We start from the raw sequence: 241,876 nt of genomic DNA on the forward strand, positions 1-241,876 counted from the left end.
TCCAATCAATGTGTCTCTCTAATATCCATGTTTCTATCTATGTCTCTCCCCTTCCCTTCCACTCTCTCTAAAAATCAATGGAAAAATATCCTCAGGTGAGGATTAACCAGAAGAAAAGAAAAATCTAATCTTTGTATCTGCAGTTATTCAATCATGCACTCAGTCATTAAATATTTATTGAGGACCTACTGTGTTCTAGGTGCTGTAGAGATAGTTGTGAAGCAAAGAAACAAAAATCCCTTCTCTACCGAAATAGAAAGGTTTTTTAAAAAATCTCAGTCCTCACGCAGTTTACACAGTACCTGCCACAAAGCTCAATGTTTATTTGTTAATTGAGGAAAGATATGGTCCCATTAAACTAAAAAAAAAATCAAAGTAAGGGTGTTTTATTTATCACAGTAAAACCTCAATATCTAGACACAGTAGGTGCTCAGTACATTTTTATCAGTGGTAAAGAGAAGAATGTTATAGTCCTTACCCTCAAGCTGAAGACATACAACTCTCTGAGGCAGTAGGAGAAAAAGAGCCAACAATCAGAGCTGAAAACTCCATAAATTAAGTTTAGCGGCTTGCGGGTATGCGGGAGAGTCAGAAAAAGCCTTAAGTGGGGCATGTTCTATGAACCAAGTCTTAAAGGAAGAATGTGAATAAATCAATTGGCGAGGGGGAGGGAGTTTGGAGTTTGAACCCTGACTTCACATTTATTAGTTATTTTGTACAAGTTATTTAACTCTCTAAGCCTGTTTCATCATCTATAAAATGGGAGTAATCATCTCTTCCTCAATTGATTAAATAAGAATCACGATAAGTATGTAAAGAACTTAGCATAGTGCTTATCTATATACTATATAAAAGCCTGAATGACCGAATGACCAGTCAACCAGTCGCTAAGATGCGCACGGACCACCAGGGGGCAGACGTTCAATGCAGGAGCTGCCCCTGGTGGTCAATGCACTCCCACAGACAACCTCCCATGGCCCCTCCCCCTGGTCGGTCGGCCAACCTCCCAAGGCCCCAATCGGCCCTATCCCTGGCCAGGCCTAGGGACCCCACCCATGCATAAATTCATGCACTGGGCCTCTAGTTAGTATATAAAAAGGTGTAAACAAATGGTGGATTTTTACGTACCATTTGTTGAGATTACTATTGATGTTGTTATCATTTTTGTGCTCAAAGTAACCAGCAGAGAGAGATGTGGGTTTTCACAGCAGGTGACCAACTATATAGTAACCAATATTTCACAATCATTGTGAAGAACAGAGTGGAGAAATAAAATGGAGTTGCTATAGTCAAACTGCTGAGTTACTAGGATCAAGTCAGTTGAGGCATGAGGAAATGATTCTCTTCTTGTTTTAACTAGCTTGAAAACAAACTTTTGAACTTTTCAGCCCTGCATCAATGCCTGTATATATCCCATTCATTGTGTGTCAGTACCTGGACATATACCAGACATCCATATAATGCCTGAAGGACTCACGTATCCGTACTACTAACATAGACCTGACGTCTACTATCTCTAGACCACAGATGTGACCAGACCTCCCCATGCCCATCTTCTAGGCTACCTAGCATCCATCATCCAGAGCTCCTGACATCTGACTGATAACTACCTTGGACCACTTCCAGGGCTAAGAATGCAGAACCAATTATTCTGAAGAATGCACTTCACTATAAGAACTCTTAACTTTTCTTGCTTCTTTGGAACACTTCTGGGTTTTTGCCTGGTTGTGTTTCTGGTTTGCAAACCCTATGGCCCTTGAGTAAATCTTTGTCATTTATTTCTAGCCAAAGCCTGCAGACTCCTTTTAAGTTCATTCAACAATTCTTTCTTGAATCAAATTGTTGCCACAGATAACCAGAAGTACTGAATTGTTTAATTATATGATGGGGGTGTCTTAAACTTTTATTTTCCCAAATAAACCATTCTAGCAAAGCCCCATACAGATGGTTCCATTACACCTTTCAGTTACAAGATGTGTTTCCCTTTCCTACCCAAACATCAAATAATTAAGTACCACTTGTCTCTTGTATCCTGGGGGCCATAGTCACAGAGATGATTTCCTATATTATTCATCTTATTTAGCTCTTAAGCTTCTAGTTATGGTTAAGGAAAGCAAGATTTAGAGTTCTCCCTTTAATTCTGAGTTTTTTTTCCTATGGAAAACTCTCAGGATTTCTTTCTGTACCTACCTCTTAGAACTTGACTTTCCTTTTACTGAAAAGAGCATCAATACATTGACACTATGAAGAGCTAGCACTTACCAACCGGTAAGCAAGTGCCTGATATTATTTTAAGTGTATCACATGGATTAAGTCATGTAGCAAGCATTACAGCCTCTGTGATGTTGGAAGCTGAGTAAAGTAACTTGTCCATGGTCATGAAGCTGATAAATGGCAGAACTGGATCCAAAACCAGGCTGACTAGCTCCATGCTTTTCACACTACTAGTATATTGCTTCTTATCAAATACCTCTATGAAATTTTTCTTATATTTACCCTCTTTCCATCTCCACTGATGCCACATTCCAGTATGTCTTAGCTACATTCTTACAATGGCTTCTGAGTGTGTTTCTCTGCTTCCAATTTCTCTCTGATCACCTCTGGGTATCACTGCCAGATTAATTTTATTACAACACTGGTTTCATTGTGTCACTGTTTTGATTAAGAAACTGCATTTTTTATTGTGGTAAAATATACCTAATATTATCACTTTAACCATTCGTAAGTGTACAATTCAGTAACATTAAATATATTCACAATGTGGTGTAACCAACACCACTATCTCTACCCAAAACTTTTTTATCATCCCAACAAAAACTCTGTACCCATTAACCAATAGCTTCTTCTTCCTCTAACTTCTGGTAACCTCTAGTCTACATTCTGTGTCTATGAATTTGCCTATTTAAGAAACTACATTTTGCAAACCATATCTCCTCCCTAATTTTTCAGGACTCTCCATAAATTGACCACAATCTATTTAACCTTATTTCTTCATGTTTTTTAACACATATTCTCCAATGTAATAAGATCTATTTTCTTGACACTCCATTCTCTCAACTACTGTAATTATGTCTGTAGTCATTACCGCAGTTAGCATGTTTAACATTGAGTATTGGAGCGAGATTGAATCTTATAGGTCTGCTAGTCCAATCTCATTTTATAGGCTCTTAGAGAGCTTCATATCTTGCTTGAAGCCACACACTGTTGTTGGCAGAAATGGAATTTAGATACAGAATTCAAGTATTTTTAAAACAATTTAAACTACCATTTATGGGGCATTTACAATGTCTCAGACACAGTGTTGAGCTTTTGACATTGTATTCTCAAAAAAAAAAAAAAAAGTCCTAGGCAGCCTTTATCATCATCATTATTATAATTTTCCGTCCTACAGATGAGGAAAAATCCCAACTCAGAGAGGCAATCTTTTTACTCTCTTCATGAGTTTTCCTTCTCTTAATAATTAAATATAGTCGTGGATTTTCCCACGTGCATGAATCTTTTCTTCGCCACACTTAGCAGTAAGTCCCCTGAGAGCAGTGATTGAGCCTTTTCCAGCCTGGCAGCACCCTAGCATCATGTTGCATTCCAAGTAAATAAACAGAGATAAACCCAGTGATGTGCGTGGTATTTGGGCTGATTTGCTTCCATCTTGGCATATTTTAAACACAAAGGATCTGGGTAATGACAACGACAACACACATCCCTACAAGGAATGCAAACGTGTCTTGATATCACAGTGTCTGGCGCAGGGTTGCACTAATTAAACTACAGTTTGCCCGCTCTAGAGCCTTTCAATTTACAAAGCTGCACCTCAAAGCCGTGTGGAGGGTTCTGCCGGGAGACTCCTCAGCCGGGCCATTGACAGCTGCGAAGATAGGAGCAGGACCGGCGCCGCTCCAGTTGCATCTGACTCAGGTTTGGTTTGGTGGTTTGGTTGGGTTTGGTTGAGTTCGGTTCGGTTCTGTTCGGTTTGGTGTTGACATTTCGGCTAGGCTGCCCCGGGATGGGCGAGACCTGAGTTCTCTTTCAGTCGGGGTTGCCGAGGTGGAATCCAGGGTCAGCCCCGTCCCTCTTTCGGATAGTTGACACTTCGCCCCGCACAAAGATGGCGCCGAGTTCGGCCTGGGCCAATAGGGAGTGGCGTTGCTCCCGGTTGCCTAGGTAACAGCCAATGGGCAGCGGACATTCTGGCCAGTGCGGCTGCCGGGGATGGCGGCGTCAAGAGGGGCAGGCGCTGGTGGAGGTGGCGGAGAGGCAGGTGACAGGGGCGAGCCCGGGGGAGCGGAAGGCCGGCCGGCCGCTCGAACCCCGCGCCGGGCGTGACGGTCATCCCAAAAGGCGGAGCCCAGGTTGGCTGGCAGCGCGGGTGGGAGGGGGCCGGGAGAGTGTGGCGGTGAGGAAGGGACTGAGGAGCCCAGCCCGAGATGACAGGGGTGGGGAGCATGGCTCCATGCCCGACGTGCTGACCGGAGGGCGGCTGCCCCGGGGTCTCAAACACGGCCGCCCGTTCCCACCGCTGGGGCCCGAGGCCTGGGAGATCCCCGGGCACCGGGTTAGCGAGCGGGGTGGGCGGGGATGCCAGACCCGAGCGGGCGAGCAGCCCCGGGCTGGAGGGCAGGAGCAGCTGTGGAAAGTGAGGATGGGTGGTGGAGGGAAAGGGAGGTGGACGTGGAAATGTTGTCTTTTGCCACCGACGGCTTTGTTTGCCTGGGCCCGCCTCACACTGTGGTGGAGAGCCGTCCCGCACCGAACGGGTTGGAGACACGGATGCCTCAGTGAGTTTATGGTCGCATCCCTGCAGGCTAGCGTTCCAAACTGCTTAGTACCAGCAGGAGAAACTGGGCTATATTAGAACCGGACCGGTCATTTCCTCATTCATGAAACAGAGGAATATCCTGGCAGTCCCCGTCACCCCAGAGTCGTCTCTTTTTCTTCTTCTTTTTTTACCTTCTTTCTGGTATTAGGATTTTCTTTCCAGGTTCTTCAATGTAACCATCCCACAGTCTTCCTAAATAAGACCTTTACCTAGTAGCCATACATCTATTTACTTTTCGAGTGGAAGGGAGACTTATAGGAAAAGAGACTTGACTTACAATAAAAAGTTATTTTATGCTCACTTAAAACACTTTAAAAAGAACGTTTGCATTTTGTTCGAGGTTTCTTCTTTGTTGATCAAATCCTTCATTTTCTTCTGTTTAGGATTCTAAAGGCCTAAGAACTGCTGTCTTCATAACTGAAGAAACTTTGACAAAACTATCTTACTTTGGGGAGGGTAGTTTGGGAGAGAGACAATGTTAAAGATATTTGTAGGTAGTTTAAGATTGCTGCCTACAAATAATATTCCTTTTTTAAAAAATTGATTTGAGAGAGAGAGGGAGAGACATTAGTTTGTTGTTCCACTTATTTATGCATTCATTGATCGATTCTTGTATGTACCCTGACTGGGGATGGAACCCGCAGCCTTGGTGTATCGGACGATGCTCTAACCCACGGAGCTGCCCGGCCAGGGCTCCAAACAATATTCTTAAACTGAAAATCTATTCCTCTTTATGTTAGTTTTTTTATTTAAGAAGTTCTCTGAATTTGGACACAGGTTATTATGAATACATAAATATTTTTTAACAAGTTTGATTTCTAAAAAAAAAAAAAAAAGACAAAACGGAATGGAAACAAAGGTTTTTCCTGTCTTCAACTTCTATTTGGAATTGTCTGAGTCAGGAGAAAAGAAAGATAGCAGGGATATAAACTCTTGTGCAGACTAATAGTATATTAGTTTGCAGGGACAAAGAGTCATTTTCCTTTTAGATAATGTTTGGATTGATTCTTTGCAACCCATCCAGCCAAAGAACAAAGGATGAGTATCTGCTTAGAAGAAGCATGAATTATCTTGACTTTGTGACTAGATTCCATATGTATAGCTGAAGCCTAAATTTGTAGGCCATCTAGTCTCTTTGAATAACTGATACAAATACTGATTTGCATCCTTATTAAAGTACTAGAGGCCTGGTGCACGAATTCATGCACAGGTGGGGTCCCTTGGCCTGGCCAGCGATTGGGGCCGATCCAGAGGTTGGTGGGCCGGGGGGAGGGACCATGGGAGGTTGGCTGGACACAACCTCTGCACTGGCCAGCCATGAGCTAGCTTCTGGCTGAGTGGCACTCCCCACATGGAAGTGCACTGACCACCAGGGGGCAGCTCCTGCATTGAGTGTCTGCCCCCTGGTGGCCAGTGCGCATGATAGCAACCGGTCATTCTTGCTGTTCAGTCAATTCGCATATTAGCCTTTTATTATTATTATTATATAGAATGTCCCTATTTTCCCCCTTTGCCCCCTCTACTCAGCTCTTGCCCCCCACTTCTCTCTGGCCATCACCATACTGTTGTCTGTGTCCATGGGTTGTGCATATATTTTCTTTGGCTAATCCCTTCTTTAAATTCACTTCTTTAAATTTTTATTTTCAGATAAGTGATTATAACAGCACTATTACATATTTTCTATTACATCATTTAGAATTAAGATATTTTTTAATTGAACCCTTGTAAATTTTAGCACAATTTAATAAATTATGCTAGAAGCAATTAGGAGATTTTTCATGTTAATGCAGACACATTTCAATTAATATTTTATTAATTTTTAATTTTTTAATATTTTAATTTGAAATAATCTCATACATGTAAAAAAAAACTATAAAATACTACAGCATATTATATGTACCCTTCACCCAATTTCTTAGGTGTTAATAATTTAAACATAACCATTATACAACTAACAAAATTTGGAATATATTTTTCTTATAATCTCTTTAATGTTACTTAATCCATTTACTTTGTTTTTGTTCATCTTCACCCAAGGATATTTTTCCATTGAATTTTAGAGAGAGTGAAGGGAAAGGGAGAGACACATTGTTTGGTTGCTTCCTGCACATGCTCTGATAGGGACTGGGGATCAAGCCAGCAACTGAGGTACATGCCCTTGACTGGAATTGAACCTGGGACCCTTCAGTCCATGGGCTAATGCTCTATCCACTGAGCAAAACAGGCTGCAGCTTAATTCATTTACTTTTAATCTATATGTGTCTTTATATTTAAAGTGGGTTTTGTTTTTGATTCACCCTCATAATCTGTCTTTTAATTGGTGCATTTATGCCACTGACTTTCAGAGTGCTTACTGATAGAGTTACTGCCTTATCAGGCGGCTTCTGGGGCTTCTGGGGCCGGCCTGCGGCCCGGGATCGGATCCGATCACAGGCGGCAGGCAAGCGGCTTCTGGGGTTGCACACAGGGGCCTGGATGGCAGCTCATGTTGGCAGCTCCCGCTGTCCTGCCCTGCCTGCAGTATGCAAATTAACCGCCATCTTTGTTGGTGGTTAATTTGCATATCATGCTGATTAGCCAGTGTGACGTGTAGCGAAGGTATGGTCAATTGCCATGTTTGTCTATTGTTAGATAGGATAGTCTAGAGGCCTGGTGCATGAATTTGTGCACAGGTGGGGTCCATCCGACCTGCCCCAATGGGGGCCCATCAGGGTGGGCTGGTGGGGATGGGGGGGCGCTGATCGGGGCCCAGATCATGCTGGTTGGCTGCTGCAGTGCGCATCATAGCCACTGGTCATTCTGGTTGTTCCACTGTTCTGGTCACTGGGCTTTTATATATATAGATTGGGTTTTCAGTCTTCATTACCATTGACTATACTTTATTAAACTAGATTTGTCTCAATGACCATGTTAACTGGTGAAATATTTTTCTGGGTCAGTGGCTATGCAGCTGAGTATTACTTAGCATGTCTAATTACAGGAATGCTAAATGAACATTCTGACACTGACCAAGGTAGTGACAATATCAATTATTTGGACATAGGTAGAAATTTCTAGTCAAATGTGTTTAACCATGGCCTTAGTCCCATGGAGTCAATATGTGTTCTCTCTAATTAGCACTTCTGATTGTGTTTTTGGCTATGGACTTTATTTTGAAAAGTAACTATTGAAGGGAGTTTGCTCTATGTTCCTAGATAAAAAAGGAATGGAAATTTGTAGTATAGTATGCACTTTTGAAAACAGTGGGAGAGGATGGTGGCAGGGTTAAGTTGAGAGATGATGTCCCCTTTCTTTCAGAGACCTTTTACTGGTCCCTCTGAGACAAGCTGGGATGCCACTGTCTGGGAGTTTCATGGGCCTCAAGAGAAAGTAAACAAGAGGCTGCTCCCCCTGAGTCCCTCTGTAGTCAGTCTGATTCCTCAGATTGCACTGCAATAACTCCTTCCAAAGTTTTGAGTGAAGACAAGTTAACTGCTGCCTAACATTTAAAGGAAATCCCCGTATCTTCTGTATAAATAATCATTTTGTGTTTATATTTTGGAATGGTTGCTTAGTCGTAAGATTTAGTAGAAGAGATATCCTTTCTAATTCTGACTTGTTTAGAAGGAACGAGATAGTTCAGATTTGTACCATATGCTGACTTTTAGGAATGGAAATTTGACAGATATATCATAGGCAAGAACAACCACTACCATCACTCTGACTTAATTTGTCCTGGGAAGCAGCTGAAGATAGCCTCTAGCTAACTCAATGCCCGGCAGTTTTGATGGAAAACGTTTCTCTTCCTCTCATTAATGTTGTAGTTGCAATGGAGTCATGTTGACCTCCACCCCAGGCTCACTCTGATGCTGGGCTGACATAAGAGAATTGTGCACCTGAAATTGGATGCTGACCTTGTGGAACATTGATGGGACAGAGAAGGCATCACCTCTTTGAGAAAATAGCCCCACAGGTTTTGAGGGGCTTTAAGAAGAAAATGATCCTTTTCTCAGGCTGCCTTCTATTATGTGAAAGACCCTGGGCATGGAGTTTCTGAGTAACTAAAAAGTGAGAAAGCCCCTGATTGATGGACCTATGAGATTGACTCCCAAACATTTCTAGAAGTGCCTCCACAAAGCTGGCCTTCATTATGGGGGTAGAAGTGAATGTTCCTCCATGTTTGGGTGAGACCACAGCAGGTCTCAGAACTCATCTATCCTCATAGCTGGGATGAAACGGGCTCTGAGGCAGAGCCAGGCCTGGAAGATGTGACTGGGCCCTGCTCTGTTCAGGCCAAGCTGACTTCACATCAGACCATTTCTGGGCATGTGGCATCTGTATCAGAAATTATTATGACATAGGCCAAAATTAAAATATCTTATGGGTGTTGATAAAGAACAGATGGGTGGCAACTGTCGTTTGCATTTTCCTCTACTTAGTATTTACCTCATTAGTCAAAATTGCTGACTCCCCCCCCCCCCCAAAATGCTATTTAAATTATGTTGGTAGCATTTTTATACTGAGACTTTAGGGAAATTTCCATTGTAGTAAGTGTGTGAGCATAGGTGTCTCTTTGAAGGAGGAGAAGAAGAACATTTAAAGCACACGGGTAGCCAGTGTTCTAGGTACTTTCATAAATGTTATTTCATTTAATCTGCATGCTAACTCTGTGAAGTAGGTAATTATCTCCACTTCATAGAGGAGGAGACTGAGGTTTAGAGACTGATGTGGAGTATAAATAACTCAGCATTGTCCACCACCACCCTTTGGAGAAAACAATGTATGCCTTGTTTTAGTTGAACATTTGAAGCACCATTTTTAAAAAATAAAATATGCCAGATTTTCTTGTACTATGGAACCTACTCTTTGTAACCCCTTGGTTTTCCATAATGGAGACATCATTACAACCCTTAACATTGTTGTGATTTGGGCTTCTCTGGGACCTGAGGGAAGCTAGCAGTTGGCACCAGGCCCCCAGGGATTTTTTTTAAAAAAATTGTCCTCCAGGTCTGACCTTAGTGCTGGGAACAAGAGGTGCACTTGTCCTGTTGGAATCAGTCAGGTGCCTAAGGGTCAGACTCCAGATTAATTATTAATAACAGGGGACCTTTCAATGGTGATTTATACAGCGGAGAGCTCTTCACACACAGTATTTCCATTTATTGGAGTAATAATCCACAAACTTTCAGGTGTGTAAGAACCTAATGATATGCTTGTTAACACTGCAGATTCCCAGGCTCTCACTGTACAGAATCTGATTCAGTAGATCTGGGTGTGGGCCTAGGACTATGCATAGTTATAGTCACTTGAGAAAACATTGTATTATTTCACTCTGGAGAAGGGGTGAGTAAAAAAAGACCTGGGGGTTTAAAAAGGAAATAGGGATTTCATTTTTTAAAATATGTCAAATGATTTTATTTTTTCTCTATTTATATTTAGTGATAGTTTGGGTATCTTAAATCCCTTTTATAGTATATCCTTGAATAAAAACATTATTTTACCAAGATGTGTGAAGCCATAACGAGCCAGTCTTCAAATGTTATTGGGTGATGGTAGTGGTGGTTTTTTCTATGATAGATCTGTCATAGTTACTTCTGCTCCCAGTGCCCTGCTTTCCCCCTCGCTCAGGCCTTACGATCTCATATCTGGGTGTATCAGGTAGCTTTTGCTGAGTAATGCATCACCCCAAAACAAGTGGCTTAAAACAACCATGCCTTTAGTCTGTGACTGTGGGCTAATAATCTGGGGCTGCGCTCTCTTCTGGTCTTGCCTGAGCTCACCAAGGCGTCTGTGGGCAGCTGAGACAGCTGCTCCAGGTGGCCTCTCGTCAGCCAGCAGACTAGCCTGGACTTTTTCATCTGGGGACAAAACAGTTCCAAGTGCGGCAAGAGGGCAAGAGGTTAAGAGTGCTCTTCAACCTCTGCTACATCACCTTTGCTGACGTTCCATTAGTTACATAACCCACCCATATCCAGTGGGTGGAGGGATAAACAAACTGTCTCTTAATGGGAGGATCTGAGCGAAGTGGGATACTTTGTGCTCATTTTCACAATCTACTGAATTATCACATCTCCTGCCTTGCCAGCTTCTCGGGCTGTAGGTTGTGGCTGCCCGAGTCCATTCTGCTTCCTGATCCAATTTCATTTTCCTTAAACTTTGCTTTTATCATGTTACATCCCTGTCCGACCCTCCCACCCACTGAAGCTGTCTCTTTACCCACCTCATCAGCTATAAACTCTTCTGCCTAAGTGACAAAGGTCTCCTTCCTCTCGCCTGACCCTAAAGGCAGAGCGCATAGTGCCTAGGAAAGAACTGGCAGTCAGGGAAGGCCTGCGCACTAGCTCCAGCTTGGTCACCGACTTGCTTTTAACTCCCTGGGCTTCTGTTTCTCCAACGATAAAGTGAGGGAGTTTGGATTACATCTTAGAGGTTCTTTTCAAATTTAAGGTTTAGGCTGACAAATTTATTCCCTATTACTCCCTAAACATGCCTTCAACTCTAGGAGACCCAGCTTCTTATTTTCCTCCTGAACATCTCGTGTTCACGTTACTCTCTATGCTTTCACTCCCCATGTCCTCTCAGTCTGGAATTGCCCTTTGCCCCCTTCACTGCTTGTTTTAAATTCTGCCCACCTCTTGTCTCTGTTCATCTCTGCCATCCAATTTGGCAGTTAATTGTATTCTTTCTCATATTATTCAATGTTTTCATTGTTAGTCTAATCAACTAGATTTTAAACTTATATTGAGGAAAGAGACTGTATTTTACACATTAACTAAGTGTGTAGCAGGTATCAATAAAGTATTTGTAGATTAATCCTAAATTTTTATCTCAGGTCATAGGAAGTTGGAACTGGCTGAAAACTTTCAAGACAAGTAGGAGGATCAAGAGTGCTGGGGCGGAGGTGGTGATGGCGATGGTTGGAGAGTGGGTCGTTTTGTTAAGCGTACTCGAGGTAGTGTACACTGACTGAGCTGGTAGCCTTTAGAATGTATCTACAGAGTTGCTTTGCAGGCCTTTCCTCCAGCCATCCTGTGACCTGGTTCTCCTCTGCTTGTGTCCTGCAGTTCTCATCCTTCTGTAAGCTGTCACCATGACCCTGACAAAAGGTTCCTTCACCTACTCCAGTGGGGAGGAGTATCGTGGCGAGTGGAAGGAGGGTGAGAGGACGCCTGGGGTACCCAGTGATGAACATTTGGCTGAAGGATAATACTTCAGGATAAATAAGCCAACTTTATTCATCTTCAGGTCTTACTCCAAGATTTAACATGATAGTGCTTTTCCTTTATTCAATTTTAGGATTATAAATAAAGAAATTTAAAAAATACAATTGTTAATTCAACCTCTAGAAGTAAGTTAAATCTTTCTGCTTCTAAATTGTGTTTTAACCCTTTTATCTTTTAGTGATATTATTTGGGAATTGTTTTCCTAAGTGCTAATGTACTTAGCAGAGTAAATGAATTGTTTTGAGTGCCCATAAATCAAAACATACAGAAGTTATTGCAATGACTTGATGCCAATGAACCTTAAGAATTTAAGGAAATTGCCCTAACTGGTTTGGCTCAGTGGATAGAGCGTCGGCCTGCGGACTGAAAGGTCCCAGGTTCGATTCCGGTCAAGGGCATGTACCTTGGTTGCGGGCACATTCCCGGTGGGGGGTGTGCAGGAGGCAGCTGATGGATGTTTCTCTCTCATCGATGTTTCTGGCTCTCTATCCTTCTCCCTCCTCTCTGTGGAAAATCAATGAAATATATTTAAAAAAAAAAAAAGAATTTAAGGAAATTAGGGCAGGCACTCAAGAGCAAGTGACATTCATTGCCTTGAATATCCTGTGACAGTTTGTTACATTTGCAAGTATCTATTCTTAGGAATGGTAAAATTCTTGGGAGCCTGAGACTATACAGGAATTAGTTTAATGATGTTCATTTGGAAACAATGTGGCCACTTAAAGGCCCCCCAGGTCCAGTCCTAGCAAAGCCTAGCCAGCCAAGAGCTGCCCCGAGGAGGCAGTTGTGTCAGTGAAGAACATTTCACACTGTTCCCAGACACGTGCCTCATTCTTTTCATGGTAGAGCCTGCAGCTGATGAATGCTTGAGCCTTGAGAGGAGAAATTGTGCAGGTGGGATGTGACCTTGACTCTGAACATCGCCAGCCTTTCTCCTGCCTCCTAAACACCTGCTGTCCTCTTTCATATGACCTTGAGAGGAGAGGCTTCCTGAGGCTCTGCTGGAGTCTGTCCCTCAAAAGAGCTGCCTCCTGCTCTGTTTTCTGGCCAGGGCAGTGGGTGAGCGCAGCCTTACTGATGTAGCAGAGCTCAAGCCAGTGTGGCCAGTCAGGCTGACAGGTTTGCACAGTAGCCTCTCAGTGCTAAGTGCTATACTTTTATTTTTCTCCGAGTGGCAATGTAGTTAAGTGTTGAGGGCTGTCGGGTCAGGTTGCCTGCTGTGTTTGCATTCTCGCTCTATGACTTAATTGCTCTAGGATCTTGAGCAAATTATTTAGCTTCTTTTTGCCTTGGTTTCCACATCTGTTAAAGGAAAGTAATAGTAGTACTATACCTACCTCATAAGGCTCTCGTGCGGATTAAATAAGGTGATATATACAAAGTGCTTAGGAGAGTGCCAGCACACCATAAGGCACTATGCGCTATTTTTAAGTCCTCTTTTATCTTTCATGCTTAGAGAGACCTGCTCCAAATCTGATGGCTGTGACTTAAGATGGGAAGGTCGCAGGAGCCAGGTTGTGACTCTGGGTATTTGTCCTCTTCCCTGATCATGTCACTGCTTCTCTTCTTTCCCTTGTGGGTTGGGTGTGGAAGGTAAGGGATGTTAGACAGTGAGAGGGGACCCAGAAGCTGCCCCATCCCAACCTGACACTGTCTTTCTCTTTGCTCAGGCCGCAGACATGGTTTTGGTCAACTGATGTTTGCAGATGGTGGCACCTACCTGGGTCATTTTGAGAATGGGCTCTTCTGTGGCTTTGGGGTACTGACCTTCTCAGATGGCTCAAGGTGGGTACTGGTTCATTCTTTTCTCAGCCTTAAACTAGGGAGAATCTGATCTAAAAATGATAGTAATGAATATCTGGTCAATCAAGAGCTTGTTCTAGGCCCTCTGAAAATAGGCAAGGAGTAGCATTCGTTTTTTATAGATCTAAAGTTTGAAATGGCAAGAGGTGAGTGACCTCCCTCCCCCCACTGCTCTGTTATTTCCTTGAGATTAGGGCCTCCCATACATACTCTCTGACCCTTCTCTGCTGAATGAGACCGGGGTGGGTAGAGCTCTGAGGTAAGTGGAGTCAGCTTTGCTCCTTGGCATTAATAAATAACACATATTGGTAGCTGCTTGTAAGAGTTAACCTGGACAGCTCACTACCCCACTAAAGGCTGACATCTTGTGTTTCTGCAGGTATGAGGGGGAGTTTGCCCAGGGCAAGTTTAATGGCGTCGGAGTCTTCATTCGACACGACAACATGACCTTTGAGGGGGAATTTAAAAATGGCAGAGTAGATGGCTTTGGTAAGTGGCAGCCCAGCAGGATGGGAGACTTAGGGGAGCACAATATGGGTGGACGTATACCTTGTTCGCTTTAATCCATAGTGACAGTGCCCTAATGCCTGCCTGCTCGTCGAACTTACTGCCAGAGTCCTCCTGAGAAGGCTGTGAGGTTTTCTTTTCCTCAGCCTCTACCTGTCAAGCTGTTCTCTGAATCATTAATGCCATTGTCACTCCCATATTTCCTTTCTCCCTCAAAGGCCTGCTGACTTTCCCCGACGGGTCCCACGGCATACCCCGCAACGAAGGTCTGTTCGAGAACAACAAGCTGCTGCGCCGTGAGAAGTGTTCCGCGGTCGTACAGCGAGCCCAGAGCGCCTCCAAGTCAGCCAGGAATCTCACCGCTTGATGGGCGCTCTGTGCACCAGCTGACAAGTATTGGGTAAAGCAGATGCCCTGCTATTCAGTCGAGGTGAACAAATGAACCAGATGTGAGAGGAGATGGCATGACCGTGTGCTGTGCCACATCACCTGCCAGTCAGGGGTGCGACCACAGAGAAGTTCTGAGGACTATGGCCCAGGCTCTGCAGAGTGGTTACCAGTTCTGTCTTCTCCTTGTCTCGCCGTTGGTACTCTCCGTCCCTAACACCCTGGGTTACCCAGTGCAGACCTGCCGCTGCCTTGTTCTTCCTTTTCTGCTAAGTGATGCAGAATCTCTTCATTCTGCTTGTATTGCGGGGGGAGGGGGTGATCCAAATATATCCCCCTGTGAAGGATTAGGTAACAGTGCTATTTCCCTTTCCCTGACTTTACAAGCTGTCTTGCTTACCTGAATTCTAGCAGATACTCCCTATTTGTGCCTCTTTCCTTCATTAGACATGGGACAGGATTCCTTTATGGGATAGTCAAGAAAGAGACTGATGCAAACAGTTATTTTATAACTTGTATTTATTACATACTTCAGGGCAAAGGGCAGACCTCTCTGGGCCATATCAGGTCCTACCATGGAATGAACTGAATCCTTAGAGCTGACATAGCTCCTTCCCAGTGGACCAATAGTTTAGGTAGAATTGGAGAACCCTGGTGAACTAACCGAGCATTTGGCTCCTTGCATTTGGTTCACTGTAACTCTTCCACCACAAGCCTTGGCCATCAGGCCTGGGGATCAGATCTTGATTGATAGGGTCCCTACACAGTTCTTCACAGAGGCCTCCAGTTACCCTGTGACCCGAACACACCCCACCCCACCCCACTCTACACCTTTATCCTCACACTGAATGTCTCCTCAATAGCAGATTACGGTGGAAATTATAGCCGTGTGCCTCTATTTATTCTTTGAATGGTACTGTAGAAACAGGTGTTTATGAGGAATAAAACTACCAGAACTGCCTATACTTAGTTTTCTTGACTTTCCTGTTATGTGTCCTCATGAATATTAACCCATTTATTGTTTCTAAAAATTAATCACAGCCCGGCCGGTGTGGCTCAGTGGTTGAGCATCGACCTATGAACCAGGAGATCGCGGTTCGATTCCCGGTCAGGGCACATGCCCGGGTTGTGGGCCCGATCCCCAGAACCAGGAGATTGTGGCCCTATTCCCAGTCAAGGCACATGCCCGGGTTGCGGGTTTGATCCCTAGTGTGGGGTGTGCAGAAGGCAGCTGATCAATGATTCTCTCTCATCATTGATGTTTCTGTCTCTCTCTCCCTCTCCCTTCCTCTCTGAAATAAAAAATATATATAGTTTAAAAATAAAAATTAATCACAGCCCTGGCCAGTGTGGCTCAGTTGGTTGAGTGTTGTCCCAAGCACTGAGAGAGGTCACTGGTTCAACTCCCAGTCAGGGCACATGCCAGGGTTTCGGGCTCGATCCCCAGTGGGGAGCCATGTAGGAGACAACCAATTGATATTTCACTCTCATATTGATGTTTCTCTCTCCCTCTCCCTTCTTCTCTCTCTAAAAATCAATAAAAATATTTAAAAATAAACCTTAGTCACAGATGGGGGCTTGGAACTGACACTGCACACTTTACTATATATATATATATATCATCTGATTATCAAAATCTCTGCACAGCCCTAGCTGGTTTGGCTCAGTGAATAGAGCATCTGCCTGTGGACTGAAAGGTCCCATGTTTGATTCTGGTCAAGGGCACATGCCCAGGTTTCGGGCTTGATCCTCAGTAGGGGGTGTGCAAAAGTTAGCCGATCGATGATTCTCATCATTGATGTTTCTATCTATCTCCCTCACCCTCTCTGAAATCAATAAAAATGTATTTTTAAAAACCCTCTGCACAGTAGGAGCATTTTAAAAAAATCAGACATGCTTAACCAATGTCATCCCAATAAATTCAGTTTTAAAAAATTCAGGCTCAGGTTGTCCAAACGAGTGGCAGAGCCAGGCGGGGTTTGTTTCCAGGTCTGTCTGATCCCAAAGCACCTTCCCCTGAGCTCCCCTCTCCCTGAGCATCGGTGCCCACTGAGACCAGTTACTGTCACACCTGCTGGGTTACCTGGGGCAGTCACTCCTGCCCAGGTTTCCCTTTCTCCGCACATTCCCTGCCTCACCAACCCTTGTGTACGCCTGCTCTTACACAGTCCTGGGAGGAAGATGCCGCAGAGGAAGCTCAGGGCAGTTAGTAGTTTCCACAGGTCCTGCAGACACTAAGGGGCAGATCCCAGAACTTCAGCCCAGGCTGTGTGAGCCCAGGGGCTGAGCACTTCACCAGGACACTCGCCTGCCTCCCGAGCCCTAACTTGTTGGTCCTTCTCGGAACCGGATTCTCTTCTGAGCTCAGATCTAGAAGTTGCCTGTGAGAAGAGTCCAGGTGCTAAGTGCCAAGCTTCAGCCAGTCAGATGCCCAGTTTTAGTTGAAAAGTGATACTTTTTACATTCTCTCCAAGCCTTTGCCCTAAGCAAGAAATCCGTTTACCTTTTTTTTAACCAGAGTAATTAAAAAAAAAAATTCATATCAGGTTTTCTGCCACTTGTCAGGTATCATGAGGAAGGTTAAACATTTTGGAGAAAGCAGCCTTTCCGATTAATGTGCTAAATGTTTCTAAATATGTCAGTTGAACCTTTTTACCTCTCCCATTTAAAACTTCAATCAGCCTTACCCTCGGTTGTCACTGATTTAATGCCTATGTTTGCTTAGTATTTTCTCAGAGCTGGGAAAAAGCAGACCTTGAGAGCTAAATTGCCTCTAGGTCGGTTCTTGATATCTGGGCAGGACACCTAAGGAATGCATAGCAGTGTAGTATCAACCTCTATAGAGCCACACTAGTTTAACTTCTTAGACTTTATTACAATAACAAAGTGATTATTTTAACAATAAAAGCAGAGTGCCTATAGGCAAGAGGATGGTCCTGCCTCAGGCCACGCCCCCTCCCGAATGATTCTAGAATGTAACATCTATCCACTAGGTGTCATTATTTACCAGTTCTGGGTTGTTCTCTGTGCACTTGACAGTTGAGAACAAAGCTAGAGACAAGAATATGAGATGAATCAAATGGACTGTGGGAAGGGCACTGTGGCTGGAATGCATCTTGCGGTGGGAGGGCTTTCAAAGACAAGTGAGATTTTTCTGATCAGGTCCCCAGGAAAGAGTCAGAACTTGGGTTCTTAGAGTGGCCCTGGCTTCCCTGCACGTGCTAGAATCAGGTTCGTATCTCCAAGTCGAAGGAGTCCTTCCTTCAGACACAGAGCCCTCCTGTGCCCGGCTGCCCTGCGCTTCCCCTCTGGCTTGGCTCACGTGTCTTGGGGCACAGGAAACCACAGTAGAGAGCCAAGTAAGCAAGTGCTCCTGCTCAGACGGAAGGTCTCCAGAGACCCAGAGTTTAGGATACAAATTCAAGAAGCCATGGGGCTGTAAGACTAGGAGATGACCTTGCATAGCACCTGGTAAGAGGCACCTGACGGACTGAAGTAGGAAAAGGAGCCACGAACCCTCTTGTCCCCGTGTTTCTCTTTGGGCTGCGAGTACAAGCCAGGAGCTGAGATGGGCTCCCGCCTGTCCCCTCTTTGCCCTCAGAGCCAGCCATTGTTGGTGAAATCCAGGCGCAGCTCCTCCTCCTCCTCAGGGCTCAGCTCCTGCAAGGGGGCCCGGCAGGGGCCTCCGTAGTAGCCAAGCCAGTCCATGGCTTTCTTCAGCCCCGGGATCCCGAAGCGCCGGGTCACCTGAGAAGCAGGGCCTGTTAGAGGAGACTGGGGGATTCCTATACAATATACCCCGGACCCAGACACGTGTCACTCTTAGAAAGTTGGGGCTTCTACCCTTCTTCTCCATCAAATCTACGATACGCAGGGTGGATTGGGAATCCAGACTGAGAGACCAGAAGGCAGGCCGGCATTAGAGAACACAAAGCCAAAACCTCAAATGAAGACAGGGAGACGCCTCCCTTGGTTTTAGGGAAAAAATCCACCCCATGGGGAGGAGAGAAAGCAGCAATGCTGTGGGTCTGGGCACTAGAATATGACCGGTCCAGAGCATAGTTCCCTGGAACCTGACCCAGGGCACAGCAGGCCTAGGAAGTCAGGCACAGCCCAGACCTCTACTGGCCCTGCAGCAGGGTCCTCCCTGACCCAACTCTAAATGCTCTCACAGGAAAAATAAGGGATCTTTGTCCAAAGTTTCATTGTGTAACCTTATATCATTAACCTAGTAACTCTGAGCAAGTTATCTTGTCTATAAATGAGAGGGTAGGACATGATCTCTAAAATCTTTTCCATTGTCATGAGGGACCTAAGTCTCTTGTCATTTCAAAATCATGCATGGAGTTTTACAGAAAATGATGCATCAAGCTTCTGTGCTTTTAGCATAGCAACTGGTTATTTCATGCTGATCAGAAGTGTTAGATGAATCTTTGACTCCCTAAAAACTAGGGAAGTAATCATTACTTAATAAAGTTTTATTTGGAAGTAAGGAAAAAACCTTAGAAGTATGGGCTTCAGGACAAGTGGGGGAAAAAAGGTTGGGGTAAAAAGGTTGGCAGCCTGATGGAAGGTTGACTAATAACTATTCACCACTAGAGGCCAGTAGGCGTCAGCAAGCCTCTTCCCAGGCCTGGCCCCAGCCCCCCATGGTGCTCTAATGACCCGGACATTTCAACCCAAACCTGAGCAGGGGAGAGCGTGGCCACAAGAAATATTAGAGACTAGTGGACACCAGAGAAAAGCTTTCTCCCACCATAGGTGCCTGACGATCTCTGATTTGCCCCTCTGCAGACCGTGAGAAAGGGTTGAATGCTTTGGTGTGCAGACAGTGGAAAGTCCTAAATATAGCCAGGAGGCTGGCTGGGTGAGAAGGCCAGGAAGGACATTGTGTTCAAGCAGGGCAGGGAAGTAAGGTGACATCAAGCTGCTCTTGGAGCGGCTGAGCCTACAGCCCAGGCAGCAGAAAGGTGTTCCAGGAATTCCTGAGTGTGTGCCCAGAGCTGGCAGAGGGGGAATTCCTGAGGGTAAGACAGGACGGCATGCATAGCATTGGGTGGCAGCAAGCATCCTCTCTTCCCAAGGGGCAGCCCAAGCTGCTTCATCTATAAAATGACGTGATAGCAACACCTACCTCATGTCAGAAGAATTGAATGAGAAAAATGCCACCACGAGGCCAGACCCCCAAAGCCCTAGACGCTTTTCCTCTTCCTGTCCTAGTGTACACAGGTTCTGGACCTTCCCTCTTGCAGGTGGATGGGAGCAGGACAGCAGAGGTCCTACCTCAGTGGAAAGTCCAGTATGTCCAGTACAGCCCGTGCCCTGGGTGGGGCTCAGCTGAAAGGCCCTCACTTCTGCAGTTCTCACCTCCTATTTACAGAGCATCCTATCCCAGGAGAACCTTCACAGCCAGGGAGACTCATGCTTGCCTCCTCAGCTGTCCTTTCTCTACATCTGCGTTAATCTGCCCCCTTGAAGTAAAGATATAAATTGTGAGCGAGATCTGGAGCCTGCCCACCAATTTACCCAAACAAAAAACATTGCCCAGCTCAGTCTGGGACTGTTGTCTTAGATGCAAAACCTAACAGGGCACCAAAAAGCTCAGTCATCAAGGTAAATAGTTCATGCAATTAAAAAAAGTTCAAAATCAATGCAAAAATATCCATAATGAATAAAGTATCAAAGTTTTAAGTAAAGACAGGATCCAACAGAACTATGCCCTGCCATAGTGTAGCCTGAGGAAAAGTAAACATGTACGTGAGGCAGTGTGCGGGCCAACTCTCTAACCATTGAGCAGAACCAGCCAGAGCTGTTCTGTGTACTTTTTTTTCATGGTTAATATTTTTCTAGAAGTAGATTTGGGGGGAAATTGTTTTGATAAGTTTGCTTCCATTCAAGCCAGGGAAGTAAAATTATAACAAATTATATTTTTGATATTGATAAAATACTTAAAACGAAAAGAATGCTGTGAGCTTTAATAGACCTACTTAAAATTTTTTCAATACTTTTAATGTTATGGGGGAGTGAAAAAAATCACCATGCAGAAAACTAGTTAAAGCTTCAACTTCCAAGAAGATAGAATAGATTTACTTTTTCCTATGCTTCCCAATAAATACAATTTTAAAAATATCCCTGGACGTTATATAAAAACAAGCATAAAAAAGAGTCTGAAAGGTAGAGAGAAGGAAGACCAACTGGGGACCTCAGTACCACGGAACAACACAGTGGTGGGTTAACTGGCCCAGACTTAGAGCTGAAGGTGCCAGCAGCCCTGAAATGCCAATGGGCAAAGACAAAAAAGCCCCAACAAAAGGCCATTCTCCCTAGCCAAGGACCAGGAAAGGAGCAGCCTAGTAAGATGAAAACTTTTAGACAATAACCACTCTATTCCAGGCTAAACCCCATAAAAAATAATAAAAAACTGTGGGCCCCACGCTGACCCAGGCCAGCAAGGCCACGCCCCCTTCAGTAGGCGTGTCCCTCCCCATCCATAAAGGATGGTCTCAGAAGAGGCCTCGTGAGGAGTCACAAGTTTTACCACTGTCCACGCTTAGGGGGCCATCTCCCACAGACACACTCATGGTGTCCGTGGAGGCCATGTGGGAGCGATAGGCGGCACTCCCACCTCCCCAGCCCAGTGGTATCAGCAGAGCCCTAGTGCAGAGCTGAAAAAAAATTCTAAACTCCCGCAAAAGCATCTCCAGGCCTAGCTGGTATCACTGGAGAATTCAAAAAACTGTGTAAAAAAAGGTTGTATATTAATTCTATATAGAGCCTCTTCCAGAAAACTGAAGAGGAAAGAACACTTTCCAATTGATTTATGAAGCTACCATATTTTTACCCGATACCAAGTTAGACAAAGGCAGGAGAAAGCGAGCGAGAGAGAGAAAAGAAAACAACATGCCAATATCCCCCATAAATATAGGCAGAAAAATCCTTAATAAAATATTACCAAATGGAATTTAGCAATATATCAAACGAGTTATACACCATGACTATGTGGGGTCTATCTAGGGATGTAAGTCTGGCTCTATATTTGAAAATTATTAATATAATCCATATTAACAGGATAAAAAAGGAAAAAAAATCACATGACCATCTCAATCAATGTAGAAAAACATTTGACAAAATTCAACACCCATTAATGATTTTTAAAATTCTCTGAAAACTAGAAAAGAGGGGGAACTGCCTCGCCTTAGTAAAGAACATCTATAGAAACCTACAACTAGCATTATACTTAATGGTGAAAGGCTGAATGTCTTCCCTCAAGATCAGGAACAAGGCAAGGATGCCCACTGTCACCACTCTTATTCAACATTGTGCAGGAAGTTCTTGTCAGTGCAATAAGGCAAGAAAGGAACTAAAACATATACAGATCAGAAGGAAGAAATAAAACTTCCCCTATTTGTAGATGATATGATTATCTGTGTAGGAAATCCCAAGGAATCTACCAAAAAAAGTCCTAGAACTAATAAGTGAGTTCAGCAAAGTCATAAGATAAACATACAAATATCAATTGTGTTCCTATGTGCTAACAATAAACACATGAATAGTGAAATTAAAAATATAATACCAGCCCTAGCCGGTGTGGCTCAGTGATTTGAGCGTTAGCCGCGCACCCAAAGATTCTGGGGTTTGATTCCTGGTCAAGGGCATGTACCTGGATTGCAGGTTCAATCCCCTAACCCTTGTCAGGGCTCATGTCGGAGGCAATCGATGTGGCTCTCTCACATTGATGTTTCTCTCTCTCTCTCTCTTTTTCCCTCTCCCTCCCTTCCATTCTCTCTACAAAGCAACGGAAAAAATGTAAAACTATACAATTTTAGGAAAAAAATAGGAGAAAAATATTCACAATTTGGTGGTAGGCAAATAGTTCCTCAGGTGAGGATTAACAACAATAACAAAAAATACAATACCATTCATAATCATTCAAAAAATATAAGTCACTTGGATGTAAATCTCTCAAAACTTGTGTAGGATTTGTTCGCCAAAAATTGCAAAATGCTCATGAAATAAATCAAAGGAAGTCTACACAGATAGAGAGACATATCACATTCAAAGTTTTGGAGAAAACATAGTAAAAATGCCAATTGTACCCAAGTTGGTATACAGGTTCTTATCAAAATCCCAGCAAGAGTATTTGTAGATATAGACAAGATTATTCTAAAATTTATATGGAAAGGCAAAGGAATTCGACCTAAAACTGTTGAAAATGAAATGAGAAGAATCAGTCTACCTGATTTTAAGATTTATGCTATATTACAAGAATAAAGTCTACATGATATTGCAGAGGGATAGATCAATGGAAAGAATAGAGAATCTAGAAATAGACCCACACAAATACACCCGACTGATTTCTGACAAAGGTGCAAAAGTAACTCCGTGGAGGAAAATCACCTTTTCAACAAATGCTGCCGCCACAAGTGGATCTCTATAAGCCAAAAAAAAGAACCTCAATCTAAGTCTCCCGCTTTACACAAAATTAACTCAAAATGGGCCACAACTTATAAAATGTAAAGTTATACAATTTTAGGAAAAATAGGAGAAAGTCTTCACAATTTGGTGGTAGGCAAATAGCTCTCTTAAACTTGACATCAGAAGCTAAAGATAAAAGAAAATATTGATAAACTGGACATTATCAAAATAAAAAACTTTTGCTCTTCAAAAGACATTTAAAGAGAATGACAAAACAAGCTAGTATTGGGAGAAAATATTTGCAAATCACATATTTCAAAAAGGATTAGTATCTAGGAAATGTAATAAACTTCCAAAACCAATAGTCAAAAACCAAATAATCCAATTAGAAAATGGTCAAGCAACATAAACTGACATTTCATCTACAAGCATATACAGATGGTGAATATATACATGGAAAGATGTTCTATAGTGTCAGCCGTAGAGACATGCAAGCTAAAACCACAATGAAGTATCACTACACACCTATGAGAATGGCTAAAATAAAAGACAGTCACAAGACCAAATTCTGGTGAGGATGCAGATAAATTGGATCACTCATACACTCGTACCGATACAAATGTCAAATGGTACAGCCACTCTGAAAAACAGTTTGGCAGTTTCTTAAAATAAAAATTAAACATGCAACCACCATGTGACTCAGCAATTGTGTATTTATCCTAGGAAAATGAAAACCTATGGTCACACAAAAACATGTACATGCATGTTCATAGAAGCTTTGAATAGCCCAAACTGGAAACACCTAGCTGTCATTCAACAGTGAATGGTTAAACAAGTTGTGGTGTGGCCCTACCATGAATTACTCCTCATCAAGAAAAAGGAACCATCTTATTGATACGTGCAACAGCTAACGAATCTCCAGAAAATGATTCTGAGTGAAAAAGCCAATCTCAAAAGGTTATAGGCTAGATTATTTCATTTATATAACAGTCTTGAACTGACAGAATTTAGAAGTTGGTAAACATATCTGTGGTTGCCATCAGTTACAGAGAGGGTAGGGGCAGGAGGTCAGTATGTCTGGCTCTAGAAGTGATATGTGAAGGATCTTTGTGGTGATGGAAATATCCTATATCTTGACTATATCAGTATCAAAATCCTGCCTGTGATATTGTTCCTACTGGGGAAAACTGGGTAGTGGTTCCCTGTATTATAAGTTTAATTTAAAATAGACATAAAGCCCAGCTGGTGTGGCTCAGTGGTTGAGCATGGACCCATGAACCAGGAGGTCACAGTTCAATCCTCAGTTAGGGGCCTGAGTTTTGGGCTCAATCCCCAGTAGGGGATGTGGAGGAGGCAGCCGATCAATGATTCTCTCTCATCATTGATATTTCTATCCCTTTTTCCCTCTCCCCTCCTCTCTCTGAAATCTACCTACCTACCTATCTACCTACCTATCTACTTATAGGGACACACATTTTTCTTTTTGCCTTGGGCTCCAATATGGCTCTGCACAGCACTGTCTGGCATTGACAGGCTTTCTCTCTTGGCTCTTCTCGACTTGCCCAGCACAGAATTGGGGTATGTGGTCTGACTGCAGAACAGATTATTTGAAGACAGAATTCTAAATACCGCCAGCTTCTCCGTTACCACTCCTGATCATTCTGTTAGGACCTGGCCCTTTATAGAGGCCATGGACCCTTTCTCTAGGTAGTGACTCTAAGTCAGGTCCCAGGACAACTTCTGTCACAATCACTCAGGATGCGTACCTCAATGCCTATTTGTGAGCCTAAAGGGTTATAATTTTAACTAGATTTCTGAATGAATGCTAATGTACACTAAGCTAGGGCTCAGCATTGTCTGAAGTCAAGATTTTCGGGGAGGCACAAGAGTTCCCACACTGGGATGTTTTCTGAAAGGACTTTCTGAAAGGGAAGAGACTGAGTAAGGACCCCTGGGCCTGCCCTGGATCTCGCTATAAGGAGGACACAGAACCACCTCCCCACCCACCAACCCTTTGCTGCCATTGGCTGGGAGCTCACCGCAGTGTTCGGCTCAATGAGGCGGAGCTGTAGCTTCTGGGCATCTTCCCATTGCCCTGTGAGGCAGAGTCGCTCCAGCTGGCACACCTGAGCCCCCAGGACATTGGCCAGGGCACACACGCCCCCCACAGCTCCTGCCCAGGGTAGGATGCAGAACATCAGCCAGAGCCTCTTCTCACAGAGAATTCCAAACCCTGGTCCAGTACCTCTTTGTGAGGAGCTAGGATGTGGATTTCTATGCTGCTGGTTGGCCATGTCAAAGGCACGCTCCATGAGTCCACAGAGCACAGAGACAGCCGCCAGCGCCAGCGTAGTTGGTGAAGTAGAGCCCCGCAGGTCAGGGAACAGAGATTGGAGGCTAACTCAAGGGCAGTTCCTCCCTGCACTCATTTCCCCTCCCCCCCAAAAAAGTAAAGTTCCACCTGCCACTTGGCACCTCTACACTCCTCTGCTGGCCGCCTGACTCACCAGTCCTGGAAGGGTGAGGTGAATGGGAAGTCTTTGCTCTTCTGAAACCTTACCCTGCCCCCGTCCACCCCCCCTCCCATCCTGAATTCAGCCTGGAACAGGGGTGGGGTCGGGTGGGGAGTGGAAAGTGCTCTGGATACAGGACACCGGGCATTTCCTCCCATTGGCTGCATAAACCTGGACAAGTCACAGATCCTCTGGTCCTCTTGGTTCTCATTGGGGCAAGGAGAACGGGCTGGCTGCCATCGCAGGGGCCCTGCCACTCCTGCCAGCCTGCGAGTGTGACGCTAAGGCTAATGAGGAGTGGCCCTAAGCAGAGGGGCTTGGACACTGGAGAGAGAGTAGGCAACTGTCAATACGTTTATACAGCTGCCATTTATTGAATCCTTATCATGTGCCAGGCACGATGGCAGACATACGGCCAGTGCTCTCTAACTCTCACAACACCTCCCTGCTTTACAGAATAGAAACTCAAACCCAGCGAGGCTGAGTACCTCGCCCGCTGACACTCGGTGAGTAAACAGCAGAGCTGAGATTCCAGCTCAGACCCAGGCCTCCAGATCCTTTTCCACCTACCCCATCCTCAGGAACAAGGCAGAACTGAGTCCCCTTCTTCCCCTACACTTTAAAGACACGGAGAGGGATGTGCAAGGACGTAGACAGTGAGCCAAAGTCTGCATAAACCAGACAGAATAGGACCCAGCAGCTTTGGAAAAGTAACTTAAATCTGTGTCAGCTGAAGGAGCAAATGCCCCCCGCCCCCATCCGGCACCCTCCTCGGGCTCAAAACCCAAGGACCTTGACCCCAGACAGACAAGAACAGTTGGTCTAATGGTGACATTCCTAGGATCCTGGACTGGGACAGAATCTGATCGGGCAGCTGAAGATCCCTGCCCAACCCTGCAGGTCTGACCATTCATTCTAGCCTGGAACCAGAGAAAGAGGAAAGTCAACTGCGGACTAAAGGGGAGGGCCCCAAGGCCTCTGTGAGATTAAGGAGCTAAATTTGCCACCTAAGTCTGGAGCTTGGGACTTAGAGCAAACTGCAAGCATTCCAACGAGAGGCCAGGGTTTATGCACGGCCACCCTCCTCCGCCCAGCAAGGTCACTCACGAGCACCCAGTGTCCAGACCAGCAAGCAGTGTGCTCAGCTTCTGAGGTTACAGAGCAGGCAAGCTGGCAAAGGCCCTCTGCAGACCCAGTCCTGGCACTCGTGGTCTCTTCCAGCAGACCCCCAGCTTCCTGGGTGTGTCTGGGTCACCCTCACAGTGTGAGAGCAGCGGGAGGCCTACCCACGGCATAGCTGGCCAACAGGAAGCCAGCCGATCCAGCCAACACCTGGAAATCCTGCCTCCTGGTCTTGTGAATCATCAGCCCGATTCTGGTCACCTGCAACAGCAGAGCCCGGTGTGAGTGGGGCCCAGAGCCGCAGGCTAGCCTGGGGGGCGGGCGGGGCTGGGCCCATGTAGGCGAATGAGAGCCTCCCCTCCCCCGCCCCACTCCGAAGATCCCACAGGACAGAGAAGACCCAAACTGAAGCTGGTCCCAGAACTGCCCTGAAGATGGTAGCAAAAGAGAAGTGGATGGTGCCCCCAGCCAGGAGCTGCTGCCACTCACATCACCACCGCTGTCCTTGATGCCAATGATATTCGGGTGCTGGGAGAGCGTGACCACCGTGTCCACAGGCAGGTCTAGCTCCGTGTTGGCTGGGACATTGTACAGCACCACAGGAATTGGAGAGAGGTCAGCGACCTGAGGGACGCAGAGGAGAGGGGAGAGGGCAGCTGCCCAGGCCCAACAGGTCCGGGCCAGGGCGCCCTGGACAGGCCCACCTCCTGGACCGGAAGTCACAGTGCCACATTGCCCTGCTTGAGAGCAGTGACAGTGGGTAGTAATTAGTGAGCGCTTTCTATGTGCCAAGCACCGTCCCAAGTGCTTTATGTTTTGATATAATGTAGTCTTCACAACACTGTGAAGAAGTACCTTTATTCCTCCTATTTGAGAAGGAAGGAAACAGAGACAGCATGGTTAGGGCAGTCACACAATGTCACACAGCTGGTACGGGGTGGCATCTCTCCCCTTCCCAGAGCTGCCGTTCATGGGACGTAGGCTCACCACTCTGTTCCCAGCTTCTCGGTCTCCTTTTCTCAGGCAGTGTCCCCCTCATTCAGCTTCCTCTTGGTCCCAGCTCTCACCCCCATGCCCATCCCTCACACCCACCTTGGTGTAGTGGTGAATGAGGGCAGCGCTGCTCATGCGGCCACGATAGTAGCAAGGAGTCAACACCATGGCGACATCAGCCCCGACCTGGGCCATGCTCACGGTCATCTCCACCGTGGCCTGAGTAGCTGCAGGAGGAAAGAGGGAGTCTTCCCTATAGGCCGTGCAGGGTGAGAGCAGGAGGAGGAAGAGGGCTGAGCTAGGACCCTGGGGCAAGCAAGGGGTGCAGAAGAGACAAACAAGTAGGCTGAACCCAGCCCCTGGGCCAAGGAGCCTGGCCACCCACCCCCCGGGGACTCCCAGGGCCCAGGGCATTATGGCCTCACACTCGCAGCCAGAGCCAGCTACCAGGAGCTTGTCCTTGGGCATGGCCTGGCGCACGCGGCTCACCACCTCCAGGCGTTCACTGCTGGTCAGGAAGGGGAATTCGCCATTGGAGCCCTGGATCACAAAGCCTGTGGGGAGACCACATCACATCAATAGACACCTTCCCATCCTCTTATGAACAGCAGGGACATTGCTGTTACCCTTGCCCAGGTTCCTACCTCCCGGAAACCATAGCTTTTCACACATTTCCTTCCCATCTTTGTTCTGATGCAGCCAGAATGTTTTAAACAGTTGCAATAACAGTGTTCACACCATTTTTCTTTGTTTTAATGAACTTTTTTAGCCATACCCCAAAGAAGAGATAATAACATAATCCACATATGTGTATTCAGTACCCATGGCAACCCTCCTCTTCCTCCTCTTGCTGTCCTGACTCAGGTGTTATTGTTCCCATTCATGTCTTTCTACCCGTCAGACATATATTTGGACCAATAAACCAGATATAATATGGATTTTGACACTTTAGACTTTATAGAATAAAATCAAACTTATCTGTATCTTCTGCAGTTTGCTATTTTTGTCCCAACATTGTGTCCGTAGCAGAACATGTAGCAATGATTCAGTCATATTCATTATCCTATATAATAAAAGCCCAGCAACCGAACAGCGGAATGACCAGAACGACTAGTCGGCCAGTCACTATGATGTGCACTGACTACCAGGGGGCAGATGCTGAATGCAGGAGCTGCCCCCTGGTGGTCAGTGCGCTCCCACAGCAGGAGCAGCGGCTCAGAGGGTGGGTCCACAGCCGCTCCCTGACTGGGATGAGCTGTGCTTCCACAGCGCGGATCTCCGCAGGCCACACCCCCCACCAGTGCCCGAATCCCATGCACCAGGCCTCTAGTCATATAATATTCTATTGTGTGCTTAGACCACAATTTACTTTTTGAAAATCTGATTTTGAGAGAGAGAGAGAAAGATATTGATTTGTTGTTTCACTTATGCATTCATTGATTGATTCTTGTATGTGATCAGGAATTGAACCCACAACCTTGGTATATCAGGATGATGCTCTAACCAACTGAGCTACCTACCAACTGAGCTACCTGGCTAGGGCCCACAATTTACTTTCCATTCTCCCTTTGAGGACATTTTCAATTTTAATTTTAATATTTTGTTAATCCTCACCTGAGGATATTTTCCATTGATTTTTTTTTTAGAGAGAGTGAAAAGGTGGAGAAGAGACAAAGAGAGAACCTGGGACCGACCCCTCAGTCCACAAGCCGACACTCTATCCACTGAGCCAAACTGGCTAGGGTCCTTTGGACATTGAGAACGTTTCCTTATTTTTGCTAGCATAGCTAAAGCAAACATTTTCTGGAAAGTCTTCCGTGCCCATGTCTAAGGGATTCCCTACAGTTAATTACACTTAGGTGTGTAATTAACAAATTGCACACCTGCACGTGCCACGCTCTCTGATTATCCAGGTCACGCCCATCAGCCCAAAGAAGAGTCTGTCAGTCCTCGTCCAGGCCAACACGGGGCTGTCAGCACGATTTTTTGCCAATTTTCTAGGTTAAAGGTGACATCTCATTCTTGTCTTTTTCATGTTCCTGTTTTATCAATCACTGGAATGGTTTCTAACATTTCCAGCTAAAGGTGTCCACCCTTTTACATCCACGAGAGGCCAGCAGAACTGCTGCTATTCGGCTAAATCTGAAAGGAATGTTACTAGAACCATTTCCTCCCCCCGCCCCCTCCTTTCTTAACTTTCTCTTTCCTCTTCTTTCTCCTCTCTACTCCATTCCATTCCAAAAACATTTTTCTCCCATAGTTGACAAACACAGCATAAAATACAACAAGATGATTAGTAAATACAAGTGTTTGGGAGAAAGGAAAGAAAACAAAGCCAGGAACGATATTGATTTCCAAACCCCTGTCACACACTTGTGAGCGATGGGTCATGCATTTGATCTGGGGCTTCCCGACTGTCAGAGCTAAAAGGGAAACATGGTCAGCTGACAGGCATGTAGAGCTCAAGATAAAAGCAAGACAGCCGCCCTGGAGAAACACAGGGTTTCCTGGCACTGGGACCAAGAGAGAGTGTTCCCGTGAGTCATCCATCCTTCAAGGGACACAGCGTGATGTGGAGGCAGTTACACCACAAACCTTTCCCTGCTGCTCGCTACACCGTTAGAGTCCACTCTGCAAGTTGCCAGGCTAGCTCACTGGATCCTTAGCGGCCTTCTTCTTTTCAGGTTTTTGCCTCGCTAACCTTATGGGGACCATCTGGAGGCAAATAGCTTTTGGCGTGTGTTGCGTTGCCTCCTGAGGAGCTGCTCCTCCGCATCAGGCTGGAAGCCGATGGTCGGAGCCTCTTGCTACACAAGGCCCCGCGCTTTCCCGGGGGGCCATCCCCATTTGTAGAGCTGCAAACCCTGGAGGAAGGCTCCAGTCCAGTCGGGATTGGACCAGCACCCTCTGATTTAGAGAGCAAAGACTTAGAGATGAAGTCTTGGCTACTCCCTCTATTCAAATGGAAGAATATCTCCCTCCCCAACCGTGCCTGCCACCCCTCCTCGAAGGGGGCCGAGGTGGGGTCTTTCTCCAGCTACTTCTTCAGCCATAGCCACTCAAGCCCAAGTCCCCCTTCATTCTGGTGGTCAGTTCCTCAACAGCTCCTCAGTTCCTCACCGGTGGACCTGCCTCAACAGCAGTGGTCAGAGAGACCCACTCTGAGGGTAAAAGAGGACCCTCACTCCTAGTGGCCCGCTTGGCATGGGTCAGTGGTTGAGCATCGACACATTAACCAGGAGGTCACAGTTCGATTCCCGGTCAGGGCACATGCCTGGATTGCAGGCTCTATCCCCAGTAGGGGGTGTGCAGGAGGCAGCCAACATCACCGATGTTTCTCTCTCCCCCTTTCCCCTCCTCTCTGAAATCAATTAAAGTACATATATTATTTTAATTGATTTAAAATAATCAATTAGAGGCCTGATGCACGAAATTCATGCAAGGGTCCTGCCCTCACAGCCCCGGCTACATCCAGAAGGTCGTCTGGCTGTCCAGTCTAATTAGCATATTATACTTTTAATATATACATATATATGTTTAAAGACTCCTAGTGGCCTCTCCCTTGTGTCATTTAAGGGAGCATCTGACCCAGTCCTAACTCCCAAGAGGGAAGAAATGCCAGGCTGGGGAGAGGCGTGTGGTGGAGTCAGGAAGCACTGGACCCAGGTCACCTCTGGCTATTGAGCCAGTCACATCACGCCTCTGAGTCCCCATTTCCTTTCCATGGGGTGACAATAAAATCATTTCAGTCCTAACCTTACAGGGCTGTCCTAAAGGCCCAAAGAAGAAAATGTACAGTAAAGCCTTTTGAAATCTGTGAACTGCTGCCCCAGGAGCCCCTTCTTACTTGGCTAGATGTGCAATTTCAGACTCGATGTGTCTCAGCATATATATATATATAAAGTCACTTATTAGTAATGTCAAAAATATTCAAAAACTTCTAACTCTGGACTCATCTGGGGACGGTGGGCATGGGACTGGCCTTCGAACAGGGCAGTGGGTCTGGGTCTGGGCTTCAGGGTTAGCTGAAGCAGGGCTCTAACCCCAGTGACATCACAGTCTCAGTCGAATCACACCTCTGAGCCTCAGGTGCTCATCTGCAAAATGGAGAGAATGTGATCTCTTCCTCATGGGTCTGTGCCATTAACCACCCAGAACGTGGCATACACTAAAAACAAACAAACGAAACCTCAGAAAGAGAGACTGTTGGTAGTAGTAGTACTAGCAGCAGCAGCAACCCCAGCCCCGGCCACGCTAATGTAAACAAGGAAAGAGAATATACAGCACAGTAGCTCTAAGGGTGTGTTGGTGGGTGGTGGGGTGGGCACTACATGGATCCCTGTGGGTGCCGGGAGCAGGCGGGCAGGGAGGACTGCAGCAGGGCTGCCACGTGACTGGAGAGGCCATAGACCGGCGGAGGGTGGCACCCAGAGGCAGGGGCTACAGCCCACCATGCTTACTTACTTGCTTCCAGAAGTCTATCTCACCTCCTTCCCCCCGATTCTTGGCTGCTTCCTCTTTCCCTGACAACAGCAGGTTGGTGGGTGGGAAGCTTCCTAGAGATATCCCGTCCCCAGAACCTGAGACCTGGGAAGCCGTTTACGGTGTCTCAAATCAGCTCAGCAAAAAGGCCCCAGGTCAAGGCCCACACCAAAAAGGGGTGTGGGAGAAGGACCCCCCCATTCCTGCCCAGCCCTGAGGCTGGCTACAGAGCCCCCAGACTCAGAGTGAGGGGTTACAAGGCTTTATTGGCTCAGGCATGTGGCATCAGTGTGGCTCTCAGCTGCTCGTGGGATCTGCCTCATCTGCCTCCTCTCAGTGGGTCTACAGGAACCTGCGAGTCTGTTTCAGCTGCTTTGCTCCCTCCACGCTCTTCCTCCGCTAGGGCCCATCCTCTGTGGCAGATTCCACTCATGAAGTTGAAGGCGTCCACCTGAGGAAGAAGGGGTTGGGATGACCGCATTCACTCTGGGCCACAAAGGCTGTCCCACAGGAGAGAAAACAGGCCTGTGATTGTATGCCAGCCCTGTTGGGGGAAGGGGCTTCTCCATCCGTGGTTAGATGGCTTCGAAGGGCTGATAGGTCTGATGGCTGCGGTTGGGCAGGCTGTGGCTCTGGTGGTGGTTTGGGTGGCTTGGATGATCCTGGTGGCCATGGTGACCATGGCCATGGAAGGTGTGTGTGTGGTTCATACCAGCGACAGTGGTTTCCCGCTGTGCGAGGAAATTGCCCTTCAGCTTTATCTCCACCTCCTGGAGGGCCTTCAGCTCCTCTTGGTTGAGGTCCTTGGACTCCAGGTGGCCCGAGTTCCGGTACACCATGGCCCGCTGCAACATGGAGTTGGCCAGTTGGCGTCCCTTGGTGTCAAGCTCCTTAGTACTAGCAGCCACGGCGGCCCACGTGGCCTCATCTGTGGGCGAGGACTCCTTGTGGGTCTCTCTGACCACTGAGTACGCAGGCACCTTCTGCTTGTTGGCGAAGGTCTCCCTTGAGGCGGAGGTCTCCATGCGAACCGTGGTGTTGGCCTCTCGGTTGACAGTCTCAGGGTGGGGGGCGGGGGCGCTGCCGGGGGCCGGGGCGCTGCCAGGGGCAAGCTTCTCGTTGGAAAGGCGGCTAAAGTGAGATTTGATCCAGTTCTCATTCTGCGCTTTGTGGCATTCTTGCGGCTCACGCTCCTCTTGTGGAGACACAGAGGCTATCTTCCTCCTCCTACTCCTCTTCCGAAGCCACAGCATGAGGCTTCCACCTCCGATTAAGAGGACCGTCCCCAGCACCACCTTGCATGATGGTTGCTGGATGAGCTCCAAGAAGTTCTCCAGGACCCTAGCCAGGCAGGCAGAGCTAAGAGTGCACTGGGATGGGGGGAGCCCGGATGGTATGTTTCATGCTTGAAAGGGCAGGCTCCCGGTGGGTGTCTGGCAGGCAGGCCCACCGCTGCACCCTTCCTAGGATACCCCTCCCGCCTCAGCAATGAACCCCATTATGAGGTTCATTGGTTGGAGGGGCGGGGCGGGGGGAGAAGGCTACAGCATCCCTCATGCCGGCCCCGGCAGGCATTGTCTGAGGCCCAGGTTCTGTCTCCCACCCTGACGGCTATCCCCAAGGTCAGTGGAAGGGCAGCTTCCCCAACTCTGAGTCCCTTCTGTCTTCTGCTTGTGACCCATTCTGCAACTCAGTCCTTCTTATCTTCCAGCCTTTGGTTTCTCTCCTTTGCTATCCAGTGGTTCCCAGCAGGCAGAGGCTTCTAGATCAGCGGTTCTCAACCTGTGGGTCGCGACCCCTTTGGCGGTCGATCGACCCTTTCACAGGGGTCGTCTAAGACCATCCCGCATATCAGATATTTACATTATGATTCATAACAGTAGCAACATTACAGTTATGAAGTAGCAACGAAAATAATGTTATGGTTGGGTCACAACATGAGGAACTGTATTTAAAGGGCCGGAAGGTTGAGAACCGCTGTTCTAGATCAAGCTGTTCGTGGTTGAAGGACACCCTTGGTTAGGCTGGCATCCATTCCTGGCCACCTGAGGCGGCATCTCTCTCCATCCAGGACCCATACCTGCTGCCAGCACATTCCATCCCCACTTGCAGCCCCCAGCCCCGTTATGGAGCAGGGTCCAGAAGGAAAAGGGTCCAGCAAGGAGCTCATTCTAGAATAACATGAGGTCACAAATGGGGGAGGGGAGGACAGCAGGGCTGAGAAGGCAGAGCAGATAAGACAAGAGCAGTCACTGGGTCCCAGATCCCTGGGGCCATTTCAGGATGCGGCTGCTACATCTTGTCTTGGTGATGCACCTGCAAACCCAGAATATATCACCACCCCCGACCCACCCGGTAAATGGGCACAGTGCAGGTGTGAGCCGGTGGGCCAGCCCGCCAGGCTCTCCAAAGGCACAGACAACTGACAGGCTGGCCCACATCCCAAATTATATCCAGGGCCTCGGGGTGCAAGCGGGTCTGGGCTGCTCTATTTTTCCACCCAGAGGCAGCTAACACATTTTTTTTTTTAAATGAAATGTTAAAATAAGATGGTAAAAATTGTGAGATTTTAAACAGAATATTTTATTTAATGCAGTAATGGCTTTAATATACACAAAAATATTCTATCTTATCACAAGAAAACATGGTCTAGTCCACATACTGAGGGAAGAAGACACAAGCTTAAAGTTCTATGGGAACACCAACTCCCAGTCTGGCTGGAGCAGCTCTGTGGTCGTCCAATGACCTCGTTTGGAAATAACAATTCAAAGTTCATCTCTGAGGTGGTTTGTGGGAGTGAGTTCAGGACCAAATGGCCCCTCAGCAACAACTCCACCCTCCAGTCTCTAGTTGTGACTTGTATTTAAAAAGAATACTCTTTATTCAAATAGCCAGTACAAATTAACAATGAAAAAATAAAAATAAAGAGCCACACTAGTCCATCGTAGTATAATAACGATGTGTGGTATCAGATGGCATTAGATTTATCGGGATGATCACTTCGTAAGTTATGTGAGTGTTTAATCACTAGTTGAAACCTGCAACTAGTATAATTTGTACGTCAACTGTAATAGAAAAATTAAAAAATATTTTTTAAAAAAAGCTACAGGGTTTCAGGCCATGCCTTCCAGAACAATCTCTAGCTGTTCACCAATTCATTAAGGGCAGGCTTCCCGCTTTGGGGGGGCCTTCATCTTGGTGCAGGGGGCCTGGCAATGAGAATGATGGTTCTCCCCTCTGCCCCTGAGTGTTGAGCTGCAAAGCAGGGCCAAGATCAGGCAAGAGAAATGCTGATTTCACAGCGAAAGTGGCCCACTGCTCCCTTCCTGGGCATCTGTCTGTGTCCTGGGACCAGTGACAGGACCCTATGGTTCTATGTTCCTTGTGCTATGGCCTCATGTTTGAGCTCTTTGGGAGAAACGCGTTGAACCCGGTGGCTCAATTCCCATCTAAAATGAGGACACTCTCCCAGGTCGCTGTTAACTGGTGGAACCAGGATGCTTACCCCGTCTCCTCACTCTAGATGCTGGCTCTTCCACACAGCCCACTGCCCCTCCCCCGTCTTGTGTTGGGGGTAAGAGAGGGGAGGTGGGAGCAGGGTCCTGGGTGGGTTGCATGGGAGATGGACTAATGCCTGCCAAGTCCACAGCAGCCTGTGCTCCTGGGCACTGCCCTGCCCTCTGCAGGAGTCGGGGGGAGGGCTCAAAGAACCTGGGGGTCTCTGTGATTCTCTGGGTGGTAGGGAGACATCAGACCCAAAGTCCACCCTCCCCACCCGCTGTGCTCAGGTGTCCTTGAACCTAGAAGGTGAAGCAGAACCTTCTCTCCTCTTAAGGATGTAAGGAGCTTCTCACTTTGCTTCAGGAGAACCAGGGCTCAGCTCAGACCTTCAGGCCCCCATGACCCGAGGCCCCAGCAGAAATTTACTTAGTGTTTGTGTCACAACTCAAAGTGGGCGTCCACAGGGCATTCATTGTCCCCTAAGGAAGGATCCCATCACCTCAGACTGAGACATGAATGGGGTCTCCGTCAGGCCAGCAGTCCCTGTCCCAAAGCGGCTTTGCCCACAGTACCGTGCTGTCATCCTAACAATCATTATCCTTGGACTCAGTAAATTCCAATGCATCGCTCTGCCGCTTGCAGCACGCTTTCACTTGCATTCTCTCGGATTTTTCTCCCTACCGTCCTATGAGATGGGCATTATTACGCCCATGTGTCAGATGGGGGACTGAGGTTTAGGGAGACTAGCTCATAGCTACGTCAGTAATAGTGTAATCACTACTCTAGTTTCAAATCAGGCAGAGCTGTGATTTGAAACTAGAGTCCACGTTCTTAATTGCTCCACGCACCGCCTCAGTCGGAGCCACTCCATTCCCAAAGCCGGTGCTGACCAGGCTCTGCTGAAATCATCTGGCCTAGCAACTCAGCAGTCAGTGCAGTGGAGTGCAACTCAGCATGGCTGTGCAGTCGGACCTGGGTTCAAATCCCAGCTCAGCCATGTACCGGTAAGTGACTTTGGACAAGTGACCCTGTTGTTCTGAGCCCTGTCTTCCCCTCTGTGAAATGGGGGCTACTGAGCGGACTGCCTCAGGGAACTGTCATGAGTCATGGTTGAGGGTGGGCAGGGCAGGATGGAGGGACTTTTCCACTTCTAACTTCATTTATTGTGCTTGTGGCTGTGCTGTATGTCGAGTGCCACTAATATAATCTGGTCCCTGGCCTCAGAGAGGGGAGACCCATGTGCAGAGGGGAAATGAGTCAGAGAATCCAGAACAGGAATTAATTTGGCCAAGGGAGGCTTTACCCAGAAGAGAGAGTGCAAACAAGGCTATGAGGGGGGTGAGCCTGCTGGCTGGGCTGCCACTGGACACCTGGCTGCCCTCACACCTGCACAGGGTGCCAGGTTAACAAGGACTTTCACACCCATTATCTCGTTTGATCCTCATAATAATGCTGACAGCTAAGATGGCCCGTTAGCAGTTAACAGCTGAGGGAACTGAGGCAGCAGGGATTCGGCCGGGGTCTCAGGCCGGCAAGGGGCTTCCCACCTGACTCTGTGCCTCTCCCGTAGTGAAATGAGCCCAGGGCACTGCACTGCACTGCTCCTGAGCAGCTGGCCAGACCTGGTGCCTCCCTCTGGTTTCTGGCTGAAGAGACCAGGTCATTCACATCTCCCCCGAGCCCCACCGTGGACAGGCCCACTTACCTTTGAAGGGGAAGGCGCCCAGTTTCTGCAGATTCTCCTCCAGTTTCCCATAGTCCACCTCCGAGGTGGCAGTGAAGGGGGTGGTCAGAGGGGGATAGATGCCCGCGATGTCCACCTTCCTCCCCTCCCCTGAGGCCCGGCCCCCCACATTCCTAGACAAGCCCCTGCTCAACCCCTGCCTCACAGAGGACCAGACCCGGGGGCCCAGCATCTCCACAGGAAGCCTGAGGCCCAGCTCGTCTCTGTCCCTACGGGAGGCTGAGTTTGGACCCCTTCCTCCGACCCCTGTTAATGATCAATGTGTTAGTTAAAAATTTGCTGCCCCTGACTTGTCAGCCCTGGGGCAGGCTGGGCTGGGTGTCCCCAGGGTCGAAGGCTAGGCCTATAGGTCCCTGGGAGGTGGGGGCGGCTCCTCTTCCTGGGGAGCACCTGGAGGAAGGCCACAACCCAATGTCCCTCGCCAGATGGAGGACTGGTTCCTGGGGTCCCGACACTAAAGGGTGTTTCTAGGGGGCCTGAGTCCTCCTCCCACAGTTTCCAGCTCAAAGCCAGGAGCCCCGCCACCTTTTGCTTGGCAGTTCCGTGTTGGTCGGAGTAGCCGATTGGCTGAGCCCTGTGGGAGGCGTGGCAGATCTGGGTGATCCACAACCCCTTGGCTGCCCCCCTTCCCAGCCAGACTCCTCCTCCTGTTAAGGCTGCCACCTGACAGGCCTGTGCTGGCCACACACAGCCCCGCGGGACTGCAGTCACAAGGAGGGCTGGTCCAGGACGAGTGCATGGTGAAGCTGACCCACGCTGGGACTTGGGAAGAGGGCGAAAGCCAGGAGAGGAGGAAACGCAGCAGGGCTGGCTCGGGACCTGGGGAAGGGATAAGGCTGGAGTTAAGACAGCCCCCTTCCCCCAGCCCATTCTTGCATTCCTAAATATTCCAGGCACAGACAGAAACAACATCACACGTAGCAAAAGGACATTTTTATTGCGGCAGCTTGTGGGTGCTCCTGGGTCTTCCTTCCGCAGAGGAATGGCTCAGGTCTGGGGGCCGTTCAGGCTTTTACTGGGCTGGCACAGGCTGGGGGGTCTCCCGCCCACTCTCAGCAGCCCCCTCCAGCCCGTTCTGCTCTGACCCCAGCTCAGGGTGCTCCAGAGCATTCCGGGTGTCGGCTTGCCACAGCTTCACCAGATCCGTGGGAGTCTTTCCTGCCTGGGGGACCAAGAGGAGATCTGGTCACTGTTGGGAAGTCTGTACCAGGAGGTGCCCTCATCTATACCAGTGGTTCCCAGCAGGGAGCAGTTGGCAGTGCCTGGAGACCTTTTGCTCATCACAACTGGGGGTGGTGGTGGTAGTAGGTGGGGAGTGGGTACTACTGGCATCTTGAGTAGCAGTCAGGGATGCTGCTTAAGCATCCTGCGGTGCACAGGCAGCCGAGCCCCGAATGGCAATAATGCCGAGGTTGAGATGTCCTCGTTCTCCCCCTCCCCCTATCTTCCTGGCTTTCCCATATCCCCTTAGCTTTCTTGATTGGGGAGCGGGTGGGCATTCTCCTCCATTCTGTAATTGCTCTGAATCCCAAAGAAGAGCTTGGACTAGGGGACATGGGATGCTAAGAGCACTCAGGGACCACCAGGAACCAGCATGGTGTCCCAGGAACAGGCATGCCAACCAAGGGCTTAGGTTCTTCCTGCTCTGACCCTCCATGATTTGGGCCTCCCTCGGGGGGGGGGGGGGGGGCGGGGATATTAGGACCCCCTTTGGTCTATTAGGGGGGCCTTTGGGAAGTCCCCTAACTGCCCTCCAGGCTGTTTCTCTGCACCTGCCCTCTGGAGATAGACAAGCATAGAGACTTGGGAAGCTGGCTGGGCCTGCAGTCCCCAGGGTCCCAGAGAGACTCTCCGCTGTGAGAGCTCCAAGCGCAGGCAGGCTGAGTCTTGTTCGGTTCTGTTTCCTCTGACCGCCCAGCACAGGGCCTGGGTGCCGTGCACACTGATGACTGAATCAGGAAAGGAGTGAACTTACCAGGTTCTTGGTCATCATGTCAGCCCCATGCAGGAGCAGCAGTTTGATGATTTTGTAGCGGTTGAGCCTCACGGCGTCATGCAGGGCACTGTCCCCTTCCTAGAGCCAGTGTGACACTCAGCATAGCCCATATTGGCATGTGGGAGCCCACAGGCTGCCTGCACCCCTATGGTGGGGCTGGGCAGGAGAGAACCCAGACACTCACTCTGTCTTTGGCATTGATGTCCTGGCCCAGGGACAGGAAGTACTCCACGATCTCCACGTGCCCTGTTCGAACCGCCACGTGCAGGGGGGTGCTCAGCAGCTAAGTAGGGAGGAAGCAGGAGCCATTGGCTGAAGGGGCCTGGCCTGTGTGGCTTTGGGAAGGGGGTTGTCTTAACTCCAGCCTTATTCCTCCCCCAGGTCCTCTTGCCAGGGCCTGCGCCCTGGAGGGGCGGGGAATGCTACAGTTCTCACCATCCTACCCAATGGCCTAGCTTTGAAGCTTTATATACCACCTTCTCCGGGAAGCCTTCCATGATTCCTCCCTTACTCCGCTATGAGCAACTGGTCACTCCTCTGCCCTTCTTTTAGTAATTGTAATAGATGTCATTTATTGAGAGGTGACTATGTGATGGGCATGGCAAAAGCTTATCAAACATTTTTCATGTTTAACAAATAATTAATTTATATTCATGTTCCCATCTACACAAGAACTCTGCAAGACATTTTACAGATGAGCAACAGGCTCAGAGGTTATCACTCTCTCAAGGTCACATACAAAGAATAAATTTTTAAAAGGTAGATGAATAAATGAATGGATGGATGGATGGATAGGTGGATAGACAGAAGGATGATGAAGGATTGCATGGATGGACAAATCCTGTATCTTTTGGGTGGTCCCAAAGTCCCCAAAACAGTGAATCTCTTCCCCCTCCCTCTCCTCTGCTCTTCCTGCTCCCGTCCCCAGATGATGGTTTCCAAGGACCTTCATTTGATGGAAATGATCCATCCCTGGGCTCTGCAGCCACTCTGGAAACCAGACTTGTTCACTGCTTTCCCTGGCTTTTCTGCCCTTTGCTTCCCACTCCCCGCCCACAGCCACCCCAATATCTGTGAGTATTATTGCCTCACCTTATCTCTCATATTGGTGTCTGCTCCTCGGCTTTGCAGGAGTTTCACTACCTCCAAGTGGCCCCCGCGGCAGGCCCAATGCATGGCTGTGCAGTCCAGCTAGAAGGGGAGGATGGGATCTAACTGCAGAGCTTCAGAGAAGAAAGTGCCCTGGGGGAAAGGGCCCCTGCCCAAAGGGCAGGGAGATACCCAGGAGAAGGGTACAGGGAAGGGATGGGGCACTCCAGTGCCTGGGCAATGGATCAAACAGAACATAAGAACCCTTGGGACCCATCTAGTCCAAGACAGATCTGCTGAGGAGGAGATGGGGCCTGCCCAAGGTCATGCAACCCACTGAAGGTGGGGCCTGGCCCCTGAGGCAGCCTGTCTGTGTCCCAGGTTGGCACACAGAGAGGGAGTCTAGGCCCCCCTCCTGCCTCCCACCCAATACCTGCTCTCTCGCTCACCCGATCCTGAAAGTCCACAGTGGCCCCGCTCTCCAGCAGCTTCTCCAGGATCTCCATGTGGCCCTCCAGGGAAGCTCGGTGTAGTGCTGTCCTGCGGAACTGTCCCCACAGAGGCTGTCAGGGCCTGACGTCTGGCCCAGGCCTGAGCCCGTCTCCCACACGAGCTGAGGCTGAGGCCTTACCCCAGCTTGATTCTGGCCCTTGTGTTGGGTCCCCATATCGTCCATGTTTGCCAGCTCCTCATGCTCTGTCCAGACTCCCTTATGCCCTGCAGACTCCGTCCTTCTCACTGCCCCCAGCACATCAAGCCAGGCCTTCGCACGGGCTCTTCCCTGTGCCAGTGTGCCCATTTTGCCTCACTCCCTTGAGTGCTTAACGAATCCTCGCTATTCCTTCAAGATGGAGCTCCAGTGCCATCATCTTCTTGAAACCTCTAAGCCAGAACTATCCAGGGGCCCAGGCAACCCTCCCGCATGAGAGAGTGTTTGAAGGCCAGCTGAGGCTTACTCGGCGCTGTTTCCCCGGAGTGCCTAGCCCAGGGCCAGGATGGGCAGGTGCACCTGATTACTGAGTCAAGGAGAGGATGAACTTCCTCCTGTCCCAATGCAGTTGGCTTTCTGCTTCGGTCTCTTGAAACATCTACTCTCAACCCTCATCTTTTCCTTTTTTGTACTCCCAGTACCGGAGGGAGGAGATGCTCTGAGGGAGGAGATGCTCAGATGGAACAAGAGGATTAAGACTCTGGAGTCTACAGAATAGAAAGGACATGTAGACTAAGCCTACAATAATGCAGGTTCATTAATTTGCTTAAAGTAAGAAAGAGGCTGTTTCAAGGAAACAAAAAAAGTATGGTAGGTGGTGGAAACATTTTGAAAATAGTGCTGATGGTTGCACAGCATTATAAATGCAATCTATGCTGCTGAATTGTACACTTAAAATGGCTAAAATGGCATGGCCCATGTTATATATATTTTCTCACAATAAAATAAAAAATTAAAAGAAGTATGATATACAATACAAAAATATAGCCTCGCATCAGTTTTATGTTTTTTTCATTCATTCAGTAAATGCTTATTCAAGCACTATTATTCCATTTGATCCCTATAATGTGCTCTGAGAGAGGCAGGCTGTTTTACAGACGAGGAAACTGAGGCATGGAGCGGTGAGGGGCCTAACTACAGGTCACATCGCTAGGGAGAGGCATTCTTTTTATTTGATCCCATTCCTCTTTCTTCCCTAAAGAACCACGTGACAGCTGGTACTCTGGATGGGGTCCAAGTTGAAAAGGGCCTAAGGATTTAGATAAATTCCTGTGTGAGAAGGACCATCCCACATCTTCTGAGGACACCCTTCCCAAAGGACACCCAATGCCTGTTCTCAAATAGGCCCACAAGTGGGAGGGGTGGGGCGGCCACTCTGGAAGGGACGCAGGCGCAGATGAAGGGGTCGGTGAGAGCATCACCTGATCGCAGGTGTCCGGGGAGCCCCCATCGGCCAGAAACTTCTCGATGACCTTCATTTTCCCTTCCACGGCAGCTTTCAGGAATGCCTCCTCCTCCACAGGGCCAGTCTGAGGGCGGAAATGCCATCACCCAGGGCCACCTCGCAGTGATCCGGGCCCTCCCGGGCTCCCCTGCCCACACAGGTTTCCTCCCAGGAGCTTACGATCTCCTCGGGCTCTGGAGGCGGCTCCTGGGCGACCAGGGCGGCCCGCTTCTTCTGCTTCCGTTTTTTCCGCAGCTCGATGAGGTTCTGGATCCCACCCACCTCGATGATCTCCCGTCGCAGGTCTAAGGATGTCTTGCGCACACGCTCCTGGCCCTGTGTGGGGATGGCCTGTCAACCCCCAGGCCAGGAGCGTGGGGACCCCTGTGCTAAGCTGGAGGGGGAGGCTTTCAAGCGGGAAAGAATCCAAGTCTAGCTCTCCTTCCTGGGAGTACAAAAGCAGATGAGACCCAGACACAGGTGGCACGGGTCAGCAGGCAAGGAAGGCTTGAGAGAGCTGCCTGGAAGGCTTCACCAGGGTGGGGAGCTGATGAGGAGGGACTCTCAGAGGCAATTCGTAGCCCAGGCCTTCAGAACAGAGTTCGAATCCTCAGCTTCCTGCACAATTCCACTCATGTGTGACCATAAAAGTAATAGATGATTAATATCAAAAATATGCCCAGCAGGTGTGGCTCAGTTGGTTGAGCATCTTCCCGTGGATCAAGAGGTCCCAGGTTCAATTCCCGGTCAGGGCACATGCCAGGCTTGTGGGGTGGATCCCCAGTAGGGGGTGTGCAGGAGGCAGCGGATCGATGTTTCTCTCTCATTGATGTTTCTATCTCTCCCTCTCTTTCTAAAACATTTATAAAAATAAAAGTAATACAGAAACATAAAGGTTTTGAAGAGAAAGCCCTTCTCTCCCAGAGGTAACCTCCTGTGGCTCAGTCCATGCCCTTTCAGACACGCCTCCTGTGGGGTCATCCTCCGCACAGTGGTCTGGAAACTGGGTTTCTCTCATTAGCAAGGAGATCTCTCCTGTCAGCACGCACAGCCTCCTTCAGCCCCTTAATGCCTGCAGGGTGCCTGTCATATGGTTCTCCCTCCTCTGGGCTCCCCCGGGGTCTGTACATGTGCAGATTCTGACTCAGCAGGTCCGGGGTGGGGTGTTGACATGCATGCTGCATTGCTAATATGCTTCCAGGGGGTTCAAGGACCCAGGAGCAGCAAGGCCATAACTGCCTGGCTTGTCTCCTGAGCACAGACACTGGCTTCTCCTCCCACTTACCTTAACCTTTTGCAGGGCCAGATTCGCAGCCCCGTGGTGCTTCTCATCCTCCAGCGCCAGCATGTCCATGGCCAGCTTCTGGTGGGCGGTTCCTCGGAGTTTCTGATAAGCCAAGGACAAGACCTGCTCCAGGGCCTGTCTGCAGAGCCCGGGAGGAGGTGGCCTCTCCCCTAACCACTCCGAGGACACGCTCCAAAGACCTTCTCCTGTGTGGCCTCAGGCTCTTCCTTTGCCCACCCCTGACTGGTCCTGGAGGCCCCTGGCAGGAGCAGGGCTCCTGGAGAGACCCATCCAAAAAAGGGGGCCAGTTTTAGTTCCCCACCTCAACCCCAAACCCAAACTCAACCCCAAGTCCAGCTCTGACTCCTGCCCAATCATGGCCCCGAGTCCCCAGCCAAACAAAATTAAAAGCTATTGAAATGAATTTTCATGAAACTAAATACTAGCTGTACCGGTTAATAATGCGGATTTTTTTTCACTAGATGGAGTTACACATATGTTGATATATATTCGATTTGATATGTAAAGACCAACAATTACAAGCATTATTGGATGAAGATACATGTCACACTAAAAAAAAAAAATTTGCAGAAAGATTAAACGTTGCTCAGCAAATAATTTCCGATCCTTTACAAGCAATGGGAAAGATTTTAAAGGAAGGATTTATTGAAAAAAAAAAAATCCGCATTATTAACCAGTACACCTAGTATATTAACTTTTTCAAGCACTGAGATTATTTTTTAAACTTTTTTATGCCATAAAAATTTACTTTGATGAAACAATGTGATGAGAGATGAGAGTTATTTTTAAAATGGCTTACTTGGCAATGTAAAAAATTTGCAAATCTATGTCAGATACTGACTTTTTCCCCTCAGATTTTACTGATCCATGAAATCCTAAAGCATAGAAACTGTTGCTCTCAGGGAACCTAAGGGATGAGAGCCAAAAGTCCCCGGCTTTCAGCTTGAAGTAGACTCTAGTAACCATATTCTCACTGTAAAAATACAGGTGAAACCTCTTCCCAGTCTCCTCCATTTGTAGCTCTGACCTACCTGCCTTGGCTACTTCCTCCTTCTCTCTTAAAGGAAAACACTCTGTGAAGAGCTGGCCCCCATCTCTGAGGTTCCGGCGCACCGGGAACATTCGCCCAGGTGGGAGGGTGCTGGCCGAGATGGCAGCTTGAGGGGGAATGGCCACCCTTACAGAGCTCCCACTGAGTCCTGGTGTTACACTGTCCAAGGGGTGATCTGATTTCCCAGGTCTCTATTTTGGAGGTCCTGTTCTCCGCGGGCTTCTCCCTTCCGTGTCAGACTTGTGTGGTTTGCCGTATCCCCAGTGCTGGCCTCTCCTCAAACACTGCCTCCTCTCCCAGGGCCAAGGGATGCCCTCGGGCTACAGCTACTCCTGCATGTGGGAGTCTGGCTGGGATCCGCACGGAGCAGCCAGAGCGTGGGCGTGGATCCTAATCATCTTGGTTTCCCCTGCACCTGTGACAGGGCCTACCGCATGGTAGGTGCTCAGTGAATGTGGGAACCTTTTTTCTGCCAAGGGCCATTTGGATATTTATGACATTATTCGTGGGCCATACAAAATTATCTACTTAAAAATTAGCCTACTCTATTTGGTCAAACATTTAATTAACTCACCCCTAATGCCTTGGCAGAGCCAGAACAAATGATTTCATGGGCCGTATATGGCCCGTGGGCCAGACATTCCCCATTCCTTGTTTAGAGAATAAATGAATGAACGAGTGAATGGATGGTTGCAGGTGGGCTCAGCATCTCTGTCCACCCCTCAGTCCTCAGTGATGACCTGACCCAGTAAGTGTCCCACAACGGAGCCTCATTCCCTGGGCTGGTCTCCAGGACCTTTTCCCCTCCCACCCCAAGAAGGGGGCACAGACTGGTCAGAGGCTCTCCTCTGAGGACCCTGCTGGGCTTGGGCTGGTGGGAACAACTGGGGACTCTAATGTTCATCCGTCTTACCCAGACGCTATGGCCCCTAGCTTCAGATTAGTCTTTGTGGGCTGGCATGCAGCAGGGACTCAATAAATGCTATTGCATTGGATGCTAGTGGGCGGAGCACAACAAAACTCCCACTTTACTTCATAGATGGCTGTGCAGATTGAATGGGAGAATGCCTGTACAGTACTTAGCATAGTAGCCGGCATTTGCTAAGCTACTAGACTCCATGGGAAGGTTGGCTCTGTGGGCACCCAGTGTCCTGAGAGCCCTGCTGCTATATTTGTTGTATGAATGAATGGATGAGGACTGCTCCATGTCCCTTTGATTAATGCCTCTGCATCCAGCATTCCAAAAATGGCACAGTGGCATGATTCACCTGCCTGGCGCTGATGGACAAGCCCTTGGAGGAGTGAGAAATGGCATTACTGGACTTCCAGGGATGCCCAAGCCAAGACTCAGCAGGCTTGGTCCAAACTCTTCACTTACAAGACTGCCTTCCCTTCCCTAGTCCTCATCTCTTCTTCCACTGGTATCTTGATCCTTCCCTCATCCTCACCCCATTCGTCACTCTTCTTTTTTTGAATGGAGTCTACCTCTAAGCTGACTTGTCTTCTCCCTCCCATTCCTGTTAGGGCCAGTTTTCCCTCCTCCAACAAGTCCTTCTTAGGGCTTTCAGAGTTGCCTTCCTAAAATAAGTCAGATGACACCACCCTCTCTCACTCAACAACATTTAGTGGCTCCCCATTGCCCACAGAATACGTATCTTTCACATGTCCCTCTCTGGTTTTTGTCCTGCTTCCCTTCCCAGCCTTAGCCCCTGCCACCAGAATTTCTAATAACAGTCATCCTTTCACTGATCTAAACTTTAATGCCTGTCTTTTCCTCAGCCTGAATACCCTGATCTCCACTCACCATTCTTGAAGGCCTAGCTCAAATGCCATCCTGTCCACAGAGAAGTCCTTGAGGGCCCACAGTTGGAATGACTCATCCACCCTTTGTACTCCTTCACTTCTTTCTGATTTAACACCTCTATTCCACCACTGCCTCACTCTGCTTTCTTAGTAGACTATGCACCTGACAGGTGTTGGCTTAAAGCAGTGGTTCTCAACCTTCCTAATGCCGCGACTCTTTAATACAGTTCCTCATGTTGTGGTGACCCCCAACCATAAAATTATTTTCATTGCTACTTCATAACTGTAATTTTGCTACTGTTATGAATCATAATGTAAATATCTGATATGCAGGATGTATTTTCATTGTTACAAATTGAACATAATTAAAGCATAGTGATTAATCACAAAAACAATATGTAATTATATATGTGTTTTCCGATGGTCTTAAGTGATCCCTGTGAAAGGGTCGTTGGACCCCCAAAGGGGTCGCGACCCACAGGTTGAGAACCGCTGGCTTAAAGGAATGCAGGTTGGTAAAAAGGAGGCAGGGACTGGCCTTACAGTTCCTCTCAGTCCTCACAGCACTTCTGCATTTAGCAGAGCAGACTCTAGGTCTAGTTTAAATAAAATGAAAAGCAGGTCAAGCTGGCACGCTCCTCCCCCCATTTCTTTATTCCAGAGAAAATGCAGTTGCCCCATGCTCCCACGGCCTCTCCACGTGTGGCTGGCGGTCCTGGGGAAACCCATGCTTCCTTTCTCCCTCTGCTCCGTCTTTGTTCTTCTTCAGTGACCAAACCTGGAGTTCTTCCTGTCTGTCTCCCACCCAGAAACTGGGGGATCTCAGGGACCCACATTCCCACATCCCCAGGCAGCTTCCTAGCTGTCTCATTCTGTGCAGCCCGGCTTATCTCAAGGCCCAGGTGCATGGGCAGGGTCTCGGGGAGCCCAGCTTGGCTCACTCACCCACTGTCCCTCAGTTCTTAGGGCTGATGCCTGTCTCCCACCAGCAGCCCCCTCCACCAGGAGACCCTGTGGCTGGAATGGAGCCCTAGGGACACCTGTCCTCCTTCCACCACAGGCGTGGCAGCCAGCCTCTTCCTTCCCTTGACAGCAGAGCTGGATCTCCTCAGGACCCCCCTGGGCACCCACACCTCTGCCCATACCTCATTCTCCTCCTCCTGTGCCAGCCGCTCCTCAATAAGCGCTGTGGCGCTCTGTAGCGCCTCGGAGCCCGCCATGGTGCTGTCCATGCCCGCTTCTGCAGGCCAAAGAGCCACGGGGGCTTTATAGACCAGGGCACCCCACCCCCCCTTGCTGGGCGCCTTTGCCATGAGCTCACCAGCTCAATTCTCCACCTGCCCCCCCGCCCCCCGGCCCCCGTCACCTTCACCCCGGGTAGCCAGAGAGAGCAGGGGAGAGGCAAGGACAGTTGCCCCCCACATCCCCTGGCCTATTAGAGCCGGAGGGCACAGTACCCCAAGGGCAGGGGCTGCAGGAAGGAGCCTGCCCAGCCTTTGCCATGAGTGCTTAGGCCCAGCTGGTCCTTAGCCAGGGCAGCTGGGCTGCAGGAAGGACCCACTGGCTGCCTCTAGCCCTGATGGCAGTGCCACCTGCTGGACGCCTGAAAACTGTGCCCAGCCAGGGCTAATCAGGGGGCCTGAAAGCCAAAGTGAGGACCCAAGACAGTCCCGTGTCCTGGGCTGTCCTGTATACAGGCCCCGCTGGCTCTGGAAAGGGGCAGAGGCTCCCTCCCAGCTGAAGTGCCCGGTGGCTGGTGGGGGTCAGGGCGGCTGCCTTCCGCTTTGTGTACAGTTCATGCAGACCTTTGCGTCTCTGGGGTCCCACAGCGCCCCCTAGCAGAGCATCCCTGCATTTGGCTTTATGTCCATTCGTTCCTGATCTGTCTGTTTCAGGGGCCTCTGCAGGAGGTATAGGGTCTTCCTTCAATAGGAGTCTCAGGAAGCCAGTGGAAGGGCCAGAGTACATTGCCAAGCTCAGATGACGACACCAGCTCGGACTGATCGTCCTTTTCTCCTGTTTCCCTGTCAGGCCTCCCTGACTGGGGACAGCCATGCTCACTGAGAAAGACAAATACTCCCAACTGGAGAAGCAGCAGGCCTGTACCTGCTCAGCCCCACGTTTAACTGCCAGTGAACCGTGGACACCACAGCTCTGCGGTTCTGTAACATTCTCGTGGCCTGTCCTTAGCTAGACCACCTTCTCCAAGATTGCCCTCTCTGCTCACATGCACACTTTCCCCCAGGGAAGCACAGGAACAGCTCCCTTTTTTATCTGGTCCCTTTGCTGGCAAGCCAACACATGCTCTAAGTTTGTCAGAAATTTTGCTTTAACATCAGCAAGTGAGCAGTGTCTCCAGGATCTGCACACACCTTAGTCCTGAGGGTCTGGCTCAGGGGCTGGAGCCAGAAGCCAGCACCCTCCTGCTGCAGGAACAGACCAGCAGGTAACTAACACCGCCTTCCTGAGATGCCGCCTTCTTCACATGTTAGCCCATTTACTCCTCTCAGCAACTGAGGGAGGAGACAGGGCAGGTGGTATCACATCCACTTGAAAGACAAGCAAAGTGGATTCAGAGGTTAAGTGGCTTTTCCTGAAGACCCCTAAGAACACAGGGCCCAGACACTAGCGTTCAAAGCTTGCTCCATTGTACTCTCTGCTGCACCCAGAGCAGCTGGGAGGCCGGGCACCCACCTTCTCCCACACCAGAACCGGTTCCCAGGCTCCACAGAGCTGCAGGGGAACCCAAAGTCATAGCCAGGCAAGAGAGAAGGAAGGAGCAAAAGGCTTTATTGATAAATATGCAGATATGTCTATACACAGGGACCTGCTGTGGGGCCATGACTGGCTGCAGGCACCCCATGTTAGGGTTACAGCCAGGAGATGGCCCTGTGCAGACCCCTGCCACAGCAGCCCAGCTGTCCGGCCAACCGCCTCATCTCTGCCAATTGTGCTGGGGGCAGGGAGAGGCAAAGGTTGGCCTCAGGCTCCCAGCTCCTGGGGCTCATGAGCAGTCCCCTCCCCTCCAGGGCACTGGCACTGTGCCCAGGGCAGAGTCAGGGGGTAGGGGGAGGGGAGGGAGACAGCAGCTGCTTCAGACCCTGAGCAGAAAACCGAGTGAGCACAGCTGGAAGCACCAGATGACAGATCTGGGCTTCAGGGGCCTCCAGCTGGCCCTCATGGCTCGAACCTGCTGTGGGAGACAGGCAGGGTGGGGGGCCCCAGTTTTCCTTTTCTCTGACAAGGTTGGCAAGGCCTGTGTGGCAGCACTGCTTCCTGGGTGCTGGGCACTGGTGGCCCACGGTGGCCCTGGGAGGCAGGGTCCCTTTACGGCTCGCCCAGCAGCCAAACAGCAGGGAGGCACCCCTGAAGAAAACATCAGCACTCGAAGGCAGCAGCAGGGAGGGGCCTGGTGCTCCAGCCCGGGGGCCTCTCAGCCCCGCAGAGGCCCTCCCTGGCCTCTCTGCCCAGGGGTCCGTAGGCTCCTCAGTCCTGGGGTGGTGGGGGCTGGTTGATGATGACCTGGATGACAAAATCTTTCTGGATCTTGGTTTCCTGGAGCCGCGTGCGGTCTGTGAGCAGCTTCCCAGAGAAGAACCATCGCTGCCAGGACGGCTCGATGCCCTCCTGGGCGTGCAGCTGCCTCTTGAGCTGCCCCACTGTGTCGGGCAGGCTGGCGCTGAGCCTCACGTCCTTGCCCGTGGAGAGGCGCACCTTCAGCGGGAACTCACGACGGACGCTGGGTGTGGGTTCTGGGGGCTCCACACTCTCCTCCTCAGTGTGTTCCAGCAGCAGGTTCACGGGTGGCGACAGGCAGTAGATGGGCAGCTGGTAGCGATTGCCCAGCTCATCGTAGCATTCACAGAGAGTGCCTGTGGGAAAGACAGGGCTATCAGAGTCAGCTTGGGGGCTGAATTATATCCCCACAAAAAATCCCTATGTTAAAGTTCTAAACCCAATGTATTTGGAAATAGGGGCCTATATGAGAGTAATTAAAGTGAAATGAGATCATTTGGGTGGGATCCTGATCTGGCAGAATTAGTGTCATTATAAGAGACACAAGAATGCTCCCGCCCTCTCTCTACCATGTAAGGACAATGCAAGCAGGCGGCCGTCTACCAGCCAGGGAGAGAGCTCTTGCCTAAAACTGATTCCAACTGGCACCTTGGTCTTGAGCTTCCCAGCCTCAAGAACTGTGAGAAATAAATTAGTTGTTTAATAAGCCATCCAGTCTATGGTATTTTGTTATAGCAGGCCAAGCAGACTAATACACCTGTCATGGCCACCCACAGTCCCAAACCCACCATTCAGTCATGTGTCCCTGGGTGAGCTTGGAGGAGCTCCAGGTAGAGTCAGGAAGACCTGGGCTGACATTCTGTCTCTACCAGATACTGGTTTGTACAACCCTGGCAAATTATTTAATTTTCCATTTGTTTATTCAACAACATTGCTGAGCATATGTGCTGGGTGCTGGGTTTATAAGAATGAATGAAACAGCACAGGCCCTGCTCTTCATGTCTTGACTTGGGTAGTGTGGGGTGTTATACCTAATGAGCCTCAATTTCCTTGCTTATACAATGTACTGCATGTAGAAATATATTTACTATGCCCTGAGCACCTACTAAGTGCTAGGACTAGACTAAATGATGTTAGGGTAGCTCACTGAATCCTATGAAGTAGATATCCCCATTAAAGTCACTGAGGCTTTAAATTGGAGAAGCTCCTAGCTCAAGGTCACAAAGCAGGGGAACACTCATGTTAAACCTAGGTCTAAGACTCTATAGAGTTCTACCGTTACCCCCTCTTTACACAGTCCCACAGGCTGTTATGAATGTAAATGAGATAACGCAGAAGCTTCTAGTTCAGTGCTCAGCACGTAAGTACCCAACAGAAGGTTGGTCCCTTCGGTGTTCTGGGATCTCAAAGCACCTGAGTAACCCTTAGCCTGCTCTCATCACACTGCTTTGAGGTTTGCTGGTGCCTTCCCACTCCCTCACTGGGCAAACAGGGACTGTGTCTCATTTTTCTTTGTGCCCTCACTCCTGGTCCTGCTCATAGGACTGCTGAATGAACAAGTGGATAGCCACATCTGCCACCCACCAGCTTGGATAGCAACTCCTAGTGTGGCTGACCACAGACTCTCCTCTACCATAAACAGCAATGATGGATGGCCCCGCCTCCAGTGGGGACCAAGCCCCAACCCTGCCGCTCACCATGTGGCAGGGTGATGCTGGCTCCATCCAGGATGGCCTGAGCCAGCTCATGGTCATTGGCCTCAGCCGCATAGGCGGCAGCCTTGAGGGCGTCCCAGATCTCCTTGCGGCCCTCGAAGGCAGGTGCTGTGTCCCAGAACTCATCCCGCTTGCTCCGCAGCTGCCCGTCCGTCATGGGGTAGTCGCTCTTCCACTTCAGCCGCTCCTTCTTCAGGGGTTCATTGCGTCCTAGGCAGGACAGAGGGGGAGGCTCAGCACCTCTAAAGCCAGGGCTGCCCAGCCCCCTCATCCCCAGGCCAGGACCAGGACCAGGACCCACTGCCCAGCCCACCCTACCCCATTGCAGTGGCTCCTAAGTATTTAGTCTTTGGACTATCCTTGGAGTCAGGGAAGAGTCTGGAAACTGCACACACCCAACCTGGGGGCGTAAAGTACTTCTATCAGCAAGCATATACTGTTCTTATTGTTGTTACTGCTGTCATGTAACTGATTATAAAGTAGTACAGAGAGGTTGTTGTTTGTTTAAGGCCACGCAGGTACCAATTTAACACAAGACTTTCTGACTCCAAGGCCACCCTTTGACCATGCTTATTCCATTCTGCCATTGCAGAAAAAGATTCCTCAAGAATTCCACCATTCAGAAATGACCACTGTTGACATCTGGACATATTTCCATCCAGCTTCCTTTTCTCCATTTTTCTCAATATAGTTGAGTTCATATTATTAAATATTTTATATTCTTTGTTATACATAGGATTTAAAATGTTCTCTTGGCAATATACAACTTTCTGTTTATTTCACATTTATATTACTGTCAATGTACTAGTTGTACCAGTTAATAATGCGGATTTTTTCACTAGATGGAGTTACAGATATATTGATATACATGTGATTTTATATGTATTAACAACAAGCTTAAAAACTTCATATATCAAATTTGCTGAAGGTGTTAACATCATAGATATTTTTACACTTAAAAATGTCAAATTTCGTGCCAAAAAAAAAGCACTTGCGGGAAGTTATAATTCATTACTTTATTTCGAAGAAAAGTGCTGCTGAATACTTCGGGAAGCTTATGGTGACCATGCTCCATCTCAAGATACTTGTGAACGCTGGTTTAAACACTTTAAAAGTGATGATTTCGATGTGAAAGACAAAGAATGTCCAGGTCAACCGAAAAAGTTTGAAGACCAACAATTACAAGCATTATTGGATGAAGATGCGTGTCAAACTCAAAAACAACTTGCAGAAAGATTAAATGTTGCTCAGCAAACAATTGCCGATCGTTTACAAGCAATGGGAAAGATTTTAAAGGAAGGAAAATGGGTGCCACATCAACTGAACGAAAGACAAATAAATGGAAAACCGAAAAGTCATCAGTAAAATGTTGCTTCAACGGCACGAAAGTCTTTTCAAATTGTGACTGGCGATGAAAAGTGGATTTATTTTGAGAATCTCAAATGCACAAAATCATGGGTTGATCCAGGTCAACCATCAACATCGACTGCAAGGCCAAATTGCTTTAGAAAGAAGACAATGCTCTGCGTTTGGTGGGATCAGGAAGGTGAGGTGTATTATGAGCTTCTAAAACCAGGTGAAACTGTTAATACTGATCACTACTGACAACAAATAATTAATTTGAACCACACTTTGATCGTGAATTGACCAGAATGTTCCAGAAGACACAGCAAAGTAATTTTGCTTCATGATGACGCACCATCACACACTTCAAAACCAGTTAAAGACACATTAAAAGATCTTGCCTGGGAAGTATTAAACCACCAGCCATATTCATCAGACCTTGCTCCTTCAGATTACATTCCGATCGATGGCATCCGCACTTTCTGAGCAGCACTTCAAAACGTACCAAGAAGTGGAAAATTGGGTCTCTGAATGGTTTGCCTCAAACAAGAAAAGTTCTACTGGGACGGTATTCACAAATTACCTGAAAGATGGGGGAAATGTCTAGCTAGCGATGGACATCACTTTGAATAAAGCACTTTTGGTGTTTCTCTTGAAATTATCGTGTTTTCGTTGATTACAAAATCCGATATTATTAACCAGTACACCTAGTATATTCCCATGATTTAAATTATACACAATTTTAATGACTTGTTATTCATGTTCCACCATATAGTTACAAAGAATATTTTTTAACATAATCATAACCAATGAACCCAAGAATCCTGCAGCATCTGAAGAAGCAATTCTGTTACATGTCGTTTTTCTTGTCACTTGGCCCCAACTGGCCTCCCAGACAACTCCCGACCACAGTCAGGGCTGAGCAGGAGCACCTCTCACAGGCTTTCGGAGGCTGTTATCCCAAAGCTGAAGGCAGAAGTAGCCACAAGAGCGAGGTCTAAAGTTCTTGGCTCCCGACCTAGCCGGTTTGGCTCAGTGGAAAGAGCGCTGGCTGGGGACCGAAGGGTCTTGGATTCAATTCCAGTCAAAGGCATGTACCTCAGGTGTGGCTCGATCCCCAGCCCTGATCGGGGCATGTGCGAAGGCAACAATCGATGTATCTCTCTCACATCAATGTTTCTCTCTCTGTCTGTCTCTCTCTCTTTCTTGTTCTCCCTTCCACTCTTTAAAAATCAAAAGAAAAATGTCCTCAGGTGAGGATTAATAAAGTACTTGTCTCCCACTCTAAGTCAGATCCTGCAAGAGAGAGACTGGACTAGAGCTTGGGGCTACCGCTAGGCTATCCCCACTGGCCGGGGCAGGAAAGGGGGGCTCTTCAGGGGAAGAGAATGACTTTCACTGTCTACCAACTGTGTGAAAGAACCCCATGTAAGCACTTTATTTATGTACATTATTCCATTTCATCCTTGCAATTGCCTCAGGTGGCAGGTGTTATTGCTATTTCACAGATGATGGGACAGGCAGAGAGACTAAATGACTTGCCCGAGGTCACACAGTAAGTGACAGAGTGAGGGTTTCACCTCAGGTTAGACTGAATCCACAAAGGTCGGTTTGCGGATACTTTTGCAGGCAGAAAACTCTTGACCAGACTTTTAATTTAAAGTGTCCCTGGGTTAGCAGAAGGAAATGCAAATCTTCTTTGTAGAAAAACAGCCTCAAACCAGGCCTCAAATAATTCCCGAGATAAAGTTCCCAGGAAAAGAAATAATAAGGTCACAGTTTATTGGGTTTTTTTAAAATCAAAACATACAAGGAAACAAGGCAATATGAGACAGAGCCAGCACAAATAGCAAACAGAAGAATCAGACTCAAAAAATTTCAGATATGGGATTTATTAAACACAGATTATGAAATACTGAGTTTAAGAAATAAGAGACTCTTGAAAATATGAACAGGGAAAAGGAGATTATAAAGAATGACCAAGCAGGAATTAAAAGAACCATATAGACTTCTAGAAATGAAAAATATAATAACTGAAACTTTCTTTTTTAATCCTCACCCAATTAAATTGTCTTTTAGTGAGAGAGGAAGGAGAAGAGAGAGAGAACAGAGGGGGGAGAGAGAGAGAGAGAGAGAAAGGGAGAGGGAGAGAGGAAAACATTGATCGGTTGTCTCCCACATTCACCCTGATTGGGGATCAAACCCACAACCTTTTGGTGTACAGGATGATGCTCCAACCAACTAAGCCACCCCACCAGGGCAGATGGTCTTTTTAAAAAAAAACCAAAAACAACAACAATACTTTCTTTGTTGTTGTTGTTTTTAATATATATATTTTGTTATTGATTTCAGAGAGGAAGGGAGAGGGAGAGATAGAAATGTCAATGATGAGAGAGAATCATTGATTGGCTGCCTCCTGCACGCCCCTACTGGGGATTGAGCCCGAAACCTGGGCATGTGCCCTTAATCAGAATCGAACCCAGGACCCTTCAGTCTACAGGCTGATGCTCTATCCACTGAACCAAACTGGCCAGGGCTCTGACATTTTTAAAACAGAATTTCCAGGAGGATACAATAGGAAGAATGGGGATGAAACAATATGCAACAAGATCATAAAGATGTCCCATTTTCCTCCAAACTGATCTATATATTAATGAGATTCCAATAAAATTCCTAACTGGGAGGTGTTATTGTTTTTTCAAGGAACTTGGCAAGCTGATTCTAAAATTTATACAGAAGAACAATGATACTCTTAGAGAAAAATAAGGTGGGAAAACTTGCACTACAATTATTGACAGTAATTGTAAAGCTATAGTGAGTATAGCACTGGAACAAGAATAAATGGGCCAGTGGAATGCAATAGAGAGCCCAGAAATAGACCAGGCATATACAGAAATATGCTTCAAGTAAGAAGGAACATTGCAGATAGGGCATATGTATGCATGTGTGTGTTTGTGATAGATGTGAAATATTTTTAGAAATATGTATATTGGCTCTGCCCCCCGTTCCTGTTAGTATTTTGTCTTTGACCCGGTTCCTGACACTGAACTCCTAAAACCCTCATAATTTCCTGAGTGATAGGAATGTCTGATACAGACCTCCTAAATTGCTTGGAATTTCCTAGGTGACAGTGTCATTTTTTTTTTTTAATTGATTTTGGAGAGAGGAAAGGAAAGGGAGAGAGAGATAGTAACATCAATGATGAGAGAGAATCATCGATCGGCACCTCCTGCATGGCCCCTACTGGGGATCTAGCCCACAACCTGGGCATGTGCCCTGACCAGGAATTGAACCATGACCTCCTGGTTCATGGGTCAATGCTCAACCACTGAGCACACCAGCCAGATAAGTGTCTTTTGTTTTAATGAGGAAACTCTTGGTGGGATCCTGGATGAGGGCTGGTCACCAGAAAGATCAAGCCATGATAAGCTTGGAATTTTCAGCCATGCCTTCCATTCTCTGGAGCAGGGAGAGGGGTTGTAAATTGAGTTAATAATTGGTCGTGCCTAAGTGGTGAAGCCTCCATAAAAATCCCGGAAGTATGGGCTTTGGAGAGCTTCCATGTTAGTGAACACATCCATGTGATGGGAGGGTGGCCCACCCCCAGTCCAGGGACCAGAAGTTCCTATGCTGGACACCCTTCCAAACCTCACCCTCTGCATCTCTTTACCTGGCTGTTCATTTGTATCCTTTAAAATACCCTTTGTAATAAATTGACAACAGTAAGTAAACTGTTTTCCTGGGTTCTGAGAGTCGCTCTAGCAAATTATCAAACCAAAGGAGGGGGTTATGGGAACTTCCAATATGTAGCCAAGTTGAAAAAAAGTTGTGGGCAACCTGAAGTCGGGGGGGGGGGGGGGGGGGAACTGAGCCCTTCACCTGTGGGGTCTGTGCTAATTCTGGATAGTAAGAGAATTGAGAATTGTAGGACACCAGTTGGTAGCCACAGAGAATTGGAGAATTGCTTGGTGTGGAAAAACACTCACAAAAACTAGCATAGAAGTATTCTGTGTAAGCAGCAGAGGAAAAACATGAAAGAGTTTTCTTAACATGGACTATTGATGGTGTTGAGACTAAGGGTCTCCATATAGGAACACATTAAACAAGATCCCTACCTCACACCAACCATAAAAATCAAAGCCAGATCAAATCAAAGGTTTAAGTGTAAAAGACAGAGAAGTGGCACTGGTGAAACAGAAGACTAGTTTTGTCCACGTATTTTTTTTGGGGGGGTGGGGAGTTTGGCCCAAAGGTGTTTCTGCCTGGATCCTTCTTCATGATTTATGACTCCTTCTTTCTTTGGTCCTTTCATATTGATGACTCCCTAACAAGAGTTTTGATCCAGCAGGATTCACAGTCTTTGTTCAGTGACACCTTCAGGGACCTCTGGGGTGTGGTATGTCTGCCCCTCCACTCAATGACCCCAACCTCGGGGGCTTTTTAACTTCTTGAGTTGACTTGTATTGCTTCCTTCCTCTGTGCCAGAGGTCACTTCTTACTGGTTTCCATCTATGTCTATCTGCTGCTCCTATGGAAAGAGGTTAAATCCAGCTAATGAGCCACTCCTGATCTGCTGAGGGTTTAGAAAGCTTGTCGGCACTGTGAGGTCAAGGGCACCCAGTTCTCTTCTTCCACAGTGAGACGAAGCTGAGCCACCTGGTCATGCGTGAAACACCAGGCACCTGGAGACAGTCCTTTTTGTTTGCTCAAGCTCCAATCTTACCACTACACCTCAAAAAAAAAAAAAAAAAAAGCAGCCAATTCTAAGAAACAGGCTTTCTAAAGAAGACACTAGGCTTTGGGGCATCTGTTCTTCCTTCTTAGATCCCACCCCCTTTAATGGTCACAGTTTGGTTCTGTTCCTAACAATTATGTTGCTGGACTGATGACTCCAGGACACCAGAAGTGTACTGTGTATTATGCATGCATCGCGCTCTCTCTTTAAAATAAACACAGCCCCGTGGAGTCACCTTTCAAAGTCATCATCTCAGGAGGCCATGGATACCTTAGGATGCTTTGCTTGAATATCTGGCCTTCGGGGTCCCCTCCTCTCCACATCGACAGCAGCACCCTTTCCTGTCATAGACGCACTTCTCACCCATGGATGGACACAATGCCTCTCCAAGTATTACAGCATCTGCTGCTACCCAGGATACAATGGTTTAAAAGTTCCTCATCCTGCACTCTGGTCTTTTTAGGCTGAAAGCACCAGAAAATATTAGAATGGGGTGGTGATGGCGGGAAGGGGGAGAGGTTGATGCCAAGAAAAGGGCAGCAGGCCTTTGCCAGTGTGGTTGGGCATCATCCTGTGCACCGGGATGGGGGGGGGGGGGGGCGTGGAGGGGGGGATTGCGGGTTCAATTCCTGGTCAGGGCACATACGGGTTTTAGACTCGATCCCCAGTAGGGGGTGTGCAGGAGGCAGCCGACAGATATTATGCTCTTCTCTCTCTCTCTCTCTCTCTCTCCCTTTCTCTCTCCCTCCCTCACTCCCCTCCTGTCCTCTCTAAGAATCAATTTAAAAATCTTTTTAGAAAAGAAAGAAAAGAGAGCGAGAGCCCATCCATGCCTTCTCAGCTGGCATTACATATTGCAGCCAGCAGGGGGCAGCTGCAGCACCTCTGGGCCAGGTGCTGGCTCTTCATCAGTGAGGCAAATACAGCATAAAAATATCCAGCAAAGTCCTCCAGGCCCAAGGCAAGCATGTAAAAGAGACATACCAAAATGCCTGGATCCCTACACAATGATGCTGACAATCTTAGGCAGAGATACAAAGAAAGAAAAGGAAGCTTTTTATCCAAACATAAAAGCAAATTGATAATTTTAAATTTCATTTAGTTTAAAAGAACAATGTTTTATAGTTAGTGAGTTAAAAAATATGGACATTGGAAAGGATGTGAACACTCTTATATGTTGAACAAATTGGTACAAACTTTTTGGAGGGCATTTGGTATATACCCAAAAACTTTTAAATGTACATCCTGCCCGGCTGGTGTGGCTCAGTGGTTGACCGTTGACCTATGAACCAAGATGTCACCAGTTTGATTCCCAGTCAGGGCACATGCCTGGGTTGTGGGCTTGATCCCCAGTAGGGGGCATGTAGGAGGCAGCCCATCAATCAATGACTCACATCATTGATGTTTCTATCTCTTTCTCCCTCTCCCTACCTCTCTTTCTCTAAAAATCAATAAAAACTTATTTTTTAAAAATATGTACATCCCGCCCTAACCGGTTTGGCTCAGTGGATAGAGCGTCGGCCTGGGGACTGAAAGGTCCCAGGTTCGATTCTGGTCAAGGGCATGTACCTTGGTTGCGGGCACATCCCCAGTAGGGAGTGTGCAGGAGGCAGCTGGTCGATGTTTCTCTCTCATCAATGTTTCTAACTCTCTATCCCTCTCCCTTCCTCTCTGTAAAAAATCAATAAAATATATTTTTAAAAAATATGTACATCCCTTTGGCTCAGCTATTTAGTTTCTAAGAATGTATTCTAAGAAAATAATCACAAAGGTTTATCTACAAAGCTGTTTAACTCAGCACAGTTTTAAATAGGGGAAAGCTAGAAACAAACTAACTGCACACACCCAGAGAAAGGCTAAATAAAACCTGTACATTCCTGGCAAAAAGTCTGTGATGGGGTGAAAGGATGCTGGGTAACATAAGGAGATGTCCAGAATACTCTGTAAAAAGGTTACTATGTAAAAAGCTTTGTGTGCCCTAACTGGTTTGGCTCAGTGGATAGAGCGTTGGCCTGCGGACTGAAAGGTCCCAGGTTTGATTCCGGTCAAGGGCATGTACCTTGGTTGCGGGCACATCCCCAGCAGGAGGTGTGCAGGAGGCAGCTGATCGATGTTTCTCTCTCATCGATGTTTCTAACTCTCTATCCCTCTCCCTTCCTCTCTGTAAAAAAATCAATAGCCCTAACCGGTTTGGCTCAGTGGATAGAGCATTGGCCTGCGGACTGAAGGGTCCCAGGTTCGATTCCGGTCAAGGGCATGTACCTTGGTTGCGGGCACATCCCCAGTGGTGGGTGTGCAGGAAGCAGCTGGTCGATGTTTCTCTCTCATCGATGTTTCTAACTCTCTATCCCTCTCCCTTCCTCTCTGTAAAAAATCAATAAAATACATTTTTAAAAAATCAATAAAATATATTTTTTAAAAAAAAGCTTTGTGCTCCAGCTTTTGTTTCTAAAAATAAATAAATAAAATCATGTATTAAAAGACTGGAAGGACTTATACCGAAACGCTAACTGGCTATATCTGATTGGCAGTTACAAGTTTTAGGGGGGCAGGGGGAGTTGCTTATATTTTCCAAGTTTTTTACAACATGCATTTGTTACTAATAAGAATAATACAATGAAAGTTGCTAACAAGGAAAAAAGGTACATAAAGTCCCGGTGGAAAAGTAGGACGAGTTTGGAGAGCGAGTGAGGGGGTTTGAGGGTGGTGAGGATCCGGAAAGCTCAAGGTCAACAGCCTCTAAGATTTCAGTTGCTGGCAGCTCTGAGTGACTCTGTCCAGGGCCAGGACAGGCTTTGCTGGTTTCAGCAGCAGGAGCATCTAGTGGCTTCTACTTAAGTCTTCACCTGTCCTAGATAAGTTCCAGGTCAAAGACAGAGTAACAGAAATGGTTCTTATCCCTAATGAAGTTGACAAAAGAGAGATTTAAAAAACAAAAGATCATTCTGTAGTCAAGAATGTACTGGGAGGCACAAAACACCCACGAAAATGGTGAGCTTCTGTGATTGTGATGGGCAAGAAACAGCAAAGATGTTTGTGACTGAGCAGAGAACGTATGTTTCTGAGTAGAGGCAAAAGCTGCGGTCTTGAAGGGTTGTCCAAAACACCACCTGCATGAGGATCTCCTGGAGTGCTGATTAGGAAGGCAGCTTCCAGGGCCCACTCATACTCACTAAACTGGAGTTGTAGGGGCTGGGCTGTGGTACGTAAAGATTCTGATTGAGCCGAAACCGGTTTGGCTCAGTGGATAGAGCGTCGGCCTGCAGACTGAAGGGTCCCAGGTTCGATTCCGGTCAAGGGCATGTGCCTGGGTTGCGGGCACATCCCCAGTGGGAGATGTGCAGGAGGCAGCTGGTCGATGTTTCTCTCTCATCGATGTTTCTAACTATCTCTCTCCCTTCCTCTCTGTAAAAAATCAATAAAATATTAAAAAAGAAAAAAAAAAGAAAAAGAAAAAGCACCTTGAAAACACAGCAAGACAGAAGTGGAAATGGCAGGCTCTTCCACACGTTCACGTAAGTTCGTTCAACAGACCACCTCCAAAGTTGCTGCTGAGAGCAGATTTGGAGAGTAAAGAGGCAAGACAGCAAGAGGACACACTGTCTGGGTTGGGGGAGGATAATGATGGTAGACGCTGTGGTTTGGCCTCGATAATGAATGGTGTCTGGCCATACCACCCCAAGGGAGGGCACTTGAAAGAAGAGTGGGAGAGAGAACTCTAAACGCCTTTGCAACATGCCTAGAGCTGGTGTGCGTCTCTGAGCGTGCATGTGTGCGTGTGCGTGTGTATCTGTACTCCCAATACCTGATTCACTCTGCTGAATTCAGAGTGACTACACCAAAGAGGGGATCCTCAAAAATCCACAGAAATTGACAGGCCCTGGCTGCTTCCCTCTGAATAGCCCAGTTGGTCCAGTGCAGGTTTTCAGCAAGTTGTCTGCCGAGTTGAAAATGGAACTGACAAAGGCACTGTGAATGTGAATGGGGTGGAGAGCATGATGGAGGAATTACAACTGAGAGCAGAAGTGGGCAGGCAGGGGAAGCAGGGGAAAAGTGCATGAGGGAGAAATCAAGCAGTCCCTTCACTTCTTGATCTCGGGCCCAAGAGATCCTTATTGTGGTGTCAGGGACTGGCACAACTGAGCCACTGAGATGTGACACTAATTCTAAGACCAGCCAAGGGAACCAGAGATTTCCCATGACAATAAATCCACTCAAGCCAGGAGATGGCCCTATTTATACCTGCAACAATCCCTAAGCTCTATTTTCACACTCAGTTACCAAGCTCCATCCCCAAGCCCCTACTCCAGGGATAGGGCCAACAATGTTCTCCCCAGGAGTACTGGTTATGCGACAAGTCTGGCCTTGCTCTAGCTGGTGTGAGAGATGAGGCTCTAGGGAAAAGAAGGCAGGGACAAGGGCCTGCCCATCCCAACAGCCTGGGCTGCATGAGCCTGTTGGCCTAGATGCAGACTCCATTCACTCCTCTTCCCCTCCCACCCTGGTAGTCTCAGCTGGAATGCAGAAGACTGGAGGGTGTGGCTGAGCATGGCACCTGGCGAAGGGGCTAAGTGGTCAGGAAGACTAGCAGGCCCTAAGGAGGATCAGCCCCGCTGGGGAGAGTACAGCCAGAGGAAGCGAAGCCCAGGTAATCCCTTCAGGAAGCATGGTATTTATAGTTAGACTTAGCCCAGGATGACCCTCAGAGCCTAGGTAACCTTCAAAGGGAAAAGTGCTGACCCAGCTTCCCTCAGCTGGGGCCTCTTTACAGTGCGTGGGCCCTTCCCCATTCATTCCCTCTGGCCCATCTCCAGAGTTCAGGGAGAGAAAGAGGTGGAGCCAGTTGCTAAGTGACAAGCCAGGCTTCCCAAACTGCATCCCCTCACCGGGCACGTTGAGTTCCAGGTGGCCCAGGGCAGCTGAAGGACTGAACTCCAGGTTTCTCTGGGAGCTCTGTACTCAGCTCTGTGACGACACTCAGTCCAGGGCAACTGCAATTCTGGGCAATGATCTTGTTTGTCCCCCTGAGGCTGGGACCACCCCTAGTTCATCTTTGGGGTCCTGGAGACAGGCTCAGGGCTTGGCATGCAGCAGGACTCAAGAACTATTTGCCGAATGAATGAGAGAGTGAATGAAGTGAACAGGCAGTTTAGGAAAAGGGGGAAGAGCTGGAGAGAGGAGCTCAGAGGTGGGGGAGGCCAGATGGAGCTGTTTGGAAGAAATCCCTGTAGGGAAGAGAGGGAAGAAGAAAGGAGGTGATGGAGGTGGAGTCCAAGAGGGACAAAAGCAGTCCTTGAGGTGTACAGTGAAGAAACCTGTGGAGGATGAGGGGTTGGATGTCAGCAACCACATCCAGTGAGGACCTGGAACTTTCATGGCAACTGGAGAGATGGAAGTACAGCCAAGAAAAGTAGACCTAGCCAGCCCCCTGCCTGGGTGTTTGTGGGTGTGGGACAAGGGGCACACATAACCTTGGAGACAGTGTGCGCTTTCTCTGTGCTTGCACACAACGCACACATTTACTGAGGGGAGCAGGAACTTCGTCTGCTCTCTGCCCTGTGCTTCCTGCCCAAGGCCCCAGCGTGTGTGGCCAGGCAGGGTGAAAGGGGGTATGGGGTATGCCAGGCTGGGCACTAACCAACTCTTACCTTGACCTGAGCTGACTTCACCAAGCCGTCCCTGTCTTATTTCCTGCTTGAAAATGGGCATGTCTCATCTCAATACCAACAGAACCCCCAAATCCTCTGGCATCTAACCGGCCATACAACCAACGGCTAGCTCCTTTTGGAGGCTGCTGGGAGAGAACACTACTTCACAGGTAGAGTTCAAACATCAAGTGTTTAGAAAATTCCTGCACTTCTCCTTGTTTTAAGTTCATATGAATAAAAATAAAAATACACCCATTCCTTTCTTGTGATGATATATCCCCACCTCCATCATGCACTGCTGTGTTTGTTCCCAGGTGCCACAAAGTCCTGGCCTGAATGTGAACAGTTCCAGGGTTACCAGCTCTAGAGGGAACCTTGATTACATGTAGTTTCACAGATAATTATGAGTTAAGAGACACATTAGCATAGCCTCCCTCTCCAATCTGGATACTCACTGATACATACATGGGCTTCAGAGATAGATTGGGCAGGGGTTGCTTCGACCACCTGTGTGAATGAGGGTGGATGTGTGTGCATGACCTAATCATTCTAAGTGTTCCCATCTGTAAAGAGGATGTAAGTCCCACCTCATGGATTGCGGTAAGGATTACACAGACCACTCTGTTCAATGTTTAAAAGACAGTAGCTATTGTAATTAGCAATCAAGCCAAGTCAATAATGCTTACTAGTATGCAATTAAAAGAATGAAAGGTTATCATATTTTTTCTTTTCATAAAGTTGCTGTGAGTTTGAAAACTCCTGCTGTATAGAACGCTTCATCTCACAGTGCAGGAGGATGCAGGGGTTAAATGAGGTTAAGTTTGACAGGGACAAGAGCAGGCTTGATGGATGCCCACTGCCCGTGCAGCTGCACACCACAGGGTCAGCACTTTTCCTGGGGCAGAAGAGGGAGGATGGCAGCTCATAAATAAAACGGGAGCTCCCCAGGAACTCTAGAGGTTGCTAGAAAGGTCTCTGGTATCTAGCCAGTTCCCCTTGCTACCTCAGTACTCCAGGGAGGAGAGGGAGACCGGTCATCGCTGCCACTGTGTTTTCCACAGGCCTGCTGTGAGGAGGGTCCCCACAGCGAAGATCCAGGCTAGTAACAGCCTGGCAGCCAGATGCTTGGAGGCCAAAGGGCATAGCCTGACTTCTGACACCCAGAACTCTGTCCCTCTATCACAGCACTCATTCAGACATATGCTACCCCCATCAGGGCTGGTGCCCCAGAGTATGGCAGAATCCTAAAGCCAGGAGTGACCCTGAGTCATTTACCCTAGTCCCTTCATTTTACATATGAGGAAACTGAGGCTCTGAGAGGGGATGTGACCAAACTCCACAGCTCTTGCCTGTTTTGTGTGTGTGTGTGTGTGTGTGTGTGTGTGTGTGTGTGTGTGTTGAGAGTGAGAGGTAAATTCTATCAAACCACTCCATTGCTAGTGAAAACTGACTTACAACTAGAACATTAAAATGTTAGGTGATTGACACAGAGATGACAAATACACCAATGGGAAAAGCAGCAAGCAGAACATGCATACACACCATGACCTAAAATGGAGGAGTTGAGTCTGTCTGACACTCCAGTTCCCACTAGGGAAGACTAGAATCTAAGAGCCTCCTGGGACACTTGGGCCTGTGTGCCCAGGTCTCCTGTGGGCTTGACAGAACATAGACATGGGGCACTGGCCCAAGACGCCAATTCCAGATGGCTGATTTGGGGCTCAGTGATGGAGACCAACCTCCCACCCCATACCAGCCTCATGCAGGGGCAATTCGGTCTCTGTGGGCACTTCTGGGGAGGAGGCACTCACTATGTCATGAGGAAGCCTATTTCATTGTTAGAAGGAAAAAATGGTTAGAAAGTTAATAGTCTGATAGTCACTCTTCACTGAGCACTAGTTATGTAGCAGGTAGCAGAACAGAGTAACAGATTTTGGAGGCAGACAGAGCTGGGTTTAAACATCAGCTTCATTATAAAAGGTCATTATAAGTGACCTTGGGTAAATACCTTAAGCTTTCTAGTCTCCTCTCCTAGGAAGTAGTGAGTAGTAACAGCCTACTTCTTAGGGAAGTTGGAGGATTGAAGATATCTATGCATAAACTAAATTAACTAATAGAATCAAGAAGATTATATATAATAAATCAAGTAACCTAACACCCAGGTGCACCAGGCCTCACCTGGCTCTCACTTCCTCATTCTGCAGACACACATACCACCAGCACCATACTTGCTACAGAGGAGGCACTTGCTACAATCATTGAAATAGTGTTTGCCATTGTTATTAACATTACTATTTTGACCTGGAATCCATCAGCTCTGCTATCTGAAATAACACAGAATGAGTCACAGCTGCTTTCACAGGGTTGACATTTTGCTCTTCTCCAGACTCAAGATCCCTATTCCCTCCTGTTATTTCATTCACCCTCCGCCCAACTAATCGCACGTGGTCTTCCCAGCAGCAAGTCCCACTGGGCTCTCGCTTCATTGTTCTGAGCACCTATTCCTCTGCCTCCATAGCAAACATGACAGCAAGTTTGCCCAGAACCGTTGGTGCTGGAGTGAGAAAAGACCCCATAACCTTTCCCCTGGTCGTGGCTCCACATTCTCCCAGTCCTAGTGTTGATTTACAGTCCACACCTCAGCAGCTGGCCCTCAGTTACTGTCCTTCAGGTCTGTGTCTTGAGTGGGGTGAACTTGGTTCCATTGACTCCTGCTCTGTGACCCAGGGCATGGCACTCAAGCTCTCCAAGCCCATCTGCCAAACGCAAATGTCACTCTTCTTTGCACCTTACAGAGACACTGAAATGCTCCAGGGTTTCTGTGGGAAGTGACTTGGTCAAGTGCAAAGTGCACACACATGCCTGATATCCCTGAGATCTGGGACCCCATCTTTTCAAGGCTCACCCACTCCATGCAGTACAGCTCAGGACCCACACATTTAGTCTGTGGATCCATAGAGAACTCATTTGAGCATGTTCATTATCCTCCAAAGCCAGGCTCTGGCCCTACAGGCAGCTGTGCCTGACTCATTCCTTCCCCTTCCTTCTTACAGCCTGTGAATCACAGCCCTGTCAGGCCAGTGGCCTCGCTGGTTTCCTTCCCAAGCATTGCCCCGTCCCCCCTCCATCTGTTAGGATGCAGAACACAGCCCTCTTCCCGCCAGGGCCCACACACACCTCTCCCCTGGGTGGTGTGATCATCCCACACCAGCCTCAGTTACATGTGTGTGTTCCCTTTGGATTGCGATGTCCTTGCAACTTGACTGTCTACTCCAGGAGGGCAGGCTCTCAAGAGGCTGCACAGTGTGGTGTATCAAAAAACACAGTTGCCTGGCACCCACCCCGGGGATTCCGACTTAATTGCTCTGGGTTATGGGCTGAGCATCAGAGGGTGTAAAGGTTTCCTGGATGATTCTAACATGTGGCCAGGACAAAGATATACTGATCTGGAACTAGGCTGCCCAGCCTAGCTGGCTGCTTCAACAGTTTAATTAGGCCTCTGAGAGGGCCTGGCAGGGGGTTGCTCAGGGAGAACCCAGGGCCTGCCTGAGGCTGGCCATCTGGACAGTCCTTTCAAGGCTCTCAGCCAGGTGGTCATAAGGCAAAAAGCAGCCAGCTCAGGGGACCTGTGCCTGGGGAAACCTGGCTGCATTGCCCAGAGGATACGGGGCTAGGCCCCTCTCTGCAGAAAGGAGACAAACCAAGAGGCCAAGAGCATGGCTTTGAAGCCAGACAGCCTGGACTAGCCACCTTACTCTCCTTACTAAAGAGGAGGGCCCTGCTACTCCTGACTCTGCTCAGCCTAAGGCCTGATCTTTTAGGCCTGTGTGGCCAGCATCCAGACACCCTTTTCTGTAAAGACACAAAGGACTCTACCTGCAGGGCTGAGCCACAGGCTTATGGATAGAAGATGTGCAGCTCCAAGGCAAGGGGATGGTGCGAGAGAGGAGAGGGAGGTCCTGTTTCCTAAGAAAACCTCCACCCCCTCCCCAGCTGCTCTGGACAAGAAGAAGGGAAAAACCTGACTCATCTCAGTGCTGTGTGACTCATAGGCAGAAAAAACTTACTTGCCAGACTGGCACGGAGGAAAGCCTGCTGCTCCCACCATAACCGGGGGCCATGGGCAGGTAAAGCCCATCCCTCCATCCCTGCCTCCCACCAGCTACCAGACCTGGGTGGCTGGCCTGGCAGGAGTGCCACACTTAGCTTGGCTCCTTGACTGCCACACCCTCCTGAGGCTGGTCCAATAGCTTACCAGTGGGTGTGAAGCTGGGAGGGAGAGAGAATTTAGAAGGTTTGGAACATAGAGAGGTGTTCCTTTCTTTTGAATCAGAAAGGATCTGGGTCTGACGTTCAACTCCACCTTTCACAGGTGTGACTCCAAGACTGCTGAGCCTCTGGACCTCAGTTTCCACATCCATTAAGTGGGAGCAATAATACCATCTGGGAGGACTATTGTGATGATTACACAAGATACATTACTATCGCCCTAGCTGGTTTGGCTCAGTGGATAGAGCGTCAGCCTGAGGACTGAAGGGTCCCGGGTTCGATTCCAGTCAAGGGCACATGCCTGGGTTTCGGGCTTAATCCCCAGTAGGGGGAGTGCAGGAGGCAGCCTATCACTGATTCTCTCTCATCATTGATGTGTCTATCTCTCTCTCCCTCTCCCTTCTTCTCTGAAATCAATAAAAATATATTTAAAAAAGAAAAAGATCCATTACTATCCTATCTTATATAATAAAAGACTAATATGCAAATTGTCCCCTTGACCTGGAGTTTGAACAGGGGGTGGGGCTGGCCGGCCAACTGCCCATGGCCCCTCCTCCAGTCAGCCCTGCCCCTGTTCCCCCCCATCGGGGGTGGGGCCGGCTGGCCCCTACCCCCTGCCAACCAGGCCCCATCAGCCTGGGCCGGCCAGACTCCACCCGTGCACAAATTCGTGCACCAGGCCTCTAATATATAATAACTGCCTAGAAGTGTGTAAGGCACAAAGTGGAACTCAAAAATGGTAGTGATTATTACTAGTCATGTAAGTAGAAGAATTAGTATTATAAAGAGTTTTTTAATGACATAATTCCAGTTAACCCTTACAACAATCCTGCATGGCAAATACTATTTCTCCCATCTTACGGATGAGGACACTGAGGTTCAGGGACCCAGGGGAGTAGCAGGAATCCAGTGAGTGGTTTTAGATTCTCTGATTCCCAGCCCAGTGCTTGTCCCAGCTTCTGTCCTGCATGCCACTTCCCCAGGGCAGTGAAAAGAACTCCCTGACCGGGGCTGGGGAGGTAGGGGAAGGAGGTGACAACTCCCACACAAACACACACAGTGACAGGCACAGAACCAGTTCTGCCTCCAGCCTGGGCGAGAAGGCCTAGCTGGCAACACTGCTGACCACTGCTGTGTGCAGCAGGGCATTGCTGCCAGTCCTGCTCTGCCTCCCACCAGCCTGGCTTGACTCTAACCCACGTGGTACCTCCGGAAATTCACTCACAGATGCCCGTGAGTATGTGTGGGCTTCTACACCAGGATGTAAGTTCCTCGAGGCAGCACCTGGTCTGGTTAGTGTTGGCGCCTGAATACCCGACCCCTAGCCTGGAACCAGATAAAGCAGTGTAGTCGGTCTGCCAACACCTCAGATTCCAGACCTGAGATAATATCCTACCACTTGCATGACTTGGGAATGTTATTTAACCCCTGAGAACCTCAGTTTCCTCATCTGGATAATGGGGACAACAACAGTCACTACCTACAAGGTTACGATGAAAACTATGGTAATAACCACAACATTGACAATTATGGCTAATACTTATTAAGTTCTTATCATATGCCAGGCACTGTTAAGACCTTTCTATACATTAAATCACCTAATATGAAGGTCACGTGGCTAGGTGGCAGTCTGGCTCTGCAGTATTCACAAAACACCACCTCTCCTGAGTGACAAGTGCCTGGTAGGTGGTAAGTGCTCAGTATATGGAAGCTAGTCTAGCAGATGCTCAGGAAACATTTCTAAGATGAATCAATAAATGAGCCTCTTTTGGTCTAATTTCATTTCCATCCACAAGCATTTATCACTGAGGTCTATTCTGTGTATAGCCTGAGTTATTTGAAGTTCCTGGAAAATATAAAGTAAAAAAAGAAAAACAAATTTTAAAAAGTGAGGCCTCCTCACCTCCCACAGGAAGTTAACAGGATCCAGATTGCTGGAACAAGAGGCAGCGAACCCAACCCTGGAAGTTCCATGCCCCTCCCCTGTGCCCAGAGAAGGTTCCAGATGTAAGGCACTAGCCCCTCAGAAGAAGAGAGGGTGGAAATGGCCCAAGGTGCTGGCTCTGCCTGACCCTCGAGCATGCCACTGGGGGTGGTTGTGTGGAAGGGCCTCGGGCAGCCCAGGCACCTCTTCCCAGATTGTTTATTTTGGCTGGGCCTGAGGTGAAGGTGGTGGTGGATAGGGGGGCAGGGAGTTCATAGGGCCTGAGCAGCCTCTAGGAGTTGGCGGTGGCATCTGCATGGAGGGCAGGAAAGGCAGGGCCCCCTAGTTCTCCCACACAGCACATCCACACCCTCCAGCCGGACCACAAGGGCAGGCCCCCAAACTAAACAAGGAGAGGGTCTCCAGCACCAGGAGAGCTCTTTTCTAAGCAGCAAAACCCTTGTTTCAAAGAAAATAGTGAATGGCTTTCAGAGAAGCCCACTTACCCTGTGAGGCAGGTAAAGTGATTGGTGGGCACAGAGGAGGGGCCACACTCACAAGTCTACCCCTCCCCACACCATCCTGAAAGACCAAGAGATCCCAGGGTCCAAGGCACGTGAGCTTCAGCTCCCACCCACACTGCCCACCTGGGCCTTTCAGGGACAGGTGCCCTTCGCCTCTAGGATAGCTCCCAACTCAGTTATGAAGGTCAGACATCTCTGCCCAGGACTGGCTGGTTTAGCCCCTATCACCTGGGGCAGGTCATCTCCCTGAGACCCCAAATCTGGGCCTCCATCTATAAAATGAGGAGGTTAAACTGATGGATTCAGGGCCCCTTCCAGTTTTAAGACTCAATTCAAACCTACCCGTGAAAAGACTTGTACGAAACTCATGAGGAGCATCAAGACAGCTAAGACAAGATCCTTGTCCTCCAAAAGCTCACCACTCCTGCACAAAACTGCAAGGCAAACCACACGTGCAATAACACAACCACAAAAACACACACACAGAGCTACAAGATTCTGTGCAGAAAAATGCTGTGAGACCCTAAGGACAGAGACTCTCAAACACCCATGGGGGCCTGTTAAAGTGGAAACTGCTCAGTCTCACACAAGCATGGACCAGAGCCAGGACTGTGGACCCCAGATGAGCATGACAAGTCCCTGACCAGACAAGCCTCATCATTCTCTCGGCTAGGGATGAACCACACAAATGATGCACAGGGATCCATTTTGGTTTTGTGATATATTACGTTCATACTCACGATTTTGAAAATACTTGAATGCATCATTTAGGAAACCCATGTAATGTATTACTCTGTGACACATTTTCAAAAATAAATAAATGATACATATAAATTTTGTTCAAAGAACTGCATCCCCGCACCCCCCCCCCCACACACACACACACACACAAGCAGGCACACTGAACTGCTGCACACTTGAGCAGAGGAATGTGGAAAGGCACACCTTGGAGAAACTGCGGGTTCAGTTCCAGACCACGGCAGAAAGACAAATATTGTGATAAAGCAAGTCACACAAACTTATTTTGGCTTCCCGGTGTGTATAAAAGTTCTGTTTACACTACACTGTAGTCTATAAAGTGTGCAATAGCATTACGTCTAAAAAAGTTATACATACATTAATTAAAAAAATACTTTCTTGCTGAGAAATGTTAACCATCATTTGAGCCTATTGGGAAAATGGCGCCAATAGACAGATTTTTGTTCAACTTGTAAAAAGGGAAATGGCTGAGAAGCACAATAAAACGAAGTAAGCCTGTATTGGAAGCTCACAGCCTGACTCACCAGGCCTTGTTTACCCATCTGCCAAAGGGGTGGGTGGGAGCTTGACTAGATCATCTCTACGCTGCCACTTCCAGCTCTGACCCTGTGTGACAAGGGCTCTGGAAAAAAGCGGGCTCCAGCAGGCTGGGAGAGCAAGCTGGGGCAAGCCCTACACTCATCCCCACATACAGTGAGTGGCCTGTCCCACTTCGGCTTCTGCTGCTGCTAGAGGAAGAAGCAGCCCCAAGCTCTGGGATAATGGTGCAGACAGGGGAGATAAAGCTGATGGAGGATCCAGATGCAGGAGGACCAGTCACATGCAGAGCCTCCGGGCTGTCTGGAGGTCATTGGCTCCTAATGCTCTGGAGCTTGTCCTGGGAACAGCTCTGCTAGCCCACACCCAAGTTCACAGGACCCTGCCACCCCACCCCTAAGGTAACCCAATTCTTCCCCGTCAAATGACAACTGGAGGTGGGGCTAGGGAGCTCTAAGGCAGGAGAGGGTGATGATTACTGGCTCCCAGGGTGCGGAGGCCAGACAAAGGGGTCATGGCCCAGATTCATGTCAACACAATCCCTAAGCACCCATTGTGTTCAAGATCCTGCCAGGCACTCCACGGGTCTGAGAAAATGAGGATGCCACTTTAATTATCTAAAGTGTGCCTCAAGGCTTAAAGAGTACCTCCTCAAAGGCCTTCCCCACCAACCTAATGTGGACGCCCCTATTCTCCCCCCCCCCAACCTCTTTTCTCCTATGTAGTGTTTATCACAATTCTGCTGTTGTTTTTTAACTCATTTTTCTGTCTGTTTCCCATTAGAATGTCAGTAGCTCAAAGACAGGGCCCTGGCTCTCCTTCACAGTGGCACTGACACCTTACATAGCGAAGGTATTCAGAATTAACTGAATGAAGAATGAATGAATGAATGAATGACTACTCCACCAAACAAAGCAGGAAGTGGCATAAAAGAGATTCAGAAGCTGTGGGGAAGCAAAGGAGAGAATGAGCACATCTATGAGGCTTCACAGAGAAAGTAAAACATTGTGAGCTGGGCCTTGAAGGGGGGTGAGGGAGGAGGCGGCATTCCAGGTGGAAGGTACAGAAGCAGCAAAGGCCTGGAGTCAGGCTGGAATAGCAAGTGCAGGCCAAAAAGCCCAGGTGAGGCCCTAGCTGGTTTGGGTCAGTGGATAGAGCAGCGGCCTGCAGACTGAAGGGTCCCAGGTTCGATTCCGCTCAAGGGCGCATGCCCGGGTTGCCGGCTCGGTCCCCATTAGGGGGTGTGCAGGAGGCAGCCAATCAGTGATTCTCTCTCATCATCGATGTTTCTATCTCTCTCTCTCTCTCTCTCTCTCCCTTCCTCTCTGAAATCAATAAAAATATATTTAAAAAAAAAAGACCAGGTGAGGCCAATGAGTCTACCTGGACCCCGAGAGGCCTGGTGGGTGCTCATTGCCCTGGCCTACTACTGGCTTCCTACTAAACACCAGTCTTCACTCATTATTGACAAAGTCAGGATTATATAAATATTTGAACCCAAGTCTGGAATGTGGTGAGCAGAAGTCATTTCTGAATCAAACAGTGGCCCCACAGGACTGTTCCGCTTTCTTCTTTTCTAGTTTCCTCCACCCTGGCTGACTGGCTCTGATTCTAAACATCTGTGCCACCACTGGGGGACTAAAGGACCATGTCAACCTTGTCATGACAAAGACCATTTATTACCTTCTCCCCTCCCTCATGTCTCAAAAGAACCTCTCTCCAACTATATTTAGATTACAATTTTTATAATGGAAATGTTAAGACATATCTGTCAATTATAGCTTCTGATCAGCATATGGAAACTAGTAGTTCACACTGAGCTGATAGAATGCCAGCCCATAAAACACGTTTTGGTCAACCTGGAAGGTTTGGGTGTCTCTGTGACTCAGTTTCTGGAAGCCAGGAGATGGGGCAGGAACATAGGAACCGAGAGATATGGCCAAAGGGAGGAAGAATGAAAACCCAGAGGTCCCTGACCTCTATATCTAGGTGAGATTTCCCCACTGCCCATACAGTCGTCCTTTACCAGGGAACAGGAGCTTGGGACACAAGGGGGAAGAGAGTGGGAGGCAGCTGAAATCCTGGCCAATCAAAGGCTTTCAACACAGGGCCATAGATGCTGACTTGGTGCAACTTGGGAAGTAAGGGGTGCAAGGAGGACTGTGAACTTGACACCATTTCTGTTCTGGGCAGAGGTCTATGGCTAGAGCAACTGTCAGAGGTCAAATGGTGGCCCTGGAGGCTATATACTTTGCAAGAAAACAGGCAGCTCCACATGAACCCAAGTTTATAGCACCTGGGGGAGCCCTAACCGGTTTGGCTCAGTGGATAGAGCGTCAGCCTGCGGACTGAAGGGTCCCAGGTTCGATTCCGGTCAAGGGCATGTACCTTGGTTGTGGGCACATCCCCAGTTGGGGGTGTGCAGGAGGCAGCTGATCAATGTTTCTATCTCTCTATCCCTCTCTCTTCCTCTCTGTAAAAATCAATAAAATATACATATTTTTAAAAATCTTGGGGAATACACAGCAGTTCTTCCATTGGAGGGGTGTGGTGATGGGCCTTTTATTTTCTAGGATATATATTTTTATATGCATTGAGTTAAAAAAAACTAGGACTCTGTCTGTGTCCTTAAGCTTTTGTTTGAATGTGGTTTCATAGAAAACTTACAGGAGAAGGCAATAAAAGATCCTTGTTATGATGAGGCTGCAACAGCTCAGCTGGGACTTTGGGTGTCTTCTACCCATAAAGCATCTATAAGGAAAGACCATTTCTAATTGTCCTGGATCCAGTAAAGCTCCCATTTGAGCCACTCTGTATGAATTGTATCACAAACACACTATAAGAGCAGGGCTGTCCTTACTAATCTCAGAAGCCCCAAGGCTCAGGCCAGTCAGTGCCTGGCACACAATAGGTGCTCAATAAAGGCTAACAGAAGGAACCAAGAAAAGGATCACATGGGGGTTAGGTGAGGACTCAGTCTCCTGGGAAGAGGTGAGGGTACGAATGGGAAGGGGGCGATGGAGAGGACCTTCCCAAAAACAGGTAACAGCCGACCTCCTAGTGGAGCCGTCCTTAGGTCTTTGCCAGGGGAAGGCAGACAGCTCAGTGGCCAGGAAAGGCTGCAGCTGGCCCTGCCTGCAGGGTTTTCCAGAGTAGAAGGCTGCAGGGCCTGCCTTCTAGGGCAGCTGGGCCATGGCCCACATCACCTGCCATCCCTGAGACCAGTCTGACAAGGGCTTAAGATCTGTGTCAAGCAAGAGCTGAGTCAGACTTGGGGGGAGGAAGCGGGGCGGGGGGAGGTCAAGGCAGACAGGTCAGGTCTCATTCTCTCAGGTGTACTCCCCCAGCCTGAGGCCAAGTAGGAGCAGCCTCCTCATGGTCCCCCACCCTCCCCATCCCTTGAGCACAAGAGAAAGATAGGCTCCTGAGTGCTAAAACCCAGGAGAAAGCAAGGCCCTGGAAGGAGCCCTGCAGACAGATGCAGCGAGTAGCTAAGCACTAGGAGACCACCTGTTTTTCCCCAAGCATCCTCTCCACCATGAATCTATACAGACAAGCTCTGGCAATAGGGTGCTGGGCAAGAGGAGGTGGTAAACCCAGGTCAGCAGTAGGTACATGTTTTCAGCACAGCCACCAAAGGGGCAGGGAGGGAAGGCTCCTAGCTGCTGGAAAAGGCATCCTCACAGTTTCAACTCAGCTGGAGGTCAAGAACTGCTGAGGCTAGCAGCCCTGTGCCAGGATGCATCTCGTCACCGTGGCAACTCAGGGAAGCACCAGGCAGGAGCCAGCCACAAGGCCAGGAGCAGAGCCCTCCCTGCTCTAGCACTGGCCTTGACCTTTCCAGCTAGGAAAGCAGATGCAAAGCACTCTGCCACCTTCCCTGGACCTAACCATGTCCAGTGTAGACCGGAAAGATGCAAGAGATCCACCCCATCCTGCCTCGGGTGGGCCCAGACTATACCGAGTTGCTACAAGGTAGGAATTGCCCTACTCAGCTTCTGATTCTTCCTTACTTTTCCCAGGTAGAACACAAAATCAGAAAGTGATGAAGGCCATAAGAGGCATGAACAAGGATTAATGGGGCTTTAACGGAGAGAAAGAGTTCACCATCCTGACAAGAAACATAAAGGGAAAAGGACTAATAAAGGCTTTTTTGGAAGGAAGATGGCACTAAAAAAAACAAACAAGCAAGCACACATTCCCCCACCCTCCAATCCTTCTGACAATTCTAGCTGTCTGGTTAGCTCCCGAGCTAAGAGATCACAAATCAAGAACACCTTGGTTCAGATGCTCCCTCTGGCTGGCTGCTTTCGACCTGGTCAGTCCTCTGCCACTTGCTCCCCACCTGCCATCTTTCTAACACTCAGTGTCCCACTTGGCTGCCCCTACCTGCCTCATGCCTGCCTGTTGGCTGGCTACCCAGCCCCCAGTATCACAATGCCCCTCAGGCCTTGGCCCCAGGTCTGTGGTCCCACTCCCCTCCCATCCAGCTCAGCTTTTCTGTTCTGGACCCAATGGTAGACTACCTTGTAGTGGTAAATTCTTACTAAAATCCCATCACATTCCTCACCTGGGGACTTGGAAACCACAAAGCAGCCTACTCAGAGCCTAGAAATTGTCTATGGCAGGTTGCAAGGTCCCCGGTCAATGGGCAGTTTCTCAGGTCGCCAGGATGCTGATGCTCAGAAAGGGCTAAAGAGTCAACTTCTAGACTCAATGCTGGGATCAGCCCCAGGAGCCAGCTGAAGGCTACAACCTAGGGACTAGCCCCAGGACCGTTGTGCAGAGCACAATCAGGACTCCCTTTCCAGCTGCCCTTCTTTTCATTTTTTATGTTGTTTAAAAGTTGACATATGCTAAATGGAGAAATAGTACATAATACAAACGTGAAAAAGAAAACATGTTAAGTCACCCAAACCCTACCACCCAAAATAGTCAACAATATGATCTTTTGAGGCATTTTTCTTTCTCAGTGCACACACCTATTACTGGGATACATGGTGTGTACCGTCCAAGCTGTCATCATTAGTATGTCCGTGATCCTGGTTTTATTTTGATCTCTATTGATCTCTAGAGGAAGAGGAAGGGCAAGGGTAAGAGAGAAACATCAATTGGCTCCCTCTTGCACGCCCTCCACCGGGAATTGAACCAGTAACACTTGTGCAAGGGCCGACATCCAACCAGCTGAGCTACACTGGCCAGGAACTTGTTTTGTCTTTATTTTAATCTGATGCCAAATATTAGACCAGTGATTTGCAACCTTGTTGCTCATCAGATTCACCTGTGGAGGCTCCACAAAAATGCAGAGGCCTAGATTCCACCTCTAAAGATCGACTCAGGGATCAATCTTGAATCAGGAATCGAATCAGGAATTAATCAGTGCTGAGCACTGTACAGGATGCATTTCTCTATAACAAAAAGCTTGCATCACTCTCCATTCATTCACTCATTTAGTCAAGAAACATATGTTGAGCTTCTCCTATGTACCAGGCCCTCAGTAAGATAGGCCTCAAGGTCAGAGCTAGTAAGGGAGACAGACACATAAGGAGATAATAGAAATCAATATATAAATTTAAGGACTGTGATATATACAGAATCATGGGAACACAGGAGATGGGGTCTCACCCAGCCTGTGGAAGGTCCTGAAGTCTGCTTGGAGTCTAAGGGATGAGCAGGGATTAGCAGGTAGAGGAAATGGTGAGAATAAGGGCTCCAAGGTGAGCAGAATTTGGGGAACCACAAGCAGTGCTGCCAGAATGTAGAATGCAAGGCAGAGGTGGCCAGAAACGGAGCCAAAGAGGAGGTGGGAACAGGTCATTGAATGCCATTAAGCCAGTGAAACAGTGTGGACACTACCCGCTAAGAGATGGGAGGCCCCTGAAAAGGTAAAGCAAAAGAAAAAGATGCATTTTTGATAGCTCACTCTGGAATCTGTGTATAGGGTGGGTTTAAGGGGCCTAGACTGGAAGCAAGAAGACCAGTTAGGAGACTGCTGTTATCAGCACCAGAGAGAAAATAAGGGTCTGGGCTCAGATTTTATTGAGTGTCTATTACATGGCAGTCAGAGCTTTAGTGGGGATGGATTTTAAAGGTACTTGAGTCACACATTTAGATTATTTCTAATTTTTCACACTGGGATAAAAGCCTTCGTACATTAAAGCTTTGTACACACTTTGGCTTATTTCCCTATGATAACGTCCTTGTGAAATTTCTAAGTCATAGGTGGGGCTATTTTTAAGGTTCTTGGTACTTTTGCCAAATTGCTTTCCAGAAAGACTGTATTAATTTTCACTTCCACCAGCAGTGCCCTGGAGTGCTTGTCAGACCCTCTTTGGCCCCAAAAGAAAGACAGAGGTCAACTCACATCCACCCCATTGCCAAGGATAAAGTTGACAGAGCCTGAATCTTCTGCTTGGCCCAAACAAAATGACTGCACAAGACTGCACAAGAGGGCACCAGGCTGAAGGGTATGTTGCTTTGTTGCTGGGCTGGGGCCAGGGAAAGGGCATACTTTCTCTGATCTAATTCATCTTCCTGCTGCTGCCGGTAACCTTGACTGATTATGTCACTCCCCTGCTCAAAAACTTCCCATGGCTCCCCACCGCTTATAAAATAAAAGCCCAAATCCTTATCATGGAAATCCAAGTTTTTAAAAAATATCATCTTCACTATACAATTCTATTCACTCATTTTCTAAGTACTTACAAAGCAAAGTCCTTGCTCTCATGGAGCTTATACTCTAGTGCAGTGGTTCTCAACCTTCTGGCCCTTTAAATACAGTTCCTCACGTTGTGACCCAACCATAAAATTATTTTCGTTGCTACTTCATAACTGTAATGTTGCTACTGTTATGAATCGTAATGTAAATATCTGATATGCAGGATGGTCTTAGGCGACCCCTGTGAAAGGGTCGTTTGACCGCCAAAGGGGTCTCGACCCACAGGTTGAGAACCACTGCTCTAGTGGAAGAAACAGATGGTGCACAGTCCATATAAATGTGCCGGGTTATGTGTTATGCTAAAAATAAAGCAGAAAAATAAAGTGATGTGAGGGGGACACAAATTTAGAAAGTGTGGCCAGGGAAGGAGGGTGCAAGGAGACAGGTGCAGAGGCCAGAACAGAGAAGGAGTGAGCCATGCAGACATCTCTCACTCTCTCCCACTATGCTCACAGCTCACAGGAGCCACCAACCCACCATGGGCTTCCATGTCCCCATGCCTTTGCTGTTGGTCCGCCTCCTCCGCCTGTTAAAACTGAACTCTCTGTACCCAGCTTGAGTATCACCTCTTCTGTGAAGCCCTCCTAATTCCCAAAGCTAGCCATGTTCCAAGCACTTCACTTCCATCTCCTAGTCCACATGACTACAAGCATATTGAAGGCATGGATGGTCTTTTCGCTCTATATCTGCAGTCTCTTGCATATAAGAACGAAAGAATCTCTGCGGTGGACACTAACAAACTGGTCTCCATGCTTGCCCTTCTCCAGACTATACCGACTTGCTACAAGGTAGGAATTGCCCTACTCAGCTTTTGATTCACCCAGTTTGTGCAGCTCTGAGTCTGGTACACAGATGTTTACCAAAGAGGGAGGCATGTATGCAAGTTATCAAAGAGAGAGGGCATATTATTGGCAGGGAAACATCCTCTCTCTCTTAGTATGCACAAATGAAAAGAATGCCTTTGTGTTGAGACTGTTAGTTGTCTACCCAAATCCATTCACCACTCCTTGGCAAGCATTTCCCAGCCTTCCTTGCACTCAAGGTGGCCATGTGATTAAGTTCTTACCAATGGAGTAAGCTGTAGGGACATGAGCCATAGAGGACCTGGACCTTAGAACAGCAGGAATGCATCCTCTAGCTTCTCTTGTCCCTTCCACTGGTTGGAGCCCAAGCATGGTGGCAATCCAGCTTCAGCTATGTGGACAACAATGTTCCTGTAATGGAGCAAGGACTCCAAAGGAACTGGATCCCAGAAAGACCGCAAGCAGCAGAGCTGCCCCTTTTGCCTGGTCTGTTCACATCAGGGACATCAGGGACATCACATGAGACAGAAAAGTAAACTTTTCATTCTTTAAGCTACTGGATCATTATGCCCCTCTATCAGGCCATGTGGCTTTACATGAATGAATGCACTTGCCTTCCCAGAGTGAGCCAAACATCAACGGGGCCTGGATCTTCATGGTCCTCAAATACCTTTCTCAGTGCCAACTGGGGAAGGGTGTGTCCTGACCCCCCGCTGACTCAGTAAGACCTAGGAGTATCAGGAGAAGAGGCAGGGTGAAGGGGATGCACAAGTTAGGGCACACTCCGTGAGGAACTCGTAAGGAGGCAAAGGGGTGGAAGAGCACTGTGGTAACAGTGGGAAAAGGCAGCATCATAGCCGATGTAAAGGATCAGAAAGACAAATCTGGTTCCCAAATGTTTAAAAACCTGAATCCCACTGGTAAGAAAGGGTTAAGGGGATGCAAAATCAAATGCACACAATTATTTATTCTAGCCTATCTATGGTTCTCACACTCAGCCTGCTGGCTGTCATGGGGCTAGAGAAGAAAACAAGAAAAATGGGCAAGGAGTTGGCCCAGGGATGGAAGGCCCAATCTCATCAACATCACCTCCTGTGGAGGAACCAGGAACCAGGGAAGCTGAGTCTTCAGCCTCAGCAGTTCAGAGATAACAATCCTGGTGCAACTCTGGGTCTGCTACTCCTGGCACCACCTCTCCTTCATTCCACTCTGGATCTCTCAACTCTGAGGTTGGGTGCCTACCAAGTCATACCCAACCAGAAGGTACAAGGACAGGATGGCCACTCCTTCCCTGGATCCCAGGTGCCTAAATCATCTGCCGAATTGCTAGGATCTACCCTGGTACCTGCCTGACAGCTCTATCCCACCTTCCATAACCATCACCACACATTCATGCCAGGTGCCGGGCTCAGTGTTACAGAGGAATCAGTGAAGAAAACAGGGACCACCCTGGCCAGTTTGGTTCAGTGGTTGGAGCATCGGGCAGAGGTCCAAAGGGTTGCAGATTCTATTTCCTAGACAAGGGCATGTACCTTGGTTGCAGGCTTGATCCCTGGCCCTGGTCAGGGTGTACGTGGGAGGCAACCAATCAATGTGTCTCTCTCACATTGATGTTTCTCTTTCTCTCTCTCTCCCATTCCTCCCTCCCCTCCACTCAATGGAAAAAAATATCCTCAGGTAAGGATTAAAAAAAAGAAGAAGATAGGGACCCTGCAGGGAGGCCACACAGACAGGGCAAGGAGCTCATTCTCTGGAGCTAAGCCGAAAAGGATTCACATTCTGATCCCACCCATTAACTGGCCTTGTGACCTCAAGCAAGCTTGAGTTCTCAAATCTATAAAACAGAAATAATGGTGCCACTTCACAGGGCCACTATAAGGAGAAACTGTGGTATGTTCTGGCACAGAAGGTACTCTACAAATGCTCATTTCTTTCTGTTACCCACAAATGTCCTCCTTGTTGGCCTGCCATGATACATAAAATTTCTACCACAGGATCTGTCCTTCAGGATTAAGGCACTATTGGGAAACGTCCCTGTAGAGTAAAATGTCACTTCCTGCAAGAGTCAATTAAATGTTCTAGGCAGGCTAGTAGGCAGGCTTCCAGAATGTCTGCTTGAGGTGCTGATGTTAAAACTGCAGGTGCAGACAGGAGTTGCTCTGAAGTAGTAGGCATGGCTGCAGAGCCCTGAGGAGATGTTACAAAGAAATATGAAGTGTCAAGGATGCTAAATCTTGAGATCTGGGGATCTCCAGGAGGGTAGAGAAGATACTGAAGAGCTGGAAGGCAGAATAGCTCAGGGGTGCCTCACAAGAAGAAAAAACTGAGAAAGTCAGAAAAAGAGGAGACAGGGAGGTGAAAAACCTCTAACGGAGAAACAGTAGGGAGTCATCAGGATGGCCCTAGCCCCCAGCAATGGTGGCCCTTCTCCAAGGTGCTCAGCCATCATAACTTGGCCCCCCTCCAGATCCCTCCTCCCAGCTGCTATGTCCTGTTCCTGGCACCATATGGTTCCTACATGTCCATCCCCACCATCACCCCACCATCCAGGTTCATTCTAAAGAGGAAGAAAGCCAAAAGCTTTGACTTTGTTGTTTAGAAAAGACTTTCAGAATCTTGCCCAATAAAACATGCCAGAGGTCAGGAGGAGGCAGAATATACTTGAGTAGCAAAGGACAAGATTGAACATCTCTGGGGTGGTTTTTTCTGCCTGGCCACACATTTGGGATGACCTGGGCAAGGCCCATGTCCTCTCTTTACCCTTACCATGCTATAAGGTCACCAATACTCACACCAATTCAGTTCTCAGGAGTGGGAAAAGGAAAAGTTCACCAAGACCTGATCATGTGGAACCAGCAAGTGGAGATACAAAGAAGGCCTGGCCAGGCTCATCCAAGGTGAGTGCAGATCCCCATCCCTGCACCAGGTCATGGTGAGGGGCAACCAGGCAGCGTACAGGAACACACTCTGCAGAGGACCAGGCCAATGTAAAACAAAACTTTCTCCTCATTAGAGCTGTCAAAAGCTAGCCTTGCTCAAAGAAAGCTAGACTGACCTGACTCAGCAAGGGTGCCAAGTAGAGCAAATCCACACTGGGTGGGCAGCTAGATAACATCACAGTTTGGGATTTTCCAACTCTCATGTCCTGCCATAACACTCTAGAGTTGAAGGATTTCATCTATGTCTTACAGGGCTCAATTCCAATCAGTTGTCACCTGCTCCTACAGCCTTCTGTAATTTGCAAAAGGGTTCCCACCTACATCAACTCACTTGATGTTGTGGCAGCGGCTCTACACCACACACCTCTGTGCTCTGGAACCAGCCATATGGCCATAGGAAGTCAATGAGGCAAAGCAAAAGTCAAAGGACAATCAATGCAATCATACAAACATCTGTAGCCTCATGGAACCCAAAGAGGTATGCCCATCCAGTATGCCCTCCCATGAAGCCCATCTGAGAGCCAGCCTCTATGGCAAGGTCCAGAGAGTTGGCCAGTTGGTTGTAAGGTCCATTCCAATGTAGGCCAGGAACACACTACTGCCCAGCTCCTGTTGGAGGAAAGCTGGGCCCAGTCCTGCAGTTGGGGCTTCATAAAGAACAAGAAAACTAAACCCAGAGATCTGGGCTGGGATGATGCAGAAAGTCTGGATACTGTTGCTCGTGCCTGGGTTAGAGTGGCCCACACAGCTCAATTCAGAAAAAGCCCCTACCAGACTAGTGTAGGAGAGCTTCAACTTTTGCTGAACTAGATCCCATTGGAGCCAGGAGGTCCTGCAGTGGAAGCTGGGCTCTCAGAGGGCAGCCCCTTCTAATTTCAGATTGCTCTTTTTCAGGAAGAGAACGCCCTTATGGGGAACAGAAAACTACCTTCCTGGAACTTCTGCGCACAAGTGCCAGCTCCATCTTCTGAAACAATATCACAAAATCTCCAGGCAGCTCTGTGTGAAGGTTAAAATCTCTTAGCAATTATGAACTTGGAAGTCAGAGACCTGTTCCAAATCCCAGGTGGGTGATCCTGGATGGATCATCTAATCTAAGCCCCAGTTCCATTCCTGATTAAGTAGAGATTATAATATGCTCTTCTTTGGATTACTGTGAGGATTAAATGAGATCATTTATGTGAAGCTGCTAGCACAGTGCCTGGCACATAGGAAGGGTTCAATAAACAGTGATAATAACACAATAAAATGTTATTATAACGTTTCAGGATTTAAAAACGGCCTTCCTGATCTTCCTGCGCCTTTGTGTTTTCTTGCTAAGCAGTCCCAGTTCCTCAAGACATGATTTCAAGTTCCCCCAAACACCCTTTGGTTGCTGTCACTAGGCAGCTGTGGCACAAAGGCAGGCGTTGGGCAAGGAGACTGTAAACCTGGGTTAGAACTCAGACAGCCTTCCTGAAGAGATGTTGGTGGGGATTATTCCATCTCCAAATCGTACCTAGCACCTCCAATGAGCCAGATATCATGCGAAGCACTACAGACTCACTAGTCAACAAGATGTGACCTCTCCCTCCAAGAGCTTAGAGTTTAGTCTACTCCAGTGATGGTGAACACGTGAACTCATTTTTTTGGTTGATTTTTCTTTGTTAAATGGCATTTAAATATATAAAATAAATATCAAAAATATAAATCTTCGTTTTACTATGGTTACAAATATCAAAAAATTTCTATATGTGACACAGCACCAGAGTTAAGTTAGGGTTTTTCAAAATGCTGACACGCCGAGCTCAAAAGGTTCGCCATCACTGGTCTACTCCATAAATTAATGGTCCAAGTGTGTCCAAGCACCTAGAACTGAATTCAGAATGCCATGTCCTCAGGCATGCTCTGCTACTTCCTTCCCTAAGGTGAGCAGAGCTCTCCACCCACCAGCATTTTTACCAGCCATCATTTGCATGCGAGGCCATTATTCCTACCTGTGGGATGAAGTGTGTTCCAGGTGAGAAGACAAAGAAAAAAGTTAAAGATCCATGATATTCCAAATTAACAAGATTAGAACAGAACTCAGCACAAAGTAAGCACTTGTCCAGGGAGTCTGAGTAGACAGCCCTGGACCTCAGTCTCATGCTCAGCTTCCCCAGAACTACCTCCTAATGGTCTTTCTCTCTTCCAAGGACACTGGGGAAGGAGCATCTGCTATGGCAAGAGGTTCATTAACTACAGCTCCATGGAAGGCAGACTCCGAGTACTTGCTGGCCAGCCCAATAGCTCTAGACCAGTGATTCCCAAAGTGGGTGCTACCGTCCCCTGGTGGGCGCTGCAGCAATCCAGGGGGGCGGTGATGGCCACAGGTGCATTTGTTTTAACTTTTTTTGTATTACCTTTCTATTCTGAGTTCAATAGTTTCATAATTTCAAACTTCAATGTTTCTAATTTACACCTTTCTTTACTATATTTTACGAAAAGGGTAGAAACATTAATACATATATCTTTCTGTTTAATTGCTATTAAAAATTTTTTTAAATATATTTTATTGATTTTTCACAGAGAGGAAGGGAGAGGGATAGAGAGTTAGAAACATCGATGAGAGAGAAACATCGATCAGCTGCCTCCTGCACATCTCCCACTGGGGATGTGCCCGCAACCCAGGTACATGCCCTTGACCGGAATCGAACCCGGGACCTTTCAGTCCGCAGGCTGACGCTCTATCCACTGAGCCAAACCGGTTTCGGCAAATTGCTATTAAAATTTTTAAAAAATTAATTTCCAGGGGGCGCTGAGTAATATTTTTTCTGGAAAGGGGGCGGTAGGCCAAATAAGTTTGGGAACCACTGCTCTAGATAGTGCTCTAGACTTGGCCTCCCTCTCCTTCTTCTCCTTGAAAGGAAAAATACCTCCTCAGCAAGGAGAGAAAAGATGAGGTGGCCACTTGCTTCTTCCAAAGGCTTCTTTCCCTTCTTGGTAGGCATCACGTTCTTTGCTGCCCAAGGGCCTTCACTCATGCATTCCTTCTACCCAGCTTGGACAAGGGCCCCTGCCCCAGGGACTGCCAGGACCAGAGACCAGCAGAGGTTGAAACCTAGTTCATGTTCGTTCACCAGCAGTGGGCCCTGGCAGGGCTGCCTCTTCCCAGAGCAGGCATCTTTTTTCTAATTCACCTAAAGGTGTCTCCTGGGCCAGCAAGTAGCCCTAGCCAGGGGTGGGGCCTCATGAGACAAACATGACTACCTCAGTCTCAGCCTTCACATGTCAGCTTAGATATCTTTTTCAGGAAAGTCTTCTTGATCCTCCACCCCAAAATAATTCATTCCCCCTGTCCCATAATTCTCTCCCAACACCCTCTTCTCTCCTTTGTAGCATGCATTACATTTTTATTATTTGAGCAAAATCTGTTTTCCCACTACTCTGTGGGTAACATGAGGGCAGGGCATATCTGCATGTTCAGCTGCAGGCATAGAGCCAATGCATGTCTGAGCTTTTACGGAAGTAATAGAGGCCTGGTGCACAAATCTGTGCATGGGTCAGGTCCCTTGGCCTGGCCGGCGATTGAGGCAATCTTGCCCAGTCCTGGGGGAGGGACTGCAGGAGGTTGGCTGTGGGAGTGCACTGACCACCAGGGGGCAGCTCCTATGTTGAGCGCCAGTCATCCAGTTGGCGGGTCCTAATGGTCACTTGGACTTTTATATATATAGATATGCTCCAGATTAGCCTTGAACTCTCCAGGAATGGGCCTCTACACTACATACTGCCTTCAGGGAGTAGGTGGCAAAGCCACCAGGTAGGCTAACCTCAAGAGGGTTTGGTCCAACTAAGACAAGGTAGGCAAGATGCTCCCACACAATGCGCATCATTCTTGTGACCACTAGCCAATATCTGAGGAGCCACAGGATACATTATGGTCTCCTGTTGAAAGACCGTTTCTCAGCCTTTTAAAACACATACCCCCTTTTGATAAACACAGACTTCACATACACATCCCCACCCAAAACTGCACCAGGCTCCACCTGAGAATTACTGTAACATCAGGCAAGATTTTTGGTAAACCCCACTTTCAGTGGTTTACATTTAAAAAACAATATAGCCCGGCCCGCATGGCTCAGTGGTTGAGCGTCAGCCTATGAACCAGGAGGTCACAGTTCAATTCCCGGTCAGGGCACATGCCCAAGTTGCAGGCTCTACCCATTGCGGGGCATGCAGGAGGCAGCCAATCAATGACTCTCTCTCTTCATTGATGTTTCTATCTCTCTTTCCCTTTCCCTTCCTCTCTGAAATCAATAAAAATACTTAATACACACACACACACACACACACACGTAATTTCCAAACCTAAAATGTGATTATGATACTAAATATACTTTATCAAACTTCACATATGCCCAATACCCAGAGATTTTGATATTCCCTCATTCTCTCCCTCCCCTCTTGACAATCACCACTCACAGATGAGAGAGAACAACACAAAGGGCCTATTCCAAAGAGCAGCAATGTTCTAAGTCAATACAGAATGTGTTGAAGGGGCACACTGGGGCATATTTCTAGCACTCAGCATAGAATGACAACATGATCTAAGTGAGAAGACCATCAGGTGAAAAGCCAAGAGATGAGGCTATTATTTCTAGTTCTGATAATGTCCAATTATCCTTTGTCAGGATAATGTCCAATTAAGTTCTTAAGACTAGGAGGACATTTTTCCTAGCTGTAAAATGGGACACTGATATGGGCGAGTCCATAACAAAGAGAAATACCGTGACACCTAGCATCCAAAGATCTTCTCATTGTTTGGGGTATGGAGACAAAAGAAACAAAACACAGTTCTGGGAATGACACCACAAGGGTTCCTTATCTGGACTAGTTACTAGTTGCAACAGGCAACTGGAGGTAAAGGAGAGTTGAAGTTTATGTGGGGGGTAGAATACTGGGCCACAACCCTCCTCTAGAGGCAGATGCATCGCCATGGTTAGGAGATGGGCATGGGAGTCAGACCCACACGAGTTCTAGTCTTGTTCTGCCCCTTACTCACTAGAGATGTCAGATAAATTATATAACCTCTCTGGGCCTCAGTTTCCCTCAATTATGAGAACAATAATACAGCTTGCCTCACAGGGTTATTAATGTAAAGTGTTTAGCACAGCACCTAGAAAATAAGTGAACACAGAAAGTATTTATAAGTGTTAGTTTTATTATTTTTATTACTATTATTGTTTTCTAGTAGGAATGCAGGCAGCTCGATGGGCAGCCCAGAGGCACCTGGCAACCCTCTCATTCTCATTTCCTATTTATTGTCCCAAATGACATGACCTCTGTGACGGAGGACAGGAACAGTTGGGCAGGCCAGTGAAATGCACAGCTGCTGTGTTTAGGAAAAGTAATACTTACTCCACGGGGCCTGAGTTTGGAAACGAGCTGCCAGGAGAATACAAAATCTTGCTTGGGGTGTGAGGAGCAGGCTACTCCAAAAGAGGCCAAAGGGGCTGTAGGGGAAGGAAGAGGACGCATGGGGGGAAAGATCCAAACCAAAGATTTTGTGGGCACAGGAAGCTGGCCTTCTAAGAGAGAGGAGGCTGCAGGTGAGCAACAGGGAAGCCAGGGAGAACAAGGTATGGGCAGCAGGGGAAAGCTGGGCCACATCCTTAGGAAGGGGAGCTAGGGAGAAAGAACCAGGCTGCTGGGCACTACTGGATGGAGAAAGGTCAGCACAGATGAGAAGGGCCATAGACTCTCCTGCTGTTGACCTCGGTGCCCTCCTCAAGCCCTCTCTATTCCCTGGACTTCACAGGCCCCAGGATTTCACCAGTATTCCCATCACTGCCACCATCTACTGTGCCCATCTGAGTCCTCTTCTAGGCAGGCGGCAAAACAGTCTGCAGGCTTCACCATTTCCCCTTTTCCTGGGAACTTTGGAACAAGTGCTCCATGCTTTTCTCTGTGGAGAACAGGCCAACGAGGCCCATGTGGAGTAGAAATTGCCTTCCTATTCCACCATGAAATGTACATGGGTTCAGCTGCCCACATTTACCCCCTTCCCCAACTGCTCTTTTCTTCCTGATAGATGAGAGCTCAGCCTGAGTCCTGCCTACTGGGCTCTGCCCACACACAGCATCCCTCAGGGGAATGCTGGAAGTTAGAGGCGGGGTGAACTAATCCTAGACCTAATCAGTCACTCAGATGCCCCGAGATTCAAGTTCCAGACAGGTATTGTTATTGACATAACCCCAGGTAACATGGAGTCATCCACCTGGAAGGCTAGGCTGGCTGCTTGGAGCCAGTGTGAGGCCAGCATCGGTCACATTGTGGCAGGTCTAGGAAGAAAGGCTCCCTGACCCCACAGAGGGGTCACCATGCAGGTTGTCACACAGGCAGCAACAGTAAAAGACTGCTTGCAATCTGCACAAGCCTTTCCTGTGCACAAAGCATTGTCATGTACATAACCTTTGAACTTCCCCACATCTCTAGGAGGGGACTAGGCAGATATTGTTCCCATTTTGAAGATGAGGAAGCTGAGGTGACTTGAGCAGGGTTATAGTTCCTAAGAAGTAGAGCTGGTGGGCCCATGACCCACTCTCCAGCAGTCTTTTCCTTTACCTCAGAACTTCCCTTCTGCTCTAAATGTACATTATTCTCCCAACTGAGAACAATGGCAAGCACTCTAGCAGCCTCACTGCTCTAGAGGCTCTCTCTCTCCTTCCAAGAGCTTGCCTTCCCCAAGTTCCCAGTGTTGCCAGGCCCTCGCCAATGCTCCTACCCCTGCCTGCCACATCTGTGGCCCTCCCTCTGCTTTGGCCAACCTGTCACCCAATCCTGTGGACTCTTTCTTCCAAGGGGCTTCCACACCTCTTGCACTTGCACTCTGGACGTGTCAAAACAGACCCTTCCCTCCTGCCTGAACACTGCTGGCCTCCTAGTTGGCCTCCCTGTCTTCTGTCCTGCCCTGTCCCTTCCCTCGCCATCCTTTTCATCCTTTGAATCCAGCAGTACCCTCTCAAGTCCCCCCACCCCCCTGGTCAAATGTCCCTAGTGGCTCCCCATCACCTCCACACCCCTCCCTACAACTTAGCTATCAAGGTGCCTTTCAGACCTTATTGCCCACTCCTGAAGGTGCACACGCCTGCCCCTGACCCCTCCCTGCACCCCTGCTTTAGCTCATACTGGTCCACTGAGCCCCTCCTCTATTCCATCCTTCAAGGCTCCACTCTCCTGCATCCACAAGCATCGCCTGACTGTTGAATACATGAGTAGACTGTTTCTTAATGCCTATCCTGCCCCCAGTTCTGAAAGGGATGGCCTCACATCCCACATGATCAGGCCCCCCTACTAGCTACCTGTACCTGGGTGGTCCCATGACCTAGAAAATAGAAAAGCCAAACCACTGGCTTCCAGAACTTGGCATTGGTGTGCTCACCCATGGAACAAAGCAATTCGAGGAGAAGGCTGGGTCTATAGAGAGGGAAGTCAAGGGAGATGCTCAGATTAAAGCAGAGAGGCCATCAGCCCCCAAAAGACAGAGCTGCCTCCATTCCTGACTGCTGTCCAGCCCCAACTCCCATGAGGCCTCGCCATACTCCTGCCAACAAACCCTCCTTCCCTGAACCCACCTAAAGAGTCCTCTTCTCTATGTGGGATGCTATAGACACCAGCTCGGGGAGCCCTGTGCCCTCTGACAGCCCCAAATGGAAGAGCCATGTACCTGGCAACAAGCAGCTCTGCCAAGTGTCCCTTCTTTTCCTGTCTCCCCTGTATGGCTAGTAAGAGTTCCACACACACCTGGTTTCCTCCATGGGAAGAGCTCCTCATTTAGGGCTGGAGGAGCAGGCAGCTTTGGGGCTGCCTGTGCAGCTCACAAGTTCTCTTCTAAAGCTGCCCCTAATCCATACAGAGTCAGGAGTGGCTCCTGCCAGGTATGTTTTGTTCATGTGACCCCATCCCAATCAGGGCGGAGTGGACCAAGGGTAGAGACGAGATGACCTAAGCTGGGCCAATGGAACTCGCTCCCCTGGGAATCTAGACTCTGGACTAGAGATCTGAGTCCCTCTGAGTGTGGCTGGAACTGCAGCAGAAACACTTGGGGCTGTGTGGCTGAGGAAGGAGGAAGCCAAGCTGCAGACAAGAGACAAAGGGGAGAATCTAACTAGACTTTTCCAATCCCTGCTTAAGGCCAGGGAGCAATCCTGTCGTGGGTCCTAGAACCCTCTAACAAATCACCTTTTTTGCGTAAGCTAGGTTCAGTTGTTTTGTTACTTGTACTCAAGAGGTCTTAACATAGCTGGGATCTCCCTTGTGCTCCTCCAGGAATACAAAGTAGGGGCTCGACAAACACACTCGCTGAATGAAGGAAACTGGCCCTGGATTTTGGCTTTCTGATTTCTGCCAAAAGCACCACTGTGCTCTACAAAAACCCTACATATAAAGTGTGTAACTCAGCCCCGGGCAACTTAACGTAAATGTACTTTCTTTGCCTAAAATGCACTATATCCTCATTTTCATCTCTTTTTTGGAAAAAAACAGCACTAAAAGGAAAAGCAGGTGGGAGCAGGCCAGAAAAAAACAGCCCATGGCAGTGCAGGCTACAAGTCAAACTGCATCTGCAAATTCTGTGCTACCCCCCCCCTCCTCCCCCGCCCACTACCCAACTACAAAAAACTCTGCCCTACGCCACTCTCCCCGTCTACCCAAAATGACCATCAAAGTCTCAGAGGTCACAAAGCTTGTAACGTGGCTGATGGGTCACTTATTCCAGAGGCCATCACAAGGCCAGACCATGAAGCCCAAAGCTGGAAGAAACCTCAGAGGGTGGTCTTGCCTAGTGATTTCCAATCAGGACCCCAAGACTTCAGGGGAACCTCTACTGGCCCCCATCTCCCTGGCATCAACCTGTACAGCACCAAGTTGGTTGTATATATCAAGCTACCTTGTAAGCTTGCATCTGAAGGGGTTCTAGTGGCTTAAAAAAATAGTTCAGCCCAGCCAGTGTGGCTTAGGAGTTGAGTGTTGACCCAGGAACCAGGAAGTCATGGTTTAATTCTCGGTCTGGGCACATGCCAGGGTTGCAGGCTCAATCCCCAGTAGGGGGCATGTAGGAAGCAGCTGCTAAATGATTCTCTCTCATCATTAACGTTTCTATCCTTCTCTCCCTCTCCCTCCCTCTGAAATTAATTTTTTAAAAAAATATTTAAATTAAAAAAACATAGTACAAAATTCCTGCTCCAGACCAACTCCTTCATCATTCAGATGAGGAAGCATTCAGGGAATCATGGGTGCCACACATACTGGTGTCAAGTGGTAAAGCTGGAAGAGAATTCTGGCCACCTGACTCTCCCCACTGCCTCTCTCCTGAGGCTGCTCTTTCAAAGGCTCACTTGGGCAGGGCCACAACCCTGGTCCTGTGTGGGTGAGACCTGGCTGGGGAATACAGAGAGGACACTGAAGACACAACGCAGTGCCCACCATTGGGCACAGAGTCCGAGGTGACCCTGGCTGCATCGGCGGAAGGGCGATGAACAATATGGAACTGTCCTGATGCTAGTCCTTTGCTATATATAGTTTCTCCCCTGAAATGACCTCACACAGCAGCAAAGCTTGTGGTGTGGCAAAACTGGCTATGTGTCCCCAACTCCAGAGAAGGAGAACACCGCTGAAGAACGCAGGAGGTAAATGGGAAAGAAGGGGAGTCTGCAAGATAGGGGGTAGGGGAGCAAGCTTCTGAGGCAAATCAGGAGAAATTTTTACCCTTAAACCCCTAGGCAACAGCAGAGAAGAGAAAACCTGAGACACTTGGGTAGTGGACGATGAAATACAAGTCTCAAGTCTGGGGTGCTGGAGCCCCTGGTTTCTCACAGGCTCTAGTCCTTGCTGCTCACAGATGTTGGGTGTCTCTTCCCAAACCACATTATTCATCTGCACCCCATTTGCAGGGATCAGCAGAGGCTCTCTTTGACCTAAATGCCCCCATTTACTCTCAAGACCTTCCCTACCTTGGTGTATACAGCTAACTTGACTCTATTGCCTAAAAGGAAAAAGAAAGGCTAGAAAGATAAACACCAAATGGGGAGTGGGGACTCTCTGGGTGGTGGGAGTACAAAGATTTTCTCCTTTGGGCCTTCTGGTATTGTTCATATTTTTTAACATGAACACATATTACTTTTACAATAAAGAAAAACATATTACTTGCTTCTCTCCAACCTTACCCTCCAAACTCTCCTCACTTACCCCCAATACCTGTTCTATCCCACCTTAACTCTTTCTAAACTGTCTATACATTGTCTTGGTCTCTGCTTGTCTGTACACTGTCTGCTTGAAATGGTTTCACACTTTTCTTTGCTTCCTCCCCGCAGACAGATGGAAAGCCACATGTGTAACATTTGCACACGTTTGCAGGAATGAGGCAGGATGTAGTAGAAAGGGCACAGGAACTGGAGTCAGATTTCCTGGGTCCAATACCAGCTCTACCTCTGACTTTGCAGGGCAGACCAACAGCCTGACCAGAAGCTTGACCTCTCTGAACCAGTTCCTTTAGCTGAAGTCCTTAAAATTGCCAATTCCCTTCCCCTACATGATAAGGATGGGTTCTGAGCAAGACTGCCAAACTCACAGTTTTTGAAGAAGTGATCATTTTACCTCTAAAACTAAGGCTCCGATCCAGCCTAAAAATGGGATCCATCCATCCATACCCAAACTAGCACCGGGTTGTGGGTTGCATTCAGGAAGGACAGGGTCCACAGGCTGAAGTCTCTCCTTGGATACTTCCTCTGGCCCAGAGCCCCTGGCATAGACAAATGCCAAAGGAGTGAGTGGTGCTCTCAGAAGTAGCGGGCTGAGCCTCTCTGTCCAGGACTGCAGGAAAAGTGTTTGACAATCAACAATGGGCCGGGCATCCAGTCCCCAGATCTTCCATGGGCCATGTGTCACGGAAGGACAGAGCTAGACTGAGCTTCTAACAGGAAGGGTCGGCTGCAGATTAAAGGGCCTGACGAAGCTTTCCCTCAGCCTATTGACTCCAAAAACCAGCCCATCCTACTCCCCAGGGAGAAGGCCCAAATAACAGTGCATACAGCCTGTGGAGGTTTTACAGTTTCATTTGGGGCCTTATAAAAAGCCATAATAACAATAAGCTTCCAGCCAAATAAGGCCCCCTTCTTCTCAGCAGCCAGCCCTGGAACAAGCCATGAATAAGAACATCAAATTGGGCCCTGACCGGTTTGGCTCAGTGGATAGAGCGTCAACCTGCAGACTGAAGGGTCCCGGGTTCGATTCAGGTCAAGGGCATGTACCTTGATTGTGGGCACATACCCAGTGGGGGATGTGCAGGAGGCAGCTGATCGATGTTTCTCTCTCATTGATGTATCTAACTCTCTATCGCTCTCCCTTCCTCTCTGTAAAAAAAATCAATAAAATATATATTTTTTTCTGGTCCAATAAAATATATTTTTAAAAATTAAAAAAAAAAAAAAGAACATCAAATTAGGCCAGACCACGATGAGCTCTGGGCTCTGTGAACCTGATGTGAGAGCACAGAGGGAAGAAGAGCAATCAGCAACCAAAGAAGTAGGCCTGGGATGTAAACACGGCATTCAGAGCATCCCCAGCTCCCAGGACTGCCTCCTTAGCTGACCCTGGACCCTCGGCACTGTGTCATGGATCGACCCACTGGAGATGCTTAGGTGGAAGTGTGTTTGGAAAAAATAAAAAGAAATCACAGAAGCTCTAGTATTCATCACACTGTAATCTCCTGGAGGAAAGGAATGGACTCTCTATGATATGCCCTGGGCGCAGCACAGTGCCCAGTGTCAGGCAGATGCAGCGAATATTTAGTTTCCCATGGTGGTTAAGGAACAGGCCTTGGGATACAACTACCAGGATTCGAACAACAGTTCATCTGCTTTCATGGACAAATGTCTTAACCTCCCTGAGCCGCAGCTTCCTCATCTACAAAGTGGAGGTTATTATGCCTAACTTACAGGGCTGATGTGAAAACTGAAAGCAATGAAGTCAAACACCTAGTAGGGTGCCTAACACATATGTAACAGAAAATTAATAAACGATACCAATTTCAGTGATGATGATTCCTGAAGCTGCTGAGAGAGCTCAGGAAATGAAATGGTCAGTCACATGACCGTCTATTTGGGGGAAAGAGTGCATTCTCTAAATAAATAACCAATATCATGCAATATCCCATTTAGAGAGAACAGTGTGGTCTGTTTCCTAAGCACAGCATGGGAGTGGGGAGAGGTGGAAGAAGGGACAAATCCATGAAGGTTGTCACCAAGTGCACTTGCTGGCACATTCAAGATGTGTAGTGTGAGAACTGGCAGAAGTGGACTATTTACTAGTCATGAGTGACAATGACGTCAGTAAACCAGCTCTACCTGTTTAGAGCCCAATGAGCCCTTAAATTGAAATTGACAGTGAGGTAGATATTGCATGGAAGGAACCAGGGCTGAGAATCAAAAACTGGTCCAGAATCCAAAATCTTCCATTTCTCACAGTATTATAATGCACATAATAGTAGATATCACTGGGCCTCTCTCCTTAAATGAGGATCATTTCACCCTCAGTGAATTACTAAGAGGATTGGATGAGATGTGTATGAAGTACCTACTGCACAGCCTGCCACACAATAGTGGCTCAATAAATAGCAGTATATACTAATTAGAAAACAAATGGTTTTTTTATTCTAGTTACAGGGGGCTGTGTGTTAAGTGTTAATGTTTATCGCCAGTTTCTTGGAAGTTCATGGAGGAGGTGTTTGCAATTGACAAAGTGTATCAGAGAAATATAGAAGGCTCCAAGAAGGAATCCCAGTGGATCCAGAGATGTCTGACAAGCTGAAGACGGGCCACAGCAAACTAAGGGTGCTCCAGAGCCTTGACCTACCAGGCAAGTAATATTTGCATCTGTAAGAAGATAGCCCGAAAAGTACCCACGACTAGTTGTTGTTGGAATCAGCAAGAACGTGGAGGTGTTGCAAGGGATTTGTTACTAACAAGAGTTGAAGTTCTTAAGTTTTTGTGAATGATTCACGTTTTCTTAAATGAAGTTGAATTCAAGACTATCTCTATACAAACACCATTCTTGGGCAACTTGCTTCCAATTTGCTTTTCTGAACGAATGATTGTAATGACAAGAACAATAGATAACCAGTCAGCACTATTATATTCAATGGAAATTAGGTTTTGTATATAAATTTCATTGGCCTTGCTTCACAACTTGGGGGGGAGGGGAGGAACAGTTTGGAGACAGCTAGTATAAATACAGTGACAAGCATGGTGAAATAGTAAAAAATAATAACTACCATTTATTGGGTATTTTAATATGTCCCAGGCACCATTTAAGGACTTTATGTTCATTAACTCATTCAATTCTCATGACAACCCCATGGAGTAGGTACTATTATCTCCATTTTACACATAAGGAAAGTGAGGCCCCCCCAAATCCAGAACAATTTGCCTGAGGCTAATGAGCTGGAGGAGCTGGGATAATAAAATGCAAATAGTCGCTACATGAATAAAATGCTTGTAATAACTGTCATAATTATCTTCTACCAAAAGAAAACTATATCTTATAAAGATCCTCTTTGAAAGATCTCAGATATTGCAAATCAAAATAAATGCATGGCCAGCGCTTTCTATATACTCTGACTCCAGGGAAGGGCCAGAGAGAGGCCCAAACCTGATTTCCCCGTGGGATAGGGGTGGGTACACTTCACTCCTCGCAACACTCTAAGCTGAACAGGAGTCAGTAGAATACAAATCCCCAAAGGAACACTGAATTTGGCCTTGGTTATTATCATGAACTACCTACTGCTATCATTTGCTAAGCATCTGCTGTGTGTGGGCATCTTGCTGATCACTTTACACACAGGACCCCATATACTAGTAATCCTCGACTACACTACCCTTGCCACCATTTTACAGATGTGGAAACTAAGGCTCTGGCCTGAGGCTTTCTCACTACTCTGTCACTTCTTTGTCAATAATCTTGAGCAGCTTAACACCCTCACTAAGTCTCAGTATCCTCATCCATAAACCAGGAAAAATGATTCCTGCCCTGCCTACCTAACAGGATGGGTGTGGTGATCAAATGATACATTATACTTGAGAAAGCACTTTGAAAACTGTAAAATGCTGAGCAGAGCAATGGATGGATCGTTAGTCTTATTAATTACGAAGAATGACACCTGATCCTGTAAGCACTTCGCTAATGTGACGCTGTTGCTTCTTTTCCCTTGGGAATTTGGGAGTAATTCTGTCTGCAGACCCAGGGCACTCTTTTCAAGTCTCTGGCATCTGGGAGTTGGAAAGAGCAGTTCCTTCTGGGAGGAGGAGGAGGAAACACAATGCTTGCATTCTACTTGTTTCTCTTTAGGAACACAATCTTGGTTGAGATTCTACTGCTCCTAGTAAACTCAGCCTTCAAACAACATTCAATGGATATTTATTGAGTACCTACTATGTGCCAGGCATATGTGGCTCCTAAGTGTGCAGGCTGGGGTCTAGCTTCTGGAAAATTAAAGGAGGTGACAGAAACAGGAGGGGAGCAGAGCGGACCCTGTCCTTGAAGTTCGGCAGACTTCACAGCTGACCACCTAGATTCATTTCATGGGGGTTGGAGGAGGGAGCTGACAGCACAATGGAATGAGCACTGGAATTGAGTCAAAGTACTTAAGCTGAGTTCCATGACCACCAGCAATCAATTTACCTTCCTGACCAGCGGTTCTCAACCTGTGGGTCGTGACCCCTTCGGCGGTCGAACGACCCTTTCCCAGGCGTCGCGCCTAAGACCATCCTGCATATCAGATATTTACATTACGATTTATAACAGTAGCAACATTACAGTTATGAAGTAGCAACGAAAATAATTTTATGGTTGGGTCACAACATGAGGAACTGTATTTAAAGGGCTAGAAGGTTGAGAACCACTGTTCCAGACCATCAGCTTTCCCAAATGTAAAATGAGTAAAAATGTCCCCATAGGCAAAATGGGAAGAATCAAATAAGATGATTGTCTGAATGGATCTAGCATGGTGCCTGGAGGTACTCAATAATAAACGCTTATTTTAAAAAACATTTAATTCCAGTGAAAATAAACTACAGTGACCAAAAGCCTGGGCTCTGAAATCAGACCACTTGGGTTCCAGTCCTGGTTCTGTTGTTTACAGCTGTGACCGTAGGCAGGAGGTGTTAACTTTCTAAGGTTTGATTTCTTCATCTATAAAAAGGTGATAATAGTTGTGAGGATTGACCGAGATACTGCATGGTAATGTTCCCATGTTCCCGGCACATGATAAACACCCACCTGTTGCTATTGCAGCTCTTCAAGCCCTAAAGACAACAAAACTACATCCATGAGCTTGACTCTAGGATCCAGGCTACTTGGGGACCAGTTGGCTGCCTAGGCTTGGGCTCTGGTGCCAGCCTCCCAGAGGAGACAGATACAAATGAGGCCACCCCTGTTCCCCACTGCCCTCACCCCTTACCCTGCAGAAAGAACGGGCTCCAGACCTTTTCCTTACAGCTGTCTCTTTCCAAGGGCAATAGATACAGAAGTTGAGGGCCTGGGGCTGGTCAGAGGTGTGGGAGCACATTGTACTCAGTCCCCCTTCCTAGGGGGCTCAGAAAGCAGAGAGATCTTGTCCCCAACAGCTCAGAGAGAAGCACATGGCCTTGAACAGCAGACAAGCACCATGTTACCATGTCACCATAATACTCCATACCTTCCATTGAGCACTACATTCTTCACTTGAACCACAGTCCTGCATCTCTCACATGCAAAAAGGAGCTAAAAAAAAGTGGTGCTCAGAGTAAGATAGCATTAACATCTTTGGGAGCCAGATAAATGATAACACAGAAATGCTTTGCTTAACAGGAGACATCCATCCATCCATCCATCCATCCATCCCAACTATTGACCACATAGAAACCAAATTCTGACTGACCAGAAAAATGTCACAGACTCTCCCCACCCAAACTCCTGTATTTGCCTCTCTGGGGGACCCGTCAAGCTTCACTTTGAGCCCATCTACTCTTTCTCTAGGCATAATTCTAACAAGTTCAAGAAATGAGAGGGGCTGCTATTTGAGCCCAGCAGATGGGATTTCAAGAAGTGAATACTTCAATAAGATACCACTTCACACCCATTAGGATGGCTACTACCTAAAAATGAGCGTGGGCGCGCACATGGGCACACACACACACACACACACACACACACACAGCAAACAAACAAAAAAGACACACAGAAAATAACAAGTATTAGCAAGGATGTGAAGAAATTGGAACCCTCATGCATTGCTGGTGGGAATGTAAAACGGCGCAGCCGCTGAAGAAAACAGTACACTGTTTTCCTCAGAAATTAAAATACGATCCAGCATTCCATTTCTAGGCATACACACAAAAGAACTGAAAGCAGGTCTCAAACACATAATTGTACAGTCATGTTCACAGCAGTATTATTCACAATAACTAAAAGGTGGAAGCAACCTAAGTGTCCTATGATGGCTTATGGATAAGCAAAATGTAGTATATACATACAATGGAGTATTATTCAGCCCTAAAAATAAGGAAAATTCTAACACATGCTACAACATGCATGAAACTTGATAATGCTATGCTGAGTGAAATAAGCCAGACACAGAAGAACAAATACTGTATGATTCCAGTTTTATGAGATACCTAAAGTAATCAAATTCATAGACAGAAAGTTGAATAGCAGTTGCCAGGGGCTGAGAGAAGGGGAGAATGGGGAGCTGGTGTTTAATGGGTACAAAGGTTCAGTTTGGGACGATGAAACAAGTTCTGGAGATGAATGGTGGTGATGGCTATACAGCAGCATGAATGTACTTAATGTTACAGAACTGTACACTTAAAAGTGATCAAAATGATAAATTTTATGTTATATGTATTTAACCACAAATTTTTACTAGGGAGGGGAAGAAGTGACCATTGACTACCAGGGAGAAAACAGAGCAACAATTATAGGTGGAAACATGAACCCCAAAAGCACAGCAGCAGAGAACCATTTAGTTTGGGGCCCACTGCCCTAGAGACTCATAAGCCCAAAGGCCTGACACCGTCATAACACAATAACTGATCAGGCAAGACCCACTCTTCTAATTCAGAGCCAGGGACAGGACTCAGAGCCTCCTCGCACCAATGCTGCTGCCTGGGACCTGGAGGTAGGGCTTCTGAACAGGCTCTGCCTTGGCCATTTCCTTCTGCCTGCCACCAGTTTACCCCCATCTCCCCTCTCCTTTCAGATACAAAGACTTTTGAGAGAAAGAAGCTTTTGATGTCCCCACCTCCACCAAGCAAGTGCTTTGTATATATAGATGCGAACTCAACATTTCAAGTTGCAGAGGTTATTCATGCTCAGCATAGTTTGCTTATAAGCATATCATCCATTTCAGAATGAGTCCCATCCAAAAATGTTTTAAAACATTTCTTTTATAGTTTTGTTCCTTTAAAAAGAGTAAACTTCAATGTTATGGTGTGGAGGGAATCGCTGGCTAAGGTTTTGTGTGTAAAAATTCTGTAGCTTTGGATAATAGAAACTATGTTCACAGTCTTTTTTCATCCAGGATCTCACTTGATTCTTACAACCTCTTTAGGAGGTCAGCAGGGTACAAATGGGGAAACGGAGTTCAGAGAGACCAAGAGGCTTGTCCAAAGTAACACACAATTAGGAAGGAGCAGAGAACCAAGGTTTATTTCCCATTAATGCCAGATGAGGCTCTGAGTTGGGACCTCATATGTGAGCAGATAGTGCAGCCATGAAAGCAATTTTTAAAACAGTGTCAGCTTATTTTATCCCTACAACATCTCTCTGAAGTCAAGTGGAGATATTATCATATTTTTATTTATCAAACAGAGGATCAACTGAGCACAAACAAATGACTGGCCCAAGATCACCACTCAAAAAAGTGGCAAAGAGACTAGACCTCCTCCCTTTTCAATACATTTGACTTTGACCACTTCCCTCCAATGTCTTGGCCTTAGCACACTCGAAACTTAAAGAAGCCCAGGCAGTTTTTATATAGGTTGCACCATATTTCTGTGAACTCGGCAGGGAGTAGATATACCTTTATTCTCGTTTGTTAATAGCTGGAAAAGAAAAGAGAAGTTAAAGAAATCTTCAAGTTCCTTTCAACTCTAAAATTCTATGATTCTAAAAATTCCCCAACAAGTCAATGGGGTAGAGAGGCCTGGAATCCACATCACCCTCCTCCCTGCCTCAGCCTGTTAGACTAACCCATCACTTCCCCCTTGAGTTTATGACTACAAATACCATGTGTACCTGGGAGAGGTGTCCACTCTTACATAGATGCACACATAAAATGGCTAGAAAGTGCTACTCCCTGGCTAGAACCCTAGAAGAGGGCTTCACTTTGCTCTCCTGCTTCAGCCCTGGTATCTTCTAGAAAGAGGCTCCCAAACCACAGGGAATTATACTTTAGGTATTTGAGACCTTCCTAGTCCTTGGGTGAGAGAGAAACCAGTCCCAGGAACAGAACTCCACTCTGAGGTGGCAGCTTAAGTCCCTTCATCAAATACCTGCCCTAACACCCATCTAAGATGGGAACCAATCAGATCTGCTCATTCCTGCTTTTCTATAAACCTCACCAATTCGGTTACACACACTAGTTTCATCATTAGGCATCTAGTATACACCAGGCGCTGCTCTAGGTACCAAGGAATGAACAAATAAAAATCCCTGGCCATATCCAGTAGGGGAGACAGCCAATGTCAGGTAATGATAAGTGATGTAAAGAAAAATAAAATAGGGAATAGTGGTAGATAATGCTGAGAACAGGTGGTGAAGGGAAGAGGTCGATTTCTAAAAGAATAGCCTGGGAGGGCTTAACTGAAAAGCAATGTTTGAGGAGATGGAGGAGAAGAGGGAGGGAGGGACCCATTCAGATATCAGAGGCTGGAACAGGGAATGAAGAGCAAAAGACGGTTTAAGAAAATTAAGCTGGTGAAAATCCTATTATGTCTTGTAGGCCAACACGAGGACTTTGAATGAGATGGGAGCAAAGGAGTAACAAAATCTGACTTACAGTTTACAGCATCACTCTCGCTGCTGTGCTCAAAATAGTCTGTCGAGAGACAAGGGAGGAAGTAGGAAGGTCAGTGAAGAGGCCAATGGTAGCTTAGACCAGGGTGAAAGTGGTGAAGACGGTGAGAGTCAGGTTCTGGATATATTTAAGGCAAAGCCAACAAAATCTATTGATTAAGTGGATGTGGGATGTGAGAGGAAGGGAGGAGTCAGGGATGACTCTAGAATGTTGGGGGCCTGGGCAACTGGAAGGATTAAATCACCATTAACTGTGATGGGAAAGTGTGGAAGGAGCAAGGGTGTGGATTCTATTTGGGGCATATTAATCTGAGAAGCCCTTTAGACATTAGATGTGTTATGTAGGCAGCAAACTATATAAGGCTAGACAGGATGGGTTGAAATGATAAATGTGGGTGTCCCCAGCATATATAATAACAATACATAATTATATGTATAATCATACAGGATTTCCATGTATGACCACATGTAATTTGTAAGACTATATGTTTATTATCTGTCCCCCTAAACTGTAAGTTTCATGTGGCCAAGGACCAGGTCTGTTCACAGCCAGTAAGGTGCCTGGCACTCAGTAAATATTTACTGAGCAAATGGAGAAGTTGCCCAATTCCTCTCTCAAGAATAGCCACAGCAGCCCACACAATGAGATGCTGATTCGTTGCCAAACCCAACCAGCCCAAAACAGGGCCCTGGGTCTGTCCATCACTAGCTTGAGATTCCAGAATGTAAGTGGATACGCCTGGCACACCAGAGTCAGATATTTGGGTTTCAGCCCTGCCACATTCTCAAAGGGTGGAGCTGGGCAAGAGATTGGCCTGTTCTACCACCTCTATTTCATCTTGGGGTGGCCAGGGGAAGGGCTGCCTTACTCACTTCTTGGGCAGAGCTATTGATCCACCCAGGGTATATGTACGGGGTGGCAGGAGCCCCCCAAAGGAGTAAACCCCCAAGTATTCTCTGAAGTATGCAAGGGCCACCCAGGATCTGAAGGGGAGAACATAGACCACTGGGTTTGCATTAAGAGTAACAGTTAACGGTGGTGGGCAGGAAGAGATTAACTGGAGAACAATATGCATTGCCCATGAAGACAGACAATAGCGTGGTGAAGGCCTGGATCAGGGTGGGAACGGGATTATGGAGGACAAGAGGGAAAAAGGAGGGACATCTGTAATACTCTCAATAATACAGTTTTTAAAAATGAATAACAGGTTTTTCTGTTTTTTTAAATATATTTTTATTGATTTCAGAGAGGAAGGGAGAGGGAGAGAGAGATAGAAACAAGGATCATTGATCGGCTGCCTCCTACACACCCCCAACTGGGGATCGTGCCTGCAACTCAGGCATGTGCCCTTGACCGAAATGGAACCTGGGACCCTTCAGTCCGCAATCCGACGCTCTAGCCACTGAGCCCAACCAGCTAGGGCTGAATAACAGTTTTTAAAAAGTGACAATCACAAAACTTGATGAGATGAGAGGACCGCCTAATTCTTCCAGCTAATGCAATACTGCCTGACCAGTGGGTGTCAAGTCTCTGCTTCACCTGTCAAGTGACTAGGAAGACAGAACTAAGGCCAAAGGGTGACAATGCATAAGATTTCAACTCAATGACTTTCAAGTTGGACAGTTCCCTTTGTGAAGATGATTACAATGGCTCTCTAATGATATAGTATAATCCCTCTTCCCTTTCTCAAATATTAAAAGTGTGACCCAGAGAGGACTGATGACTTGCCCACGGTCACCCAGCTACAGGCCCAAGACTACCGCTCATATGCTAGCTCTCTGTGAGGCTTTCTTCCATTACATCAGTGACCAAGGAAAGGTAAGCATTAGCGTTAGCATTACTGTAGGAGCTAGGGGAATTTTAAGCATTAGTGTTACAACATACAACTGTCCTTAGCAAAGGGTAAGCTTGTAGATATTATAGGAATGCCATGTGCACACTGAGATTAAGGATTCCTTCCCTTATACCAAACTTGTCATGTTATAGTTCCCCTTGGCTTTGGATATTAATAAAGCTATTTATAGCTAGGACCCACAGAATTGCAAAAATTACACACTAGAAGGTAGAAAATGTAGAAATATACTTCAATAAAATGTTTACATGAAAAATTCAGATGGTAAGATGAAGTTGAGACAGCTTTCTAAAGTCAACAAATATTGAGTGCTTCCTTTGTATAAGTCACTGAGCTAAGTGTCGAGTATGTATGTGTGCCTGTGTGTATGGTTAAATGAATGAATGAGAAAGACAAACAGACACACATACACAAGGATAAGACAGAACCTAACTCTTCAAGGCTTGCAATGTAGTTGCTGATATAAGACTGTAAACATCACCAAAACCGGTTTGGCTCAGTGGATAGAGCGTCGGCCTGCGGACTGAAAGGTCCCAGGTTCGATTCCGGTCAAGGGCATGTACTTGGGTTGCGTGCACATCCCCAGTAGGAGATGTGCAGGAGGCAGCTGATCGATGTTTCTCCCTCATCAATGTTTCTAACTCTCTATCTCTCTCCCTTCCTCTCTGTAAAATATCAATAAAATATATTAAATAAAAAAAGACTGTAAACATCAAAGAAATGACTAATAATATGGAGTAGACAATTGTTAAGTAAGTGACATGATGTATCTGAACGAGTTCTCAGAAGAAGCAATCAGATCTACTGAGGAGGGGGTGAAACTGTCAGGCAAGGTGCTTCTAGAAAAATATTGGGTTTGAGGTGGAACTTAAAGGGAAGAAAGGCTCTTAATAAGCAGTGGGGAATAGCAGGAGCAAACACTGGTGGCCTTATTGTCAGGGAAGAGAAAGAAATCACACCTTAAATGGAAGGATTGTTCTTGTAAACAAGGGGAGATACAAAATTTTTTCTGAACATAGAACTATATGGTTTGGAACAGGTTAATTTTAATAAACATCATCTGGGGGTTGCCCACCATGTACAGGCACTGGATGAATGACTGAAGATGAACTTGCCTTTGGTAGGGAACTAACTTCATCCTGAAAGATGAGTTGCATTTGAGGTGACAAGGCTGTGAAGTACAGTGGGGAGGGGCAGGTTTGTAAGACCTGGTGAAGGAAGAAACAGCAAGTCCAAGTGACTGGCTGGAAGGAAGAGGGCAGAAAGCAGAAAAAGTCAGCAGAGAGAGGTTTTCAAAGAATAAAGTTAGGCATCTGGAAGAATGGAAGAGCAAAGGGAAGGGGACTGAGGGAAGAGATGCAGAGCTTGGTTTTAGAGGTGTGGAATCTGAGGATAACTACATCAGAGTGTCCAGTGGGCATTTAGAGATATTAGTCTAATGTTCACGAGGAAATAGTTGAAAATACAGCATATGGGTATTCCCAATGGACAAAGGTTTGTGACACTGAATACGATTTCTCTAAGGAGGGTAATGGGAGAAAAAAATGAAATGTCAAACTGACCCATGGGTGTGTCCACACCTAGCAGTGATCTGAGAAACACACACACACACACACACACACACACAAGATAGTCTAATAATGCCAAAAAAGGAAGGGGAGAATTTCAAGTAGGAGTTTCAAATGCAACAAAATCAATTATGTGAACTGAGCACATAGATAATAAACATTTGTTAACTGAATGAATGAATGAAAGAGAGCGCTTGGGTTTGAGAATCAACTTTCCTCAGTCAGAATGGCCCAGGTTGCCAAGAGGATCTCAATGTTAAATTTTACCCCTCCACCTCTCCCCCATAAAAGTACATTTCTTCTTCTACAAGTCATCCTGTCCACCACACAGACATCCTTCCCGATTCCCCCATGTTTCCCCCTCATCCACCTTTCCAGTTTCTGCAACCCAGGCAACACACCTTCGGCGTCAAAGGAGTCAGGAAACTCCAACTAAAGTTTCCACTTCACTAACTACTCTGCCTGTGGCTTCTCTTACATCAGGGGATATGTGGCAACTGGGTGGGAGAGGAGACTGTTCTAGTCCCAGCTGTACTACTAACCAGCTGTGTGGGTTTGGGCAAGTTACTCAACCTCGCTGGATCTGGACTTTCTCGGATTGGAGGAGATCGGGTCTATTTGGGTTCTAGACAGGTTTCGGAGGCGCCTTGCACCTCTAACGTCCACGATTTTATCATTCTCAGAAGGTCCTTGCAACACCCCCAGAGAAGGAAGTCAGTACGAGGCCGAGACTGGGGAAACGACCGTCAGACTTCTCCCCGAGGCGAAGCGCCGGGACCGGAGGGCACCAAGAAAGTGAGCAGGCGCCGCCCGGCCCTCGCGAATCACCGGGGAGCAGATCCCATTCCCACGGCCGGGAAGGATCCCAACAAACCCCAGGGCGATTCCCCACTTTTCCAACACTCCGAGACGGCCCGGAGACTCCAGAAAGCCCTGCGGGGAAAATACAGATTTCTTTCCCAGAGTCCTGCGGTGCTTCTGCAAGTCGGATTCCGGCAGACACGATCTGCAGCCGGATAAAGAAATGACACAGCCTTTGGAAGGAGCGGCGGTTCTCGCCTCGCTCGCTGAGTTCTGGGGACGCCCGGCCACCCTCGCTGCGCCCCAACGGGCCGGCATCCGACCCCGGCCCGGGGGCCAGGCGAGCGGCGCCCCGCCCCGGCCCCCTCCCCTCCGCCGGCCCCGCTGCGGTCTGGAAACATTTCCTGCCCCCGCCCCCGCCCCCACCCGGGCTTCCCAGTTGGAGCTAGTTGAGCTCGAAGCCGGGTCAGGGCTCCCAGTAGCCCCAACTCGGCTCCCTCGGCAGCCAGGGGTGGGGAGCCCCCGCTCCACGTCTCACTTCGGGAAAACCCAGGCGCCAGGAGCCGTGGGAGGTCAGGCCAGGAGGGGGACAACAGGAGGGGCGCCCGTAGCCCTGCTCCCTTCCCCGTCGTTACCTGCTCGCTTGCGGGGGTGTCCCGGGGCGGCCGGCCTCTCTCCGCGCTGTCTCCCCACGCAGTTGCCCATGCTGGATCCTCAGCCGGGCCCCATGCACCGGCGGCGGCGGGCTGGTCAACTGCTCCGCACTCCTGTCCCGGACAGCGGCGCCCGGGGTCAACGGCTCCTGCCGTCCGTCATCGGGCGCTCCCCGACCTCCCCCCTGGGGTTCGCTCTGCCCCGGCGCCGGCTTCGCCACAAACTTTGCGGATGAGGGGAGAGAGGGAGGTGGCCGACTCCCCAGCACAGTCCCAGGTGGCCGGGCCAGGGGGGCCCGCGACGGTGCCCGGCCGGAGAACAGCTCCGCTGGAGGGGCGGAGAGGGGGCGGGCACCGCCGCAGCTACACCCGGCTCACTCCGGACTCCCGGCTGGGCCGGCCCCCGAGCTTGTCACTCACCTGCCTAACCCCGCCCCCGCCCGGCCCGCTCCCAGCCTCGGGCTCGCGGTGCGGGCGCTGGGCCGCCGGCCGCAGGTGCGCACGTGACCCACGGCACCGCCCCCTCGTGCCGGGCCTGATTTTTTCATTGGCTTCCCCCAGGGTGCGCACCGCCCCTCGGCCCCACCCAGTCAGGTACCCGCCCCGCCGCCGGTCTCCGGGGTAGCCTGGCCAGAAGTTACTGGCCCTCCATGGCCTCCGGCTGCCAGCCCAGCAGCCACCTCCCCGACCTGGGCCCCGCCCTCGGGGAGGGGCCGTTCCAGCCTCCCGGGAACTGCCTCGCCAGGACCGGCAAGCACGTGACCCGGGGAACGCCCCGTCCCCTCAGCCTTCGCCAGGCGATTGGCTCAGGAGGCGCGTGCGCCGAGAGGCCCGTCCCGCGCCACAGCCCATTTCCCCTCCCACGATCTCTAGTTCGCGTCATGGCGGCCGCCGCCGATCTGGAGGCGGTGGCGCCCACGGGTGCCCTGTGGGGCCTCGTGCACGACTTCGTCATGGGTCAGCAGGAGGGCCCCGCTGACCAAGTGGCTGCAGGTACGGCAGACGTCGCCTCGCGGCTTCCGCAAGGGGCCGACCGCAGGGAGCGGCACTGGCGCCGGGCGGGAAGGGAGTGAGGGACAGCGGTGACTTTGAGAGATCGGTCTGGGACTGGTTGTGAGCATCGCGGACTTAAGAGCCATAACAGGCTGAGAGTCCCTTGCACCTTCCTTAAAGCGTCTTTACGCCCCTCATCTTCGTTGAGTTACCCTGTGCGCCGGCCCGACGTAGGAGAGTCAGACGAGGAAACAGGCCCAGCGAGGGCAAGAGATTCGCAGATCAGGCAGGTGGGACACCGGGGCCCAGACCCAGAGGCTCCAGTTTAGCATCCGGTGCTCACTCTGCGAAAGCACGTTGTGTCTGGGAGGTTGACGTGAGAAGTGTATTCGCGGCTTCGGCCCCAGGCGCGCGGCATGCTGGGAGTGGCCCGGCGGCCTGGGCTCGGGCTGGCTGTAACTGAAGGGAGAGAAGGGAAGCCAGCCTGGGGGAGTCTGTGATGTTCTGCGTATCCTCCTCCAGACTTTCCCTCTGTTTCTTCGTAAAGTTCTTGGTTAATTTTGTTTCATAACTTTTTTATGTGGTGGTGGTTTTTATCCTTCCCCCAGATCTCAAGTTTCCTGCTTTTTTGACCAGTTCAGGAATCACTTAATTCTGACAGCTTATCTAGGATTTGAATAAAACAAATTCCAGATTTCCTTGGAATTCTGAGACTTCACTCTTTTAGAAAAAAAAAACTTAAAAGTTATTGAATGTTAGGAGGCCTTTAGACCTCGTGTTAAGTAACAGACTACAAAATAATCTCACAAATACAGAGGAGTTTTGCCTATTTTTGGCAATTTTTCGTGCTTGGGGAAAAGTTAAGGATATATCCCTTGAAAATTGAACATATTAACTTTTAGAATATGTGATCAGTGAATATAGTGAATCTGCAGAAAGTATAATACTTTGGTCCTTAGCAATTCCACTTTTAACTAAATCATTTCATCGTTATTGAACACATGTTATTCTCCAAACAGGTGCAAAGCAATCTATAATAATAAAAGTGTAATATGCTAATTAGACCAGACGTCCTTCTGGACGACCTTTCAGATGAAGCTGGGGCTGCAAGGGAAGCCCCGTCCTGGGTGCCAGAGGGAAGCCAGTGCCAGCAAGCCTACTCATGCACAAGTTTCATGCATTGGACCTCTAGCCCTATGTAATAAAAGGCTCATATGCAAATTGACTGAGCTGCAGAATGACTGGTCACTATGACTTGCACTGACCACCAGGGGGCAGTCGCTCAATGCAAGAGCTGCCCCCTGGTGGTCAGTGTGCTCCCACAGGGGCAGCATTGCTTAGCCAGAAGCCCTGAGCTGGACTCATGGCTGGTGAGCCCAGCGGCGGTGGTGGGATCCTCTCCCGCCTCTTCAGCAGCACTGAGAATGGGGAGCAGGCCTAAGTCGTCAGTTGGACATCCCCTGAGGGCTCCCTGACTGCAAGAGACCTGGGACACTCCTCCCCCAGTGCACAAATTTTGTGCACCAGGCCTCTAGTAGGAATATAAATACAAATTAGACTACATATGTGCTGATCACTACACCATGAAAAAAACTATAAGAAGTCTGTGCAAGGTGGCATGGGAGCATCAAGGAGCAAATGCCTGATGCTGCCATTCCACTAAGTTTAACCGCTTACAGCTTTATGAAGCAGGGTGTTATCAGTGCTTACAATGAACAAGTACAGTGCATTATCAATGTCACTTTCCCCAGTGTTTTATGAAAATTTCCAAACTTACAGCAAAGTCTAAAGAATTTCATAAGAAACATATTCCCACCATCTAGATTCTGCCATTAACATTTTAATATAACTTGCTGCATCACATACCTATCCACCCATTTAAATTGTAGATAGCAGTATACTTTCCCCAAATACTTTGGTAGGCATATTATTAACTAGAGTTTGTTTACAGTTTATTTTGGTGTAAAATTTATGTTCAATGAAATATACAAATTTTAAATGTATGTTTACTGATTTTGAAAAATGCATACACCTACCCCCAACCAAGATAAAGAACACTGCTATATCAGTGTTAGTTGTAACTATTCTTTCACATTTATATGTTATGAGCATAATAATTTTGAATTTTTCAAATTCAAAACATAAGACATGATTAAGGAATGCCAAGTTCTTATAAATATCTTTGTAAAATTTATATACTTTTCTGCCTGAAATAAATAGTCTAAACTATTGTCTAGTTCAGGGGTGGGCAAACTTTTTGACTCGAGGGCCACAATGGGTTGAGGCCACAATGGGTTCTTAAACTGGACCGGAGGGCCGGAACAAAAGCATGGATGGAGTGTTTGTGTGGACTAATATAAATTCAAAGTAAACATCATTACATAAAAGGGTACGGTCTTTTTTTTTTTTTTTTTTTTTTAGTTTTATTCATTTCAAACGGGCCAGATCCGGCCCGTGGGCCGTAGTTTGCCCACAGCTGGTCTAGTTAGAGTTAACTCAGCTCAGCTAAGACTAACACTGGCCCTGTTGTAATTTAACCCTTCTAAGAAAGGAAGTTGGTAGTAACAGATAAGTAAAATGTTATTAATATAAGGTTTAAAAGGTTTGGTGGGGTTGGATTATGCATAACTTTGGATTCCAGGCAGAGGGGTGTGAGGTAATAGCAGTCATTGTAGATCCTTGAGCAAGGGAGTCACATAGTGAAAGCGAATTTGAGAAGGATTAAATTGATATTCTCAATCTTAGACCACAGCCCGAGTCAGGGTTGTTGAAGGCTGACAGAGTTTTGAAGTGTCCCTAGAATCAGATGTACTTTCTAATCCTCCATCCTAAATCAAGCTTTGTTAGTGCTAAAGAGATCAGCATCCATTCAGCCACTCACAGCCGCAGCCTCTCCTACAGGTTGTAAATGCAGAAGGAACATGCTGTGATCAAAAAGGCAGTTTCCACCAACTTTGTTTTTTACCTGGGTTCCTGATGAAAGTAGGTGTCAGATGTAAAGGTGTAAGTATGGAAGAGAAATGATGTGGCATTCTAAGGGAGAAAGGCTCTCAGCCAGGCATTCAAAGGCTGCCACTGCCTGGCCCCAGCCTTTACTCTCACCACTTTTCTCCTGGACCTTTAGTTCCAGACAGCCACCTTGATTTGCTGTTCCCTGAGTGCATTCCTTTCCAGTTCCCTCTACTAGCTCTATCTAATCAAAGTTAGACTTAGGATCCACGGCCAGATTTGAGTGCTCACTGCCTGTCCCCCAAGTGTTTCCTGATTACTGCAGCCAGACATCATCTCACACGTCATAATCTTTACGGTACTTATTTTTCAACCACTCATATACTTATTAGCAGACTTGCTTAGTAGCTATTTCTGTACACAATCTCCACATCCTACCCTCCTATTCCTACCACTAGTCTCCTGGAGACCAGCATAAGTAGATGTGCTGTAAAAAACTACATAAGTGAATGGACATAAGAGAAGGAAGAATCTGTGGAATTTGAGGACTAACTATAGGGCTTGAAGGAGACAGAGGACTCTTAAGATGACCCCAAATTTTTAAGCCTGAGAATGAGCAAAAGAGAAATGGAGTTGGGCCCAGCTGGCATGGCTCAGTGGTTGAGCATTGACCTATGAACCAGGAAGTCACAGTTTGATTTCTGGTCAGGATACATGCCCAGCTTGCGGGCTTGATCCATAATGGAGAACTTGCAGGAGGCAGCTGATCAATGATTCTTTCTCATCATGGATGTTTCTAGCTCTTTCTCCCTCACCCTTCCTCTCTAAAATCAATTAAAAAAAAAAAAAAATTTTTTTTTTTTTTTTAATGGAGTTGGGGACTGCTGGTTTCGAACAGTGTGATTTTTGGACACGTTGAATTTACAGGTGGTGGATATAAATTTTCTTCCTCTTAGTTATTTGGATTTTCCTTCATTTCAGTCTTTATTATATTGTATTGTCCACAATTTGTGATTCCTTGAGGAGACTACTATTCCTGAATCCAAAAGATTGTTACACTATTAAACAACACTAAAATATAGTTCTGAGAAATGTGTGTGGCATCCTCATCAGAAAGGACATTTGGAGAGCTTGAATAGAACTGAATCCTGATTGGGATATTTCTTTCTCCTACTCCTTCACATATTCCCCCCTCCCTGGCTGCTACTCCAAAGTCTCAAGAGGCTGCAACTCCATCAGACAGAGGTCTGATTGTGCATTCTATGTCAGTCTCATATAAATACTCCTTTAACGCACTCGGTGCCCCACAGGAACTGGTGCCCTGCTGAGGAAAGTGTGGGTAGTTAGGAGGTGCTAATAGGTCCATTTTTAGAGAGCAAATCTTAGGACACATTGGAAAAACTTAGGCCTACCTATATAGGGAAAGGAACTTTGACATTTTTCCTTAATGCCATTGAGGCTACCCTTAGTTAAATTAACTATTTATTAGCGTCTTTCATCCCAGGAGTCCAAGTATGTAATTAACAGTACTTTCAGATATTTTTTATTTGGGAGAATTTATAGTGTTAAGAGAATGACTCAGTTAAAGTTAGTGAGGAATGGCCCATAAACCCAAGAATATTACTCCTTTTTTATGTTAACCCATTATCTGTTTATATCACTACTAGAGACCCGGTGCATGAAATTTGTGCACTGTGGGGGTGGGGGGTGGTCCTCTCAGCCCGGCCTGCACCCTCTCGCAGTCTGGGACCCCTCGGGGGATGTCCACCTGCCAGCTTGTGGCTGGATGGCCTTTTGTTGCTGCACGGCCTGCTGCTTGAGCTTCAGCAGCTACTGCACATGCACAGGCTGGACCACCATGGTCTGTCCTGCGAACACCATCAAGCGCGGAGGCAGGCTCACCCTGAGTTCCCTGCACTTCCCTGAGTCACTGAGTTGTTCAGACAGACTGCCTTCTACAGAGAACAGCACCGGGATCGGGCCCAAGCCAGCAATAAGACATCCCTCTTGCACTCCGGGAGCCCTTGGGGGATGTGGCAGTGCGCCAAGTGGCAGGAGGCCAGGGAGGAGCCCGAGTCGGGGCCAGGCGCAGCGCTGGTCGTACTCATCCCGGCCCACTGTGTCTGCTGCTGCCACTCAGTAGTGCTGTTGCGGAGTTGGGAAAGGCTCCTGCTGTGGCAGCTGCGCTGGCCAGCCATGAGCCCGGCTTCTGGCTGAGCGCACTGACCACCAGGGGGCAGCTCCTTCATTGAGTGTCTGCCCCCTGATGGTCAGTGTGCATCACAGCAACCAGTCATTCCGCTATTCGGTCAATTTGCATATTTGGCTTTTATTATATAGGATGGTAATATTAAACTTGTTATACTGTGATTTGTTTTTATGTCTTTCTGCCCCAACATATGGTGGGCTCTTTATTAAAAGCTCCCTGTTTTTATTTCTATCTCCAGCTCCTAACACAGTACCTGACTTACAGTAAGTTTTATGAATAAATGAAAAAAAAACACAAACAAATTCAAATTGAGGGACCTTCTATGAAATACTTCTATAAAATGTCAAGGTCAAGGAAGACTGAGAATCTTTCACAGAACAGAGGAGACTAAGGATTCATGATGGCTAATTGCAGTGTGGTAGTCCTAATTAGGTCCTGGAACAGAAAAATGGCATTAGTGCAAAAATATATACTACTTTTGTGCACTGTTCTGCTTTTAGCTCTTGTCCCATTATTAGCGAGTGTGTGTGTGTGTGTGATTTCTTCAGTCTTCACTTTTTTCTGAGTTGCTACAGAGAATTCCATTGTATGGATGTACTAAAATCTATTTAACTGGTTTCTTATTGATGGCCATTGTTGTTTGCAGTCATTTGCTATTGTAAATAATTCTATAATGAATAACCTGTATGTGCATTACTTTTCTATTTTTATACTTGAAGCTGCATATTCGAATGTTAAGAGTAATGATTCTTATATAGGGGGGCTCTTGGCAAGCATAGTGGGCCCCACTATGAGCCATTGAACCCTGGGGTGGGTTTTTGTTTTTTCATATTTCTTTCTTTTATTTCCTCTAGATGTGAAATCTGGAAGCTACACAGTGTTACAAGTGGTGGAAGCCCTTGGGTAAGAAAAAGCCTCTGCTCGAGAATGCCCTTCTCTAGCCTGGCCTCAAAAAGTTGTTTTGTGTAATGCTGCTTTCCTGGAACTAATTGGTCCTGACTTTTTCCTATTGTAGCCCAACCCAGCCACTCACCCTCTTACCAGTACCTCAGGTTAAACCCCTGTTTCTCCTAAAAAAAATGTCATGCCACCTAAGGCTCCTAAGGAAGTTTTGGGAGCACATAGCCTATGGGCCACCAGCTCCTGGATCAGCCCACAGGTTTGGGATGAGGTGGTTGGTTGAAGACCATCAACTATTATTTAATTAGAGCTGGGGTTCCTCCTATGCTTCTTAAGACCCACCTGCCCCCATGGGATTCTAGTCATCCTGGATCTGACTCAGACCTGCCTTGGGCCCTGCTGGGCATTGCTAGGAAGCTGACCTTGCACCAGAACCCACTATAGGAAAAGGTTTGGGGAAACAGGTGGAAGATCATTGTCCTAATCAGATATTCCAAGCATCAGAGGAAGTATGTGCTTGTAGTCTAATGCCTGCTTTCCTCATATTTCATACTTGGTAGACCATTTAATTGCAAAGGTTATTAACAGTCATGGCCATTGGGTGGGTGGGTTGGGGATGTTGGGAGTAAGTAGGTCACTATTATGCATTTCTTCCACATAAGCAACCATTTGGCCTTTCTACTCAGGCTATTCTGGCCTTGTTTCTTTTTCTTTTTTTTAATAACACTGTTATGAGATTTAATTCACTTATCATAACATTCACCATTTTAAAATGTGTATTTACAGATTTGTGCAACCCTTACCACAGTCAATTTTAGAACATCTTCATTAACCCAAAAAGAAACCCCATGCCCATTAGCAGTCACTCCTCATTCCCTCCTCTTCCCAGCCCCTGGCAACCACGAATCTATTTTTTATCTGTATGGATTTGCCTATTCCAGACATTTCACATAAATGGAATCATACCATATGTGGCCTTTTGAGTCTGGTTTCTTTCAGATAGCATTGTGTTTTCAAAGTTTATCCCTGTTGTAGCATGTATTTTATTTCTTGCTGAATAATATTCTGTTGTATAGATATACCACATTTTGTTTAACCATTTATCAGTTGATGAATATTTGGGTTGTTTCCACATTTTGGCTATTCTGAATAATCCTGCTATAAAATAAATGTGCCTTGGTCTATTTTTAAATGCACAGTTTTCTGCTTCTGAGCAGTGACCTTTCTACAAGTTCCTATCTACAAAGTTGTTGTGGTCCCCGCCCCCCCCCCCCCCAGGACCTTGGTGGATGTTCTCAGCTTTTCTTCTTTAGCAATAATATATTTACTCTCCTCCTGTTTTGATTGAAACTGCAGCTGCCAGCCATCTCTTGAGCCCTATGTGTAGCTGCTAAGCTGTGTTTCAGAGGAATGTCACAATTCAGGGGAGAAAGAGAAAGCCCAGTACCCAGTCAGTGCCTGGAGATGGGCACTTCTGGTGGCTGTGGTGTAACATGATCCTCTAATGATGCCAGATCAATCTGGGAACCGGCTCTTTAGGCTCTGGTCTTACTGTTATTTGTAATCCAGAATACCTTCCTTGCTGGCTTCCATGCCCAGGGGGTAAGTGTAACTAATTGCAAAATATTTACTTCTTTAAAAGTTTGAACTAGGTAATGTCAAGCTTTCTATCCTACTTCTCCCCAGGTCTTCTCTAGAGAATCCAGAACCCCGAACTCGGGAACGAGGAATCCAGCTTTTGTCACAGGTGCTACTCCAGTGTCACTCCTTGCTCCTGGAGAAGGAAGGTACTGGCATCACTAGTAGGAGTATCTCCCTGGATTGATGAGCCAAGCAAGGCCTTCCTTGTCTATTCAAGCCATTACAGGGAGGGAGGGGTAGGAGGGTAAGAGGCATTTGTGAACTACTAATTCAAGGTCTTCATTCCTCACGGGTATATGTCATAGAAATGATAAGGATTAAGACAGAAGACAAGACAGTCTTGATTTTAGACAGTATTTTTCAGTGCATCCTCCCCTCTGTAAAGTGGACAAAGTAGTGTCTCATAGATGGAGTGGAAAAGAAGTGAAATATCAAAGTGTTTTGAAGTCCTAAGGAAAAAAGCCAACAAATTATTTATCTTCTATAGGCAAACTTCAGCCTGTTTTTATAAATAAAGTTTTATTCGCATGTAGCCATACCCATTTATTTACCTGGTGTTTATGCTGCATTTATGTTCCAGCGGCCAAATTGAGCAAAGTTGAGTAATTGTGACAGATACTATGTGCTGCAAGCTTAAAATATTTACAATCTTGGCCCTTTGAGAAAGTTGGCAGCCCCAGTTCTGTGGAAAGGTTGTTCTGGGGTTGAGCATGGGTTTGACGGTAGGCCTATTTATGAATGGATAATAAAAGATGTTCGCCTGTTTTCCTGCCTAATCAAAGTACCCTCAATGGGAGGGCATGAGACATACCTCTTGGTGAAGGAGGAAATTTGTGGTGAAGCCCAAGCAGTAATAGCCCTCAGAAACTCTGGGAAGGAGCCCTGATGTGCCCTCCTCCAGCCTGTGTGGACTAATGGCTGAATTTCTGGTTTGTGCAGTGGTACACCTCATCCTATTCTATGAGAACCGGCTGAAGGACCATCATCTTGTGATCCCATCTGTCCTCCAGGGGTTGAGAGCACTTGTGAGTTCTCCTTTTTTCCCATTACACATCATGTTTGCAGAAGCCCTTTTCCAGTGAATTCTCTTTGCCCTTTGGGGGTGAGACTCTGAGGGCTGAGGAACAGATGCCCAAATGTGGGACTGAGCTGGTGTCAGCCAGCTTCACTTCAGTTCTTAGTCTGTTTTACTTTAGAAAGTAAAAGTATCCTTTGGGGACAAATTCAGATCCAACTTGGAAGGTACTGCAAAGAACTAATCAACTTGAGAAAAGGGACCGTGTTTCTTGCTCTTGCTGAATCTGAATGTTGTGATTCCCACTATAGCTAATTAGGCCTGTATTAGGGTTGTGTCTTGAAGGCTGTGCTAGAACTCCCTCAGTGCTCACATACCTCCTCTTTCCCCCCAGAGCTTGTGTGTGACCCTGCCCCCAGGGCTGGCTGTCTCTGTGCTTAAAGCCATCTTCCAGGAGGTCCATGTACAGGTGAGTGATAACAGCCACTTGGTATTCTCTATCTTCCAGCCCTTCACATAACTAGAATTAGATGGCAAAAAAATAATTGCCTTTGAAGTTCTCAACTCTTTCAGGTCTTTGACCATGTTAACATGCTGTTCCTTGCTACTGTATAAGAAGAGGGAGGCATGCCATTGTGTCTGGCCTGTGTCCTCTTACATCTAAAAAAAGTAAGGCACACCGCAGACAGTTTGTGGTTATTGGCCCCCTGCTGTAGTGCTGGGCTAACAGCCTTGTCCTTTCTCTGCATTTCCTCTTCGGTCCATCTTATACTGGTATAAAGAGCACTGTCCACTTAAGAGATTGTAAAGCAGGAAGTAGTTGTGTCAGCTGAGTTATTCTTTGAGCACTTTCTTAATTTATTTCTTGTCTCTCCCACCCCAAGTCTTTGCCACAGGTGGACCGACACACAGTCTACAGTATTATCACCAACTTTATGCGAACCCGGGAAGAAGGTAAGAGGCAAGGCTCTCTAGGAAATCTGAAAAGTGACTACATCCTGTCCTCCACCCCCCTAATACCAGGACTCATTTTAGCCTGGGGGTTATATAGAAGAGCCAGTACTCAGAGAGAATGATAAAGGGAAACTGGGGGTCTGCGCACTCCCCAGTAAAGTAAAAGAAGGGTAGAATTGGGCTGTTTTAAATTCTTACCTCCATAACAGTTATGTATTGTTGCACATCTCTTCTTCACTGAGTAATAGGGAAACAAAAAGGGTCCTCTCTCTGGGAGGCAGGAAAGGGGAGGCAGTGGTAGTAGAGGGAGAACACAAGCCAAAAGAAAGCCCAACTTTCTATCCATGGGACAGTAGTGACCTTGTTCTCTCCTCCCCAGAGCTGAAGGGCCTAGGAGCTGACTTCACCTTTGGCTTCATCCAGGTGATGGATGGAGAAAAGGATCCCCGTAACCTTCTGGTGGCCTTCCGCATTGTCCATGACCTCATCTCCAGGGACTATAGCCTCGGTACATCTTTGTAGCCTTGAATTAGGTGGTGGAGGTTTGTTGAGATGAGTGAAGCTTGTAAGTCAACTTCATTCTTTCTCCGTTGCTTTAGGACCCTTTGTGGAAGAGTTGTTTGAAGTGACATCCTGTTACTTCCCTATTGATTTTACCCCTGTAAGTAGTAACTTTCATTTATTCATTGGTTTGTTCTCATTCATTTAAATATTCGTTGTTTGGCAGGTGTGGTTCAGTGGTTGAGCATCATCCTATGAACCCGGAGGTCATGGTTCAATTCCCAGACAGGGCACATGCCCTGTTGTGGGCTCAATCCCAGTAGGGGCATGCAGGAGGCAGCCAAGCAATGATTCTCTCTCATCATTGATGTTTCTATCTCTCCTTCTCCCTTCCTCTCTGCAATCAACTTTAAAATATTTTTTTTCTTTTTTTTTATTGCTGAAAGTATTACAAAGGGTATTACATATGTCTCCTTTTTTCCCCCACCCTTGACAATCCCCTGGCCTCCCCTACCCACAGTGTCTTATATCCATTGGTTATGCTTATATGCATGCATATAAGTCCTTCAGTTGATCTCTTACCCACCTCTTCTGCCCCCCTACCCTCCCCGGCCTTCCCGCTGCAGTTTGACAGTAAAATATATACATTTTTAAGTATTCGTTGAGTGCCTGCTATCTGCCAGTCCCAGTTCTAGGCATTGAGGGAACGTAATTTTAGTAAACTGGGAAATGGAGAAACATTTGCCATCAAAGGAAGAATTCAATTCAGCAGGCATGTAGGGGGATTCTTAACTTCTTTACCAGTGTACTTAATGCTGAGGGCTACAGTATTGTAAAACATGGTTCCAGCCCTTGACTGCTGAAACATTTAAGTAACAATATGAGATTATAGACTGAAATGAGTGGTGTTATAGTTTTTCAGAGAAGACAGATTTCAATGTGAGCTACAGTAGGCAGGAACTGACTTCACAGATAAGATAGTTAGGATTTCAGTTGATTTCTGAGGGATGTCTAGGATATGATCCTGGAGTCCACTGGGGCGTCTCAGGCAGTAGAAACAAATTGACAAATCAAAGAAGAAACATTTGAGCACAGTATGTACAGGAAGTGTTTGCTCTGACCCTCTTGGACCTTCCTCCCTTTCTCTATCTTCATTTCCCTTCTATTTCCAGATACTCATGGTCTCATCACTGCAAGCATTAGTGGTTTGGAAGAAATGAAAGGAGTTATATCACAAACAACATCAGAATATTGAATCTCATTGCTTTAAAGTTACACAGTCATCTTTGCCATAGGGAATTTCTTACCAGTTTATTACAGTTGAAATTATGTTGCTTGGGGCCACCTCTCTCCTGAAATTCCTTTCGTCTCTTTTGTAATAAATATCACTATTTCTAACTCAGAATGTGTAGCTTTAAAATTTTGAAAGCTCTTGGTTAGGCTTGGTTTTGCTTTGTTTTATTTTGTATTTGTTTTGAGAAGATAACACATTCACGTGATTCAAAATCCAAAAGGTGAAGAAAAAAACCTACCTCTCAAGTTTCTTCTCCACTGTCAACCACTTTTATCAATTATGTCTATATAGAGCTTGTTCATCCATATATAAGCAAATGTTTTATATCCCCTCCCCCCCCAAAGTGGTAGCACATGTATGTACACTTTTCCTATATTTTGCCTTTTTCACTTAACAGTATATGTTGGAAACTGTTCTATATCAGTATATATATTAGCTCGTGTTATTCTTTATGGCTGTGTAACATTCCTTTGCATGGAAATACCCAATTAATTTCACTAGTCCTTTATGGAATTAAGGTTGGTTGCTAATCTTTTGCTGTTACAAGCAATGCTACAATTTACATACCCTGTACATGTATCATTTCACGTATATATGGGTATAACAGTAGGATAAATTCGTAAAAGTGGAATTATTGGAATATATGCATTTATAATTTGGGGGTAGGGAAGAGTATGTCATTCATTTTTTTTAAAATTAACACAAATGAGCATGATTCAACATTTAAAGTATAGAGAATTATGCATTGTACCCCTTTATAGCCACCACACATTTTCCCATTAGAGATAATCACTGTTCCCAATAGCTTATATATTTTCTCAGAGACATTCTAGGCAAAACAAGGTTATATAGATAATGACAGGAGAATTTCTCTTCTTTGAGAAGACTTGTGTGTGTTCTGCATTGCATCCTATGGGAAGCAGAAAGCTCTTGTCAATTAAAATAGAGACACCTGGCTTTTAGTATCACTGTGTTAGAAATATTCTTTATGGTCTTATCAATGCATTTTGGCCATATGCCATCATCATAGCGGATCACATCAGTATAAATGATAGTTCCTTTGACTTTCACTATATCTGTATGCTCACTGTAGAACAGGGGTTACCAAACTTTTTCTCTAAAGGGCCAGATAATGTCTATTTTAGGCTTTGCAGGCCATCTGGTTTCTTGTAGCTCAGCTCTGCTGTTCTAGCACAGAAACAGCCATAGACATTGGAATATGGCACAGTGGCTGTATTGCCATAAAACTTAATTTATGGCGTCAATGTTGCGATAACTATGTGGTACCAAATGGGTACTGGAAATATTGGGGAAACACTTGGTAAAGTATATGATTGTCTAACCACTTACGCTGTACACCTAAAACCAATACAAAATAAAATTGGAAGTAAACTGTAATTAAAAAATAAGAATTTTTTTAACTTAATTTATGGATGTAAGAATATAAATTTCATATAATTTCACGTCACAAATATTATTCTTTCAATTTTTTTTCAACCATTTAAAAATGTAAAACTATTCTTAACTTGGCCATACAGTCTCAACTGGTTGCTTTCTACTCCTAATGCAGAGTAGATAGTGAATCTTCCTTCACCATCATCCTAGGGATTCCTTTATCCTTTCTCTTGGATCAGATTTCCTATTTCCTGTGTGCATGTATGCCTCATTTTACGGTTTACTCCCTCATTGTGGTGGTGTGCAACCTTGGTTAGCTTCTTGAGAGAGGATATACAAAAATGAAATTTTTTTAGATTTTGTAAATCTAAAATGTCTTCATGCTTTCCTCCCACTTGTTGATAGTATGGATATAAAATTCAAGAATGGAAATTCTTTCCCCCCAAGATTTTGAAGGCATTTCTGCATTTACCTATAGATTTCAGTTCCTTGGAGAAGTCTAAGTTCCTTCTGATTCACAAACCTTTATAATTACTTCTCTCCCTAATTTTAAGTTTGATTTTGCCCCCTAAATATTGAAATTTCACAATAATGTGCCTTACTATGGGTCTGTTTTCATGTATTGTATTGGGTACTTGGTAGGTCCTGTCAGTCTAGAAATTCGTGTACTTTAGTCCTAGTAAATTTTCTTGCATTTCTTCCTGTCTGCTTTCTCTATTTCTTCTTTTTGGAATTCCTGTTATTCTTTTGTGAGACTATTGAATCTCTTACCTTTTCTTTCATATTTTCTTTTGTTTTGTTTTGTTACTTTATGAGAGAATTCTGAAATTCCAGAGGTACTTGTTACTGCCAGTTTCTAAGCTTTCCAAGGACTGTATATGGGTAGTTATTCAGCTTTCCCCAAACCTACTGAGGATTCTGTTTTTTGGGGCTCTACTGAGTCATTTTCTTCTTACCCATCTGCTTTTCAGCTTCTACAACTTTGTTGCTAATATCTCTTATCCTGTTCTCTTCAACCTTTAACTTGATATCTTTAAAAACAAAAGAAAATCCTTTTAACTGTATTTTTCATGGAGTTTCTAAAGAGAGAAAAGAAAATCTGGTGCAAGTTTTCTTTTCTTTTTTTAATCCTCATCCGAGGATATTTTTCCATTGATTTTTAGAGAGAGTGGAAGACAGAAATATCGATGTGAGAGAAACACATCAATTGGTTGCCTCTTGCACAAGCCCTGACCAAGGCCCAGGATGGGGAGGAGCCTGCAACTGAGTTATGTGCCCTTGACCAGAATCGAACCCGGGACCCTTCAGTCCTCAGGCCGACACTGAGCCAAACCGGCTAGAGCTGGTGTATGTTTTCAGTCTGCTGTCTTGATGCAAAAAACATCAGTGATTTTTATATTGCCAGAATTACACCTTATTGAAAGGGTTAAAAAAAAAAAAAAAAAAGAAACGTCCATGAAAGGGGGATTTAAAAGTACATATTTTAAAGGGAAAGAGTGTCTACTAACACAGTCATAATATATATGGAGAGAAGAAAGTAATGCACCGGAGAGTTAATGATGCTTATCTTTGAATGATGAGATGACAGATCAGATAGAAACCATGTGTTCAGATAGGAAATAAATTCTCCAAAGACGAACATTCCCAAGGAACAGGTAAGAGTGAGCATGTCTTCCTGCTGGAGCCTTGTATCATATAGATTGGCTGTAAATATCCCACTCCGTTCTTTGGGTTGTCAGTTTCAAGCCTGTGTTCAAAGAGTTATACAAACACATGGCCGTTCTCCCTTTACCAGCCACCTAACGATCCTCATGGTATCCAGAGAGACGATCTCATCCTGAGTCTCCGAGCTGTGCTGGCTTCCACACCACGATTCGCTGAGGTAGGTCTGCCCACAGTAGCGTATGTAGCCTCAGCCCACAGAAGGCTCTGAGGAAAGAACTGTAAAAGTATGGGGGAAAAGAAAGATCCAGTATACGTTCTAAGGTATGACATCCTGCAAGTGTCCTCAGGCTTGTGTGGGAAGTGTTTCAGACCTTCAATGTTGAAAAACTTTACCATCTCTTCTTTAAAATAGTAATCCAATCCCTATCTAGTGCTATCTTTTAAGATCCTACAGATTTGTCAACCATTTTTCAGGTAACTGGGGGTCTGGCCTCATCTTGGCAGGAAGGTTAGCTTAAAGTCATAAGAAGAGCTCTTGGGTGTAGCACCTGCCCTGGGGACATGGTTGGCCTTGGTGTGGCTGCAATACTACCTATCTCAGACTTCAGTTCTTCCTCTGTCTCTCCCACAGTTCCTGCTCCCTCTGCTGATTGAAAAGGTGGATTCTGAGATTCTGAGTGCCAAGCTGGATTCTCTGCAGACTCTGGTGAGTGATTTTTCTTCTAGGGTCCAGCTGCCTTTAGACCAGCGGTTCTCAACCTGTGGGTCGCGACCCCTTTGGCGGTCGAACGACCCTTTCACAGGGGTTGCCTAAATACATCCTGCATATCAGATATTTACATTAGGATTCATAACAGTAGCAAAATTACAGTTATGAAGTAGCAACGAAAATAATTTTATGGTTGGGGTTCACCACAACATGAGGAACTGTATTAAAGGGTCGCAGCATTAGGAAGGTTGAGAACCACTATAGACAAATTAGGGGTGCTAACGGATTATAGATTATTGGAGAGCCAGGGAACAGTTCAGTGGGCCTCTAAAGAGGGATTACCAGGATCTGGGCCTACATGTTTTTTGTTGTTGTTGTTTTGATCTGGGCCTACATGTTGACCTAAAGGCCCCAGCTGCGTATTGTCTTGTCGTGTAGTAACTGAGTGGCCACCAAGGAAAGGCTGAACAGGGCTCCCTCTTGATGCTCGTTTTTCTTTTTTTTTTCTTTTTTTTTTTTTTTAATATATTTTATTGATTTTTTACAGAGAGGAAGGGAGAGAGATAGAGTTAGAAACATCGATGAGAGAGAAACATCGATCAGCTGCCTCCTGCACATCTCCTACTGGGGATGTGCCCGCAACCCAGGTACATGCCCTTGACCGGAATCGAACCTGGGACCTTTCAGTCCGCAGGCCAACGCTCTATCCACTGAGCCAAACCGGTTTTGGCTTGATGCTCGTTTTTCATCAATGAGGGTGAGCACCTATTTTTCTTGCTCTGGGTATTAGTATTATAAAATCCAGCTGAACCCTAGCTGGTTTTGCTTAGTGGATAGAGCATCAGCCTGCAGACTGAAGAGTCCCGGGTTCGATTCTAGTCAAGGGCACATGCCCATGTTGCAGGCTCAATCCCCAGTAGGAAGCGGATCAATGATTCGCTATCATTATTGATGTTTCTATCTCTCCTTCCCTCTCCCGTCCTCTCTGAAATCAATAAAAAGATATTTTAAAAATAATAATAAAATCTTCTGAGAGCCAGGCTCCTTCAGATGCCATTGTGCTGAGGTATCTGCCTATCTTAGGAAGTCTGAGATAGGTAGTGTTGGTTAGCCAATACCTTCACTTTCTTGGCAGAATGCTTGCTGTGCTGTGTACGGACAGAAGGAACTGAAGGACTTCCTCCCCAGCCTTTGGGCTTCTATCCGCAGAGAGGTGAGTGTTACTTAGATAAACTCACTACTGTTAACTCCCAGTTGTCAAGCATCAGGGGAAATAATTCACCCTGTGTTTTTCCATCTGTTGCTGTGCCTGGTTATTCAACAAGCAAGCAATGGGACATAGTCATGTGCCTATGTCACCATGCAGAATAGAGCGATAAAGGGAGAGACCTAAGATAAGGCATCCCAGTGGTGGCTCACAGTTGACATTCTCTTTTTCAAAATGTATGTGTGTGAATCCCCGTGGTGCTAAGGACTTGGTGAGAATACACCAATTAAGAAGAAACTCATTTAAGGGAATAATTTCCATTGCTATGCCCTAAAGGTTCTTAACCCCAACCCCCAAGGAAATAGGCAGAAGGTGGGTGGGGGTCGCACTTGGTGCAGGCTCACCTCAGTAGCCATGGGATCCCTCCCTGACAGGTGTTCCAGACTGCAAGTGAGCGGGTGGAGGCCGAGGGCCTAGCAGCCCTCCACTCCCTGACTGCGTGTTTGTCTCGCTCTGTGCTAAGGGCTGATGCTGAGGACGTCCTTGACTTCTTCCTTAGCAACATTCTACAGGGTAACAGAGCCATGGAAGCCAGAAAGGGGAGTGAGCACAACAGAGAGCAATTCCTTAAGGGCCAATGACCTTTCATACGTAGCCCACCATGTTCAGTGATTGGGGGCGGGGGTGGCTGGAGCCCTACTTTGAATTTATTTTTAACTCAATGGTAACTGCTAGCAAACTGTCCCTTGCCTCAGTCTCCAACTTGGATGAACTGCGGGGGAAGCAGGCCACGTTCAGCCTACTCCCAGGTATGTGATGCGCTGCCTCTCCAGACTGCAGGCACCATCTGTGTGAACCCGACATGAAACTGGTGTGGCCTAGTGCCAAGCTGTTGCAGGCAGCTGCAGGTGCATCTGCCCGAGCCTGTCACCACATCACCAGCAATGTACTGCCTTTGCTGCTGGAACAATTTCACAAGCACAGTCAGGTAAGGGAGCGCTGTCTTTTCAGGAAATGATGGGACCCCTTGCTAGGAGCCTTTTCTCACAGAGAGCTAAGCATTGAACTTAGGCCCAGATAGCAGATTTGGGGTTTTGCTTTGATTAGCTACTGCTGGTTCCCTTGTTTACTCTTTTCCTTACACTTACATAAAAGAATAATTCACCCCACTTCCAAAGTAGTAGGACTGAAATCTTTTACAGTTGTTCCTATGGAAAATAATACATTAATAAATAAGAATATAAGAATAAACTGTTCCATATATAACTGTAAACCTACTTTTGCCCCACCCTATGTTCTTTGGCTCTAATATCCCTTAAAACATTACAGAGCAACCAACGGCGGACAATCCTTGAAATGATCCTGGGTTTCTTGAAGCTGCAACAGAAATGGAGCTCTGAAGACAAGGGTGAGATCACCTTCCAGAGTAGGCAGAGTGCCATGGATAAGGAGTCTAGAACAGTGGTCCTGTCATTCTGAGATTGTAGCATAAAAACAAACCACTGAATGGGTGGGACCTGTTTATTTTTTCCCAGTGTACTTCCTGGACACTCAGTGGATTAAGCGCTTTAAATCTACCCCCAACAGTCTTTGTGTCACTGCTGAGTCAGGGCTTCCCTCTAACCTGGACTGTCTCTCCCTAGGTGAAAGGCCTCTGAGTGCCTTCAAGGACCAGCTATGCTCACTGGTATTCACAGCCCTGACTGACCCCAACACCCAACTTCAGCTTGTTGGCATCCGTACCCTCACTGTCTTGGGTGCCCAGCCAGGTACACTTAAGAGAAAGAAAAGATGGGGTATTGGTCCCTTTCTTGTGATTTTCTGTCTTGAGTGAAAAGAAGTCTTAATTCCCGAGTTCTCACTGCAACCCTGGTTGACTTGAGATTTCTAATGGGACTTTGGAAGGGTTGTGGTGGCTGCAGGGGAAGAAAGATGCGGTTCCTGTTCCCTTCTAACAGATCTCCTGTCTCCTGGGGACTTGGAGCTGGCCGTGGGTCACCTGTATAGACTGAGCTTCCTGGAAGAGGATGCCCAGAGTTGGTGAGAATCTAAAGAACAAGATAGAGCAAGCTGTTCCAGGGCTCTGCTTCCTGCCTAGGGGAGGTGGGCCTTGTGCTTGGCTCTGGCTTCCTAGTGGTTGGAGATATGGAACTGTTCTCTTTTCTTGGGCATTAAGAAACCCTATCCAGCCCTGGCCAGTGTTGCTCAGTGGTTGGAACATCAGCCTGCACACTGAAGGGTCATGGGTTTGATTCCTAGTCAAGGGCACGTACCTGGTTTGCAGGTTCAATCCCCAGCCCAGTCGGGGTGCATTCAGGAGGCAACCAGTCAATATGTCTCTCTCACATTGATGTTTCTCTCCTCCTCACCCCCCCACCCCGCCCACCTCTCTTCCACTCTCTTAAAAAAAAAAAAATCAATGGAAAATATATAAAATGAGGATTAACAAAAAAAAGCCCTGTTCAACTAGGTACTTGAGTCTTGCTCTTCAGTAAGGTGGCCTCAGGAGACTATACTCCTGAATCTGCCCAATGGCAGGTCTAGGCAAGAGAATGGTGGACCAAGTCTCAACTAATGCACATCTGCCCCGTGTCCCCAGCAGGGTGGCAGCGCTGGAAGCATCAGGCACTCTGGCCACTCTTTACCCTGTGGCCTTCAGCAGCCACCTAGTGTCCAAGCTTGCTGAGGAGCTGTGCATGGGTATGTGTCCCTGAGCTTCCGTGGCCCACCCCTTCCCAGGGAGGCTTGAGGGCCTTCATGCTTGCCATCACACAGGGAAACCTTGTCTCCTGGGTTGCTTTCAGGGGAGTCGGATTTGGCTAGAGAGGATGGGCCCACCAAACGCTCCCGGCATCTGCGCTGTCTGCAAGCCTTGTCAGCTGTATCAACACATCCCAGCATTGTCAAGGAGACCCTGCCTCTGCTGCTGCAGCATCTCTGCCAGATGAACAAAGGTAAGTACCAGGAATGATTTTTAAGGAGCCGGGCTGAATGGGGAGCTATAGTCAGGTTTGAAGTTGATGCCTCCAAGGCAGTGGATGGGAACTTTTGAAATAAAATGTTGATGCCTAGGCCTCACTCAGTCCAACTAAACCAATCTGTGAGGAAGGATGGGACTTGGGCACCAGTAATTATTAAGAGGCTCAGTGGATAGAGCTTCAGCCCTTGGACCAAAGGGTCGCAGGTTTGATCCTGGTCAAGGGCATGTTCCTCAGTTGCAGGCTCCATCTCTGGCCCTGGTCAGGGCAAGTGCGGGAGGCAGCCAATTGATGTGTCTCATATCAATTTTTCTCTCTCTCTGTCTTTCCCGCTCTCTTCCCCTCTCTAAAAATCAATGGGAAAATATGCTTGGGTGAGGATTAACAACAACAAAAGAGTGCCCAAGTGATTTTAATTTGGAGCCAGTAATGAAAAGTACCACTCTAAGGCCATGCTACAGCAGCATGGGCATCATCTGGGAGCTTGTTAGATGTGCAGAATCTCAGGCCCCACTGATCTGAATTTGCTTTTTTTTTTTTTTTTTTTTTTTAAATCCTCATCCAAGGATATATCTTATTGATTTTTTAGAGAGAGGGAAACATCAATTGGTTACTGCCTGCACACGTCCTGACCAGGGATCAAACCTGCAACCCAGGTATGCAACATGACCAGTAATCAAACCCATGATCCTTCAGTGCATGGGATGACCCTCCAACCAACTGAGCCACACTGGCCAGGACCAGAATCTGCATTTTAACAGGATCTCTGGGTGATTAGTACACACTCTTTAGTTTGAGAGTACTCTAGGCACTAGTAACAGTGGCAATTGGTACTACAAACCTATACATGATCACCATGGGTCTTCACTAATTCCTAAGCCCCCTACTTTGCACTGCCCAGCCCTTGTGGTAGATCCAGTCAACAGTGGATGATCCGCTACACAGTAGAAAAAACATGACTCAGAGTGTGGCCTGGGTTAGATTCCTGGCTTTGCACTTACTGTGACCCTGGAAAAACCACTGGGAGTTTCATTGAGCTGCCACCTCCTTCTCTATAAAATGGGGAAATGATCCTTCTAGGATGATAAAAAAAAATTTTTTTTGAGAAAAAATGTGTGAATGCTTTTGCTGCAGAGCCTGGCAGGTCTCAGCTCTGAAATCTGAATAGAGGAAAAAGAACATCCAAAAGAATAAAATGACTCAACTCTTTAATAAGACACTCTTGGTCACTCACCTTTGGCTGTTCTTTCCATCTGCTCTATCTGAAATACCTAGAAGTGCTTTTAGGGATACCTTACAGAGAATCCTTTCTCCCCACACAGGGAATGTGGTTGCAGAACCGAGTGAAGTGATTGCTGTCTGTCAGAGCCTCCAGCGGGTGGCAGAAAAATGCCAGCTGGACCCCGAAAGCTGCTGGTATTTCCATCAGACAGCTATACCTTGCCTGCTTGCCTTGGCTGTGCAGGCTTCCATGCCAGGTAACTTTCTCCACCTCACCTCCTACCTCTCCTCCAGACCTCCGCCTTCCACTAGTGGACAGCACTGCCACCCTCGGGTTTTTGCTGGTACTGCATGTTATGCCAGCAGAGGCTCATTTTACAATTTAGCTTCAAGCAAAGGGTGCTAACCTAGCCAATGGCAAGAACTAAAATCCATTCATGTTAGCAATGTTCAAAAGGATGCACACCCACCCTAACCGGTTTGGCTCAGCAGATAGAGCATCGGCCTGCAGACTCAAGGGTCCCAGGTTCGATTCTTGTCAAGGGCATGTACCTTGGTTGCGGGCACATCCCCAGTGGGGAGTGTGCAGGAGGCAGCTGATCGGTGTTTCTCTCTCATCAATGTTTCTAACTCTCTATCCCTCTCCCTTCCACTCTGTAAAAAATCAATAAAATATATTTTTTTAAAAAAACAAAAGGATGCACACCTTTCACCTGTTTAATTGCTATGTAATTAGTTTAGTTAGAATCCGCTCTGGAGTTACGTAAACCTGGTTGGGTTTCAGCTTCAACTCTACCACTAACTTAGGTGAAGATATTTAGCCTTTCTAAGCCTCTGTTTCCTCACTTATTAGGGGGAGATAAAGAGAAATATCTAGCCCTAGCTTTCTTAGCTTAGTGGATAGAGTGTTGGCCTGCGGACCAAACGTTCCCAGGTTTGATTCTAGTCAAGGGCTCTGATATATGGTAGCTGCTATGACAATGAAAACCCATAAAGATAAACCCATGTTATCTTTTAAGTTATTGAAAAGGTTAACATAACTATTTCTGATACTAAGAATGTTCATATTAGCAGGCCTTATGTTCCATTGTTGCCCAGTCTAAGGACTGTGTACAAAGTTCCCAAGAGCTTCTGTACCCACATTAGACTACTCCTGCTCTGGTGCTTGCTGGCTCTCTGGTCTACAGCACGACGACAGAACCGGTTAGAAACCACTGCTGCTGTGACTGGAGTCCAGCCTGTCATGACGACGGGACCTAATTATCTAAACCATAGTCATGGCACCCGTGGCTCAGTGGTTGAGCTTGGACCTATGAACCAGGAGGTCACTATTTGATTCCCTGTCAGGGCACACACCAGGTTGTGGGCTTGATCCCCAGTGTAGGGCATGCAGGAAGCAGCTGCTCAATGACTCTCTCATCATTGATGGTTCTGTTTCTCTCTCCCTCTCCCTTTCTCTCTGAAATCAATAAAAATATATTTTAAAAAATAAAATGAAATAAACCATAGTCATGGCCCTGTGTTTGTGTGTGCGTTGTTTTGCGTGTGTGTTGTTGTTTTGATTTTACAGAGAAGGAGCACTCAATTATGAGAAAAGTGCTGTTGGAGGATGAAGTGTTGGCCGCCATGGTGTCTGTCATTGGCACTGCCACCACCCACTTAAGCCCTGAGTGAGTATAATCATGGATGTGGCTTGATCCCCGGGAAAAGGATAGCAATCTTGGGGAGCAGCAGCAGGTAGCTGCCTTCTGAGCTGTCCTTTTACCCAGTATCAAATGTGGAGGCAGCTGTTTGTCTTGTAAGTTTTGCTGGCAAAGTAAGGAAGGGGCTTTTAGCACCATGGACCATGGGAGCGGGTGAACCATGGACTGATGGTTGTTAGCTGCAGATGTGCATAAGAATCACCTGTGGAGCATTTTTAAAATACACGTTGCGTTCTCTCACTAGATTGTGAGCTCCAGAACATGGATTAGATCTGTCTGGCTTGCTGCTCTATCACCAGGGCCTAGAATGGGAACGGTTCCTGGCATATATGTGCTGAATTAATAATTGTTGAGTATGTGAATGATCATGCTTAGACCCATTGACTCGGTGACTCTAATGGGAACCCCAGGGCTACTATACAACCCTAGCTCCTTGGTGATACCTAGTGCTCTACCCCTAGCTTAGCTGCCCAGAGTGTCGCCTGCATTGTGCCCCTCTTCTTGGATGGCAACATCTCCTTTCTGCCTGAAAACAGCTTCCCTTGCAGATTCCAGCCATTCCAGGTGAGGGTCTGGTGGATCAGATGGGGTAGAATCCTGAGATTTCTGTCCTTGAAATTTCTAGGGCTAATCTGGGATGGCTGTTGGAACCGATAAGCCTATGGCTGGTATGACAGGCTTGATAATGCTCTTCTTCCTTTATAGGATGGCTCCTCGGGACAGAGGAGGCTGGTTGCACTGCTTATGGCCTTTGTCTGCTCCCTGCCTCGAAATGTAAGTAAACACATTTGGGGAGTTACCCTAGTTTAACCCTGACGAGGAGAGGTGGATCCCAAGTGGCTGCTGGGCTGAACTTCGTCGCAGATTAAGCTGATCTACTTCTCCACTGAGGAATGCAGTTCTCGTCCATCCTGGCCCTGCTGCCACTTTCACTGGTTATCTCTGTGAGTTCAAAGTGTTCTCTGGGTCCATTACATGACCAGGTTTTCTGCAGGTGGAAATCCCTCAGCTGAACCAACTCATGCGGGAGCTTTTAGAGCTGAGCTGCTGCCAGGGTTGCCCCTTCTCCTCCACTGCCGCTGCCAAGTGCTTTGCAGGACTCCTCAACAAGCACCCTGCAGGTACGGGAAGCCATCCTGATGGGATCTTGAAGTTCAGTCCTCATTCTTCTTTAAAAAGGAGCCTGCTAATAGTACATATAATAGGGGTTCCCAGGGGACAGTCCTTGGGACAAGTTGAGAGCATTTGGACAAAGCATTACAGGACAGAGATGAGGGGGTACAAGCAGAGTGCTGTGTCTAACCTGTCATCCTGCTCCCTACAGGGAGCTGTCAGGGATCCTTCTTTATTGGGAGCAGACAACTCTTCCAGTGCCAGTAGCCTGCGCTTTAGGGATAGCAGGCTCTCGTGCTGGTTCCAGAGCTGAGTGATATTGTTCTCTTCTCGTGGCTTCTCGGGGAGCTCTGCACTGAAATGATTTACATCCTTCATTGTTAAAGGAAAAATATGTAGCCTTTGCATCATTTCCTCTCTCCTTTTTAGGGCAACAGCTGGATGAATTCCTACAGCTGGCTGTGGACAAAGTGGAGGCTGGGCTGGGTTCTGGGGCCCATCGCAGTCAGGCCTTCACACTGCTTCTCTGGGTAAGGAGTCAGAATGGATTCTCATTAAACACACAATTATGATGTCTGGTTAAAAAAATTTCTCCATTTGACCTGGAAGCATAGCATGCTTCTCAGGGTTCTGGTGCTTGTGTCATGCCCTGACCATTCTGTTCTCTGATTACAGGTAACAAAGGCCCTAGTGCTTAGATATCATCCTCTCAGTTCCTGCCTTACAGATCGGGTAAGTCCAGTCTGGAGACAAGGGAATGTAGGACCTAAACAGAACTTCTGTTGATCCTGTGCCTCCCAGAAATGACTGTCATCCTCCTCCTGGGTATTTAGGAGTCTTCTCCCAATGTACCTCAAAGGCTCTCTTTTCTTCCAGCTCATGGGCCTCCTGAGTGATTCAGAACTAGGCCCAAAAGCAGCTGATGGCTTCTCTCTGCTCATGTCTGACTGCACTGATGTACTGACTCGTGCTGGCCATGCTGATGTGCGGATCATGTTCCGCCAGCGCTTCTTCACAGATAACGTGCCTGCTTTGGTCCAGGGCTTCCATGCTGCTCCCCAAGGTAAGGAGAGTCTAAAAGGAAGGCCCAAAATTTATAAGCCTCTCCTTGGCTCAGGCCTCATTCTGTAAGATAATTTAGGACCTCAGTGCTTCTTCAGTGTGGTCTGTACTTAAAGGGCTAACCTTCCAGATTCTTACCCCATTCTTTTCCGTTGGTGGATAGATCTTGCTTATTCTGAGCTTGAGAGGCTTTTTCTTTTTCTTTTTAAACATCTATGTAGGCTAATGTCCCAGCGTCATCAGATTGGAGTTGAATTCTCAAGCTGTATGTCTGAGCCTAGTTTCTCCCCTAAGCTTCTGTTTTTTACAGATGTGAAGCCAAATTACCTGAAAGGTCTGTCTCATGTACTTAACCGGCTGCCTAAGCCTGTGCTCTTGCCAGAGCTGCCCACGGTAAGCCTTGCAGTCCAGAGCCTCTAAGCAAGGGACCAAGCCATTGTCCCCCAGCTGAGCTAGAGAGGGGAGGGGAGGAGAAGCAGGCTCATCACCACGTCTGTGGTCATCCCCACCTTTCCTGTGGCCCCTTAGCTGCTTTCCTTGCTGCTGGAGGCCCTGTCCTGCCCCGACTGTGTGGTACAGCTCTCCACCCTCAGCTGCCTTCAGCCTCTTCTACAAGAAGCACCCCAAGTCATGAGTCTTCATGTTGACACCCTTGTTACCAAGTTCCTGAACCTCAGCTCCAGCCCTTCCATGGTACGTTGAGCCCCAGCACCTCTGGCATCTGCAGCTGTCCTTCTTGGGTCTCCTCTCACCTCCCTATGGTTGTGTTCCAGGCTGTCCGGATTGCTGCACTGCAGTGTATGCACGCGCTCACTCGCCTGCCCACCCCTGTGGTGAGTACCTCAGGTGTCCCTCTCTGGCCTGGAAAATTCTAAGAGCCAGAGAAGTACCTTTTTGCCTTAGTCAAGCATGACTGACTACCCTGCTGTGTGATGAACTGCAGGGTACAGATAGGCAAGGATTTGTCTGAATATCCTACCACAGAATGGTCATCCTGTCACCTAGCATCCTCTGGAATCACTAAAGAATAGGACTCAATTTAAAAATGGAACTCTCATTCGACCCAGTAATCCCACTTCTGGGAATATATCCCAAGAAACCAGAAACACCAATCAGAAAGGACATAATGCACCCCTATGTTCATAGCAGCACAATTTACACTAGCTAAGATTTGGAAACAGCCTAAATGCCCATCAGTAGATGAGTGGATTAAAAAACAGTGGTACATCTAACCAATGGAATACTACGCTGCTATAAAAAAGAAGGAACTTTTACCATTTGTAACAGCATGGATGGACCTGTAGAGCATTATGCTAAGCGAAATAAGCCAGTCAGAGAAACATAAATATCACATGATCTCACTCATATGTGGGATATAATGAACAACATAAACTGATGAACAAAAATAGATCCAGAGACAAACACTGAACAGACTGTCCAATCTCAGGGGCTTGTCCTAGGGTACAGGAGTGGCGGGGTGGGGGGCGGGGGGTCAATCGGGGAAAATGGAGACATATGTAATACTTTAAACAATTTTTTTTTAAAAAGAAGAAATTAACCAGCATTAAATTCCCATGATATTCTGATGATGCTTTTATGCTTTTACATAGTGACTATTAATAAACAACATAGTTCTAAAGAAAAAAAAAAAAGAATAGGACTCAAGAGTAGTTGTAGGGTCAGAGAAGCAGCTCTTTCGGTTGCCTTGGCTAAACAGGCTGAGATTAACTCTTTTTCCGCAGCTGCTGCCGTACAAACCACAGGTGATCCGGGCCTTAGCCAAACCTCTGGATGACAAGAAGAGACTGGTGCGCAAGGAAGCAGTGTCAGCCAGGGGAGAATGGTGAGTTCCTAGGTCGTGGGGAGAGATGGGACTGAAATGAGCCTCACCACTAATGCTGCCAACATTCTTTCTGCTACAGGTTTCTGTTGGGAAGCCCCGGCAGCTGAGCCCTGAGTCCTGGTCTAGACTGTTCTGACAATCTAACATGGAATTACTAACTATTGAGCCATCTTGCCAAGGCAGGGAGACCATTGGCCTCTGATTGCCTTTCCTACAGATACAGCATAAATGCTGGGCCTCTGCTGCACGGCTGTACAAGAAACAGTCCTGGTTTCTAATGGATTGTGGAGTAACTGAGTGTGAGACTACTTGTGTTTGAAGAAAGATCTTAAAGACTCTTCCATATTTGTATGTCAGAAAAAGATATGCTGCTGAGGAGTGAATGCAGATAGATGAGTGTGGCCCTGAGGACCAGGGATGGTGCATGTGTGGATATCTGCTGAAGAATAAAGATTTCTTTTTATAATGGAACTGTCAGATATTCTCTTCCCGCCCCCTGACCTCCACTTATGCCTCAGTAGCACATAATCAGCAGTGCCACTGTATAAGCGAAAAGAACAGTAATGAAAGAGATTAGCCAAGAATTCTTCAAGACATCCAGTGCCTCCAAATAGGGCAGAGGTGGCATGACCAGAACACTATTCACTAAGCCTTGACCCTGACTATCCCCTTCCCTGCCCTAAAGTAGCGGCAAAGAGTGAGAAGCTACAGATCTTTAAAAATCAAATACCTTTATTTTTGCTCCCTTTAGCATGTGAGAAGTGGCAGTGACCTCAGCAGTAGGCCTGGTATCTTTGCCCTGTTGAGAAGCCAGGATCTCAGCATGACCATTCAGGCGTTTTCTCAGACAGCAAGTGGAAGTGGTGGTGGCCAACTCCAGTGCTATAACCTGGAGGTTGGGGTCAGCACCCGGCAAGGTTGCTAGCTGCCTAATCTCCAGTCCACGGCTGGAACTTCGGTTTGCCTGAGGAAAGGAACATCAGTCCCAGGACTTTTCCACATCGTGCCGTGCTTCTGCAGTGGCCAGGAGTTGGGTCCTTGGGTTGTCTGTGCATGGTACCCTAAGGCAGGTCCACAGGCTCTTGTTGCTCAAGAGTTCCAAGAAGCTACCCTTGGAGGCCCTCAAGACAGTGCAGGAAGCAAGGTGATGCTCAAATTGTGGCTGACAGAATCCAGCTCACACTGCCATCACAGAGGCCGACTGAGCAGTCACCCAAGGAGGGGGATCCCAGATTATTCCATTCCCGTGGGGCAGGTGACTGGAAGGTAACAGCACCCGAGTAAGCCAGTGCCTGCAAGAAAAAAGAATGTCTCTGAGTCCCAAGAGTTTCTGGGCTTCCTGATCCTCTTTCCTCAGTAAGGATACATTAAGCTACCTTTTATGTATCCTGAAGCTACCTTGGCTTTAATCACGAACAAAAGCCCTAATTTTGTCCAATAAATGTGCCCTCTGGTGGCTTGAAGGCCTTTAGAGGTTTTGAGCTGAACGTCTAAGGGGCGACTGCAAGTACAGTAACAGCCAGGGATGTAATGGGGTTGGGGAAAGGAGGCAGGCAGGTACTTGTGGTCACCTTATTACTGCCTCGATCGCTGCAATTTGGAAAATGATTCTCCATGTCTTGGGTGGAAGGAGCTAGCTTCATTTATTGTCTTAGGACAACCTCTGTCACAAATCGATTATTTCAATCCCAGAAAGCATTGGCTTGAACTCCAGACACTGCCATACAAATGAAAGGTGATTGGTGGCCCCCTTCCCTACCTAGAAGTCCCTTCTTGAAAAGAGCTTTCTTGGGATACTGTGTTATCTGCAAGCTTCATCTGCTACTTAAACCAGTGTTGGCCTTAAACTCTGTTGGCGCAAATAAACAATGATCTCTACTAGAATCTAGATCTGTGCTTCCAATATTGTGGCCATTAGCCACATGTGTTTTGTTATTGTTTTCTAATTTATTTTTATTTTAGAGAGAGAAAAAGAACATATCAATTTGTTGTTTTACTTACTTATGCATTCATTGGTTGATTCTTGTATGTGCTGACTGGGGATTGAACCTGTAACCTTGGGGTATTGGGATCCCACTCTAACCAACTGAGCTACCCATCCAGGGCACACATGTGCCTTTTTAAATTAGTGAAAATAAAACTTAAATAAAAAAGTTCATCAGTGCATTAGCCACCCGGCAAGATTTCAGTAGCCACATGTGGCTAATGTCTTAGACAGCATAGGTCAGTGATGGCGAACCTATGACACGCATGTCAGGTGACACGCGAACTCTTTTGGTTGATTTTTCTTTGTTAAATGGCATTTAAATATATAAAATAAATATCAAAAATATAAGTCTTTGTTTTACTATGGTTGCAAATATCAAAAAATTTCTATATATGACACGGCACCCGAGTTAAGTTAGGGTTTTTCAAAATGCTGACACGCCGAGCTCAAAAGGTTCGCCATCACTGGCATAGGTACAGAACATCTTTCTCATCACCGATTCCTATTGGACAGCACTGGTCTACTTTACCTTCCTGTGTCCACACCCAGGAATAACTTCCAGTTGTTCAAGCAGCCGTAGTTATAATGATTCCTAAAAATCTAGGACCAAGAAAAATGTAAGTTTCTACAAACCCCTTTATTTAATCCCCTTCTAATTTTCAAGCCTAAGCTGGCCAAGCCTAAGCTCAGCTAGGCAAGTTCTGGCCTTTCAGGATGCCTGCCGTAGTTGGCCCTAACCAGGGCCTATTTATAGGATGGCAGGTTGAGCATCCTCCCTCAGCCCTCAGCCCTACTCACTCTGCCCTTTGCCTGCAGCCGACGTTTCTCCTTCTTGTTGATGTGCCTTTCAATACTAGTCTCACCTCGACTGATGAGAACAGCATGCCATACAGTTAGGGCACCCAGGGCAAGTGCCACAGAACTAAGAAAAGAAGCAAAGATTGGTTAGTAGCTTAGAGAGGGTTAACGGCTATGTCTGAAATTAAGCTGAGCAATAATGATTGGATAGGGACCTCTTTCCCAGCCTACACACCCCAGATAAACTTTTTCTTCACTACATCTATAAAAAGCATCAATGAAAATGCTTCAACATGGGCAAAGAATAAATTATATGGAAAGGAGGGGGGAATAAGTCTGTATTACTAATAAAAAATGTTGTGTATTTCTTAAAATAGCCATGCTTGAGAGCCTGTAGAGAGTAGTAAAAGCACCAGGGGTTGGAATGGGATGGCACAAAATTCAGGCTCCAGCTCTACATTCATTCCTAGCTGTGTATTGTGGAACAAATCACCCCGCTAATTTTCAGTTTTCCTTATCTATAAAATGTAGTCACTTACTGATTAGGTAGGCTTTTAACTTACCTTGGCATATAACAAACACTCAATGCCAGTATCCTTAGTATTCCCTGCACCAAAATGCTAGAGAAAATTAAATGCTGACTTTTCTAACCTTTATTAGACTAAGAGCAGCAGTTCACACAGGAATGGGTCCCTGTGGGCACCTAAAAAGGTTTTTCTGAAGCTGCCCCTCCATTAAGCTGCCAGAAAGGAGCGAGTTAGATACCTGCACAGGAACCAGAGGTAGACAAGACTCTTGTGAGTCATTCTTTCTCGGAAGGAGAAGGTGGGTGGTGGGGTCTGGTGATAAGTCTAGAAAAAGAAAACAGCAAAGTCTGGCTCATTTGCTGGGCTAGTCTCCACCAGAGCCCCCCGCACCTTCAGGCAGGGAAGTGATCCAAGCCCAGGATGAAAAAATAATGGGTTAAGCCACAGAGGAGTCAGGGTAGCAGCCAGATGGGTGGACCAAGCCCGGCAGCATCATGTGGACAAACACTGGGCAGAGTGGGTCTGGACAGGATGGCAAAGCACAGGAGGAGCCGACCCTGGGCCTTCAGATCTGACAACACAAATGGGGATCCAGGGGAAGCCACTCCACTTCCCAGCTAGACCTTCCCGTGGCTGCAATCGCCAAGAGAAGAGACCAGACCCACACCCAGAATGGAATGACTGCAGCAGGGAGAACTGAGCTACACTAAGGACTGAAAGGTCAGCAGAAGTACAATCAGCCCAAGATCTGCTCAGCATAAGGAGTCCCAAAAAGCCTGGGAGAAGGGACGACCCAGATGCGGATGCAGACAGACCAGGAGCGAAGGATGATCAGACTGGCCCAGCCTGATCTCTGTCCCCTGGAGCCCCAGTACACAGACCGACACAGACTCCTTGCTGCTCAGGCCATCACCAAGGCAGAGTCCTTGCTCAGCCCAAAAAAGGTGATAATGGGATAGAGAGCCAAAAACTGTCACATACGAGGGACTTCCAGGCCACTTAGTCTGCGTGGCAGACAGCCTCCCAGAACACCCCTGATCCAGTCTCCGGCGGCCCCTCAACCAGTCTCTACAATTCCACCAGGTGGGCCCTGGTTGCCTCAGCAACTCTATGCCCCCTGGCCTGAGCAGCAAAAGGCAGTGGGGTGGGGACCGCCCACCTGGTTGGCAACCGCCTGTAGTTTGTTCTTGTCGAGCTGTTTCATTTTCTAAGGGGATGGAAAACAGTGCTGGTTATACTCTCAGGTCTCTAGCATGGAGGTGCTACAGCCCCACTCCTTAAGGGACAGATTCCACACCCCAAAGTGCTCACTACGTAGTAGCCCTGCTCCTAACTATGGGCTCACCTCAATGGCAGCATAAGCCTCCCGGAAAAGGTCCCAACTTCCATAGCTGCAATAGACACAGCCCAGAGTCATGAAAAAGCAGAAAGAGAAGAAGTACCGATGGTTATAGTGGCCCACACAGTTGTTTAGCCAGGCTGGTGCGTGAAGGATTAAGGACAAGATCAAACAACTTCAGGGTGTGTCCAGGCCTCTCTGGTTCATCCTTGTTTCATGATGACATCATCCAAGCCCAGGGTTTCCAGTCACCAAGAACTATTTTCCAAAGGCAGGAAAATACATATGGGACTTGCCAGAGGTTGAAGTGAAAGTGTTAAATCTTTTCAGAGCCCTCACAATCCCACCAGGAAATCATGAAAATTGAAACCATTCACTAAAATGAATTTACCAATATATCAACCTAGCTGGGGTTAACCAGACATCTGTACGGGGCAGCAGAAGGGAATCAATGCTTCTATCTGGATACCCAGTGGACGACGACTGAAGCCCAAACATCTCTTTCCATCCAATAGGTGCCGGCATGACAGTCTACAAAAGAAAGGGCTGTAGGAATAGATGACTTGCTCCAAGGAGTTCTGTCCCAGAGCACCTGTAAGCTTCCTGCTTCCCCCAAGAGATGGTCAGCTGCCACAACTCCTCTTCCACTAACTTCTCCTGAGCCCAATGTTCTCCGCAGGGTGATGCTAGAAGCCTCAAGTCTGTGGCCCTTAGCCCTGTGCAGTGCTCTGAAGCTAAAGAGGAGGCCTCAGGCGGAAGAGATAATAAAAGGATACGACAGTGGTGATCCATCTTCAGCACACACCTGTGAGGGAGGGACACAGGCTCTGTTATGGTGGCCAAGGTTCTTGAGATGTCAGTGCCAATCCTTCTCTACAAGGACCAACATCCTGCTGAGGTGGAAAGGGCACAGACTTGGAAGACAGCCAGGCCTTGCTTCAAACGCTGCTACACTGGCTACCTGATACTACATGAGTATCAGGGCAACTCATCTCTCGGAACCTCAGTTTCTACAAGTGGTGATGATGCCTAACTCACAGGACCATCCTGAGGGCCAGGGGTCATGACAGAGAGGGCCCATTGTTTGGCATGTGGTGAGTGCTTCATAAACATCTTCTCAAACCCCAGGTTTCGGTTTTTCCCTAGGGCTACAGCCAAAGGGCCAGAGCTGGGCTCACAGAAAGCAAAGCCAAGACCCACCTATTGCAGACGCTGCAGTGGTGTGTTCGGGCTGGCTTGGGGTAGATGCACTTCTTACAGATGGAGACTGTTGCGATATCATTCCTGCCCTGTGCGAAGAGAGAAAAGCATCATGACAATATGGCAGCACCAGTTTCATACCTGCAAAGATGCAAGGCACGCTCTCTCCCCACTCCTTGGACGGGCGCCCATGGCCAGCAGCCCTCTGCCTCCCCGACCCCCTGTGGAGACCCACCTGGGGTGGATATCCAGGTGGAGTGGTGATGGCCTGGTAGTAATGGAAGACGATGAGGATCAGGTTCCAGTGGCTATAGAAGAAATGCCAGCAGAGTCGTGGCACTGAGTAGGTTCGGAGGATGAGGGGTAGGACACACAGGTAGGCGATGGCCACAATGGAGCTGGTCAGCACAATCACCAGCACCACGAACACCTGCCAACACCAGTGAGGTCAGGTAGATGCAGTGAGAGAGCTTGTCGCCACCCAGAATAACTCAGGAATATCCCCAGGGTAGGGGCTGGCATTGGTGCATCACACACATGTCCCTCTGCTACCCCAAAACATCCCTCTTCCTGCTCCCTGGGCATCACTCACCACCCCACACCAGCGGATCACGTTGTCCACCAGCCAGTAGATGGGCTCAAAGGCAGCATCGACAGCGGTGTCACTGCCCCCGAAGGAGTTGTAGAGCAGAGAGCGCAGGCAGACCTTGCCATAGCGCCAGCGCTGTACCAGGCCCCGGAGCAGAGGGGGGCAGCGGCGCCTGGAGCCCAGGAGCAGAAGCAGGCGCAGGCAGAGGCGGGCAGGGCCCAGCAGCAGGCTCCGCTGGCCCTGCATGGCTCCTAGGAGAGCATACCATTGTGAGGGGCTGCATGGCTCCTAGGAGAGCACACCATTGTGAGGGACCAGCCTCCCTCCTTAGCCCACCAGTGAGGAGGCCCTGAGCACCAGTTTAGAAGCACAGACCTAAGACTGAGGCCCAGCTGGGCCAGTTACCAGCTGTGGGCAGTAAGAAAGTCACTTCCATTCTCTACGGAATGTGCAGTGCCATGTCCCAACCAGACTACAGGGGGTAGGGCTGGAGGTTCTAATCCGGCAGAAACCACATTGCACCATGTGGTTACACAGCAAATCCAAGATGATGCACACCGAGAGCAAAAGGCCATAGTAAAGGGGTGAAGGGGAGATAGGTGGCTCCAAGACAAAGCAGGGTCTTTGGAATTGTCTGTAGACAGGTCACTGGGCGGAGCACAGCCAACATGCAGAAAGCTGCCCAGTGTGTCTGTGAGTATGGCCACTGGCAGAGGGTTCCCCAAGTCTTTGTCTGCCCTGGCCCATTGACCTACCTCCAAGGAACAACCAGTGGTGGCGTGAATGCTAGCATGTGGAGCCTGCACCCAGACTCCCCTGCCCAGGGTTTCCAGTCCCCAAGAACTATTTGGTTGCTGAGTCCTGACAAAAGATACTCATCCTTCCTACTCCCTCTGGGCTGATGTTACAGGCCAACCTGGTAGCAGGAGAGCCCCTGTCTCCTGTCAGGACAGCTCAGCTACCCTTCCATGACATACATGCTTTGTCTTCAATCCCAGTCCCAGCGCCACCCCAAGGGTACAGCAGCCAAGACAGCCTCGGGTATTCAGAGGAGAATACCACCACAGGCAGAAAGACATGGCAGTGGGAGGGGAGCCTCCATGCTGGTGGCTCAGGACGACAACAAGGCCTGACCTCTCCGCTGAGTCTCCTCTGCCTGTTCTAGTTGAACATTCAAGAGCCTTCTCAGCAGCTGCTGCCCTTGGCCCCAAGCTTCCCAACCAGCTTCCCTAGCTCTTTGGCCCTTTGCATGGCTCCTCTGCAAGGGCCTCCATCTCCTCTGTGTGGTTTCTACCTCATCCAACAGCCATGGAAGGTCAGCGGCCCAGGCAACGCCCAGAACAGAAGACACAGATTCCTTCGATGATAATCTCATCAACTCAGCAAATTAAAGTCCCTTCCAGAAAAGAAATTATCTGATTTTCCCCTAGAGCTACTTTGTCCTCAGCAACTCCACTGACTTATTTAACAGTCAGCTCAAGACCCAGCAGAAACCGGAGGAGGCTGCTCCACTGTAGGGATGGTTTCCGTTCAGTAACTAGAGCAAGGTACTCTCCTTGCATCCTGGCTCACCAACATAAACAGCCTTTCAAAGAAAACTCTTAATTACCTCCTTCCACAACCCTATATTGACCTAAGGGAAAAAGAAATCTAGCAGACAATGCCAGCAGGGAAAGAGAAGAAAGACAATTCAGTAGAGACCTACTCTCTGCACCAGGATAAAGTGGCCATTCCCTTATCACCTCCTACGAGCTAGAGAATTAAGAGTGTAGAAGAGAGAAAAAGGAAAAGCTCAAACTTCCTACCTCCTTTGAGTTGGACTCCCATTGTTTAGAAACATGATTTGTCTTCAAGCATCAATTTTCAAAATAGCATAGATAGGCACCACAATCAAATATAAGAGTGGGACAAAACACTTTACCCCACAACAAATGCAAGTGGCTTTGATGTCCATACCGCTGTTTGTTCCCTTACTATGGCTAATGGAGAACTTCCTGTTTCCTAAAATACAACAGCAATAGCTGGCAACTAAGATGCATTGCATTTCTCATCTTTTTTTTTTTTTTTAAATCTTTATTGTTCAGGTTATTACATTTGTTCCTCTTTTTTCCCCCCATAACTCCCCTCCTTCCAGCTCCCACCCCACCCTCCACCCTCACTCCCCACCCACTGAGTTCATCCATAGGTGCATGATTTTTGTCCAGTCTCTTCCCGAATCTCCCTTTCCCCTTTCCCCCCCAAGAATAGTCAGTCCATTTCCTTTCTATGTCCCTGATTCATTATAGTCACCAGTTCATTCTGTACATCAGGTTATTTATTCACTTGATTCTTAGATTCATTTGTTGATAGATGCATATTTGTTGTTCCTAATTTGTATCTTTACCTTTTTCTTCTTCTTCCTCTTCTTAAAGGATACCTTTCAGCATTTCATATAATACTGGTTTGGCGGTGATGAACTCCTTTAGTTTTTCCTTATCTGTGAAGCTCTTTATCTGACTTTCAATTCTGAATGATAGCTTTGCTGGATAAAGTAATCTTGGTTGTAGGTTCTTGGTATTCAGCACTTTGAATATTTCTTGCCATTCCCTTCTGGCCTGCAAAGTTTCTGTTGAGAAATCAGCTGACAGTCGTATGGGTATTCCCTTGTAGGTAATTGAGCCTCTTTCTCTTGCTGCTTTTAAGATTTTCTCTTTGTCTTTTGCTCTTGGCATTTTAATGATGATGTGTCTTGGTGTGGTCCTCTTTGGATTCCTTTTGTTTGGGGTTCTCTGCGCTTCTTGGACCTGTAAGTCCATTTCTTTCTCCAGGTGGGGGAAGTTTTCTGCCATTATTTCTTGAAATACGTTTTCAATATCTTGCTGTCTCTCATCTTCTGGGACTCCAATGACTCTGATATTAGTCCACTTAAAGCTGTACCAGAGGCTCCTTACACTATCTTCACACTTTCGGATTCTTTTTTCATTATGCTTTTCCAATTGGGTGTTTTTTGTCGAATCTTTGGTTTGATTCTTGTGCTCCTCTGGTCTGCTATTGGGTATAATATTCTTTATTTCAGTCCGTGTATGCTTACTTTCTAATTTCTTTATCGTAGCATTGAGGGTCTCATTAGTTTTCGTGAGGCTCTGCACAAATTTATGGCAAGCCCTCAAAATTGCGATTCTTAGCTCCATATCCTCCATTTCTGTCATGTTTTTTTGTCTCCGCATCTTTTATGCTTTCTTGGTGCACCCCCTTGTGGTCTCTGTGCGCAGTCTTGTTCTAGCCAAGCCTTAATTGTTGTAGTTAACACTAGAGGGATTTGACCACCAGGCAGACTGGCGGTGGAAATCAGCTGTGGGAAAACTTCAGTCCTCAGGGGAGGTGCTAGTCCAGCCCTTGCCTGAGGCGATCGGCAAATGGCTCTGCGCAGGGTTTGGGCGGGGCGGGCTCAACAGGGCGGGGGGGGGGGAGGGAGCAGCTATGGCCGCTCTCAGTCCGTCCCCAGGGGCTCTGCCTCTCTGTCCCAGCGATCGCTGCAAACCTCGGAGGGGCCGTAGCCAGACAGTCCCGCTTCTCCCGTTTGAGTCTGGGTCCCTAGAGACTCGCCTGGATCTGTAGCCCAGAGTCTGAGACTCGCTCCTGAGTGAAAACGACAATCGCGCCCTCAGCCGCCAGCCCGCTTTGCGCGCGCACCCTCACCACCGCACCGCCGTACCTTTAAATTTTCCACACTGCGCCTCCGCTGAGCGTCAGAATGCTGTTGTTTTTGCTTCTAGTTGAAGAGACTCTCCTCAGCCAGCCTTCCCGTGGTTCTGGTTGATGTCCGCTCCGACTTTTAGTTGTATTTTTGAAGTGGTTGTCCACGGCGGCAGTCTCCGGTGTTTACCTATGCCGCCATCTTCGATTCTCCTCTCTTCTCATCTTTATTAGCATGATAATATGCCATCTCTCCTGTCTACAAACAAACTTCCTTTTTCAGGTTTCCACTTTTTGGATTGTTCTCAACCATCTCCAGAATTCGAGCTCTACAGGAAATGTCTGCTTCAAAGACTAGACTTGCCAACTTTCATCTGCCCCGTCATTTGACTACTCAAGGTTCAATTCTGCCTGTAAGTGGTTCTGTGACTTGGGCAAATCACTGGATCCTGCCTGAACTCAATTTTCTTGTGTTCCCATGCAATGAGGATGAGTAAATGCTAATGTTCATAAAGTTCTTAGCACAAGACCTGACTCATGGACGTGCTCAATAAATACTTGTTAAATAAATGACCTGAGATGTAGCAGTGGAGAGGCTAGTCAGATGTCTATCTGTCCAACAATGGATAACACCAAATAATTTTCCGCTGCTATCACTTCTCGTTGTTAGAATCATAGCACTTAAGTGTTAGAAGGCATTTTAGGAAACAATTTCAACCAGAAATCAACCCAAACATGTAAACAGAAAGCTTGTAGATATGGAGAGCAAGAGTGAACAAAGTCTAAAGCTGAGCCTCCACTCACTTTAGCTAGTGGGTTTTGGGGGCCATGGGGAGGCCAGGGAAGAGATGTATAGTCCAGGGGGCCACAACTGAGCACACATTCATCTCAGGAAAATGAAGTAAAGCAGAACTCAAACAATTGTGGGGGAGGAGCAATAAGGAGGGGGGTCAGAGTGAACTAGGGAGGAAACAGAGCAAAGCACACCACCATCACCCCAAGCACAAGCCCTGAACACTGAGCCCACGGTAGTAGTAGCCACAGACCATAATGACATCTGCCACCAGATTAGAGGGGATTGCAGGCCATGGCACTCTCCGCTTCCCAAGGCTCAAAATCACCATCTGCTTCCCAAGGGGAAACTGGATTTGGGGATGGGAGCGTATACTGGGAGAGATGGCTTTCAAAGCTGCCAGAAGGCAGAGGAAACTGTGATGAAAGTCTTGGTAAACCTCATCCCGACAAAGATGTTGCTCTCAGGATGTTTGCAATTTCGAGCAGCAGGTGTCAATCATCACTACCGGCAGCATTTTATTCACGTGCAGACTTCCCTTCCGGACTAACATGTTGGGAAGAGAAAAAGTTAAGGATGGGATCGGATTCTTGTGAGGATTCCACTGAGATCGGAAGCTGCAGTTATAAAAACAGGGAAAAGGTTTATTTCTCAGTGAGGGTGGCATGGTCAAAGTGCGATGGGACTGGAAGTCAAAAAACGTGGGTTCCGGTTTAGGTTCTACCTTAAACTATCTTTGAGACACTGGACAATTCAAATCCTATCTCTGGATCTGAGTTTGCAAATCTGTGAAATGGGCGAGATGGGTTAGTTGGCTTTCTTCCAGCTTCACGGGTGACGGCTGCTCGGAAGGTGCACTCTGCCTGGCTAGAGGAGAGCGCGGACAGTCAGGGACCCGCTAGGAGACAGCAGGAGCCGGCTACACGACAAGGCCCCAGGACAGGGCCCGACCCTAGAAAAAGGGACAGGACTGAGGACAAAGGCCTGCCGACTTACCTGCCTCCTGCCGACTCTCCAGTCAACCAAATGGAGCCCGCAGCCTCCGCTCACTGCCACCCCTTCCAGCTCCGCGCCCCAGGCCCACGCGGCTCAACCCAACCAACCATGCCCCGCTGCCTGCAGAGCCACCCTGCAGACCCGGACCCGCCGCCAGCCCATGCTCAACCACGGCGCAAGCGCAAGTCCAGGCGTTCTGGAGCTCCGCCCCGAGATTCGCCCGGGGCAACCTGGGACATGTAGTTTACCCCTTCAGAAAGGCGCCGCGGGGTCACGTGACAAACGCACCAATTGGCGCGTTTCTTATTGAGACACTGTACCCGTGTTTTGGCCAATAAGAGGCCGTTTCCGTTTTCCTTCGGGCTTTGCATAGTGGCTGTCATGGCGCCACCCGTGAGGTACTGCATCCCGGGTGAGTGAGCGATGCCCATACCGAGTCCTGGATAGGGACGGAGGCAGGAAGGCCGGGTGGCCCACAGCTTCTGGGCACCCGTGGCTGATGCCGCGTTTTTTCCCGCAGGCGAACGTCTGTGTAACTTGGAGGAGGGCAGCCCAGGCAGCGGCACCTACACCCGGCATGGCTACATCTTTTCGTCTCTTGCTGGCTGCATGACGAAGAGCTGCGAGAACGGCGCGGTAAAGGAAAGGGGGCGGCCCTCCATCTCCTCGGTCTCTGCCTTTCTCTTAGGCTGCCTTTCATTTCGCGGTCCTGGGGCAAGGGCACTGTGGACGCATCTCTAGCGCCTCAGCAGGAAGAGTTGGTCTCTTAAGCTTCTTCGAGCTGTGGTCCCTGCTGCCGGGCACTTAGATGGCACCCGGGTGCCCGTCGTTTGGGGCACCTTTGGCTGTGTTGCTGACCCTCGGGGAAGGATGCTGGGGGAAAAGCAGAGGCCAGCTCAGCCCTCTGTGAGCTGACTGCTGCCCGCATGTTGCCTAATTCTCTGGTTCGTCCACATCCCCCCGCACTCTGCAGTCTGGTCATACCGGCTTCCTTCAGCGTCGCTAGTGCCCTGAGCTCTCCTGCCCCGGGCCCTTGTGCCACACCACCTGCCTGGCGCCCTTCCCTCCTTAGCCTGTGTAATCCCTGCCTGCCCTTCAGATCGCCTAAGTCAGTGGTTCTCAACCTTCCTAATGCCGCGACCCTTTAACACAGTTCCTCATGTTGTGGTGACCCCCAACCATAAAATTATTTTCGTTGCTACTTCATAACTGCAATTTTGCTATGGTTATGAATCGTAATGTAAATATCTGATATGCAGGATGTATTTTCATTGTTACAAATTGAACATAATTAAAGCATAGTGATTAATCACAAAAACAATATGTAATTATATATGTATTTTCCGATGTATGTGTTTCCCCAAAGGGGTCTCGACCCACAAGTTGAGAACCACTGGCCTAAGTCTCACTCTCTCAGGGAAGCCCTCCTGGACCTTCTCCTTGAGGAAGGGAGTTTGGCTTTTGTCTGTTTAACACAAAGAATTGTACTCCTTTCCTTCCAAGCACTTATTTCAACATAGAATTAAACAGTTACATGTTCCCCACCAGACTCTTTCCCGACTTGACTCTAAGATTCGTGAAAGCAGGTCTCACCACCATACCTTCAGTGCACAGCACAAGGTAAATGCTCAGTAAACATTTGTTGAATGCACAAGTCCCAGAGCCGAACACAGTTAACTCAGGATCGGATACACAGTCTTTGAAGGTGCAGCTTAAAGACAGGTAGGGACTAGAAAGAGGATTCAGGATTAAAACACGTAGGCACTGGCTAACTAGACCTTGATTCTGCTTTATCGAAGAAACACACTCTCTGGCTTTACGTTCTTCCTCATCTGTAAAGGGAGAGGCTTTTCATTCAGTTTTGGGAATGTCCTTAACATTGGTAAGTGTGTTCATTTCCTAGGTATGGACATTTGTTGAGCATGTTCATATGTCAGGCTCATGCTGACCTCTAGGAATATGGTAATGAGCTAAATACACATGGTCTCTGCTATCAAAGGGCACAAACCCAAATTGTAAATAAATAAATGCTCAAATTAATTTATGGTTACAAATGTGATGACTGCTTTAAAAGAATACTACCGGGTGCCATGAGAACGTATATAGGTAAACCCAGCCTAGTTAGTGGAAGTGACATTTAACCAATCTAAAGGATAAATAGGAAGAGCTCAGTCCTGGCAAAAAGAACAGGTTGAATAGAGCTCCTCAGAGGGGAAGAAATTTAGTGAGCTGGTGAACTGAAGGCCAGGAGACCCAAACCATAATGAACAAGGGAGAAATTAAGAACATATGAGGTTCAAAAATATTATCTACCATATACCAACAGCTAATACCATGCTCAAAGAGAAAACTCTACAAGTATTCCCCTAAACCAGAAGCAAACAAGTATGACCACTATTATATAACATTTATTTGGAAATTCTAGCCTGTATAATGAGAAATAGAAAGAATAAGCAGTATAGCTTTGGAAGAAAGAGTCAAATTATCCATGATTATAGGCAAGAAATTTTATACCAAGTAATTCCAAGAAAGTCACATTCAAAAACTTGTTAGAACTGATCTGAAATGGTTAGATTATGTCTTCTAACAGCATCCTTTCTGTGGCCCTCCTATTTTCTAAAATTTCTAAGGCTTTCTGCTCTTTGCTACAAACGAATCTGTAGTCCCATCTGCAGACCAAGACATTCCTATATTACACTCAGCCACAAATACCTCTACCCAAGGCTTAGCCAGGATACTCACGTTTTATTGTTTTCCTTTCAGCTTCCTGTTGTGTCTGTGATGAGAGAAACAGAGTCCCAATTACTGCCAGATGTGGGAGCTATTGTAACCTGTAAGGTAAGTTCTAACGTTGCTACTTAGGATACCCACATCCAGTGCTGACATCATGATCATTGTAGAACTGCACTGTTCAATATGGTAGCCACTAACGACATATGGCCATTTAAAAGTAAGTAAATTAAAATTTATTTATCAGCGCCCTAGATAAATAAATTTGGCTCATTAGATAGAGCATCAGCCTGCTGGCTGAAAAGGTCCTGGGTGTGATTCCAGTCAAGGGCACATGCGTGGGTTGTGGGCTCGGTCCCCAGTAGGGGGCATGCAGGTGGCAGCTGATCAGTTATTTTCTCTAATCATTGATGTTTTTATCTCTCTCCCTTCCTCTCTGAAATCAATAAAAAATATATATATATTTGAAAAAATTTATCAGCTTCACTACCCGAATTTCAAATTCTTAATAGCTACATGTGGTTAATGGTTATCATATTAGTCAACACAAAACATTTTTGTCACAGAAAATTTTACTGGACTGTGCTGGTCTAAAGATTTCTAGGATAATGATCAAGGCAACCAAGTTCAGATTTGCATAGTTCTTTCATAGAACAGGTTCCCTAAGTATGTAGTTTTACTTGTATGGGAAACGGGCTCCAAAAGGTGATAAGAAGGTGTATCTTTGAATATCTGAAATGAGACCTTTTTCTGCAGAAAAGTGAAAAACTTTATACTGTTGCATTCCTGTTAAATATAAAGTCTTTAGGATGTTCCACGGGAAGTACAAATTAATGCTATACTGATCAGTAACTCTAGTACATCATCCCACCCTCTGCCAGGTTACATTAACTTGGAGCTCTTAGTTTCTCTCTTTATAACTTGCTCCAGCCGAAAAATCTATGTGTAATTCTGAAAATAACTGGAGAGGCAGTGATCCAAATATTATGCAGCAGCTGAAATGTGGACTTAAATTCCATCCACTCTAGGCCTCTTAGTAAGATCTGCTAAAGATCTCGATTTTCTATGATGCCCTGTGTCTATTTATATTAGACATCTGTGTTTTTCAAAATAATACTGTGCTATTTCATTTGATTCCTACAGTAATTCCATTGGCCAGAGTGGCTCTTATTCCACTTTATGCAAGGATAAGTAGGACTTAACTTGTCTTAAATTCTATACTTAGTAAGATTGCTTAGACTGAAATCCTGATAATTCCTAGTTTATTGCTGCCTCCTTGAGCTGACAACTGCTAATACTATAATGCTGATCTTATCTCTGTTCCATAGGTCTCTAGCATAAATTCACGCTTTGCCAAAGTACACATCCTGTATGTGGGGTCCACACCACTTAAGAACTCTTTTCGAGGAACTATCCGGTAAGAAGTATTTCTCTCCTCTCTGTACTTTGATTTGCCTCAGGTATTGTCCTAAGAAAATACTGTAATATATGAGTTGGCACAAAAGGAAAAAGTAATGAGAAAAGGCTTAAGAACAAAGAAAAAGAACTGAGCTAAGCTAGAGATCAGCAGTGTGGGATAATTCAGATCAAAGTAGAAAACACTTTAGGACAGCGGTTCTCAACCTGTGGGTCGCGACCCCTTTGGGGGTCGAATGACCCTTTCACAGGGGTCACCTAAGACCATCGGAAAACACATACATAATTACATATTGTTTTTGTGATTAATCACTATGCTTTAATTATGTTCAATTTGTAACAATGAAAGTACATCCTGCATATCAGATATTTACATTACAATTCATAACAGTAGCAAAATTACAGTTATGAAGTAGCAACAAAAATAATTTTATGGTTGGGGGTCACCACAACATGAGGAACTGTATTAAAGGGTCGCGGCATTAGGAAGGTTGAGAACCACTGCTTTAGGAAGTACCTTCCTTTCTTGAATTGAATTTAATACAGATTAAACCCAAGGATTGTAGGACATTACAAAGGTTAATGGATAAAATGGTAAATTTTTTTTCCCCTGTGGATTCTTTTTTCTTTTTTTCTGGGGGGGCGGAGAGGGAGGATTCTTTGAGAAGGGACAAACAATTCTTGTGAGCCAGATAAGCAAAGTTCTTTATCCTTTCTCGCCAAATCTGATCTGCTTTTCTCTAGTCAGAGGTATTGATCCTGCTGCTCTGTGTGATCCAAGAATGTGAAATGTGGTTTTCTCCTCTGTGAGGCCTGAGGATGCTTCTCCACCTTGATCCTCTGGGTGGCAGCTGGGTCCTAATTACATCTTGATCTCTGTTCTTATAGCTCTTTGTCTGCTAGCCATCTCCGTGGTTCTGAACCTGTGGGTCACGACCCCTTTGGGGGTCGAACAACCCTTTCACAGGGGTCGCCTAAGACCATCGGAGAAAACATATATAATTACATATTGTTTTTGTGATTAATCACTATGCTTTAATTATGTTCAATTTGTAACAATGAAATTGGGGGTCACCACAACATGAGGAACTGTATTAAAAGGTCGCGGCATTAGGAAGGTTGAGAACCACTGATCTTCAAGATAATTCTTTCTCACAGATAATAATCTTTCTGTTAATTTTCTTTTTTTATAGCAAGGAAGATGTCCGAGCTACTGAAAAAGACAAGGTTGTTGGTTGGTTCTATTTTTTTTGGCTTTAGGACTCAATCCTTTTAAAGTATTCCAGCGAATTTTAAAGATCTGTGGGAATGTGGAGTCCAAAGAATTTGAAGGTGTTCCCTACTAGAAAGTGTAGAATTCACCTCACTGTTCGTTTCCTCTCCATATGAGTTTTCTTTATCCTGTTGACCCGAGCAGGGCTGGTTTACTTTTTGCCTTTGAACCCAGGAAATCATTCATTGCTGTTTCCTCAGACTTACTCTGACCTACTCAGTTACCTATTGCCCAAGTCAGATTCCTGATCGGGTTATTAGATTCAAAATCTTTCATTTATATGATGATGCTGTAGAAGGAATAGAAGTTGTTAGTTGTCTTGAGTAATAATGACGTCTACCCTCTGGGATTAGCAAATAGACTTAGTCTCCCAGAGGGGTTAATAGTTTCTTGTAGACCTAATCTAGAGCTATCATGTAACACTCCTGTTCTTTCTTTACAGGTTGAAATTTATAAGAGTTTTCGCCCAGGTGACATTGTCTTGGCCAAAGTGGTATCCTTTTATTTCCAGCAGATTTGTGAGCCTTTGTCAAAAGAAGAAATGGAAGTAGAGATACAACTCAAGTGGCTATGGGAGGGAAGACTTATAAGCTGTCATTTTCCTTCACCATGTTGTGTGACTAGATCTCCCTAGGTGATGCACAGTCCAACTACCTCCTGACAACTGCCGAGAATGAACTAGGAGTGGTGGTGGCCCACAGTGAGTCAGGTGAGTTGGTCCATGCTTCCACATGCTTACCTTTCCCTGGAAGCTATGTTTTGAGATTAGTCCATTGTTTCCTTTTGTTTGTCTTTTTTTATTTTTATTTTTTTATTATTTTTTTTTTAATATATTTTATTGATTTTTTACAGAGAGGAAGGGAGAGAGATAGAGAGTTAGAAACATCGATGAGAGAGAAACATTGATCAGCTGCCTCCTGCACACTCCCCACTGGGGATGTGCCCGCAACCCAGGTACATGCCCCTGACCGGAATCGAACCTGGGACCTTTCAGTCCTCAGGCCAACGCTCTATCCACTGAGCCAAACCGGTTTCGGCATGTCTTTTTTTTATAATTATTTAGGAAGCAATGTGAATGTAGATGCTGCTAAGATTAGAATGATTCTCTTATATAAATTAAGAAAAAGAGAATTGCCCTGACTGGTTTGGCTCAGTGGGTAGAGCGTCGGCCTGCAGACTGAGGGGTCCCAGGTTCGATTCCGGTCAAGGGCATGTACCTTGGTTGCGGGCACATCCCCAGTGGGGGTTGTGCGGGAGGCAGCTGATCGATGTTTCTCTCTCATCAATGTGTCTAGCTCTCTATCCCTCTCCCTTCCTCTCTGTGAAAATCAATAAAATATATTTAAAAAAAAAAAAAAAGAAGAAAAAGAGAATATCATAACTCCTGCTTATCCCTCCATAAGTCAGTGGAACAAACAAGGTTTTTTCCGTACGAGGGGAGGTTCACCAGGTACCTCAGTGACACTTCAGTCCATACCCAGCTGTTTTCCCTTTTAGGTGTCCAGATGGTTCCCATCAGCTGGTGTGAGATGCAGTGCCCGAAGACCCACACTAAAGAATTCCGGAAAGTGGCCCGAGTACAGCCCGAGTTCTTGCAGACATAGGAAGCTACATTTTACCCCAAAGCTCTTTCCAAGAGTACATGCTATGAAAGTAACAACAAGGTGCCATTGTTTTATTCGCATTCCTGGGATCAGGCAACAACCAGCTCTAGAAGTGTCTGCCAGAAACTAACTCTGAAGGTGGAACATTTTTCTTGTGAACCTTTCAGTGGATTTCATTCTCCAGTGACAAATATTTCCTTTGGAGTCTACATAAGCCAACTGTACAATGTTGGAGATAGCCTATTCCTTCTGACAGTCTTATAAATACATAATTTTGCTGTGACACGAAACATTTTTATTAAAAATATTTTATGGTTTTTGTTGTCTTGAGTTGGGAAAGGAATCTAAATGGTGCCATGACGTGGAGCAGGGGTTTGCCCGGTGGCATCTAATAACTGACATGTGTCAAGTGCATGCCTGCCCTGGACAAAGCCTGATCTCAGATGTTTTTTATATTTTATGTTCTCTTTTAAGTATTTTTGCTAATTGAATACTTACTATGTGCCAGGCACTAGGTCAAGCACTTTATATACATTCCCTCATTTAGAGAGAATATGGTTTCCTGAATATTCAGGTAGCATGGGGTAGTTGTGAAGTTATGTGGTAATCATAGTGTTACTGATAGAGTGAGAACTCCAGGAAATGTTTGTTAAATCTGAATTTAAAATGGATGCTGCACTATCATGTGAGGAGGTCAGGAAGGGATCTGTGACAGGAGGTAAAAGGAATTAAAGAACTTAGATAGAAGTGAGGATATTCAAGGCAGAGAGAAGCCCAAGCAAAGTGCTGAAACAAATGAACACGTTTGAGGATGAGAATGGCATGAAGGTTAAGCATGGAGAGGTTACACAGGGACTGGACGAAACGTGAATTATGAGATGTTAACTCATCTTGGGGTGTTAACTCAAGGATCCCACATCTTTTGTGTGTAGTGAGAGTGATTGAGGGTGAGCTTTGGTGTCAAGTCTCCAATTCTAGCCTTGAGCAGTTTAGGTGGTTTTGTTATTTTGTTTGTTTTTAATCCTCACCCGAGGATATATTTTCCCAATGATTTTTAGACAGAGTGGAAGGGAGGGGGAAAGACAGAGACACATCCATTGGTTGCCTCCTGCATGCACATGACCAGGGCCAGGGATCCAGCCTGCAACCAAGATATGTGCCTAGGGTTACTATATAGTCAAATAAAAACTAAACCTTGATTTAGTTGAACATCCTTCCCCTGTTTCAGTATTTAGTAGTACATCTGGCAAGTTTCCACATCTCTTTCAGCCCATTTTCTTCTCTGTAATCTGGGGATACCAGACCTTTCAGAGGTTGTCAGGATTAGAGATTGGCTGGCACAGAGGAGCTTCATTCTAGCTTAACCGATGTAACTTTTTCCTAGTAGAAAAGAAAGGTCTTACAGGCTTTCTCATGTTCCAGTGACCTTTTCAAAGGCCCGAGAGAAGGTAAATGTGAGCATCCCTTCCCAATTGTGTATATAATGTAATTATTCTTCTGCATCGTCATTTTATGAGGTTTTGTGTAATTTTTGAGGATATTGACTGACAGGGCTAAACTTTAGGGCCCAGCCCTGGCCTAGTGACTCGGTTGGAGCATCTTCCCGATATTACAAGGTTGAGGGTTTGATCCCTAGTCTGGGCACGTAAGAACCAACCAATGAATGCCTAAATAGGTGGAACAGCAAGTTGATGTTTCTCTCTCCCCCTTCCTCTAAAATTGGTAAATAAAAAATGGCCATTTTGCCCTAACTGGTTTGGCTCAGTGGATAGAGCGTCGGCCTGCGGACTGAAGGGTCCCAGGTTCGATTCCAGTCAAGGGCATGTACCTTGGTTGCGGGCACATCCCCAGTAGGAGGTGTGCAGGGGCAGCTGATCGATGTTTCTCTCTCATCAATGTTTCTAACTCTCTATCCCTCTCCCTTCCTCTCTGTAAAATATCAATAAAATATATATATTTTTTAAAAATTGGCCATTTTGGCTCAGTGTTAAGTGTCAGCCCAAGGACCAAAGGGCACTTCCCTCGGTTACAGGTTTCCCAGCCCCAGGAGGGGTGCTGGGGGATAGGGGTGCTAGGAGGGCATGTGGGAGGCAACCAACCAATGTCTCTCTCCCCCTCCTCCCTCCCACTCTAGAAATCAATTGAAAGTATCCTTGGGTGAGAATTAAAAAAAAACTTTAGACCAAAAAGAAAAGTGTGAATCAAGTCTACAAGTTGCTTAACACTCCGGTGTGGGGTGAATTTCCCGCCAAAATATAAGATGGCGCGGGCAATTATTGGCAATTATTTAGGTTTCCCACGCAAAATCAGGGATTTTTATGATACCTATTACCCCAATGGGTATGAAACGGTTCGCATACGCAGGTAGGTATCTTTGTGAACAGCAAACAAATATTTGGTAATACGCAGTTACAATCGGCCCGAGTTTACACGTTTCCCGCACTCCACCGCAAATCTATATGAACCGAGTTAAGACGGCTCCCGCGGAGTACGCGCAATTCACGCGAGCCGACTTAACTCGTTTCCCCCACTCCAAGTGTTAATAGAAAAGGATTGTTTTTTTAAAAAATCTGGTCAAGCCTTTACCTTACTCTAGAGAGCACAATAGTTTCCAAATTTGACTTTCCAGTCAAGGAGTATCTGGTAACCAGCACCACTGAGCAAGAGCTGTAGAGACAACAGGAATGGAGAGCTCAGCCAAGGCCTGCTCCCCCAACCCCTCCAGCCTGAGGTGGAAAACCTAGTAATACACAATTTTGAACCAGGCTGTGTCAAGTTGTGACTGGTTGTCCTTAAGCTCTTGATCTGTCATACAAGCACTTGGGTAATGAAACATTTCAAGTTGAATGTTCAAGCTGATTTCCTCAGACAAGAGAGATTACACATCACACAGAAAATATTGCACATCACTCCTTTATTATACTGATCTGAAAAAGACTTAGTAGTTATGCTCAAAATGGGCCCACGTGGCAGGGCCAAGCAATTGGAACATGATTCAGAACTCACACAGTAAAAGACACACCTGGACGTGATCAAGAGACATTTCACTGCCAAGAGACAATAATGCCAGTGCTGGGGAGGGATTCTAAAACACAGCAGGATAACTCCTACAAGTCAAGGAGCTCATCCCACCTTGGTGTGAGGAATGGCTTATTTTGTGATGGCCACATGTGGGAATAGTTCAACCGCCACTGAAAACCCCAGAAGGGTTTTGTTTTGTATTATTTTATATAGATAGGCTTTTTTGTTTTTGTAAAAGTAAATGCAATACGTAAACATTCAGGATTGATCCCGATCTTCTGGAGCCAGCTTTTCTGGGGTCAAGGAGGAAATGTTTGTTTGAATCACCAGGCATTCATCTTCCACTGGAATGACTAGAGCCCCCAGTCAGTTCACCTGACTGCAGAATAGCACAGGACTGCTCTCAGGAACACAGAGGCTCTCTTGCCTCTCATTGGTCACGCCTTAACATGGCTCCTCCTTACACCCCTACTTTCAAGCAGGTCCTTAGTAATAAACAAAACACTAGCAAAAAAACAAGAGTTATTACCTCTGGACTCTTAGATAAGAGTCTCCGTCGGCTTAGACTGAGGACCCATGCCCCAGAAGGGCCATTCTGACTGGAATGCATGAAGGGAGTGGGTGCAGGAGACAAAATGGCTAACAAAATTGGGAGCCACCAGTCCCCATCTGCAGCTACAACCTAAGATGCCTACAGATGTGGTCAGTGTGACATGTGCACAGGAGAGATGCAGAGGAATGGGATGGGAGGGAGGGTGTCCTTGGGAAAGTCGTCTGCCCGCTCGCCTTCACTTCTTGGCCTTGCCCTGGGCAGCCACAGCCTCCATGGCTTTGCGCACGGTCTCTTCATCTCCCAGGAACTGCATGGGCTTGATGGGCTTCAAGTTCTTGTCTAACTCATAGACAATGGGAATACCAGTCGGCAGGTTCAGCTCCATGATAGCCTCTTCAGAAAGACCTGGAAATACCCACCACGATTAGCCACACAAGATAGGACTCCACCATACCCCTTAGGTTCACTATTTATCCTCCAGGTGACAGAGGCTTTGATTGGAATTAAAACAAGATGCCCTTTCTGATATTTGAAATAGCAATAATAATCTGTACCATATAGATGGATCTCCTAACACATGCCCCTAATATTTACTTCTCAGTCATTGAACAGCAGGAAGAAGTATGAAAGGTGTGTACCGCAGATCTCTTTCCCAAAGTGGGGTCCAGAAGCCCACAGTAGAGCGGGACTTAAATACATCTCAAATGTCCTATGTAGTCCATCCAGCCTGCAAAAAATCAGCAGATCTGGCCTCTACGGTCTCAGGTGAAACAACTGAAGATGCAAATTGAAATTCATGTGTGAAACTGTACCAGGTTGTGATTAAGGAAAATTTTATCAGCAGTTTCAACTGGCAATCCTAGTCTAGAAGTGGGCATCTCGATCTGTAATGTGTATCTGAATCACCTGGGTGATAGATGCACTTCTGAATCAGGTCTGAAGTGGGGCCTGAGGTTTTGCATGTGTAACAGGCACCCAGGGTTCCGGCCCCCTCTGCTTCTCTAGAAGGGGCTGAGGAACAGGGAATAGGTTGTTTCCTCCAGGAACCAATCAGACTCTCTCTAAGGCCGTCAATATGTCCAGCCCTTTCCAGGTTTCCTTCATACCAAGTAACTAAATCCCCAATTAGTGTCAGTTCTCCTTTACCCCTCCTTGAGGGCCCCTCTGAAAAACGTTCATACCTTCCAGATGTTTGACAATGCCCCGAAGGCTGTTGCCATGGGCTGCAATCAGTACCCGTTTCCCCTCCTTAATCTGGGGCACTATTTCTTCATTCCAAAAGGGCAGAGCTCTGGCAATAGTGTCCTTCAGACTCTCACAGGAGGGTAGCTGATCTTCAGTGAGGTCTGCATACCTGCGATCCTAAACAAAAAAAATCCAAGCTCACCAGTTATTAGCAGTTGTATCTGTTCTGCCCATTCCTCATCCCCTAAGGGGTCAAAGTGATGGGTCTCTCCCCAGAGCACAAAATGCAGCTGAGAGCCTGCGAAAGAGGTAATTATTATCCTGCCCCTTTCTCCCCATCACCCACTACTAGGAAATCTAACAGTTCAAAGAAAATACAGAAAAGGAGAAAAAGGCTCTTCCCAATTCATTTTATCTTACAATTGTCTTAGGAAGGCCCTACACCTATAGATAGGTTTTACAAACTATGGCAGTGGAGATATAAAAAAAAGGTATAAATTGTTTTTACATAAACAACATAAACAATCAACTAAGTCTTTTAACAAGTGAAGGCCATTCCTTGGAGAAAGGGGATTACATATAATTTATGAACTGTTTTATCATAAATTACAAACTCAATAGGGACTACACCACACTAATAAAAGCTAGAGTGAGGCCCAGATGCCCTGGCCGGTGGGGCTGGGTGGTTAGAGTGTCGGCCCACCAAGAGGCGAGGGTTCTACCCAGCGTGCGGGAGACAACCAATCGATGTGTCTCTTTCACATGGCTATTGCTCTCTCTTCCCCTCTCCCTTCCACTCTCTCTCAAAATCACTGGAAAATATCCATGGATGAGGAATAACCCGCCCCCCGCCCCCCCACAAAAAGAGTGGCCCAGATTCTAATCCCCTGGTCCTAGGTTGAGTGACCCAAACCTCAGTTTGTGCATACCTTACTGATGTTGCTGTAGAAGGGATGGTCGGGCTCCATCGGCGGTGGTGGGATATCGTAAGAGCGCCTCCAGATCTTTACCTGGGCCTCGCCATGCTTGGCAGCAGTTTCTGCTTTGTTAAGACCAGTCAGACCCCCATAGTGCCGCTCATTGAGACGCCAGGTCCTCACTACAGGCAGCCACATCTGGTCAATGGCATCCAGCACAGTCCAGAGCGTTCGAATTGCTCTCTTCTGCACTGAGGTGAAGCAGATGTCAAACTCATAGCCGGCATCTAGAAATTGTAAGTTCAAAGTGGTAAGTTAATCAGGTCCACTCTGGAGTCAGAATTTTCTTACATATACGTACGGTAGTCCAAATGAAAAATATTTGGCAAATATTTCATTTTGTATACTCTAGCAGGAAAAGCAATATTCTACCTTCAGGAAGATAAAATTCGTTGACTTACGTTACAGTTGACGAAGTACCTTCCACAATTCTTTCAAGAAAAGGATCCCCAAAACTTGGAATCTCTTAATAAATAAAATTTATAGAGGGCTCACCATCTATCAGGCACTGGACTAAGTACTTAGTGTTTTATTTAGTCTTCATAACAATCCTATGAGGTTACAATCCTTAAAACCTATCCTACCAGATAAGAAAAATATAGACTAGATGAGTTAAGCAAATTATGCAGACACAGCTATTACCTGAGAGATTAAAACCCAGGCTGTGTGTGATCCCAAAATCCAACTTATAATCACATCTCTAGCTTCCTCATCTCTAAGGTTCCTGATGTTTGTATTTTAGTTAGAACTATCACTCTGACTGATAATTACTAATATATTTCAGCCCTCTCTAACCTCTGGTCTAGGGTAAGTGTGATTTTTGAACTCCCAACAATTAGGACACAGCAAGGGCTCCTAAAGGATGCTGATAAAACTTTGTTGCATGAAATTAGTATTTTCACTGTACACTATGGAAATCATATCACAACCTCTTCGTCCACGGTTCCTTTCTTCCATATCAGTGTCAGCCTACTCCTGAGTATCCTGAGAAATATACATACCTAGGTCATCTGTTAAACCAAGGTTAGGAGATACCATCCACGGGAGAGAGCAAATGCTGCGCACGGCCTGACTCAGGTACACACAAATCTCTCCTCCACACAGTAGTTACTGAGGAGAGGCAGTCAAGAGTTATGTTGGCCCAACAAGTAGGTTACAATGATTAACCTTACTTCATGTTTCATGGAATATTATCCTCCCTCCACTGTAAGGGGGAATGTGGCCCTTTCCTTATTATGTAGTAGCTCAGGGAAACGGTCCTCTTTTCCTCCGTGAGGCTACAAGACCCTCTTTGAAATTCACACTTTCCTGAATACTGCCTCATTTCCTAAATGTTGCCAACAGTCATTAACGAAATGTGAAGCGAATTTTCCTGCCAGTCACTCAACTGAGAAGGAGGCCAATGACAACTATACTGATGGGGGAAGAGAGGCTTAGTCACTAGGAAACCACCATCGCCCACAAGGGAGTAGGGCACAGAGCTCATCACTGAGCCTCAGAACAAATCCCAGTAGGCTCAGTTACCATCTCCTCCTAACCTTAAGGGAAGGGAAGGCGCCCCCCAAAACAGCTGAGTCAGTAGGAAGCAACTACCCATAGTGCAAGCCTCCCATCTGAAAACCTACTGGTTATTTCATTATTTCACTGCAATTATTTTCAAGGGCAATGGAATACACAAATGGGGTACACACATGGGTCCCCAAGGAGAAAAGCATTTCCCCTTAGGACTCAATAGACTTCCTAAAGCTTATTCCTTTATCTTGCCCATCAAGCAAAAGCATAGTCGAGGACACTCTCAGGGATGGATTTGCCGGGGTGGTGTGGGGTGGTGTGGGGTGGGGTGAAGTGAGGTGTGGTGTGTGGTGTGGTGGGGTGGGGTGAGGTGGGGTGGGGGGTGTGGTGTGGTGTGGGGTGGGGTGGGGTGAAGTGAGGTGTGGTGTGTGGTGTGGTGGGGTGGGGTGAGGTGGGGTGGGGGGTGTGGTGTGGTGTGGGGTGGGGTGGGGTGAAGTGAGGTGTGGTGTGGTGGGGTGGGGTGGGGTGGGGTGAGGTGGGGTGGGGTAGGGTGTGGGGTGGGGTGTGGTAGGGTGTGGTGTGGTGGGGTGGGGTGGGGTGTGTGGACTCCATCCTCCCCCAGGAGTAAGACTGCGTGGGGCAACCCAGTTCTCACTAGCTACCTCCTGAAATCAGATTCGTCTATAAACCCTGCTATCACTTAAAGGCCTGGTAAATTTAATGTGTTTATTCTAGGTCTTTTGTATTATTAGATAATCAGTAATGGTCTTTATCATTCAAAGTTTCCGCTTTTAGTCTTTCATTTATTAATATAATAATCTGTGATGCCCGTAATAGGTATTAAGATTTTAAATGGGCCAAACCGGTTTGGCTCGGTGGATAGAGCGTCGGCCTGCGGACTCAAGGGCCCCAGGTTCGATTCTGGTCAAGGGCATGTACCTTGGTTGCGGGCACATCCCCAGTGGGAAGTGTGCAGGAGGCAGCTGATCGATGTTTCTCTCTCATCGATGTTTCTAGCTCTCTATCCCTCTCCCTTCTTCTCTGTAAAAAATCAATAAGATTTTAAATGGGACTTTTTAAAACTAATGCTACCAACATTTACTTAAAAACTGAAATAGGCTCTGTTATTTTAAGAGAGATTACAAATTCAACCTTTTGACGAGTCTGCCTTCGCACCCCCCACCCACAGCCAGGCCCGCTCCGTACCACAATGTCTGTCCTGGGCTAATCAGCAAACCACCACAGACCCAGACAGTTCTTTCTGGCGGCTGCAGGGGAGAAAATGGCCTGCTTTGCCAGCACTTTCCCTTTCCCCGCCCCCCTGCACAGTATGAGACCATCCCCAAGTATCCTGCAGCAAGACTGCATTTCCCAGACTTTCCAAACCTTTGCTCTATTTCCAAAGGATCTACAGTGAAGGCAAGAAGCTAGAGAGGGCAACCTGGGGCCAAACACCTGTCCCACATCAACCAGGCATCAGTGACCTGGTTTCTTTGTCCAGGAGTTAGAAGGGAGCAAGGCCAGACCTAGCCAAGCACCTCCTCAGTCCAAAGATTCTTTGGCTGCTGGCACAGGGAATGCTCCCTCACCAGCATTCCAAAATCACAGCCCTGCCTGCCACAGGGGCAACCCTGCTAGGCAAGCTTATCTCACCGCCACATCCACCTTTGCCCCGCGTCCTTGGCCAGCAGCCTACCAGCTCCTCACACCTTCCCCTTACTCAACCCAGAACTTAAGCCAATGCACTGGACTAAGAAGATATGACCTTGGACAAGTCATCTTTCCAGTCCTCACTATCCCAACTCTAAGAGGGCCAGGAAAGGATGGGAAGGAGGAGTAGAACCTCTGTGTATTTTACGGGGCTGTGGAGAGAATCAACTCAACTCATTCATTCATTCATTCGCTCAATTACATTTGCGGATGCATTTGTGTACAGCATTTGTAGAACGCCGCTGAGCAGCTAAGGCCTACACAAGAAAGGGGTTTCTTGGTGAACTGATGCCTGCTGGACTCCCCCCACCCGCCGCCCCAGCAAAGCGTCACTCCTCCCACAGCGGGAGATAAGCGTGTGCCTGTGGCTTCCCTAGGCTCTGCAGCAGCCTCTAGAGGAGGCTTGGTTACGGATGCTGGGAGACACCGGGCATCCAATGTAACAACCCGTCCGGGAGTTACTAAATGCTCAGACTAGAAAGGAGAATTTCGCAAGGCGATGTCGCGGAGAGCACCGCCGGCTGCCGGGTGGCCGCCCCGGTCCACTTCCTGGCACGAGGCCCCCAGGCTCTCCTGGGTGACCTTGAGCAAGTCGACTCCCCACCCTGGGCCCATTTTCTCAACTGCAAAACACACTGCTGGAGAGATGGAGCCCAGGGTCTCGGCCCGCTCCGGGAGGGCGCGGGGACGAGCCAGGCGGCCCTGATGGAGCGGTGCACGCCCGGGCCTTCGCACCCCCCACCCACAGCCGGGCCCGCTCCGCACCTCGCAGCGCCTGCCCGCCGCGCTTCGCCTCCTCGTGCCCAGCCGGGCTCAGGTCCGCGTCGTACCAGCCGCTGAAGCGGTTCTCGAGGTTCCACGCGCTCTCGCCGTGCCGGATCAGCACCAGCTTGTAGGCAGCCATGGTGGCGGTTCCGAGTGCGGAGCAGACTGAGGCTCGCTGAGATTCCGGAGTGGCGGGCCGGCCCCAGCCCCCGCCCCCGCCCGCGCCTGCGCACTCGCGCCCTAAAGCTTTCCACTCGCTGGGAACCACCGTCCTCCTGCCGGGCGTGCGCATGCGTCCCACGCCGGCGCCGCGGCCCCGCGGGGAGGGGGTGAACCGTGGCGCGCTAGGGCGCATGCGGACCCCGCCGACCGCCCCGCGGCCGCCGCGCCAGTCACGGAGCGCACGTAAGCGCCCGCCCGGGACGGCGGGACCTGTGGGCGGCCCTGGGGCGTGGCTGCGGGCCGGAGTGTGGGAAACACACCCTGCCCTCCCAGTAGAGCGATCATTCATTCATAAGCCTTTCGTTGTCGTAAAATGGCTCTTAACGTTTGAATCGCACTTAGCTCCGCCACACGCAGATTTTGAATCATACACGAATCTTCACGCTTTCAGTTCATTTGCTCTGCATCTTTGGGCAGTTCGTGTACCCTCGCCCAGCCTCATCTGTAAATGGGCATCATAAACGCTTAGCTCGTGCCTACCTGGAAGATGCTCGGTAAATAGTTGTATTGCTGTCATTTCCGTGGACACTGGTCTATTTTGCACCTGAGGAAACTGGCTCTGACTGCAGGTTCCAAAGCCATGCTCTTTTTTAAAAATAATTTATTTTATTTTATTTTTTTATTGATTTGAGAGAGAGAGGGAGAGGGACAGAGGTGGAAACATCAATGATGAGAGAGAATCATTGATTGGCTGCCTCCTGCACGCCCCCTATTGAGGATGGAACCCCGGCGCGTGCCCTGACCTGGATTTGAGCTGGGGACCCTATGCTCTATCCGCTGAGCCAAACCCACGGCTAAAGCCATGCTCTTTTGAATCAGAGCTGTTTATCCCACACTTTCTAGTTTCTCACAGCCTTTAAACCCCCTGGACCTCCAACGGAGAAGCAAATAAACCCTCATGCCCTTCCCAACATTCCGGAAAGTGGAGTCTCTGTCTGTTCCTCCCCTACACCCAATAAGCAGGTTAAATATGTGCTTTTCTGGACAGCTCTGTGCTGCCCATGCCAGACTGAAATTGTGCTTTATTTTGACAGAGTCTAGAAAAGGTTTTAACACATATTTATGAAGCAAATACTATGTGCCAGGCAGTGTTATAAGTGCTTTACAAACCTTAACTCATTTGCTCTTCATATCCTCATAAGGATCCTATGAAGCAGGTTTTCCCATTACTGATGAGGAAAGTGAGAGATGAGGTCATTTGTCCAAGGTTACAGGAACCAGGATTCAAGCCCAGGCTGGCTGGCTCCCAAATCCAAGCACACATAAGACTGGCTTGTAGATAAATCATCATAATAGCCACTGTTTATTTAGTGTGTCAAGTTTTTACTGTATTATCTCAACCCTCCAGCAATGTGTACAACGTAGGGACTGTTATAGCTCCATTCCACAGATAAGGAAACTGGGATCCAGAGTAATAATTTGTCCAAAGTCACATCTCAGAAGTGGACAAGAAACCAGGATTCAAGCCCAAGCAGTCCAATTGCCTAGTATGTACTCTAACCACAATGCTCCACTGCTTCTATCCTCTGCAGCGGGGAGAAGATGGAATTCAGTGACTGGGATGAATCCTGCACGAAAAGCTGTACCTGGGGCTCACAAAAATCCCAGGGCTGCAAAGTAAGAACCGTGTGGAAGGACTCCAGGTGTGACTTCCTCTTAGGAAGTTCTCCCTCTGGTCATTCCTGCTGCTTGGTCATCCCAACCCTGATGCCCAGGCTCTCCAAGGAAGAGCTTAACATTGGCTTTTCAGACTACACTTTTTATCCCTCTGCCTTGGCCCTACTGTATCCTCCCAGTCTAACTCCTACCATGTTCCTTTCTCCTCGCCCTGCTCTCTGCTTCTATTCAAGATTTCTATGATTATGTCTAGCCAGGACCTCACATTTCTACAATGAGTAGAAAGTGTGAGAAGGGGAAATCTGAGTTCAAATACATCTCTGTTTCTGCTTAACTGTGGGGCCTAAGATGAGTGGCTTAACGTCTCATGCTCAGTTTCCCCATCTGTAAACTGGGTCAATAATCTACACTAATAAAAGAGAAACATGGTAATTAGCGTACGACCACTACCCTTCCCATTGGCTAATCAGCATATCCTTATGCAAATTAACTGTCAGCCAAGATGGCGGCCGGCAGCCAGGCAGCTGGAAGCGAACATGAGGCTTGCTTGCTCCAGTGACTGCAGACTCCAATGTTCCCCGCCTGACTTGCCGGCCTCTGAGCTACAACTCTAAGCAACTATGTACTATGTTGCAAATAAGAAGCTGAAACCAGCTTTCAGCCAGCTGGGATCTCAGAGCTGAAGTTATACATTGTTTCGATTATAGAACGGCAAACAAACCAGATACGAAGCCTCAGAGCTAGAGCCAGAGCTAAAGCTGGCCCAGAATAAAATAAAAAAAGAGAAAAAAAAGGAGCGGTTGGGAGCTTCAGTCAACAACCGCCAGCCTGAAAGCAGCCCTCAGCCCCTCACCCAGACTGGCCAGGCACCCCAGTGGGGACCCCCACCCTGAAGGGTGTGTGACCAGCTGCAAACAGCCCTCAGCCCCTCACCCAGGCTGGCCAGGCACCCCAGTGGGGACCCCCACCCTGATCCAGGACACCCTTCAGGGCAAACCAGCTGGCCCCCAGGCCTCTATCCTATATAGTAAAGGGGTAATATGCCTCCCAGCACCGGGATCAGCGTGACAGGGGGCAGCGCCCAAACCCCCTGATCGCCCTGCAGCTCTGTGTGTGACAGGGGGCGGGGCCACAACCTCCCTATCCACCCTGCTCTGTTCATGACAGGGGAAGGCGCCCCAACCCCCTGATGGGCCCTGCTCTGTGTGTGACAGGGTGCGGCGCCCCAACCCCGCCCCCCCCCACGGGCCCTGCTCTGTGTGTGATGGGGTAGAGCCATAACCTCCCCATAGGCCCTGCCCTGAGTGTGACAGTGGCGGCGCCCCAACCCCCTGATTGGCCCTGCTCTGTGGGTGATAGAGGGCGGTTCTCCAACCCCCTGATCCGCTCTGCTCTGTGTGTGACAGGGGGCGGTGCCCTAACTCCCCTATCAGCCCTAATCTGTGTGTGACAGGGGGGAGCTCCCCAACCCCCTGATGGGCCCTGCTCTGTGTGTGATAGGGGGGAGCTCCTCAACCCCCTGATCGGCCCTGCTCTGTGCGTGACAGGGGGCAGTGCCCCAACCCCCTGATTGGCCCCACCCTGAGCGTGACTGAGGGTGTCATTGCAACCTCCTGATCCACCCTGCTCTGTGCATAACAGGGGGCAGCGCCCCAACTCCCCAATCAGACCTGCTCTGAGCCCGACCAGGGGCTGCACCTAGGGATTGGGCCTGCCCTCTGCCACCCAGGAGCAGGCCTAAGCCAGCAGGTTGTTATCTCCTGAGGGGTCCCAAACTGCAAGAGGGCACAGGCCGGGCTGAGGGACCCACCCCCCCCACCCCCGTGCACAAATTTTTGTGCACCGGGCCTCTAGTCCTATATAATAAAAGCCTAATATGCTAAGTGTCCAGTCATCTGGTTGGCTGTTCAACCAATCAAAGCATAATATGCTAATGATATGCTAAAACTGCTCAACCACTCCCTATGATGTGCACTGACCACCAGGGGGCAGACACTCCGACTGGTAGGTTAGATAGCTGCTGGGATCTGGCCAATACGGACTGAGCAAGATGGGCCGGACATGCCCTGGAGCCCTCCTGCAGTCCCTCCCTGGCTAGCCAACCTCCCTCATCCCTCCCCAGTCTCAATAGTGCATTGGCGGGGTCCCTCAGCCTGGCCTGCGCCTTCTCACAACCCAGGACCCCTCAAGGGATGTTGGAGAGTAGGTTTTGATCCGATCCCGCAGGCCAGGCCGAGGGACCCCACTGGTGCACAAATTTGTGCACTGGGCCTCTAGTCATATTTATATGATTATGTTGTGAGAAATAAAAGAGATGATGTATGGGAAGCACTTAGCTCTGTACCTGGTAAATAGCCATAAATAACAACAAATATATTATTTTTTAAAATATATTTTATTGATTTTTTACAGAGAAGAAGGGAGAGGGATAGAGAGTTAGAAACATCGATGAGAGAGAAACATCGATCAGCCACCTCCTGCACACCTCCTACTGGGGATGTGCCCGCAACCAAGGTACATGCCCTTGACCGGAATCGAACCTGGGACCCTTCAGTCCGCAGGCCAATGCTCTATCCACTGAGCCAAACTGGTTAGGGCAACAAATATATTATTAACATATTAATAATAAACATTATTAGCAGTGTGAGCAAGGAGGCAAAAAAAAAAAAAAAAAAAGATTTAATGAAGGGCACCATTTCAAAGGATGTGAGTCTGGAGGTCCATGGACAGACTTCCCTTCCAGAAGGATGCCTGGCAGAGGAGGGCTTGCTCAATGGGGTTGGAACTGAGATAAGTAGGATACGTTGGGCAGGAGGCCAGGGGCAACTGTGCCAGCAACCCTGAGAAGGAGCTCAGGAATCCCTCTGCCTCCTGAAGGAGTCTCTCATCTCCTTGGAATCTGAGGAACTCTGGTAATTTTACAAACCTCACAGGGTATCTACTTTGATCGTCAGAGTTTTTAATGCATGCATCAGATCTACTCAAATAGAAATTCCTTGAGGATGGGCACATGCATTGAGCATGATGCCTTTCCCTTGATAGATTCCCTCAGGATCCCTGAGTGTCTGACCTGGAAGAGACCTTGAAAATCCTCAACTGCAAGCCCCCACCTCCTGGCACCCCCAGTTCTCATGTAACAGATGAGGAAAGTGAGGTGAACCTTTCAGAAGAGCAGGAGATAAACAGGGACCATGGTCATCAGTAAGAAGTTAGAGATGACCAAAGATAAGGGCCCCCAAGTTGGGGCTTGCTGTGTCAGGAAGAGAGAGGCAGGAGCCGACGGGAGGGGGTGGGGTGGAGATGAGAAGGACCGTTGTGAGGACCATCAAGGCTTTGCAGATGGAAGCCATGATTCCTGGGCAGAGATGGGGATCCATTCAACATCTATTGCAGCATCAGAAATCTGGGAAGAGCCCTAGCTGGTTTGGCTCGGTAGATAGAGCATCAGCCTGCGGACTGAAGGGTCCCGTGTTCGATTCCGGTCAAGGGCACATGCCCAGGTTGCAGGCTTGATCTCCAGTAGGGGGTGTGCAGAAGGCAGCCAATCAATGATTCTTTCTCATCATTGATGTTTCTATCTCTCTCTCCCTCTGCCTTCCTCTCTGAAATAAATAAAAATATATTTAAAAAATAAAGAAATCTGGGAAGAAGCTTAGAGCCTATCAAGCCAAGGTGAGTTCTCAAATGTCAGTAAGGGTGAGGATAAACCAGTGTGTTTTGCCTGCCACTACATTTTTTCTTTAATTTTAACTGTTATCTCTACTGAACACAAGGCACACAGACATTTGTCAGGCTGATTCCTGGGTTGAGTCTGGGTGCATTCACGTATTCTGAGAACAAAGTAAGTGCAAGGGGCTCAGATCACAGAATAGCCTGAGACTCCTAACTAGGTCACTGCCCTTCAGGGAGCAACTACGGCTAATACATCCCCTTCCTGCAGGAAGTGTGAGCCTGGGCATCTGTGCTCCAGAATCTTCTTAGCTGTCAGCTCCTGGGTCAGAGGTACTCATCTATGACAGAGCCTTCATCTCTGCCAAGGGCCTCCAGACAGCCTCTAAACCCTTAAGGCAGATAGCTTCCCTTCTAGCTTTAATTCCTCAGGCCTCAGGGAAATTCTCAGGATTCTAACAGCTTTCTTTAAAATATTTTAAAATTAATTTTAGAGAGAGAAAAGGAGAGACAAAAAAAAAAAGAGAGAGAGAGTGAGAGAGAGACATCAATTTGTTGTTTCACTTATTTATGCATTCATTGGCTGCTTTTTGTAGGTGCCCTGATCGGGAATCAACCAACAACCTTGGTCTATGGGGACAATGCTACACAACTGAGCTGCCTGGCCAGGGCCAGGTCCCTAAGGGCTTTCAAACAGCCAGCTTATTGTTTAAGCCATGACAAAAAGCTCAGATTAGGATAATCAGAGGTCACAGCATATTATCCTCCACTATCCCTTAAAACAATAAAGGCCTCTTTGAGCCTTCCCTTCCCATTTATTTTTGCCACAGAAGAGTAGCTCCCTGATCAAGTACCAATCATGGAGTGAAAGACCCCCCATGAGGTGACACTGAGCACGGAAGGCACACAGCATGGAGAGTGAAGCAGAAAAGCAGAGGAAGCCCAGGATCCCGAAGTCTCTGTGGAGCCACCACGCCAGCCTGCACTTCCCACCTGCCTCCCTATTTCCTGGATATGAAAGAATTAACCCTGGGTGTTTAAGCCACTGTAGCCAGGAGTCTGTTACGGCAGCTGAAGATGATTCCCTACCAACACAGAAGTCCTGACCAGAATGAGGGGCAGGGGCTTGAAGTGGTTAGTGAAGAAAGGTTTAATTTGGGGGAAAGAATGCATTTTCAGGCATCAGGATGCCAGGTTAGAGTGGAGATCACGGTGTTTCTCTTCACGCAGACTCCCTTCTGTCAGGTGGGGAAAGGCGGGCTCCCCTTGGGGACAGTCTCTACCTTTGTCTGCCGTTCTCAGATTCCAGTCTTTTTCATGCTGGGAAGGAAACACACACACACACACACACACACGCACGCACGCGCGCGCGCTTCCTCTTTAGCACATTAGGCCATTTGCTCCTTCCCTCAGACTTACTCTAGGAAGCCAGCTCTTTTGCTAAAAGCTCTTCTTTGACCAAATCAAATGTTAGTGCCCCAGAAGCTGAGGGCCACTCGGTCTTCTGCAGCAGTGATGTGCCATGCATGTGGCTAAGCATTCTGCACACAATATTTCATTAAAAAATTTTTTTAACTGATTTCAGAAAGGAAGGAAGAGGGAGAGAGAGAGATAGAAACATCAATGATGAGAGACAATCATTGATCTGCTGCCTCCTGCACCCCGGCATGTGTCCTGACAGGGAATCAAACCAGGACTCCTGGTTCATAAGTCAATGCTCAACCACTGAGCCACCCCGGCCACGCACACAATATTTCGTTTTAGACTCAGAACAGCAACCTCATTTTTTTTTTAATTTTTAAAAATTGATTTCAGAGAGGAAGGGCGAGGGGGAGAGAGACGGAAACATCAACGATGAGAAATAATCATTGGGGATCCTCTACTGGGGATCAAGCCTGCAACCCAGACATGTGCCCTTGACTGGAATGGAACCTGAAACCTTCAGTCCACAGACCAACGCTCTATCCACTGAGCCAAACCAGCTAGGGCAGCAATCCCATTTTTAGATGAGACTGTGGCTCAGAAAGTTCAGCCACCTGCCTGTCACACCTAGGATGTGTGGGCTTTAGCACAGCTGTGGAAGGAAATGCTCTGGAGCAGCTGCACTTCCATCGCCTTGGTCATGATGGGCTGCCCAGGGTGATAAAGGCCTCTCCCTCCCCCAGAGCTTGGCACCCAGACCATCCACTTCCTCTTTGGGGCAAGAGGCTAGGCCTCAACTTCCCTTTCCTCCTGCCCCGTGTCATCACAGATTACAGCCCCACTGACCTAAAAATGGCCTTCCTGCTCCCCTTGGGCTCAGTGCTTTGGGTGCAGAACCCCTGTTCCCTCCACATGAGCCTCACAGATGGTTCTGAGAGCAATGCTACAGAAGGGGCTCCTGGGCTTAGAGTTGGATCTCGTGGCTTCTGCCCATTGACCGACTGAGCGATCTTTGGGGTATCACTGAACCCCATGTTTCCCCATCTGTGAAATGAGGACATTCACTCTGCCCTCCTCGCTTAGATAACAAATGAGAAAGTGTTCTGGATCCCAAATAGAGTTTTTTGGATAAAAATAATTAGTACCCACTTACTGTCGACTCACTATGTGCAGAGCAGTGTGCTAATAAACACTTTATAATTACAGGTATTATCTTGTCTAGTTCTCATAAACCCTATGGATAGGCTTCTTATCTCCACTTTACAAGTGAGGAAAACTGAGGCTCAGAGAGGAATGTGACTTGCTCCAAGTCACACAGCAAGTGGTAGTCCTTGGATTCTAACCCAGAGGGTATAACCAGGGGACCCATTCTACAGATGTGAGTGGTCCTCATTCACTATCTGCAGTGTGGCTAATCATGGCAATGGCCAATGCTTCCGAGTGGAAGATGTTGCTAGAATTCAGGGTTGGGGAGGTTGGTTCTTTACCAAAAAAGTGAACCCTGGGGTGCAGGGTTGGGAGAGTCTCTGTTCATCTGTTCTCTCACCACATGCTACCTGGAGGAGGCTCTGAGCGGTTATCTCGGGATGGAGGCCCAGCAGACGGCCAGTAGTCCGCCAATGCCCATTCCAGATCAGTGGTTCCTCCAGAGGCTCTATCCAGTGTGATGCAGACTCATTTGGAAGCCAGCAGGTGTCTCTGCCTAGAGAAAGGATGGGAAGGCTGTCATGACCATGGGCCTCTTCATCTCCCCATCTGATTTGCAAAATCCCAGCCTGCCTGGTTGGTATTGCTGCCTCTTTGTAGGGTTTACCCTTAACTAGTTGTTTTTATTTTATTTATTTATTAATATATTTTTATTGATTTCAGAGAGGAAGGGGGAGGGAGAGAGAGATAGAAAGAAACATCAATGATAAGAGACAAAGAAACATCATTGATCAGCTGCCTCCTGCATGCCCTCTATGGGGGATCGAGCCCACAACCTGGGCATGTGCCCTGGACTGGAATCGAACCCAGGACTTTTCAGTCTGAAGGCCAACGCTCTATCCACTGAGCCAAACCAGCTAGGACCAGAAATTTATTTCTTACAGTTCTGGCAACTGGAAGTCTGAGATCAGGGTGCCAGCATGGCTGGGTAAGAACCTGCTTTCTATTTCATAGCCATTGCCTTGCTCACCATGTCTTCACATGGTGGAAGGGGCTGGGGATCCCTCTGGACTTTCTATTATAAGACACCAATTCCATTCATGAGGGATCCATCCTCAAGACTTTTAAGTACCTCCCAAAGATCCTACCTTCTAATACTATTATTTTTGGGAGTTAGGATTTCGACGTATGAATTTTGGGGGAACACAAACATTTAGATCACAGTGTTATTGGTGGAAGTAGAGTTCTTAGGGTGCTGTGGGGGAAAAGAATTTCCCAAGACCCCCACAGGAGTATGGGGTATCATGGGTTTTGTGGAAAGCTCTATTGATGATGTAAGATTAAGGGAGTTTCTTTCCAAGGTCTCATCTCCATCAGTCCTGCCATGGAAAAAGTCCATCTTTTCTTTAGCAGGGCCAGAATTAAGGCCATTGCCTAGACTCTCAGCTGCATATTAAAGCACAGTCCAGTCCAGCATCTGGTTAGCTTAGCTTGTGTTCCCAGCTGCCATTCATTGCAAGTGAAAGAAGCTGGATGCAAAAACTTTGTTGACTTCTGGTTCATTTAGAACAGCGATTTTCAACCTTTTTTTATCTCATGGGACACATAAACTAATCACTAAAATTCTGCAGCACACCAAAAATGCTCTATTTTTTGCCCATAGGACAAAAAAAATAGGTATAATTTTGATTCATTCACAGGGACAGTTATTGTTGCATTGGCTGTTGTCATTTTTTTAATTTGACAACCTAAGGGAAAAGAGGTCAGTGCCTCTGGCTAGTCGTGTATTGCATGTTTTTTAAATTCTTGCAGTACACACCAGTGTGCCATGGCACACTGGCTGAAAATCACTGATTCAGATTGACTTTCAAAGTGTCTTATTAATAGGAGCTAAAAAAAATTGTAAAATGACTGTTTAAAGCCTAATCAGTCAAAACCCACCAGGATCAAGTCTTAGTCTGACAAAATCAGATTTTTTTTTATTTTAAGTGAGGGAGGGAATTCCTCACAAAAGAGGGGAGGGTAGCATCTTTTGTAAGGTTTGGGTTCTGGCTAAAAGATTTTGGGGAGGATTGCAGGGAATTGAGAATGAATTCTGGATTGGTTGCTGGTTCTGAAGTGGAATTAGAAGAGGAAATTAACAAGCATGGATTGAGTGCTGTTCATCTGGCAAGGACAGCTTAGCCCAAGCATGTCAAACTCGCGGCCCTCGGGCTACATGTAGCCCACAACATATATTTCTGCAGCCCAGCCAATATAACAGTATGTAAGAAACGTTTTAATAAAAAATTTGTAACTTAATTTTTACAATATCCTGTTATACATAATTATTAATAACAAACTACAACGTTCGTTAATGACTGGTTACTATAATCGTGTTGCATTCATTTCCCTTATGCACCTTACGTGCAGGTGCACCATTTCTCTCCACTAATACTAGCAGCGAATATTTTAGCAGCCGATGACCACGTCATTAGTCTTGGACTGACTTGTTTGGTGTGCGCAACAGGAAATATTTCGCTTTCAGAGAACAAGAAAAGTAAGTTTATTTGTGTTACGCTTATTAATTTGTGCAGTTATTCAGTGTCTGGTAAGTTAATGTTCAAGAACAAATATTAATTTTTATTAAAATCTTCTATTATTTTATGTTAACAATTACTGTTATTTCTGCCCTTTGTATTCAGCATGTCTCTCATCGAAATAAACCTACATTTCTATCAAAATTGAAGCTTTCGTTTTTTTGCAGCCCACATAAATTTAAACCTTGTTTATTTGGCCCGTGTTAGCCTTTGAGTTTGACATGCTTGGTTGGCTTAGCCATTGGGTATCGCCAGTAATAAATGAAAATAGGTAAGCAGGTTTAGAGCATCACTCACAGTTTTCTTCTCTTTTCAGCCAAACTGATTTTTTACTCTTTCAGGTTTGGCCAGGTTTTGACTCTTTCAAATAATGTTTCTATGCTTAACTTTTGAAATTAGGTTTTAAAAAATATAAATGTAAGTTGGGTTTTTTTTAACCTGCAAAGGAATTCCAGTTTTATTTTATTTTTAATATATTTTTTAATTGATTTTTTACAGAGAGGAAGGGAGAGAGATAGAGAGTCAGAAACATCAATGAGAGAGAAACATCCATCAGCTGCCTCCTGCACATCCCCCACTGGGGACGTGCTCGCAACCAAGGTACATGCCCTTGACCGGAATCGAACTTGGGACCCTTCAGTCCGCAGGCCGACGCTCTATCCACTGAGCCAAACCGGTTTCGGCTAGGAATTCCAGTTTTATATGGCTCACCCCTGTGGCCAAGAACCGTGGCCCTGGCGTAGGAGTGGAGGGGATTCCTTAGCAACACAACTTCTTCCTGAGCGACAAATCTCCGAGGCCCTCCGCTGAATCCAGAGTCTGGAACGTAGAACCGGATGTTGACTGTTTTGCTATGGTAACGGCCGCACATCCGGAAGTGGCGCCAGAGGAAGAGGAAGCGGAGCGGGCTGAGAACCCATGTGGGTTCTCCGCGTGTTGCCGCGTCCCTGGCAGCCGGTCCTTTAAACTTAGTCGACATGGGTCGTTCCGGGAAGCTGCCCTCCGGAGTCTCGGCCAAGTTGAAACGCTGGAAGAAAGGCCATAGCAGCGATAGCAACCCCGCCATCTGCCGCCACCGCCAGGCCGCCCGCAGCCGTTTCTTCAGCCGGCCCTCAGGTAGCGGAGTCTGGCCGCGGGCGCGCCGGGGGGTTCTGGACGGGCCTGAGGCCGGGTGGGTCTGGCCCCTCCGGCCCAGGCATTGGTCCTGTCATGGACTGTCAGGCCTGGAGCCGGCTGTACAGGCCTATTTAACAGCTGCGTAAACTGAGTCCACAGCAGGGAAATGACTTGTCTAAGGGTGTCGGAGTTGGCACTCGTGGCTATAATTAATCTGGTGGCTCTTTTCAAAGCGTTTTCACCTTCATTTATGTTCCATGCCTCTGAGTGCAGCCCCCAGCCGGTTCCCACCGGCGCTTCTGCCATCAGGACAGAGAAGCAGAAACTTTCACCAGGAGGGTTCCCTTTTTGGCTTTTCTAAGTTCTAGGCGTACAGTGGGCTGATGAGAAAGACCGCGTTCAGAATTCAGCCTCTCGGGTTGGGTTGGGTTGGGGGCCTGGACTCCACCGGTTCGTTTCTTACAGGTGATGCTTTTTCTCCTGGAGAGAAGGGTAGAAGTTGGGGTCTTACTTTGTGCCTCGGGTTTGCAGGAAAGAGCGACCTGACAGTTGATGCGTTGAAGTTGCACAATGAGCTGCAGTCAGGGTCCCTGCGCCTGGACAAGAGCGAAGCCGCGGAGGCGGTTATGGAAGACGAGGAGGCGCCGGCTCTCACGGAGAAGTCATCGGCCACCTTCCTAAGCGGCCTCTCAGACTGCACTAACGTGACCTTCAGCAAAGTGCAGCGCTTCTGGGAGTCCAACTCCGCCGCCCACAAGGAGGTATCGGGGAGGGTCAGAGGGTGTGGGATAGGGAAGAGCGGCCAGACGCATGCTTGTTATTTCCTTGGTGTCTGGTGACAGCAGCTGGGATTTCTGGATGATGCATCACCTCGCTGACCCTTGGTGTTCCCGTCTTATTACTTCTCCTGGGGCAGGTTCCACTTTCTGCTTTTTCTAACAGCGTCTCCCCTGCTCAAGTGTAAAGTCCTTCATGGAAGAAGTATTTCCCATTCTTCTCTTCAACTGTACCTAAGCAGGATTTTTTACAAAGAATATTTTTGAGAAACATTTGTCGAATATTTCATGCCACGTAACGGGTTGGAAAATGTTACTTATGTAACAACTAAATTTACTATTTTTAGTTTATATTTTCAAATTAGGTATATTTATACCTTTTCATTGTTTAAATGAAAAATGGCAGCATGCTCCCCTTCTCGGGAGCACGCTGAGCCTTTCCAGTCCCCTTTGGTTTCCCCCAGGATATTACCTTTGCCTTTCCATCTCCTAAGCTCCAAGGGCCCTTCTTTTGCTTCTGTAACTTATTTCCTAAGCTTAAGCAGCCCATCTGGCTCACTTCTATCTTTTTAACTTTCTAAATAAACTTTCTCTTATAATTAAAAAAAAAAAAAAAAAAAAAAAAGGAGCCCTGGTTGGTTTGCTCAGTGGTTAAAGCGCCTTCAGACAGAAGAGTTGCAGGTTCGATTTCCAGTCAAGGGCACATACCTGGCTGCAGGTTCTATCCTCTGCCCCCCACAGCCAATTGACGTGTCTCTCTCACATCGATGTCTCTGTCACTGTCTCCCTCTCCCTCCCTCCTTCCCTCCTTTCCACTCTCTCTAAAAATCAATGGAAAAAATATCCTAGCGTGAGGATGAAGAAAAAAGAAAGAAAAATGTCAAAATTATAAACGGTACCAAAATGGTGTGAGTAGAATGAAATGTGAAAGTTGTTCTACCAACTTCGTGGTGGCTTCTGTTAATGGATCATTGTATATCTCCCTGTCCAACAGAAATGTAGTACAAGTTATAAATATAATTTTAATCTACTAGTGGCCATGTTAAAGAACGTAAAAAGCAGGTGAAATTAACCTTTTTTAAAATCCCCACCTGGGGGTATGTTCTCACTGATTTTTTTTAGAGAGAGAAGAGGAATGGAGGGAAAGAGAGAGAAACATCAGTTGGTTGCTTCATGTACTCAGGGATTGAACCTGAAACCTTTTGGTGTACGGGACAATGCTCCAACTGACTGAGCCACCCCGCCAGGAAATTAATCTTAATAATATATTTGATTTTACCCAGTATATCCAAAATATCATTTCAATATATAACCAATATAAAAATAATGAGATGCTTTAAATTTTTATCATACTAAGTCTTCAAAGTCTAGTATGTATTTTACCGTTAAAATCTCCATTTGGGTGCTATATCTTTGTTGGAAATACTTGATTTGTATTTTTTTAAATGTATTTTTATTGATTTCAGAGAGGAAGGGAGAGGGAGAGGGAGAGAGAGAGAGATAGAAATATCAATGATGACAGAGAATCATTGATTGGCTACCTCCTGCATGTCCCCTACTGGGGATTGAGCCCACAACCCGGGCATGTGCCCTTGACTGGAATGGAATCTGTGCTGCAGGCTGATATTCTATCCACTGAGCCAAACCGGCTAGGGCTTGATTTGTATTTAGAGTTTATAGAACTTACAGTTACAGAAGTAGATTCATATATATATACAAGTTCTAAATCTGTTTTCCAATAACTAGATCAAGTACTTGTTTTTACATTTAATTAAAATTTTAAAATTAAAGATTCAGTTCCTCTGTTACACTAGCCACATTTCAGATGCACAGTAACCTCTTGTCAATATTACTGTTCTAAACTTTTTTGTATATTTTATCTACATTTTGTTGAGGTTTATAGTTTATATGCAGTGATCTGCAACTTTCCCCTTGACTAAACAGTAATGCTGTGTTAATGTACATAGTTATTCCTTATTCTTTTCTTTTTCTTTTTTTTAAAAAATATATTTAATTGATTTACAGAGAGGAAGGGAGAGAGATAGTTAGAAACATCGATGAGAGAGAAACATCAATCAGCCGCCTTCTGCACACCTCCTACTGGGGATGTGCCCGCAACCCAGGTACATACCCTTGACCGGAATCAAACCTGGGACCCTTCAGTCCGCAGGCTGACGCTCCATCCACTGAGCCAAACCGGTTTCGGCATTCCTTATTCTTTTCAATAGTTACATAGTATTTGAGTCTATCATTAGTTATTAAATGATAATAGTATCATATTAAATCCCCTTGGTGGCTGCTTGGTTGTTCTAATTTGTTGCTGCGGTAAACACACTTGTACATAAAATGCTCACACATTTGTGCAGGTATTTCTATAAGAGATAGCATCATAGGGGTGGAATTTTGGCAAATATGTTCTAAGCTTCCTGTGTGCTAGGCTCTGTGGTATGTACCTCTGTCTCTGAATGCTGCTCAACCTCTGGGCTACCCGAAGATTAATCTGTGAAGGAGCAAGGAAACGAGGCGACCGTCGGGTGGGTTCGATGTGTAATAGATGTCACAGGTGCCTTCTCCTTCGTGCGCAGATCTGTGCGGTTCTGGCTGCTGTCACAGAGGTGATTCGCTCCCAGGGAGGGAAGGAGACGGAGACTGAGTACTTTGCAGCCCTGGTGAGTGGGTGTGACTTGGGGGTGGGTGTTCAGAGCAGCCAGTTATTTAGGCTCTAAGACGGTGCCCCTGGCACGTGGGGAGCGAAGGACCACCTTGAACAGGTGAAAGTACGTCAGTCATTCTCCGGTGGCTTGGAAAGGCTAGTGGTATTTGCTGCATTTTCGTGTAAAACAAAAATTCACTACTTTGGTTTTATCCCCTTGATCTATGAAGCCGAGTAAGGCCCAGGGGATCCTCTAGAAAAATGCTTTTCAAAGTGTGGTCTGGGGGGCCCCCAAGACCCTTTTGGGGAGTTGACTAGGTCAGAATTATTTCCATAATAATATTAGAACATCATTTATCTCTTTCTCACTCATGAGTGTACCATGGAGTGTTCCAGAAGTTACGTGATGTCTGATGACATTATTTTGACAGCTAACTGAATTGTGCTTTCATATTCTTGTGGTTTGAAATTTTCTCAGTTTTAATTCTATTATGGCAAATATCAGTAGGTATAACCTACACAAGCAGAACCTTTGGGGAATCCTCAATCATTTTTAGAACTACTACTTTAGAGTGAGGTTGGCAAACTACTGCCCAAAGACATAATCTGACCCATGGCCTATTCCTTTACAGCCTGAGAGCTAAGAGTGGTTTTTATGTTTCTAAAGGATTGTTAAAACACTCAAAGAAGAATATGCAATAGAAGCCGTAAATAGACTGTAAAGCCTAAAATATTTGTTATCTGGCCCTTTACAGAGAAAGCTTGCCAATCTCTGCTCTAGAAAAATGGAGTAAATTACATAGCAGTATAAGGTTTTTATCGTGTGCCAGGCAGGACTCTAATTGTTTCACGTGTGTTAATTCAGTTAAGCCTCACAACAACTTTTAAGCACTATTGCCCCTATTTTATCAGTGAGGAAACTGAGTCACAGAAAGGTTGTTTCCAGCCCAAGACAGACAGTAGCATCTCAGGGATTTGAACCTTTGACAACCTTCTTGGTCATAACTGGTCTGCTGGGCACATGGTGCCCCCCAGCACCCAGCTTGCCCAGCACGGCACATTTCCTGCTCACACCCCCTGTGATCCGGTCCTCAGATGACGACAATGGAAGCCGTGGAGTCCCCGGAGTCTCTGGCTGCTGTTGCTTACCTGCTGAACCTTGTCCTGAAGCGGTGAGTCCTGGGTTCTGTCTGGACCCAAGGCTCTTTGTGGAGAGGAGAAGGGAGTGTGGACAGGAGGAGCAGGATCAAGGAATTGCTAAACAAAACAAAAGGATACTGGAGTATCGGTGGCATTCTGCATCAGGCTCGGGGGCGGCTCAGGAGCCTGTAGACAGAACCTGAGTGCTGGAGCCTGGCAAAGGGGCAGCCCTGGTGCAGTCAGTGGGGCAGGAGTGATGGGGTGGAATGTTGGCGCCAGGGGGAAGGTGGGGAGAGGAACGGCGTGAGTTTATAGGGCCCGTCTAGTGGGTAGTATAGAGAATGGGTAGTGAAAAAGGCGAGGGAGGCAGGCAGCTCAGGTGCCATGGAGATCTCACTGTCCTGGGTGTCAGGAAGGGTGAGCTCTTGTCTTGACTGTTGCTCACTTGCTGAGTGACAGGCCAGCGCTGCCTCCCTCTGTCCAGCTTCCTCCTTCAGACCAGGGCGGGGCTGTACCAGCTGCTTTCGGAGGCCCCCCTGGAACTCTGACTTTCTCTGTTCTCTCCTGCAGCGTGCCCAGTCCTGTGCTCATTAAGAAGTTTTCGGATACCTCTAAAGCCTTCATGAGTATCCTGTCAGCCCAGGCCAGCAGTGGCTCCACCTCTGCCCTCCGCTGGGTTAGTAGTTGGTTCTCAGTTTCTCCTCCATTGTCTTCCAGAGCAGCGGCCAAAGCATGGGTGCTCCCTGACATGGGTGTGGGCACTCTGGACCCTCAGGTGGCTCCCTTTGGGATTTGGTGGAGTCTGTGAGAAGCTGGGCTTTTTCCCTGCCTGGCTGAAGAGGGTGGAGCTGAGACACCCTGACTCTCCTCTTCAAGGTCCTCTCGTGCCTGGCCACCCTTCTGCGGAAGCAGGCCCTGGAGGCCTGGGGCTACCCCGTGACCCTGCAGGTGTACCACGGGCTGCTGAGCTTCACCGTGCACGCCAAGCCCAAGGTGAGACTGCTGGGCCCCCAGAATATGGGAACGGATCAGCCACTCAGCGGGTGGACGGGGCAGGGCTGGCTTGTCTGAGTGGGATGGGGAGCGGGCCCAGAAGTTCTGTTTCTTGCCTCTGAGGTCACCTGCCCAGCTCCCAGCAAGCGAGGGGCAGCTCCTACAGGAGGGATGTTCACTGTCAGGCCCTTCTGAGTTTCTGCCGCCTCACTGGGTGGTGACAGGTTAGTTACAGTGGCAGGAGGGCTGAGGGGGCTTTGGAGTCACACTGACCTGAGTTGGGTACTGGACTCACCGCTTGTGCTGCGACCTTGGGCAAGTTACTTAATCTCCGAGCCTCGGTTTCCCAACTGAGAAAGAAGGCTAATAATATTGTCCTTGCTGTGAGGGTGCCGGGAGGCTCCGGTGGTCCTCACAGGCCAGGTGCTCAGTAAGTGCTGGTTGGCCGTCATTTCCTCCTAAAATTCAGGGCAGGAAGCATGTAATGGTGATACCAGTCATAGTCATTGCTCACTGGGCTGAGCTCTGTTATCCCAGGTGGCTCACGCCTCTTTCCGTGGGTATCCGTGTGAACTTTCCATTTCTTCAGGTCTCTGCTACAATGTCACTTTACTGGAGTGACACCTTTCTGACTGTCAGATAAAGATTAATAGCCCTGCTTTGTTGTCTGCAAAATACTTTTGCCTTCTGGTGTATGGTTGTTTATTTCTGCCTCCCAAGTAGAACACGAGTTGTGTGCTCTGTTCGCTGCCACACTGCCAGCACTGGGAACAGTGTAAGAACAGTGCTGGCTTGGTGGACACTCAGTGTTGCTGATGACTGAATGAGTGAATGGCTCGCTGCTGTAAAGATGAGGACATGGAAGCTCAGAGATTAAGTTGCTTGGCTTGCTTAGGGCTGTGTGGTGAGTTAGGAGGATAGCAGGAATTAGAGCCAGGGTTTGTCTCACTCCATAGCTCTGGCCCAAGGTGTGGCATTGACCATGTGGGCGGTGTGTGGTCACTACTTTTTGGTGGGCGGTTGTGCTGACCACCCCAGCTGCTGGTTGAATGCTGGCCCTGCCCTCACCCCCTTCCTTTACCCCTCAGATCCGGAAGGCTGCCCAGCATGGCGTGTGCTCAGTCATCAAGGGCAGTGAATTCATGTTTGGTGAGAAGGCTCCTGCCCACCACCCTGCTGCCACGTCCACCGCCAAGTTCTGCATCCAGGAGATTGAGAAGTCTGGAGGTAGGAGCCAGGCTGAGGGTGGGGCCTGCGGGGAGGACAGGGCCCGCTGCAGTGAGTGGGCTGGAGTCTCAGCTCCCCTTGCTCTGCCAGGCTCCAAGGAGGCCACCACTACGCTGCACATGCTGACACTGCTGAAGGACCTGCTGCCCTGCTTCCCGGAGGGCCTGGTGAAGAACTGCAGCGAGACTCTCCTCAGGGTCATGACCTTGAGCCATGTGGTGAGCTCAGGCTGAGAGCCAGTGGGCAGGGGCACACTGAGGGTGGTCTGAGGGTGGTGGGGGTCTAGGTGCAGACCCCAGGCCCGTGGTGCTGGCTCTCTGGGAACTCCCTGGTCAGGCCAAAGGCAGGGCCTGAGTGTCTCCCTGCCCTGGCCCTGCTCTTAGCTACAATCAAGGACTTCATCTCATCCCCAGTGTCAGGCAGGCTGGGCCGGCTTCTGGGTCCTAGTCCAGTGGGAGCTGGCCTCAGCGATCAGAGCAGAGTGAGCTGAACTGTGGTGGGGCTGGTAAAGCGTCCGTCCTCTCCCTGCCTTGAGCTCTACTCGAACCACAGTCACAGTTATTTCTCTTTTTCCCCCTAAGTTACTGACATCTGTGTGATGATGTTAAAGATACATAAGAATGATCCCCTACATTTCTGCCAATTCTGTTCATCTTTATGTGTTCTCTTGTAGTGTTTACTCATACACATATTTTAAAGTATTGATTATAAAAATAGCATGATCACCATTTAAAAGGGAAAAACCTTTCAGAGTTTATAAAGTAAAAAATACAAGTCTTTGTTTTCCCTTCAACTCTCACCTCCAAAGATAAATAGTGCCAACAACTTAACTGTGTATCCTTTCAGACATTTTCTCTTTGGATAAGTTAACATACATGAAATACAGTTGTGATGATGGTATCCAGACCATTCATCACCTGCTGTTTTATCTTTTAGCCCTTTATGTTAAAAATACTTTGTTTATGCCCTAGTCAGTTTGGCTCAGTGGATAGAGTGTTGGCCTGAAGGGTCTCGGGTTCAATTCCGGTCAAGGGCAGTCTTGATTCCCGGCCCCGGTTGGAGTGTGATTGGGAGACAACCAATTGCTGTGTCTCTCTCGCGTCGAGGTTTCTCTCTCTCTGTCTCTCCCCTTCCACTCTCTCTAAAAATCAACGGAAATATATCCTCGGATGAGGATTAACAACAAAAAAATACTTTGTTCATGTTTCTAGATTGTCTTTGTTAAGTCATTTAAAATTTCTTATTGGCTGCCAAGGTTTACTAAAGTGACAGTGCTTGGAGTGTCCAGGTGCGGGGGAGGAGGGCATGTTTGAGGTTCAGGGGTCAAGTCTTCCCCCAGCGCACTGGCTGGAGTGGGAGGTTGAGGAGCCCAGGGCTTGCAGGTTGCTCACTAAGCTTATGTGTCCTCTCCAGCTGGTGACAGCCTGTGCCATGCAGGCCTTTCACAGCCTCTTCCATGCCAAGCCTGGCCCAGGTACCCTGCCTGCAGAGCTCAATGCCCAGATCATCACGGTGAGACTTGGCGATAGGGAGGGGCTGGCTGTGTTGGGGTGGGGCGGTCCTGTTACTTGTCTGCAGGGTGAGGTTGAGTGGGCTGGGCTGGGCTGCCCCATTGAGGGAGAGTGGTAGACAGGCAGCCAGGAGACTCCACCAAAGCCACATCCGTACCCCCAGGAGCTGGAGGAGCTGACTCCAGCAAGGTCTCATGGTGTTTTGAGCAGAGGTTCTTAAGCTTAGGTATCTGTGGATGGATTTGGGGAAGGTGCAGAAACTCCCCCATATTGTTTGCAAAATGTGTGCTCATGTTCATTTTTCCAGAGAAGGGCTCTGTGGCTTTTGTCAGGTTCACAGTGGGTTTTGTGACCCAAGTTATACTCCACTGCTCCTAGAAACTTCTATAGAAACAGAACTGGAAGGGTTCATGGGTCTGGGAGGCCAAGGGGGCACTGCATTCTGGGACTGCATGTGTAGGCCTGTCAGTGGGACATCCTGGGGCCTCGGGATGGAAGGGGTCTTTGTCACTGGGCTGCTGCTGAACGCATTTGCTCAGACACCTGCTTATTTCCTGTCTTGTCTCTAGGCCTTGTATGACTACGTTCCCAGTGAGAATGACTTACAGCCGCTCCTGGCCTGGCTTAAGGTCATGGAGAAAGCTCACATCAACCTGGTCAGGTAAGGTGAGGTGGAGGCGTGGCTCCGGGCCCCCAGCCAGGCTACCTGCCCTGCGGTGCGGATGGGAGAGACATGAGCTGGAAGCTGGAGAGGGTTCAGCTTCCTAGGGATGGCGGCAGTTCCATGTTGAGTGTGTAGCAGCCACCTCCTATTTTATGAGGCACGGGGCTGGGTGGCACAGCCTGTGTTAGCTGGGGCTGATGCCTAAGCGTTGGCCAGCTAGCCGCAAGGATGGGTCGAGGGTACTGCCCGCGGGTGGGGCCCAAGTGCCATCTGATCTTGTCACCCCTGGCTGCATCCTGTGCAGTTGGTTTCCTGCTCAGAGGACATCATCCACTTTGCAGCTCTCTCCCACCTGAGGTCATGGTCCCCTCTTCTGGGATAGTCCTGTGAGCCCAGTTTCTGCTTTGTGTCTGTCATAACACTCACAGTTGAGCTTGACCATTTAATAGCAGTAGCCTCTTGACAATCCCACTTTTCCCAAATACGGCTGAGAGGAATCAGTGTGTCAATTGGTGACTTGCATTTTGCCTGGAAGGAGGGTCTCTAAGGCCCCCGAGGCTCCACCTGGGTGTCTGTCCACCCTCCACTGAAGGGTTCTGGTTCCGTTGCCCCGATCCCCTTCCCCCCCGCACTCTGTTTCACAGCATTGATTACAACCACCCCACAGCCCATTTCATAAACCAGAAACGGAAGCACTGGGAGCAGCTGGTCTTGAGGCTATTCAGGGGCATAGCCAGGTCTGCCAGGCCCATGTCCTTCCTGCACCTGACCCTTCACCTTTCACCTGGAGGTGCTGGAAAATGGCAAAATAGCTTCATGCTTTGCTTCTCGGGATGTATCCCACAGGACTTCCACACTGTGTCGGGATGTTTGTGGTAGCACCGTGGTTAATGGCAAAAAACCTAGAGACAGCCTAACCGTGCCCCAGCGGGGGACTGGTTACATGTAAACAGTGAAATATGAGGCAGCCATCAGGGGTAATTGAGGTAGATTACCTCAATGGGACATGCTGGGGCCTCGGGATGGAAGGGGCCTTCAAGATACATTGAGAGAAAGCAAGGTGCAGAGCAGCGTGCATGCTGTGATTATTTGCACACCCTGGAGCCAAGCTACCAGGGTATGGGTCCTGACCCTCCTCCACTAGCTGGGTGGCCTTGGGCAAGTTACTTGACTTTTCTGTGCCTCAGTTTCCTCATCTAGGAAATGTTAAGTGTAATAACACTTAATCTCAGTTTTTGCAAAGTTTCTTGTTCTGTGTTTTGTTTGCAGGGGCTTTTGTAGGCTTTAAATGAATGAATGCAGGTTATGTCAGTACTTGGCATGTGATAAATGTTACATAAATTTAGTGATTGTTATTATATACATATAAAAACTTCTGGAGGAGTACTGCAGAAACTTAACCTTGATTTTCCCCTGGGAAGTGCATCTGAGGGTCATTTGGGTGAAAGGTTTGGTGAGGAAGACATTTATTTCATACTGCGAGCACCTGTTTGGATTTTTTTACCACCTGTAGCTGTTACTTGAATGACAGCACTTTCTAAAATTGCCCACAAGGAGGGCCCTGTAGAGCTCCCCACATCAGTGACTGTCATTGGACCGGAGCCATCTAGTCCCCCAGGCTCAGGGCCAGCCTTGCCCCACGGAAGTGTTTTGTCTTGACAGGCTGCAGCGCGACCTCGGGCTGAGTCACCTCCCTCGCTTTTTTGGAACGGCGACGGCCTGCCTCCTCTCTCCCCACTCACAGGTGGTCACAGCTGCCACCCAGAGCCTCCAGGTACCGCGCCCCCTGAACCCCAGCTTTAGTGGGGGCAGCAGAGAGCACAGGGGGTTCTGCCAGTTGCCTCAGGCTCCAGCTGCATCCTGGGAGGAGGGTCTCCGGGAGGGATGGCTTCCTAGACGCTTCAGGAAGCAGGCCCATAAGAGGGCTCAGGGGCACTGGGGGCTGCCTTGGGCTTAGACAGCTGCGGCCTCTTTTTGCAGGAGATCCTGAAGGAATGTGTCGCTCCCCACATGGCTGACATCGGCTCTGTGACCTCCTCAGCCTCAGGCCCTGCCCAGTGTGTCGCCAAGATGTTCAGGTGAGAGCATAGTATCTGAGATAAAAAGGAATAGGGTGTACCTTGTGGAAAGTTCCTTGTAATGAAAGGTCTCTGCTTGTCACTGACTCTGGCCATGTGCACGGTGCCAGAACAGCTGCTGTTGATTTGAGCCCTGGCCACGTTCCATGCACCACAGTGTGGTGCTCATGAGTGTGGACTCTCAGGCCAGTCATCTGGGACAAGCTCCTCCACCTCCCGATACCTCAAGGTCATCATCTGTTAAAGGGGGCTAATGCAGGTGAGGATTAGATAAGGTAATATGTGCAAAGTGGTCAGAACAGTACCCGGTGCCCAGTTAGGTGCTCAATAAATAGCAACTACTAGTAGTCCTGGTTCTAGGAGATAGGTACTGACCCCATTTTACAGATGGACAAGCTGAGGTCGCCCAACTAGAATAGAAAGCAAGAATAGAGCTGCCCCACCCCTAGCCCATTCTTTTCCCCACACTGACCCCTGTTGGCCCTTCTTGCCTAAAACCTCCAGGGGCTAGAGTTTGGGAGATGGAGCCAAGCAAGGAGTGCACATGCAGGAAGGGGCTGGGCCAGCCCTCCCTAGTGCAGCTTCCGCATCCTGCCTAGACCACCTGGTCTTACCCTGCCGTCACATTGGGTCAGGCCAGGAAAGCATGGGCTTTAGAGGCCCAGTTTGGCCACCAACAGAGTGACCCTGACATGTTATTTCGTCTCTCGGAGCCTCAGTTTCACCTTCTGAAGATTGAACAAATAACCTGCCTCACATGTTTTTCTTTAAGCTCAAAGCTTACAGAAATTAAACTCTTAGCACCGGGAGCAGTGTGGGCACTTCATAAATGCTAGGTCTCCCCTTTGGCCTTTCCGGGGGCCCTGCCCTAGCGGCCAGCTGGTGGTCTATAGCTCATGGTGTAGCTGTTGACTTCCTGGCCAGGGCCCGGGGGGCGTGGCCATGGCCCTGACTGCCTGCTCCCTTGGCAGGGCAGTGGAGGAGGGCCTCACGTACAAATTCCACGCGGCCTGGAGCTCCGTGTTGCAGCTGCTGTGTGTCTTCTTCGAGGCCTGTGGGAGGCAGGCCCACCCTGTGATGAAGAAGGTAAGTTGGGGGGCTGCTGGGGCCGGGGCAGGAAGTGGCACTTGGGCTTTTGGACTAGAGGGGGCTTGTGTCTCTGTTACGTCTGCACTTTAACTCCGCCCTCCACCACAGTGCCCATAGCAGGTGCCCAGTACTGTGCCCCCAGGAAGGTGACTGGGCCATCATGGGAGGAACAAGAAGAGGGGCAGGACCCCCCACACACAGCTGCTCACTAGTGTTGGCTGGAGTTGATTGTTTTGAATAGGGAACCAGAGTGATTCTCTTCCCGCACCCGTTACCTTTTAATATTTAATTCTTTGAATTTTCTGTAATGAATGAGTATAGTGCTTTAAGCAGCCTTAGGTCTCAGGAAGGTGACTACATGCAGCCCAGAGTAAACCAGCTAAGAGTCAGGGGTCACCTTTGGGAGAGGGTGGGACCTGAGGACAGGCCGCAGGCACCTTGTCGGCAGGTGGAGCAGCCCCCGGCCTCGTGGCACCTTCCTCACTGACTGCCACTCTCTTCTCCTGGGATGGCAGGCTCCTCGGGGGCTGGCTGGGCTCTAATAGATGAGGTGGGCAGACCTGGCTTCCTCCGAGATGTCATGAGGGGTGACCGAGGGCAAGCATGTCAAACTCGCAGCCGGCATGTTAAATAAACGAGGCGTGTGGCCTGCCGGCCGTGAGTTTGACATGTTTGACGTAGGGCCCACCGTAGTCCTCGAGGGGCAGCCACCCCTCAGTGCCTGTTCATTTGCTAGTTGTTGCACACAGGTCCGCCTTTGCCAGACCTTGTCGTTTTTCAAGATAAACTGGAAATCTTCATTTGTATATAAAATCTCCTGATTTTCACATATTGTTAAAGAATACAGAATTTTTTTTAACCCTGGAACATTGGGGAGGGGTCAAACTGCATCAGTGGGTTACATTTGGTTCCTGGTTTGTGACTTCTGACCCAGAGCTTAACCTGGGCTCACGCTCCTGACCTCATCATCTTAGAGACTTTGGCTCAGACTCAGCCGTGATGCTTGCTCTGCGAGCACATGTTGATGTATAATCTTTATCTCTTTGCTCCAGTGTCTCCAGTCCCTGTGTGACCTGCGCCTCTCCCCCCACTTCCCCCACACGGCAGCTCTGGACCAGGCAGTGGGGGCTGCGGTGGCCAGCATGGGGCCTGAGGTGGTTTTACAGGCTGTGCCGCTGGAAATTGATGGCTCTGAGTAAGTGTGACCCTGGTTGGCTTCTGTACGAGCCCTAAAAGGGTCAGACGGCTTGATCTCCCCCAGGAGGGTGTCCACTCCTTTGGGTGAAGTCTCCGTGTGCCATGTGGGGGTCAGCGAGAGAGGCCAAAGCAGGCTCGACATGCTCCCCAGCTCAGCAGGGGGCGCACTGTTGGGGTGCTGCCCTCCAGGCTGTCACCCCTTCCTCACTGGGCCTCTCCTGCCTCCTCTCAGAGAGACTCTGGATTTCCCACGGAGCTGGCTGCTGCCTGTCATCCGGGACCATGTCCGGGAAACGCGACTTGGTTTCTTCACCACCTACTTCTTGCCCCTGGCTACCACCCTGAAGAGCAAAGGTATGGGGCCCACCGCAGTCCAGGAGCTCAGCCGAAGGGTTTGGGAAGGGCTCCTGGCCCAGCACCCCAGCCCTAGGCCTCCCTCTGCCAAACAGGTGACCCGCCAGTGCTTGTGGGCCTAATTCAGTGGGCTGTCCCTCCCCTCTGCTCGAAGGCATGGCCTGGCCTTCCCCCATTGTAGGAGCCTGCTCTCCCACTAATGGAGCAATTAATTACACAAGCACACAGCGGCTTATACGTATGCAGGGATGTTCTAGCAAAAACTCGAACACAGCCTACATGTCTGTCAGTGGGGTTCCAGTGAAGTTGGTTGTGGTAACGCCCACTGTGGGACACAATGTCATTACAAAGAAAGAGACATGGCCGTGTGGATGGCGAGCTGAACAGATCAGATCAGATCTCCGCTCAGCCACGCAGTTGGTTGACTTTGGGCAAGTGTGTTAATTCCTTTGGGTCTGCTCCTCGTCTGTAAAAGAGAATGATAATTGTGACGTGAAGATTATGTGAAATAATCATGTAAGTGCCCATTACACAGTTTGTCACACAGAAATTACCAAGTAAAACAAGGTTTTAGAACAATATATGTGTAATACATCTTATGTTTTTAAAGGTGTATGTCTGTTTAAAGAAAAGACCAAAGTATGGTGACAGGAGATTTGACTTTGGGTGGTGGGCACGCGGTGAATACAGAGCTTATAACATAGAAACCCACACCTGAATCCTATGTGTTCATGTTGACCAGTGTCACTCCAGTAAATTCAATTTATAAAAAAAAGAAACATAAGAAAGTCAGAAGAGATAGGGGCACGTCCTGGGAGAGTAAGACAACGGGGAGACATCACTTTCTGTTTTATGCGGGTCTTGGGTATTTATTTTTAATTAGTTTATTTTTTAATATATTTTTATTGATTTTAGAGAGGAAGGGAGAGGGAGAGATAGAAACATCAATGATGAGAGAGAATCATTAATTGGCTGCCTCCTGCACACTCCCTACTGGGGATGGAGCCTGCAATCCAAGCATGTGCCTCTGACCGGAATCAAACCCGGAACCCTTCAGTCCGCTCTATCCACTGAGCCAAACCGGTGAGGGCGAGGTGTTAGGTATTTAGAAGGAACAGTTTCATTCTGTGGGGAGGAGGGAATCACCGATACTGACCTCATCACTGGGCTTTTGGTTTTGGTGAAAATGAGGCCTGGAGGGTAGGAGGGTGCCCAGGGTCACACTGTGTGCTTTGTTACACTCCAGCAATGGACCTGGCCCAGGTGGACCGCATGGTGGAGTCCAAGATCTACGACACGCTGCAATGGCAGGTAAAGGGTCCGTTAGGGGGTGTGGGTTGGGTAGTGCAGGGGCGTGGGTTGCTGAATGTCATTCTCGTTTACCATCCCCTCCCTCCCCAGATCTGGACCCTCCTGCCCGGGTTCTGCACGAGGCCCACAGATGTAGCCGCCTCCTTTAAAGGGCTGGCGCGGACACTGGGCACAGCGATCAGCGAGCGCCCAGACCTGAGGGTCACGGTGTGCCAGGCCCTGCGCACTCTCATCACCAAGGGCTGTGAGGCAGGTGCGTGTGGGCTCTGGGGTCCGAGGCTGGTGGGAGGGTGGCTGTGATGGCACAAGTCCCCTGACCCCCATCTCCTGGCTTGCTGTGGCTCAGTGCCTGAGCCATGGTTCATCCTTTGCAAGGACCTGGAGCTTCGGCTGGGGACCCAAGGATGCAAAAAACCACCCCTTTTCTCTCTTTACTCCCAATGTGCTGGCACCTGGGGAGTTACCCAGTCAGTGCCAAAGGGTTTCACTGGCCCCCAGGACAGGAGCCGAGGAGAAGCATAGACCATGGTGGCACCTTGTTCTCTTTGCTCTGGTCTCAGCCTCCTCTGTCTCGTAGAAGCCCCACATCCATGGTCCTGCCACAGGTCCTCCTAAAGGATGCCTCTGGGCTACAGCTTGTGAGGTCAGCTCCAGCCCCTTTTATGCAAACTTTGGTCCTCCTGCCAGAGGCTGACCGTGCCGAAGTAAGCCGTTTTGCCAAGAACTTTCTGCCAATCCTCTTCAACTTGTATGGGCAGCCTGTTGCAGCCGGGGACACACCAGCTCCTCGCCGGGCCGTGCTGGAAACCATCAAAACTTACCTTACTATCACTGACCCTCAGGTGAGCTGGTGGACAGGGAGAGTGCTCCCAGGAGGGGAGTGTTGGGTCAGAAGCATTGGAAAGCTCAAAGCCATACCCGGCAGGGCTCACTTGGGCCTGTGCCACCTGGAGAACAGGAGACCAGATCCCAGCGATGATGGCGGGGCCAGGCGTGGGCTTGAGGCTTCTAAATGAGAGGGCAAGGAGGTCTAGTTCTGTGACCTGCTGCTGCTCCATATTTCTCTATTAAACACCTTCCTCCTTCTCATCCCGGGGGGGCCAGTTGGTGAATGGTTTCCTGGAAAAAGCCAGTGAGAAGGTGCTGGACCCTGCTAGCTCTGACTTCACCAGGTAAAATCCCCCACTTGAGCTGGGGTGGCCCAGGGAGCTGGAGGGTGTGGATTCTCTGGGGTAACTTAGGAAAGGCTTGAGATGTTGAATGTCTCAGCTCCACTGCAAGGCTTGAGTGACTCCTTTCTGGAGCGGCAGTATTGCCCGCTAGGGAAGGAGGGGGCCCTGGAAACTCACCGGCTTCAGATCCCAGCTCCACCACTTACGGGCGGTGTGACCTTGAACACGTTACCCATTCTTTGCCTCTTTGCCCTGATCTACAGTGGAGATGCTCATGGTACCTGCAGCAGGGTTGCTGTGAGAATTGGAGGGGTTAACACTGGTAAAGCACCTGTGGTAGTGCCTGGTACCGGGTGAATACTCCATTAGGTGCAAGCCATGATTATCGTTCATGGGCTCCTTCAAGCGCCTGGTCCTCATCCTGACTTCTCCCACCTGCCCCTCACCCCGTGGATGTAAGGACAGTGTTAGTCTGTGCCCTTCTCCAGCCCTTGCTAAGCCCCTCCTTGGTCTCCTGCCCTGAGCAGATTGTCTGTCCTGGACCTGGTTGTGGCCTTGGCTCCCCACGCTGACGAAGCTGCCATCAGCAAGCTGTACTCCACCATCCGGCCCTACCTGGAGGTGAGCCCTGGGGCTGGGAGCCCCACAGCCACACTTGGGGAGGAGTGGGCTCCTTGGAAAGGGGGGGCCTGTCTTCTTTTCTTCATCTCTTGCTGCTGCCCAAGGTCATCTGCTTTCTTGTGATGTGACTGTCCTTTGTACCCTGTCTAGTCCATCTGTCACATAGATGCCAAAGTGACTAAAACGCACAGCCGTGCTCAGACCTCGCCTGCCGAGGTGTCTGGTAGAAACACAGCCATACTCCTTTGCCTGGATCGCTCACTGGGCCATCTCAGCCCAGCCTGATCTTCATTCTAATCACTCTCATCTCCCCTTGTCCGTCCTCATCCACCACCACTTGGCCTCATTAAACTGTTTTAAGCGTTGCAGATATAAGGGACCCCTTTGCACACGCTAGGTCCTCTGCCTGACATGCTGTGGCAAGCCACCAGGCGGAACTCAGGCCTGCAGTACCCTCCTGAAAGCCGCCGCCACTGCGACAGTTTAACAGGCAGTTAGCCAACACCGAGAAGTGCTCTGGGTGGAACATGCAGGCAGACCCAGAAGTCCAGGCAGGAGAGGTGTCCTGGGGGAGTGACAGAGTGCCCTGGGAACAGTAAGGGGTCAGGCAAAGGAGAGACAGCAGAAAGATGAGCAGGCCTGGCAGGCTGGTGCGTTCCTGGCACTGCAAGTCCATGCTGCTGGCGCGAACATCACTGAGGGGGTCAGTGGAGTGGATTGAAGGCTGGGTTGGCTTCTTTCCCCACAGCAGCTCTGCCTGGCGCGGAGGTAGCCTCCTGCCGTCCATACTCTGCTGGCCCTCTTGTCGGACCTTATGAGCTCCAGAGGGCAGGGCCAGCTTCTCTGAATTCCCTCCAGTGCTGGCCTCAGCTAATGGTGACTGCTCTGTGAATGTCATCACATGGGTGGTGGACCTCCAGTCCCCCCTCTTCATCCATCTGTGTCCTCCCAGAGCAAGGCCCACGGGGTGCAGAAGAAGGCCTACCGCGTGCTGGAGGAGGTGTGTGCCAGCCCCCAGGGCCCCGGCGCCCGCTTCGTGCAGAGCCACCTGGATGACCTGAAGAAGACCCTGCTGGACTCGCTGCGGACCACTTCCTCTCCTGCCAAGAGGGTGAGGATTCAGGGCAGCCCCGCTGTGCCCGAGGGAGGACGGGACACCAGGAGAGGACCACGTCGGGCTGGGGTGGCATTGAGGGGGCCTGACCATTGTCCCTCTGCCCTGCAGCCCCGTTTGAAGTGCCTCATACATATCGTGAAGAAGCTCACAGCCGAGCACGAGGAGTTCATTACTGCCCTTGTCCCGGAGGTGAGGGCACAGGAGGGGGTGTATGTGTGTTTTGGGGGTGTTCCTTGGAGTGTGGCTCCTAAAGGCCTGTCAGGATCAGGGGAGGGTAGTATTGGGGTTGGGGGTGGGCTCGACTCACTGTCTGGGAGTGTGGGTGCCTCTACCTGCTCACTCTGCTTCAGGCCACCGACCTCAGGGTGGCCAGCTCGGGAGTGTGCGCTTACGGGGCTGTCTGGGCAGGTGATCCTGTGTACCAAGGAGGTATCGGTGGGCGCGCGGAAGAATGCTTTCGCCCTGCTGGTGGAGATGGGCCACGCTTTCCTTCGGTTTGGCCCGAGCCAGGAAGGTGAGGCCTTGGTGACTCAGGGCTGGGGTGGACTCTCTGTTCCCAGACCTGGTGGGCCTGAGCTGCAGCATGTGGGCTGGGCTCTGCCCTGGTGCAACTTGTCCTGCGTTCCGTTCTCCCAGAGGCCCTGCAGCGCTACCTCGTCCTGATCTATCCCGGCCTCGTGGGCGCTGTCACCATGGTCAGCTGCAGCATCCTGGCCCTGACTCACCTCCTTTTCGAGTTTAAAGGTACATGCTATTTCCTGAAGGCCTGGCAAGCCCTCAGAGTAGGAAAATACCCAGGAGGTCAGGACAGGGTGGCTACCAGGTAGGGGAAAGGTCAAGGGAGGGTGGAAGAAAAGCTGGAGCCAAGCCCGGCCGCCTCCCATCTCCTCTGCTGCCTCTCATCCCATTCTCAGAGTGGATGGGAGCAGGGGGTCCCGATTTCAGTCCTGGTTCTACAATCCTGGAGCCTGACTCTTCCCTCTAAAATGGAGGAAGAAAGCAGCCCCTCCTCCTGTGGGGGCTGAAGGACCACAGGAGACACTCCTTGGAGGGTGACCAGAACCGAGCCAGGCACACGGAAGTCCCTCAGTGTTAGCTCTCGCTCTTGTGACCAGGCAGGGTCTGGGTCTGGGTGTCTCTGACAGTGGCCCTCTGGCCCCCCAGGCCTGATGGGGACCAGCACGGTGGAGCAGCTGCTGGAGAACGTGTGTCTGCTCCTGGCCTCCCGCACCCGTGACGTGGTCAAATCGGCGCTGGGCTTCATCAAGGTGGCCGTGGTGGTCATGGACGTGGCACACCTGGCCAGGCACGTGCAGCTCGTGGTAAGTGCCCCCTTTCCCCTCTGGGTGGCGACATGGCCGGGCTGCCGTCATGGGACCAGGGAGCCTCAAGGCCAGCAAGTTTCAAGCGTTCTTTTAGCTACCGCAGTCTTGTGCAACAGAAGGTCCTGCCGAGCCCTGGAAGGGACCGGTAGGGGAATGGCAGCCTGGTGGAGGAAGGGGCACAGCACCCAGGCTGCTGCTTGTCACCCCCACTCTTTGGCCCCTCCACAGAAGCAAGGGCTCTACAGGGCAAAGGTCAGTGGGCAGGGCCATCCCTCATTTACAGACGGGGATACTGAGCTCAGAGACTGCCCAGGTCACACTACTGGTGAGAGCAGCCCTGGGGACAGAACCCAGAGCTCAGGACTGAGACTCTGGACTCGCCCAGCAGGGCCCTCATCTCCTTTTTTTTTGCCTCTTGCATTTTGGTCTTTGGGTTTGAGGCTCCTCTGGACACCCCTGCTGGGCTGTAGAAGGGCCTGAAGAGCCTTCTGGTATTGGGCCCTCCAGCCCCCTCTGGCCGCTCATAAGGCATGTAGAAAGCTGGGACTGTCAGATCCTCTTTCTGCTATTCCCACTGCCTCAGTTTCCCTCTCCAGCTGGTTGAGTTGCATCAGACCTCCAGGGGGATCTTTCTTGTTGTCTTCGTATCTGACCTTGGGTCAAGGTGAGAAGGGGCAGTTGAGAGTCAGGATAGCCTGCCCCCGCTGTCCAAAGCCTGCAGCCTAACCGGAGACCAATGATGGGAGAACAGCCACAGCAGGCATCTGTTCTACAGTTATTAAAATGGATAAAGCCCTGACCGCTTTGGCTCAGTGAATAGAGCGTTGGCCTGGGGACTGAAGGGTCCCAGGTTCGATTCCGGTCAAGGGCATGTACCTTGGTTGTGGGCACATTGCCAGTAGGGGGTGTGCAGGAGGCAGCTGGTTGATGTTTCTCTTTCATCGATGTTTCTAACTCTCTATCCCTCTCCCTTCCTCTCTGTGAAAAATCAATAAAATACATTTTTTAAAAAAAATAAATAAACAAAATGGATAAAAGCTCTTCATAGGATTGATGGGACTCTATCCCTCAGCCCATTGAGAGACACTATGGATATTATTTGCCACCCACACATTTTCCAAACCAGGCCACATGAAAGCTTAAGAGCAATCCATCCAGAGATGAGCTCAGGGCAATAGAAGGGACATATGGAACCAAGAGAAACCTGGTGGTGTTGGGGGCAAAGTACGAGCCATGGAATTAGATCTGGGCTGATTCCTTCCTCTGTGGCCACTTAACAGCCACATGACTCCCTGTGCCCCAGTTTCCTCGTCTGTAAATTGGGGATGATGATAATACCTGCCTCACTGGGTTCTAAGGATTCCATGCGATGGTGCATGTAAGGTGCTGAACACTGTTCAGAAGACTTTAAAGCTGTAATCTTGGCAGGGTGGTCGGGAATATGAAGGTGGTTTAGGGGGAAGGTGGGGTCTGCCCAGACTGGAGCCTCTTTGGAGCAAGGGCTGAGCCAGGAACAGGGCCACTCTTTCCCTCACCTCTTAGCCAGCCCTGGTCCTCTTCCCTAGTCTGGACAGCGGGGTGGGGACAGGCAGGGTGGGAGGCGCCCTCCCTCTGAAACCCTGGTGCCCTGCCCTGCAGATGGAGGCCATCGGGAAACTGTCAGATGACATGCGGCGGCACTTCCGCATGAAGCTTCGCAACCTGTTCACCAAGTTCATCCGCAAGTTTGGGTCTGTGCACTGAGTGGGGCATCGCGGGAGGAGTTGAGGGGTTTTCCTCCCACCAGGGACCTTGCAGAAAAGGGGCTGGGCTGGGGGACCAGTCTCTTCCCTGTCATTGGAAGGGCTCTGGCTGCACACCTGCTGCTTCTGGGTGGCACACTCTGGCCAGTGCACCTCACCTGCCCTTCGCTGCCCCCTCAGGTTTGAGCTGGTGAAGGGGCTGCTGCCCGAGGAGTACCACAAAGTCCTGGTCAACATCCGGAAAGCTGAGGCGCGGGCCAAGAGGCACCGTGCTCTGAGCCAGGCTGCTGAGGAAGAAGAGGAAGAGGAGGAGGAGGAGGAGCCTGCCCAGGGCAAGGGTGACAGGTGAGAACGTGGTGGTGTCCCGGCAGCCTGGTCCCCCCCAACCTGGGGCCTGCCCAGGCAGTGCCCAGCTGGCCCTGCCTTTCCCTGGCTTTAGCATTGAGGAGATTTTGGCCGACTCCGAGGACGAGGACAGTGAGGAGGAAGAAAGGAGCCGGGGCAAGGAGCAGCGGAGGCTGAGCCGGCAGAGGAGCCAGGCGTGGCTGAAGGAGGGTGGAGGGGATGAGCCCCTCAACTTCCTCGACCCCAAGGTGGCCCAGCGAGTCCTAGGTAAGCAAGAATCAGCTGGCCCGTGAGCTCAGAAAGCAGGCTTACCTGTTCAGGGTGGGGGTGACTTGCATAGAGGCCAGTGGGAACCCTGACACATGCACACTGTTGTGCTGTGGGCACCCATCTGCGGCACAGACCTGGTCTTATTGGTTATAATGAGGGTGTGAGAGGGTTAGGTCTGCCACCTCCTCACTGCCGGACTCTGCCATGCCAGCCACACAGCCTGGGACTGGCCGGGGCAAGAAGAAGGACCATGGCTTCAAAGTGAGCGCCGATGGCCGGCTGATCATCCGGGAGGAAGAGGAGGATGCTGCCACCACCAAGATGGAGGAAGAGGAAGGCTCTAAAGGTGGGGCCGCCTGCCCAGTCTGGGAATGCAGCTGCTTCTGGCCTGGGCCAGGGCTGTGCGCGGTTGTTCATTCATTTATTCATTAATTTGTTCATTCAGACCATTTGTCGTAGGAACAAAGGTAACAGCTTGTATCTGAGGCAACTTTCTCAAACTCGTTGAGTTTCTCAAACTTTTTTGACCAAATTAAGAAATCTTTCTGTGTTGTAATGCAGCCATTTATACAATTCTATAAGTCACACAAAACTTTCAAAACACAGTACTTCCCCTTACCATGTGTGGTACCCTCTCTTGGTCTCTCGTTTACTCTGTTCTGTTTCTTTCCTTCTCTTCCTCATTTTTTTTTTTTTTCTTCAAAAGTATAAAATATAAACTTGGCTGAGGCCCAGAATCTCACTGAGAGGTAGAAAGAGCCACACTCAGACACTCTCATGTGTCTGAATCCATTGTCTCCTGTTGTCCAGGAGCCCCTCAGGTGTCACATCTCCAAGTACTGTGCGTCTTTCCTGATCCCTCTGTGCACATATCATCCATTAGATCACAAAAGCTTAGGTCTTTAAAATAGATCTGTCTTCCTCTTTTTTTTTTTTTGGTTCACACTTCCATGATCCGTGGGCACGTGACTCACGGCATCCATTTAACCAGTGTTATCCCGCTGCCCTTACCCTTAACTTACCAGCTGTGTGACTGGACTTTATTTAACCTCTCTGTGCCAAAGTGGGCATAATGCCAGTACCTGCTTCAGAGGGCTGTTGTGACGACAAAATGGGCAACCTGAACAGCACATGTACGCGCAGGGGATAAATGTGACGGCACTATTTCCTGATCTGGTCTCTCACCCTTGATAATTCCCATGTCTTTCCCCTTCTTGTGCACGATCCCGATGCTGGAAATGCCCCTTCCCTCTCCTGCCTCCACACACCCTCCGCCCTTTAAGGTCCAGCTCAGTCCTTCTTTAAGGCCTTTCCCTAGCCCTTCAGCCCTCCTGCCCAGTCTTCAACACTTGGTCACATGCTCTCTTGTGGTGGCATTGAATTATTGATTGACTTTAGTATTTGAGTTTGTCTTCCCTTCATCTGGTTAATTTCATACTTCAAAAAAAAATATTACTGATAGCTTTTTTTTTTTTTTAAATATATTTTATTGATTTTTTACAGAGAGGAAGGGAGAGAGATAGAGAGTTAGAAACATCGATGAGAGAGAAACATCAATCAGCTGCCTCCTGCACATCTCCTACTGGGGATGTGCCCGCAACCCAGATACATGCCCTTGACCGGAATCGAACCTGGGACCTTTCAGTCAGCAGGCCGACGCTCTATCCACTGAGCCAAACTGGTTTCGGCTACTGATAGCTTTTTTATTTTTTGGTATGAAGTGTTTATTTGATAGCTTTTTTAAATCATGGTAAGATATACACATAACATAAAATTTACCATCTTAACCATTTGTAAGCATACAAGTCAGTATAGTTCAGTAGTGTTAAGTATATTTACATTGATGTACAACTCATCTCTAGGACTTTTTTAATCTGGCAAAACAGAAACTCTGTGCATTAAACACTAACTCCCCATTTCCCCCTCCCCTCAACCCCTAACAACCACCATTCTACTATCTATGAATTTGAATTTGAGTATGAATATAAGTACCTCATTAAGTGTAATCATTCAGCATTTGTCTTTTTCTGGCTGGCTTATTTCACTTAGCATAATGTCCTCAAGGCTCATCCATGTTGTAGCATATGTCAGGATTTCCTTCCTTCTTAAGGCTGGCCTTATTCTATTGTATGTATACACCAAATTTTGTTTATCATTCATCTGTTGGACACTTGGGTTGCTTCTACTTTTTGACTATTGTGAATAATGCTGCTGTGTACAAATATCTCTTCAAGTTCCTGCTTTCCGTTCTTTTGAGTATATACCCAGAGGTGAAATTGCTGAATCACATTCTGATTCTGTGTTTCATTTTTTGAGGAACTTCCTCAACCACACTGTTTTCCACAGTAGCTGCACCATTTTACATTCCCACCATCAGGACACCAGAGTTTCAATTTCTCCACATCCTTGTCAACACTTATTATTTTCTGTTTTTGTTTGTTTGTTTTTATAGTAGTCATGCTAATGGTGGTAAAGCAGTATCTCATGATGGTTTTGATTTGCATTTCCTTAATGATTAATGATGTGTAGCATCTTACTATGTTTGCCGTGCTTTTGTATGTCTTTTTGGGAAAATGTATACTGAAGTCCTTTTGCCCTTTTTAAAAAAAAAAAAAATATATATATATATATATTTTTATTGATTTCAGAAAGGAAGGGAGAGGGGGAGAGAGAGAGAAACATCCATGATGAGAGAGAATCATTGATCGGCTGCCTCCTGCATGCCCCCTACCGGGGAATCTAGCCCACAACCTGGGCATGTGCCCTTGACCGGAATCGAACCCGGGACCTTTCAGTCCACAGGCCGATGCTCTATCCACTGAGCCAAACTGGCTGGGGTCCTTTAGCCCATTTTTAAATTGGGTTGTAAGTTCTCAGGTAGGAGAATAAAGCAGTCCTCCCAGCAAAGTGAAGTAGGGGGGCTGCAGGGGTGCCTGGGACCTAGGACGGGAAGGAGAAAGGGTCCGTGTTCAGGGGTCTCAGCTCCCAGAGGACACAGGGTTCCTGGGAGGTAGTCAGCAGTTCCCCCAGCCTGAGGAGCCAAGAGGAGGCAGGATGAAATGTGGGGGGGGCTCTGGGAAAGCGGGGCCTCCTGAGTGCTCACAGGCTTCTCTTCCTTTCGGCTCCAGGGGAGGATGAAGAGATGGCTGACCTGATGGAAGACGTGGGCATCAGGAGTGTGAGTAATTCCTGCAGACGGAGGGCGGGCCCTCAGACCTAAGCCTTGGCCTGGCAGCTTCTTGCGGTCTCACCTGTGCTTCCTGCTGCTCAGTGGAGCCCCAGGGATGTGCGCAGCTGGCTGTCCCTGGGTGTGGTGTGCCTCTTCCACAGCAGTGTCATGGCTGACCATTCTGTGGGGCTTGGGCGGGGGGTTGCTTACTTCATTGTGGGCTGGGCTGTTCAGCTAGAGGAAGAGAGAAACCCCCGTCTCCATGTGGGGTTGCTGTGTAGGCTGCAAGAGCATCCGCCAGCCTGCATGCTCCAAGGGGCAGCTCCCGCTTTGGGTGGGGGCACCCACCATTGAGGGATGCTGAGAGCCCCACAATCACTGTTTGTCACCCCCATTTCCAAAGGGGCTCACAGAAGATAAGTACCCTGCCCAGGGTCACAGCCTGAACCTAAATCCTGGCTTATATGTAAAGTGCGTGGCACTAAGTGATGCTAAATAAGTGGTGACTGTTCTTATTATTATTGCATTTTTCCTGGAAATCTTGACTGGCCAAAGCCTCCCTGGTTGCTGCAGTGCATCCTCACACGTGGCTTTGCAGTCTTTCCACAGCCTACTCTTCCTCCTGGAGAGTGGGAACTGACCACGCCCTCTGGGGGGGCCCCACGGTTCAGCACAGCAGGACTGGGCTTCTTGTCTCAAGGCACCGAGAAGGACCTGGGTGGCCGTACTCCACAGTTGGCTCATGGCAAATCATCACCTGCCATCGAGATCCCAGGGGCTTTATTGAATGGCAGTTGCTAAACCCCACTCCTCTGTCTGCAGTTATGACATCAGTAAAATGCTGGAGGACAAGTGACAACCGCAGCTGCCAGTGGCATAGCTGTGGCCAGGTGCCAGCTGAACCAAGAACAAGCTGAGCTGTCACCCTCTGATGCAGCTAGAGTCCCATTTCCAGCCAGTTTCTGTTTCTCCTCTAGGAGTCCACTCTACTGTGCCCACGTTGCCAGACACACCCTGTGTGTGCTGCAGCCTGTTCCCTTTACCTGGCACACCTTCCACTCTACCTGGCCTTTAAGCCAGGAGGGGCCTGAAGCCCCCTGCCTGGGGATCCCCTGGGGAGCTTGAGCCCCAGGAATCTGTAGTTTGAAGAGGCTTCCCGGGCATTGTGGCCCAGACCACAGCATGGCTGCTAGCCCACTGATCTGAGGTGTCCTGCACAACATTCCTCTGCCTGGCCTCATTGTCATTTTCTAGGCTCAGACCTCCTGCTGGGCTGGGCTGGGCTGGGCTGCTGTCAGGCCCACCTCTCCCCTTGGAGCACCTAATCTGGTGCTGGCATGTAGTAAGTGCTGAGTCACTTCCTGTTGGATATAATTGGGTGAACTGAGCTGTCCTGTTGCTCCATGCTCACAGCTCCTGGGATGGCAGCATTGTTGAGGGACAGTGATAACTGGTATGAGCAGGGGTTTCCCACTTGCTAAGACTCCCTGGACCACGAGAAGTTGGTCCTGTGCCCTGCGTCCCCAGGGCCTGGCACTTAGTAGGGGATCAGTGAGTGTTTGATTCCTGGGGAGAGGAGTGAAGTTCGTGTGAGGCTAAGGGCTGGTAAAGCTCTTCTCTCCAAAGAGGCTGAGAACCCCATTTACCTGCTAGGAAGACTGGGGCTAAGCTGAGGTCAGAGTACCCAGAAGGGCCCTGTAGGGGAACTTCAATGTGGAGGGCAGAGCAGTGGAGAAGCCAAGATAAGCCCAGGCTCAGCAGTGAGGCCCTGAGCTGGAACCTTGCTTCTGTCCTGCCTAGCTGTGTGATCTTGGATGGTTACTTGCCCTCTCTGAGCCTTAGTGTCCTCATCTGTAAGTAAGGGATCAAGTGCTTGGCAGAGGCCTTTCTTGCTAATGCAGGTTATGATTGCTTTTACTGTTATCACTAGTGAGGATGACCACATCCCCTTGTTCATGAACTTCGCTTACCCCTTTGTAGAAAAAACACCAGAAGCTCAAGCGTCAGAAAGAGGCTGACGATGAGGAGCTAGAGATGCCTCCTCAGTATCAAGGTGAGGCTTCCACTCTTTTTTTGAAACTCTGTTCTCTGTCACGGGTATTCGGCAGGGTTTATTGCGGGCAGAGCCATGAGGTTGTGCGGCCTGGTTGCACTCAGTTGCCACCAGCAAAGATTGGCTGATACTTTGGCAATCCTCCCAAGTTAGCATTGCAGGATTCCATCCACAACTGTGTTGAAGTGTAGGCTGGAAATGACACTGATCTTGGAAGTATATGGGTTCCTTTACACACAGCTTTCACGTCTGTATGATGGACTAAGAGTTGCCGTTCTGTCTCACAGTGTTGGTGTGAGAGAAGGCCTGTACTACCTCATTTTACAGATGAGGTTAAGAGGCTCCAGAAAGTTAAGAGAATTGCCTGAGGTTCGAGCTGGGAGTTGAACCCGGTCTGTCTGACTTCCAAGCCGGTGTTCTTTCTCCTAGAACAAATGGAGCAGATTAGCTTTGGAGAGTGGGGGTGTTTTATGTTAGTGGAGAATATATGTTCTCTGTGGGTTCGAGTCAGTCCGAGGAGCCCCGTGGTCTATCAAGTCAGTGGACAGTCCTTCTCAAGAAAGGTATTTGTCCTTGGTTGTTAGGGGACAGAGCCAGGTTCCCGGCCGTGACCCATCTCCCCGACAGTTCTCCGAAGAGGTGTTCATTACCTCTCGGAGGAGGCTGCCCTGGCTTAGTCTGACCTCTGTTCCCCCTCTAGCTGGAGGCTCTGGCATCCATCGCCCTGTGGGCAAGAAGGCTACACCCGGAGCCGAATACAAGGCCAAGGTAAGAGCTGTTGGTGGGGGCAGAGCGTCTGGGAAAGGGCGGGCAGCTGTGCTGTCCTGGAGAGGCCACACGGAGGTCTTGTTAGCATCTAAAGTCCAGGCCTTGGGTTGGCTTCCAGAGTCATGAAAAGTCTTTGGCGCCACCTAAGGCACAGAATGAAGGGCAGGGAGGACGCAGGGTCAGGCAAGTCGGGAGGGGGAAGAAGGGGAACCCCGCACTCCTAGCTGACTTTGTTTCTCTGGGTGAGCAGAAAGCAAAGGGTGACGTGAAGAAGAAAGGTCGGCTCGACCCCTATGCTTACATCCCCCTCAACAGAACCAAGCTCAACCGCAGGTATGATGCTGTGCGGGGGTGGGGGGTGAGGGGGGAGCTGAAGCTGTGCTCTGGGGGGCCTTATTCTCATTAAGCTCTCAGTTCAATTGCTCAAGTCTCTTCCAGTGTTTTATTTTTACTTTTTTTTTTTTAAATTAAATCTTTATTGTTCAGAATATTACAGTTGTTCCTCTTTTTCCCCCCCATAGCTCCCCTCAACCCGGTTCCCACCCCACCTTCTGCCCTTACCCCCCCCCCCCCCCCCGCAATGTCCTCATCCATAGGTGCATGATTTTTACTTTTTCACATGCATCTTCATGTGGTTGGTGCCTACATGTATTGTTAACTTGAACTGCCCCTTTGAACATGATGAGTAGCTCATGGCCTGCCCAGACCATGGCCGGCCACTTCCGGCAGCACTCCCGCCGCTCCTCTATTCATACTGGTGGGGGAGCCATCTTTTGACATTATGGGAAGGAGGGCCCCCTGTTCTCAGTGAGATGTGACCCTTCTGTTCCTGTCCCTGCAGGAAGAAGGTGAAGCTGCAGGGACAGTTCAAAGGCCTGGTGAAAGCTGCCCAGCGGGGATCCCAGGTGGGACACAAGCTCCGCAGAAAGGCTCGTCGGCCCTGAACCCCAGGCCCCAGGGCACCGCCGGGACTCAGAATGAACTGTAGGAATCAGGCCTTGGTTCCCAGAGGCACAGGATTTGGGGAATTCCAAACGGGAATCGCCTTTTAGAGATGTCCTTGGGACCTGGCGGTGGGGCCGTGCCTCAGTGCCTGTGCATAGGCCAGCGAGGCGCCGGTGCCTTCTGCCCGGAGTGGCCTGTGCAGCAGAGTGGACGGTCTTCCATTCGCTCCAGCTGCTCATGCCATGGGGCACTCTCAGCTGGCTGTCGTCCAGGTGTGTGAGGTTTGCTGTGACCGACATAGAATAAACCTGCATCACCATGCATTGTCCCTACAAACATTGTGTTTCATCACCTGCCTTCTTCGGGGACAAGAACAGTGTCTGGTCATTGGCAACAGTGTCTTGACCCCTTCCTCTCAATCCTGGCATCCAGTCCGGGGCATAGGTGATAGCTCAGGGACACCCACCTGTGGTTGAGCACCACAGGCTCAGACTAGAAAGGGAACTACAGCATGGCTGCCTCTGAGCTCAAGTTTCTCCCAGCCACTTTGTTCACTGATTCAGCAGTGTTTCCAAGGCCCTCCATCTGCCAAGCACCTGTCTGATCCTCACCTGCTCTTTCTCCCAGACCAGTGGGTAAGGTTGTGGTACACAGCAGTGTGAATCCTGCTGCCCAGCTTGTTGGTCTGGAGCAGAGAAGATGCAGACCCCCCTCGCTCCTCAGGTCACTTGTCCATCAGGGTTCCCCTTGTGTGTGGGTTCCCAGCAGGCATCAAGAAGCAAAGACCCCAGGGCTACCCCCACCCCCAAACATGAGGGTTTATGCTTTAGCCCCTGGCATTTGATTGACAGCTTTCCTCATCTCAGAACCCTCCTGTTTGAGATGAGACCAAACACATATGCAAACATTACTTAATCATTTCCATTCCCGTTTTATGCCCTTGGCTCTGATGAAGCTCCCAGGAGGCCCTGTGCGCTTTCCCACTCATCCTCTGAGGGCACTCAAGTCTTGACCCCAAATTAGGACGTTTCCTCCTGCTGATTTTGGGCTAGGAAGCGTGAAGGGACTACACTTCGCCCAGAGGTGGCGCTGTGCACATGCCTTGTTCACAGTCTGGAATGGGACAGCAGCAAGAAAAGAAAGGTCGTCAAAAGAAGTGGTGTTAGAGATTTGCAAAGGTGGTCCAACCGTGACCCCCATCGTTACACTTCTGGGCACAAGGTGGGTCAAATTAAGGCTACCCAGCCTTTATTATTTTTCTCAGGAAATATATCCAGAGGTGGTAGGGGCTTCATGTAAGTAGATGCAGGTATGAGCTAATTGCCCAGTATTGATGTCTTTTTAAAAAGTTTGAAGCCAACTTGCTTATTATAGCGTATTTTCTAAGGAGCTTTGTTTTCTTTCAAAGGTGGGAGGGGCAGGTAACCAAGAAAGGTTGTTGTTAGTGATGGGCTGAACTTAATATTCTCTTGGAAGTAGACTTCAAGTGCGAAATATCTTGATGCAGAGGCAAGAATTAATCTGCCCCATAAATTTCAGGTGTTTGAAACATCTCTGATGAAAGTCAATACTGCTTTTTTTTTTTTTTAATATATTTTTATTGGTTTCAGAGAGAGGAAGGGAGAGAGAGATAGAAACTTCAATGATGAGAGAGAATCACTGATTGGCTGCCTCCTGCATGCCCCCTACTGAGTATTGAGTCGAGCCCACAACTAGGGCATGTGCCCTGACCGGGAATCAAACTGGGACCTCCTAGTTCATAGGTTGACACTCAACCACTGAGCCACCCTGGTTGGGCAATACTGCTTTTGTTTTAATAATAGAGGTGCAGGGGAATCAGGAGTGTTCAACACAAGGCTTGTTCAATTTCAGGGCAACTACGATGGTTGAGGGCCTCCACCAACATCCAGATTTGCCACTTTAACTCCATTGTGCTTTTGGCAATGCAGACTCGGAGACTTCTTAAGGCTCTCTTTTCTGGGGTCCATCCTCTACTCATTCTCAGAAATGGAAGACAGACTACCCCACCTGACTGCACCAAAACAGCAACCTTTGTATTGGCATGGGATTTGGTCAGGCAGTTTGCTCATGACACGTCTGGATACAGGAGGATCAAGTTAAGCCAAACCTACCCCAGGCACCAATTTACTAGTGTTCCTGACAGTGGCTGTCGTGTTAGGTCTATGGTCTTATTTGCAAGCCTGCCTCAGTCCACATGCTTGGTTGTTTTTCTGTATTGTTTGCAACATGTGAGAAAATTAAGACATTAAAGTAGTCTGTTTTCATTCTTTTTGGTTGCATATGCTTCTTCAAAGGGTAACTTAGAAAATTAGAATGTATTCTCTATTTCACTATAAAGGTAATAAAGATTGCCCTAGCCAGTTTGGCTCAGTGGATCCAGCATGTGGTCTGAGGGGTCTCAGGTTTGAGTCCAGTCAAGGGCACATGCCCAGGTTAGGGACTCGATCCCTGGTAGGGGGCATGCAGGAGGCAGCCAATCAATGATTCTCTCTCATTATTGATGTTTCTATCTCCCTCTCCCTCTCTGAAATCAATAAAAATATATTTTTTTAAAAATAAAAATGATAGCCGAAACCGGTTTGGCTCAGTGGATAGAGCGTCGGCCTGCGGACTGAAAGGTCCCAGGTTCGATTCCGGTCAAGGCCATGTACCTGGGTTGCGGGCACATCCCCAGTAGATGTGCAGGAGGCGGCTGATCGATGTTTCTCTCTCATCGATGTTTCTAACTTTCTATCTCTCTCCCTTCCTCTCTGTAAAAAATCAATAAAATATATTTTAAAAAATAAAAAAAATAAAAATGATAAAGATTCACAGAAAATTTGGGAAAAAAACGGCCTAGAATCATTCCACCAATTTCTGTTAACCCTAGTATGTTTCATCCCTATTTTCTTTTTCTGTACACAGCATTTGGGGATACAAATACAGTGTTAAAATACAAGTTTATATTCTAAATTTGCGTTTGACTATCACAAAGTTTTTACTTACCAATGTACACACTTCGTAAACGTTTTCAATGACCTGGCTGAAGCACCTGCCCTGTGGACCTGGCTCAGTTCATTTATGAAGGATCTTTGAGTCCGTAAGTGTATTGCTCCTTGATGTACACAGGAATTTAATGCCATCACTCAATCCTGCTCATGTGCAAAGCAATATTTAGGAAATGACATGATGACTGCTCTTTGTTCTATTTTTGGTATATGATGGTATGAATAGGTAACTGTGCTCCAGAAAATAACCCTGATTTGGGGCCGTGTAAGCTGGCATGCCGTTTCCTGAAATCATACTAACTGTAGCTGCTGCCATTAGAAATACTTACCAAGCTATTAGCGGCTGCAGTGGCAGAAGGTTTTCTCACAAGTCCCGTTGATTGGTCATGAAGGGCCCTAGCACAGGGTTTGAAGGCTGTGGTCAATTATCAGTAGATATTAAGAATGAGGTGAAGAGAGTGGCCCCCTGCCACTATGTACTCAGGCTACATAGTCATTTCTGGTTGGTCTGGACATCAACTTTGCAAATCTAAAATCAGAGTTGGTCAGGTTTAGAGAGGAAGAAACTGACTTCCAAGAGGCCTAGTCAAAACGGCAATTTACTCATTTGTATTGAGAATATAACCACTAAGGGGCCCAAGAGTTGGTGTCATGGTAACTGCTCTGTACACATTCCCCCCTGTGGAGCAAATTAAAATCCAAGGCTTTAGTGAGCATGAAGCAGGGCAAAGGGAATCATACGGTGATATGTTAAAAATATCATGGAGGCCCTGTTCCTCCGCGCAGCTCAGTTGTGTAGGGTGTTGTCCTAATATGCTAAGGTTGCAGGTTCAATCCCCAGGTAGAGCCCACACAAGAATCAACCAATGAATGCATAAGTAAGTGGAACAACAAATTGATGTTTCTCTCCCCAAATCAATAAATACATTTTAAAAAATGTCTTTGAGGTAGAATGGCTCTCCAGGTAGGTGGGACGCACCTGCACACTGGGTCCCCCTCTGTTCTGGTTGGTGCTACAGAACCTGCCAGGTCCTTCCTCTCTGGTGTCTTCTAGAGCCACTTACCTGCTGTTCATAAGCTGTTCTGAGATTTCACTTGGCTCCTGCTTCCTTTGCATGCAGGCATGCCTGGATCGAATTTCCAAGCCCTGCTCTTCTGGCTTTCACCAGGGATATGTCCTCTCCCTCTGGGACCTTGTACAGATAACTTATCCTGTCCATCATGTGTGGGCTTGCAGGGTTTAACTTGTAGAGGGCAGCTTGATTTCCAGATTCCAGGATGTCACCAGTAGACCCATAGGTACCAGTGACAGAGCTGATACGATTTTAGATCAGAATTTCAGGGAGGATCCGAGGCACTGATGACAGGCAGATGGATTTGTGAATGGTGCCAGGAATGGCCTGTACAGTCCTTATGGCTCCTCTGCAGGTTTTGCAAGCTCTTGGAAAGTCTTGCTTTGAACCAGAACAGTTGCTACACCATACATCTTGGACTTGAGGCCACTGAGCCTGAAGTATGTACCAAGCCGATAACCTGAGACCAGCCCTCAGTTGTAAATATGCTCATAAAAATGACGAGGTGCAGTGTTACCTGAGCAGATTTTACACGGCCGCATACATTGATTGGATGGTTGTGTGATAATACTTATCTTTAAATGTCTCCCTCAGTCATTCCAGGAGCTAGTTCAATTCCCTGAAAGTAGGTGGGGTACACCTCCAAAGCAAATAATAATCAGGATTATTACCTGTTAAAGCTGACATCCTGTATTCTAAGAAAATCCTTTCCTACCCACACAAGGACAATCAGGGCTCATGTGAACCCCTCAGGACTTCACACAGGTGCAGTCCTACCTGATCCACACCTGTCAGATTCGGATCTCCTGTGTAGCAATAACAACTTGGTCTATACAGAGCCCTCCAGTTTACCAAACACAGTCACATGATCATCTCTTGATCCCTGCAACAGTCACATTATGATTGTGGTTTTTATGAACATGATCCCACTTCACAGCTGAGAACCCAAAGGCAAAGTTAAGCAGGTGCCATAAGGTAGCTCCCAGGCTTCCAGAGTTCAGGCCCATGTGGTTGCAACCCTAGGTAAGTTAGCCCTGGAGAACACAGTGTTGCAAAGAGACTTGACTGAATTTCAAAATACTTGGTGCCGTTGGGACACCAGAGTCTGTTCCCTTTCCCGTTCATCACCTTGTAGGTCCTGCAACAGGCACTAAAACCAAGTATAGAGCCAGTTTCTTCACCCTTGGTGAGAAGAGGGAGGAGTTGTCCCAGGATTGACTTTCTTGAGGACCGTGAGTGGCTGGGCAGAAACCTAGGGCAGGGTAGGGCAGGATGGGGTGGGGTTGCTTCCAGGGTATTGCTTCCTCTTCCATTTCAAGGAGGGGGATGGAGCTGGCTTGCAAGTCTTTCTGCCTTTTCTTCCTTTCTGCCATTTTCTGCTTCCACATTCCTAGTCCCCCTACCCTGCACATACACACACACTTGCGTGATGCATTTATTCTGAGCAAAGAACTTCCTTCCAAAAAAAAAAAAACCACAAACATTTTGTGAGGCATGGGACATACAGTAGTAAGCAAACCCGACAGGATCTTTGCCTTCACAAAGGTTATGAGGAGGGGACAGATAAAACACATGATTGGAAAGGTGCTTGGTGTCTAAGTGCAGATGCCATGCAGGGACCTGACTTAGACGAGGGGCCATGGTGAGAGGGCCTCTAGGAGTGAATGATGTTTGTCTACCACTAGAAGGGTGAGCAGGCTTTAGGTTAGGTTGTTTGCCTAAACAACCAAGACTCCAAAATTACCCAATCCCTAAGGGCCTAAGGGCAGCGATCTGGTTGGAAAGTGGGTTCCAGTAGGGACCTGTCTTGAGGCCCTGTTGCATACCAAGCTCCCTGTTTTTACTTAGATTGTATATTTGTGTGTGTGTGTGTGTGTCGTGGGGAAGGTGGGTGTCAGGAATGGTGGGGGGTGGCACTGCTAAAGCTCCTCTCACCCACTTTTGGGCCATGTTCCGGAGTAAGGAGTAGCATGTGCAGGTGCCTTGGAGCCCAAAAGAGTTTAGCCTTTCCAAAGAACTGTTGGAAGGCTCAGTACATGCATGTGATAACTACAAATAAATGTTAGGTGGCCCTAACTGGTTTGGCTCAGTGGATAGAGCGTCGGCCTGTGGACTGAAGGGTCCCAGGTTTGATTCCAGTCAAGGGCACATTGCCCGGGTTTCAGGCTTGATCCCAGGAGCGGGCCTGCAGGAGGCAGCCAGTCAGTGATTCTCTCTCATCATTGATGTTTATCTCTCTCCCTTCCCTTCCTCCCTGAAATCAATAAAAATATATTTTTTAAAAAGTTAGGTATAATTACCTAAATTCTTATCTAATTGAATATCACAGGGTGTATTTGTTCTTTGGAGGAGTCAGTAGTTTTTATTTATTTAAATGCATAGTCCAGCCCTGGCTGGTTTGGCTCAGTGGATAAAGCGTCGGCCTGCAGACTGAGGGGTCTCGGGTTCGGTTCTGGTCGGGGGCACATGCCTGGGTTGCGGGCTCGGTCCCCAGTGGGGGGCGTGCAGGAGGCAGCCGATCAGTGATTCTCTCTCATCATGGATGTTTCTCTCTCTCTCTCCCTCTCCCTTCCTCTCTGAGGTCAATAAAAATATATTTTAGAAAAATAAATGCATAGTCCATCCACATTCACAAATTTATATAATAAAAGCCAAATATACAGCAAAACTGCTGGAAGAGAAAATATTAAGCCCACATAGTAGAAGAGAGAAGAGTGAGCCCCCAAACCAAGACTCAGAAGATTCTAGAAGTGGGCATTCGGGGCGGGAGGAGGGAGGGCACCTGAAGTAAGAGGCGGAGCATGGTGCACTTGGGGTTTGGGCCCTGCTGAGATGCTGAGAGTAAGTCTCCCTGTTCTCTTGTCAGCTATTTCGGGTCTGGTCATCCTAATTGTGTGAGAGGAATGTTAGGAAGGGCTAGAAATGACAGGCCTGGATGCAACAGTCAAGCTGTTCACCCAGCATCTTAGAGCCAGGGCAACCTTCAGGGCAGCTTTGCAAATGGGAATACTGAGGCCCAGAACGGGGACCGCTGATCCCAGCATCAATGACCTGCATTGGAAGCATGGTGAAGACATAATTACTTCACATCAGCAAATAGATGATCCTCGCAATTACAAAGAAAGAAAGAACTAGCCCTAGCCAGTTTGGCTCAGTGGATAGAGACTTGGCCTGCAGAATGAAGGGACCCTGGTTTGATTCCGGTCAAAGGCACATACCTCAGTTGCAGGTTCGATCCCGGGACCTGGTTGGAGTGTGTGTGGGAAGCAACCAATTGATGTGTCTCTCTTCCATCGATGTTTCTCTCTCTGTGTCTCTCCCCCTCCCTTCCACTCTCTCTAAAAATCAATGGAAAAATATTCTCGGGTGAGGATTAACAAAAAGAAAAAACAAAACAAAAAATCAACAACAACAAGAAAGAAAGCAAAAAAGAAAGAACTAGATCAAATACCAGACATAACATAGTACTTCTTATTGAGGTGAAATTCACATAACACAAACTAGCCATTTTATATATATATATATATATATATATATATATATATATATATATTTTAAATATATTTTATTGATTTTTTACAGAGAGGAAGGGAGAGAGATAGAGTTAGAAACATCGATGAGAGAGAAACATCAATCAGCTGCCTCCTGCACACCTCCTACTGGGGATGTGCCCGAAACCCAGGTACATGCCCTTGACCGGAATCGAACCTGGGACCTTTCAGTCCGCAGGCCGACGCTCTATCCACTGAGCCAAACCGGTTTCGGCTATATATATATTTTAATATATTTTATTGATTTTTTACAGAGAAGAAGGGAGAGAGATAGAAAGTTAGAAACATCAATGAGAGAGAAACATCGATCAGCTGCCTCCTGCACATCCCCCAGTGGGGATGTGCCCGCAACCCAGGTACATGCCCTTGACCGGAATCGAACCTGGGACCTTTCAGTCCGCAGGCCGATGCTCTATCCACTGAGCCAAACCGGCTTCGGCAAAACTAGCCATTTTATTTTATTTTATTTTTTATTATTATTATTTTTTAAATATATTTTATTGATTTTTACAGAGAGGAAGGGAGAGAGATAGAGAGTTAGAAACATCGATGAGAGAGAAACATCGATCAGCTGCCTCCTGCACATCCCCCAGTGGGGATGTGCCCGCAACCCAGGTACATGCCCTTGACCGGAATCGAACCTGGGACCTTTCAGTCCGCAGGCCGACGCTCTATCCACTGAGCCAAACCGGCTTCGGCAAAACTAGCCATTTTAAAGTGTACAATTCAGTGGCATTTAGTACAACCACCTCTAAGAAGTTCCAAAACATTTCAACACTCCCCCCGCAAAAAATACCTCATTCCCATTAGCAGTTACTTCCCCCATCCAGGCCCCCAGACCTAAGCAAACACTGATCTGCTTCCTGTCTCTTTGGATTTACCTATTCTGGATCGTTCCTATGAATGGAATACATGGCCTTTTGTCTGGCTTCTTTCAATAAGCATCATGTTTCTGAGCATGATGTAGTGCACCAACACTTCATCCCTTTTTTAAAAAAAAAAATATTTTCATTTATTTCACAGAGGAAGAAAGAGGGAGAGAGAGAGAGAAACATCAATGGTGAAAGAGAATCATTGATCGGCTGCCTCCTGCACGCCCCTTACTGGAGATGGAGCCTGCAACCCGGGCATATGCCATTGACCACAATCGAATCCGGGACCCTTCAGTCCACAGGGCGATGCTCTATCCCCTGAGCCAAACCAACCAGGGCTCATCCCTTTTTTATGACAAATATTCCTGTGGATGGGTATACCACAGTTTATTTGTACACTCATCCACCAGTGGACCACAACATAGAATTTGCATATTTTTGGACTTGAACATCATCACTAAGACTATTTCTACTCCCTAAAACCTGACTCTAATATCACTCCCCCACGGGTCATGTGATAAGCCTTCCCATGCAAGTTCTCAGGTAATATCACAATTTTGTAAAGAAGCGATTATCACCCCCTCCCCATCTTTTCACAGATTCGGAATCTGAGGCACAAAAGGATGAAGTGACTGGATCCAGGTGGGATTCCAAACCTCGTGTCCACCCCTCTCCACCCCCGCTGGTGTCTCTGATTGCGGGTAATTGAAAACAAAGTCCAGGTGGGAAGCAAACTCCTTGGGAAGGATTTCAACGCAGTGTAAACGAATGCAGAAAATCCATGAGTTCTGTGTCCTTCTGAACACCCTCTGTGTCTCTTTCCAGGCAGGCAGCCAGCCTGCCAGGCACACAGCTCTCACCGCTTCCCTTTTTGATACTCCCTCATTACTTTTAATTGCATCTGAGCCTCTGTAGCATCTTGTATTTTGATTCCTAATCCAGGGCATTTCTCTGCCTCCCACTGGTCCAACACAGCATTCTCTCTCATAGCTCTCTAGAGGAGTGCCCCCGAAAATGAAGTTGGTCTTCTGTAATGAATTCATCTCTATAATGAATAGTATAACATCCAAGTTCCGAGCATATTTACATAGCAATCTCCATACACAGGCAACATTACAAAGGGAATGTTTTTTAAAAGAATGCCATCTCAAAGCTCCATTTCCTATAGTACTAAGAACACTATGGGAATTACCCTGACGAGAAGACAAAAATGACTTCCAGGGATGCTGGATTAGAGACAATAACACCAGCCCTATTAATGTTTAAAGTCAATGGAGCATAAAACTGCTTTTCTCTACTTACAGGCAGGCATCATCTTACAGCTAGGAGGGAAAAAAATTACCATTTAACTCTGCTGAAATCCATAAGCCCTCCCCTAATTTTCACTCCCCTTGAAATTCTCCAGTTAAAACCATCAGAATGAAAATGAGAATCACTCTGGGGGAAATGGCTTCCAATCCTCCTCAGTAAAGGTGTGAAGAGCCCTCCACGGAGATGAAGGAGGAAGGCTGCCTGTCAGTCACCAAAACCTGCAGAACTAGTGTGGTGACACTTTGGGATTTGGGAGCCGCTGGGCTGACTTCACGAGGGCCTTAAACGATCCCAGGTCTGGGTAGATGTGAGGGAGACAGAATACAAGGGACTGGGCAAGTTCAAGGCAGTCATGCCTGTAGGGTATGTTTTACTTAGTGGGCTGCAAGGGGGAACATCATTACTATATTAGCTGTTTTCCTGGGGGAAATCGCTGGAATGGAGCCAGGCCTCTGTTAGTAAACCATTGGACCTAATCCCACATTACATTTGTGTAATGCCTGACAAAGCCTGTTCCCTTTATCTCATTTGATCCTGAAAACAATCCTCAGAGGGAGGCAGGGCAGGGATTATTTTTTCCATTTTACAACTGAAAACACTTGTAAACTGATTTGCCAGGAGCCGCAACACCCCAGACATGACAGGAATGAGACTTGAATCTAGGTCTTTGTACAACCTGTTCAGGGTTCTTTTGACTGCCCACCGCAGACTGATCAAAATATTTCCAGCCCCACCCAGTCCTCACATCCATCAGCTTAACAGCAACTGAGAGCTCACCACCACAGAGGTTGTGTTTCTACTGCTCACACACCTCTGTCCTAAAGAAAAAAATACAGCCCTGATTGGCAAGCTGAGGGGAAAAAAAGAAAAACATTATTTCATATCATCTCCCTGCACCAAAGCAAAATTAATCCAGATGGCTTTGAAAAAAATGAAGGCATTAGGAAAATCTAGGGAAATTTGAACTGAGTATTTAATAATTTTTCTGGAGGCAATAAGACTCTAAATTTAACACTATGTTAGAAGTCTCAAAGAAAGGGATTTTATAGATTTGACTACATTTGTTACATTTAGGAGGGGAGAAAAAGACTGTATAGGGCCGACAAAAAAAACTGAAGATATATTTGTACCAAAAATGAAAGAAAATGCCCTAACTGGTTTGGCTCAGTGGATAGAGTGTAGGCCTGCGGACTGAAGGGTCCCAGGTTTGATTCCAGTCAAGGGCACATGCCCAGGGTTGCAGACTCAATCCTTAGTTGGGGGCATGCAGGAGGTATTCTCATCATTGATGTTTCTGTCTCTCTCTCCCCCTCTCTTCTTCTCTGAAATCAATAAAAATATACTTTAAGAAAAATGAAAGAAAAGAGTTAACTTCTGGGATGTAGGAGTCATGCAAATTAAGAAAAATTCAATAGGAAAAACTTATTAGGGAACAAGTCACAAAAAAGGGAAGTACAGTTGGTTAACATTTATTTATTTAAAAAATATATATCTTTTTTTATTGATTTCAGAGAGGAAGGGAGAGGGGGAGAGAGATAGAATTATCAATGATGAGAGGGAATCACTGATTGGCTGCCTCCTGCACACCCCACACTGGGGATAGAGCCCACAACCCAGCCATGGTCTCTGACAGGGAATCCAACCATGATCTCCTGGTTCAGAGGTCTATGCTCAATCGCTGAGCCACGCCAGCCCGTCGGTTGGTTAACATTTAGAAAACTAGTGTACCTAAGTAAAATCAAAGAAATAAAAACTGAAAGGAGTTACCAATTTCACCTGTGAAATCCGCAAAACTTTAACTATAATACTCAAATACTAGTGAAGGTGCAATGAATAATGTATGCTCACACAATGATGGGAGAGGAAATTCACCCAACTGGAAAGCAATTTGGCACATTTATCAGAAACCTTAAAATATCCATATCCTTTGACCTAAAATTCCATTCCTGGAAATACATTCTTAGGAAAGAGTCATCAACATGGAAAGTTCTATGCACAAAAATGCCAGTCACAAGCTTATTTACAACGGTGAAATTAGGCAGACAGTAAACATGAAAGGAATTGTTTAATAATTTATGGAACAGCCACTTGATGGGAACTTACATAATCATTGTATGTTCTCAAAGTACACGCAATAACACTAACCGTTTATGGTGTAATACCAAGGTGAAAAGTGTACAACATTGTATATGTGGCTGTTTGTATAACACTTTAATAGAAAAGGCCAGGAAGGGGGGAGGGGGGGGGCGGGGAGGAAATGTCTTAATGTGAACCATGTTTGAGTCCTATGATTATTAGAGGATTTTTCACCGTCCTATATTCTATTGGAATCTTTTGTGTTATTTATGTATGTACTTATGTATTTATGTTTAATCCTCACCTGAGGATATTTGTCCATTGATTTTATTTTTTATTTTTTATTTTGAAAGTGGAAGAGAGGAAAAGACGGAGAGACACATCGATAGGTTGCTTCCTGCACGCGCCCTGACCAGGGCCGGACGGGGAGGAGCCTGCAACAAGGTACATGCCCTTGACCCTAATCGAACCAGGACCCTTCAATCCGCAGGCCCACGCTCTATCCACTGAGCCAGACCTGCTAGGGCTGAATCGTTTATTTTTTAATGAACAAAGTCAACTCTTGGTTAGCCATGCGGTGGCGCGTCCTCCTCGCCCTGTGCTAGAGGACTGGGCGTAGGGGGGAAGCTCAGAAACGCTCCCTCGCGTTGATTCTGGCCCCCTTGCTGATGGCCCCTCAGCACCCCCAATTCTCTCTCCCTTTCCCCGCCCCCACCTTTCAGAAGCCCGACCTGAGCCCACCCCTCCCCCACGCCTCCCCAGTCTGCGGGGGGTGGGGATGGCGGGTGCGCGGGGGAGGAGTGGGGCGGGCCCAAGCGTTGAAGACACGTGGGGAGGGAGCCAGCGTCTGAGGAGGAGGGTTAGGCGTGTGGGTGGGTGTGTCTGCGAGTGGGAGAAACCAACGCAGGTCGCTCAGAGGCTCCCTTGTCTTAGGCCGCTCATCCGCCCGGGGACCTACCAAGGTCTCCCCACGTCCAGGATCCCGTTCAAGGTGGACACCGAGCGCAGGGGGGAGAAGACTCCTGCCCCTGCCCTGCGCGGTCCCCGACGGCCCGCGACGCGAAGCCTCCTCGCACGTCTCCCCCCGCCCCGGGCGGTGGTAGGGCCCCGCGGCGACGTCACCCATTGTTTACAAATCAACCCGAGCCGGTAGGATTCCTGCTGCCGCGGCTGCTGCGCGCGGCTCGGTGCCTGCCGCTCTCCCGCTTTCGCGTCCGCCCCGGCCTCGGCCTCGGCCCGGGCTTCAGCCCCAGCACCGCACCCGGCTCCGCCGCGGCCCACAGAGCCGCCAGCGACGCCCGCAGAGCTCCCGGTGCCGGGGCGGGGGGCCATGCCGTGCCGGAGGGAAGAGGAAGAGGAAGCCGGCGAGGAAGCGGAGGGGGAGGAAGAGGAGGAGCAGGGCAGCTTCCTCCTGCTGGAGCAGTCGGTGACGCTGGGCGGCTCGGGCGAGGTGGACCGCCTGGTGGCCCAGATCGGCGAGACGCTGCAGCTGGACGCGGGGCAGGACAGCCCGGCTTCCCCGTGCGCGCCCCCCGGGCCGCCGCTGCAGCCCCCGCGGCCCCCGGCGGCGGTGCTGGCGGACAAGGCCCGGCCCCCCGACCGGCCGCTGCTGCTGCCGCCCGCGCCGGCCGCGGCGGTGAGCCCGGCGCCGCCGGGGGCCCTTCGCTGCGCCCTCGGGGACCGCGGCCGCGTGCGAGGCCGGGCTGCGCCCTACTTTGTGGCCGAGCTCGCCGCAGGCCCCAGCGCGCTGCCCGGACCGTGCCGGCGGGGATGGTTGCGGAGCGCCGTCGCCTCCCGTCGCCTGCAGCAGCGACGATGGCCCCCGCCCGGGGCGCGCGCCCGCGACGACGACCCGCACCGGCTCCTGCAGCAGCTCGTGCTCTCGGGGAACCTCATCAAGGAGGCCGTGCGGAGGCTCCAGCGAGCTGTCGCCGCGGTTGCAGCCACAGGCCCGGTGGGACCGGACCACGTCGCCCGGCAGCCCTCGGGCGCCTGGCACTGACCCGGGGCCCCAGGAGGAGGAAGAGGAGGCCGCTGCGCAGACCCATCAGCGTCCTGCCCTCACCAGCCCTGAGCTGAAGCCGCCTCGGCAGCAGGGAGGCGTGTGGGGGAGACCTCGGGCCGAGAAGTTACCGCCCCGGCGAGGGTGGGAGAAAACTTGAACGTGGAGAAATGCACGGGCCAGGACAAGTCCGTGCCGCGTGAGAATTCCCCCGGCCACCTTGGTGCCAAGGAGCTGGGATAAACTGGGAGAACTATGGCAGCTACTTTTACTGACTTGTACCTGACCGAACCCTTGGGGGCGTCGTGTGCTTGGATCGTTTAAAGATAGGGCCCCAAGGGGCGGGAATCGTGAGGGCTTTTATAACAATACTTGAAAACTGAATGACAGGAATACATTTTCTTTATTTTTCCGGTGGAGGAGCTTAGTGAAAATGGTGCTACAATTGTGCAAAGAAATTCCGGGGGGAAGAAGAATGCAAAAGCTTGGTGGTGGGTGGGTGGGTGGCATCACCCCCTTTCTCCCACCTCATTGGCAGCTCCTCGAGGTGGGAGATGTGAACGTCAGTTAGAGGGTGGGAGGGAGGTGGAGAATTTTGAAGGTGGGTAAAGTTGGAGTTGAATTTGGATTTTTTAAGGAATTGACCTTGCCACCTGTAGTTCAAGGTCACGGTTTGCTGTATGTGGGAGGCTGTGGGGTTCCTGGGAGAGCTAACTCACCCCCACGTCCTTTCTCTTCCTCCAAGAAGAGCCCAGTGCTTTCCTACCTTTTGGGAGTCCCCAGAAAAGACATAGGTGGAGAGGGACATGTGGGGAGAGTTACTTGTTTTTTTTTTTTCTGTGCTTTCCTTTCCAGAACTCCTCCTCCTCCTCCCATGAGGCCACTCTTGGCCATGCCATGTGCTTTCTCAGAAACAGTCATAAACAATCTCTTGGATCTCCAGTCCTCCCATTCTGCTCTTGTCAATCCACCTGTTCTGGTGTCTGCACTGGTAGATGAGACCCCGGCTCTTTTTCTGCTCTGTTCTGGCCCCTCTGTGGATCCGTGGGCCTGAGCCTCCGTGGGTCCTCACCCCTCACAGTGTCCTCCTGCCACCAACCCTTCTTTGTGAGTGACTGAAACCATTTTTAAATGTGATTCTCCGAAAGGAGAAACCGCGGGCTTTATCTTTGTGAAACTTGATGGCGCTTTAAGCAAGGTGCCACCCCCCCCACCCCCGACTTTAAGGTAGCTAAACCCATTTTTAAAAGATTCAATGGCTTTTTCATCCTTCAGATGTAGCTATTGAGGTACACTTCGCACCGGAGTGTCTGAAATTGTGGTGGTCCTGATTTATAGGATTTCTTAATTAAAATGTCTGCTGAATAAATTTGTTTTTTGTTTTGGAGCGTGGTTTGGCTTTTTGGGGGGAGGTGGGGGAAAGAAGAGCACTTGGGGATATGTTTAATAATGAAGAATGCACTTGGGGAGACCCAGGCCCAGCACAGAATGCTGGTAGCCCTGCAGGATTTGTGTGCTTCTCTTCTGGTTGATGGTCCACAAGATCAGAAAATTAAACTTAGCTTTTGTTGTTAACCCTGACCCGAGGGTATTTTTTCCCTCTGGTTTTTAGAGAGAGTGGAGGGAAGGGAAGGAGGGGGAGTCAGAGAAACATCGATTGGCTGCCTCTGGTGCTCCAGGCGACAGGGACAGGCGACAGGCAGGGATCAAACCTGCAACCCAGATACATGCTCTGGATGGGGAATGGAACCTGAGGCCCTCAGTGCTCAGGCCGACACGCTAACCACTGAGTTACACCAGCCAGGGCATTAACATTTTGTGGCGTCCCTTCCTACTTGCTCCCTTGCCCTTTTCAAGAAAGCCTTTCTTGGCAAAGCCCCCAGAGCTGGAGCTTCAGGGGAAGTGACTCAGTTTGAGTCAGCCTGCTGCTCACCAGCTATGTCATATGGGGCAAGTCACTGCTCTGTGCTTTTTTCCCTTATTTATCAGACAATAATACTTGCTGTGCAGATTTGTTGGGACAAATTGAATAGTAACATCTATAAAGCAATATTTTTAGAAAAAAATAAAACAATAATACTTAATAAGGTAGTTGGAGGGTCATGTGAGGATTTGAGGTGTCTGGGATATTTGAGTGCTAATTCTTTTTTTTTTTTTTTTTTAAACATGTTTTATTGATTTTCTACAGAGAGGAAGGGAGAGGGATAGAAAGTTAGAAACATCAATGAGAGAGAAACATCGATCAGCCGCCTCCTGCACGCCCCCCAGTGGGGATGTGCCCGCAACCAAGGTACATGCCCTTGACCGGAATCGAACCCGGGACCCTTGAGTCCGCAGGCCGACGCTCTATCCACTGAGCCAAACCGGTTCTGGCGAGTGCTAATTCTTGACATCACCATTGGGCCTTCCTCATTCAGGCGGCCCATATCTGTCTACTCAATGTGCCCCACTAACACTTCAGCCACCCCTTCTCTTCCACTGTGAGCAAAAGCAGGTTTCTTCCTCTTTTGCTTCGTAAGTTCCTTTTCCTGAACTCCTTCCAGTAGGCCATCTCCACACACCTTCCAAACAGTCTGTCTCTGCTTTCATCATTGGGGCTGGGGGTGGGGGGTGGTAGTGTTTACTGTGCCATGTACTGTTCTGGGTGCTTTAAATCATTAGAGATTATATTATGTCATGGCTTTATTTGCCATGAGGTGGGTGCTAATTATTTTATAGATGAGGACACAGGCCCAGGAGATTAAGTGATTTGTCTGAAGTTACCACCTTTTTAAAAAAATATATATTTTTATTGATTTCAGAGAGGAAGGAAAGGGAGAGAGAGAGATAGAAACATCAATGATGAGAGAATTATTGATTGGCTGCCCCCTGTACACCCCCACTGGGGATCAAGCCTGCAACCCAGGCATGTGCCCTTGACCAGAGTTGAACCTGGGACCCTTCAGTCTGCAAGCAGATGCTCTATCCACTGAGCCAAACCAGAGTTACCACCTTTTAAGTGGTGAAGCTGGAATTTTATCCCAGGCAGTCTGGCTGTAGGATCTCCTTCCCTCAACCACATCTTTGAATCATCCTGTACCACCCACATGGGACTTTGTTGACACCATTTTCTCTCATGTAGGCTTTATTAAAGTTCTCAAGAGTATCCTACAAACTTGACCCACTAAATACCTCAACACAATAGCATCACTATTCTCAAACTCTACCTGTATACCAGCCTCATAGTGGAAGGTGCTGGGGATCTGGGATGAAGCAGGGTTTCAGACATCCTGGAAGAACCCACAAGCAGGTTTTGGGCCAATACCTTCACATAAGGTAATAGGAATTGCATAAGAGAAGCACAGATAATCAATGGTATATGGCTGCTGCTTTTAGACCCTCAACTCCTCTGTAAGATGAGGGCATAGGGCCAAGATGGTAAGGTCTCACCCAGTGCAGATGTCCTGTGAGTCTGCAGGATGGCCAGCACAGCATTCAGGGGTGACGTTAGAATGGTGACAAGGAGGGAAGAACTACTGGACCTGAGAAGCAAGGGAAAGGGAACTGAGAGCCCTGTTCTAGGCAAGCGCTCTGCAGGCACATTTCACAAGATGTTGCTTTTTTAAAAAATATATTTGATTTCGGAAAGGGAGAGAGAGAGAAACATCAATGATGAGAGAGAATCATTGATCGGCTGCCTCCTGCATGCCCCACACGGGATTGAGCCCGCAACCCAGGCATGTGCCTGACCAGGAATCAAGCCATGACCTCCTGGTTCATAGGTCAACATTCAACCACTGAGCCATGCCAGCTGGGCAAGATGTTGCTTTTCAAAGGGGAAAGGTAGGAATTATTGGTGCTAGAGCAGGATCTGAACTCATGGCTCTTAGGGTGACCCTCTTGCCACCTGGCTGAGCCTATGTATACCTTTCTTCCTTTACCCCAGCCCATGCTACTGATCAGCCATTTACAGAGTCTGTAGAGAGCCTAGTCCTGGGCCTGGGCTTGAGAAAGTGTCTCTGTATCAAGGAGGCAATGGTCCTTCCCAAGGTGTTGAAGTTTGGGATAGCATATTCCTAATAACACTTGGCCCAGGAATGATTATGGCTTGGATCTTTAACCCCGTGGAATGGATAGGCACAGAACTAGGGGCGTGGGCATAGGCAGAGCTGAGTCAACTCCATCTTCTGAAGGAGCTGAGGCCTGGTTTCCCTGGTAACATTCTGCGAGTCTTGAGTCCAGAAGGACCAGAACAATAGGGAAGTGGTAAGGAGAGGCTGATTGTGTATATGCAGCAGAGGGGTGGTGGGGGTTGATTAGGAGTTTTACGTGGGAAGTGATAGGGACAGCAGCCTGGTGCTTCATAAATGACTATAAATTGGAGAGAGATCAGGGTTGGAGATGAAAGATTTGGCATTTAGAGCTAAGAGGGGTGGGTTGAGCCTGGGAGATGCTATCAGTTGGGAAGAAATAACACTAGCTAATGTGCCGAGTGCAGACCTTATGCCAGGATCTGTTCTAAGTACTTTACAGATACCAGCTCATCAAATCTATGTGGGAGGAAGAAGAGTAAACAAAAGGATTAGAAAGAAAGTGAGAGCAGAGAAACCAAGGGAGGCTGGAAGTTAAACGGGATGGTGGGTATGTGAGTGTATCTCCACATACTTGGGCACAAACACAGAGCTATATCCATCTGTATTATCTCTTCGTGTGTCCTCTGTGGCGAGGTCCAGGGTATTTAAAATCAGATCTTTGCTCAGTGACGTTCATCGTTCTTTTTTAAAAAGATAAGTTTTTATGGACTTTTTTTGTTGTTTTTTTAGAGAGAGGAAGGAAGAGGGACAGAGAGATAGAGAAACATTTATCGGCTGCCTCCTGCACACCTCTACTGGTGATCAAGCCCCCAACCTGGGCATGTGCCCTGACTGGGAATTGAACTGGTGACCTTTTGGTGGATGATGCTCTAACTAACTGAGCCACACTGGCCAGGGATCCATTGTCTTTTTTGAACCCTGAAGTTATTCAACTTCCCTTTACTGGCACCATTAAATGGTGTGTTTTGAACATCTGCACTCTTGAGTTCTCCCCTCCTTAATACACCTGAAGGAAAGTACAATTTAGGGTGCATCTGAAGAAAGGTGATTTTGACTCCTATGTCTGGAGAAGATGTTCAGGAAAACCTAAGAAACCATTTTTCACCCATATTACGCTATGGAATCTGATTCAGACTAAAAAAGAAATGGGCAAAAGGCAGGGCAAAGGTAACATGATGAGATAATCAGCTTGTGACTTTTTTTAACCCACCCAAATCAATAAGTCAAACAAACTGCCTGAATAGCTTATCAGTTGGGGGTTGTGAGTTTTATCTCCTATGAGTCAGTTAATTGATAAGGGGAAGCAGTTAAAAAGTTCCTTGGTATCAGATTTAGTTTTTATCCTATTGTAGTATAAGGTACAGAGAAGGATTCATTTGTACAATAACAACGAAACATAGCTATCCCAGGCAAGAAGGGTTATGCAAGGTTGTTTCAATAGCCAATCCTCAGGTCCCAGGCCTTGCCTTGGTATGACAGTTTGTGACATAATATAGACATCAACCCCTACAATCCCTCTGCCTTTCAAACCTGTCCTGCCCAAGGAACCCCATCCCTTCCTGCCTCCAGGAGCCTTGTCCTTTAGCATCTTCCCTTCCGTTTCTCATCCACAGTCAGACAAGAATAAATTCTGCCATTGGCCCTGCTTTCCCTTTTTAGCTGCCGTCCCTCCTTTTCCATCTTCTTTGAACTTCTAGGCACCACAACTCATCATCTCTGCCCCAAGCACCACACACACACCCTTAGCTTCCACAACTCTGTTGAAATTGCCCAATTTGTTTGCTCTGCAAATATTTATTAGATACCAATACCCAGCGTTGTTACTAAATGCAGCTACCTTTCAGGCAGTGATCTAAGCATTTTTACTAGAATTAGCTCAATGAATCTTCACAACCCTCTGAGACAGGGACTTTATTATCAAACTTCATGGATGAGGAACTCGAGGTTAGACAGATGAAGTGACCTGCCAACGTCACAGGAAAGAGCTTTAACGGAAAGAGCCAGGGTTGTGACTGAGACAGTCTGGCTCCAGAGCATTTTGAACTATACTGAGGCCTACAGTTTTCTTTTCAGAATGTGTATCTTATATTTTCCTCTTTCTCCCTGCCTGCCCGCCCCCGCCGCCCCCAGGCCCTTATCACCTGGTGCCTGGATGTTTTAACAGCCATCCAACTGATCTAGCTGACCATAAAGGTTTGTCCTTAACCTTTGTCCATCCCCCCATGCTGTGTCCCCTGATAATCTGCCTAAAACATCCTCTTCATTTTGTCACTCCTCTGCCATCAAAGAATATATAATCTCTTTTGGAAAAGGAGACACTCACATATGAGCTCCTGAGATAAACCTATAAAGACTGTAAATAAAATGAGGAGTGAGAACAAAATGAATTTGAAGATCCCTTCCTGCGAAGAAATTGCATGACTTTCACAGTACAAATTATAGATGGGAGTGGACAGGGCAGGCATGCAGAACTTCAGGTGAGCACTGAATTTGAATTAGAAGGGGATGGGTTTTCCGAGGGGAAAGAGAGGAGCTAAGAGCTGTGGCTCCAAGCTATCCTCCCCACACACCCTCCCCTTTGTAACATCCCTGCTGCCTCTCCTCTACCAGTCCCAATCCTGAGCTGCTTTCAAGGTTTGGCTTGAAGGGCACCTCCATCCTGTGATTAAACCTTTTCTAAACTGACTGATTATTCCCTTCCTACGCACTTTCCTGAGTGCTTACCTATACAACAGGGATGTATTCTCAAGAAACTGGTCTGATCTTCAGAGGAAACAGATTGAAGAATTCATTAAGAGGCAGGACTTAAAGTATTGACCTTCATGCAATAGCTTCCAGGAATGATGTTTTATTATTTGAATGTTTGTTTGCTATTTGTTTCCCATACACGATCTAATTTGACATTATCTAATTTAATCTTCACCCAATTCTTCAAGGTAGGCTGTATTCTTTTTTTTTTCTTAAAAAATTATACACACACACACACACACACACACACACACACATATATTTTTATTGATTTCAAAGAGGAAGTGAGAGGGAGAGAGAGAAACATCAGTGATGAGAGAGAATCATCAATCGGCTGTCCCTTGTACACCCCCCACCGAGGATAGAGTCCACAGCCTGGGCATGTGCCCTGACAGGGAAGAGAACTGGCAACCTCTGGATGCCTGAGATGATGCTCGACCCCTGAGCCACACCGGCCAGGCAGTTGCTTCTTGCATATGCCTTGACCAGGATTGAACCCGCAATCTTGACGATGTTCTAACCAACTGAGCTACCTGGTCAGGGCAGTAGGCTTTATTTTTATTCCCCATTTTGCAGATGAGTTCATTGGGATTATTGAGGTGAAGGACCCTGTGCTAAATCACTGGGCTAGCAATGGAGGGCTGCCTGCAGAGTCTACACCTATCTATTATGCCTCCTGGGAAACACTGTTATGGGCAGGTCACCTGTTCTCCCTTTAGTTATGGATGGAAAACCACGAGGAAGTGCCGCATGGGAGAGTTTTTGCCCCTTTGCCTGCCCTAGCCTTCACGGCGTTCAAATGGAGTGCACCTCAGTGTGAAAACATCTATCTCTGGGCTTCCATCTCTAAATGAGGCAGTAGCACTAGACCACTGAAGGCTGCACTCTCCCAGGGCTGACATTCTGTGATTACTGAGCATTGGTGGAAGAGGGGGGAGCTAATTGAGTGAGTTAGTAATTTGGTTGCCAGGGTAACTCTTTCCTGATTGGAAGGAAGGGATCACAGGGTTCAATACAGACTTTGCTGCATAGGAAAGTGGCTTCTGATCGTCGCTCCATGTTTCTGCTTCTGAGCTGGAAAAGGAGAGAGCAAACAAGGGTAAAAACTGAATCCAAATATTGTAGCATTTATGCCTAATTTAGAGTGAAATCCTGGGGTAGCAGGCTCTTGGAGTTCTCTGTGAAGTGTGGCATTCTTTTCTCCAAATCCCTTGTTATTTGCTAGTTTCTTTGTTTATTTTGTATGCTTTTCATGGAGTTTATAGCTTTGGCCTTTTATCTCACCCAGCCATTTTCTGTGGCCAACTGTCTTCATAGAATGCTGAACATGTTGAAAGAAAATGGTTACAGCTTTCCCTAGCTCAGCCTATGGGTCTGGGGTCGTGGTCGGCAAACCGCAGCTCGCAAGCCACATGCGGCTCTTTGGCCCCTTCAGTGTGGCTCTTCCACAAAATACCATGTGCGGGCGGCGCGCACGTACAGTGCGATTGAAACTTCGTGGCCCATGCGCAGAAGTCGGTATTTTGTGGAAGAGCCACACTCAAGGGGCCAAAGAGCCGCATGTGGCTCGCGAGCCGCGGTTTGCCGAGCCGAAGTTTGCCGACCACTGGTCTGGGGCATGGTTTTCCATGATTCTAATGGCAGGGCCACCATGTTGGACAACTGCAGGGGTGTCATTCACATTGTAGTGTATGTGTGGAGTAGTGCAGCAAACGACATTGAACTATGTATGATGATATCAGGCTATTGAAAGAGGCTTGGGGTTCTAGACTCTGAAATGACTTCAGAGAGGCATCAAATCACAGCCAGTTCGGCTCTGGATTGCTCCTAACCCATTGGCCTCTGGGAAATCCCACCCAGCTAAGGAGCAGGCCAAGGACCTCAGGGGTACTCCAACCACAGGGCATGCCAGCACCTGACCACTTTCCCCTGTTGCCCTTGCTGGGCAGCACTGGACTGAGCCCCCTACAGCTCTTTCTGGGCAAGTCGTGGGAAATGGCTGGCTTGGTGTGTTCTGGAGGCACTTCTCAGAGACCCTCGGGGTCTGTGTATTTGAGAGAATGGTGAAGTATAGACAACAGGCACTGAGTGCAAAGCAAGTTAGGAAGGATTCTAATGGATCCAGAAAGAACTTTTGGGATCATGGCATGACCTTGTTTTATGAGAAACAGAGGATCCCTTAGCTACTTAGGGAGTGTCCTGGGAAAGAAGGGGTAGGGACTAAAGACTGTTTTATCTCCAGTACGTGCCAGTCACCATGAACCCTTTTCCTCAGCTCACTTCTCATCTGTTGTACAGGTGAGGAAATGGAAGCCTGTACAATGGAGCAACTTGTCCACTGAATAAGGGAACTTGAACCTTCCTTTAGGAAACAGACTTAGGTAACTCAAGACTGGAGGGACAGAGATGGGCTATTGTGTCACTTCTTAGGGAGAGAAGGGCGGCAAACATGTCCAGGGCAGAGAGAGCAATACTTGAATCCACTCTCGGCCAGCTTTCCCACCACAGGCTTGCCCCCCTGAGCAACCCCTGTACAAGAGCTGCTCAAACTTCCTGGAACAAGTCCACGTAATGAATGGCCCCAGTAGAAAGAAAAAAAAAAGTGATAAGCCTCCCCACCTGCAGTGACTGATCTTTGCTAAAACAGTCAGAAGCAGCTTCATAAAACATCTCCATCGCGGGTTAGTAATCCAAAGGCTCTAGGGTTTTGGTGAAAGGGCTTGGTCCAAACCTGACCTCACTTTCATTTAATTTCGTGCCAGCACCAATACACACCCAGGCGTGCCGACCCTGTCTAACGAGTGAGCTGTTCAGACACAAAGGCACTCTAATTACCATCCGCAAAACGAGGCTGACAAAGATTTCAAGTGTTTTCATGTTTATGAAGAACACAGAAATGTGTTCTGTGCATCTTTCCCGCCGACAGCAAGTATAAAATAAAACCAGACAAGAAATGCAACACATTTATTACAAATAGATATTTCAGTTAAGTTAAAATCCTATAATCAGGATAGCGACAATTCCAGACACTCCGGTGCGAAGTGTAGATATGTCAACAGCCACATCTGGATGATGAACCAGCCATTGAATCTTACAAAACTAAAACACCAGCTAAACAGTCTTAAATCCCTCAGAGTGAGTGAACAGTACGTTACAAACATTTCATCACGGTTCACACTGGCAAAGCCTGCAGCTTCTCCATTTGGAGGGTCACATTTTCTACGCCGTTTCCTTCACTTACAAAAGCGATCTGGCATGGCTGGGGGAGGGGCAGAGCGAGGAAATCAACTCCATCTACCCAGGGAATTGCAGCTGTTATTACAAATGGCCCCAGAGAGCCCATTATAAGCTGCTGTGTGAGGCCGAGTGTCCCTGGAGTGCCCGTCACGTGGCGTCTCCCAACCCCCAGCCCGGCCCCCGGGAGCACCAGTAAGGCCCTCTCGAATAGGACAGCAGAGCTGAGGGGGAGAGGAGGGCCCGAGGCCACGTCTCTGGACAGTTTCCATAAAAGCCAGGCTTGCGGCGGGCCCGCGGGAGGCTCCGGTGCCCGCGTCCCCGCCTCCCTACACCCGCGGTGGCGGCGGTGCGCTTGTCCTCAGGAGACTCCGGCACTTCACCACCTGCCTCCACCTCCTATCCATCCCCACCCTGGGCACATCGCGGCTTTCACTTCCACTCGGGGAACGCAGCCAGCTGCAAAGCGGGGGCAGAGAAAAGGCCCTTTCATGGTACCGTGTGTTTTAAGAATCAGCACCCTAACAGACAGAAAATGTTTTGTCTTTTAAATGTGATAAATTTTCAAGTCTGGCAGCTTGAGGTACTCCCTGAAATGATCGTCTATTCATGTTCCCCTCCCCCCAAAGTGAATCAGGAGCCAACCCTGAAAAGGTAAAACAAGTCACTGGGATCATCCTCATCCTTAGGGCGAGAGGCGATCCTGAGATGCATGAACCGTGGCCACAGAGTCGCTGGGATGGCAGGTCAGGGGAGGTCTGCATGGATCTGCACGCGGTGCCTCCAAGAATGGTCACCCCCAAAATAAAAAGTCCAACGGACTGTGAGCCTGGGGTGCGTTCTGTAACCTGCCTGAAATAGGGCCAACCGAATCCTGTTTTTTAACAGGGCCTTGACCTCAGTTCCCCACGAACACACTCGCGACTTTTCGATGCCTCGTCTTGATTAGCTTATTTTCCCGCTTCCAAAAGCGCGAGTTCACCAGTCTGATTAGAAATGCAGCCCTCAGGGGGAATCCCCTGTCCTCCGGGCAAAGGCTGGCCCAGTGACCACTCCCCGGGCATTAGCTGCCAGGCACCAGGACGCCGTCGCCAGATCGGAGCTGCGCCCTCCTTCCCGTCGCGCCAGGGTTGCTGCAGGCCGCGCGCGGGCTGCGGGGCGAAGGGGGCTTGTGCACTGCAGCCGTCGGCGGCCTCAGGAGCGGGCGTTGGGGAAGCTTTGCGTGCAACTGCAACCGTCGCGAATGAAGCCTCCGCACGGCTTCCTTGATGAGGTTCCCGGAGAGCACCAGCTGCTGCAGGAGCCGGTGCGGGTCGTCGTCGCCGGTGCGGGCTACCGGCTGGGGCCCGCGCCGCTGCTGCAGGCGGCGGGAGGCGGCGGCACCCCGCAGCCAGCCTCGCCGGCACGGTCCCGACAGAGGTTTTGGGGCGCCCCGCTTGTCGGCTCTCGAAGGCCCATCTAGGCTGGGCTGCGGGGACAGGGCACTGGGGCCTGCGGCGAGCTCGGCCACAAAGTAGGGCGCAGCCCGGCCTCGCACGCGGCCGCGGTCCCCGAGGGCGCAGCGAAGGGCCCCCGGCGGCGCCGGGCTCACCGCCGCGGCCGGCGCGGGCGGCAGCAGCAGCGGCCGGTCGGGGGGCCGGGCCTTGTCCGCCAGCACCGCCGCCGGGGGCCGCGGGGGCTGCAGCGGCGGCCCGGGGGGCGCGCACGGGGAAGCCGGGCTGTCCTGCCCCGCGTCCAGCTGCAGCGTCTCGCCGATCTGGGCCACCAGGCGGTCCACCTCGCCCGAGCCGCCCAGCGTCACCGACTGCTCCAGCAGGAGGAAGCTGCCCTGCTCCTTCTCTTCCTCCCCCTCCGCTTCCTCGCCGGCTTCCTCTTCCTCTTCCCTCCGGCACGGCATGGCCCCCCGCCCCGGCACCGGGAGCTCTGCGGGCGTCGCTGGCGGCTCTGTGGGCCGCGGCGGAGCCGGGTGCGGTGCTGGGGCCGAAGCCGGGCACGGACCCGGGCCAGGGGCCGGGGTGGACAAGGAAGCCGGGGACCCACGGGCACTCGTGCCGCGCGTTGCACCGGGGCAGCTAGAATCCTACCGGCTCCGGTTGATTTGTAAACAATGGGTGACGTCGCCGTGGGGCCCTACCACCGTGCCGGGCGGGGGGGTGCCGTACTGTTGGGGGCCGGGGCGCCCCCTGGGTCCAGGCCCAGGGCGGAGCCTTGCTCCGTCTGAGCTTCACAATCCTGAATGCTGTCTGCGGGGGCGCAGTGGGGAGCCGATCCTCGCTCTCTTAGGAGGGCGTGATGGGCATTTCCGGCAGATGGACACCGGGTGGGCTGTTGGTTTCTTCCACACACAACACCTACACTCACACGCCCGCACACTCCCCTGCCCTAGCGCGTCAACTCCTCTGGTTTGGCATTTGCGCTTTTGAGGTCCCTGGTGCCACCAGCGTCTGGGCAGTGACGACCGGGCGAGTTAGGCGAGGATGGAAAGGAGGATTCAGGTTAGGAATTTGTCTAGAGGTTAGGCAAACGAGGCTGACAGGAAAGGAGGAAGGGGGCCCCGTGGTGCAGATAGGGGTGGCAGAGTGGAATTGGCAAAGAAAGACCATACATTAATGTTTCTTGATCAGGAGCATGGGTATGTGGGCACTTGGACTGTGGCTGGCATTACTGTAGAGGACAAAGTTGCTAGCTCTGAGCTAGAAAGTGGGTTTAAGAAGAATGCCTCAACCCAGTGAGGGAGTATTCTGTTTAAGAGGGTGGCAGGAGAGGAAAATGGTGAGCTGTTTGGATGGAAGCGGAGATAGAGGCCACCTTAACCCTCCAAGATATCCTGATTGGTTTAATGATTAACCAAGATTAATTTTTATTGATTTTTTTAAGAGAGAGAGGAAGGAAGAGGGAGAGAGAAACATAGATGGGAGAGCGAAGCATCCATGGGCTGCCCCTAGCATGCCACCCACCTGGGATCTAGTCTGCAACTGAAGCCCCCAACCTGAACTTCATTTTGTAAAAGGGAGAAGGGCAGAAAATCAATTCGTTCACGTTGCCTGGAGGTTTTACACCTTTATTCAGAATCCCAAACCTCTCAGGTGTAACTCTAAACACTACACTCGTAGGTAGGCTTTTGGTGGACCAGCCTTTACAAGCCAACCAGGGGAGGGATTTTAGCAGAGTGATGAAAATATCCAAAATTGCACTGTGGTGATGGTTGGACAACTCAGCAAATTTACTAAACATCTGAATGTTCACTTAAAACGAGTGAATTTTTATGTAAATTGTACCTTAATAAAGTTGTCTTTAAAATTAGCCACAGCCCAGCTGGAGTGGCTTAGTGGCTGAGCATTGACCTATGAACCAGGAGGTCACGGTTTGTGTGGGGCATGCAGGAGGCAGCTGATCAATGATTCTCACAGAAGCCAGGTGGTAGGGAGGTATTTTAAAATACTGAGCAGGAGAGCAGCGTGATTTAGAAGGGAGTGCAGGAGGAAGAAACTGGAACCTGGGGATCCAGAGAAGTAGGAACAGGGGTCTTGGTGGGCAGGTCCAAAGATGATAATTACTGGAGCAAAACTTTAGGGAGGGATGGAATGGAGGGAATACCTAGGAAGTTATTTAAAATAAAAGGGAGTTGGCCTGATTTTGCCATGAGTAGAGGGAAAAAATGTGAGAATAAAGAGACAGTTTGAAGAAAGCCATTGAATTTTTGGAAATCTTGGAAACACAGATTTCTACTGGGTGTCATAAAATTTATATCTCATTTTAGTGGATCCCTTAGCATTTTCTCCATATAAAATTATGTCATCTGCAAATAGACATAATTTTACTCATTTTTAAATTGGGATGTCTTTTATTTTTCTTGCCTAATTGCCCACGCTAGAGCCTCTAGAACAGTGGTTCTCAACCTTCCTAATGCTGCGACCCTTTAATACAGTTCCTCATGTTGTGGTGACCGCCAACCATAAAATTATTTTCGTTGCTACTTCATAACTGTAATTTTGCTACTGTTATGAATCGTAATGTAACTATCTGATATGCAGGATGTATTTTCATTGTTACAAATTGAACATAATTAAAGCATAGTGATTAATCACAAAAACAATATGTAATTATATATGTGTTTTCCGATGGTCTTAGGAGACCCCTGTGAAAGGGTCGTTCGACCCCCAAAGGGGTCGCGACCCACAGGTTGAGAACTGCTGCTCTAGAACAATATTGAATAGAAGTGGTGAAGGCAAATGTCCATGTCTTGTTCCTGTTCTTAGAGAAAAGCATTCAGTCTTTTACCATTAAGTATGCTGTTGGCTATGAGTTTTCATAAGATGGCCTTTATCAGAGTGAGGCCATTTCCTCCTATTCCTGTGTTTTTTGAGCATTTTTTTTTTATCGTGAAAGTGTCATCTCCTCATTTTAAATAATTGTTCATTTGAAAGTGTGGTCAAAGCAACTGTTTATTAGCTAGAATATTCTGAACCTAATTATTCAAAAATTTCAGATGAAAATAATTAAAGCAGTTTGTGTTTTTATTCTTTGGCTCAAAATCTGTAAGCCTCATACATTGTGTGGGAATGAAAAATGATACAACTGCTTCAGAAAAAGATGTGGCAGTTTCTTGCAAAACTAAACATACACCTCTCCTATGATTCAATTCCATTCCGAGATATTTACCTAAGAGAAATAAAAACATAGATGTGCATCAAGGCCTACAGGCAGATCATCGTAGCAGCTTTATTCATTAAAGCCATGAACTGGAAACAGCTCAAGTCTTTATCAACAGGTGAATGAATAAACTATGGCACATTCATAATATCATAATATGATAATACTCTTTCGCAACAAAAAGAATGGAAGTTTTGCTGCATGCAATGCCATGGATGAATCTCAAAAACAGTGCTCTAAGAAAGGGAAGCCAGAGGAAAAAAAAAGTACCTACCATATGATTCTGTCTATATGAAATTCCAGAACAGAAAAAATTAATTTACAGTGGGGAAAAAATCGGAAGACTGAGATTGCCTTTGGAGAGGGTGGAGTGAGGGCAAGGACTGAGAACAGGCTTGAGGGAAGTTTAGGGGTAGTGGTAATGTTCTATATCTTGGTAGCTTTCATTTGGGTTTCACGTGTGTATGCATGTGTTAAAACACATTTTATTTATTGTATATAAATTTTACATGAAAAGAAAACTAAACAAATATTAAATTCTGGTTAATAGACATGCTAATGAATTTAGGGGTACAATTTATTCTCTAGTGCACAAAAATGAGATGGATTAATATCCATATTTTATATGGATAAAAGGATGGATAAGACAGGTAGATCTATGATAAAATATGCATAATAAAGTGTTAATGTTGCCTGGCCAGCGTGGCTCAGTGGTTGTGTCCACCTATGAATCAGGAGGTCAGGGTTCGATTCCCTGTCAGGGCATATGCTTGGGTTTCGGGCTCGATCCCCAGTGGGAGTCATGCAGGAGGCAGCTGATTAATGATTCTCTCTCATCATTGATGTTTCTATCTCTATCTCTCTCTCCTACTCCCTTTCTCTCTGAAATCAATAAAAACATGTTAAAATAAATAAAGTCACTAAAAAAGAAAGTAAATTTAATGTTATGTGAAGTGAAGTATATCTCAATTTTTAAATGCTAAAACATTAATAGTTGGATCTAGGTGTTGGGGAATAGGGTAGTTGACTGTCAAATTCTTTCAATTTTGTTGACTGTTTGAAAATGTTGAGAATAGAGGAGATCGAAGATGGCGGCATAGGTAAACACCGGAGACTGCCGCCGTGGACAACCACTTCAAAAATACAACTAAAAGTCGGAGCGGACATCAACCAGAACCACGGGAAGGCTGGCTGAGGAGAGTCTCTTCAACTAGAAGCAAAAACAACAGCATTCCGACGCTCAGCGGAGGCGCAGTGTGGAAAATTTAAAGGTACGGTGGTGCGGTGGTGAGGGTGCGCGCGCAAAGCGGGCTGGCGGCTGAGGGCGCGATTGTCGTTTTCAATCAGGAGCGAGTCTCAGACTCTGGGCTACAGATCCGGGCGAGTCTCTAGGAACCCAGACTCAAACGGGAGAAGCGGGACTGTCTGGCTACGGCCCCTCCGAGGTTTGCAGCGATTGCTGGGACAGAGAGGCAGAGCCCCTGGGGACGGACTGAGAGCAGCCATAGCGGCTCCCTCCCCCCGCCCTGTTGAGCCCGCCCCGCCCAAACCCTGCGCACAGCCATTTGCCGATCGCCTCAGGCAAGGGCTGGACTAGCGCCTCCCCTGAGGACTGAAGTTTTCCCACAGCTGATTTCCACAGCCAGTCGGCCTGGTGGTCAAATCCCTCTAGTGTTAACTACAACAATTAAGGCTTGGCTAGAACAAGACTGCGCACAGAGACCACAAGGGGGTGCACCAAGAAAGCATAAAAGATGCGGAGACAAAAAAACATGACAGAAATGGAGGATATGGAGCTAAGAATCGCAATTTTGAGGGCTTGCCATAAATTTGTGCAGAGCCTCACGAAAACTAATGAGACCCTCGATGCTGTGATAAAGAAATTAGAAAGTAAGCATACACGGACTGAAATAAAGAATATTATACCCAATAGCAGACCAGAGGAGCACAAGAATCAAACCAAAGATTCGACAAAAAACACCCAATTGGAAAAGCAAAATGAAAAAAGAATCCGAAAGTGTGAAGATAGTGTAAGGAGCCTCTGGGACAGCTTTAAGCGGACTAATATCAGAGTCATTGGAGTGCCAGAAGATGAGAGACAGCAAGATATTGAAAACCTATTTCAAGAAATAATGGCAGAAAACTTCCCCCACCTGGAGAAAGAAATGGACTTACAGGTCCAAGAAGCGCAGAGAACCCCAAACAAAAGGAATCCAAAGAGGACCACACCAAGACACATCATCATTAAAATGCCAAGAGCAAAAGACAAAGAGAAAATCTTAAAAGCAGCAAGAGAAAGAGGCTCAATTACCTACAAGGGAATACCCATACGACTGTCAGCTGATTTCTCAACAGAAACTTTGCAGGCCAGAAGGGAATGGCAAGAAATATTCAAAGTGCTGAATACCAAGAACCTACAACCAAGATTACTTTATCCAGCAAAGCTATCATTCAGAATTGAAGGTCAGATAAAGAGCTTCACAGATAAGGAAAAACTAAAGGAGTTCATCACCGCCAAACCAGTATTATATGAAATGCTGAAAGGTATCCTTTAAGAAGAGGAAGAAGAAGAAAAAGGTAAAGATACAAATTAGGAACAACAAATATGCATCTATCAACAAATGAATCTAAGAATCAAGTGAATAAATAACCTGATGTACAGAATGAACTGGTGACTATAATGAATCAGGGACATAGAAAGGGAATGGACTGACTATTCTTGGGGGAAAAGGGGTGTGGGAGATGCGGGAAGTGACTGGACAAAAATCATGCACCTATGGATGAACTCAGTGGGTGGGGAGTGAGGGTGGAGGGTGGGGTGGGAGCTGGAAGGAGGGGAGTTATGGGGGGAAAAAAGAGGAACAAATGTAATAATCTGAACAATAAAGATTTAAAAAAAAAAAAAAAAAAAAAAAGAAAATGTTGAGAATAGCATATTTTTTTTAAAGCTCTAAAAAAGGAGTCATTCATTTTGTGACTTCCTTTAGAATTGCCCAGGGCATGTGGGGGCTGAGGGCTGTCTAGTGGGGAAGAAGGGAGGAAGCACTCACCCTGCTGGCCAGTTGACAGGGGAATTGTGTGGACTCATTCTCTGGCGTTGAAAGGATGTGGACAGTCGGCTCTGGGTTGACTAAATTCTTGCCCACTGTGGAAGATTTCACACTGTATGGCAGCAATGGGGCTTGACACCTTTAGAGGTTAGCAGCCATCCCTGAGTGATGGGCTGGCTCCTTTACTAATTCCTTCATTGCCTCCCAGCTCCCAGATGGCCAGGCTGTGGGAGCTGGGCTGGTTGGGGAGGAGGGATTTGTCCTGAGAATTTTGAAGAGATTAGGGGACTCACACTGAGATGCAAGGAGGTGCTAATGGGGTATTAAACACTCCTCCGTAGTGTAACAGGTGAAAGCTGGAAACCGAAAGGCAGAAGCTGAAAATGTATTGAGCTGTTGATAGGATGGAAAAGACAATAGGGTTAAACAGGGTTTTAGGAACAGGTGGGTCTGTAACTGGTAAGTTCCAGCTTTGGGCTAACACTGATGCAGCAGTGTGGAATATTTTGCTACTTATAAAAGTAGAAAGGACTCAAGACTGGGGAGTACGTGTAGAGCAAGCATGTCAAACTCAAAGGCTAACACAGGCCAAATAAGCAAGGTTTAAGTTTATGTGGGCCACAAAAACCAAAAGCTTCAATTTTCATAGAAACGTAGGTTTATTTCTAAAAGTATAGTATAAAAAAAAAGAACAAGAGCAATGATAAAATTAATGTTTTCTTCCCGACCTTTGGCATCTCGTCTCTGCTACTATCTTTCCTACTTTGGGGGAAATTTGTTTGCAGTGATTACTTTCAAAATTGACCCAAGGTGAATGTCAGTAATTCTGGACCTGACAGGAGACTTATTTCCTTTCATACTTGTAAATAACTGCTCACACCGTTATATTGGCTGGGCCGCAAAAAATATTTGTTGTGGGCCGCGAGTTTGACATGCTTGAGGAGTGCTGTCCCAGAGGTGGAGACTTGAGTAGTGCACTGAGTTGAATAGGTTCCCCTCTAAATTCATGTCCACAGGGAACCTGTAAATGTGACCTTACTTGGAAATAGGGTCTCTGCAGATATGATCACGTTAAGATGAGGTCAAACTGAATTAGGGTGGGTGGGCCCTAATGCAGCCACTGATATCCTTTTATAAAAAGAAGGAAATTTGGACACAGATACATACAGGGAGGATGCCATGTCTGTCAGACAGAGGCAGAGATTGGAGTGATGCTGCCACAAGCCATGGACGGCCAGCAATCACCAGGGGCTGAGAGCACGGAGCAGCGTCTCCCACAGAGTCCTCAAGAAGGAACAAACCCTGCTAAGTCTGACACTTCGATATCAGACTTCTGGCCTCCAAAACTGTGAGAGAATAAATTCCCGTTGCTTTAAAGCACTGAGTTGGTGGTAATTTGTTATAGCAGCGTTAGGAAACTAGTGCTCGTTTCCAGGGATTGTTTGAAATGTGTAAGGCGTGGAGGAATTTATTGAGTTTTCTGGGGTAGATCTGAGAATCAGTGGAAAAAGTGAAGGGTTGAGAGCCTCTCCAATTGCCATGCTAGGTCCAGCCAGATCTACCATCAAAGAAGAAAGAGATGAAAAAACAAGGGGCCAGGAAAGCTTTGTTGATCACAGGTGAAAAATGGCTATGTCAGTAGGACATCTTTGCAGGGGCTGTTAGGATGACCCCTTCTAGGCTGATATAGTTAGTGTTCCCCTTTCTGGGGCTGCAGAAATGACTGTACTGCCCTTGCCAAATGACGGCAGTGGGAATGGAAAGGTAGATGCTCAAACTTGCATAGTGATTGGGGCAGGGGTGGGCAAACTTTTTGACTCGAGGGCCACAGTGGGTTCTTAAACTGGACCGGAGGGCCGGAACAAAAGCATGGATGGAGTGTTTGTGTGAACTAATATAAATTCAAAGTAAACATCATTACATAAAAGGGTACGGTCTTTTTTTTTTTTTTTTTTTTTTAGTTTTATTCATTTCAAACGGGCCGATCTGGCCTGCGGGCCGTAGTTTGCCCACGGCTGGATTGGGGTGTCAAGGGAAGGCAGCTGCAGACCTGCAGAGGCCCGTGTCTGTCTGGATTTCCTGGGACGGCGGTGGTGTCAACAGAATTGGAATTTAGGAGACACATGGTCAGGGGCTATCATTCAGTGTGTTAAAAGAAGACCCTAGTTTTATTTATTTGAATAGACATACAGTCAAATGGTTCAAAATTCTAAAGGTCAAAATGAGTAATATGGAAGTTCTCCCGTATTTCTGTCCCTAGCCACCCAGGGTCCCTCCCTGGAAGCAAACTATAACATCATTTCCTGTGTATTCTTTCCAAAGATATCTTGTGCATTTACATATTTTTTGTATTCTGCCTCCCTTTTTTTAAAAAAAACAAACAAATAATTTTTTGTTTTCCAATTATAGTTGACATACAATATTATATTAGCTTTAGGTGTACATCCCAGGTATTCTGCTTCCCTTTGTTAAAGAGTAGCTATAACAGAGGTTGCTGTTTGCCTCCCAATTACCAGTCTCCCATTCAATAAATCCCAAGTTGTAGCAGCTTGAGAGCCATAGGACCACAATTCTCAGCTTCTCTTGCAGCTAGATAGGGCCATGTGATTAAGTTCTGGCCAAGTGAAATGTAAGTGAGAAGTGTTGTGTGGTATTTTTGAAAAGTCTCCCCTTATTAGGAAGGGGGCCAAGCTCTCTTTTTCTGTCATCTTGTTGCCTGGAATGTAGATGTGATGATTAGAGCTCTCAAAGCCATATTGAACTAAGAGCAGTGGGTTTCCAATGATGTCAGAAGACACAAATACAGCCCAGGACTGCCTACCTCTAGGCTTTTTTAAAAAAAGTTTTTTGTTGTTGTTAATCTTCACCTGAGGATATTTATTCCATTGATTTTTAGAGAGAGTGGAAGGGAAGGGGGAGAGACACAAAGAGAGAAACATCAATGTGAAAGAGACACATTGATTGGTTGCCTCCTGCACGCACCCCAACCTAGGTCCAGGATTGAGCTTGCAACCGAGGGATGTGCCTTTGACTCGAATCAAACATGGGATCCTTGTCTGAGGGCTGATGCTCTATCCACTGAGCCAAACCAGCTAGAGCTCTAGGCTCTTTTATGTGAGAAAGAAATAACACTCTATCTTGTTTATGCCAACTAGGAACTTTTAAAAGACAATGCTAATATAACCAGAAAATCCACAATGATGTTTTGGAGAGCTATGCCAGTCAAGGCCCATGAAAAATATTCAGATCAGAAAGTGAAGCAAATAATAATAGTACCTACCACATATTGATTATATTTAAAAACTATTTTGTTGAGATATAATTTACATATTATAAAGTCCAGCCATTTAAAATATACAATTCGACAGTTTTTAGTATATTTACAGAGTTGTGCAACCATCACCATAATCTAATTTCAGAACATTTGCATAATTCCTCCCAAAAACTTGTACCCATAAACTATACTGAGTTTTTAATTCTATGCTTGGTACCCTGAAACATGCTTTACAGGTATTACTTCCCTTAGTTTTTCCAATAACCTCTGAGTTATTATCCCCTTACATGGATAAGAAAACCAAAGCACAGAGATGAGAAAACTTGCCCACGATTACACAAATTACCAGTGCCAGAGCCAGGATTCAAAATCCAGTTTTGCGTGATGTCAAAACCTGCCCTTCTCAAAACACTGCCCTGATGTTATTACCCAGGCTTTGCAGTCTGCTCTTTGAACTCTGCCTAGTTCTTATTCCCCAAGGCCTTTCCTTCAGTGCCTCTGCCAGTAGTCATGCCCTATTTCTGGTCCCATTGCCAATGCCCTTCATGTTTCCTTGGCTGGGCTCCTGCAATTTGTGTCTGGGCCCTCGCCTCTTTCCCTTTAATCCACTCATCTGGCAGATCAACTTCCTAACTCCCAACCCTGCTCAGGTTACCTACCACCCCCACTCTGAATAGGTCCACATTGCCTCCCAAGTAAAACCCTCAGCTCCTTAACACAAGTATCCAGAATGCTCAGGAACCTGGCCCTGGCCCATTCTTCCAACTTTATCTTGTCCTCCACCCCCACAGAAACCCTTTGCTCCTGTGAGATGGGGTCTTTGCCAGCTCCCAAACACATCTTACATGTTCCTGTCTCCCCATGTTTGGTCCTGTTCTTTGTGCAGAGAATGTCTCCACTCATTGAAATCTTAGTCCAGCTACAAACCTCCTCCATGAAGCTGTCTTTGCTCTCCCCAGGAGGCAGTGGTTTCTCTTGTCCTCTGCCCTCCCACTCCATTCAGTTTCCCCGGTGGGGCTCTTACTGCATGCTTCCTTTCTATAGTTTTACTTGGACTGGTTTAGACTGTAAGATGCTTGCTTCCAGAGGGTCCTCTGATTTGCCATGCCTGAGTTGTTTGCTCACTCCTATAGCCAGAGATAGGTAAGTCCCACCCAAAACACACCGACTCAGGAAAGGGGAGCAGAGGATCCCTAAAGAGATGCTGGATGCATTAAAACAAAATCCTATAGAGGCAGGGTATATATATATATATAATGTTTTTTATTGATTTCAGAGAAAGGAAGGGAGAGGGAGAGAGAGATAGAAATGTCAACGATTAAAGAGATTCATTGATTGGCTGCCTCCTGCACACCCTTTACTGGAATTGAGCCGGCAACCTGGGAATGTGCCCTGACTGGGAATTGCACTGCAACTTCCTGGTTCATGGGTCGATGCTCGACCACTGAGCCACACCCGCTGGGCAGGATATAGTTTTTTATAAGACCCACGTAACCGCATTGTTTCACTTATTTTTGGATTTATTTGATTCATTTGTTTCTTTGTTCATTCAACAAATAGTTAGTTAAGCAAAACCAAATATAGTCCTTAACCCACGCAGCCTACAGTTTAGTGGGAGAAGCCAACATTGTAATAAAAAAAAATTATGCCAACAAATCCAGACATGCAGCAGATGTAAACCGGTAACCTGAGACACAATTGTTGACTCCCCAGAAGGTTTTCAAGTTTCCCAATATAAACGACTATGTGAAATTATTTTAACTGGGTGACAAGCTGTTTATTTCACAATCAGAAGTAGTCCTTTGAATCCGTATTCCAGAAGATGCACCCTTGGATTTAATGCACAGGGAAGAGTGAATGAATGAGCAAAGCAGCTCTCACTTCCTACATTCTTTGTTGTTGTTAATCTTCACTGGAGGATACCCTTTCCATTGTTTTTAGAGAGAGTAGAAGGGAGAGGGAGAGACATAGAGAGAGAAACATAGATGTGAGAGAGACACATCGATTGGTTGCCTCCCACATGGGCCCTGACCAGGGCCGGGGATTGAGCCTGCAACAAGGTATGTGCCCTTGTCCAGAATCAAACTGGGGATCCTTCCGTTCACAGGCTGATGCTCTATCCATTGAGCCAAACTGGCTAGGGCACTCCTTACATTCTTTTTTTAAAAAAATATATTTTTATTGATTTCAGAGAGGAAGGGAGAGGGAGAGAGAGATAGAAACATCAATGATGAGAGAGAATCATTGATCAGCTGCCTCCTGCACGCCCCCAACTGGGGATTGAGCCCACAACACAGGCATGTGCCCTTGACTGGAATCGAATCCGGGACCATTCAGTCTGCAGGCTGACACTCTATCCACTGAGCCAAACCAGTTAGGGCACTCCTGACATTCTTGAAAGACCATGGATCCTATGGGTGGGGATGACTAGAGGCCTACAAGGGGCTGAGGGACAATGCCCTTTACTTTCTGGTTTTGAATGGGGGACTTTCCGAAGCTGACTCTGAAGGCCCCCCGTGTAGAGGATAGAGAGGTAGGTAGGGGAAGGCTTGGGGCCTTTCCTGGCTTTCGCCCTACTTCCCAATAGCTATAGGGACTTATGTGCAATATTTCTCTTCATACCAAAACACTCTCTGTGAGAATGGGTTATAGTGGCAGAAAGAAATATAGGTCTGTCCAGGCTTCAGCTCACATGGCCATGAAGATAACACTCAACACAGCGAGTTCATTATGGACTGCTCATTTCTGAACATCACATATGTGTTACTGCTTTGAAACTTATCAGCACCTGGGGCCTCCTGACCTGAGGTCTGGGGTGTTTCTGATGAGAAGAACAGAGAGATTCCAGTTCTAAATGCCTTGGTGGGTTTGCAGGCCTTCCCACTCACCCTCTAAGACTGAGGACCACCCTCTGCCCCCCTCAGACCCAGCAACCACGCCAGGCCTGGCTGCTTGAAGTACCTTTGGGTTTTCAGAGAATTTGGTCCTTGCCTCTGTTGCAGTCCAGGCTGCCTGGCTCTCTGGCCCTCCAGCCACAGTCTAAGTTTTCTGAGGGTAGGACACAGGGTTCATTCAACTCTCTAGTCCCAACACTGAGCTCGGTGCCTGACAGATAGTGAGTCCCACTCACAAATGCGCTGCGACTGGTGCGTGCAGTCCTTCCTTCTCTCTGCCAGCCTCTTGCTGGTGACCTGGCTGCTTCCCAGCTTGTTCTCCTGGCTGGGGAAAATGATCCCCAGAGTTTTTCCTGGGGGTTCCAGCTCTGAACTCTGTTGTTTTTAGCCTCACAGGATTGGTTCTTCTTCCCTTGGCCTCGTTGAGTTCTCTCCCTCACTCTCTCACACTTTTTTTAAAAAAGATATGACTTAATTTTTTTTAAAAAAAATTGATTTCAGAGAGGAAGGGAGAGGGAGAGTGAGATCAAAACATCAATGATGAGAGAGAATCATTGATCGGCTGCCTCCTGCACGCTCCCTACTGGGGATCAAGCCGGCAACCCGGGGAAGATGCTCTGAACTGGAATTGAACCCTTCAGTCTGCAGGCTGACGCTCTATCCGTATCCACTGAGCCACACCAGCTAGGGGGTATGGCCAATCTTGAAGATAATTCCACAGCAAAGCAGAAGACTGTTTTCTTTTTTTGGGCCAATGGAATAATGTAGACGTTAGTTTTTGGTGTATCTGAAAGAGACTGAAGGGTTAAGCTGTGCCCCAGGAAGCAAAAAAATTAGGAATGATTTGTACTACACATTTGTCCTTTAATTTTTCCCCACTTTGGGGGGAGACAGGGTTTTCCTCCTGGCAAAAGGGGGAAGGCACACTATCTAGGCTCAGCCAATCAGATGTTCTCACCCATGATTCTACCTCCTCAGGGTGTGACTCAGAGGCCCAAGGACAGATGGGAAATCAGCAGAGGGGTGACTGTGCTGAAAGTCAAGTGACAATGAATGGTGTGACCTTGGCTGGGCTTCTGGGTCTCTAACCCCCTTTCTTTCTGCCAGTTCTTCAGCCTAGGACAGTGATGGCGAACCTATGACACGCGTGTCAGAGTTGACACGCGAACTCATTTTTTTGGTTGATTTTTCTTTGTTAAATGGCATTTAAATATATAAAATAAATATCAAAAATATAAGTCTTTGTTTTACTATGGTTGCAAATACCAAAAAATTTCTATATGTGACATGGCACCAGAGTTAATTTAGGGTTTTTCAAAATGCTGACAGGCCGAGCTCAAAAGGTTCGCCATCACTGGCCTAGGATCTTTTCAACAAGTCCAGTTTCTGTTAGTTAGCCAAAGTCGGTTTCCAGTACTTGCCACCCAGATTGAAATAAACCTAAATGTGCAACTGGAGGGGATGGATTAAATAAACCAGGGAATATTTCTAATGTGGAATATTACGCAGCAGTTCAAAAGAACAATGGCTATTTGTGTTCTGACATAGGAAGATCTCTGAGACCCCCATGTAAGGATAATATGTATAATGTATCACTTACCTAAAAACAAAAGCAAAATAATGTTCTTCTTTTTGTATATGTTACCATTAGAATGTAATGTCACAAGAGATTCCACAAGAGGGGGGCTTTGTTCCGTTATGCCTAATAATCTCTAGGCCTAGAACAGTG

At 47.8% G+C, this 241,876-nt stretch overlaps 12 protein-coding genes across 23 annotated transcripts; 5 read left to right on the forward strand and 7 right to left on the reverse strand.

Annotated features, from left to right (window-relative positions):
* The first annotated feature begins 4,211 nt into the window (after positions 1-4,211).
* On the forward strand, positions 4,212-15,676 carry MORN4 (MORN repeat containing 4). Of its 3 annotated transcripts, XM_070432573.1 has the most exons (6): positions 4,212-4,349; positions 11,628-11,747; positions 11,860-11,952; positions 13,689-13,803; positions 14,201-14,310; positions 14,547-15,676. In XM_070432573.1, the coding sequence occupies exons 3-6, from the start codon at positions 11,886-11,888 to the stop codon at positions 14,693-14,695; spliced, it is 441 nt and encodes a 146-aa protein (XP_070288674.1). In that variant the 5' UTR covers positions 4,212-4,349; positions 11,628-11,747; positions 11,860-11,885; the 3' UTR covers positions 14,696-15,676. The 3 variants fall into 3 exon arrangements, with proteins under 3 accessions (XP_070288674.1, XP_070288673.1, XP_070288675.1); XM_070432572.1 differs by lacking the exon at positions 11,628-11,747; XM_070432574.1 differs by lacking the exons at positions 4,212-4,349; positions 11,628-11,747 and adding an exon at positions 13,475-13,532 and having other exon boundaries at positions 11,873-11,952.
* A 1,893-nt stretch (positions 15,677-17,569) lies between these two features.
* HOGA1 (4-hydroxy-2-oxoglutarate aldolase 1) lies at positions 17,570-38,021 on the reverse strand. The gene is made up of 7 exons (XM_070432570.1): positions 37,447-38,021; positions 28,184-28,312; positions 27,858-27,985; positions 27,255-27,389; positions 26,930-27,026; positions 25,170-25,303; positions 17,570-18,462 (listed from the first exon to the last, which is right to left on the reverse strand). The coding sequence occupies exons 1-7, from the start codon at positions 37,655-37,657 to the stop codon at positions 18,313-18,315; spliced, it is 984 nt and encodes a 327-aa protein (XP_070288671.1). The 5' UTR covers positions 37,658-38,021; the 3' UTR covers positions 17,570-18,312.
* CUNH10orf62 (chromosome unknown C10orf62 homolog) lies at positions 32,711-33,493 on the reverse strand. The gene has a single exon (XM_070432571.1). It carries the CDS (start codon positions 33,491-33,493, stop codon positions 32,816-32,818), a length of 678 nt encoding a protein of 225 aa, XP_070288672.1. The 3' UTR covers positions 32,711-32,815.
* Positions 38,022-38,420: 399 nt separating the features above from the next.
* Positions 38,421-47,992, reverse strand: ANKRD2 (ankyrin repeat domain 2). Its single transcript, XM_070431857.1, has 9 exons — positions 47,810-47,992; positions 43,790-43,891; positions 42,685-42,840; positions 42,482-42,589; positions 41,020-41,118; positions 40,574-40,672; positions 39,666-39,764; positions 39,461-39,559; positions 38,421-38,647 (listed from the first exon to the last, which is right to left on the reverse strand). The coding sequence occupies exons 1-9, from the start codon at positions 47,975-47,977 to the stop codon at positions 38,498-38,500; spliced, it is 1,080 nt and encodes a 359-aa protein (XP_070287958.1). The 5' UTR covers positions 47,978-47,992; the 3' UTR covers positions 38,421-38,497.
* Positions 47,993-49,437: 1,445 nt separating this feature from the next.
* On the reverse strand, positions 49,438-106,426 carry UBTD1 (ubiquitin domain containing 1). 3 transcript variants are annotated; one of them, XM_070431859.1, is made up of 4 exons: positions 106,018-106,425; positions 101,144-101,182; positions 51,878-52,105; positions 49,438-50,536 (listed from the first exon to the last, which is right to left on the reverse strand). In XM_070431859.1, the coding sequence occupies exons 3-4, from the start codon at positions 52,050-52,052 to the stop codon at positions 50,151-50,153; spliced, it is 561 nt and encodes a 186-aa protein (XP_070287960.1). In that variant the 5' UTR covers positions 52,053-52,105; positions 101,144-101,182; positions 106,018-106,425; the 3' UTR covers positions 49,438-50,150. The 3 variants fall into 3 exon arrangements, with proteins under 3 accessions (XP_070287960.1, XP_070287959.1, XP_070287961.1); XM_070431858.1 differs by lacking the exon at positions 101,144-101,182 and having other exon boundaries at positions 106,018-106,426; XM_070431860.1 differs by lacking the exons at positions 101,144-101,182; positions 106,018-106,425 and adding an exon at positions 61,780-61,849.
* A 472-nt stretch (positions 106,427-106,898) lies between these two features.
* MMS19 (MMS19 homolog, cytosolic iron-sulfur assembly component) lies at positions 106,899-133,858 on the forward strand. 6 transcript variants are annotated; one of them, XM_070432575.1, is made up of 31 exons: positions 106,899-107,028; positions 113,041-113,089; positions 114,773-114,873; positions 115,667-115,752; positions 116,137-116,211; positions 116,627-116,696; positions 117,076-117,204; positions 117,296-117,357; positions 121,682-121,768; positions 122,183-122,257; positions 123,396-123,473; positions 123,902-124,040; positions 124,301-124,455; positions 124,797-124,875; positions 125,111-125,236; positions 125,426-125,507; positions 126,067-126,167; positions 126,272-126,421; positions 127,768-127,923; positions 129,237-129,336; positions 129,831-129,933; positions 130,075-130,143; positions 130,364-130,490; positions 130,912-131,012; positions 131,158-131,214; positions 131,359-131,545; positions 131,855-131,937; positions 132,073-132,237; positions 132,318-132,377; positions 133,287-133,387; positions 133,467-133,858. In XM_070432575.1, exons 1-31 carry the CDS (start codon positions 106,917-106,919, stop codon positions 133,492-133,494), a joined length of 3,093 nt encoding a protein of 1,030 aa, XP_070288676.1. In that variant the 5' UTR covers positions 106,899-106,916; the 3' UTR covers positions 133,495-133,858. The 6 variants fall into 6 exon arrangements, with proteins under 6 accessions (XP_070288676.1, XP_070288677.1, XP_070288679.1 ...); XM_070432576.1 differs by having other exon boundaries at positions 126,070-126,167; XM_070432579.1 differs by lacking the exon at positions 106,899-107,028 and having other exon boundaries at positions 114,773-114,833.
* A 243-nt stretch (positions 133,859-134,101) lies between these two features.
* Positions 134,102-145,450, reverse strand: ZDHHC16 (zinc finger DHHC-type palmitoyltransferase 16). 2 transcript variants are annotated; one of them, XM_070432581.1, is made up of 11 exons: positions 145,292-145,450; positions 139,831-140,078; positions 139,474-139,668; positions 139,239-139,327; positions 138,815-138,843; positions 138,045-138,178; positions 137,859-137,906; positions 136,938-137,023; positions 136,173-136,296; positions 135,904-135,974; positions 134,102-134,679 (listed from the first exon to the last, which is right to left on the reverse strand). In XM_070432581.1, the coding sequence occupies exons 2-11, from the start codon at positions 140,071-140,073 to the stop codon at positions 134,565-134,567; spliced, it is 1,134 nt and encodes a 377-aa protein (XP_070288682.1). In that variant the 5' UTR covers positions 140,074-140,078; positions 145,292-145,450; the 3' UTR covers positions 134,102-134,564. The 2 variants fall into 2 exon arrangements, with proteins under 2 accessions (XP_070288682.1, XP_070288683.1); XM_070432582.1 differs by lacking the exon at positions 137,859-137,906.
* Positions 145,451-145,648: 198 nt separating this feature from the next.
* On the forward strand, positions 145,649-154,226 carry EXOSC1 (exosome component 1). 2 transcript variants are annotated; one of them, XM_070432584.1, is made up of 8 exons: positions 145,649-145,703; positions 145,812-145,927; positions 148,055-148,129; positions 149,350-149,438; positions 150,631-150,664; positions 151,153-151,203; positions 151,335-151,419; positions 152,208-154,226. In XM_070432584.1, exons 1-8 carry the CDS (start codon positions 145,673-145,675, stop codon positions 152,312-152,314), a joined length of 588 nt encoding a protein of 195 aa, XP_070288685.1. In that variant the 5' UTR covers positions 145,649-145,672; the 3' UTR covers positions 152,315-154,226. The 2 variants fall into 2 exon arrangements, with proteins under 2 accessions (XP_070288685.1, XP_070288686.1); XM_070432585.1 differs by lacking the exons at positions 145,649-145,703; positions 145,812-145,927 and having other exon boundaries at positions 148,057-148,129; positions 150,631-150,671.
* A 985-nt stretch (positions 154,227-155,211) lies between these two features.
* On the reverse strand, positions 155,212-162,247 carry PGAM1 (phosphoglycerate mutase 1). The gene is made up of 4 exons (XM_070432586.1): positions 162,038-162,247; positions 158,003-158,277; positions 157,070-157,250; positions 155,212-156,293 (listed from the first exon to the last, which is right to left on the reverse strand). The coding sequence occupies exons 1-4, from the start codon at positions 162,174-162,176 to the stop codon at positions 156,124-156,126; spliced, it is 765 nt and encodes a 254-aa protein (XP_070288687.1). The 5' UTR covers positions 162,177-162,247; the 3' UTR covers positions 155,212-156,123.
* An 11,342-nt stretch (positions 162,248-173,589) lies between these two features.
* RRP12 (ribosomal RNA processing 12 homolog) lies at positions 173,590-205,147 on the forward strand. Its single transcript, XM_070432587.1, has 34 exons — positions 173,590-173,808; positions 174,340-174,569; positions 177,170-177,253; positions 178,333-178,409; positions 178,948-179,053; positions 179,254-179,370; positions 180,459-180,597; positions 180,688-180,815; positions 182,011-182,109; positions 182,678-182,769; positions 184,435-184,546; positions 184,753-184,850; positions 185,822-185,936; positions 186,992-187,134; positions 187,369-187,490; positions 188,737-188,801; positions 188,892-189,054; positions 189,489-189,643; positions 189,906-189,973; positions 190,501-190,594; positions 191,547-191,705; positions 191,820-191,900; positions 192,120-192,225; positions 192,348-192,455; positions 192,876-193,033; positions 194,675-194,766; positions 194,959-195,123; positions 195,218-195,390; positions 195,605-195,739; positions 198,522-198,571; positions 200,543-200,615; positions 201,316-201,383; positions 201,634-201,716; positions 202,225-205,147. Exons 1-34 carry the CDS (start codon positions 173,670-173,672, stop codon positions 202,325-202,327), a joined length of 3,900 nt encoding a protein of 1,299 aa, XP_070288688.1. The 5' UTR covers positions 173,590-173,669; the 3' UTR covers positions 202,328-205,147.
* Positions 205,148-215,426: 10,279 nt separating this feature from the next.
* Positions 215,427-217,608, forward strand: FRAT2 (FRAT regulator of WNT signaling pathway 2). The gene has a single exon (XM_070431861.1). It carries the CDS (start codon positions 215,550-215,552, stop codon positions 216,219-216,221), a length of 672 nt encoding a protein of 223 aa, XP_070287962.1. The 5' UTR covers positions 215,427-215,549; the 3' UTR covers positions 216,222-217,608.
* An 8,389-nt stretch (positions 217,609-225,997) lies between these two features.
* Positions 225,998-228,369, reverse strand: FRAT1 (FRAT regulator of WNT signaling pathway 1). The gene is given in 2 exon segments (XM_070432592.1): positions 225,998-227,392; positions 227,394-228,369. Coding segments are annotated over 2 exon segments (891 nt in total). The 5' UTR covers positions 228,174-228,369; the 3' UTR covers positions 225,998-227,281.
* Positions 228,370-241,876: the final 13,507 nt, after the last annotated feature.

The sequence above is a fragment of the Myotis yumanensis genome, unplaced genomic scaffold, assembly GCF_028538775.1.
Source record: "Myotis yumanensis isolate MYYU_CA2020_CCGP unplaced genomic scaffold, mMyoYum1.0.hap1 SCAF_13, whole genome shotgun sequence".
Lineage (NCBI taxonomy): Eukaryota > Metazoa > Chordata > Mammalia > Chiroptera > Vespertilionidae > Myotis > Myotis yumanensis.

Bases quoted from the DNA above. Each gene is read 5' to 3' on its own strand.
- MORN4 (XM_070432573.1), top strand. From the start codon at position 11,886: ATGACCCTGACAAAAGGTTCCTTCACCTACTCCAGTGGGGAGGAGTAT. The intron at 11,953-13,688 runs GTGAGAGGACGC...CTCTTTGCTCAG, and splicing joins TCGTGGCGAGTGGAAGGAGG to GCCGCAGACATGGTTTTGGT. The intron at 13,804-14,200 runs GTGGGTACTGGT...GTGTTTCTGCAG, and splicing joins ACCTTCTCAGATGGCTCAAG to GTATGAGGGGGAGTTTGCCC.
- CUNH10orf62 (XM_070432571.1), bottom strand. From the start codon at position 33,493: ATGCTGTGGCTTCGGAAGAGGAGTAGGAGGAGGAAGATAGCCTCTGTG.
- FRAT2 (XM_070431861.1), top strand. From the start codon at position 215,550: ATGCCGTGCCGGAGGGAAGAGGAAGAGGAAGCCGGCGAGGAAGCGGAG.
- PGAM1 (XM_070432586.1), bottom strand. From the start codon at position 162,176: ATGGCTGCCTACAAGCTGGTGCTGATCCGGCACGGCGAGAGCGCGTGG. The intron at 157,251-158,002 runs GTATGCACAAAC...TTTTTTGTTTAG, and splicing joins TCTACAGCAACATCAGTAAG to GATCGCAGGTATGCAGACCT. The intron at 156,294-157,069 runs GTATGAACGTTT...GGGTATTTCCAG, and splicing joins CATTGTCAAACATCTGGAAG to GTCTTTCTGAAGAGGCTATC.
- ANKRD2 (XM_070431857.1), bottom strand. From the start codon at position 47,977: ATGGCAAAGGCGCCCAGCAAGGGGGGGTGGGGTGCCCTGGTCTATAAA. The intron at 43,892-47,809 runs GTATGGGCAGAG...TTGGCTTATCAG, and splicing joins CACAGGAGGAGGAGAATGAG to AAACTCCGAGGAACCGCCCA. The intron at 42,841-43,789 runs GTAAGTGGGAGG...ATCCCCACACAG, and splicing joins TGGCCCTGCAAAAGGTTAAG to GGCCAGGAGCGTGTGCGCAA.
- MMS19 (XM_070432575.1), top strand. From the start codon at position 106,917: ATGGCGGCCGCCGCCGATCTGGAGGCGGTGGCGCCCACGGGTGCCCTG. The intron at 122,258-123,395 runs GTGAGTGATTTT...CTTTCTTGGCAG, and splicing joins TGGATTCTCTGCAGACTCTG to AATGCTTGCTGTGCTGTGTA. The intron at 131,013-131,157 runs GTAAGGAGTCAG...CTCTGATTACAG, and splicing joins CCTTCACACTGCTTCTCTGG to GTAACAAAGGCCCTAGTGCT.
- EXOSC1 (XM_070432584.1), top strand. From the start codon at position 145,673: ATGGCGCCACCCGTGAGGTACTGCATCCCGG. The intron at 148,130-149,349 runs GTAAGTTCTAAC...TCTGTTCCATAG, and splicing joins GAGCTATTGTAACCTGTAAG to GTCTCTAGCATAAATTCACG. The intron at 151,204-151,334 runs GTATCCTTTTAT...TTGTGTGACTAG, and splicing joins ACATTGTCTTGGCCAAAGTG to ATCTCCCTAGGTGATGCACA.
- HOGA1 (XM_070432570.1), bottom strand. From the start codon at position 37,657: ATGCTGGGCCCCCGGGTCTGGTCCTCTGTGAGGCAGGGGTTGAGCAGG. The intron at 27,390-27,857 runs GTGGGTGTGAGG...TGCGTCCCTCAG, and splicing joins TCATTCACCACTACACCAAG to GTCGCTGACCTCTCTCCAAT. The intron at 25,304-26,929 runs GTAGGCCTCCCG...TACCCTGGGCAG, and splicing joins GTTGGCCAGCTATGCCGTGG to GAGCTGTGGGGGGCGTGTGT.
- ZDHHC16 (XM_070432581.1), bottom strand. From the start codon at position 140,073: ATGCAGGGCCAGCGGAGCCTGCTGCTGGGCCCTGCCCGCCTCTGCCTG. The intron at 139,328-139,473 runs GTGGGTCTCCAC...CTCTTCGCACAG, and splicing joins CACCTGGATATCCACCCCAG to GGCAGGAATGATATCGCAAC. The intron at 138,179-138,814 runs GTATCCTTTTAT...TTCACGCACCAG, and splicing joins GAAGATGGATCACCACTGTC to CCTGGCTAAACAACTGTGTG.
- RRP12 (XM_070432587.1), top strand. From the start codon at position 173,670: ATGGGTCGTTCCGGGAAGCTGCCCTCCGGAGTCTCGGCCAAGTTGAAA. The intron at 180,816-182,010 runs GTGAGCTCAGGC...TGTCCTCTCCAG, and splicing joins TCATGACCTTGAGCCATGTG to CTGGTGACAGCCTGTGCCAT. The intron at 198,572-200,542 runs GTGAGTAATTCC...ACCCCTTTGTAG, and splicing joins AAGACGTGGGCATCAGGAGT to AAAAAACACCAGAAGCTCAA.
- UBTD1 (XM_070431858.1), bottom strand. From the start codon at position 106,087: ATGGGCAACTGCGTGGGGAGACAGCGCGGAGAGAGGCCGGCCGCCCCG. The intron at 52,106-106,017 runs GTAACGACGGGG...TGTCCTGCCTAG, and splicing joins ACACCCCCGCAAGCGAGCAG to GACGCAATGAACCCCTGAAG. The intron at 50,537-51,877 runs GTGAGCGGCAGG...TCTTTCCCACAG, and splicing joins CAGCATCACCCTGCCACATG to GCACTCTCTGTGAATGCTAC.